Source organism: Macaca mulatta, chromosome 10 (genome assembly GCF_049350105.2).
Source record: "Macaca mulatta isolate MMU2019108-1 chromosome 10, T2T-MMU8v2.0, whole genome shotgun sequence".
Classification (NCBI taxonomy): domain Eukaryota; kingdom Metazoa; phylum Chordata; class Mammalia; order Primates; family Cercopithecidae; genus Macaca; species Macaca mulatta.
Window position 1 is genome coordinate 91274175 of NC_133415.1, and position 275825 is coordinate 91549999.

Consider the following 275825-nt stretch of genomic DNA (forward strand, 5'->3'; position numbering starts at 1 on the left):
GGGGGCTACATGCATCAGCAAACAGAACAAAAAGTTTTACAATGCTTTTTTCATACAGTGTCTGGAATTTACAGATAACACAAGTCGTTTAGGTCAGGGGTTGATGTTATTATTATTACTTTTTTTTAACTCCTAGGGCCGGGTGGTGGTGCCAAGGTTGTCTGACTGTTTATCTTACTTTTGTTTCTTTCTCTCTTTCCTCCTGTCTTGTGAACTAGGCAAGGTGGGGGGAGGGAGGCAGCAGGAGTAGTAGTCTCCTTCTACTTTCTTATCCCCCACTTTGAGGAGAGGGATAAGGAAGTGGTCTCCTTCCTTATTCCCTCCTTTGAGGAGAGGGATACAATGTAATACACTTGTGCTGAAGTTTTCTGATGAAGGATGGTAGCTACACAGGAACAGCTGTTACCTGGAACATTGACATTATCCTGGCAGAGGGAAAAGAGAAACGGCAGAACCATCCTCTCGCTCTTAAAGTTTCTGTTCAGGAGCACCAGGCCACTTCCACTCATCTTTCATTGGCTAAAGTAAATCCCATGGCTGCGCCTAATGTCAACGTCATGGGAAATAGAATCCTCCAGCAAGGATGATTTGTAGGGAAAGTCCAGTAGGAAGGACTGATATGGAGTGGCTGCAAATGTTTTAAACAAATAATGCAATCTACCAGAAGAACAAATAAGCAATCTACTATCTCTGCATTAACCTTGCAGAGGTTAACTTATTTCATTGTCCCTTGCATGTGTGTTTTTATTATGAAATATTACAGACATACAGAAAAGTGCATAAGACATCACTATATACTATAATGAATATGACTGAAAGGGCTGGTCCATACTGAGTTGAACACATCTTTTTTTCTTCTTCTTTTTGCTTTTTTTTTTTTTTTTTGAGACGGAGTCTCACTCTGTCACCCAGGCTGGAGTGCACTGGTACGATCTCGGCTCACTGCAACCTCTGCCTCCCGGGTTCAGGCGATTCTCCTGCTTCAGCCACCCGAGTAGCTGGGATTACAGGCACACACCACCACACCCAGCTAATTTTCGTATTTTTAGTAAAGAAGGGGTTTTGCCATGTTGGCCTGGCTTGTCTCAAACTCTTGACCTCAAGTGATGTGCCCGCCACGGCCTCCCAAAGTGCTGGGATTACCAGCATGAGCCACCGTGCCTGACCGAACACATCTTTTTATGTACAGAGGGTAGAACTTATTTTCTGCAAAGTGCCAGAGGATCATTACAATGATTCAAGAGGTTTGTGAGTCCAAATGATAGTTATTGTCTAGAGAATCTCAGCTGTCCTTCTGTCCCCAGGGCCTTGGCTCTGTGTATCGGAGTTGCAGATGAGCTTCCTGAGGAATGAGATGGGCTGGCAGCTACTCAACCTGGCCATGGATCACTTCCTCCCAGCATGCACCAGTGAAAAGCAATGCCTGTTCATCTCACATGCACCGTTTCCCTCCAGCTGCTCCTCTGGATTTGAGCTTGGCCTGTGTCTTCCCAGGGCAATGACATAAAGGAATTCACAAACATAATGTTGACAAGAGGCCAGACACAAAAGACCACATGCTATATGATGCCATTTATATAACATTCAAAAATAGGTAAAACTAATCTATGTCATTAAAAGTCAGTGAGCAGTTTCCTTTGTAGGAGTGCTGACTGAATGAGAGATTGAGGGGGTGCTTCCAGGGTGCAAGTAACGATATTTCTTGATCTGGGTGGTTACATGTTTGTGTCCATCTTGTGAAAATTCTTTGAGCTGTACAACATATGATTTGTGCATTTTTGTATATGTGTTAGATATCAAACTTTTAAAAAATATATTGGGTAAAAAGTGCTCAGAAATGCTGTTTTTATAATCATCACTTACCTGTCATCTAAGAAAGTCAATGTGTGTAAACTATGAAAAGTGATTTCTGGCTGGGTGTGGTGGCTCACATCTGTAATGCCACTGCTTTGTGTGGTGAGGTGGGAGGATGGCTTGAGCCCAGGAGTTTGAGGCTGCAGTGAGCTATGATTGTGCCACTGCACTCCAGCCTAGGCAACGCAGTGAGACCATCGCTATATATACATATAACAATTTCTGTTTATTGGCTGAAGTGATCTTATGACAATCATATCCAGCCAAGCCTTTGCACTAAATAGTTATATCAGTTGGGAATTAAATTCAACTGCAGGGAACCAAAAACAAACAAACAAACAAATAAAAGTGTCTCAGTCAAGACAGAGTTTGTTTTTCTTAATGAGGAATATGAAGAAAGGTAGTCCAGAGCTAACAGGGCAGCACCAGTGGGACATCAGGTACCCAGTCTCCTTCTGGCTTTTCTCTCCGCCATCCTGAGAATGTGACCTTCTTCCTCATGCTCACAAGGGGGACGCTGTGCTCCAGTCATCATGCACGTTCCAGGAGGAAAGAAAGAGAAGATCTAAGAGAAAAATGGACAAGTTAGACAAGTCTAATCCCTTTTAAAGGGTTTTTTCAGGAGCCCACCTCTTCCTGATTCAGGCGTGGTCGCTCAGCAACCTCCTACCATGCAGGCAGCTACTCCAGGACCCAGTTCCTGCAGTGCATGGCAGCCAGCAGCACCACAAGGCCAGCAGCTTCCTGCAGTGTCTTTTTTTTTGGCGATTTTGTAGCAGAGTGCCTCTAGTGAGACACCATTCTGTGAATAGCTTTCTCTCACTCCATAGAAGACAGTTTCCTGGAAAGTTCCAGAGGACAGATTTCTAGCAGATTCTACCAGCAAACACCGCAGTGGCTTCTCTGCCATCCAGGGAACCACAGCTGTGCCCTCTGCAACAAAGTCTGGATCTCAGCCTTGCGAGAATGGGGGTAGAGAGTTGGGGGGAACTTTTTCTTAGTCCTGAGAATGGTGGCTGCTCTTTATTTTTTTATTTTATTTTTCAGACAGGTGCTCTCTCTGTCACCCAGGCTGGAATGCAGTGGCACAGTCTTGGCTGCAGTCACTGCAACCTCCGCCTGCTGGGCTCAAGCGATCCTCCCACTTCAGTCTCCCAGCTAGCTGGGACTACAGGCACACACCATGCGCAGCTAATTTTATTTTTTGTAGAAATGGGGTCTTGCTATGTTGCCCAGGCTGGTCTGGAACTCCTGGGCTCAAGTGATCCTCCTGCTTCAGCTCCTAAAGTGCAGGGATTACAGGCATGAGCCACTGTGCCTGGCCTATTACTATTTTAATAGTTCTTGGTTTGCTCTTCAGAAAACTGGGGTGGGATTTTCTCTTCACCTTGAAGAGTGAATCATCTCTGGTTTAGGAACCCCAAAGTGAATTCTAACTCCTGTGAGGTCTTGGGGCATCCAGAAAAGTCACTATGAAGTGATAGGAAGATAGCGGTGGTGAAAGGCCCAATTCCAAGGAGGAAAGAGGAGGTACCAAGTGCTCGTGGTAGATGTGAGCTTGAATTCACCAAAGCCCAGCTGTGAGTTTCTTCAGAAAGGAAACTCCGTTGAAAGTGCAGCCTGCAGCGCCATCTTTTGGCCATGTCTGGGAATGTCACAACTGGAAGGAACACTGTAGGCAACTGGTCACCTAGGATGCTGGCGAACCCTGCAAGTTCTTAGACACACTCTCAGAGGTACCGACTCAGCAGGTTTGGAGGATTCACATGTTTATCATATCCCTCCGGGTATTCTCGTGTAAGTCGTTCAGTAATCCCCTACCTCCCCGCATCTGGAAGCCCTATTTTAAAGTTGTCAACAGGCCAGGCGCAGTGGCTCACGCCTGTAATCCTAACATTTGGGAGGCCAAGGTGGTCAGGAGTTCAAGATCAGCCTGGCCAACATGGTGAAACCCCGTCTCTACTGAAAACACAAAAATTAGCCGGGCGTGGTGGCACATGCCTGTAATCCCAGCTACTTGGGAGGCTGTGGCAGGAGAATCGCTTGAACACAGGAGGTGGAGGCTGCAGTGAGCTGAGATCATGCCATTGTACTGCAGCCTGGGCGACCGAGTGATACTCCATCTCAAGAAAACATAAATAAATAAATAAAGTCGTCAACAAAAATGTGCACAAGGCTGTGATGCACTGAATAGGTCACCGTGGTGCCCCAAAACACCTAACCCAAATCTAACCATGAGGAAACATGAGTCAAACCCAAAAAGGAACTTTCTACGACATGACTAGTCTTCACTTTTAAAAAATGTCGAGGTCATGAGATACAAAGAAAGGCTGGGGAAATATTACCGACTCAAGGAGACTCTGAGACGGGGCAAATGAATGCAAGAGATGATCGGAGATTTTGTTTTGTCATATAGGACACTGTAGGAAAATTGACAAAATCTGAATACGGTCTGATCATTAGATAATAGTACTGTACCAATGTTAATTTCATGATTTTGATACTTTTACTATATTTGCATATTTGTACTAATTTGTACCAATTGTACTATATTTGTACAATTATAGTATAATTGTATATAGGAGAACGTCCTTGCTTTTAAAAAATGCACACTGAAGTATTAAGGGGTAAAAGGCCAACAAGTCTGCATTTGACTCACAAACAGTTCAGGGGGAAATATGTATATACATGTTTATATGTTTCTATGTGTGTACGTATATGTCAATGTATATATTTGTGTTTTTTTCTTTTTTTTTTTTTTGGTTTTTTTTTTTTTGAGACGGAGTCTCACTCTGTCACCCAGGCTGGAGTGCAGTGGCACAATCTCGGTTCACTGCAACCTCCGCCTCCCAGGTTCAGGCAGTTCTCCCAGGTTCAGGCAGCCTCCTGAGTAGCTGCGACTACAGGCGCCCGCCACCATGCCTGGTTTTTATTTTACTTCACTATTTTATTTTATTTTATTTTATTTATTATTTTATTTTATTTTATTTTTGTATTTTTAGTAGAGGCGGGGTTTCACCGTGTTAGCCAGGATAGTCTTGATCTCCTGACCTCGTGATCCACCCGCCTTGGCCTCCCAAAGTGCTGGAATTACAGGCATGAGCCACTGCGCCTAGTCCTGTTTTTTTCTTTACGTCTTTATGTATATATTTGTAATCTTGGTGAAAGGTATTCAGGAATTCTTCGTGCTACTTTTGCAACTTTTCTAAAGTCTAAATTTATTTTTTTAATGAGGAGTTAATTTTTTCCAAGCCTCCTGAAAAATAGTGTTATAATGCCACCATTCAATTACACGGTAAGACAGTAATACCCCACCTTTCTATGGAGCCCTTGGTAGGTGCCAGGCATGTGCTAATTTGAGGTTTATCTCATTGAATCCTCACAGCAATCCTGCGAGGAGATGTTATCATGACCCCCAATTTTCAGATGACGAAACCTTCAGCTCAGAGAGGTGAAGTGACTTGCCCAGGGTAACACAGCCAGTAAGTAATGAAACTGGGTGGCTGTGCTCTCCGAATCCAGAGTAATTTAAAAAGTACAAGTAGCAGCACATAGGGTCCACAACACTGGATGGCAGGGTCGCACTGTTCAGAGGACTGGGGGCCGCTCCCATGGCTGCAGATTGAACTCTACAACCACCTTCAAATGTGCCTGGCCCTTTGCTATGCCTCTGCCCACCCTTCTGCTGCTCCTGGCATGTCCTGCTCACTGTCTCCACCAGTCCCTCTCCTACTTCCTGTTCTGGAATAGACTATCTGTTCCCCCATGTCCCCTTCCCAAGCTCCCTACCTGGGAGAACACTCTCCCTGCTCTGTGGTTCCACAGCCCTATACCTGTCCCTTTCTCAGGGACCATCCCAGTGTTTTTGTTTTGTTTTTTTGTTTTTGTGTGTTTTTTGTTTTGTTTTGTTTTTGAGACAGAATCTCACTATATTGCCCAGGCTGGAGTGTAGTGGTGCAATCTCAGCTCACCACAACCTCTGCCTCCCAGGTTCAAGCAATTCTCCTGCCTCAGCCTCCCGAGTAGCTGGGATTACAGGCACATGCCACCACGCCCAGCTAATTTTTGTATTTTTAGTAGAGACGGGTTTCACCATATTGGCCAGGCTGGACTCAAACTCCTGACTTCAGATGATCCGCCTGCCTTGGCCTCCCAAAGTGCTGGGATTACAGGTGTGAGCCGCTGCATCCAGCAGACTATCCCACTCTTTATCTCCTGCTGCAATTCTCCTGGCAAAGCAGAAGAGTGTAGCTGTAGCTAGCTCCAGCTGGGGACTCAGCCAGGCCTGGATCCAAAACCTGGCTTTATCTATCACTGGCTGTCTGATCTTGGGCAAGTCACTCAGCCTTTCTTAGCATCTATGTTAGTCTGTTCTGCATTCAATAGCTGAGACTGGGCAATCTGTAAAGAAAAGAGGTTTATTGCCGGGCACAGTGGCTCACGCCTGTAATTCCAGCACTTTAGGAGGCCGAGGCAGGCAGATCACAAGGTCAGGAGATTGAGACCGTCCTGGCTAACACGGTGAAACCCCATCTCTACTAAAAATACACAAAATTAGCCGGACGTGGTGGTGGGCATCTGTAGTCCCAGCTACTTGGCAGGCTGAGGCAGGAGAATGGCATGAACCCGGGAGGCGGAGCTTGCAATGAGCTGAGATCGCGCCACTACGCTCCAGCCTGGGTGACAGAGTGAGACTCCGTCTCAAAAAAAAAAAAAAAAAAAAGAGGTTTATTTGGCTCCCAGTTCTTCAGGCTGTACAAGCATGGCACCAGCATCTGCTCAGCTTCTGGTGAGGCCTCAGAAGCTTCCAATCGTGGCAGAAGGCAAAGGAAGAGCAGGTGCATCACATAGCAAGAGAGGGAGTGAAGAGAGAGAGGAGGAGGTACAGGCTCCTTTAAACAACTGGCTCTCTCGTGAACTAACAGCAAGGACTCACTTATTACCATGGGGAGGGCACCAAGCCACTTAAGAGGGATCCACCACCAATGACTCAGACACCTCCCAACAGGGTCCATGTCCAACATTAGGGATCACATTTCACCATGAGATATGGAGGGGACAAATATTCAAACCGTATCAGCATCTTTTAAGTCAAACAGAGGTATTATAACCCAATTCATTATAAAGAGTTATTGGGCATTTAATAACATCTGACAAGCAACAAGTACTTAATAAGTCTTAGCTACTATTTTTATGTCCAATCTCCATGACTGTTTTACATTTTTTTCACAAAAATTAGTTATAAGCACGTGTTGAAGTTTTGTTTTAAGCTTGTCACAAAGCCAAGTCAGTAGTTCCCTTTTGTTATGGATATTTCAAAGGAAAAGAGAATGGTTGGATAATCATTATTAAACTGAATACAAGACAAAGAATGTGTGATAATCATCCAAGTGTTTGGGTAGCTAATTTCCCCAAAGAGGTTTTAATCTTGTTAAAGTTTATCAGAAAATTGCTTAAGCATTTATCAGGAATGCTCATGTCCTCCCAGAAGGAGGTTGTGAATTGTATCACGAAAGTGTTCTATCCCAGGCTGTGATTGGGACACTTTTCTTAATCATACCCTTAAGAATTGGCAGAGCACCATGTCTCACTCCTGTAATACCAGCACTTTGCGAGGCCGAGGCAGGCAGATCACTTGAGGCCAGAAGTTCAAGACCAGCCTGGCCAACATGGTGACACCCCATCTCTACTAAAAAAGAAATACAAAAATCAGCTGGGCAAGGTGGCATGTACCTGTAATCCCAGCTACTGGGGAGGTTGAGGCATGAGAATCACTTGAACCTGGGAGGCAGAAGTTGCAGTGAGCTGAGATCACACCACTGCACTCCAGCCTGGGTGACAGAGCGAGACTCCGTCTCAAAACAAAACAAAAGAATCATGGCCAACATTTCCTGAGCCTTCACTATGCATCTAGTCTGCAGCTGTGTCAGAGGCCTGGCTTTGAAGCAGGTTCTGGATGCATTGCATCATTGATGCCCTCCACTCCCCAGCATGCTCAGTTCAGTGTACGACTCTGCAGGTGTCTACAACATGCTGATGAGATGGGTGAGTGGGAGCAGTGGCCATCATGTCCCAGGCCTTTGCACAATGTGGAACACACAACACGCTCTCCATACCACCAAGATGGAAATAAACAGGTTTCTGAGAGTAGAAAGACCACCCACTGCTCTCCCAGTTTCACTGGGTATGAGTTTGTGCTATTTGGGAGAATGTGACATGCTAGGTGCTTTGTCCAACACCATAAAGTAGGTTCCTTGTCAGGGAGATAACAAGGCACTTTGTTCTGGCCACAGAGCCTGGTAGAGCATCCAAAGGCTCATTATCAAGCATGGATTCCTTTCCTCTGACGGACAATGAAGAATTGGATCCAAGTTGCTCATTAAGTTCCTTAGGGAGTTGTTGGACATCTTGCCACTGTATGAACAAACAGATGGACCTGGCTGCTGGCTGCAAGGATATTTTGGAAAAAGCAGGTCTGCCTACCCATTATGAAGACTAAAATATTATACTGAGATAGGGTGCGTCATCTCCAAGCTGGTTTGGGGGTGAGGTCAGTGGTTCTCAAAGTGCGGTCCTCTGAACAGCAGCATCGGCATCCCCTGGAAATTTGTTTGAAAGGAGAATGAGCCCGGGTGCGGTGGCTCACACCTGTAATCCCAGCATTTTGGGAGGCCGAGGCAGGCCAAGGTCAGGAGTTCAAGACCAGCCTGGCCAACATGGCGAAACCCTGTATGTACTAAAAGTACAAAAATTAGCAGGGCGTGGTGGCACACGCCTGTAGTCCCAGATACTCCAGAGGCTGAGGCAGAAGAATTGCTTGAACCCGGCCGGGCGCAGAAGAATTGCTTGAACCCGGCTGGGCGCGGTGGCTTAAGCCTGTAATCCCAGCACTTTGGGAGGCCAAGACGGGCGGATCACGAGGTCACAAGATCAAGACCATCCTAGCTAACATGGTGAAACCCCGTCTCTACTAAAAAACTACAAAAAACTAGCCGGGCGAGGTGGCGGGCGCCTGTAGTCCCAGCTACTCCGGAGGCTGAGGCAGAATGGCGTGAACCCGAGAGGCGGAGCTTGCAGTGAGCTGAGATCTGGCCACTGCACTCCAGCCTGGGTGACAGCAAGACTCTATCTCAAAAAAAAAAAAAAAAAAAAAAAAAAAGGAATTGCTTGAACCCGGGAGGCAGAGGTTGCAGTGAGCCGAGACCACACCACTGCACTCTAGCCTGGGTGACAGAGCGAGACTCTGTGTAAAAAAAAAAAAAAAAAAAGAAGTCAGAATGCTTAGTCCCCATCCCAAATCTACTGAATCAGAAACTCAGGGGAGGAGCCCAACAATCTGTGCTTTAACAAGCATTGTAGGTGATTTGGATGCATACTCAAGTTTGAGTTGAACTGAATTTTTTTTTTTTTTTTGAGACAGAATCTCACTCTGTCACCCAGGCTGGAGTGAAGTGGTGTGATTGTGGTTCACTGCAACCTCTGCCTCCTGGGTTCAAGTGATTCTCGGGCCTCAGCCTCCCGAGTAGCTGAGATTACAGACACACACCATCACACCAGCTAATTTTTTTGTACTTTTAGTAGACAGGGTTTCACCATGTTGGCCAGGCTGGTCTTCTCAGGCAAACCACCCACCACGGACTCCCAAAGTGCTAGGATTACAGGCATGAGCCGCTGCACCCGGCCCTGAGTTGAATTAAATGGTAATATCTTTTCCTCTTTTCTTCTTATTTCACTTCCTAGCATCTTCTCTTTCTCACCATCCTCTCCCATCCCTTCTCCCTCACAAACCAGCAACACCTTCTCAGAAGCCACTGGGGTTTGATCTAAGCGCTCAGGTGGGTTGCAACATCTTTTGAGAGATGACCAGGGTGGGAGATGATCAAACTCCAGAACACTGTTAAGTTCTCCCAGTGGAACCTCTGAAAGCAGACCTGCCTGGATGAGCTAGGAGACATCTTGACGACCATGACAGCACGTATTTCTGAGGCAGAAACAAATCCGGGCCAGAGTGTGGAGCCTGTGCTGTCCTGGGGCCAGCTTTAATTGATCATAAGAATGTTTGGGGCAAAATGGCATAGGATAAGAACAGCAGTGGGAGAAAAGGCGAAAGCCATAGGTTACCACAGAGAGGCCTGGAGCAATGGAGCTATTCAGAGAAAAATACAACAAACAGCCACCAGGGTGGATTTGTTAGAACACATCAGCATTGGTCGGGTGCAGCGGCTCTCGCCTGTAATCCCAGCACCTTGGGAGGCCAATGCGGGCGGATCATCTGAGGTCAGGAGTTCGAGACCAGCCTGGCCAACACGGTGAAACCTCATCTCTACTAAAAATACAAAAATTAGCCGGGTGTGGGGGTGCGTGCCTGTAGTCCCAGCTACTCAGGAGGCTGAGGCAGGAGAATCGCTTGAACCCAGGCGGCGGAGGTTGTAGTGGGCAAAGATCACGCCAGAGTACTCTAGCCTGGGCGTCAACAGCGAGACTACATCTCAAAGAAAAAGAGAACATATCAGCATTTACTGAAGACTCAAACGGACTTCCTACACATCTGGGGCTGATATTCGGAGGATGTTCAAGGAAAGGGTGACTTCTGAAGGTTGGAGAACAAGGGATACTCCTATAACACATGGAAAAAGAAGATACAGCCCAACAACTCGTTTCAATAAATATTTGCCAAGTGCCAGCAATTCGCCAGGGCACATGCTGGATTTTTAAGCAGGGTGCAGATCTGGTACCTCACTCTGGTACTGTGGTCCCTGCTAGGAAACTCTTCAGCCACATCCTCAGCCACCTCTGGGTTGACATAGACCATTCAGGATCCCAGGGCAGCTCCGGGATGCTAAAGTCCAAAGGACTGAATTGCTATGGACTGAACTTTGTACTCCCAAAAGTCACATATTGAAGCCTGATACGGTTCGGCTGTGTCAACACCCAAATCTCACCCTGCATGATAATAATCCGCACATGTCAAAGGCAGGGCCAGGTAGAGACAACTGAATCAAGGGGGTGGTTTCCTCCATACTGTTCTCGTGGTAGTCTCAGGAGATCAGATGGTTTTATAAACGTTGAGTTCCCCTGAACAAGCTCTCTTGCCTGCCACCATTAGTAAGACGTGACTTTGCTCCTTATTCGCCTTTCGCCATGATTGTGAGGCCTCCCCAGCCATGTGGGAACTGTGAATCAAATAACCTCCTTCCTTTATAAATTACCCAGTCTCGGGTATGTCTTTATTAGCAGCCTGAGAACAGACTAATACAAAGCCTAACCCTCAATGTAATTGTATCTATAGATAGGGCCTTTAAGGAGGTAATTAAGGTTAAATGAGGTCATAAGGGTGGAGCCATAATCTGACAGAATTAGTGCCCTTATAAGAAGAGACACCAGGGAGGCCATTCTCTCTCTCTCCACCATAGGAGGACACAGCAAGGCGGCCATCTGCAAGCCAGGAAGAGAGCTCTCATCAGAAACTGAATCAGCCAGCACCTTGATTTTGGACTTCCTGGCCCCCAGAACGTTGAGAAAATTAACTTCTGTTGTTTAAATCACCCAATCTATGGAATTTTGTTATGGCAGCCCAAGCTGGCGAAGATACCTCCCTCTGCCCACCCACACCAAGCTGTCCCGTTGCCATGGCTATACCACAGTTTAGGGCGGGGGCAATTCAAGAGGTGGCCTCTTGCTAAATGGGAAGCAAAGTCAAGGTCTCCTCTCTTGTTCTCAGTGTTCTCTCTAATATACTTGCACCCTCTCCAAGTCAAAGTCCAGAGAAGGGAAATTGGGACACCCATGTGAGCCTCTTGTCATCTGCTTCTCTGTTCCCCTTCTTCTTCCTTAATCCCTTAAAAAAAAAAAAGCATCAGGTAAAAAACCTTTTGTGATCCCTAATTATATCTTTATTCTTTCTGACTCCAGCTAAGCCTTCATGGTAGACAAAAGTGTCTACTTCACATCCCTGAAAAATTTTATGGGAATAGATTCTCCAAGTTTGCTTACTGGTTATAAAGGAGCAATAATTTAAATTTAAAAAAAAAAAAATTGAAGAACTCTGCCTTGCAAGGCTGTTGTCCTATTGCATAATCCTATTTTTGAATGGTAAAGGCTGACTGACACTGTGGTCTTCCTTGGCATTCAAATCTCCCCCTAGCCAAAAGGATGCCTGCAGTATATTAGAGAAACTATGATGTTCTGGGAAAGAAAAAAGAGAAAGGCATGTTAAAATAAAAAATATATCACCCCAATTTGCATATATACATACAAATCTTTTTTTTTTTTGAGATGGAGTTTCACTCCTGTTGCCCAGGCTGGAGTGCAATAGTGCAATCTCAGCTCACTGGAACCTCCACCTCCCAGGTTCAAGCGATTCTCCTGCTTCAGCCTCCCGAATAGCTGAGATTACAGGCGCCCGCCACCACACCTGGCTAATTTTTGTATTTCCAGTAGAGATGAGGTTTCACCATGTTGGCCAGGCTGGTTTCAAATAAATCTTTTAACCAAAAAAAAATGGTATATCACATTTTACATACTTCCCTGCTCTGAGCTTCATTCACCTAAAATTGTATCTTCACCTTTCTCTCTTGGAACATAGATATCTATCTTGCTGTCTACCTCTATCTCCCTAGTCCAAGTCACCAATATCTCTCACCTACACAACTGCCATAATCTTCCAACTGGTCACCCTGCTTCCACTCTTGCCCTGGTATAATCCATTCTCCAAACAGGAAAAAAAAGAAAAAAAAATTTAAATAAAATTTGCTAATGTCAAGACTTCTGCCTCTAAATAGAAGGGAGTAGTTGACAGGCCAATGTTCCTGCTAAGAACTGGAAAGGGTGGATAAAATAGAAAACCATCGTTTTAAAGGCATCAGAGAGCTCTGGAGGCAAAGGACTAGAGACATTAAAATTCCAGAAAGGGGACAAGGCGTGGTAGCTGATACCTGTAATCCCAGTACTTTGGAGGTCAAGGTGAAAGGACAGCTTGAGCCTAGGAGGAGTTTGAGACCAGACAGGGTCTCAACATAGCAAGACCCTGTCTCTTACAAAAATTAATAAGCAGCTGGGCACGGTGGCTCACACCTGTAATCCCAGCACTTTTGGAGGCCAAGGTGGGTGTATCACGAGGTCAGGAGTTCAAGACCAGCCCGGCCAGACAATGAAACCCCATCTCTACTAAAAATACAATAGCCAGGCATGGTGATGAGTGCCTGTAATTCCAGCTACTTGGGAGGCTGAGGCAGATAATTGCTTGAACCCGAGAGATGGAAGTTGCAGTGAGCCGAGATCTCACCACTGCACTCCAGCCTGGGTAACAGAGCAAGACTCCATCTCAAAAAAAAGAAAAAAAATTAGCTGGGCATGTTGGTGCAAAGCTCAGCTTCCCAAGCAGCTGAGATTAAAGATAACCATTAGCATTCTTTCATATTTTTAAATTATGGTATTTATAGTTTTGGACATAATGCTATTGCACAGTTAATAAACTACACTATAGTATAAACTTAATTTTTTTACACAAGGGTCTTCACTATGTTGTCCAGGCTGGCTTTGAACTCCTGGGCTTGAGCAATCCTCTGCCTTAGCCTCTAGAGTAGCTGGGACTACAGGTGCATGTGCCACCACACCTGGCTAAAATAACTTTAATGCAGTGGGAAACCAGAAAATGTGTGCAATTCACTTTATTGCAGTGGTCTGGAACGAAGCCTCTAAAATACAGCTACATATACTTATCTGGGCTGGGATCTCCTTGAGGGCACAAACTGCCTTACTCACCTAGTATCCTTTCCTCTAGCTTAGCGTCTGGCTCCCAAGTAAATGCACAATGCTTTTTGAGCGAATGAGCCTCACTCTCCCAGCTTTCCATTCTCCTCTCAGTTCTGCTGTGGAGTCTCCCACCAGCTGCTTCCCAGGCCCTCATACTCAGCACACAGCCCAGCAAGGGCCACGCCTCCTTGACCTAATCCTGGCTCTTGGGCCACCTTGGTCAATGGACTGCCCTTCTCAGAGTTCTTCAGGCCCTGAAGACCTGGGATGGCTCTTGCCTCACATGCAACAGTGGCAAGAGGCACACATGATGATCTAATGCCAGATGAAATATGCAGACTTAGGTACTGGCCTGTATTCTACTGCTATCCCCTCCACTGTGGCAGACATCAGTCATCAGTTACAGCTTCCTCAAGTGGACCCAGATTCCTTCCCCTGGCATCTGTTCAAGCAGCCACAGCCAGTTGGCTAAAGGTGGCAAACAGAAGTCAGAGGATGGTCCTCAAAGGCCAACGCAGAAAAAGGACCTGTGATTTCTGGATCCTTCTGCAGGGAACCGATTGGTGGTGTGGTGCCTTTAAACATCAAGAATGCCTGCCCCGGCCGGGCGCGGTGGCTCAAGCCTGTAATCCCAGCACTTTGGGAGGCCGAGACGGGTGGATCACGAGGTCAGGAGATCGAGACCATCCTGGTTAACACGGTGAAACCCCGTCTCTACTAAAAAATACAGAAAACTAGCCGGGCGTGGTGGCGGGCGCCTGTAGTCCCAACTACTCGGGAGGCTGAGGCAGGAGAATGGCGTGAACCCGGGAGGCGGAGCTTGCAATGAGCTGAGATCTGGCCACTGCACTCCAGCCTGGGCGACAGAGCGAGACTCCGTCTCAAAAAAAAAAAAAAAAAAAAAAAAAGAATGCCTGCCCCTTAGGCCAGGCATGGTGGTTCACATCTGTAATCTCAACACTTTGGAAGGCCAAGGCAGGCGGTTTACTTGAGGTCAGGAGTTCAAGACCAGCTGACCAACAAGGCAAAACCCCCGTCTCTACTAAAAATACACAAATTAGCTGGGCGTTGCAGCACATGTGCATAGTCCCAGTTACTTAGGAGGCTGAGGCACAGGAAGCGCTTGAACCTGGGAGGCAGAGGTTGCAGTGAGCCAAGATCACACCACTACACTCCAGCCTGGGCAACAGTGAGACTGTCTCAAAAACAAAAAACAACAAGAAGAAAAAAAAAAAAAAGAATGCCTGGCAGACCATTAATGTGTGAAATTCATCAAGACAGGCTTACCAGCCTGATTTTTGCCCCAGCTCCAGCCAAGGTGGTTTTCACTTCAAATGGGGAGATGAACTGCACCTTTTCACCATGGCCCTTGGGACACGTGTAGATTCCTCCCTCTGTAAATCAAGAGATGAGAGTTCACACACGCACATCCTTAGATAATGTCATGGCTGCAATTTTTCTTTCTCTTAAAAACAGGTCTCACTCTGCCACCCAGGCTGGGCTGCAGTGGTGCCATCATTAACTCATTGAATCCTCAAACTCCTGGGCTCAAGCACTCCTCCTGCCTCAGCCTCCTGAGTAGCTGGGACTACAGGAGTGCACTACCGTGGCTGGCTAATTTTTGTGGAGACGGGATCTGTTGCCTAGGCTGGTTTTGATCTCCTGGCCTCAAGAAATCATCCCACCTTGGCCTGCCAAAGTGCTAGTAATACAGGCACAAGGCACCATGCCTAGCCCTTGCAATAACTGACTGTACCCTTATCTCCAAAGCCTGACTGTAAGGGAACCCCTCAGTTCCATCAACGGCAGCTGCTCCATGTTCACCCTACTCCCACTGTTACCCCATAACCTGGCTCTCAAGTTGACACCATGGATTTTACATCCCACACATGCTGACCAACTTGCCCCAGTTTGCTCAGGATCTCCCTGGGTTTAGCAATGAAAAACCCACTTTCTGGGAAACCCCTCAATCTCAGGCAAACTGGGATAGTTGATCTCATAAGTAGGCATTTACTTATGAGCCAGGTCATCCAGGACACTCCAGCCTTCCTGAATGACGTCGGACCTGTCTCACTCCATAATCTACCCTGACTATTCTGCAATGCCCTCAATTCTCATGGGTCCTAAATGCCTAAATGTGAACCAACTACCAGCACTTGTTCACCTCCTAGTTCCAAATGTATACCTCGAACAATAACCTCTGAGTCAAGTCTCCAGAATATATGCATTAAGAATAGGAAAGGCTCAAAGAGTGAAAATCAGATCTGGCCTATGGCCTACCTTCTCCAAAGCCAGTCTTGCAGGCTCACGGGTTGTCACTGATTTAAGAGGCAGATGGAGCAATTCTGTAAGGTTTATTGAATGGGTGGGTAAAAAGTGAACGACAGCTACAAATTCAAGAATAAAACTCTTAGTTATTAAAGTCATTCCAGGCATGGCCAGAGGGATGCAGGGCTGGCCTTCCCTGTCCACGGTCCTCCGAGGCAGCTAAAGTCTCCCATGTCTGGACCCCGAATCTTGTGCAGATTGAACAGTGGATCCGGGGTGCTCTGAGCAGGCAGCAGGGAGCAGCTCTGGTGACGCTTCATGTGGTGGCCTCACTCTATATTCTCTGCCCCTCTGGTGTCCATAAACACCACCAAGAGATCCTGCAACAGAGAACAAGTGAGACCAGTGATTCAAAGTTCCCATCTGCATAAGCACAGATCAGTCGGGCCTCTGGCTGTGGGTTCCAGCTCTTGGCATCAACTCACCATGGTAAGAAATATCAGCAAACCCAGATCCCAGGTCACCAACTCCATGGTCTTAGGACTTCCTTGGACTGTCCTTGAATCTAAGGCTGAGACCTAAGAGGGTAAGAAAGCATACAAGTATTTAGTCTCCAGGGCCATCTCCTCCTCCCCAAGCTGACACCACGGAGAGGGGTCCCATTCAAGCAGGGCAAAGCTCCTCATTCAGGCACACCAAATTAAAAATCCCAACAGAAAGGACACAAAAGGACAAACATCTTAGTTCTGTTTTTCTTTCAAACAGTTCACAATCGGGGCAAATGACCAGCTAGAGTGATCCACAGGAATACAGCTTTCCTAGTCCCACCTACAACTTTCTCCATTTATTCGACATTACTGATAGCGCCTGGAGAAACAATACGGATTTCACATTTCATGAAGCAAAGCCCGTGATTCACAATTCTCACGTGTGCCCTTCACTGCTATCTGAATTCATGCCAGCGTGGGGCCCAAAGAGAAATGCAGACTGGTTTCTGGCAGGAGGATCCCTAACATGAAAAGACAAAATGAACCCTCAGAAGTCAGCGGGTGGGTCTAGTCATCATATCACACGGGCCTACAAAGGCCCAAGCTCTGAAGGGCTGGCAGGGAAAAGGCTGCAGCATGGGAAAGCTCCAGGGTTTGAAAGGGAAGGCTGGGCCAACGCAGGGAAAACGTCTCTTAGCACTCCTACCCCTGCACTATGAATGATCGGGGCGCAGGCAACCCGTGGCCATTTTTGGATACAAGAACAGGGAAGGACAGAAGAGAGCCAGCAAGGGAGGGAGGCTGGTGTCAAGGGCCTGAGGAATGGCCTGAGACAGGGAGAGCAGCTGAGCTGAGCAGAGGCCTAGCCACGGCCACTGTGTGTACTTCTAAGACCCCAAAAGGAGTCAAGACACTTTCAGCATTTAAAAAATGGAAATGCTTTTGGGTTGGAAAAGGTCAGGAGCATGTGGTCCTAACATCATACACGCACACCCCGAATGAAAAACTCACTGCTAATCCAGATCACAGCATACTGCGGACACACCAGCGCTCAAGCAGGGAGGAAGGTTCCCCCAGGGAACTCACTTTACCCATCCAGATTTCTGGAGGCCCTTCCTCTGCAACAGCCACTGAAGGCATGTGAGAGACAGCCTCACAGCAGGACAGAACGGGGAACCACGGGATACCACTTTTACCTTGTTTCCCCTACATCATCCAAGCCCCAGGAATAGCATATGACTCTGTAGGATGCAAAAAAACATATTCCAGACAACAGTCTAAAAATCTCACCTTAGGGACCCATGGTCCAGCGCCCTGCTGCTATGAAGACGACACATCCCATGGAGCCTCGGCACACAGCGGACCCAGCTGAAACAGACACAGAGAACACTTAACACAGGGGCTGGCAGATCATAAGCATCCCACAAATGCCACTGTCTCTATTAGTACTTACAGCCACATTATTGTCTCAGGAACAAGAAAAACGTCACTCTAGGAGGGGTCGGCAGACTGTGAGAGAAATGGCATCTATGCTAACCGATGTGCCCGCTGTGTGCTGCTTATCAGTATACATTAAATAGACCCAGCTATCCCTTTTCTGGACACATACTCAACAGAGATCAAATCACACCTCACAAAGACATCTGCACTCCAATATTCACTGCGGCATTACTACCAATCACCAAGATACAGAAACAATCTAAGTCACCATCAACAGATGAAAGGAAAAAGAAAATGTGGCATACACACACACACACACACACAACAAAACATTCACCCATAAAAAGAAGACCCTTGGCCAGGCGCGGTGGCTCACACCTGTAATCCCAGTACTTTGGGAGGCCGAAGTGGGTGGATCACCTGAGGTCAGGAGTTCAAGACCAGACTGACCAACATGGTGAAACCCTATCTCTACTAAAAATACAAAAAATTAGCCGGGCGTGGTGGCACATACCTGTAATCCCAGCTACTCGGGAGGCTGAGGCAGGAGAATCACTTGAACCTGGGAGGCGGAGGTTGCAGTGAGCTGAGATTGTACCACTGCACTCCAGCCTGGGCTACAAGAGCAAAACTCCAGTTCAGAAAAAAAAAAAAAAAAAAAAAAAGAAGGCGACGACAATGACCCTGGGCTAGGCATGGTGGCCCATGCCTATAATCCCAGCACTTTTGGAGGCCAAGGCAGAAGGATGGTTTGAGCCCAGGAGTTGGAGACCAGCCTGGGCAACATCGTGAAACCCCATCTGTAAAAAAAATACAAAAATTAACCAGGCATGGTGGCATGTACCTGCAGTCCCACCTACCCAGGGGGATGAGGTAGGAGGGTCACTTAAGCCCAGGTAACAGAGGGAGACCCGGTCTCAAAAAAAAAAAAAAAAGAGAGAGAGAGAGAGAAAGATCCTGTCATTTGCCACAACATGGATGGACCTGGAGGATACTATGTTAAACGAAATAAACTAGACACAGACAAACAGTGCATATCTCACTTATGTGTGCAATGTTAAAAAAAAAATTAAAAAAAGGTCAAGCATACACAGATAGAGAATAAAATGGCGATTACCATGGGCAGGAGCTGGAGGAAATAAGGAGATGTAGGTCAAAGGACACCAAGTAGCAGATACACAGGATGAGTAAGTTTAGATGGCTCATGCACAACGTAAGAGATTTCTGTTAAGCAGATTTCAGCTGCTCCTCACATACACTAAAAACGGTGACTATGTGAGATGACAGATATGTTCATCGGCTTCACCACAGTAACCACTGTGCTATCTATATCCGTCCCATTATTCTATAACATCATGTTGTAAACTTCAAATATAGACAATAAAAATTTTAACAACAGGTTGGGTGTGGTGGCTCCCGCCTGTAATCCCAACACTTTGGGAGGCTGAGGCAAGTGGATCACATGAGACCAGCCTGGCCAACATAGTGAAACCCTATCTCTACTAAAAATACAAAAATTAGCTGGGCATGGTGGTGTACATCTTTAATCCCAGCTACTCTGGAGACTGAAGCGCAAGAATCACTGAACCCGGGAGGCAGAGGTTGCAGTGAGCTGTGTTTGCACCACTGCACTCCAGCCTGGGTAACAGAGCGAGACTCTGTCTTAAAAATAAAAATTAAAAACAAAAGGATGCCGAGGCCAGAAGGCTTTTGGAGCAGGCTATGTCTGGCAGTGATCAGCACAGACCTGGAATGGGTAACGAACAGGTGGGGTGGGAGAGCCCCACGCCCACCATCTAGTGTGTAAGAGCTGTGTTCATACATCTGACTATACCGCACATTGTCTCCCTCAATTACTACTCCAGCCCTTGCCACTGTAATCTAAGGCCAGAGGGAAAATCCACCCCTGGTGGACCACGGATGCTGCTCACGGCCAGGACTGAAGGTGGACTGTAACAGCTGGCTTGCTCTAGGACATTTTTAACCCCAGCACTGCTCAATGGGATAAGCCTTGTCACCTTACAACAATGTGTCTTCTCATTTACTTTGTGTCCAGGTGCAACATGTCAGTTACCAGGCATGACGTGAAACAAGACAGAGGCACTGCCCTGAGGAAGCTCACAGCAGAGGGGGCATGAGAAGCAAACCAAGAATCCCCAGACAGTGTGACCAGTGCTGACAGGTGGGAAGGAGTGTGATGGGGAGGCAGAGAGAGCTTCTGCGTGTAGCTCTAGGAAGGGGTAACCACTATTGTGGCTCCAAAACCAGCTCAGAGACATAAACTCAGTGAGGCAGGTCTCTGCTTCACCGTCCTTTCCTTTAGCCTGAGTACCCTCCACCATGCTGGGCACAAGGGGCACTCAATGAACCATACAGCACCAGTGTATGGTAGATGGACATAACAATGGCTTCTTAGGAAACGAAGGTTGCCATGTGGAGGTTACTGGGAGAAGGTACTATATAATCTGCATGGTTTTTACAAGCGGATGAGGTGCTCCCATCCAGCCCACCACCACTAGACTGCTGACTGCCCTCTAAGTTTCCCCAAATAAACCCTGTTTCCTTCACTGGCTCCAGGTCTCTTCTCCGGCCTGTTGAACCTGGCGCCATCCCTAATGAGGAAACAGGGGTCTGGCACGACAACCAGGAACCAGGAGGTAACATCACTGATGAGAATAAAGACATGTACGAAAGCTCCAGAGTTTGGAAGGGACAGGAGTGGACCCTGCAAACACGGGGAAGTGCTTTCATTGATTCCTCTCCCTGCACTATCAATGACCAGGGCACAGGCAGCCCACGATCACTTTCGAATACAGGGGGCAAAACAGGGCAGTGAGTGAGCTGAGAGGGGAGGCACTGCCAGCAGCTTAGGAAGAACCCAAACTAAGAGACCTGGAAACAAGTCAGTGACCAGATTCGCAGCCTAGAATTGCAGCAGCTGCTTCTGATTCTCAAAGATTTCTAACATGCTTTGATTTCTCAAACTTGAGCACGAGTAAGAATCACCTGGAGAGCATGTTAAGCCAGATTGCTGGCTCCAGCCCCAAAACTTCTGATGTAGTAGGTCGGGACAGGGCTAAGCACTTGCATTTCTTACAAGTTCCCAAGTAATAGGGATGGTGCCTGGTTCTGGGACCACAGTTTGAGAACCACTACTCCAATGCTTCCCTCATAAGATAATGAGAGGGAAGATCAACTCTGGGTGAAACGTTGAGAATTCACTGGCTTAGGAAGTTAGAATTGTGTGATACTACTATCCATACATCGGCCAGGCATGGGCTTACTATCCATAATCCCAGCACTTTGGGAAGAAAAGGTGGAAGGATTGCTTGAGCCCAGGAATTCAAAACAAGCCCGAGCAACATGGTGAGACTCCGCCTCTACAGAAAAATTTTAAAAATTAGCTGGGTGCAGCAGCATGTACCTGTGGTCCCAGCGACTCGGGAAGCTGAGGTGGAGGATCACTTGAGCCCAGGTCGAGGCTGCAGTGAGCCTTCTCTGCACCACTGCACTCCAGGCTGGGAGACAGTGAGACCCTGTCTCAAAAAAAAAAAAAAAAAATCCATAAATCACTTGATAACAAAGATTGCCACCAAGTCCAGAGAAAACCACTAGTTAATTGCCTGCCTCCAAAATGCAGTACTCCTCCCACTTCAACAAACTAGGCCAATCCACACTAGGATGACTCAGAGCCCAAGGGGAGCTCTGTAACCCCACCGTGCTTCACACAGTGGAGTGGCAGAGGAGGAAAAGAGGGTGTCACATGTCCCTGTGGGCCTCAGTGGAGGAGCAAGCAATGGGAAGCAGCCTCTGCCTCCCCTCTAGTGACCTCAAAGCCTTCGTCCTTGCAGCCTGAACACCAGTGCATTCTCTAGAGAAGCACCCAAGATTCATACCTTACAAGCACCACAGTTCAGCCTCTTCTTGAAGAAATGTCACCTGGGGCCTCTGGGCCCACAGGACAGAGGTCAGCTGACAATCCTGCAATGACAAGAAGCCACACACATCACTTCTTATAACACATCCCACTATCCAACATGTTCAACAGGAAAAAGCGACCTCTCAATTAGGGTGGGGTAGGCTAGAAGGCGGCTGCATCAGTGACTTCCACTTGGTCCTCCCTCTCTAGCTTTATTCCTGATCTTACAACTCCACCCATTCCTCCAGCCAACCTGAGAACCAGTCACCCTCAGGGGAGCCCTGAAGGCCAGCACAAAAGGCAGAGGAATTAAGAGCTGGAACGGTGGCCAGTGAGTGACACCAATGCACACCTCAGAGGGGCAAGAAAGCAGGCGAAACTCTTGGGTGGGAAGTGAGGGAAATGTTTTGCCTCTCAGAACACAGCTATGCTGCCCTTGCAGCAATGAACACTTTCTCTTTCTTATGACAAACCCTTCAGGACCCCCTATTCCAGGCCAATGACATGTAAAGATGTAAAGATGCTACCCTATCCTGTCCCCAAGTTACACACAAACACACACACACGGTCAGCCCTGCTCACCCCAACCTCAAAGTCTCCCTCATGTTGTCCCCTCTTCCCTGGTACATGTGCTCCTCACCTCCCCTCCTATTCAAGTGCTATAGAAACCACCTTCAGGAAGTTACTTCATGGAAATTCTGTGGATATCACTGTACATGCCAATATTGCACTCATTCAAAACCGTGCTATCCCCCGCGATGCACCATGACTCATTATACATCACATTCCCTTCCCATGAGCCAGACTGATGCTCTACAACCCAGATCCACCCCTCAATACACAGAGCCTGGTTTCTGCAAAGAGAGGTCAAGCTGAGAAAGACCTAAGCATGATGTCCCCCGGCACTGACTCTCATGTGGCAGTCAAGAAAGCACCAGACTCCTCAAGGGCTGGCAGGAGAAAAACAGGAGTGTGTGAAAGCTTTAGGGTTCGGATGGGATAGGGTGGACCCTCCAAACACGGGGACAACTTCTTCCGGTGTTCCTCTCCCTGCACTATCAATGACCTAGGCACAGGCAGCCCGTGATCACTCTCGGATGCAGGAGCAGAAAAGGACACAAGGAGAGTCAGGAAGAGCAGGAGGATGGCACCAGGGCCTGTGGGATGACCCAAGTTAGGGACAGTACAAGACTCCTGCAGCTGCCATCTGTCCTGCAAAATCCCATAAAACCTAACCACCAAGGGGAATCAAAGGGGAGACACCTCTGGCAAAAGCCCTGGAAAAATCTGGGGACTAGAGAGCAGGATCATGAGGTCACATCCGTAAAAATCAATTCTGCCCTACCTTTGTTTTCTGTATCAGGAAATTGAGATTCAAAACAGGTCAGATGGCCCTTTGCTGGTATCTGGGAACTTGGCTCTAGAGATGTTCCCAGTCAACAGTTTACTGATCAGAGCTGTTCACTGGACACAGTCTCTCTATGCAGATAATGTGGTACAGGCGCCTGTTTTCCTCCTGGAAGTCTGGAATTCTGGTGCATGCTAGGCCGATGGTGTCTACATAACCAGCTCCCAGTAAAAACCCCGGGCATGGAGTCCCTACTGGGCTTCCCTGGGCAGAAACACTGCACACAGGCTGAAAGCATTTTCACTGCTGAGGGGAGAGTGGGTTCCACGTATTTCTGAGGGAGGGAGACAGCATGAGGAAGCCGGCACAGGGATTCCTCCAGACTCAATCTGCATCATTTTTCCTGAGTCATATGGCTGTGGACCCCTACAATGTCGCTAGGATAAATCTAAACCATTGATTACAACTGGAAGAAAATGGTCAGAGCCAGGTGGTGGCAGAGGAAGAACTAAGGGCCAGATACGGACGGCCCTTACTCCAGCCATTTTCCATTATGACTTGCTGCTGATGCACTGCAGGAAAAGCCCCAGCGCTCGCCCCGGGCAGGTCCCTGCAGGGGCCTCCTCCTCCACAGCCCCTGAAGGCACAGGAGGGCCAGCTCCAATCCAGGTTTCCCAGGGAAGAGGAGTCTGGATCTGGGAATCCATGGGATGCGGCCCCTCTTCTCATCCTCACCTCTCCCTACATCACCACTAAAGCACCAGAAAAAAGGGAACGTGACTTTCCAGGGTGCAAAAAGCCAAAGTTCCAGAGATGGACCCGAAACCTTACCTCGGGCCCTGCGGTCTGCCACTCTCCTGCGTCCCAACACCTCTCACCAAGCCTCTCTACACAGTGTTGCGAAAATGCTGACTAAACTGTTTTCACCTGAATAGCCGGAACGAAACAGCAGCTCATCTCTAAGAAAGGGCCTGGAGAACTTCTAAGGCAGGGATGACAACCGCTTCATCTGTCAGGCCAACTGTTACTAAGTTCAAGAGGATGCTGGGACCATGATGTTCTTGGGACTGACTGTGCTGTTTCTCCAGCAGCGTCTGGCGAGCACCGAGGAGGCAGTGGGGAAGCCGTGTGGAGGCTGCTGCCATAGATCCCTCGGTGATATTCTCCCCTGCCTGTCTCTGGTCCTTGATTCCTTTCCCCACAAGCTGGGGCGAAAATCCTCCCCAGTGGCCATGTAAGGTCAAGGCCAACAGAACTGAGTCACCTCAGAATCCTCTGAAGGGGTGGAAAACACCAAATCTGCTCCCACCAATCCCACGTAGGTGCTGACTCAGTATTTTTCTCTACCACCACAAAATGCAATGAACCCATCTCCTAACAATGGAGGGACTCTCCCTTTCTTGTTGTTCTTTCTTGAGACAGGGTCTCACCCTGTTGCCCAGGCTGAGTGCAGTGGCACACCTATGGCTCACTGCCGCCTTGACCTCCTGGGCTCAAGAGAGCCTCCTGCCTCAACCTCCTAAGTACTTGGGACTACAGGGGCAGGCACCGCCACGCATGGCCAATTTTTAGTTCTTACAGAGGCGGGGTTGCTCAGGCTGCAGTTTATCCTTTGTCCCACGCTGTCGGAATACTGACCATCTGGCAGACAGAACAAAGTAGGGAACAAAATTCAGACACTACCCTTAAGACCACAGCAAAGAGGGCCAGGAGACAAGTCAGGCAATAATTTCTGTGGGGTCAGCTTGGTGCAGAGGGGGTTGGATAAGGACGTGGAAGGAGAGGTGTGGAGGCAGAGAAAGCTTCCGGGAGGAAGGAGCAGGGCTGCCCTGTCTCAGCTCCACACCCAGCCCTTCTGCTCCTTGAGGCCAAACCCTTCACCTCACACCCTTCACTCACGTCTCACACTAACCCGCCCTGGGCCAGGGAGAAGAGCAACACAACTCAGTAGACGATGCCAGGCACCAGGAGGCATCGAAGAGGTGGTGGGAGGGAGGAGGTGTGGGAAAGCTCCAGGGGTTGGGAGAGACAGGAGCGCACCCTCCAAACACGGGGAAGTGCTCCCGGCAGTTCCTCTCCCTGCACCACCAATGACCAGGGCACGGGCAGCCCATAATCACTTTCTAATGCAGGGTCAGAAAGGGCAGAGGGCAAGCCCAGAAAGGAGGCCAATGCCAGCATTCTGGGCAATGGTCTTACCTAGAACAGAACAGCTGTCATTGCAACGAGCAGACTTACAGCCTAAGATTACAGGTGCGACTTCTGATTCCCCGAGATCACTTACCACTCCCTGCCAGAAGCTGAAAGGAAGGTAAACACCGGCAGAAATATTTAGAATCCTGGGGCTCTTCTCAAAGACTGGGCTGGCCGGGCGCGGTGGCTCACGCCTGTAATCCCAGCACTTTGGGAGGCCGAGGCAGGTGGATCATCTGAGGTCAGGAGTTCCAGACCAGCCTGTCCAATATGGTGAAACCCCAACTCTACTAAAAATACAAAAAAAAAATTAGCCAGGAATGGTGGCGGGCACCTGTAATCCCAGCTACTCGGGAGGCTGAGGCAGGAGAACCACTTGAACCCAGAAAGCGGAGGTTGCAGTGAGCCAAGATTGCGCCATTGCACTCCAGCCTGGGCGACACAGAGAGACTCTGTCTCAAAAGAAAATAAAAATAAAAATAAAAATAAAAATAAAAATTGGTCAGGCGCAGTGGCTCACGCCTGTAATCCCAGCACTTTGGGAGGCTGAGGCGGGTGGATCACCAGAGGTCAGGAGTTCGAGACCAGCCTGATCAACACAGTGAAACCCCATCTCTACTAAAAATACAAAAAACTAGCCAGGCGTCATGGCAGGCACCTGTAATCCCAAATGCTCAGGAGGCTGAGGGAGGAGAATCACTTGAACCCAGGAGGCGGAGGTTGCAGTGAGCCGAGATCACGCCACTGCACTCCAGCCTGGGCGACTGAGCGAGAGTCTGTCTCAATAAATAAATAAATAAATAAATAAATAAAACAGACAGACTGGGCTGGAGGGTAGCAACATTGGCTATCTATTCCACTGAGGCTCACGGAAGACCACTCAGCCGGCCACTGGGTATGAATCCAGGCTTGAATCGGAAACGCAGCCCCTCTGTCCATTCCAACACACGGTTTTCCTCTCAACATCACAGGGACTTTCTCAGGGACTCTCAGAGCCCAAATCAAGCTCAGGGAGCACCTTCTCGGCAGCAGCCCTGAAGGCAGAAGAGGGTCCAAACCTGTCCCTGCCTGCTGAGGAAGCAAAGACGGGAGCAAAGCGAAGCAGCCTTCACCTGTGCCCTCGCTCCCCACCCCTCAGCACCCAACCACCTCTGGCCTCACAGCCTGCAGAGAACTTGAGCTCTAGAGAACCGAGCAGAACCCCACTTACCTGGGACCTCAGAATCCATGCTCTCCCAGAGGACACCTCTCACACACATGGGGCAGCAGTCGTGTGACACTCCTGTGGGGCACAAGAAGCCAAGATGTGACTGATGCACTTGACACTGCTGATGGCAAGTCCAGGAAACCACAACATTCACCCACAGAAAACACACCTGGGGAATCAGGGTCTCAGGAGGCGAATGTACTGACAGCTTGTCTAGCCCATCTTGGGTCACTGACACAGTCCCCTGAGGTCATCCCGTCTGAAATGGACAATGGTTCCTCTCCACAAGAGGAAAACCTTGTAACTTTTCCTTTATTACCAATAACCAAGACACAAGCAGCCTGTAATCACTTTGCACACAGGGGCAGAAAAAGATCCAGGGCTTGTTGAAATCGGAGACCAGTGTCAGAAGCCTGGAAAATGGCCTGAGCCGGGACAGTGGCACAGCAGAGCACAGGATGAGGCAGCTTCCATCTTCTCCCACATAAATGGAACCTGCCCCAACCAGGAGAGGTAAAGGAAAGACCCTCCAGATGAGAAGCTGACAGAGTTCTTCGGACGTGGAAGACAGGGACTGTGTGATCCTAAGAAAAATCACCTCGGTGTACTCCTGTTCTCCAGATGAGGAAACTGAGGATCATAAAAAGAACCAAAGCTAGGGAGTGGTGGTAAGGCGTTCAGGACCAGGATACAAGTAGGTTTGATGCCAAAGCCCTCCAGCTTTTGAGTCAGATATTCCAAGACACAACAATGATAAGGGATCCCTGAAGACACTAAACCTAAGCAGGCACAAGAGAAACCCAATGCGTTCATCATGGCCCCAAAGAGAGTAAAACTGGGGCCAGCACAAAGACACCCTCACCTCACTTCTGTCTACTTCCCAGACGTCACGCCCAGGGAACCTGCATGCACCCACTCTTGTGGGACACAAAGCCCCAGATCTCCAGAGGACAGACCTCGTGGAACACCATGGTCCACCTGCTTCCCGGCAGGACGGAGACACCTCTCATGGGCCCCTCTGCACCAATCAACCTCCCTCTGCCAGAATCAAGAAGCCCTGGATGAGCTATCTAGACGTCACCTGGTCAAACCTGTTCTGGAAAGGACAAGGAGAAGACTGGCACAGAACCAGGTGGTAAACGTTTCCTAAAAGTTGGCTGGTGTTAACAGTGGTTCACGGTCTCAGCAACACGAAAAGAGTTCGTCTAGAGAAGAACCACACATCAGGGACAGCTTAAGTCTCATCTTATGCACATATTGTTGAATTTGTGATCCTGAAGCAGCACACTGAAGGGGACTCTGAACCTAGGACAGGTTCTGGTGTGGCACACCAGCGTGGCGGAGTCTGGCATACACAGTGAGGGCTGTTTCGGGCAGGATGGCCCATCTGTCATCTGTGGGTCAGGGCTGATTACACATCTCACTATCAGCCATGCCTACCTACACCTCTGGCTTTGGTCCTTGACATCACAATGACAATCCTGTGGGGAAATTCATCCTGGTGGCCCACGGACAAGACAGTCAAGGGGAACACCATGGGATGACCACTGGGCCAGTGGGAAATAGCTCTGACCACCCCCACACAGGCTGCCTCGCTCAAAAGTATTCCACTGACATGCAACAAGGTGACATGCAAAGCCCTGTCACCTTACAATTCTAAGTCTTTAGGCTGGAATGCAGTCCAGGCTGCAGCACAGGCTGGAATGCAGTAGCACAATCTCGGCTCACTGCAACCTCCACCTCCTGGCGCATGCCACCTGGCGCATGTGTGTGTGTGTGTGTTATAGAGACAGGTTTTTGCCATGTTGCCCAGGCTGGTCTTCAACTCCTGGGCTTAAGCGATCCACCCACCTCAGTCTCACAAAATGCTAGGATTACAGGTGTGAGCCACCACGGCCAGCCACAATTGTCTTTTTCCAGCTCCTGTGTTTTGTTTTTTGTTAGGGACATAGTCTCACCCTATAGCCTAGACTGGAGTGCAGGGGCGTGATCTTGGCTCACTGCAACCTCCACCTCCTGTGTTCAAACGATTCTGGTGTGCCTCAGCCTCCTGAGTAGCTGGAATTATAGGCATGTGCCACCACAACCTACTAGTTTTTGTATTTTTTAGTAGAGATGGGGTTTCACTATGTTGGCCAAGCTGGTCTTGAACTCCTGGCCTCAAGGGATCCATCCACCTTGGCCTCCCAGAGTGTTGGGATTATAGGTGTGAGCCACCGTGCTCAGCCCATCTCCTGTTTTTCATTTGTTCCTTAACTGCTGAAAATCAACCATCTGCCAAGCACCAGGTAAGTCAAGAGACAGGACTCAGATACTGAGACAGGTGAAGTGGTTCGCACCTGTAATTCCAGCACTTTGGAAGACAGAGGGAAAATCACTTATAGCCAGTTCAGGACCAGCCTGGGAAACATAGCGAGACCCTGTCTGTCCCAGCTATTTGAGAGGCTGAGGTGGGAGGATCACTTGCGTACAGGAGTTCAAGCTATGATCACGCCACTGCACACTGCACCCCAGCCTGGACAACAGAGTGAGACCCTGTCACTAAACAAATACAATAAAATATTAAACAAAAGCTCAAGACACTGCCCTCAAGGTCAAAATAGAGAGGCAAAGACAATCAAGCCAGTAATTGCCACAGGGTGTGACTAGCAGAGCTGTAGCTGTGGTTCCACCACCAATCCTAAGGCAGGGACACACCCTCATACACCTAGGTGAACGCCTTACAGACACCGGCACTGAGCCTTGCACAGGGAGCACTCAATAATCATCAGACACCAAGCGCCAGGAGGCATTTGACAGATGGTGAGGAAGTGTGAGAAAGCTCCAGAGTTTGGAAGGGACAGGAGTGGACCCTCCAAACACGGGGAAGCGCTTTCAGCGATTTCTCTCCCTGCACTATCAATGACCAGGGCACAGGCAGCCCACGATCACTTTCGAATACAGGTGCAAAAAAGGGCAGGTGAGCCCACGTTCGCGTGTTAGCTGCCACATCTCCAAAGGGGTGCTCACTCCCCAGGGAAGAGAAAGGTACCCAGGACCCTGACAGCCATCATCACTTCACAGGCAGATTCCATCTGTCCCCACCCAGAGTCCACAGGAAAACTGACTTCTGGTAAAAATGCCTCGGCTGTACACTCAGCCCACCAATTCTGAGTATCTACACGTGGACAGGCACTATGGGTTTAAAATCAAGAAAAACAGCCAAGGCCTCTGCCCTCGGAGAGCTTTTGCAGTTTCCCTACTTTACAGAAAGTCACCCTCAGGAGAATGAAGGATCTTAGCCAGGATGTGACCCCCAAGACCAGCCCCTGTCTCCTAAATCACGCTTTGCTCTGCACCCGCTTTGCCAGACAGTTCTCAGAACTCAGAACTGGCTGAGCTCATTGACCGTCCCCTCTACTGGGTCCCACAGAAGGGTCCTTCCCCACGGTGCGCATAAGCAGCGGGCATTCTCACCCCGCGGACAGTGGACGCCCCTCTAGGGGTGCAGATCAGAGTGCTGCAGGAGGGGGCGCTGGCTGGTGCCAAGCCCTCCGAGGAGCAGCACAGCCCACAAAGCCTAGGCAGGGAAAGAGCACGGGGAGGGGGCTTTAGGACAAGGCCCGGGGACAGAAGTCCACACTCTGCCCCAATGGGGTGCTGGGAGCGTCTTCCATTTAAACCACAGCTAACTGGTCTGTAAAATGAAGGTTCTAACACCTTTTAAAAGGTACTGAGGGGAAAACAAGTTAACGGTCCCAAGGACATGGCACAATGACTGACACTTTGTAGGCAAAAGACAAGTGGCTTTGGGGACTTCCAATGCCAGGAGTCGGGGGCGGGCACCTAAAGTCGCCGAGTCCTGTTTCCCGTCATCCAGGGGCACTAAGCCTCCCCGCAGAGTAGCTGCGCGGACAGGGGGTCTGACGTCTGCACGTGGCCGGCTCAGCACACCGGCGGCCGAGGGCGCGGCTCATCCGCCAGTATCTTTCCCGAGGACACGCGAATCCCAGGGGGCTCACTCCAGCAAAGGGGACGAGGCACTGCACCAGGGACCGGGCCTGACCTCTCTGGCCGCCTTCCCTGGGGCCTCAGTTTTCCCCGATGGTGAGAGTGTCGCAGACCACGCGCCCTGCTGTGGACTCACCTGGCGCCCTGGCGTCGAGTGGCGGCGGAGACCTGACAGACAGCGCGGGAAAAATCAAGATGTCTGCAGATTTCGAGCGATGGGGTGGCTTGCGATGGTGTGTGATGGTGTGTGATGGCGTGCGATAGCGAGGGACGGCGAAAGACCGAGGCCACACGACTAGCAAGCTACACTGGTTTCGCGCCGGCGGAAATACAGATGAGAGCGCGAACTGCGGCCTAGAGCGGAAGGAACCGACGCGAGCAGCCCTGCAGCGTCCTCTGGCGGAGCGGAGCTCAACTCCAGACTCTGGAGGACTTGGGATAAATTTCGAAAACAGCCTGGAAGTTTAGAAGTAATCTTCTCCCACTTGCTTTGCTTTTCTGTTTGTTCTGAAGATGTTCCTTGGTCACTGACTCTTATTAATCTGTAGGAATGGCCAATTTTCCATGATAGGAGCTGTTACTACGATGAGGGGACTGTGCTTAGTTTGAACTTCTTTCTGCAAGAGTTCAAAGGCGTCTCTTTGATTCACCACTGTACTCGGTACCCAGTTCAGTGGCTAGCACCGTTGAATGAATGCATTCTACCCCCACCGCATCCATTTTTTTCTGAACAATGTCAGGCCGAGATGACTGAGTCATGGCCAGAGACTGGAATGTGAGGGTGAGAAGATGAGCCAAGAGGGGAGCACAGCGGGTAACTGCTTTGCTAAACTCCAGCCTCGAAGTACACGGGATGGAGGGTGGAAAGAGTCTCTGAACTTCAAGATTTGCATATGAGGAACTTGATCAGATTTGCACAGTGACGGAGACTATAGACAGATGTTCCATGTTCTCTGCAGCATACTGGAGACAATCTTGGGAGGGGACTTAATGGCCCACAAATTCTCATAAGCACTGGCACTGTCTGCATCCTGGGCAGGGTGTGCCTCTTGGGCCTGAGACAGCCCTGCTACTGACTCTGCCCATGTTCTGGAGTGCAAGCAGCCCACCCTTGGGCCTGATGAGGAGCCCACACACTCCGCTCCAGTCAGATTCTTGGTACTCAATAGGTCAGAAGGACAAGAAAATCCAGGCCTGACCTACGCGACCATGAGGGAAATGGGGGTCCTTAAGGTGAGATCTGCTCCATATTTTGTACCTGGGAGAGGCCTATGGGATTCCAAGACTGTAAGAACATTGTGAGTCTCTGTGATGGGGAGGGGCTGTGGGATGCTGCTATGGTTTGGCTGTGACCCCACCTAAATCTCATCTAGAACTGTACTTCCCATAATTTCCACCTGTCGTGGGAGGTAATTGAATCATGGGGGCGGTTACCCCCATGCTGCTGTTCTTATGATAGTGAGTTCTCATGAGATCTGATGGTTTTATAAGGGGCTTTCCCCGCTTTTGCTCTATACTTCTCCTTGCTGCCACCATGTGAAGAAAGACGTGTTTGCTTCCCCTTCTGCCATGATTGTAAGTTTCCTGAGACCTCCACAGCCATGCTGAACTGTGAGTCAATTAAACCTCTTTCCTTTATAAATTACCCAGTCTCAGGCAGTTCTTTATAGCAGCGTGAGGATGGACTAATACAGATGCTGTGACAGAGAGGACACTGGGCAGGGGGGTCAGGTGTGCACACTTGTGGCCACACAACCCTGGTGTCCTCTTCTGCCTCCTACTCTTGCTGTTACTCTCCATGTGACTTTGGCTAAGTAACCTAACTTCTCCGCCCAGCCTTAGTTTCCAGTTACGGAAAATAGGCAGTCATAGTTCCCTGCTCATAGCGTTACTGTGAGAATTAAATGAAATGATTTATATCAAGACCGTAGCACAGAACAAATATCCCAGGCCTAGTAGTTGCTGTATTGTAGTATTCTGAGAAAGCTGAGGGCTTCTGTCACTGTAAGGACCCTGGGATTATTTATGAAGCAGAGGAAATGTGCTGTGTTTGAAAAGTCTAAGATAGCATTGTCAGCCAGGCATGGTGGAGCAGTCCTGTAGTCCCAGCTACTCAGGAGGTTGAGGTGGGAGAATCACTTCAGTCTGGGAAGTTGAGGCTGCAGTAAGCCGAGATCACACCACTGCACTCCAGACAGGTTGACAGACTGAGACCCTGTCTCAAAAAAGAAAAAGAAAGAGAAAGATAGCATTGTCCAATAGAAATATAATGCAAGGCCGGGTGCGGTGGCTCACGCCTGTAATCGCAGCACTTTGGGAGGCTGAGGCAGGCAGATCACCTGAGGTCGGGAGTTTGAGACCAGCCTAACCAACATGGTGAAACCCTGTCTCTACTAAAAATACAAAACTTGGCCGGGCCTGGTGGCATGCGCCTGTAGTCCCAGATACTCGGGCGGCTGAGGCAGGTGGATCACCTGAGGTCAGGAGTTCGAGACCAGCCTAACCAACATGGAGAAACCCCATCTCTATTAAAAATACAAAATTACCAGGCATGGTGGTGCGTGCCTGTAATCCCGGCTACTCTGGAGGCTGAGGCAGGAGAAACGCTTGAACCCAGGAGGCGGAGGTTACGGTAAGCCAAGATCTCCCCATTGCACTCTAGCCTGGGCAACAAGAGCGAAACTCCATCTCAAAAAAAAAAAAAAGATAAAATGTAAAAGTAAAATTAATTGTAATAATTTATTTAACTGAATATAACCAAAATATTATCATGTCAGCATGTAATCAATATTTTATAATTACTTATGAGCTATTTACTATTCTTTTTCTTGTATGAGGTCTTTGGAATCTGGTGTGTGATTTACATTTATGGCACATTACAATTCCGACTGGCCACATTTCCAGTGCTCTGTAGCCACATTTCCAGTGCTCTACTCCCCACCACAGATCTAAGGCAATCTGGCTCTCATCACCCCTTTGGAGCTGGAAGAGACACAGCAAACAGGAGGCTGAGTGCAACCACAACCCACGCCCGCCTCTGCCGCCCCACCTATGAGCCTGAAAGGGCTTGGCCTCCTGCATATTCAGATTGAGGCCTCACCGAGCTGAATCTTAGGAGCTAGCAATTAAGGCCAAGGTGCCCTCAGAAAGCTGGAAACAGGCAGAACTGCAGATTTTCTGTAGTTCCAGGTTTTCTTTTGCACTCCTTATTCCCATAACACTAAGGAAGGCACCTTGGCAGGTTCATTCCTGCAGCCCCAGTGCCTATAGCAGGATCGGCACCTAAGACGAGTGGTTGATGCTTGTTCCACAGTAGTGGAACAGGATGTTAAATTAGCCGGATGTGGTGGTGGGCGCCTGTAGTCCCAGTTACTCAGGCGGCTGAGGCTGGAGAACAGTGTGAACCTGGGAGGCGGAGCTGGCAGTGAGCCAAGATGGAGCCACTGCACTCCAGCCTGGGCAACAGAGGGAGACTCCATCTCAAAAAAACAAAAAAAAGGAAGTTTCAGCTGACACATCAAGGAAAGGAGAAAGGAGGCACCAAGATAGAGGGAATAACCATATACAATTGCATCTCAAGAAACAAATGAGGCCGGGTGTGGTGGCTCATGCCTGTAATCCAAGCACTTTGGGAGGCCAGGGCAGGCAGATGACAAAGTCAGGAGTTTGAGACCAGCCTAGCCAACATGGTGAAACCCCATCTCTACTAAAAACACAAAAATTAGCCAGGCGTGGTGGTGGGTGCCTGTAATCCCAGCTACTCAGGAGGCTGAGGCACGAGAATCACTTGATCCCAGGAGGCAGAGGTTGCAGTGAGCCAAGATCACACCATTGCACTCTAGCCTAGGTGACAAGAGTGAAACCATCCAAAAAAAGAAAGAAAGAGAGAAAGAAAGAGAGAAAGAGAGAAAGAAAGAGAGAAAGAAAGAAAGAAAATTAAAAATGCAATAAAATTGCTGTTGTGATAGGCAAAAATTGATTTGAGTATTGGCAGTTTTTGAAGGTTCCGTGATAAAATAGTGGCTGCCTTCCAAAGAAGATGCTGGACAGATGCAGAACTGAGGAAGGAGATAACTTAAAAGAAAAAGAGAGAAATAATCAGGATTAAACATCTCCCTAGCTTGGAGATGGTGCGGGCTTCTTGCAAAAGCACCAGATGAGACGTCTCCCCTCTCCTTACCCTTTACTCCACCTGGTTTGATCCTGAAAGTATTGAGAGTGAGTAAATGGACAGAAAATTCCTATTGAAGAGAAACATATCTGGATACATGAAGAGAGAAGGCCCATGTCCCCACCCCAGCAGACAGCAGCCCATCCTGTACGTCGCCCCAGCTGGTGGAGAAATGTCTTACCTATGAAAGATCATTGAAAACATAATAATGCATTAGACTGAACATTTAAACTTGTTGAATGGATTCAGCAGATCTGTAACTAATCCTGGTTTTTTTGTTTGTTTGTTTGAGACAGAGTCTTGCTCTGTCACCCAGGCTTGAGTGCAGTGGTGTGATCTCAGCTCACTGCAACTTCCGTTTCCTGGGTTCAAGCGATTCTCCTGCCTCAGCCTCCCGAGTAGCTGGGATTACAGGCACATGCCACCGTGCCTAGCTAATTTTTGTATTTGTAGTAGAGATGGGGTTTTACCATGTTGGTCAGGCTGGTCTCGAACTCCTGACCTCGTGATCCACCCACCTCCGCCTCCCAAAGTGCTGGGATTACAGGCTTGAGCCACTATGCCCAGACTTTTTGTTTGTTTGTTTGTTTGTTTTTTGAGACTGAGTCTCGCTCTGTCACCCAGGCTGGAGTGCAACGGTGCGATCTCGGCTCACTGCAACCTCCGCCTCCCGGGTTCAAGCACTTCTCCTGCCTCAGCCTCCTGAGTAGCTGGGATTACAGATGTGCACCACCACACCTGGCTAATTTTTTTGTGTTTCTAGTAGAGATGGGATTTCACCATATCGGCCAGGCTGGTCTCAAACTCCTGGCCTTGTAATCCACCCGCCTCAGCCTCCCAAAGTGCTGGGATTACAGGCGTGAGCCACCACACCTGACCCTACTGGTGTATTATTAAAAAATAATAAAATAAAATTGTTGAATGGAAACTGTGTTTTCCATATTTAGTGATTGCAAGACTTTTTATTACCTAAGAATGATCAGAAAAATTATAAGGCTTTGCCTGATATTTTTCTAGGGATAGGGGAGAGACACTTCCACTTAGCAAGTCTAAGCAGACATATCAGGAGTCCTGCTTTCAACCTACTGGTTGCAAAGGATTGGATTGTAGCTGAGAAGACAAGGTTCTACCACGGGAAGTCTGTGACCTCATAGTAGCTGAGAAATCCCCGGGGCCTGCAGCCCCTTCGCCAGAAGAGATGGAATCATGGCCAGCTGGACAGCGTCTTCCAAAGAGTTGGTGCCCGGAGTCTAGGTGGGAAGTCAGCAACTGACCATGCAAGACCTGCGGGAGCTCCAGACCCATCTCTGCGCCAAGAGTGACCACCGTGCTGCAGATTTCGTTGTTATCTGTCCATTCTCCTCCTCGGCTTCTTACTGCTCCTCTGTTACTGTGTCTTTCAGGAGTCCGTTTGGGTGATGAGCGCTCTCTGGGGGCACTATGGGGGCATCCATGGAGCGTGGCAGCAGAGTGCTGCAATAGAAAACAGGTAGATGGGCTGGGCCAGGTGACTCACACCTGTAGTCCCAGCACCAGGGAGGCCAAGGCAGGCAGATCACTTGAGACTTGAGGTCAGGAGTTTGTGACCAGCCTGACAAACATGGTAAAATCCCATCTCTACTAAAAATAGAAAAATTAGCCAGGCATAGCGGTGGGCGCCTGTAATCCCAGCTACTCAGGAAGCTAAGGCACAAGAATCGTTTGAACCTGGGAAGCGGAGGTTACAGCAGGCCGAGACTGTGCCACTTCACTCCAGCCCGGGTAATACAGCGAGACCTTGTATCAAAAAGTAAAATAAATAAAATAAAATAATAAAAGTAAATTAAATTTAAAAATAAAATATAAAATAATAATAAAATAAAAATGAAGGAGCATCAGAGATACTCGGGTCCCAATCCCCTCTGCCATGATCTAGCTCTGGGCCCTGCTTTTCACCTCAGTTTACTCATCCCAAAAACAAAGCTGTGACGGAAAGGAATTTCCACTATTGTTGTTGTCATTGTTCTTATAAATACAATCCTGATCTTTTCCAAAGCCAGGATTTTTTTCCTCTCTTTTACCAGCAGTGTGTTCCCTTTCATTCCCTGGCAGGGAAATTTGCCCGGGTTTGGAGAACAGGGTGGCTGTTGCTGGGCTCCGTGCTCACCGGGCTGCTCTTTCCCATGCTGGCCATTGGCATCTGCCTCCCGCCCTGTGTCATGCTGTGCTCTCTTTCTGTGTCTGCATTTGAAAGCGATCATCAGCTGCCTATTGATGCCTTGGTCATCGATAGTACAGGCAGTTGAACTGCACAAAGCATTCTCCGTGTTTGGAAACGCTGGTGCTTTTCTCGCATTCGACTTCTCTTCTGTGAACACTCTCAAGCCTCTGGGGCATTGTGCGCTGTCATTTTGTTTGGCCTTTCTCAGCTTGACTTCTTGGCAAACATTAGGCTGTGTATATCCGGGACTATTTGTTCCCCAGGACGAGGTTAACTACTCAAGGGATGGCTGAGGCTCACAGAGCATGAGCCCTGCACAGAAGAGGTAACATTCACCAGCCAGGTGAATTGTATAAAAATTGGGTATAGATCCTGATTATGATAGGATTTCCAAAGAAAGATGGCTTCTTGGAGGTGGTGTGCTTTGGTGGTTTTCTGTTTGTGTTTTAAGACATGGTCTTGCTCTGTTGCCCAGGCTGGAATGCAATGGCATGATTAGAGCTCACTGCAGCCTCAACCTGCTGGGCTCAAGCGATCCTCCTGCCTCAGCCTCCGAAGTAGCTGGGACTACAAGCACATGTCACCATACCTGGCTAATTAAAACAATTTTTTTTTTTTGTAGAGATGAGGTCTCACTATGTTGTCCACGCTGGTCTCCAACTCCTGGGATCAAACGATTCTCCCACCTCAACCTCCCAAAGTGCTAAGATTGCAAGTGTGAGTCATCGTGCTTGGACCTTGGTGGGTTTTTCTTTTTCTGGAGACGAGGTCTTGCTATGCTTCTTTGGCCTCAAGGGATCCTTCTGCCTCAGCCTCCCCAGTAGCTGGGACTATAGGTGCACACCAGCGTGTCTGGCTCTTGGTGGATTTTTGAAGTACTCAAATAGGAGTCCTTTAAAGTTGCAATGGGAAGGCTCTTAAGGGTTGGGGGGGAGAAAGAGGAAGACTCTGAAGCTGAAGAGGAGGAAGGGATGGGGAGTGGACACCTGTGCTGGTATGTGGATAAGTTAGGAACCAGAGGGGGCAGTATCTCCCCATCTCATTGTGTGGCCTGTAATAGATGACCTTTAAATGTTGATGCAAAAGAAGAAAGGGAAATGTTCATTGTGGCAACAGGAGAGGGCTCACTTAATTCTGACATGTAAGAAAAATTCCTTGTGTCTCAGTCTGCTTTTGGCTCTGAGGGCTTAAAAAAAAAAATGAAAAAGGCTGGGCATGGTGGCTCACACCTGTAATCCCAGCACTTTGGGAGGCCAAGGCAGGTGGATCACTTGAGGTCAGGAGTTCAAGACCAGCCTGGCCAAGATGGTGAACCCCGTCTCTACTAAAAATACAAAAATTAGCTGGGCATGGTGGCGGGCGCCTGTAATCCCAGCTACTTGGGAGACTGAGGCAGGAGAATCGCTTGAACCCAGCAGGTGGAGATTGCAGTTAGTGTGCCACACTGAACTCTAGCCTGGGCAACAGAGCAAGACTCTGTTAAAAAAAAAAAAAAAAGGAAGGAAGGAAGGAAGGAAGGAAGGAAGGAAGGAAGGAAGGAAGGAAAGAAGGAAGAAAGAAAGAAAGAAAACAGGACAACTTAACTGATTCAAATAAAATAAAATTAGGGCGAGGCATGGTGGCTCACGCCTACAATCTCAGCACTTTGGGAGGCTGAGGCAGGTGAATCATTTGAGGTTAGGAGTTCGAGACCAGCCTGGCCAAGATGGTGAAACCCCGTCTCTACTAAAAATACAAAAATTAGCCGGGTGTGGTGGCGGGCACCTGTAATCCCAGCTAATCGGGAGGCTGAAGCAGGAAAAATCACTCGAACCCAGGAGACGGAGGTTGCAGTGAGCTGAGATCACACCACTGCACTCCAGCCTGGGTGACAGAGCAAGACTTTGACTCAAAAAACAAAACAAATAAATTAATGAAATAACAAAAGCAGAAAATGAGCATAGGGCCAGGCCTGGTGGCCCATGTCTGTAATCCCAGCATGAAAGTACATCAATAGGAAATGTATGTTGGTGTCGTGGAGCAACATCTCAAAAACCCTTGGAGGATGTTATGGACTGAATATGAGACCAAGGCAGGAGGATCATTTGAGACCAGGAGTTAGAGACCAACCTGGACAACATAGTATGACCCTATCTCTACAATTTTTTTTTTTTAATTAGCAGGGCCTGGTGGCATGCTCCTATAGTCCCAGCTACTCAGGAGGCTGAGACTGGAGGATCGCTTGAGCCTGGGAGGTGGAGGCTGCAGTGAGCCATAATTTCACCACTGCACTGCAAGCTGGATGGCAGAGCAAGACCCTGTTTCAAAAAAAAAAAAAAAAAGTTGGCAGACTTCAGTTGGAAAGTCTTGGTCCCAGTGCCCTTGAAGGCAGGAGTGGTGCTTCTGCCCTGTGAATGCCTTCTGACCCCACCACTCGGGAGAGGTGGACACGAGAGTGGAAATCAGTTGCCTCTATAAATGGTGACAGCTGGATGTGACCACCTGCAGGCTCCCTGACACCTACTCCTCCTTCCTTTACCTCTGTTGCAGCCCACCTTCCCACCCCTACCACACACCCTGCCATGCTGGATAGGGCCTGCCGGGTGAGCTTCCTCAGGAAGGAGTGGGGACTTGGCCAAGCATCCCATGAACGAGCAAAGCACAGACACCCTGAGGGGTGTGCAGCCTCAACAAGTCCTAACCCACATTCAAGACAATTTAGACGAGGGATCTTAGAGATGGGTGACTCCTCCAAGAGCTCCAGAAAGGGTGGAAGTGCCTATCCTTGGCCCAGAAGGTAATTTTGAGAATTGAGAGCTTGAGTGTCAAAGGTTGTAAAAATCAGGCCGGGCATGGTGGCTCACACCTGTAATCCCAGCACTTGGGAGGCTGAGACAGGCGGATCACCTGAGGTTGGGAGTTCAAGACCAGCCTGGCCAATATGGTGCAATCTACTAAAAATACAAAAATTAGTCACCAGGTGTAATTCCAGCTACTCAGGAGGCTAAGGCAGGCAATCCCTTGAACCTGGGAGGCAGAGGTTGCAGTGAGCTGAGATTGTGCCACTGCACTCCAGCCTGGGTGACAGAGCAAGACTCTGTCTCAAAAAAAAAGTTTGTGGAGTTCAGAATAGCATTTCTCAGAAAGCCCCGCTACTGCTTGCAAATCTTTCCTTTTTTTTAATGACCCTGCACAGGTTTCACTGTCACAGGTTTAATTAAAGTCTTCTGCTTGATCTCAAGTAGCTTGGAGAAAAAATCCCTCAAAGTGTTGCCCTTCAGAGATATTTTCAACGGCCTTTATTAGAAGGACCATTATTTAAGGATTACATGGTATGACACAGGGTGACTCTGCTGCACCAGAGAAGAACACACTACGGAAAACACTTTCTCTCCTTTAAGTCAAGTGTTTTCTGTGTCATCGGCTTGCCCAAGCATCCCTGGCATCTCTGCTTCTCAACCATAGGCTATGATGTGAATGGTGCTCCCAGGAGTAGTGCAGTACACGACCTGCACAACTGTATGTGGCAGTCCTGCCTACCCTCAGTGGAAGCAGGATGGAGATGTTCCCCTGGGTAAATGTGGCATATGTCCCTCACTATAAGCAAAAAACTAGAGCGAGTGTGAAGTCAGAAGTCCACCCAGAGAGAGAGGCAGAGTTGCAGGACAGGGATGGAATTCCAGTTCTGGTGTTCGTTGTTTTGGAGGCCCAGCTTGACCTCTGCCCTTCCCCTCGCTTGATTACATAAGTTTCCAATAATGTATTTTATTTTTGAAGCATAAGTTAGGTTTGTATCGCCAACACATTCTATCTAAAAGCCCAAGTCTTTTCCTTAACTTGTCCTAAATGGCCAGTTATTAAGAAAATCCACTGAGGGTTTGGCTGTTGCATACAGCCTTGTGGGCATTTTGCTTATCCAGGTTGACTTTCCCATCTGTGACACTGGCCTACGTGGTGAGGGATTCCAGCAAACAGGGCAGCATGTTGAGTTCTTGAATAAGTGTGTTGTGACAGCCTTTGTTACAGCATTTAAAGAACAGTCTGTTCTCAATGACTGACCCTTTGTCTGCTGACGTCAAAAACAAAACAAGACTGCAGACACACTCTTGCCAATGATAGAAGGGATGCATGTTTGAAGTGGATTTTTTTCTATTTTTTTGCTTGGAGAGGAGGGTGTGTGGACACTAGGCTGGCCATGGTCCAAGCTGACCTATTTGCCAGCCGACCCCCGACTGGGCTGCCGTAACAAAGTGCCATCATCAACTGGGTGGCTTATAAACAACAGAAATTTATTTCTCACAGTTCTGGAGGCTAAAAGTCCAAGATCAAAGGTACCAGTAGATTTGGTAAACCAGGAAGTGGTGAGGGCCCACTTCCTGGTTTATAGACTGATGGCTGTCTTCTCACTGTGTCCTCAAATGGAAGCTGACGTTTCACAAATATTTTCTGGGTAAATGGATGGGTGGGTGAACTCATGGAAGGGATGCTCCTTTAGATGAACGCTTGGATAAAGGGCGTTAGTAGAGGGACAGAATTGCAGCTCCGTCCGGCCAGGGGGCGCTGCAGGCACGTCTGCGCAGGTAGGGGCCCGGCGGAAGCGCCGCTCTAGGCTGCAGCCGCGCCCCCAGCCGTATTTCCGCTGGCGCAGAGCACCAGAGAGAGAGTCTTGTGGCTGCGGTTTGCAGACTGCTCTTCGCCCCCCTCCGCGAGGTTACCCCTGTACTCGCCGCCATCCATCCTGACGCCCGGGATGAGTCACTGAGAGGCAGCGCCCGAGGCGTGGTCTTCCCAAGAACCCCCAGTGGCCTCCCAAGGCCGGTGCTGTGTACCTCCTTCCCGACAAAAGGGGAAACTGAGGCCCCGAGGGGAGTGGGAAGAGCCGGCCGGACGTCAGGCCCAGCCCCTGGTGCAGTGCTGCGTCCCCGCCGCCGGGGTGGGCCCCTCAGGATTCGCGTGTCCTCGGGAAAGAGACTGGCGGGTGAGCCGCGCCCTCGGCCTTCGCTGGGCTGAGCCGACCCCATGCAGACGTCAGACCCCCGGTCCGCACAGTCTCTATGCGGGGAGGCTTAGTGCCCCTTGAGAAACGTGCAGCCCGGGGCCTTGCACGCAGGCTGAGGGGCTCTAGAGACCTCGCGACTTTCACTCCCCCGACCCCGATCTCCGACTCCTGACTTTGGAAGCCCCCAAAGCTGCTTGTCGGTTGCCTACAGAGTGTCAGTCATTGTGCCACGTCCTTGGAACCGTTAACTCATTTTCTCCTCAATAACCTGTAAAACCTCCACTTTACAGACCAATTGGCTGAGGTTTTTTTTTTTTTTTTTTTTTTTTGAGACGGAGTCTCGCTCTGTCACCCAGGCTGGAGTGCAGTGGCCGGATCTCAGCTCACTGCAAGCTCCGCCTCCCGGGTTCACGCCATTCTCCTGCCTCAGCCTCCCGAGTAGCTGGGACTACAGGCGCCCGCCACCTCGCCCGGCTAGTTTTTTTGTATTTTTTAGTAGAGACGGGGTTTCACCGTGTTAACCAGGATGGTCTCGATCTCCCGACCTCGTGATCCGCCCGTCTCGGCCTCCCAAAGTGCTGGGATTACAGGCTTGAGGCACCGCGCCCGGCCTGGCTGAGGTTTTAATAGAGGACGCTCAGGGCCCCAGAGGGGCGAATTCCAGACTCCTTTGCCAGAACCTTGTACTAAGCCCCTTCCCTATGCTTTTCCCTGCCTAGGCCTCGTGGGCTGTGCGGCTCTCCTGGAGACAGATGACAGCTCTCCCTTGGATGACTTTGCTGGTTCCGCACCAGCCAGAGCCCCCGTTTTTCCCGCAGCACCCTGATCTGCACTCCCTGAGGGGCTCCCACTGTCCGCGCGGTGAGAATGTCCCTGGGTAAGTGGTGTTGGTCATGAGCACCATGGGGGACCCCAGCGGAGGGCATGGCCATGAATTCCGAGAACTGTCTGGCAAAGCCGGGTGCAGAGGAGAGCCTGGCTAAGTTCTTTCATTCTCTTGAGCTTGACTTTCTGTAATGTAATGAAACTGCGAAAACTCTGTAAAGGGGAGATCTTGCACGTTTTTCTTGCTTTTGAACCCATGATGTCTGGCAACCCGTAGATACTTAATATTTGTGGGATGAATGAACAGTTTAGCCTTTTTTTTTTTTTAACCAAAAATTAGTCTTCTGTGACTTTCTTGATGGGGGCACATGAGATCTTTGTACTGCATTAGGTGGATAGCGCTCAGATCCTTTGGGCTTGGCGCTTTGGCAGTCTCCAGGCAGCTCATTTTGGCCTCTGTTCCTGGATTGCCCTCTGCTCTTTCCTGCGCCTGCATTCGTAAGTGATCACGGGCCGCCCATGTCCTGGTCATTGGTAGTGCAGGCAGAGGAAATGTGGGAAAGGTTGCCGTGTTTGGAGGGTCCACATCTTCACCTTCCTGTCCCGGGAACTTTCCTACACTCCTGCTTCTCAAAGCTGCACACACCTGGGGCATCCAGGGGATTGGGGGCTGCCGTGGGTGTCACGTCATGATTAGAGCTTTCACTTCCTGCTCCCTGCTGTTGGGAACCAGGCTATGTGTGTTGCTTAAATTCCCTTGACGACCAGCAGAGTCACTGCCTCAGCCGCGGCACACTCCTGTAAACCTGGTTTTGATCTTTCAATCTTCTGCTGATTAACTACACATTGATCAGTGCTGGCCACCCTCACCCTGCCATAGACCATCCACTGTCTTCCTCTGTAGAGTTAACTATTTTCTCTTTTATGAGGAAATAGTGTGTTTGCTTAGGAATGTTTACTGTCTGGTAACTACTGTGCTAAGCCCTTTCCTGTTGCTTGCCATCCCTGCTGTGAGCAGGGACAAGCTAGGTGCTCACTCATGGCATCTTATCTGTTGCAGATAGTCCACTGTGTGCAGAGGCATGGGAGTTGTCATGTCGGGAACATGCTAGACCTCCGTGTCCTTGAGGTAAGATCTCTGGTTCATTCTTTGGAATGTTGGTTCTTTGTATCTAGTACAGTCCTGTACATGTTCCCAGGGGCTTTGGGGTTGGTGTAGGGGAGTTGAGAGGTGAGATGAGCATGGCACTGTGGGTCCCCAGATCCGCTGTCCACCCAGCCAACCCACATCACCTCTGGCCCTTCATGTGCCTTTAGGACTTCCTGCTGGGGGGAAACCTCCAGAGTCCCACTTTGGTAATAAGAGGTCTCTGCCCTTTCTCCCCGGGCAGCAGGATGTTGTAATGGAAGATGGGTGGACCTAGGCTTCAGAGACTCTGGTCCTCTGGCTTTAAATCCCCTTCTGCCACTATCCCAGTCAAGGACTGATTCAGAACCTAATTTTCTTCATTTGGAAAATAATGTTCTGATAGAGGTGACTTTTGTGGTACTTGAGACCACATGATTCCTATCATTACCAACCAGTATTTTCCCACTGTTTTTGCCCCATGTGACTTCTCTTTGATTCCTCCTGGCAGGGAAGTTCTATGGGGCTTTTACAGGAAAGCAGAGCCACTTTTGGGGTCCTGGGCTGGATTGTTTTCCTGGACTGGACTTAGTCCACAGGCTGCTGGCATCTGTTTCTCCTCCTGCATCTCTCTCTGCCCTTGTATACACCTGCATTCAAAAATGATCACGGGCTGCCTGTGCTCTGGTCATCGATAACGCAGGGAGAGGAATTGCTGAAAGCCGTTTCCCGTGTTTGGAGGGTTCACACCTGTCCCTTTCAAATGCTGGCGCCTTCACACACTCCTTCTCTCCTGCCAGCACCTTCTGGTCTCAGGAGCATTGCAGGATGCTGTGTGAGTGAGTGATGGGAGACACTTTAGTGTGGCTTTTTTCAGCTTAGCCTCCTGTTATCAGAGAACAGTCTCTCTCAGTGTCAAGGTTTGGGTACTAGATGGTGAGAAAAGCCTGTGTGAATTATTTTTTTTAACAAATAAGTGTGATGTTGGGTGGCATACAGTCACTGCCTTAAGATTTTCAAAGAGAAGCAGCCTTTTGGAGGTGGTGGACCTGGGCAGGTCTTTCAAAGAGTGGGATGCGATGGGCAATAGAAAGGTATTCCAGGGAGGAGTAGCAACATGAGAAGGTCTTTGAGTCTGGGGTGAGCAAGAGTGAGACAGATGTGCAGGCAAGTAATGAGAGCGTGGAGGGATGGCTGCTGGGGTGGTCCTTGGCTCCCAGCACGGCGAGGTGGGACATCTATGGGAGGGGCCCTGAGAGTTCTCTCCAGCTGTCTCTCTGCCAGTTGCACATCTGCTCGGTTGCATGTCAAGACTCCTAGGACAGTTTTGCTAGACTCCTAAGTTTTATTTTGAGTAATCTTTGGGAGCATTGAGATTCCTTTTTGAGATGAGTTTGGTATGAAAGAAACTGGCAACTCATACCTTGATTAACTGGGGGCATTCCCATTGACATCAGCTTGAAGAAAGATGGCAGAGCACTGGCGACCAAGCACTTGCAGCCTCCTGCTCTGTGGCCCCTCCTCACTCCAGGGATGCCGCCCTGGGTCTGGAGACTGTTGGAGGAAACCCCAGGAGGTGCAGGCACTGAGCCTCTCGAGACAATGACCTGGGGTCCCAGCTTCCCTGGAGGGGTCTCCTCATGGTAAGTGAATGCCAAGAGGTTAAGTCGGCCTGTGTTTCCCAGGCAGAAATTCCAAGCTGCTGGCTTCATTTGTCTTCTCTTTTAGATTGTTTGAGGGTTGATCACAGACCAAAAGTGATGAGTGATGTCACTCCATGACGCATGGCTGGACCTTCTTGCCCCTATTGTCTCAGCACAACACTAATCGACTTTTCCCTCAGCGTGGGTGGAGGGTGGGCAGAGGAAAAGCCCTGTGGCTCTGGGGACTTGGGATCCAGAGGTGAAGACCTTTCAGCTGGCTCTGCCCTGCCAGTGCCACAGAGTGCCATGGCCCAGGAAGACTGGTTTTCTTCCATCTAGGCCAGGCCATCCAGTGGCCATCCTCCGTGTCCTCCTGCCTGTTCCTGGTGTGACTTCTGAAAACCAAGAATTTGTTCCTGTTGACTTTTTCTGTGCTGTGGACCATTGTCCTCTCACGCACTCAATAAATCTTGAAACATGCCCTGCTGCTAGTTCTTTCATTTTTGTGTATTTGTTTTTTTTATCAGTATCTCCGTGTGCCAGCAAGACTGGGTATAGAGACTGCGTCACAAGGGCAGGTTTTCTGGTTCTCATTCGTTAAGACTTTCCCCTTGACACACACCCAAGGCTTGACCTAGGGAATGTGAGATGGAACGTGGGATTTGGACTGGGGTTGAACAGTAATCCCAAGTGCATCTAGGGGTTGCAGGGGTTCAGGCTTAGGAGAGACGGGGAACTGTTAGGATTAAGTTGGTGGGGGAAACATTTGAGCCAGAGCTTTGGGAGAGAAGACGGGATGACTTAGGGATGGAGGCAGGGGCAGGAGTCCTTGAGGAATGTAAGAGTGCCCTGAGCTCAGGTGGTGGATTGCAGGTGAATGTAGGAGTTGGTTTTGAGCAGAGGAGAGAGTGGAGTGTATGAGGAACAGCTGCCCTTGGAGAGCTCTATGGGTGTGGTAGGCAGTGCCAGCCACTGGGGCTTCTGTTACCATGAGATAGATTTGGTCTTTGGGAGTTCTCTTTGGTAGCAGCGATCGCAGTGATGTGCTCAGTGTGTATGTGTGTCACCACCGCACATATTACCCTGTCCTCGTTTTTTAGGTAAATTTCACACACAAGAATACTCCCAAAGGCCATGGGAGAAAGTGGGGGGTCAGTTGGTCCCATTCCTTTAGTTGAAATAGAAATCACTGTGACTAAGCCGGGCGTGGTGGCACACGCCTGTAATACCAGCACTTTGGGAGGGTAAGGCGGGCAAATCACTTGAGGTCAGGAGTTCAAGACCAGCCTGACCGATATGGTGAAACCCCATCTCTACTAAAAATACAAAAATTAGGCATGGTGGCAGGCACCTATATTCCTAGCTACTCAGAAGGCTGATGCAGGAGAATCACTTGAACCTGGGAGGTGGAAGTTGCAGGGAGCTGAGATTATGCCACTGCACTCCAGCCTAGGCAACAGAGTGAGACTCTGTCTCAAAAAAAAAAAAAAAAAAAAAAAAAAAAAAAAAAAAAAGAAATCACTGTGACTAGGATTGAGGGAAACCAGGCTTTCAGGCATCTCTGATGACCTCTGCCAGCAGGAGACATTCTTGGGACTGAAGAGTCCGCTCTGCCAGCCATTTCTGGCGAGGGCCTTATTTCTGCATTGTCCCCCTCCTTATTCCTACCCGAGAACCACCTGACACCTCTGATTTGCTCTCTTGAAGATCCCCCCACCTGCTGCAACCCCTCTCTGGTCAGTTTTATCCAACTGTGTCCCTTGTCCTTTAGTGAGAAATGACCACATTTCCCCCACCAAAGAAAGGGGGTCAAAGTTCTCCCCTTTTCTTTTTTTTTTTTTTTTTTTGAGACAGAGTCTCGCTCTGTCGCCCAGGCTGGAGTGCAGTGGCGCGATCTCGGCTCACTGCAAGCTCCGCCTCCTGGGTTTACGCCATTCTCCTGCCTCAGCCTCCTGAGTAGCTGGGACTACAGGCGCCCGCCACCGCGCCCGGCTAATTTTTTGTATTTTTAGTAGAGACGGGGTTTCACCGTGGTCTCGATCTCCTGACCTTGTGATCCGCCCGCCTCGGCCTCCCAAAGTGCTGAGATTACAGGCATGAGCCACCGCGCCTGGCCAGTTCTCCCCTTTTCTGAGTCCACTATTTTTAGTGAAGTTTTACACTGGTTGGTGTCTTGAATTGGTAGACCTGTCTTTCGTTAGCAAACTGACCCCTCTCATTGCTAAGCAGGTTCCCGTCCGCTAATAGGACCCGTGTCTACACCCCACTCCCTTCTCCTTTAATCTCTCATTGTCTTTCTCTCTTTTATGGTCTTCTTGACCCACTATCTCAATCCTGCAACCCGGGGGTCCCTTACACCCTGTTTAGTTTGTTCTATAGGAGGCAACAGTGATGGAGTAGTGAAAAACACGGGAAGAGGCGAGACTGCCACGCAGTGGGGGAAGAGTGTCAGCTATAGAGATAGATCACTTACCATGACCTGGCCCCCAGCATAAAAATTTCCTTACTAACCCAGACTGGTTGATTTGTGGAGGGTTCCCTCATTTATCACCCTATTTTCATGCATCCTAGTGGTTGCAGGCTGGATGTGAAGGTCAGTGAACTAATATGTTAGAAGCTCTTAGCATAGCACTTGGCACACAGGAAGTGCTCAGTAAAGGACAGCTCCTCTCAATCACTGGAACTTCCTTTCCAATTGTATGTGGTCCTCATTGCTGGCCCAGCCTCTTAGGTCTTTCTTCTCCTGCCCTCTGCCACCCTCGCCCGACCCTACCCTTGGCCTCTAGCCTAGACTTCCCATTCTCCAGAGGAGACAGCGAGGCCCTCCTCACTCTGCCTGTGGCCTGCCTGTCCACCCTTTTCTCACACAAGCACCCTAGGCCTCAGCCACCCTTCTGCTTAAGGTCCCTGCACATGTTCTTTTCCCGGCCTGTGTGCCTTGGAACGCATCATTCACTTCAAGCTTAGCTGATTCAGCTTGTGTCACTTTCTTCAGGAAGTCTTTGCCGGCGGAACCTCCACCCAGACTGGATTCCCCGCCCCTCCTTCCATTCATGTGAAATATCAGTTCTGTGCAGGCACAATTCTAGAAACTGGTAAACAAAATAGGCAAAAGAGCAAATCCCTGCTTTGTACTTACATTTTGGAGGACAAGGGCATATCATAAAGTACTAAAATGGGTAGAATGTTTGAGAAATGTTAAGGAAAAAAGTTACAAAGCAGGGAAACAAGATAGGAAGTTTGGAGACCAGCAGAGGGAGTGGCATTTTAAATTGACTAGACGGGAAGGCCTCTCCAGGGAGGTGCGATTTGACTAAAGTGAGGAGCTCTCGCGGCTGGGTGTTCACTGCAGCCTGTGCAAGCCGCCATCACCACATGGACCATGGACAATAGGAAACTTTTCCTTTGGATACCAGGCTCGGTGAAGTGGGGAGACAACAGGCATCTGAGGCCACTGCAATGCTGCTTCTGATTATGGACGTTTCACCATGTTGTGAGGCTGGCAGCTGAATCAAGCCAGGATTAACTGGTCAGCACCTGGAAGGGTGTGTCTAGAGTCCAGGCTCTGCACCTGTCAGCTCCCCATCCCCCACACCTCCAACCGCAGCTCAGCGGTCTAGGGAAGCCCAGTCACCCAAGGACAGCCTTGATAGGCCTAACCCATCACCTTGGTCCAGGACCCATAGCAGTGATCACCGAGCCCTGCAGTGTTTCTGCTGGGCGAGTTCTGCATGTCAAGAGACTGAGTAATTGGTTGCAGAAACAGGAAGAGACAGAGTAATTAAGTCTTAACAGCAGCCTAGGAGCACAGAACATCGAGCTCCTGTTGCAAGTGAGCTCCTGTTGCAAGTTTCTAGAACTCACAGGTGGAGAATGAAATTTCAGTTGCCAAACCACGTTCGTGCTCCTCCAGGCATGACTGTCAGCAGTATTCTGACTTGCCATCAGGCCTGGGGGTCACTTTTTTCTGAATTTTTATAAGGTGTGGCCATGTGACCAAGATTCCTCTTCCTTTTCTAAAAAAATTTTTTGTTTATTTTTTGAGACAGAGTCTTGCTCTGTCACCTAGGCTGGAGTGCAGTGGCGCGATCTCGGCTCACTGCAACCTCCGCCTGCTGGGTTCAAATGATTCTTCTGCCTCAGCCTCCCAAGTGGCTGGGATTATAGGCGTGCACCCCCACACCCAGCTAATTTTTTGTAATTTTAGTAGAGATGGGGTTTCACCATATTGGCCAGGCTGGTCTCAAACTTCTGACTTCAAGTGATCCTCCCGCCTCAGCCTCCCACAGTGTTGGGATTACAGGCATAAGCCACCATGCCCAGCCTGTTTTTAATTATTTTTTTATTTTAAGACAGGGTTTTACTCTGTCGCCCAGTCTGGAGTGCAGTGGCGCAATCTGGGCTCACTACAGCTTCAACTTCTTGGGCTCAAGCAATCCTCCTGCCTCACCCTCCTGAGTAGCTATAGGTGTGTGCCATCAGGCCAGGCTAGTTTTTGTTTTTGTTTTTGTTTTTGTTTTTGTAGAGATAGGATTTTGCGATGTTTCCCAGGCTGCTCTCGAAATCCCAGTGTCAAGTGATCCTCCCAAATTGGCTTCCCAAAGTGGTGGTGGTACAGGCGTGAGCCACCACACATAGCCCTTTTTTTTTTTTTTTTTTTTTTTTTTTTTTTTGAGAGTCCTTACATTCACTACTACTGTGTCCATTACTAAAGGCAGCAAAATGAGTCTTTTCTCATTATAGTAAAAAAACTTACCAACATAATGCCTGACAAGTGGCAGGTGCTCAGTCAACATTTTGGGATAAGGAATGGGGCCAGCAGATGCCCTGATAGTGTGCACCAGGAATGACTCATGCAGGCCCCTCTGCCTCTGTGGGTACAACTGATGACAGGTGGGCCTGGTGAAGTCATTAAGAATCTGATGTGGCTGGGCAAGGTGGCTTGTACTTGGAATTCCAGCTACCCAGGAGGCTGAGGTGGAAGGATCACCTGAGTCCAGGAGTTTGAGACCAACCTGGGCAATACAGCGAGACCCTGTCTCTAAAAAAAGAATTTTTTTTAATTAGCTGGGCACATTGGCACATGCATGTAGTCCCAGCTACTTGGGAGACTGAGGAGGAAGGATTCCTTGAGCCCAGTTCGAGGCTCCAGTGAGTTATGATCACGCCACTGCACTCCAGTCTGGACAACAGAGCAAGACCCTGTCTCTTAAGGAAAAAAAAAAAGACCCAGGCAGGTGGCCCATGCCTGTAATCCCGACACTGGGAGGCTGAGGTAGGGGGATTACTTGAGCCCAGGAGTTTGAGACCAGCCTAGGCAACATGGTGAAACCCCATCTCTACAAAAAAAATACAAAAATTAGCTGGGTGTGATGGCACGTGCCTGGAGTCCCAGCTACCAGCATGAGTGAGACCCTGTCTCAAAACAAACAAACGAGCAAAAAAAACCTGATGTGGTCACTTAATTGCTATGGGGCCTGGAGCACATTATTTCCCTCCCTGACCCTCAGCTTCTGGCTCTCTGATTTGACCATCAACACAGCATTTACCCCCAAATAGCAAAGATTAAGATGATGCATGTTAAATGCATAACATAGTAACTGCCTTGCATGGAGTGCTCGATAAATGTCTGCTGTTTTTATCTGATGAGCACATATAGCTTGTTGATAGTTAAAATGAAGAACAAATATAAAATGTCATTATGACAGGCTCATCTGTTAAGGCACCACGAATACTTTCTTCTTTCTTGTTTGCTAATTTGCACACATCCCAGCAGGGTTGGTGTTAATCACTGCTACCATTGATTGAAATTCTATTAAATCCCATGCACTGTATTAAGCCTGTATATATAATTACCTCACTTAATCTTCACAACCACCCAGCGAGGTAGATTTACTTATCTTCCATTTTACAAATAAGGAAACCAAGGCTCAAAGAAACGGAAGAGACCTGTCTCACACCTAATGAGTGGCTCAGCTAGTTTTCCATTTCCTGCTGTATTAAATAGTGAAAAGTGTTTCAGGCTGATTTCATAAATAGCATGAGCATACCAAGCTGCTGGGCGCGGTGGCTCAAGCCTGTAATCCCAGCACTTTGGGAGGCCGAGGCGGGCGGATCACGAGGTCAGGAGATCGAGACTATCCTGGCTGACACGGTGAAACCCCGTCTCTACTAAAAAAATACAAAAAACTAGCCGGGCGAGGTGGCGGGCGCCTGTAGTCCCAGCTACTGGGGAGGCTGAGGCAGGAGAATTGCATGAACCCGGGAGGCGGAGCCTGCAGTGAGCTGAGATCCGGCCACTGCACTCCAGCCTGGGCGGCAGAGCGAGACTCCGTCTCAAAAAAAAAAAAAAAAAAAAAAGCATACCAAGCTTGTCAGATCCTTGTTTATACTGGAAAACTGGAAATTAGGATATTTTACTATTTGTTCCATCTGCTTCAAATTATTGCCTATTATTTAGACTTGTTGAAATAGTCCCCATCTAAATCAATGGTTTTGCAGATCGAACTTATGAACCTGACATGTACAGGGACAATAGCCATGTTTTAACCAACACCAAAATATCAAGTGTCCTTCCCACTGCTGTTGTGTCTGAAGCAAGAGTCATCCCAGACCCTCAGAACTTGAGGAAACTTGAGAAGGGTATAACCAATGTGGCCCAATAACCAGGATTAGCATCAAGAAGAGCCATAATCCTACCAGGCAATTGTTGCCTGGCACCGGAGCACCTGTGACACAGTGGCTGGGAGATTCCATGGCTGAATTGAGCTGGGAGAATGAAGAGCTGGACAGAATGAAGGTTCATTTGTCCATCCGAAAAATATTTTTTAGGCACTGTGCTGGGAATAGAGATACCAGGATGAACAAGAAAGTTGTTGCCCTCAAGAGGATCACATAAATGTATAGAGATAATAAGTTATATGAATTCACATTCCAGATACATATGAACAATCACTATGTGCTGGGCCTTGCTCTCAGATGGGCATTTGGGTCTGAACAAAGCAGATGAAGGAGCTTATAGTGTAGGACAATGCTGTCCAGTTAGAAATATAATGTGAGCACATATATAAACTTTTCCTGGTAACCTCATTAAATAAAAAGAAGCAGGTGAAATAAATTTTGGTAATATTTATATATTTCATTTAGCCCATTACAGCAAAGAATATTGTTATTTCAACATGTAATTAATATTAAAAATTGCCATTATTATTATTTTGAGATAAGAGTCTCTCTCTGTCACCCAGGCTGGAGTGCAGTGGTGTGATCTTGGCTCACTGCAACCTCTGCCTCCCGGGTTCAAGTGATCCTTCCACCTCAGTTTCCCAAGCAGCTGGGACTACAGGCATGTGCCACCATACCTAATTTCTGTATTTTTAGTAGAGATGGGGTTTTGCCATGTTGGCCAGGCTGGTCTCGAACTCCTGGCCTTAAATGATCTACCCGCCTTGGCCTCCCAAAGTGCTCAGATTATAGGCGTGAGCTACCTTGCCTGGCCAATATTAAAAATTATTAATAAGATTTTTCCCCAAATGAAATCTTTGAAATCTGGTATATATTTTATACATACAGCACATCTCAGTTTAGACTAGCCACATTTAGAGTGCTCAGTAGCCACATGTGGCGAGTAGCTATCTTACTGGACATCATAGCTTTAGACAATAAAGGGTTCAAGGATGCCTCCTTCACAGGAAGGCTGCTGCATCTTGTGGGGGCTTAATGAAGCTGTTCCAGCTTGGATCCCCCATTCTCTGGTATCCCCTCTCCCCCATCTTGGCAGAGCAGGGCCAGGTATATATCAGACATGCTTGATGGAATCCTACCTCATGTTCCAGAGCCTTCTGGAGGCAGGACACCGAGTCCTGGGTGTGCTTCTCTAGCACAGATCCTACTGGAGTTAACTTTAGTGTGCCCAGTCAGTCACTACCTATTTACAAAGTGCTGGCCTCTGTGCTAAGCACTGTGAATGCACGCCAGTGAACACAGACATTTGTTAGCTCATAATCTCATCAAGATAAACAAGATACAATGAATAAATTGTTGAAAAACTATGAGAAATTCTATGGAGGAAGAGGGAAAGGTGCTGCAGGAGTAAATAGGGCACCTGACCTCTTAGGACTCAGGAAAGTAGACTTAACTGAGCAAAGGAGGAGAGTGGTCCACATGCAAAAGCAGCGTGGAGGATGCAGGGAGGAGCTCAATGGTGGTTGGTGTGGCTGGCATGCAGCCCAGAGTGGTGTGAGCACTGGCTTTGGAGTCACAGATCTGGTCCAACTTAACTAGGTGACTTTGATGACAAGTTTTAAACTCTGTGCACCTCAGTGATCTCCTTTAGAGGGATGTGGTGAAGATTAAACAGATTGATGTTTGTTTTTTTAAGACGGAGTCTTGCTCTGTCACCCAGGCTGGAGTGCAGTGGTGCAATCTCCACTCACTGCAACCTCCGCTTCCCGGGTTCAAGCGATTCTCCTGCCTCAGCCTCCCGAGTAGCTGAGATTACAGGCATGCGCCACCACACCTGGCTAATTTTTGTATTTTTAGTAGAGATGGGGTTTCACTATGTTTCACCAAGATGGTCTCAAACTCCTGACCTCAAGTGATCCACTCGCCTTGGCCTCCCAAAGTGCTGGGATTACAGGCATGAGCCACCACGCCCTGCCATGAGCAGCTTTTTTTTTTTTTTTTTTTTTTTAAATAAACCTTTGATTTTGGAATAATTTTAGATTTACAGAAAAATTTAAAACCTAGTACAAAAAGTTCCCATATGCCCTTCACCCAGCTTCCCCTAATATTAGCATCTTATGTAACCGTGACACATTTGTCAAAACTAAGGAATTAACACTGGTACATTACCATTATCTGAACCACAGACCCTATCTGGATTTCGCCAGTTTTCCCATTGATGTCCATTTTCTCTGCCATACAGAATAGCACATTACATTTAGTTATGTGTCCTTATCTCCTCCATCTGGAATGGTTTCTCAGTCTTCCTTTGTTTTTCATGACCTTGACAGTTTTAAAGTGTTGGTAAGATATTTTGTAGAATGTTTCTCAATTTGGATTTTTCTTTTTCTTTTCCTTTTTTTGAGATGGAGTCTTGCTCTGTTGCCCAGGCTGGTGTACAGTGGCACAATTTCAGCTCACTGCAGCCTCCACTTCTCAAGTTCAAACGATTATCATGCTTTAGCCTCTCCAGTAGTTGGGACTACAGGTGTGTGCCACCATGCCCAGCTAATTTTTGTATTTTGTTCTGTTTTGTTTTGTTTTGTTTTGAGATGGAGTCTCCCTCTGTCATGCAGACTGGAGTGCAGTGGTGTGATCTCGGCTCCCTGCAGCCTCTGCCTCCTGATTTCCAGTGATTCTCCTGTCTCAACCTCCTGGGTAGCTGGGATTACAGGCATGCGCCACCATATCTGGCTAATTTTTGTGTTTTTAGTAAAGATGGGGCTTCACCATGTTGGCCAGGCTGGTCTCAAACTCCTGACCTCAGGTGATCCATCCCCCGCTCAGTCTTCCAAAGTGCTAAGATTGCAGGTGTGAGCCAACACACCCGGCCTAATTTTTGTATTTTTAGTAAAGATGGGTTTTCACCATGTTGGCCAGGCTGGTCTCATACTCCTGGCCTCAGGGGATCTGCCTACCTTGGCCTTCCAAAGTTCTGGGATTACAGGCGTGAGCCACCGCACCCGGCCCTCAATTTAGGTGTTTTTAACATTTTCTCATGATTAGACTGGAGGCTATGGGTTTCTGGGAAGAACACCCCAGAGGTGAAGTGCCCTTCTCATCACATCATATCGGGGGTACATGGTATCAACGTGACTCATCATCAGTGACATTAACCTTGATCACTTGGTGAAGGTGGTGACTGCCAGACTTCTCTGCTGTGAAATTCTTATTTTTCCCTTTCCATACCATAATATTTGGAACATAGATTTGATTTTAATAGATATTCTAAAAATATATATTTAGAAATCTATACCCACACTGAAAGAGTATATATTTTTCTCAAGCACCTTTGGGGTATTTATTAATATTGTTTGCATATTTAAAATATTTACAAATGTCGTCTACAGCATAGAATGTGGTAACTTTTATGCTGCAAAGCAAGTCTCAAATATTAATACCAGCACATCAGTATCAGGAATAAATGGGCTGGGCGTGGTGGCTCACGCCTTTAATCCCAGCACTTTGGGAGGCTGAGTTGGGCAGATCACCTGAGGTCAGGAGTTTGAGACCAGCCTGGCCAACACAGTAAAACCCTGTCTCTACTAAAACTATAAAAATTTGCCAGGCATGGTGGCATGTGCCTGTAGTCCCAGCTCCTCAGGAGGCTGAGGCAGGAGAATCACTTGAACTCCGGAGGTGGAAGTTGCAGTAAGCTGAGATCTTGCCACTTTGCCACTGCACTCCAGCCTGGTCAACAGAGCAAGACTCCATCTCAAAAAAAAAAAAAAAAAGAATAAATGTCCGCAATATGTCACTACAATATAAAGTCTAAATAAAAACAAAACAAACATTAAAAATACTCAGACCTGAAAGATAATGAAAATACTGTATTATCAAAACTTCTACTATGTATAGCTGAAACAGTAGGAAGGAGAAATTTATAGCCTCAAATGCTTTCATTGGGAAAGAATTTCCCACCAGTAAGGGAGGGTGTGACTCATTACACAGGTTAGATGGAAGTTCAGAGAGTTCTCCCCAGTGTGTTTGGCATTTCTCCAGGACTTTTGCAGCACTCCGAGGAATCAGAGCCCCAGTAACGACTGAGATTGAATGAGCCACTAGTGCAGTAAAATGCAGACACAGAACAGATTATATTTGATTCCACAAAGAAAAGGAATGAGGTCTTTTCCCACTTTAGCTTTGTGAAATAATTTCCACTTCCATTGGAGATGCTGAAGGAAATCAGGTTTTATATTATGTTTTATTTAGATCTACTAGAGATACTGTGTTTTGTTTTTCTTTTTTTTTTTTTTGGTTGGTTGTTTTTGAGACAGGGTCTCCTCTGTCACCCAGGCTGGAGTGCAGTGGTGCAATCACAACTCACTGCAGCCTCAACCTCCACTCAGGCAATCCTCCTGCTTCAGTTTTCCAAGTAGCTGGGATCACAGGCACCTGCCACCATGCCCAGCTAAGGGTTTCACCATGTTGCCCAGGCTGATCTCGAATGCCTGGGCTCAAGTGTTAGACCCACCTCGGCCTCCCAAAGTGTTGGGATTACAGGCATGAGCCACTGTGCCCGGCCCGTTTTGTTTGGGGCAAGGGTTTTAACATTTTTAATATATATATATGTAAAATACACACACACACGCACACACACACACACACATGCATACTGGCTGTATGTGGTGGTGCACAACTCTAATCCCAGCACTTTGGGAGGCCAGGCTGATGGCTTGAGCTCAGAAGTTCAAGACCAGCCTAGGCAACATAGTGAGATCCTATCTCTAAAAAAAAATACAAAAAGGCCGGGAACAGTGGCTCCCGGCTGTAATCGCCCAGCACTTTGGGAGGCTGAGACAGGCAGATCACAAGGTCAGCAGTTCGAGACCAGCCTGGCCAGCATGGTGAAACTCCATCTCTACTAAAAATACAACACATTAGCCCAGGCATGATGGCGTGCACCTATAATTCCAGCTACTCAGGAAGCTGAGGCAGGAGAATAGCTTGAACCCAGGAGGTAAAGGTTGCAGTGAGCCAAAATCGCGCCACTGCACTCCAGCTTGGGCAACAGAGTGAAACTCTGTCTCAAAAAAAAAAAAAAAAAAAAAAAGCCGGGCATTGTGGTGCATGTACCTGTATCTGCAGCTACTTGGGAGGCTGAGGTGGGAGGATTGCTTGAGCCCGGGAGGTTGAGGTTGCAGTGAGCCAAGATTGCACCACTGCACTCCAGTCTGGGTGACAGAGTGAAACCCTGTCTCAAAAAAGAAAAAATACCGTCCCTGCCAAATCTAAGACAGACAACTTTTCTTTTCCTTCTTCTTTTCCCTTTTTTTTTTTTTTTTTTTTTGAGACAGAGTCTAGCTCTGTCGCCCAGGCTGGAGTGCAGTGGCATGATCTCAGCTTGCTGCAACCTCTACCTCCCTGGTTCAAGTGATTCTCGTGCCTCAACCTCCTGAGTAGCTGGGATTACAGCCAACTGCCACCATGCCCAACTAATTTTTGTATTTTTAGTAGAGATGTGGTTTCACCATGTTGACCAGGCTGGTCTCAAACTCCTGGCCTCGAGTGATCTGCCTGCCTTGGCCTCCCAAAGTGCTGGGATTACAGGCGTGAGCCACCGTGCCCAGGCCAGACAGCTTTTCTATAGTGAAATGAGTCACACAGGAATATAATTGTGACCATTTTCCCTGGCAAATATCTAAGTAACTTTAAGGTTAGTCGGCTCCTGTGTCATAGGCATTGCCATGTGTGCTACCTTTTTCAGAAGGCCCCACTTTCCTTGTAAACCTCTCTCCATCTCTAATAGGCCCTGTATGGGCTCTGCTGTCTCAGTTTTAACTGTCTTCTGCTTGATGTGAGTTCAGCCTGGGGATATAAAGCTTTGCAGAGCCAATGCCTTTGAATTATTCCCTGAAAGCTTGATTAGGGAGGCCAATCATTATGGGCTACGGTGGGATTCCTTGAACTCTCTTGGAATGGGCTCACCAAGGACTACCTTTGGTTCCAGGAAAACCTATCATTTTATTTCCTTTAAACTAAGCATTTTCAGTGTCATTGGCTCAGCCAAGCATCCCTAGCATTTCTACTTTTCAACCATAGATGAGTGGTGCTCCCATGAGTTGTGCAGTACACAACCTGCACAGCCATATGTGGCAGTTGTGCAGGGTGGCAGTTCTGCCTACCCTCAGTGGAAGATGGATGGGGATTTGTTCTAAGGTAAACCTGGGATGCATTCCTCACATATGCAAGAAAGCTGAGTGAGTGTAAAATTAGAAGTTCGTATATGGAGAGAGGCAGAGACACAAGACGGGGAGTCCCAGTGGAATTCCAGTCCCTGGTGTTGTCTTGCAAGTCGGCCTTGATCTCTGCCCTCCCCCTCATTTGATTATGTGAGCTTTCCAATCAGTATCACTCTTTATTTATTTATTTTTAGCATAAGTTAGGTTTTTGTCATGAACACATTCTGGCTAAAAGCCTGAGTCTCTTCCTTAACTTGCCCCAAATGGCCAGTTACTATGGAATTCTACTGGGGGGTTGGCTGTTGGATGAGGCACTGAGGGTATTTTCTTTGTTTTTTTTTTTTTTTTTTTTTTTTTTTTTGAGACGGAGTCTCGCTCTGTAGCCCAGGCTGGAGTGCAGTGGCCGGATCTCAGCTCACTGCAAGCTCCGCTTCCCGGGTTCACGCCATTCTCCGGCCTCAGCCTCCCGAGTAGCTGGGACTACAGGTGCTGCCACCTCGCCCGGCTATTTTTTGTATTTCTTAGTAGAGACGGGGTTTCACCGTGTTAGCCAGGATGGTCTCGATCTCCTGACCTCGTGATCCGCCCGTCTCGGCCTCCCAAAGTGCTGGGATTACAGGCTTGAGCCACCGCGCCCGGCCGAGGGTATTTTCTTATCCAGGTTGACTTTCCCATCTATGACACGGGCCTGCCTAATGAGGGATTCCAGCAAACAGGGTGGCATGCTGAGCTCTCAAAATAAACATGTATGGCAGCCTTTGCACACAGTATTCAGAAAACAATCCATTATCAGTGGCTTGCCCTTATTTTTTGGTCCCTAAATGTATTTCCTGGCATTAAAAATAAAACAGCAGGCATGCTCCTTCCAAGAAGGAGAAGTGTGTGTGTAAATTGGTCCTTTTCTACTGGAGGCGGTGTTCTGGGGTACGAGTGAGGGCCCAGTGAGGGCTCAGGCTGACAATCAGGATCTACCTGGAAAATGGTGTTCTCAAGAGTGGAGGAGGCCGGGCGCGGTGGCTCAAGCCTGTAATCCCAGCACTTTGGGAGGCCGAGGCGGGTGGATCACGAGGTCAGGAGATCGAGACTATCCTGGCTAACATGGTGAAACCCCGTCTCTACTAAAAATACAAAAAACTAGCCGGGTGTGGTGGCAGGCGCCTGTAGTCTCAGCTACTTGGGAGGCTGAGGCGGGAGAATGGCGTGAACCCGGGAGGCGGAGCTTGCAGTGAGCCGAGATCACGCCACTGCACTCCAGCCTGGGAGACACAGCGAGACTCCGTCTCAAAAAAAAAAAAAAAAAAAAAGAGTGGAGGAAGTGGGCTCAAAGGAGCTTGAGGAGGCTATAGGGGCAAGTGCAGGACACCAGCGAAGGCAGTCCTGGAGTGTGCAAGGCCCAGGACCAAGATTTTTGCATGGCCCCTGCCTCTTTCTGTTCTAGTCCAGGAACCATCTCTTCATCTTTTTTTTTTTTTTTTTTTTTTTTAATGTAAAATGTGCCATTCCTGCTTACTCTTATGTTGTCATCACAAAAAAGGTACATTGTTTGGAACCTGTTACTATTGAATATCTTGCTTTAGCAGTTCCCTAATACATTTATTTAATGTTGGATATATCATTATGTATGATGCTATATCATCCATGGGTGGCTGACTTGTTCTCAAAGATAGTTACTGTGCCTTACTGATGAGAACTACAAATATAAATGCTGCCCAGAGTATGCAGGAAAAGGTGAATGATAATTTATTTTCTGGTCATGTTAAATTTACCATTGGGAATTTTTTTCTTCAATGTAGGACAACACCTCTTCCAACCGTATCTTGATCTCTTTAGGTCCAAATCGTTGCATTCCTATAATGTGGTTGCTTTCAATGATGGCTGCACCCCTGCCTTCCACATGCCACCATTAGCAGGGAGCACAGCAAGGGGCCTGTGAGCAGAGTGAGAAGAGCAAGCTTGTTTAAGCAAGATACTTCCATCTCTTATTCTCCACGGCTTAAGACCAATGAAAGAATAACGTCACCACATCAACTGGAGCATGAAAGTACATCAATAGGAAGTGTATGCTGGTGTTGGGGAGCAACATCTCAAAAATCCTCGGTGGATGTTACAGATTGAATATGTGTTCCCCCCACCTCCTGGCCCCAAATTCATACGCTGCAGCCCTAATCTCTAATGTGATGGTATTAGGAGGTGGGGCTTTGGGAGGTAATTAGGTTTAGATAAGGTCGTGAGGGTGGAACCCCCATGATAGATTTGTTTGTTTATTTATTTATTTATTTATTTATTTATTTATTTATTTATTGAGATGGAGTCTTGCTTGCTCTATTGCCCAGGCTGGAGTGCAGTGGCACAATCTCAGCTCACTGCAACCTCCGCCTCCTGGGTTCAAGCAATTCTCCTGTCTCAGCCTCCCGAGTAGCTGGGATTACAGGTGTGTGCCCCCACGCCTGGCTAATTTTTGTATTTTTAATAGAGACAAGGTTTTGCCGGTTGCCCAGGCTCATCTCGAACTCCTCACCTCAAATGATCCGCCTGCCTGGTCCTCCCAAAGTGCTGGGATTACAGGCGTGAGCCACTGTGCCCGGCTGGATTTAATGCCTTTATAAGAGGCAGAAGAGACACCAAAGTTTCCTCTCTCTAACACGTGAGGACATAGCAAGAAGGCAAGCGGGGAAGAGGGCCCTCACCAGGAACCAAATAGGCCAGCACCTTGATCTTGGACTTTCCAGCCTCCAGAACTGTGAGAAATAAACATCTGTTGTTTAGGCTGTGGTACCCAGGCTGTGGTATTTTGTTATAGCAACCCGAGCAGACTACGACAGAGGAGATAGGCATGGCCAATCCTGGAGGACAGACTGACAAGTGATCCGGAGTCTGCCAAAGCGGTGAGGTGACTGCCCTGGAGCCAGCTGGGGAAGGGGTGCACAGGTAAAGGATGCCTGCCACACGTATCCTCCTCCCCAAGATCACCCTGGCTGCAGTAAGCCAGACGTGGCACTCTGGCCTGAAGACAGAGGGACAAGCCAAGGCATATATCCACTCAAGCAGCTCAAGCATAAGCATTTGCAGAGCCCAGACCCTTGAACTCGTGCTGTGTCCAAGTGAGTGAGAGTTACCCCCAATCAGCATGTCAATACCATTTCTGATAGCTTAATCTCATATAATCTGGTGAAAGAAATTCTACGCCAGTCAGCAGGAGTGAGCTGTGCAAGGCTGCTCTCAGAACCAGATCTGGCTATGATGACTCCATAAACATGAGTTCTGGAGCTTCTCAGGGCATCTGGTCGACCCTACGTATGTGTGAGAGATGGGTAGGGGTAAGAGAGAGGGTTGGAGAGCACCCTGAAGAGGAGAAATGGCAAATGGCACCCACAGGGAACAGACTTGGTCTGGAGCTTGGTTGCCCTGCCTAGATGGCACCACTCACCCTGGCCAGTCCCAACCACTGGAGAGAGACTTGAAAAATTTCAAGGTAGAAAACTGTGGTCAACAAGAGTCATGTGGGATCTGGTCTAGACAGAGACACCCTTCCTAAATGGCATTGCTAGCCCCAGAGGGCACTTAAAAACTTTTGAGGAATACAGTCCAAAGTGCAGGACCCTTTTAAGGCACAGGGTCTGGCACAAGGGGCCCCACTTGCTTGACTCTAATGGTGTTACGACCATCAACCACTGGATACCATCCACTAAGACTTAACAGTAGGAGCAAGAAGGTGGGTTCAGCACTGAGCCAATGAAGCTTCTGTCCATCCCCTCATCCATCCATCCATCCATCCATCCATCCATCCATCCATCCATCCAACACATGTTCATTGAGCACTTACACCATGCCAGTATTGTGTTAGGTTCAGGAGAAACAGCAATGGATCTGACCAACTGTTTCTACCCCAAGCTGGTACTGCACAATTAAAAAAGAAGGAAAAATAAAACCAGAAAAAAAAATGGCCACAGATGTATCTCACATAAAGCTGTTCAGTTACAAACTTTTCTCAATTATGGTTCTTGAAAAGTGTTCCAGTTACTGTGACTACATACAATTTACCCCAAAACTTAGTGGTTAGGGGTAAATGACATTATTTATTTTACTCATGAATCTGCTATATGGACTGCTCAATATTTTTCATGGATCCACATCTCTTATGGGTGCTCTCAATAGGGTTAGTTTGTCCCTGCTCAGCTTGGTGTTAGGTGGGGGGTGGAGGCTTGAAGCCTGGGGACCAGAATCATCTGAAGGCTTCCTCAATCTGGCTATTGATGCTGACTGACACCAGAAACTTAGCTAGGGCTGGTAGCTGGAACACCTCTTCATGTTTCCTTTATGTGGCTTGGGCTTCCTCCCAACATGGTGGCTGGGGTCCAAGAGTGAGTATTGTGATAGGTAGCAAGCCAGGTAGAAGTTGTGTCTTCTTTATGACCTAGCCCCAGAAATCACATAGCATCACTTTTGCCCTATTGGGTTGGAATGGTCACAGACTCAGCCAGACTCAAGGAGAAGGAACATTGATTCCACTTCTTAGTGGGAGGAGTGTCAGTTACATCATAAGGAGAACCACGGGATGGGTCATATATTTTGGTATGGCATCTCCCAGGGTGATGCTTTCAGGGTAAATGAAACAAAACAGATTGGTGAAGTCATCTTTGGAAAAAAGCGTGTCACAAAAGCTTATACCACTGCTCCTCTTTTTTCCAATTCTGTGCCTTTCCAACGTACTATACAAAATGCTATTTTGACATTACAGTTTCAGACGAAGACATTCCCCAATTTAGTCGGTGTTTCTAGTCAGAGATCATGCTGAGGAACAAATTTGAATTGTGTACTGTGTTTGGAGAATCCAAAATGTTTTACTATATCTAGCATCTCATGTGTCTTTTAGGTTTATTATACATGTGTGCTTTTCTCAAATGTTTCAAAGTGTTCTAATGTTTAGTCTTTAATTTTCCCTCGAGGTATATGTGTGTATGTGTGTTTTATTTTTAAGGTTGTTTAAGTGAAGCCCTCAAAAGTTTTAAAAATCAGCAAAGAGTGCAGGAAAAACATATCTTTTATACCAGGCACAGTGATATGTGCCTTTAGTTCCAGTTACTTGGGAGGTTGAGGCAGGTGGATCGCTTGGGCCTGGGAGTTCGAAGCCAGCTTAGGCAACATAGCGAGGCCCTGTCTCTTAAAAAAAACAAACCATCATTTAGAGAATGACTCATTTGCATCTCTCCTCCATCAACTTGCACCTAATATTAAATCTTGTCTTTCTGTCCAGAGCAGTAAGTCTTAATGCATTACATTTTATGTAAAAACCATATTTTAAGCAAATTTATTGTTCGTATAATTTTCTGTTGCATCAATATATTTTTTCTGTTAACAATATTTAGGTGCCTTAGGTTGGAATTGAACACAATTTTGCCCATTTTAATTATTATTATTATTATTATTTTGAGACGGAGTCTCGCTCTGTCGCCCAGGCTGGAGTGCGGTGGCGCGATCTCGGCTCACTGCAAGCTCCGCCTCCCGGGTTCATGCCATTCTCCTGCCTCAGCCTCCCAGTAGCTGGGACTACAGGTACCCGCAACCACGCCCGGCTAATTTTTTGTATTTTTAGTAGAGACGGGTTTCACCCTGTTAGCCAGGATGGTCTCGATCTCCTGACCTCGTGATCCGCCCGCCTTGGCCTCCCAAAGTGCTGGGATTACAGGTGTGAGCCATCGCGCCCTGCTGCCCATTTTAATTAATGGGAAAAATTTAATAGCTTTCCACTTAGAAGCAGAATTTCAGGAATGAATTGAAACCACTAGGAGGGTGATAGCTATATTTTAATCATCTCCCCAAGGGCTTTTGGACAGCTTTCCCATCCTCTGTGCCTGTCACTTTTCCAATTCCCATCACCCGTTGTTCTTCCAATTAGTCACCCCTCCCTTGTCTGTTACAGGTGTTCAGTATTGTGTTAGAATGCATCTGGTTGCAAGTAACAGAAAACTCAACAAACTCTGGTATACATAAGATCCCTCACCCCCATAAGACAGGAAGGTAGTACAGGGTTTGTATAACTGCTTGAGTATGACCTAAACAAGCAGGCTCCTGTCTTTCTGCTCCACCTTCCTTAGCACAGTCCTCCTCATGGCCTCTAGGCTGCTGTGCCCCCAGGTGTTACCCAGTTCCAAGTATGAAGCAGGGGAAAAGTGAAGGACACAAACTTCTCCAAGGGAAGAAAGAAGGGAAGGTCTCCTTTGATACTTCTGCCTACATCTTATTGGTCAGGACTTTGTCTCACTGCCACCCTTAGCAGCAAGGGAGGTTGAGAGCTGTGTGCTTTGCTTTTCAGCCCCTGTAGTATAGAAAGGCAAGGGAGTGGTTGAAATAGATCTTGAGTTAGCCTACTACATAATTTGTCACACTGTGTTTAATTGAAATGTATTGCTTGGATCCCCAGTGTCCTGGACATAGCCTCGTTCCTGCCCTAGCACATTCTTACCCTCCTTTTCCCTCTTCCTTCCTGTAGCTATTTTCCTGGGGAGGTGTGGTCCTGAGGAAACACTCTTCAGTTTTACCCTTTCTGTGAGGATACTAGTTCCCTTATCACTCATTCCTCCATAGTCTCTTCTAACTGAGGTGAGGAGTCAGAATCTTCTTTGCTCCTTTCTGCTTTTCAGACAACCGTGCCTTCACCTCTACTCAATACCCTGACCCCTCCCTCTCTGAATACCCAAGGTCAGCCTCAAGGCCAGGTCCTCCGTGAAGAATTCCACCATCCCTCCCTCCTCTCTCAGTCCAAGTTTCCTCCTTTACACTCTCAAAGCACTTAAGCTGTACCTCTCCAATGGTATTAGTTTCTTCGTTGAAGTGAAAGCAAATTATTGAAAGGGGTACTGTTTACAAAATGTCTGGCGCATTGCAGGTGCTCGAAGTAGTATCTCTTCCTATTATTATGTCTTATCTCTATGAGATTCAGTTCTTTAATGAGAGGCTCTAAATCTTATGTTCGATTCACCTTTGTAACCCACACCAAGCCTGGAATAGAGTACTGCTCATAATTAATGCTGTGCCCGTGTAATAAGAGTGCGGCGAGTAAAGAACGTCATGTCAGAGGAAGGGTGCTGTAATGGTGGAATGGGAGAAATTCCTAGAACCTGGGTGGGAGCCAGAATCTTGCAGAGAAGCCCCTTACTCCGTCTGTACCGAAAGCAGGTAGAGAGGATGTCGTAAGATTCCTAAGGACGCAGGTGGAGCGCCTCCTCTGTGCTGCGATGAGGTAGGCGCATTCGTCACTTCACTCCTCCCTCTCCACTTGATCCGGAAAGGAAGGACGGAATGCGTCCCGCGCGGCGAGCTGGGATAGCTGCGCAGGCGCAGCTTCCGGCTCTGTGTCTCGGGAATTATTTGACGCCACCGGTTCAGCCCCGCAGAAAGCGCTCATTAGGCACATCGCGCACGCGCAGTGGCCCACTTGGCAGGGGAGTTATTTGACGCCGCCGCCCCTGGCAGTCGGAAGTTGCCTGAGCAGAGCCCAGCCGGCTGGCCCGACTGGCCTTCGTCGTCCCTTGGCGCCCTGGGAGAGTCGCTGACGGGTGGACTGACGGACCGTCTGAGGACGGCCGGCCAGGGCGGTGAAAGCGCCGGCCCTATGGCACGGGTCGCGTGAGGCGGAAGGCCGAGTACGGCCGGCGGCGGCGCCCGCCCCGGCGATGCGGGCCCCGCCCGTCGCCTCAGGTAACCGGGCAGTCGGCCCCGCCGCGGCCGGACCCTCACCTTTCCTTCCCCTCTCTTCCCCTCCCGGCGGTCCAGGGACGGCTGAGGCTTGTTTCTTGGCTCTGGGTGCTCCAGGGGCCCGGCCTTTGGAAGCGCATCTCCAAATGTTTGGGAGACCCACGGGGGCGGGGAAAGCTTGGCCCTGGAGTGGGCGGTTGCTGTCGAGTCTGTAAACCCGGTCTAATCCTTGGGAGCTTCCCCGGCCGGGCAAAGCTCTCCTGGCAACCTGGGGGAGGGGGCGGGTCTGGAGCGGAGCGAGACAACTCCCGCAAAGAATTTGGTCCAGCAGAAAGGTTAGGCGAGTTGCTGCCGCCCAGTGGGGACGATGCTGCCCATTGCACAGTGACACTTTGATGAAGAAGAGTTGATGATGAGAGTAAACAGCTAACCCCCATTAAGCGCTTCTTATCCGTCAGGCATCATGCCAGGCCATTACGTTCACCACGTCTAACTTCATAGCAACCCTATGAGGTAGGATTATTGTCCCCATTTTACTGACGAGGCAGCTGAGTCCCTGGGTGGTTGGGTGACTTAATTACCCAAGGTCGCATAGCTAGTAATTTGAACCGAAGCATCCAACTCCAGAGACCCAAGTGCTTAACAATTAGGGCAGTGGCTCTCCAACTTTGCTACACGGTAAAATCACCTGGGGACTCTTGTAAAGGTTTCTGATGCCCATGTGGCATCCCAGACCAAAACAGTCAGAATATCTGGAGGTGAAAGCCAGACTTCAATATGTTTTTTAAAGATGCCCAAGTGATTCCAGCGTGCAGCAAAGTTTGGGAACCGCATGTAATTTGATAATTCTGCATCTCAAAAAGCATCTCTGTTTCTCCAGCTTAAGTGTGCAGGAGAATTGTCTGGGAGCTTGTTAAACATGCAAGTTCCACCCGCAGAGATCTTTAGGGTCACTGACCACTACACCTTGTGAAAGACTGTTAGGAGGGGGACGTAACTTTCTCTGCAGGGATTCTGAGTCATCTGAAACATTTAAAATGTATGCATCTTATGCAAACTACTCTTTGGAATTTTACTAAATATACAATATTTACAGGTGTAGCATCTCTAACCTCTGGGTCGTTTTTACATATGCTATTCGTCTGCCTAGACCGTCCTCTGAACTTTCTGGCCACCCCACCCAAACGCACACACTTCTGCTCTCTCCTATATACATATACACACCCCTTTCTTTCTTTCTTTCTTTCTTTTTTTTTTTAGACAGTCTTTCTGTGTTGCCCAGGCTAGAATGCAGTGGCATGATCTTGGCTCACTGCAGCCTCCGCCTCCTGAGCTCAAGCAATCCTCCCACCTCAGCCTCCCAAGTAGCTGGAACTACCACGCCAGGCTAATTTTTAAATTTTTTTTTGTAGAGATGGGGTTTCTCCATGTTGCCCAGGCTGGTGTCAAACTCCTGGACTGAAGCAGTCCACCCACTACGGCCTGACATAGTGGTGGAGTTACAGATGTGAGCCACCGTGCCAGGCCTACATACCCTTTTCTTCCTGTCTCTGGCTACATTAGCTTTAAGCATTCCCTTCAAGATACCTCTGTCCCTGACCCCCACCCACCTTGAGTCCTTCCAATTTGCTCTTTAGGAACATCGTAGTGAAACTTACCAGTTATTTTTCTGAGTTGTAGTTCTGTCCCTACTTCTATATTATGAGAAGCTTTAGGGCAGGGACCATGTTTTCTTCATCTCTGTATTCCTTCCAGTGCTTTGACGTACAGACTCACAAAGCTTTTACTCAGTGGAATGTTTGGGTCCTTTTATGTCATAGATCATGTTGCAAACAGATTCTTCTCTATTTCCATTTTTGTAAAAGATGTTTGATAGTTCCTAGCTTATAGAGTTTTGTTCTTTTTGCTTAGGAATGAATATTCAGTAATTTGTCCAGCAGTTGAACACACACATTGAGTTCTTACCAATTGCAAGGCACTCTGTAACTAACCATGTGCAATCAACATTACTTGATTTTTAATGTCTGATTCTATCACAATCAGATGCAATCAAGTCTGTAGGGAAAGTCTTTTTATTACTATTAGACCTTTGCATGTGTTCCCTACTTCATTGTCCAAAAAAGTGTTTGTCATCCACTAAATGCCGCTGCCTTGTTGGTATTTGGTAAATACAAGTAGATGAGATTGCCATTGGTATTGGTTGGTCCTGTTCACCAGGAGAGATGACATAAGTACTTAATGAAGAGTAAAATAATGATGTCACAGGAATTGACAAATTTAGCACATATTTATTGCAGAATGACTGAACTGCCATTGCCCATTTGCTATATTTACAAGTTTTAAAGGAAGGCAGGCTGATAATTCAGATTGGATTTGTTCTTGGTTGGTCTTAAAACCATGTAAGGGTTTGCAAAAGTTAGTGAATATGTGTGTGAAGGTCATTATGAAGAGGTTTTTGGACAATAAAGATTTTTTTTTTTAATAGCAGTTAAACATGACAAAGTATGTAGACTGAATTAAAAACACATTTCATAAAATATTCTTTTTTCTTTTTTTTTTTTTTTTTTGAGATGCAGTCTCGCTCTGTCCCCCCAGGCTGGAGTGCAGTGGCACAATCTCGGCTCACTACAACCTCCGCCTCCTGGGTTCAAGTGATTCTCCTGCCTCAGCCTCCTGAGTAGCTGGGTCTATAGGGGCCCACCACCACACCTGGCTAATTTTTTTGTATTTTTAGTTGAGAGAGGGTTTTGCCATGTTGGCCAGGTTCGTGTCGAACTCCTGACCTTAAGTGATCCGCCTGCCTAGGCCTCCCAAAGTGTTGGGATTACAGGCATGAGCCACTGTCTCCGGCCCATAAAATATTCTTTATAAGAATTGTTATAGAGAAATTTTCTTGGTTCCGTTTTGTATTATGTGCTCAGTTTTTAGGCTTAGCACTAATAGAAACTGATGGGACAATTTATGTTAAATTCAGATACTCAAGAAACTTGTCCTTGTGTCTCTGATCAGATATGGACACAGTATCCAGTTCTTGCTTTAGCACATGGAAGAAACTCAATCTTTAAGGCTGAAGGTTTAAGTCTGTAGTTGTGCCCCAAAGTAAAGGTAAAAAATTCCACGTGCTTAGAGAACAAAAGTGACTCTAATCATGATAGTTTGGGACCTAGAAATGGATTCTGTTTAATACAAGGTACTCATCAGTGTTAGCAGATGTGTTTCCTGACGTGTGCAAAGACTTTTTGGGCAGAATACTTGATTTTCTTTGGTGCGAGATGATTTAAGTTTTAAAATTAAGGCACATGGAGTTTCATTTTATTATAGATGGGGAAAGTAACTTGGCCAAGGCTACATGGTTAGCTTCTAGCCCTCCAGGGCTAGAAAGCAGGCCTCCTTCCTCTGGACAGTGTCCCCTTTCACCCCAGACCCCTGCCCCATGAGAAAGGTTGTCTTGTGTATTGTTGTGTTGTGTTTGCATGTCTGTGTGTGTGCATGGGATAGGGAAGGGGAGAGAGTGATCTGTTGTGTTGGAGAAACTCAGTTAGATATCTAGAGGCCCCTCGACTTTCTATGGGATTACTTCCCAATAAATCTATCAAAGTTGAGAAGATCGTAAGCCAAAAATGCATTTAATATACCTACTGAACAGAATAGCTTAGCCTCATCTACCTTAAACATGCTCAGAACATTTACATTAGCCTACAGTTGGGCAAAATTATCTAGCACAAAGCCTATTTTATAATAAAGTGTTGAACATTTCATGTAATTGAATACTGTACTGAAAGTGAAAAACAAAATGGTTATGTGGATAATTCAAAGTACAGTTTTTACTGAATGCATATTGCTTTCACACCCTGGTCAGTTGAAAATCATAAGTTGAGGATAGTCTGTATAGTGAGTACTTAGTGTGTGAAATGCACTTAGCTATATACACTGGGAATACAAAGATAAATAAGACATGGCCTCTGTCCTCTAGGAGTCTAATCAAAGTTATAATAAAAATAATAGTGTAGTATCTGAAGCAGCTCTGTCAAATAGAATTTTCTGCAATCATGGAACTAAATCTTATCTGCTCTAATATGGTAGCCACTGGCCACATGTGACTCGTAAGCACTTAAAAAACTAAGGAAGTGGTGTTTGATTCAAATAGTTTAAACTTGAAACTATTAAAATTAAACGTTTTTAAAATTTAAATAGTTACATGAGATAGCTGCTGTATTGGACAGAGAAGATCTGAGACATAAACAATGAGTACTGTGGTGGTGCTGGTAGGGGGCAGACAGGGTATTCAAATATTCTTTGGGTAGATTACCAAAAACTACCATTTTCCATGTTTTAGGAGAGATGCAGGCAGAACCTGTCTTTCTTTCCTGTAATTCAGGTGTTTAATAGGATCTCTAATAGCATCTGGTACATAGGCGAATACATTCCTTTTTTGCCAGCTTTATTGATGTTTGCCTTATGGGGTCAATCGGACTACAACAGAAATATGAAGTATAGTCCCTTTGCCTTTATTAGTCATGAGGTTAATATGGATGAATTTGGTGCACCTTAAAATCCAGCACAGTTTATTTATTTGCTCAGTGTTTTAGCACCCTGTATCCTCTTTTTCTCAAGCGAAATGGGCATGTCTTATAATGTATACCTTCCAATGGTACATTTCGAAGTATGTCAACTTAGGTTGCTTTATTTGATCCTTCTCCCAGGTCACTCTAGATAGGCACTGCAGGTATTCTCCCTGTTTTACAGATGAGGAAACTATGACAAAGAAATGCCAGGTGGCCGGGTGCGGTGGCTGACATGTAATCCCAACACTTTGGGAGGCCGAGGTGGGAGGATTGCTTGAGCTCAGGAGTTTGAGACCAGCCTGGGCAGCATAATGAGACTTTGTCTCTATAAAAATTTTTTAAAAAATTAGTGGAGCGTGGTGACACAATCCTGTGGTCTCAGTTACTTGGGAGGCTGAGTGGGAGGATTACTTAAGCCTGGGAGGCAGAGGCTGCTGTGAGCCGAGGTCGTGCCACTGCACTCCAGTCTGGGCAACAGAGTGAGACCTTGTCTCAAAAAGAGAAATGCCAGTTGACTTGTCCAAGGTCATATGGTGAGGTATGGAATCAGAACAAAGGGAAGCAGCATTGGACTTTGAGGCAAGAGGTGGAGTTTCTTGTCCCAGATCTGCTGTTGCTCGATGTGATCCTGAGCAAGTCATAGCTTTGCTTTGTTTCCTTACTTAGTGGTTAGTGACATAAGTCTTAGCTAACCTTCTAGGGTTGTTATTGGAATAAAATGAAGTAACATGTGAAAGCTCTTTGAAAATGATCAATTATGCAAAGGTACATTGTGCTCAAGCAGGATCTAAAGTAGTTTTTCTTTTTTTTTTGAGATGGAGTCTCGTTCTGTCACCCAGGCTAGAGTGCAATGGCGTGATCTCAGCTCACTGCAACCTTCGCCTCCCGGGTTCAAGCAATTCTCCCGCTTTAGCCTCCTGAGTAGCTGGGATTACAGGCAGCCGCCACTGTACCCGGCTAATTTTTGTATTATTATCATTATTTTATTTTATTTTTTGAGACAGAGTTTCACTCTTGTTGCCCAGGCTGAAGTGCAATGATGCCACCTCGGCTCACCGCAACCTCTGCCTCCCGGATTCAAGTGATTCTCCTCCCTCAGGCTCCTGAGTAGCTGGGATTACAGACACATGCCACCATGCCCGGCTAATTTTGTATTTTTAGTAGAGACGGGGTTTCTCCATGTTGGTCAGGCTAGTCTTGAACTCCTGACCTCAGGTGATCCGCCTGCCTCGGCCTCCAAAAGTCCTGGATTACAGGCATAAGCCACCACACCCGGCCAATTTTTGTATTTTTAGTAGAGATGAGGCTTCGCATGTTGGCCAGGGTGGTCTCAAACTCCTGACCTCAAGTGATCCACCTGCCTCGGCCTCCCAAAGTGCTGGGGTTACAGGCGTGAGCCACCACGCCCAGCCTCGAATAGTTTGTTTTGTTGTATTATGCTGCTGTCATAACTCATCAGTTACCATATTGAATACTACTGTACCATGGTGTCACCTTTGATTTCTCTTGTCTTCCTCACTATGAAACTTTCTTTTGGGCAGCCATCGTGTCTTGTTTATAGTTGCATCCCTAAATCCTAGGACAAATTTGACATGTAGCTGGTGTTTAATGTTTGTTTAATGAAATAACTGATGTCTGGATGTACTTTACAAAGTTTTAAAGAATTGTTCTTTGTAATGAGACTTGAAGCTCCTTGAGAACAGGGATCTTGTTTATTTTCTGTGCTGGTTGCATAGAAGGCATGTAATAAATATTGGTTGAATCAACTGATGTAATTAATGTCAGGCTGTGGTCTTAGAGTGTCCACCATTGTATTGATTATTTTAGTAATTTGTCATTTAGACCAAACTTGCATGTTATTTTGCGGTGGTGCTTACAAGCCATAAGTTGTTACCCAGCACACACAACCTTCAGAGAGAATACCTAGAAAATGAGTACATATAGAGTTGGGAAGGAAATTAAGGGATCTGCAGGCGAGCACTGTTGACTTCTTTCCCTTCTTCTCATCATATTTACTTCTGGAGCATTGAAGGTAGAGATTTCTCTGCTAGCAGCTCAGGTTGATAGCAGACAGCCAACTGGGGAGGAGACTCAGGATCCCTAATATAGCAGTTAAAGTTCTTAATCATCTGACTTCAGTTATATTATATCTCACTACAGTGCCTGACACTTCCCCGTTATCCCCCTGACCGCCCTCAACCTTAGCCTATATGGTAGCCACATTGGAGTTTGCCCTTCTACTATCCCTTCACTGTATCTCGTACACATCCATCAAATTGCTTTAATGGAAATTTAGTTTCTGATGTGTCATGCCTGTGATAATGTTAAACTTTCTTCTTCTTCTTTTTTTTTTTTTTAAGACAGGGTCTTGCTCTATTGCTCAGGCTGGAGTGCAGTAGTGCGATCTCAGCTCACTGCAACCTCTACCTCCTGGGTTCAGACAATTCTTATGCCTCAGGCTCCTGAGTAGCTGGGATTACAGGCGTGTGCCACCATGCCCGGCTAAGATAAGGTTAAACTTTTGCTCATTTTCTGCTTCCAGTTTTACTGAATTAATTATGAATATTCAATCCTAGCATTCAGAGTCCTTCAAAATTGGTCACTGCTTACCTTTGAAACCTTACCACCTTCTACATTTAGCTTTCTTTCCTTTCACTCTGGGTTTTCAGTTTCTGGTGCCTTTTTTTTTTTGCCACCTGAAGCAAGTGTCCTTTCTTTTACGTATTTTCTTTTCTTTTTTTTTTTTTTTTTTTGAGACGGAGTCTGGCTGTTACCCAGGCTGTAGTGCAGTGGCACAGTCTCGGCTCACTGTAACCCCCGCCTCTCGGATCCAAGTGATTCTCCTGCCTCAGCCTCCTGAGTAGCTGGGATTACAGGCGCACACCACCACACCTTGCTAGTTTTTGTATTTTTAGTAGAGATAGGGTTTCACCATGTTGGTCAGCTTGGTCTTGAACTCCTGACCCGCCTCGGCCTCCCAAAGTGTTGGGATTACCGGCGTGAGCCAATGTGCCTGGCTCTTTTATGTATTTTATTTTCTCTTTTATCTGCCCCCCTCCTTTTTTTTTTTTTTCTTTTTGAGACGGAGTCTTGCTCTATCGCCCAGGCTGGAGTGCGGTGGTGCAATCTCGGCTCACTGCAAGCTCTGCCTCCCAGGTTCACACCGTTCTCCTGCCTCAGCCTCCCTAATAGATGGGACTACAGGCACGTGCCACCACGCCCGGCTAATTTATTTTGTGTGTTCTCAGTAGAGACAGGGTTTCACCGTGTTAGCCATGATGGTCTCAATTTCCTGACCTTGTGATCCACCCTCTTTGGCCTCCCAAAGTGCTGGGATTACTGGAGTGAGCCACTGAGCCCAGCGTTATCTACCCCTTTTTACCCTCAGTCTTATCACCTCAATTATACCCTTCCTTCAATGCACAGTTCATATGCTCTGTATCTGTAGTCTTCCCTGATCTTACCCTGTTGTTTTCCAGCTCAGCCTATCTTTCAATCAAAAGTAGTCTTTTTCCTTTGAACTTCCATGATATCTTGCCTATAGTTTTTAAAAATATCACATTCAACATTTTCATGTTCTAACTTAAACGTAGTTATTTATGGTATGTATTAGTCTGTTTTTACACTGCTGGTAAAGACATACCCGAGACTGAACAATTTACAAAGGAAAGAGGTTTAATGGAGAAATGCTAGTTCCATGTGGCTGGGGAAGCCTCACAATCATGGCGGAAGGCAAGGAAGAGCGAGTTACATCTTATGTGGATGACAGCAGGCAAAGAGAGAACTTGTGCAGGCAAACTCTGGTTTTTAAAAAGCCATCAGATCTCGTGAGATTCATTCACTGTCATGAGAACAGCACAGTAAAGACCTGCCCCCATAATTCAGTCACCTCCCACAGGGTTCCTCCCATGACAGATGGAAATTGTGGGAGTTACAATTCAAGATGAGATTTGAGTGGGGACACAGAGCTAAACCATATCAATGTATAAATGTTAATCTCCTTACTTAAGCCATAAACTCATTGAAAACGGGAACCAAGTCCTATTAATCTTTCTTCTTCATGGTTTTAACACTGCATTGGACAAAATAGATGGTTAATAGCTGTTTATTGAATAAGTCTACTTGGTGGTCCCTGCCAGTGTCTCTGAATGTTCACATGTATAGTCAGGATGCTGACATATACTTACCAATTCTATGACATGAAGATGTAATAAAAACATATTACATTAAATTGTACCAACATTTCTACCACTAAGTTAAAACTACAGTTGACTTTTGAACATCATAGGGGTTAGGAGCACTGACTCTGTGCAGTCAAAAATTTTCATGTAACTTTTGACTCTCCCAAAACTACTAATCGTCTTCTGTTGACCAGGAGTCTGGCCAATAACATAAACCGTCAAATAATACATATTTTGTATATATATGCCATATTTTTAAAGTAAGAGAAAATAAAATGTTACTAAGAATTATAAGGAAGAGAAAATATATTTACTATTCATTACATGGTAGTGGATCATAAAGGTCTTCATCTTCATCATCTGCATGTTGAATAGGCTGAGGAGGAAGCAGAGGAATTAGTTTTGCTGTCTCAGGGATGGCAGAAATGGAAGAAAATCCATATGTAAGTGGACCTGAGCAGTTGAAACCCATGTTGTTCAAGGGTCAGCTGTACTTGCATTTCTCTACCATCCTTCTAATCTTTAGTCACAGCTGTATGTTTACTTTTATTATTATCATTATTATTATTTTTTGAGACGGAGTCTTGCTCTGTCGCCTAGGCTGGAGTGCAGTGGCACCATTTCGGCTCACTGCAACCTCAGCCTCCCAGGTTCAAGACATTCTACTGCCTCAGCTTCTCAAGTAGCTGGGATTACAGGCACACACCACCACGCCTAGCTAATTTTTGTATTTTTAGTAGAGACAGGGTTTCACCATGTTGGTCAGGCCGGTCTCGAACTCCTGACCTCAGGTGATCCATCCACCTTGGCCTCCCAAAGTCCTGGGATTACAAGCGTGAGCCACCACATCTGGCCTTTGTGTTTATCTAGTTGTAATTACAATATATATGTTTTTCTTCCTCTATTTGATATTTGTTGATTGTTTACATGGACAAGGGCATGTTTCAAACAGATTACATATGTGATTCTTTAATCACCACACAACAAAATGTGTAGGCTCCTAATCTATTTGCTTTTTTTTTTTTGAGACAGAGTCTCGCTGTATAGCCCAGGCTGGAGTGAAGTGGCACAGTCATGACTCACTGCAGCCCCAACACCAGTACCCAAGTGATCCTTCTAACTCAGCCTTCAGGGTAGCTGGGACAACAGATATGTACACAACAGGTGTGTACCACCATGCCTGGCTAACTTTTTTGTGTTTTTTGTGGAGATAGGTTTTCTCCATGTTGCCTAGGCTGGTCTCAAACTCTCAGACTCAAGCAATCTGCCCACCTCCGCCTCCCATGGTGCTAGAATTATAGACATGAGCCACCATACCTTATTCTACTATTATCCCCATTTTACAGACGAGGATGTTCCAACACAGAAGTAGAGTAACTTTTGCAACATTACCCAGCTTGCAGGTAGAGCTGGGATTTGAATCTATGAAGCTTAGTTCCAGAGCACTGGCTCTTAACCACTCTCATGTATGTTTTTATGCTTCTATGTAATCTCAGTGTTTAATGGCTACATAATAGTATATAGAATTAATATGCCCTAATTATGAAATTTTCCCATTATTGATGGAAGTTAAATTACACCCTCTTCCCCATCTTATATGTAATACTACAGTGAGCATCTTGTACGTTTTTTAAAATTGAGCTGTTTCGTAAGGATAAACTTAAGTCAGATTACCGTGTCAAGGCATTCTGTGTCTTCCGCTTTGTACTGGCAAAACATTCATGCTATCCTTGGGTGAATGTTTAGGAAAATGACATATCAGCCTGAGCTGCCTTACAAGCATGCCAACTTATTAACAGGATGGAACTACAAACAGCCCCATGGCAAGTGGACTAAGACATGGCAAGTGTGATCAAGACTCGTGAGGGTGCTGCCATGGTGCTATCCTGAGAGGTTGATGCAGTTATGAACATTCTTGCCTAGGAGGGCCTAGGTGGTGTGGCAGTTCTGGCTCCTGAAAGTAATGTTCTCCAAGATCTCTGAGGTTTGTTGCTTTGGATAACCTGAGCCACAACAGCAGGAGGAGGTTTTTATTTGTGTGCGTTTAAGGTAGGCTGGGTGGGCACAGTGGCTCATGCCTGTAATCCCAGCACTTTGGGAGGCCGAGGCAGGTGGATCACAAGGTCAGGAATTTGAGACCAGCCTGGCCAATATGGTGAAACCCTGTCTCTACTAAAAATATTGAAATTAGCCAGGTGTGGTGGTAGGTGCCTGTAGTCCCAGCTACTTGGGAGTCTGAGGCAGGAGAATTGCTTGAATCCAGGAGGCGGAGGTGGCAGTGTGCCAAGATGGCGCTACTGCACTCCAGCCTGGGTTACAGAGCGAGACTCCGTCTAAAAAAAAAAGAAAAGGTTAAAAAAAAGGGTAGGCTGGCCACTGACGATACTGGGCCTAATGGAACTCCCTCTACCAAATCTATCACTGCACTTTGCCTTCATCCTTTTTTCTCTAACAGCAACCACCATGAAATAAAGTGAAGTTGTAGGACCTCCATAGTTGGGTTATAAGCCCAGCCCCTGCAGCAAAAGTGGGTTGGGGTGACTTCTGGGGTACCAACAGCTTATACACAGAGTATACACTTCACTATCCTCTTTCCACAATGATTTTGGTAATTCAGTTACCAAAACTAGTGTATGCCTTTAACTGTGATCAGAGGCATAAATTGGACCATAGATAAGTTCTTTTTTAGCCCACTTTTTTTTTTTTAAATTTATCTTTTATCTTGAGTTTAGTTGATAACATTTAAAGAGTAGGAGACTTTGGCCGGGCGTGGTGGCTCACGCCTGTAATCCCAGCACTTTGGGAGGCCGAGGCAGGCGGATCATGAGGTCAGGAGATCGAGACCATCCTGGCTAACACGGTGAAACCCCGTCTCTACCAAGAATACAAAAAATTAGCCGGGTGTGGTGATGGGTGCCTGTAGTTCCAGCTACTCAGGAGGCTGAGGCAGGAGAATGGTGTGAACCTGGGAGGCGGAGCTTGCAGTGAGCCAAGATCACGCCACTGCACTCCAGCCTGGGCGACAGAGCGAGACTCCGTCTCAAAAAATAAAAAATAAAAAAGAGTAGGAGACTTTGTAGAAATGTCCATATTTTCTGTGTCTCTTCAAAAATTGGATTATCTGGCAAGTCTGGCTCTGCATTCCTTCCAGGTGACAGCTAGAACTGAGTAATAGCTGTAAACAGAGCTTGTATATTCTCCTTTGCCATAGCACTCACTCTACCCACTTCACTACTTAATATGTTACTTTCCTACATTGGTCGTTTTCAATCTTTTCAGATTTTATGTGGTAATTAACTACCTTTGTATCCTGAAATTAACAGATAATATATAACCTACTAGCCAAGCATGGTGGCTCACACCTGTAATCTCAGGATTTTGAGAGGCCAAAATGGGCAGATTGCTTGAGTCCAGGAGTTTGAGACTAGCCTGGGCAACATGGTGAAACTCCCCAAAATACAAAAAATTAGCTGGGTATGAGGAGGGAGGATCACTTGAGCCTGGAATGTCGAGGTTACAGTGAGCCATGATTGTGCCAGTGGATTCTAGCCTGGGTGACAGGGTGAAACCCTGTCTCAAAAAAAAAAAAAAATTTATATATATATAAAGCTTACCAACACACAGATTTTTATAAAAAATCAATGAAACTTTCTAACTCTAATAAAGGAAAAACATAAATTACTGTCATAATTAAGATTTCAATAAAAATATGTACAACTATGCCTAGAGGGCACAATGAAGTAGGCAGGTACTTGTGTCTACTTATAAGTTGAGAAGTAAGACGGTAATATGACACTTTTTCTTTATGTTTGCCATCTTGAAATAAGGGCTAAATAAGTATATATGTAGTCCCTGCTATTGTGTTTCTGACACAAATGTGGATATTAGCAGTTCAAATACTACAAGTGGCTTGGCCATTGGTGATATGATTTTTCTTTTCTTTTCCTTTTTTTTTTTTTTTGAGACTGAGTTTCGCTCTTGTTGCCCAGGCTGGAGTGCAATGGCGTGATCTCGGCTCACAGCAACCTCCACCTCCCGCGTTCAAGTGATCCTCCTGCCTCAGCCTCCTGAGTAGCTGGGATTACAGGCGTGCACCACCACGCCTGGCTAATTTTGTATTTTGAGTAGAGATGAGGTTTTTCCATGTTGGTCAGGCTAGTCTTGAACTCCCTACCTTAGGTGATCTGCCCGCCTTGGCCTCCCAAAGTGCTGGGATTACAGGCGTGAGCCACTGTACCCGGCCTGGTGATGTGATTTTACAGGGTTGTGAACAGTTCTTGGTTCTAAAGATAAGGAAGCTTAGTCTTCCTCAATTTACGTGATTAATTGCATTATTGGAAAATTCAGTCTATTAAAATATCACAATATATTTTGTATTTATATGTAAATGAAGTTAATTTTTAGTCTTAGACAATGATTTTCTAGCAGATGTTCAAAAGTCATGTGAGATGTAGCATAATTGTTCATTGTGCAGGACTGTCTCATGCAGTACAGGATGTCTAGATTTCCTGACTCTGCCTGTAATACCAGGAGCCTGCCCCAATCGTTGTGCTAACCAAAAGTACACTTAATATTTCCACAGTGCCTCTAGGTAGCAGGTTTTTCTATTAAAAATCATTGCCCTAAGTTCTCAATTGGGTCCTTACCTCTTCATCAGAGTTGAGTTTTTTGTTTTTTCTTTTTTTGAGATGGAGTCTCTCTCGTCATCAAGGCTGGAGTGCAGCGCGCGACCTCAGCTTACTGCAACCTCTGCCGCCCAGGTTTAAGCCTCTCCTGCCTCAGCCTCCTGAGTAGCCAGGAATTACAGGCGCCCACCACCATGCCCGGCTAATTTTTGTACTTTTAGTAGAGACAGGTTTCGCCATGTTGGCCGGGCCGGTCTTGAACTCCTGACCCCAGGTGATCTGCCCGCCTCGGTCTCCCAAAGTGCTGGGATTACAGGTGTGAGCCAGAGTTGAGTTTTATCACTTGTTTTGTTAGTTTAATAGGTACAAAATAATACTTTAGTTGCCTTTGTGTTTCTTCCATGTTTGTTTCTAATGTTTATGTTCTCTTCATTGTTTTACTTAATATATCTGTAATTATAATGCATTTTTTTGTCTTAATGTTTTTTGTCTGTCTGCATTTTGTTAAAGTTTAGCATCTTTTTTTCTGTTACATACATTTTGATGTTTTAGTTCAGCTTTTTCATTGTATCCTTTCTATATCTTTGTTTTTTTTTTTTGAGATGGAGTTTTGCTTTTGTGGCCCAGGCTGGAGTGCTATGGCGCCATCTCTGCTCACTGCAACCTACACCTCCCGGTTTCATGTGATTCTCCTGCCTCAGCCTCCCAAGTAGCTGGGGTTACAGGTGTGTGACACCATGCCCAGCTAATTTTTGTATTTTTAGTAGAGATGGGGTTTTACCATGATGTTGTCCAGGCTGTTCTCAAACTCCTGACCTTAGGTGATCCGCCCACCTGAGCCTCCCAGAGTGCTGGGATTACAAGTGTGAGCCACCACGCCTGGCCTATATCTTTCTATTTTACATGTTTCTTGAAAGCATTTTTTGTTTTCATTTAATCATCTAAACATTAATACATTTAGAGAATGAAAATTTCTTAATTTAAAAACTTAAAAAAGTTTGTCAGAAGGATTTAAGAGCTATTAAACCTATTTCAATTGGTCTTTCATAATGTATACTCCTCTCTTCAGAATTGGGAGGGTAGTGGCAATTTCTTAAAAATGCAAATTGTGAGGCCCCAGCTCAGACCTGCAGAATTGAGATTTCTCTGAATGGGACCTAGGAATCTGCATTTTCAGCTAGACCCTTTCCTCCCCCGATGAGTCTTAAGTGTACAGTAGAGTTTGAGAGCTAGTTTGTCCTTTTTTTTTTCCTTCTTAAAACCTGTTTTCTTCCAATAATGTGCTGTGATGGACCCTGAATATTAAATATTTATTTAATATTTGAAAACCATCCAACTTTTATTTTTACTAGTAATTAGCTTCAAACAAATGAACATTTTTCAATTTTTATTTGAATGTAACATACAAAATTTTGGACACACTTTAGTGGAATAGAGGGAATACCTTCTGATATCTTCCTTTTTCCCATTGGTGAACCTTGACACTTTCAAACACATGTTCAATGTGCACTGTGTGCCAGGCACTCAGAGGTTCAGGAGGTGAGGTCCCCACTCAAAAAAGGCTGACACTTTTGTGGTGAATGTATCTCTACACCACTAACAAATGAGCTAATGGGCAGCTTTATATGAACATTCGGTAATAGGCACTCAGCTGAGAGGAGTTGGTCTAAGGAGTCAAGAAAGGTTTTACCAAAGAGAGGACATTTGAGTTGGGCTTTGAAGGCTGAGTACTTCATAAGGTGGATCAAGGCAGGGAATGGCAGTTCAGTCAGTGGGAGCAGCATAACCAGTGACCTAGGGTAAGAAAGAATTTGCTGGGCTTGTGCAATCAGTAGTTCTTTGTGGCCATTGTTTGGGATGTTTGTGGGAAAGTGGCAGTAGAAGACAAGGCTGGCAAGGTGGTATGTGCAGTTCCCATTAGAATTCTAGCAAGGCTTTATTGTTGATTTTTTGATTTGGATAAAATAATAAATTGTATACTGAAGAATAAATGTCTAGAAAAGACAGTAAAGTTTTGGAAAAAACATTCTATAAAACCACTGAACTTAAATCATTATGGGTTGGCATGGGAATAGACAAATAGTTGAATAGAACAGAAGTCTCATAGATTCTAGAATAAATGAAAATTTAATATATGACAGAATTAGTATTTCAGTTTAGTGCATAAAGGATGTATTTTTAAGAGGTGACGCTGACACAACTGACCGTGCATTTAGAAGAAAGTAAAATCGGACCTTTTGTACACCACTTACAGAAGTAAATTCCAGATGAATATACAAGTTAAGTGTGAAAAATTATGCAGTTATCTTGCAGGAAAATCTGGGAGACTACATATTCACGTTAGGGTTATGTTTTCAAATTTTTGGACTAAGACCTGTAAGAAATGTATTTTCTGCTCGGTGTGGTGGCTACGCCTGTGATCCCAACACTTTGGGAGGCTGAGGCGGGCGGATCACCTGAGGTCAGGAGTTCGAGACCAGCCTGACCAACATAGAGAAACCCCGCCTCTACTAAAAATACAAAATTAGCCGGGTGTGGTGGTGCATGCCTGTAATCCCAGCTACTCAGGACGCTGAGGCAGGAGAATCGCTTGAACCCGGGAGGCAAAGGTTGTGGTGAGCCAAGATCGCACCGTTGCACTCCAGCCTGTGTAACAAGAGCGAAACTTCGTCTCAAAAAACAAAAAGAAAAAAAGAACAAAAAATGCGTTTTCCATTGTGATCCAGAACATATGCATATATTACAAAGGAATCAAGTTTCACAGAAACATTGCTTACCTTTATTCTGTGTGATGCCTTTATCATATATCGTATACCATCTATTTAAAATAAATGTTATCCATAACATTTATTTCATGACTCACATTTATTTCATGTTTGAAAAACATTTATTTATTATCAAACATTTATTTCATGTTTGAAAAACATTGATAGTTTCGTGACCCACAGTTTGAAAAACATTGATAGAGGGGATGGGAGGGTAAAACCTTCTTTTTTTTTTTTTTTGAGACGGAGTCTCGCTCTGTCGCCCAGGCTGGAGTGCAGTGGCCAGATCTCAGCTCACTGCAAGCTCCGCCTCCCAGGTTTACGCCATTCTCCTGCCTCAGCCTCCCAAGTAGCTGGGACTACGGGCGCCCGCCACTTCGCCCGGCTAGTTTTTTGTATTTTTTAGTAGAGACGGGGTTTCACCGTGTTAGCCAGGATGGTCTCGATCTCCTGACCTCGTGATCTGCCCGTCTCGGCCTCCCAGGGGAGGGTAACACCTTCTAAGCCAGACTCAAGACCGGAAGCTGTAAAATAAATCTTTGGCTGGAACAATGAAATTTTATTTTATACCTATCAAGTTGGCAAATAAATAAATAATGCTGATTTCTAGCAGGGAGGGGGTGAAATGAGAGAATGGCTCTTATCTGTTCCTAATGTAAACGGGAATTGTTACAGGTTTTTTTGGGAAGCAGTCTGGTAAGACCTAATAATATTAAAAATACATGTACCCTTTTATCTAGCAGTTTAACTCGAGAACTTATTCCACAGAAGTAAAAAGGCTGCTGCTTCTTAAGGGTATGTTAACAAGTATGTTTATTGCATCATTATTTCCTGGTGACAAAAAAATGGGGAATGAAGTGAATGCATATCATTAGGAGACTGGTTGAGTAAATTAGGCCACACAAATGCCATGGAATATTATCTAGCCATTAAAACGAATCTGTTATTAGTTAGAAGGATGTTCATGAGGTACCTGTACAATCTCTAGCTATGCATGTATGTAAGTTATTTTAATATGATTGGGGCCGGGTGCAGTGGCCCACGCCTGAAATCCCAGCAGTTTGGGAGGCCAAGATGGGTGGATCACTTGAGGTCAGGAGCCTGTAACTAGCTTGGCCAACATGGTGAAACCCCATCTCTACTAAAATACAAAAAAAAAAATTGGCTGTGCGTGGTGACATGCTCCTGTAATCTCAGCTACTTGGAAGGCAGAGGCAGGAGAATCCCTTGCACCCGGGAGGCAGAGGTTGCAGTAAGCCAAGATCGTGCCACTGCACTCTAGTCTGGGTGACAGCGAGACTCTGTCTCAAAAAGAAAAAAAAAAACAAAAACAAATTAAAGTTTTGAGTGGCACAAAATACAGGAGGGAATGTTAAGATGTTAACAGGATTGTCTGTTCATGAAGTAAATTATTTGGACAGGGAATGACACCTAACAAAAAATGAAAAGGGTGCAAAACCACACTAAAACTAAAACCCCTGTAGTATAATATTCTTATGCATTTGTGTAAGAGACTATACAGTGTGTATATATTTATACTATATGTATATGTAGTATACACATAAGTATTTATGTGTATATATGTTAAATTTAAAAAGCAAGGAAAAAACGTGTGGGAATCAGTTGTCTTTTGATGGTGATGGCTCTCTATCAGAACTTTCCCTTTCCCCCCTTATATTGTTGAGAGTGCTTATTTCAGGGGGACACCAGGATATCCTTGGGGGAATTCCTTATACATCATGAGGCAACTGAGGCAATTTTAGTAGTCAGATGTATCTGTTCTTCCTTTGAATTGTGGGTGCCTTATTAGATGATGGCCCATTCCTCCTGCCTTCCCGTTTTCAGAGAAAGATCCAGAGGAGGAGGAAAAGGAGGGAGGAGATTACAGGATCCTTATAGGGTCACTGAAGGGTACCCGGGCCCAGAGTCCCTCAGACTCCAGAGGAAGCTGAGTAGATTGAATCGGATGAGAGGGAAAGTATATGGATTCCTGTGTATGGAAAGGAGAAAGAAAGGTAGTTTGGGACCACACTGTGAATGACTTTGACTCTCATACTAAAGAGTTTGATTTTCATTCTGTAGCTCTGTGATTCTCAAATGTCATATGCTTTTTTTGTTGTTGTTTGAGACGGAGTCTCGCTCTGTCACCCAGGCTGGAGAGCAGTGGCGCAATCTTGGCTCAATGCAATCTCCGCCTCCCGGGTTCACGCCATTCTCCTACCTCAGACTCCCAAGTAGTTGGGACTACAGGCGCCCGCCACCACACCCGGCTAATTTTTGTATTTTTGGTAGAGACAGGGTTTCACCATATTGGTCAGGCTGGTCGCAAACTCCTGACCTTGTGATCTGCCTGCCTTGGCCTCCCAAAGTGCTTGGATTACGGGCATGAGCCAGCGTGCCCTGCGATATGCTCTTCTTTTTTAAAAAATTCTTTAAAAGTTTTTCTTTATACTTAAATAGAGTTAGTCTTAGAAAAATGTCATAAGCTCTTGATGTTTGGTGAGCTGGGATAAGGTTTCTCAGGATAAAATTAAACAATGCTAATCTCTTCCCAGTTTGAGGAAAAGGTAACTTTTAGGGATAGAACTTTTTAAAGATTAATTATAACCTTGAGTTTGCTTAAACTGCTTGCTGGGCAGATTTCAGAACAAGTAGAAAGTGGAAGTTAACAGAAATGAATTGGAGAGGGCTAACCATCATTTATCCTCTTTATGAGTATGGGATTTATGGTTGTAATATTTACATTGCATTCATACAGATAAGTTTTCTGCAGCTGATGTCCCTCCTATGTGCAGTAGACTTAGATATCGTTTTATGGAGCGTGTACAGAATAGGCAGAAGTACCTGCGTTGGAGAGTGTTTAGAATAGGGAGAGACAGCACATATCATGGCTAAGAGCATATGCCCTGGAGCCCAACAGATGTGAGTTCAAAACCTAGCTCTGGCTGGGTGCGGTGGCCCACGCCTGTATTCCCAGCACTTTGGGAGGCCAAGGCCAGTGGATCACCTTAGGCCAGGAGTTCGAGACCAGCCTGGCCAACATGGTGAAACCCCTTCTCTACTAAAAATACAAAAATTAGCCGGGCGTGGTGGCATGCACCTGTAATCCCAGCTACTTGGGAGGCTGAGGCAGGAGAATTGCTTGAACCTGGAAGGCGGAGGTTGCAATGAGCTGAGATGGCCGCCACTGCATTCCAGTGTGCCTGGGCAACAGAGCAAGACTCCTTCTCAAAAAAAACAAAAACAAAAAAACCCAGCTCTACCATGTTATAACTTTAAAGCTTCAGGTAAGAAGCAAACCTCTCTATGCTCCAGTTTTTCATCTGTGAAATAGGGATAGTGTTACTGAATATTCATAGGGTTGTTTTAGTGATTATATGAGTAGTATGTATTAAATGCTTAATAAGTGGCAGCTCTTAATATGTTTCCTAAAGAACACTGTGACTTCCCAGTGTTCCAGTACTGGTAGTTTCAGCACCACTGTTTCAGAGAATGAAACAGTCTCAAAGAATTTTTAAGTGTAATTTGAGGACAGTGCTGAGAAATTGTAGGGATATATATTCAGCAGATAGTAGGTACTCTGAAACTGTTGACTGAAAACCTGGGTCTTAGTAAGTTCTCCGTTGTCTCCCCTTCCTACTTAGGACATTCCATTCTCCCATGTTTTTCTGTCCTGGAACCATGTGGAGGGTTCCCTCATGCTGTGAATGTCCCATATCTGATCATGTTATTCCCCTGCCCAATGGCCATCTTCTCCAGCTCTGCCCCAGGGCTTCCGAGGGCTCTTTTGGGGAGGTGCTCAGAGAGCTGCAGGTTCTGCCTTCCTACCTAATCTTACCCTGAGGTTCTGGGATATTCTCAAAACATTTAGATATATTTTTTCTGTCTTCAGAGGCAAGATGTTTGCAGCATTCTTTATCATGCCGAAAGTCTATACATCTGTTCTATTTATTTCTGTTAATTTCCAGTAGTATAATTTGACATGCATTTCTGTTTTGTCTTTTCAGGTGCCATTTGGATTGTACTTTAGTGGCACGATGTACTCTGAGTGGAGGTCACTGCATTTGGTGATTCAGAATGATCAAGGCCATACCAGTGTGCTGCACAGCTATCCAGAGAGTGTTGGACGAGAGGTGGCAAATGCTGTAGTCCGTCCTCTTGGGCAGGTGTTAGGTACCCCTTCAGTGGCTGGTAGTGAGAGTTTGTTAAAAACTGACAAAGAAGTAAGTGTTTCTAAATTTCATTCTCTTATATGAAAATGTACATTTGTTCTTGAAGAATTTGTTTAATGTTAACTTTTTTGTTCTTTTTTCTTTGAAAAGAGCTGTAGTAGAATAACGTCAGCTTTTTAATGGATTTCTGCCCAACGTAGTATGACTTCTCAATTTTGATCTTGTTTGAGTTGAGGGCTGGGACTCGGAGTTTGTGGAGGTTGTAAGGAATGAGTTGTACTGTTTTGCTGTTGGGACTTTTTACTAGTTATGGTGAATTCTCCACTTAAGCTAAAGGCCAAGACAGAGACTTGAATGTCAAACCCTTTCCCCAAAGCTCTAGGCTTAGTCTTCTGATTTCCATTTAGAGTGTGGTTGGAAGACCTCATGCCTACCTCTAGATGGCCCCTGACTGAAGACTCATGTCGAGTTTTCAGGCTATGCGTATGCTGTGCTTAAGCTCTCCCTTGTCCCCATACCTACCTACCCCTTTCTGACTTCCAGGTTTAAGAGTGCTGCAGAGAAGCCAAGCCCTTCTGGCCTAAGCCTAGGTGGTTGGAATTGGGGTTGTGTTTGGTGTTTTTTTTTTTTGACACAGAGTCTTGCTTTGTTACTCAGGCTAGTGTGCAGTGGCATGACCACAGCTTGCTGCAGCCTCGGTCTCTCTGGGCTCAAATGATTTTTCCATCCCAGTGAGTCCCAAGTAGCTGGAATTACAGACACATGCCACCACGCCAGGCTAATTAAAAAAAATTTTTTTATAGGGATGTTCTTACTATGTTGCCCAGGCTGGGTGTTTACTGTTTCTAAAGATAGGGGCTCTTGGAATGGCTTGCCCTGAAGCTGGCCCTTTGTTCTTGGGTTCAGCGGCGTAGGCTGAAGTTAAAAAGTTGCTATTGGGAAGTCGTGAAGGGGCCCTGAGAATGGAGTGGTAGAGGAGCTTGCTAGTATAAATTCTGGCTAAGACGCAGGATTAAAACTTTGTCCCTTGTCTTGAAGAAGCTCATGTAACCTTCAGGCTTCACGTTTAGCAAAACCTGTACCCTATGTCTCAGACCCTTTTTTTCTGTTTGGTTTTTGGTTTCCTGTGAAGGAGAGATTAGACTTAGATATAAGACTAAAACTTGTAGCTCTAGGGGCAGTTATCCTCCCTCAGCCATGGGTCTCTGAAGAGTGAAGGTCTTCAGTCTGAGGAACATTTTTCTCTCTTCAAAGGACCCTAGATTTATCCCTGAGGACTAGCACAGACCCTAGTGCTTCTCCTCCTGGTGTGTTTGTGATCACTTGTTGCCTTCTCCTGGGATGAGATGGTACATGAGTAGATGGAGGTGCTCTGGTGTAGCCCTTATTTTTCTCCTTTCTCACCCTTGAAAAGAGATGAGAATTCCTGTGTCCTCTAGAATTACACCTTTTTTTGTTTTGTTTTTTTGACACAGAGTCTTGCTCTGTCACCCAGGCGGGAGTGCAGTGGCATGACCTCGGCTCACTGCAAGCTCCACCTCCCGGGTTCACACCATTCTCCTGCCTCAGTCTCCCAAGTAGCTGAGACTACAGGCGCCCTGCTACCATGCCTGGCAATTTTTTGTATTTTTAGTAGAGACAGGGTTTCACCGTGTTACCAGGATGGTTTTGATCTCCTGACCTTGTTATCTGCCCACCTCAGCCTCCCAAAGTGCTGGGATTACAGGCGTGAGCCACCGAGCCCGGCCTATTTATTTATTTTTTGAGACAGAGTCTCACTCTTGTTGCCCAGGCTGGAGTGCAAAGGCGTGATCTTGGCTTACCGCAACCTCTGCCTCCCAGGTTCAAGCAGTTCTCCTGCCTCAGCCACCCGAGTAGTTGGGATTGCAGGCATGCGCCACCATGCCCGGCTAATTTTGTATTTTTTTTTTTAGTAGAGATGGGGGTTTCTCTGTGTTGACCAGACTGGTCTTGAACTCCCAACCTCAGGTGATCCGCCCACCTTGGCCTCCCAAAGTGCTGAGATTACAGGTGTGAGCCACTGCACCTGGCCAATTTTTGTATTTTTGGTAGGGACAGGGTTTTGACATGTTGGCCAGGCTGGTGTTGAACTCCTGACCTCAGGTGATCCACCCGCCTCGGCCTCCCAAAGTGCTGGGATTACAGGTGTGAGCCACTATGTCCGGCCTAGAATTATAAAATTAAACGATTGTGTGAAGATGCCACCAAAGATATCTTCTTGGTTTTTCATCTGATAATCAGGGACCTGCAATGTCTTTTAGAATCTCTTCTATTATGTGGCTAAATCTTGCTACACCCTGCTCCAAATTTGTCACAGCTTCACTGTGCTGTTATAGGCTTCTTTAACACTTATTGCAGTTAAACCATATATTTCCTACCCTTAACCTTTGTAGTTGCTTTTGAGCTTAAAAAATGTAATATATATATTTATCTTGTTAGATTTAACTTTGGTTTTAAGCCGTTGAAGTCTTTTTGAATCCTGAATTTCTGTCCAGCAAGTTGGCCATCCTTTTTAGCTTTGTGATATCTACAGATGATCAGCATGCACTGTTTTTCTTTTTTTTCCCCCTAAGTTAAAATCTTGGCAGAGCCTTTGGCATGCCACTGAGCACCTTTTACCAAAATGATCTTGGCACATTAATCTGTTGTTACTCTGTAATGTGGTATCTTGACCAGTTGTAAATCTAGCCATTCTACCATCCTCTGGGCCATATGTCTCCATCTTGTCCACAAGGAGATCCTGGGTCTGCCCAGATTTCTTGCTAACACCCAGATACCCATTTGCTGGAGAACTCTGTTAATGGCATGGTGAGAATAGCTTCAAATTTCTAGTTGGAAGACCAGGGTTCAAGTTTTCAGCTCCACCTTTTATAAACCAGTGACTTGTGCCAAATTGCATAATCTTGCTAAGCTTCTGTTTTCTTATGTATAAAGTAAGGATAGTTTACCCTGTCTACACAGGGTTATTGTGATGGCTAGATGATATTTATGAAAGTGCTTTGTAAACTGCAAGGACTACACCATTGTCAGCCCTCTAAATAGTAACCCTGTTAATAAAGGAATGAAGCTCATTTGGCATGACTTGATTTTTTTGAGCAGGCTGGGTCTTGGTAATCATGCTTCTCTTTTGTAAGTGTTCACTGATTGCTTAGTAATTTGTCTCAAAGTTTTGTCTGGAATTCATTTAAACTTTCCAGTTTGCAATGTCTGGAATACAGTTTCCTCCTTTTTTTTTTTTTTTGCAAATTGGGGTTTCTCATAGATGGTGACATATAGCTCAGATGATGGTAGAATGGCTGGATTTATAACTGGTCCAGATACCACATGACAGAATAATAGTAGACTAATGTGCCAAAGTCATTTTGGAAAAAGTTGCCCAGTGGTACCTTCTAGTTGGAAGACCAGGATTCAAGTTTTCAGCTCTACCTTTTATAAACCAGTGACTTGGGCCAGATTATTTAATCTCTACAGTTACGACTGCAGGCAGCCTAGTGGTTCAGCAGTCTCTTAGGCAAGTTCTCTCAGTCCTTAGGATGTGTTTCAGCTAGGTCAGGAGGCAGGGACTCATTCAGTGCGGCTAAATGCCTTGCTAAGATCTTACCCAGCTTTAGTCCTTTCTCAGCTGTGTTTGTTCTTCATTTTAAGTATTTTTTTTTTTTTGGGCAGAGGAAACAGTTGTAAAATAAGAGTCAAACAGTTCATCTTTCTTCTTGTTTGTTCATTTGCATAATCTGGAGATGGAATGTGACTGACTTTATATGATTTTCTAAATGCTACACATAAATTAAGTGGAGAAAAAACTCTAAAATGTTCTATTTTTGTGTCTCTAATCTCTGGAAAATTGAAGTGACCTGTATTTACTTTTTAATTCACAGAGCAAATAATAATAATATCTAAAGGGCAAAAACCAGCCTAGGATTGATAGTCAAAAATAAGTAATTTATTTTCTTCTTAAATCTTTTGCTTGGGAAATTGTATGTTTGATATGTGAAAAATGCATTATCTAAAATAAATCTGATACTTACATTGAGATGAATATCAATTTAGAGGCTTTTGGCAATAAAAGAGATTGACATTTTAAATCAGTCTACTGAGATAGGCATGTATAATAATTCTGTATGGATATTTTCTTTTGTCTAGGTAAAATGGACCATGGAAGTAATTTGCTATGGACTGACCCTTCCATTGGATGGAGAGACTGTAAAATATTGCGTTGATGTATATACAGACTGGATTATGGCTTTAGTGTTGCCGAAAGATTCTATTCCATTGCCAGTTATTAAAGAGCCTAATCAATATGTTCAAAGTATACTAAAACACCTACAGAATCTTTTTGTACCAAGGTAAGCTGTACCTGTCTATCTGGCCCATTATCAGGGGCATAGTAAAATATTCATAAATGTTACTGTAGTATAGGAGCTGATTTCATTGTTAGTCCTCTGAACAGTGACTTCGTGTGTTCAATTAAAGATTGTATTAATGTGAATGTTAGGAAAGATGGGCTTATGTAATGTTTACTAGGCGTTTTTAACAGGTATGTGCTCTTTACAAGTTTTTGGCTTTGCTTCTAAAATCTCATACCTCTTAGATATTAAAATACTGTAACATCTTTCCCTTCTACTCAAAAAAATATATACTTTTGCCTGTCACAATTCTTGTTTCCATTTAGGCTAAACACAACTAAGGGAGATGTATCTACCTTAAGAGGCATCTTTCCTATGAGAGAATGAAGACACTTGAAACAATTATGGGCAACTTTATAGTAAGCCAAAAGATTACTCTTGATAGTTTGTTTCTAACTTTTTTTCCATCTTCTTAGGCAAAGGCCTTAATATCATAATGTAGGATACCTTCAAGGAGCAGTAGGGCAATCTCCCTTTGGTAAAGTTCTGGTTAGAGCTTTTGCTCTGTCATACAGTGAGGGACTTTGAAAACCAGCTCTGTAAGTTTTTAACTTTCTAAATATAGAAGGAAGATTACTTTGGAAAATCTGAATTAAAAAAGAGAACTCTCCGGAACTCTGGTCTGTTGGCTCAGGTGTAAACAGCATACCATGCATGAAATGCCTGGTGTAGTCTGGCCCCTAACCAAACTAGCTGTTCTTAATTCTGCATGAATGCTGCTGTTTAGTCAGACTCATAAGTCAGACATTCCTCTAAGACCTCTTAAAGATCTTTCCCATCATGATGTCTTTTTGTCTTCTTCCTCCTCCTTCTCTCCATCACCACATCTCATTCTTGTCGGTTCTTTAGTTCCGCCTTGTGAGGAGAAGTCCTACCTAACCACTCAGGCCCACAGCGCTCACACCTTCTCTGAACCTATGTGATACTTTCTGTATCACTCTTGTATCTCTTGCTGTTTTGTTGCTTATCTTTTAAAATGTGTGTCTCCTTTCCCCATCTAACCAACTTGAAGGCAGGAACTGTGTTGTCTCTATTTTAGGCTTCCACAGTATCTGGTGCAGTACTGGTATTTTAGTACTTAATACTTACCTTAGGTGTGAATTAAATGCGTGTTGCTTGTATTTATTGATTTCAAATGGAATTAAAAACAGGAAATAGGCTGGGCACAGTGGCTCATGCCTGTAATCCCAGCACGTTTGGAGGCTGAGGCAGGTGGATCACCTGAGGTCAGGAGTTCGAGACCAGCCTAGCCAACATGGCAAAACCCCGTCTCTACTAAAAATACAAAACGTAGCCGGGCGTGGTGGCATGTGCCTATAATCCCAGCTACATGGGAGGCTGAGGCAGGAGAACCGCTTGAATCTGGGAGGCGGAGGTTGCAGTGAGCCAAGATCGCACCACTGCACTCCAGCCTGGGTAACAGAGCGAGACTCTGTCTCAAACAAAACAAACAAACAACAACAACAACAAAAAAAACAGGAAACAGTTGGGAGTACTTAGAATATTGTTTATAAGCAGGTTCTTCTAAAATGATATAATAGTTTTAATACTTTCTTGTTATCTTTTTAGGAGACTACTGGGCTTTTTCTTCATGCCTGCGATAGTCTCATGAGTAGTATTGTCACTGTGTCTCTTTCCTCTTTGTAAGCCTGCTACCTCTCAGTGCTCAGCTAATTTGTATTGATGAAAAAAAATTAATGGCATTTGAGTTAATTAGGCTTGTGCCTTTGCTTTTTCTCTTTTGAGATACATGACTACCTTATAAATGGTTTTGCTATTTGGTAATTACCTTGTTTTCTCAAAAGTGTGCATGCATAAGTGTTAGTAAATTCTGAGAGGCTACTCAACTGAGAATTAGAGTTCTCTTCCTGGCTAATGTTTTAGGAAACTTAGCTGAATATTTTCAATGCTAAGTATTGGTGTTACGATCTCATCTCCCATTATTTGAAGTTTTAGTTGTTTATTTGATTCTGATAGTTCACAAAACTGTCATCTAAGTTTACTTAATTAGTTGTTTTTATAAAAACTGACACTCAAAATAGAGGGAACTGCCTGTACCATTTTGCTAGAGATTATGTCAGAATGAATGTAACCGTTCTCTTTTGCCCATCAGTTTGATTTTTTTTTTTTTATGATTGAGCGAAGAGTAAATCACCTTTTAAAGGTGATTAAGGTTTTAATTGCTCACATATACTATACTGTACTTTAAAAAAACATATTATTGTTCTAAAGCAGGGTTAACAAAGAGCCAGATAGCATTTTAGGTTTTGTGGGTCATATAGTGTTGTAATTACTCAGTTCTGCTGGTATGGCATGAAAGCAGCCATAGGCAGTATGTGAATGAATGATCATTACTGTGTTCCAATACAGCTTCACTTACAATATAGATAGTAGGCCAGATTTGTAAACTCTATTTACAATAAAAGATAGCAGGCCAGATTTGACCCATTGGCCATCATTCACCACCACTGACTGTTCTAAAGCAGTTTTTCTGAAGATCACAAGTTACTTTTTAAAAAGTAACTTGATATTTTTGAAAAGGAGATCTCTGGTGTTTAGCTCTTCTGTTTGTTTTTATGTAAAGGTTACCTTGTTAGCTTTAGAACTTTGGACCCTGCATCTGAATTTAGGCCTTCTGAGTGAGGAGGAGCCTCAGTACCTGAGGAACAGGTATTTCCTTTCCTGTCATTGGACAGGAAATGGTAGGTAGGCCTAAATTACCATGTAGGAGGCATGCACTCTTGGAAGAGTGTCAGTTCCAGGGCCATTAGTGGCATTTTTATTTCTTATTCTGGACTTCCTCTTACATTACTTGATTAGGTTTGGGGCTATGATATAGTTTTTTTTTTTTTTTTTTTGAGATGGAGTCTCGCTCTGTCACCCAGGCTGGAGTGCAGTGGCCAGATCTCAGCTCACTGCAAGCTCCACCTCCCGGGTTTACGCCATTCTCCTGCCTCAGCCTCCCCAGTAGCTGGGACTACAGGCGCCCGCCACCTCGCCCGGCTAGTTTTTTGTATTTTTTAGTAGAGATGGGGTTTCACCATGTTAGCCAGGATAGTCTCGATCTCCTGACCTCGTGATCTGCCCGTCTCGGCCTCCCAAAGTGCTGGGATTACAGGCTTGAGCCACCACGCCTGGCCCTAGTTTTTTATTCTTCTTCAAGTAAGCCAGAGCAGTAGACACAAGCTTGAACCTTAGGGCTTTACCTGGACTAGATCCACCTTTAGCTGAATGTGGAACATCTCCCCACTCCTGAGGGTGCTTGGCTCTTCCTAGGCAATTTTCTCATCATTTTGCTTTAGGTCTGACTTCTTTAGGGAAAACTTAGTGGTGTCATTTGCTTTCAACTCCAGGGTAAGTGACCGGTTTTCCGCATCATGGCCCAGAATCTGAGAATCTCTATTCTAAGGTTGGGTTGACAGTTCTAAGGAAACTCACTTCATTTTCTGGAATTTCTTGAGGAAACTCCCCAATCTGATTCACATATGTTTCTATCAGTTCTTTGTGACAAATGACAATATGTAGAAACTTGGCCTCAAGACTTATTTCAGTTATATTAGATACTTTTTTTGGGTTTCCCATAAGAGATCTGGAGGCCAGCTTACCACTTGCTAATACAGTGGATTTCCTGCTATTCTCAAAATTCTCACTGTTCTACTTTGGAAAGTGAGGGTAAGGGCTCGGGCCTGGACCTCTATCTTCATCCTCAGTCCTAGCCAAAATACTTTGATCTGTTATATAGATAATTCTTCTTTATGAGATTTCCCTTGGAAAAAACAGTCCTGCAGTGAGTTTTAAAACTGTTGTTCCAGGGTATCCTGGGAACCTTGGAGCTTCTATCTCTGGCTATGTGTCTTTTTCTAAAATTAGAGCAGCAGTAGCAGGTATTTATTTCTGAAGCAATGCCTACATACCTCATCAATTTTGGGGACCTATTAGGCTATTCCTTCTGGCCCTTAGGCCCTTCTCTAATATACCTTAGCTTCAGAGGGACTATGAGCACTGTAAAATCACATGTAGAATTCTTGCAAATATGTGTTTTTAAAAATTAAACAAGAATACCAAGGTCGTTCTGCTTAAATGTAAGCAGCAAGGGTGGCTGTGGGTATTTACTTGTTAATTCAACAAAAACCTATTGAGTGCCTGCTATTATATGTTAGGCATGTGTTAGACATAGAAAATCCAGAAGTGAAGTTTATATTCTAGTATTCCCGCCTTCCTCCCAGAAGCTTTCCAGTTCTCATAGGAGTGGTAGGTTTAGAACCCAAAGTGCTGAACTTGACGATGAGTAAGAAGTAGCTTTAAACTGAAGATGGTATGCCTAGCCCTCTCTGCTGATAATATTAGGGAGCTTCACTGGACCACTGCTTGCCACATCCATAAGTCACCTGTCCTGAAGCTGTTGCTGTCTCTTCTTCAGGCTTGCCAGTGATATCTGTCTCTCTTCTTCAGACAGGAACAGGGTTCCAGTCAGATTCGACTATGCTTACAGGTCCTGAGAGCCATTCAGAAACTGGCCCGTGAGTCATCTCTCATGGCCCGAGAAACCTGGGAAGTCTTACTGTTGTTTCTTCTGCAGATTAATGACATACTTCTGGCCCCACCAACTGTTCAAGGTTTGTTTATTTATTTATTTATTTTTCTGATTTATTTCTGAGCTCCAAATACAGTTCATCTTTAAACTCAGTGAGTGGTAGACTCATTGGGGATTTAAATTTTGGCATAACGGTTTACAAACGAAAATGAACAGTTCTTAGAATGGAAACCCTCAGGCACAATATAACTTTAGCGCTAATGAAGTTATTTTACCTTCAGTAATAATTTTGCTAATACAGGGAGGGACTCAGTGAATTATGCATGTTTGATAATGGTGGGAACAGTAGCTCATTTAATAGGATAGGCCGGGCGCAGTGGCTCACGCCTATAATTCCAGCACTTTGGGAGGCCAAGGTGGGTGGATCACCTGAGGTCAGGAGTTTGAGACCAGCCTGGCCAACATAGTGAAACCTCATCTCTACTAAAAATACCAAAAGTAGCCGGGCGTGGTGGTGGACGCCTGTAATCCCAGCTACTTGGGAGGCTGAGACAGGAGAATCACTTGAACCCAGGAGGCAGAGGTTGCAGTGAGCCAAGATCATGCTGTTGTACTCCAGCCTGGGCAACCAGAGCAAAACTCTGTCTCAAAAAAAAAAAAAAAAAAGTTAGGATAGAGCCTATATAAGAAACAACTGGCCAGGCGTGGTGACTCACACCTGTAATCCCAGAACTTTGAGAGGCCGAGGCAGGCGGATCACCTGAGGTCATGAGTTCGAGACCAGCCTGGCCAACATGGTGAAACCCCATCCCTTCTAAAAGTACAAAAATTAGCCAGGTGTGGTGGTGGGCGCCTGTAATCCCAGTTATTCAGGAGGCGGAGGCAGGAGAATTGCTTGAACCTGGGAAGCGGAGGTTGTAGTGAGCCAAGATCGTGTCACTGCACTCCAGCCTGGGCGACGAGTAAGACACCGTCTAAAAAAAAAAAAAGAAAAAGAAAAAAAAGAAACAACTAACCAATTAAATTAGAGCCTATAGATAATGTATTACAAAGTAGTTATCAAAGTAGAGTCTGAAAACTTGATAGTGACAGAAGATATTTTACTCAGCAAATGAAACTTCCAAAGTCTTCTAACTGTTCTATTTGGAAGTGTGCCAGTTTGCCATTCATTAGCTAGCCATTAAAATGCCTCCAGTTTTATGACTTTACAGTGTATTTCAGAATCCCTGCTTTGTATATAGCACAATGTATATAAACTCTAAGTTGATCATCTAGTTCCAAGTTCTCTTGTTGCTTATTCATCGGTATACTCTGTTTACTAACACACGTGACTGTGCTTGTGTTCTCACACAGATGCAGTGTTCAGGGAAATAGCTAAAAGGAAGCATGGAATTCCAGTGTGGGAAGGGATGCGATGATAGGAATACTCTGTCTGGTATTGACAATAGCTGGCCAGTCATTGATTCATCAGCTCTCTATTGCTTACTCCTCATGCCAGGGATCTCAACAGCATGAGGCAGACAATTCATCCCCTTCTTGGGCTCTTTGTTGTTGAAACTTTGGTTTTGCTCATTTGAAACACACATTCTTATAACTTTTCCTGTGAGTCCCAACTTTGCCTTCTGGAGCTGTGCAGTGTAAAGACCACTGCTATTTTTCCACCTGGTTCCAGGACTTAGAACAGGGGAACAGCCCATTTTCATGGTTAAGGCTCTGTCCTTCCCAACACCAGTCCTTTTGCTCCATTATTTGTGTCTCTCTCTCTCCCCCCACCTTGAAGGGTGGCTTTCAGATACTTGGAGCATTGTATGGCAAAGTTTGGAGGTAAAAAGACATGGGTTTTTGTTGTGATTCCTTCACTTACTGGCTGCATGAAGTTGAAGAAGTTGCTTAAACTCTCCGAATCTAAGTTTTCTCATCTTCAAAATGGGTATAATTAGTAGTTGGTATTGGGTATTACAGATACCTGTCCTGCAGAATTAATGTGAGGATTATATGAGGTCATTTGTATGAACTATTTGGCATAGAAACTGACTCATAGTAGTCAGTCATCATAGTCAGTCATCCTTTACCTTCACCCTTGTGTCCGCCTGTCCCCCTTGCTAAAAGATTAAGGCCTTCAATAAGAATTGAACAGGACAACTTGAAATCTTTCAAAGTAGAAATTTTTTGATGTATCTATGATTTTGGGCACAGGAACTCCTAAGCATTACTTTTCATTTTTACTATTAAATGATTATTTGAAAGTCAAAACTTAACATTGCACTTACTTTAATTTTTTGACCAGTTCTCCCACATCAGTGACTTAAAAGATTCTGCTTTAAAAATAAGTTTGCCAAAGATGTGTTTTCTTTTCATTGGTAAGGTGGCATTGCTGAGAATCTAGCAGAGAAGTTGATTGGTGTTCTCTTTGAGGTGTGGTTACTAGCTTGTACTCGGTGCTTCCCAACACCTCCTTATTGGAAAACAGCCAAGGAGATGGTGGCTAACTGGAGGCATCACCCAGCAGTGGTGGAGCAGTGGAGCAAGGTCATTTGTGCGCTCACTTCCAGGTAGGTTATTGTCACTGCCCTACCTTCCTTCAATCCCTGTCTGACCTTAGGCAGCTTTCTGGCATTCATGGAATACATTGTAACAAAGGCTGGGTCTTTTGTTACTGTACTTTAGATACAGAATTGAGCCACTTTTTAAACATAGATATAACAGTTTGGCTAGTGCCCATTTAAAACCTTTCAGAATAATCAAGTATTCTTGAGAAACAGATAAATATTATACCCTACTTCCCCCACAAAAAAAAATTCCACTCTTATTTTGATTACTAAAATATGCATAATCATTATTTTAAAGAAACAAACCATAGAAAGGTATAATAGAAAAGTTCTCCTGAAATCCTACCATGTATATTTATATATAATTTTACAGAAATGGGACCATACTATAAATGCTACTTTGTAACCAAAGTAGGTAGTTTTTTTATAATAATAATTTTACTTTTTTGCCATTTATGTATAATACCATCACTGTTTTGTAAGTACACTCTTAGGTTCATTTTTTTCACACTTATTTTTTCATTTAAATCCTATTTTAATATGCAGGCATACCTTGTTTTATTGTACTTCACTGTGTTGAGCTTCACAGGTACCATGTGTTTTTTTTTTTTTTTTTTTTTTCAAATTGAAAGGTTGTGGCAACCCTGCATCAAGTAAGTCTTTTGGTGCCATTTTTCCAACAGCATGTGCTCACTTTGTGCCTCTGTCGTATGTTGGTAATTCTTGCGTATTTCAGACTTTTAAATTACAATTATCTGTTATGGTGACCTGTGATCAGTGATCTTTGATATTACCATTGTCGTTGTTACAGAGTGCCACGTACTACACCTATATAAAATGGTGAACTTTATCTATCAGTGTTGTTTGTGTTCTCACAGCTCCACTGACCAGCTGTTCCCCGTCTCTTTCCCACTCTTGAGACACAATAATACTAAAATTAGGCCAATTAGTAACTAAAATGGCCTCAAAGTGTTCGAGTGAAAGGAATAGTTGCATGTCTCTCACTTTAAATCAAAAGCTAGAAATGATTTAGTTAGGAAGGTGTGTTGAAAGCCAAAATAGGCTGAAAGCTAGGACTCTTGCACCAAATGTTTAGCCAAGTTGTGAATGCAAAGGAAAAGTTCTTGAAGGAAATTAAACATGCTATACCACTGAACACAGGAATGATAAGAAAGCAAAACAGGCTTATTTATGATATGGAGAAAGTTTGAGTGGTCTAGATGGGAGATCAAACCAGTCACAACATTTTCTTAACCCAAAGCCTAATTCAGAGCAAGGCCTGACTGTCTTCAGTTCTGTGAAGGCTGTGAGAGGTGAGGAAGCTGCAGAAGAAAGCTTAGGAACAGGCTGAGGTTGGTTCATGAGGTTTAAGGAAAGAAACCATGTCTATAACATGAAAGTGCAAGCTGAAGCAGCGAGTGTGATGGAGAAGCTGCAGCAATTGATCCCGATGATCTAGCTAAGATCATAGATGAAGGTGGCGTCACCAAACAACAGATTTTCAGTGTGCATTGAACAGTCTTGTATTGGAAGAAGACACCATCTAGGACTTCTATAGCTAGAGAGAAGTCAGTGCCTGGCAAGCTGAAGCCAGTGCTCATTCACCATTTGGAAAATCCTAGGGCCCTTAAGAATGATGTTAAATTTGTGCTCGCCTTGGCAGCCCGTATACTAAGAATGATGTTACATTTATTCTGGCTGTGTGCAAATGGCTCATGCCTATAATCCCAGCACTTTGGGGGTAAGACATGGGCAGATTACTTGAGCTCAGGAGTTTGAGACCACCCTGGGCAACTTGACAAACCCCGTCTCTATAAAAAATAAAAAAAATATCCAGGTATGGTGGCTTGTGCCTGTAGAACCCGCCTCCAAGGTTCAAGTGATTCTTGTGCCTTAGCCCCCCGAGTAGCTGGGATTACAGAGGTATGCCACCACACCCTGCTAGTTATTGTATTTTTAGTAGAGATGGGGTTTCACCATGTTGGTCTCAAATTCCTGGCCTCAAAACAGTCCACCCATCTCAGCCTCCCAAAGTGCTTGGATTACAGGCATGATCCACTGCGCCCAGCCTGACTTTCAAATCTTGTTTAAGAAATAGAGTTGACCCTTGAGCAACATGTTTTGGAACTGTGTGGGTCCACTTATATGTAGTGGAAACTTTTTTTTGAGATTTGAGACAGTTTGAAAAAATGTGCACCATGTAGCCTAGATATATTGAAAAAAGAAAATAAAGGTATGTCATGTGCATTAAATATATGTACATGCTAGTCTTATATTGTTTACTACCATAAAATATACACAAATGTGTTATACTAAATTAAAATTTATTAAAACTTATGCATACAAATGCTTATAGACTATACATGATACCATTTGCAGTGATGTAAACAACAGGTAAAGAAATGTAAACATAAAAGCTACAGTATAAATCATAATTGCATAAAATTAACTGTGGTACATACTATACTACTGTAATAATTTTGTAGCCACTTCCTGTTGCTATTGCAATGAGCTCAAGTGTTGTGAATATTCACCTAAAACCCCATGTGACACTAATCATCTCTGCTTGAGCAGTTAATCTCTCCAGTAAATAGTGTATCTCAGTAAAAAGTGATGTCTCAGTTTTCATTTTTCATCATATTTAATACAATACTGTAAACCTGGAATAAATAATACCATGGGACCCATACGAAGTGCCATTAGTGGTGCTGGAAGTGCTCCCAAGAAGCAGAGAAAACTCATGACATTACAAAAAAAAGTTGAATTGCTTGATGTGTTCTGTCGTTTGAGGTCTGCAGCTGTGGTCACCTGCCATTTCAGGCAGACAATTGATTTTGTGAAAAGATGACGTAAACTTACGGTGTCAGTAAACACAGTACAGTGTTGTAAATGTATTTTCTCTTTTATACGACTTTTTTTTTTTTTGAAACAGAGTCTCACTTTGTCACCTAGTCTGCAGTGCAGTGGTATGATCTCAGCTCACTGCAACCTCCGCCTCACTGCAGCCTCTGCCTCCCAGGCTCAAGTGATTCTCGTGCCTCAGCCTCCTGAGTAGCTGGGATTACAGGCGTGAGCCACCATGCCCAGCTAATTTTTTGGTATTTTTAGTAGAGTCAGGATTTCTCCATGTTGGCCAGGCTGGTCTCTAACTCCAGGCCTCATGTGAGCCTTCCCGCCTCTGCCTTCCAAAGTGCTGGGATTACAGGCATGAGCCACTGTGCATGGCCCTTTTTAATAATTTTTTAAAGACGGGGTCTTGCTGGGTTGCCCAGGCTAGAGTGTAATGGCTGTTCATAGGTGTGATCATAGTGCACTACACTCTTAAGGTCCTGGGCTCAAGCTATTTAGGTTGGTTCAAAAGTAATTGCAGCTTTTGCCATATTTTAATTACTTTTGTACCGACACAGTATCTTCTGCCTCAAGCCTTCCAAGTAGCTGGGACTATGAGTGTGCCACTGCGTCTGATTTTCCTTATGATTTTCTTTGTAACATTTTATTTAGCTTTCTTTATTGTAAGAATACCATATATAATACACATACAAAATATGTGTTAATTGTTTGCTATTGGTAAGGCTTCTGATTAGATTAGTGTTAATTTTTTGGGGACTCAAACATTATACATAGAGTTTTCAACTGTATGAGGGGCCAGTACCTCTAGTTCCTTTGTTGTTCAAGGGTCAACTGTACGTTTTGTAAGGCTATAGCTGCCATATCAGCATTAAAAGGACTTTGGAAGAAGTTGATTCCAACCCTAATGAATGATTATGAGGGGTTCAAAGCTTTAGTGGAAGAAGTCACTGCAGATGAGGTGGAGAAGTAGCAAGAGAACTACAATTAGAAGTATAGCCCAAAGAGATGACTAATTGCTGCAATGTCATGATAAAACTAATGATGAGATGTCTTATGGATGAACAAAGAAAGTAGTTTCCTGAGGTGGAATCTACTCCTGGTATAGATGCCATGAACATTGTTGAAATGACAGCAAAGTATATAGAGTATTATATAAGCTTAATTGGTAAAGTAATGGCAGAGTTTGAGAGGATTCACTCCGATTTTGAAATAAGTTCTACTGTGGGTAAAATGCTATGAAATGGCATTGCATGCCACAGATAAATTTTCTTGTGAAAAGAAGAGTCAGTCCATGTGGCACACTTCATTGTTTTAGTTTTTTAAACTGCCACAGCCACCCTAGCCATCAACAATCAACATCCTGATCAGTCTGCAGCCATACCCTCTACCAGTGAAAAGATGACTCTAGATGACACAAACAAATGGAAAAACATTCCATGTTCATGGTTTAGAAGAATCAATATCATTAAAATGACCATACTGCCCATAGCAATCTATAGATTCAACACTATTCCTATCAAACTACCAGTGCCATTTTTTCACATAACTAGGAAAAAACCTATTCTAAAATTCATATTGGAACCAAAAAAGAGCTTTAATAGCCAAAGCAATCCTAAAGCAAAAAGAATAAAGCTAGAGGCATCACATTACCCAACTTCAAACTATACTACAGGGCTACAATCCCCAAAACAGCATGGTACTAGTACAAAAACAGATACATAAACTAATGGAACAGAATAGAGAACCCAGAAGTAAAGCTTCATAACTACAGCCATCTGATCTTTGACAGAGTCAATAAAAACAAGCAATGGGAAAAGGACTCTCTGTTCAATAAAAATAGTGCAGGGTTAGCTGGCTAACCATATGCAGAAGAATGAAACTGGACTCCTGCCTTTCACCATATATAAAAATTAACTCAAGATGGATTAAAGATTTAAATGTAATGCCTCAAACTATAAGAATACGAGAAGAAAACCTAGGAAACACTATTCTGGACATTTGCCTTGGGAAGGAATTTATGACTCAGTCCTCAAAAGTAATTGCAACAAAAACAGTTGACAAGTGGTACCTAATTAAACAAAAGAGTTTCTGCACGTAAAAGAAACTATCAACAGAGTAAACGGAAAACCTACAGAATGAGAGAAAATATTCACAAATTATACATCTGACAGAGATCCAATATCCAGAATCTACAAGGAACTTAAAACAATTGAACAAGCAAAAAACAACCCCATCAAAAAACAGGCAAAAGACATGAACAGACACTTATCAAAAGAAGACATACAAGTGGCCAACAAACATATGAAAAAATGCTCCATATTACTAATCATCAAACAAATGCAAATCAAAATCACAGTGAGATACTATCTCACACTAGGCAGAATGGGTATTATTAAAATGTCAGAAAAACAGTAGATGCTGGCAAGACTGCAGAGAAAAGGGAATGGTTATAAACTTTGCTGGTGGGAATGTAAATTAGTTCCAGCTACTGTGGAAAGCAATTGGAAGATTTCTCAAAGAACTTAAAATACGACTACCACTCAACCCAGCCACCCCGTTGCTGGGTATATATCCAAAAGAAAACAAATGATTCTACCAAAAAGACACATGCAGTCTTATATATTGCAGCACGATTCACAATAGCAAGGACATGGAATCAACGTAGATGCCCGTCGGTGGTAGACTGGGTAAAGAAAATGTGGCACATATGCACCATGGCATACTGTGCAGCCATGAAAAAGAATTAATTATGTCCTTTGCAGCAACATGGATGCAGCTTGAAGCCATTATCCTAAGTGAATTAACACAGGAACAGAAAACCAAGTATCACATGTTCTCACTTATAAGTGGGAGCTAAACATTGGACGTAAAACTCATGGACATAAAGATGACAACATTAGAAACTGAGGACTACTGATGGGGGAAGAGGAGCAGTGTTGAAAAGCCCAGATGATGGGATTATTTGTACCCCAAGCCTCAGCATCATGCAGTATACCCAGATAATCTGCACATGTACCTCCTGAATCTAAAATAAAAGTTGGAAAGTTTTAAAAAGGGAAAAAATTATGACTTGCTGAAGGCACAGATGATTATTAGCATCTTTCAGCAGTAAAATATTAATATTTTTAAATTAAGGATGTACATTGATTTTTAAAGATATAATCCTATTGCATACTTAATCAACTGCAGTATAGTCCAAACATAGCTTTTATATGCATTGAGAAACCAAAAAAACGTGCATGACTTGCTTTTTGCAATATTTGTTTTATTAGGGTAGTGTGAAACAACCTGCAAGATCTCCAAGGTATACCGGTATAACTCTAGATATAGATAAGGGTTCTTTAAAAAATATAATACCTTTATCACACCTAAAAAAGTTGACAATTCTTTAATATCAGTTAGCCAATCGGTGTTCAAATTTTCAGGTGCAGTTGGTCCTCTGTGGGTTCTGTATCCATGGACACAGCCATTCAGAAATCAAAAATATTTGGCAAAAAATTTCACAAAATTCCAAAGAGTAAAAATTGAATTTGCCTTCTACTGAGTACTGCATTGAATCTGTGCGAATGAAGGGATGTGTATGCATTGTATTAGGTATTATAAGTAATCTTGAGATGATTTAAAGTATATAAGAAGATGTGTGTAGGTTATATGCAAATACTAAATTATTTTATGTAAGGGGACTTGAGCATCCATGGATTTTGGCATCTGAGGGGTGTCCTGCATCAATCCCCCATAATACTGAAGGACAACTGTATAGGTTTCTGCTGTCTTTCTTTCTCTTTTTTTGACAGTTTCTTACTCTGTCACCCAGGCTGGAATGCAATGGTGCAATCACAGCTTACTGCAGCCTTAATCTCCTAGGCTCAAGTGATCCTCCTGCTTCAGCCACCTGAGTAGCTGGGACTGCAGGCGTGCACCACCATGCTTGGCTAATTTTTATATTTCTGATCACAATGGGGATCCTCCATGTTGTCCAGGCTGGCCTTGAACTCCTGGGCTCAAGTAGTCCTCTTGCCTTGGCCTCCCAAAGTGCTGGTATTACAGGCCTGAGCCACCACACCAGGCCTAGGTTTCTGCTTTATTTTTCTTTGCAATTTTTTTGTTGAAGAAACTGGGTTGTCTTACAGAGTGTTTCACATTCTGGATTTTTCCAATTACGTCCACATTGTTAATTTAACATATTCCTCTGCCCCACTGTATTTCCTGTAAACTGGTAGTTAGATCTAGAGTCTTGATCTCATTCCAGTTTGACTGGGGGCAAAGAGAAGGGGTGACAGGAACAAAAACTTTGTAGGTAGTATTATGTATCAGAAGGTAGACTTCTCTTTTTCTGAGTTAATAAAATGTTTAGATCTTTATTATTATTTAAACTAAAAAATGAAACTTTGGAATATTTTGTTGATTCTCATATATCACAGACAACATCAATATTATGAATATAGCCATGAGTGGTGGCTCACATCTGTAATCCCAGCACTTTGGGAGGCTGAGGCAGGACAATTGCTTTAAAAAAATTATGAATCTGTTTTTAAGTAATGCTTTTATCTTAATTGTGATAACATTACATGCTTATAATAGAAAATTTGGAAAATGTAGGGACAAATACCTATCATTTAGAGCCAACCCATGTTAACGTTTTAATGTATTTTTTCCATTTAGTTCCCTTTTTAAAAATACCAGTTTGAAATTATTCTATATAATATTGTCTGCTTGTTTCATTTGATGTCTGATTCTTGTCACTTTTAGTTACACATACTTTTTCTCATTAAATAGCTGTTGAGATCATATTTTTAATGGTTTTGTAGTTTTCCATTATGTAATTGGAATATAATTCATTTAATAATTGCCTTGTTATTGTTGTTGTTATTTTTGTTTTTTTGAGGCAAGGTCTTGCTCTGTTGCCCAGGCTGGAGTGCAGTGGTGTGATCAGGACTCATAGCAGCCTCAACCTCCCCAGGCTCAAGCTATCCTCTTACCTCAGCCTCCCGGGGCAGCTGGGAGCTACAGGTGCATGCCACCATGCCCAGATAATTTTTGTAAAGATGAGGTTTTGCATATTGGTCAAGCAGGCCTCAAGCCCCTGGACTCAAGTGATCCACTAGACTTGGCCTCCCAGAGTGCTGGGATTGCAGGCATGAGCCACTGTGCCAGCGTGGTTTTTTTTTTGTTTTGTTTTGTTTTGTTTTTTTTTGAGATGGAGTCTCGCTCTGTCGCCCAGGCTGGAGTGCAGTGGCGCTATCTCGGCTCACTGCAAGCTCCGCCTCCCGGGTTTACGCCATTCTCCTGCCTCAGCCTCCCGAGTAGCTGGGACTACAGGCGCCCGCCACCTCGCCCGGCTAATTTTTTTGTATTTTTAGTAGAGACGGGGTTTCATTGTGTTAGCCAGGATGGTCTCGATCTCCTGACCTCGTGATCCGCCCGTCTCGGCCTCCCAAAGTGCTGGGATTACAGGCTTGAGCCACCGCGCCCGGCCGTTTTTTTTTTTCTTTTCTTTTTTTTTGAAATATGGTCTTGCTCTGTTGCCCAGGGTGGAGTGCAGTGGTGCAGTCATGGCTCTTTGCAGACTCAAACTCCTGACCTCAAGCAATCCTGCCATCTTCCCCTGCTGTTTTGATATTTATGTTGTTCCCATGATTTTATTTAAAAAATATTGGTGATATGAATGCTTTATACATAGTCTTTATATGTATTCTGATTATATTATCTTTAGATAGAGAATAATTGAGTTAAAGGGCTTTGAATAGTTTTAATACATTTAGAATATTACTATTAAGTAATTGAGTGGTTGAGTTATTTTTATGGTATATCAGAAATTCTAAACTTCATGTAAAACTATTATAACTTAGTTATATTGCAGAAATTTGCAGTGAGATGAATGTTTTAAAAAATTTAAATATTGTATGATTATATAATTATACAAGTATTGTATATAAATAGCTATGATTTATAAGTAATATGTAATGTATACATGTGAAACATATATATAAATATATGTCACAGAAAGACAGTTAAAAACTAAGATCACTGACAGCTGAAAAACACAAACTAGAACTACAAAATGGGAAGAAATGATACAAAATGATTAACATACCTAACTTATAAAAAGGTCATAAATAATAATTCAGAATCACTGATACACAAATAGAAAAATTAGGCTAGTCAAACCAGAAAGAGAAGAGATGCAAGGAAAAACTTTAAGAATCAGTTTACAACAGAATAAATGTCCCACAGAGCACACGAATGGGGCTGGAAGAGGGACAAGTAAAAAGTGATGAAGCTGAACTGAAAAGAATTACTATATAAAAGACAAGGACAGCAGGAAGTAGCAGTATTTTAATAATTATTATTTTATAATTTAAGTATCTTAAATAATTTTCTATAAATTAGTATCTTAAATTATTAAATTTATTATCTATAAATACTTTAAGTATCTTAAATAATTTAAAACATTCTTTTTTTGGTATACTTGTTTATTTTACCCAAAAACTCGTGTATCTTGTAAAGAAGACGCTAATAATAACACATGTGTATTACATATAAAATATATATACCAGCATATACTCTCTTCTTCCCAGCTTCTTTCCATTAGAAATCATCTTGGAAGTCTCCAGTTTGTTTTCAATGTGAAATTTTTTTTTTAAATGAACACAATAGTTGTACATATTTTTGGATTACATAGTGATGTTTTGATGTATGTATTAAAAATGTATAGTGATTGATCAGAGTAATTAGCATATTCCTCATCCCAAACATAAAAAACTAGAAATCCTCTTTCAGTTTGTCTGTTTTATGAATGAGAGTTTCCATATGTCTTGTTCACTTATGTGAGGTACACACGTTTCATCTATTTTCTTTCATGTTTCTGTGCTTGAGTGTATTTTTCAATCTGTTAAGAAATGGACTCAGTGGTGTGCATTTATTTTCTAGATTGCTACGCTTTACATATGGGCCTTCATTTCCTCCATTTAAAGTTCCCGATGAAGATGCCAGTCTGATCCCTCCAGAAATGGATAATGAGTGTGTTGCACAGACATGGTTTCGCTTTTTACACATGCTAAGGTATTGTTATTTTATTATTTCATGTGCTATTTACCCAGTAAGTGTCTTAGGGCAGGAACCATGCTGTAAGTCTGTTGTCTGAATTCAGAATGTGGACGCTAAGCAGCATTCATCAAAGTGTCTTAGGGCAGGAACCATGCTGTAAGTCTCTTGTTTGAATTCAGAATGTGGACGCTAAGCACCATTCATCAAATGGAACCCTGTTGGACAACAAGCACGTTTCTATCCTGTGCCTCCTGCTCTCCCTGTCCCAGCAGGGTTAGGCTGTCCTCAGCCGCTCTTGGTTTACACTCTCTAGGAACGTGTTCCCTGTGGTAGATGCCGCACTTGTTCTCTTGCCTGTTGCTGCAGCCTGGCTGATGATCTTTCTCTTGGGATTTTGTCACATTCTTTGGGGACTGGAAGTTGCTTTGCTCCTCTCTGTGTCCAGCACTGACTGGTCAGTCTGCCTCTCAGAGCCCTCCTCCAAGCACCTGTTTAAAGTTTCAGTGGGAGATACACCCTAAAATTTTGCAGAGGGGTATACTGCTACATCCTGCTGTCCCTGTCTTTTATATAGTAATTCTTTTCAGTTCAGCTTCATTACTTTTTACTTGTCCCTCTTCCAGCCACATCTGTGTGCTCTGTGGGACATTTATTCTGTTGTAAACTGATTCTTAAAGTTTTTCCTTGCATCTCTTCTCTTTCTGGTTTGACTAGCCTAATTTTTCTATTTGTGTATCAGTGATTCTGAATTACTCTTTATGACCTTTTTATAAGTTAGGTATGTTAATCATTTTGTATCATTTCTTCCCATTTTGTAGTTCTAGTTTGTGTTTTTCAGCTGTCACTGATCTTAGTTTTTAAATGTCTTTCTGTGATCATTTTCTATTTCTTTTGTGTTCTTTGATCAGATAGTCACCTATGATTTCTTCCAATGTTGTTTCCTTTGTAATAGTAAGTTCTTTTATATACCTCAGGATCTGTCTTTATATATATATACACACACACACACACACACACACACACGCATGCACGCACGTAATTTGCAGAGATAGGGTCTTCCTACATTGCCCAGGCTGGTCTCAAACTCCTAGACTTAAGCAGTCCACCCGCTTCAGCCTTCCAGAGTGCTAGGATTGCAGGCATCGAGCCACCGTGCCCAGCCTGGAATTCATCTTTAGTTCACATATTACTTCATTAATTTCTTCATTTATTTTTATGTCAGAGTCACACTCTTAATTATTTTAACTTTATAATATTATTGATATTTAGTAGGTCTAATGTCTTTTTCTCTTTTTCCTTCTCTTAGAGTATTTATCTCTTCTTGCCTGTTTAACATTTCAGATCAATTTTAGACCAATTTTTCAAGTTACAAAACATAAGCAAACAGAAGGAAAAACCTCAATGAAATCTTCTGGGGTTTGGATTGTGTATTAATTAGGGTAAGGAATATGTTCTGCTTTAGCAAATGAACCTGAAAATCTTTTATAAAGTCTGGAATCAGGACTGGCTCTGTTCACATAGTCGTTCAGGGACCCAGCTGGCAGAGGCTCTTTCATCTTCAACAGATGACTCCATTAGGATCTCAGTGTTATAAGCAGGAGTTTCGTATCTGGCTAGCAGATGGGGAACAGAGAGCAAGGAAAATTTTGTGGGAGGGTTTTATGTGTCAGGCCTTGAAGTAATATAAATCACTGTTACTCATATTCCATTAGCCAGAACTCAGACACACATCACACTTAATTGCAAGAGAACAGAGAATAAAAGAAAGTTGTGAACAGCTATCCAGACTCTGCCAAAGATGAGACTGGTATTAAGCCTGCATTTATATTTAGGAAACGCTGATATCTGATATTGAGTCCGCCTTTCTAAAAGCATGTCTTTTTCTTTTTCAGAATTTTGCATATCTTATTGAAATGTTTTACAGTTTTCTTCACAAATATTTTTAATATTTTCTTTACCATTATTTCTAGGTATTTGTTGCTGATGCTGTGAAAAGCTAACTCTTTTCTGCTATTCTGTCTTCTAGATGGTTATTACTGCTGTAAAGAACATTTTTTACTTCATGTTATTTTGTATATTATATATGGCATTTAAAAGAGCTCTGAGTATTTCACTGATTCTTCTGAGATATGGACACATACCTGCAAATAAGAAGTGTCTCTTTTCTGATAATTCATACTTGTTTTGGTGACTAATTAAAAATACTTTGGATGCAGTAAGACTTGGACTTGAGTTCAAATTCTGCTAGTTTTTTCTTTGTGAACTTGAACAATTTATTCTCCCTGTGCCTCAGTTTCTTTTTAATCTACATAATGGGAATAATGATTGTACCATCTCGTTATAAGAATTGAAGAAGAAAAAGCATGTAAAATGGTATGATGCCTAGGGCATGGTAGGTCCTTGAAAGTTGCTATTATTACAGTTATTTCTGCATATTATTTTACTGTATCCATCAGAACTTCTAGAACACTGTTGAATTAAAGTGATACTGTTTTGGCACCTTTTTTGGTTCTGATTTTCTTCAGAATGCCTCTAATATATAGAATTTTGAGTAGGATGTTGGTTGTCGATGCTAGATGTTCTTTTTTATGCTCCTGCTTTCCTAAACAATCAAAAATTTTATTTATTTATTTTTTAATTTTTTTTTTTTTGAGATAGAGTCTCGCTTTGTTGCCCAGGCTGGAGTGCAGTGGTGCTATCTCTGCTCACTGCAAGCTGCGCCTCCCGGATACACGCCATTCTCCTGCCTCAGCCTCCTGAGTAGCTGGGACTACAGGCGCCCGCCACCATGCTCAGCTAATTTTTTGTATTTTTTAGTAGAGACGGGGTTTCACTGTGTTAGCCAGAATGGTCTCAATCTCCTGACCTCGTGATCCGCCTACCTCGGCCTCCCAAAGTGCTGGGAGGCAATTAAAAATTTTTGAAAATAAAGGCTGGGCATGGTGACTCACGCCTGTAAATAATAGCCCTTTGGGAGGCCAATGCGGGTGGCAAACTTAGGAGTTCGAGACCAGCCTGGGCAACATGGTGAAACCCATCTCTACTAAAAATACAAAAAACGGGCTGGGCATGGTTGCTCATGCCAGCAATCCCAGCACTTTGGGAGGCCGAGGTGGGCGGATCCCTTGAGGTCAGGAGTTTGAGACCAGCCTGGTCAACTTGGTGAAACCCTATCTCTACTAAAAATACAAAAATTAGCTGGGTGTGGTGGCGCATGCCTGTAATCCCTGCTACTTGGGAGGCTGAGGCAGGAGAATCACTTGAACTGGGAAGCAGAGGTTGCACTCCAGCCCGGGCGACAGAGCGAGACTCCATCTCCAAAAAAAAAAAAAAACAGCAAAAAACAAATTAGTCAAGTATAGTGGTGCACCTGTAATCCTAGCTACTCAGGAGGCTGAGGAACAAGAATTGCTTGAACCTGGGAGGCAGATTTGCAGTGAGCCAAGATCATACACACTGCACTGTAGCCTGGGCAACAGAGCAAAACTGTCTCAAAAAATAAATAAATAAAATTAAAATATAAATAAAGTCAGGAGTAGTACTGAATTGTTTCAAATAATATTTTTGGATCCATTTAAACAATTAAGTGGTTTTTCTTCTTTCATCTGTTGATGTGAAATATTAATTAATTTCCCAGTGTTGAACCATCTATCATTCCTGAAAGAAAAGTTTTGCTTGGTTATGGAATGCTTTGCTTTTAGTGTTTTTCTGAATTGTCTGTAGTTCTATCTTTTTTGATGAATTGGATAGGAAAACTTCCTATACTTTTTTATGGTCTGTTGTGTCAAAGTTTTATGTTCCTTAAAAGTTTGAAATAAATGAACAGCAAAACTCTAGTTCTAGAGTCTTTTTTAGAGGTAGTTCTTAGATATTCTTCTTGAGCTGACTGTGGTATTTTAGTTAGAGTTATTTTCAGTGGCAAAAATAGGAGCCTACTTAAGCAAATGCAGGTGAGAAAAAGAGATTATGTGAAAACAGAGCAGTCTTACCAGGCTCTATGAAGCAGCGAGCAACCCTTTCTCATGTTGGGGAGGAATCAAGGCAGCCTCGGGACAAATCACTGTCATTTGCTTCTCTTTGCTCTTTTGATTCTCTTGTGCATGCGCATTGTTCGCTTTCTCCAGCAGGCTTCCTCCTGAGTCCCTGTTCCCTCCTGCCTTTGAGAGGGGGACATGCAGTCTCTTGATAACTGCCCAGTCGTGTAAATAGCTGTGATACTGCTTGACTTCAGTGCTTGTCCTTTCAGTTCATGGGGGCTTTCCCTTTGCTTAGTTTCTCCAAAGGGAAAATTGGATCAAATTATCTTCATTAATTAGGTCTATGGCAGACATCTGGATACCTCCTTTAGGACAATTTTACCTCCTTTCTTAAGCTGTGAGTGGCAGGTCGTGAGGATTATTTATGATTGTGATTATTTGTGATTGTTGGCACATTTCCTAGGATGAAGGTTGTATATGATGGGGAGATAGGCATCAATATTTTGTGTTGTATGTTAGTGATTTATCTTTTTCCAGGAAAACAAAAAAATATTTTTCATTTTTGTTTCCCATAGTGTTCTCAAATGCTTGTCTTTGGACTTGTGTATGCCCACCTGCCCTTTAGGCCCCATCTGGAGATTGTTTCAGTACATTTAGGTGAAATCTGGATTTTTAACAGGTTCCCCAAATGCATCAGGTACACAGGGCATTTGGAACTGCTGGAATGCAGTTTCTTTTAGTTTTTCGTATCCTTTGTTACCTATTCTCATTTCAAGTTTTACTTACTTTCTTGAATCTGTTCTCTAAATATTTGGGTGCCAATAAAATCATTCCTGGTTTACCTTTGGAGAAACTGGTATGAACCTTTCTCTCTCCAGTTTTTGATGTATCGTAGACACGAATTTAACCAAGCTCTGCTGGACTTAGGTGTAGTTCCATTTCAGCTTTACTCCTTGTTCTTCTAATTTCTGAATAGTTGAACTACAGCCCCCAGCAGGCACTGCTGGTAGAGACGAATCTCCCCTCCTCTGTCTTACTTGATGGACTAGTACAGTTCTGTGGAAACAGTATGCTTGGAAGCCCATTTTTCTTATATGCATACACATTCCCCTTTCCCCAATTACAGTTACTTGAAATTCTTTTGGTGGGTGGAAAAAGAGGTTTTCAAAGGCAGAGCATGTATAGATCACTGATTCCTATTTCTCAGCTAGTTCTTTTGCCTTGTAGGTAGTGGAAATTCTGTTCACCTGCTTTAGATTATCAGTATTACTTTGAATTGGAGAGGCTTCTTAATGGAATGCTAAGCAAACCATTTGAGTGAAAAATTGTAATCTGTTTTTAATGGAAATATTTCAAACTGTACATAAAATGTAATTAAACACAAATACATTGTTTTGAAATGTATGGCTTTAGTACATACACATGAACACAGCATAAAACTATAACACTAATCCTGATTTTCAAATATAGGTTTTTTTTTAAATTGGAAATGTTAATATTAAAGTAAAATTTTCTCCTTGGAGTTCTTGTTGACATAGCTTTACCATTCCATTGCTTAATTTTTTTTTTTCTTTCTTTCTTTCTTTCTTTCTTTCTTTCTTTCTTTCTTTCTTTCTTTCTTTTCTTTCTTTTCTTTCTTTTCTTTCTTTCTTTCTTTTTTTTCCCTGAGATGGCGTGTTGCTGTGTTGCTCAGGCTGGAGTGCATTGGCATGATCATAGCTCACTGCAGCCTCGGCCTTGAAATCCTGGGCTCAAGTGATCTGCCTCAGCCTTCCGAGTAGCTGGGACCATAGGCACGTGCCACCATGTCCATCTTCTATTGCTTAATTCTAAACATATTAGGAAAAGTGTCTATGTATACTCTTAAAAAATTAAAACTTTTTCTAGTCTTACTTTGATTCTTATGCTCTGAATAGGCAATGTTCATGTAACCACTCTGCAGATCTTCTGTAAAGAAGTGATGATATTTGAATCACTAACCCATTAAATACAAATCAGTCTCTTCTCTGAATCAAAGAAATAGGCACAAACAGTCCTGTTCTTAAATTAGATTACATGTATTTTATTGCTATAGAAATTTCTAAATTTGTGATTAATTCTTTTCTCTCTTTTAATAGTAATCCTGTGGATTTGAGTAACCCAGCTATTATAAGCTCTACTCCCAAATTTCAGGAACAGTTCTTGAATGTGAGCGGAATGCCACAAGAATTGAATCAGTATCCCTGCCTTAAACATCTGCCTCAAATATTTTTTCGTGCCATGCGTGGAATCAGCTGTCTGGTGGATGCATTCTTAGGTGAATTTTGTGTATGTTGCTAGATGTATGAAGAGCTTCATTTAGATAACTCTAGAGGCTAACCCTACGAGTTATTAGAAAACATCCAAAGGAAAAGATGAACAGATTTGATGACAAATAACAAGCGAAGAAAAATTATTTGCAACAAATAAAATAGCCAGAGGGTTATCGTTTTTATGTAAATATTTAGGTTGGTGCAAAAGTAATTGCAGTTTTTGCCATTTAATGTAGCCAAAACTGCAATTACTTTTGCACCCACCTGATACATCAAACAAGGTGCTAAGAACAAGAATTAGGCTAGTAGATAAATGGACAAAGGATAAGAGTAAATGATTGCAAAAGAAAAGAGTGTTCGTGCATACTAGCTATCCAAGAAAATGCAGATGAAAATGCATTTGGGACCATTCTCGTATATATCTCTAAAAAGCAAAATTATACCTTTAGTGAGCCATTCTTTTAAGCTGTTTTTCACATTTATTTTAGATATATGAAAAGTCAAATTTTTAACCTGTTGAAAGGCAGTGATTTATAATATCTGTCATTTTCTAAAATATTTATGTGTGCTTATTAACGTACAGTTAATATGTTAGCTCCGATTAAGTTTGGCTGCCACTTAACAACCAAAAATCCGGCTGGGCGCGGTGGCTCAAGCCTGTAATCCCAGCACTTTGGGAGGCCGAGACGGGCGGATCACGAGGTCAGGAGATCGAGACCATCCTGGCTAACACGGTGAAACCCTGTCTCTACTAAAAAATACAAAAAACTAGCCGGGCGAGGTGGCGGGCGCCTGTAGTCCCAGCTACTCGGGAGGCTGAGGCAGGAGAATGGTCTAAACCCGGGAGGCGGAGCTTGCAGTGAGCTGAGATCCGGCCACTGCACCCCAGCCTGGGCGACAGAGCAAGACTCTGTCTCCAAAAAAAAAAACAAAAAAACCCCAAAAATCCTAATACAAACAAGATAGCTTATTTTCACATATGTTAAATCTAGGGCTAGGCTGTACAGGGCCAGTATAATGGTTCCATCACCAGCAGGGATCCAAGGCCCTCTCCGTTCTTTGCACAGTGCCTCATGGGCCGTGATGGTTGAGTGAGTTCCAAACATCCTGTCTAGGAATTAGGAAGGAGAGTCTGCATATAATTGGTCCTTTAAGAAGATCTCTTAGAAGACCTACCCAACAGTCACCAACTTCTTTATGGTCAAAATATGGCCACATCTAGGTGCAAAGGGAGCTTGAAAATTGTGTCATTTTTTTTCTGGGTAGCCATGTCCAGCTAAAGTTTGTGTTCTGTTACTCAGGAAGAAACAGTGAATAGATACTGAGAGGCAACTAGCAATCTCTGCTATAGTCTATGTGTCCCAAGCCTTCACTAGGTTGCTGGGAAAAATTTTCTGATCACATATTTTGACCTATGAAGAATAATTTCATTTGCCTTTTTTTTTTTTTTAAGGTATTTCTAGACCCCGATCAGACAGTGCTCCCCCAACACCCGTGAATAGATTAAGTATGCCTCAAAGTGCTGCTGTCAATACCACCCCACCACATAACCGGAGGCACCGGGCTGTTACTGTGAATAAGGCCACCATGAAGACAAGCACAGTAAGAGTTTATATCACCATTGTTAAGCTATATAAGGTTGGCTTATAAAGTCTTACTGTTTTCTCAAACTTTTCATTGGTATGGGTGTGTTCCTGTGTTCGTCTAATAGGTTACTACTGCTCATGCCTCTAAAGTTCAGCACCAGACGTCTTCCACCTCTCCTCTGTCAAGTCCAAATCAGACTAGTTCAGAACCCCGGCCACTGCCTGCCCCTCGGAGACCAAAGGTTAACAGCATCTTGAATCTCTTTGGATCGTGGTTATTTGATGCAGCATTTGTTCACTGTAAACTTCATAATGGGATAAACAGAGACAGCAGCATGACTGGTAAATATTACTCAAGAAATATGTTACCACTTTTTTCCTTTTCCTTTTTCTTTTTCTTTTTAGTCTTTCCTACCTGCAAGATTAATATGTATCTTAAAAAGCTCTCTGTTTCTGATCAAGCAATGTCTTGTGCTTAACCCCTTCCAGCTGAAGTAACAGAACTTTAGAAGATTTCCTCCCTGTTCTTTTTATGTATGTTCTATGAGGTTTGGCCTTTTGTCTGGTTTTCTTAGACATACTTAAGGTTAGCCACATTTTGTTGAATCAGATTTCTTTCAGTAGGTGACCTGGAAGTTCCCTTCATGTCAGCCAGGATAATACAATTTATATAAAGAATTAAAAATTCGAACTGGAAATTTACATTACAGGAAGTGTTTTCTTCAATTTTGACAGCCATTCACTCATTAGTACATGTAAACATCAGAAAATTTTTGCTTCACACTATACTGTAACCTCTCAGATTTGTAGTCTAGAGAACTTTATTTCAAGGGCACACTTTCAAAAATACTACTTGCTCTTTAACTTAATAAGATTGATTGGTGGAGAATTAATAACTCAACCCTGATATCTTCATTTAGATTTTATTATAAAAAGGAAACTGTCTAAATAAGAGCTGGTGTTTTTTTTTTTTTTGTCATCTTAACCATTATATTTGGCATAGGGTACAGGATGGATGGGTGGGGTAGTGCAGTGTTTTGAATATTTATAATATGCCTTAGCTAAAAAATGACAATGGCTGACATTTATTGAGCTGCTATTACTATGGGCAAGGTACTGTGATATATGCATTAATGAGTGTATTGGTTGTTTGGTAAGAAAGCACTCTTCTGCTGGGGTTGGAAATAAGACAAAAAGACGTCTACTTACATTAGTTGATGTATCTCTAGGGAGACTGTTAACTCCAAGGATAAAACTAATACAATGGCCAGAAGGGTCTCTGCTTTCTCTTAGAAATGGTTTCTTAGCTGTTATTATAATTCTTAGCTATTATTATTATCATCTCAGAACCAGGGTCTATGTCTGTGAACATTATACACATGTAATTATTTAGAATGTTATTACAAATCTTTAATTTAGAAAAATTGTGAATATAAAGATTTCTAGGAATATAATTTGAGAATGCCATGTTTGAGTTTAGGGATATCTTTGCTTGCTTTATTTTGTTCAAATTCAGACACTTTATATTCTGCCATTTTCATATTATAATTTTATTCACAGTTTGAAAGTAGTGCTTCTGGGATAGGTAAATGTGCTTACTTACAGTAAGTGAAAACTTTTAAAAGACGACTTTTGGGTTATGCTTGTCTTTATGTTCGTGTACCTTATATTTTGAGTTTTCTGTATCATGTTTATATTTATTAATTTGCATTTTCTAGAATGAATCAGTCCTGTTTTTCTTTTTTATTTTTGTTAAGATGTAATTCTTACAATGTAACTTTTGGGTATAGAGCTGTTGACACTGAAATCCATGAATCTAGAATGGCTCAACCTGCTACTTGGTTGGTGGGCTTGCTTAAAGGAAACTTATAGATCTTTTTGCTCTCCAGGGAGTTTGTAACAGCTTTGCTCACCCTCTTGCACCAGAAGATAAAAACCAGATTTCAAATCATATATGAACAACATCTTACTTTAAAATTTTTCCTTGCTGAGGAGAGGATAGAAGCTCCTTTTCTCCTCATTGTGTTCAGAGATGATAAAGGCTGTTACATTACCCAGGAGATATGAGGTATCCAAATAGTTAAAGGGGTTAGAATGCTAGGTGCCAATCTTGAGGTCTCAAGTCTGGTGGGAGGCTTGGGTATATTAACTGTTTTTAAGTACTGGCTGCCATCAAGGAATTCTGCCATGCAGTTCACCTCTAACTTAAAGTGTTTGCTTCTTTGAACTGGTTAGCTTTAGATTTACATGACAGTACACTGTGCTTTGTAAAAGTAACATTGAGCTGGGAAGGGTTAATGAACTAAAATTTTAATGCACGTTATGGGCACTTCAAAACCTCAATTCTTTGTAGTTGTGTAATTTTCTTCGTTCATTGTTTTGCATGATACAAAAATCATAATTTTGGACCTGAATGCACAATTTCCTGTGTTTTTGAACTAGCTTGTGGTATCGTAAAACTTTTAATTTAACTTTTAAAAAGCTAAAAAGCTTCTTAATTTATTGTAAAATTTCACCATCTTTAAAGTATTTTATAATTACTACTGTCCTTTGATTTGTTTCCATTTATTTCTATTATCTTGCAGCATCTTTTATCCAAATTCTTCTTTCTTATAAATCTTGTAAGTAGGAACCAGAAGCTTCTCCTTAATTGCAGTCATGTTTTTATTTTTTTCATAATTCCATTAAAAATTTGATTGTCATTGTCTTTTGTAGTTCTTGCACTTGGGAAGAAAAATACTTTTCTGTGTTTTGAATGGGGAAGATTGTTGGCAAAAGCAAATTAATCTGCCTGAATCAGTCCCATTATTTCTGTATACTAGTCTGGTCATGTCATGAATTCCAGGACTTTGCACTAACTGTGTTTTGGCTTTTTTTTTTTTTTTTTTTTTGAAAGCTTTAAGCTTATTTTTATACAGATTTAGTGTTTGATTTGTATGCATTCTGCATGTAGTGTTTTTCAAATGTATTATTGCTGGATAGCTTATTCAGGACTAAAAATGGCTCATGGGAAGTTGCATAAAGATTTATGCTTGACTCTGCATTCTATTAAATCTATTATAAAATAATTTAAGCATTTCATGTAGAGTAATAAAAGATTTCAGAGTGATTTTCAATACACTGTGAAATCTTTTGTTAAAAATAAAAGCAACTTTCAAAGGGCTTCTGTTTCAGTGATAACGAATGACCATGATAATCTTTTTTATCAATCCAATTTTCTGATTTATCAGCCTCAAGTTAGCTGCTGTCTGTGGTTGTTAAAATTCATTCTCATTTTGCTTGGTTGAGCGATTCTTTGGTGTGTGTTTTGGAGTTGGGTGGGTTGTGGGAATGCTCTCTTTTTCTCCCTGCCCACTTCTCATCCTTACTTTGCCCTCTCCCTAAAGTATACAGACTGGTATAGGGTTGCCCATTTAATTAGGATGTCCATCTAGGGTAATGTGTAAATTGCAGTAGCTATTTTTCTTAACGTTTAAGCATCATTGTGTAGGGGGAAGAAAAAACAGAAAAGAAATAATAGAAAAGCCAAATTCTGTATTATATATCTGTATGTGGATACAGATATATACAAATGTACTCTGCTGATCAAAAATCAGTTGAAAAATGCTTCTTGTACAATCTGTTAAACTGACAATGCCACTGTAAATTAATTGTAACCTATTTTCAAAGAAGATTTCAGAGAGCCCTTTTTAAAAACATTAAGACATAGTTGCTAAACAAAAGCACTTATTGGATTCAAGTAGCTATTTAATGACACCAACATTTGATCTTTGTGTCCAGGGTCCCATGAGCCTACTTGGCATATTGCAAATATAATAAAACCCTCCTTTTCTCTCCCCAGCCATTACAACACAAGCTAGCATGGAGTTTCGACGGAAAGGGTCACAAATGTCCACAGACACCATGGTTTCCAATCCTATGTTTGATGCAAGTGAATTTCCTGATAACTATGAAGCAGGAAGAGCTGAGGCTTGTGGGACACTGTGTAGGATTTTTTGTAGCAAGAAGACTGGAGAAGAGATTCTGCCAGCTTATTTATCCAGGTCTTGGAATTTTTGTTTGTTTTTTCATTTATATAGTTTTGATAGTGAAGCCATTGTAGCGTTGCTTGGCCGACTGAACCGATGAGTGAATGTTGGTCAGAAATACCTACAGATGTCTGTAAGTGATCGACATTTGCCTGAAATCTTTCATTTTACCTGTCTCGTCTGATTTGGTAAAGACCCTTAAGACCCTTTTTGTTTTAGAAGTGCTATTTATGTCATCTTATTTGAATCTTTTTAATATGGAGAGATTTCGAAGGACCACAATAATTTGTTAACAAATTTTTAGCGCAGTATTCGCATGTAGGCAGTCCAGAAATAAGTCAGCTGTAAATCCTGCTTCCAAGGAGCTTATTTTCTGGGCAGAGCTACAAACAAAGCCATGTGTACACGTGACAGTGATCAACAGGAATAGGATATTGATGGGAGAGGTACAGATAATGTGGTATGGGCATTCAGGGGAAGAAGCAGTGCACATTTATTTACTCCAGGGGATTCAGGAAAGAGTTATAAAGGATTGAATGATTATGCTGGACTTTTAAAGGATGGTTAGTGTTTAGACTGTGTTAGGAAGTTGGTTAGGGTCATCTTCTCCAAATCTATGGCTTCAGCCATCTTTGTTAATGCCTCTGCCATCCATTCAGTTGCTTAGGGCACAAACGAAGAATCATTTTAGAATCCTCTTCTTCTGTATCTTTAGTTGATCAGCCAACTCCTGCCTTTCTGCTCCTTAACCCTCTTTCTGATTGCTCTTTTCACTCTATCCACCATTATACTTTAGACTTTGTCATTTTCTCCTAAACTAACTCATAATGGCCTCCCGTTCATCTTGACGCTGTTTTGCCTTCCTTTACTGATCATTCACACAGGTGCAGAAATGAGGTTAATATCAACAGAGTATTTAGATATCTGCATACTTGTTAGGTTCTCAGGAGATAGAATTAAACTGACCCTATCAGAGGGAACTAAGTACAGAATTTTATGAATATGAAAAAGAATGGTATATACAGGCAACTAGGCAGGGTTATCTTAACTATAGGCACTTGGCTTTAAGCAACAGAAACCTTCTCAATCTGACTTAAGTAAAAGGAGAGTAAGTTGTGAGAAGCTAGTTATATTTATTAAATTCTAAGGTCAGAAAATGCAGTATGACCTCATGAAGAGCAGATACTCAAGGACCAAAACAACTTTATTCCTCTCTCTCTGTCTTCCTGGTCTCCCAGAACTGCTTCATTCTTCTTATCTCTGCAGATCATTTTCTCATATTGTAGTGTGCTTCTGAGTTCCCAGTTTTCATTAGCCAGGCATGGTGGCACTCCCCTGTAGTCCCAGCTACTCAGGAAACTGAGGCAGAAGAATCGCTTGAACCCAGGAGGCAGAGGTTGCAGTGAGCCAAGATTGTGCCACTGCGCTCCATCCTGGGCGACAGAGTGAGACTCTGTCTCAAAAATAAATAAATAAATAAAAAGTACCCAGCTTTCATGACCTTGGTCTAGGTGACCATCAGGGCCAATTAGTATCTCTGAATTTTAATTATAGACTCCTGGGAAGGAGGATCTGATTAATCTGCCTGTCTCTGGTCTAGTCAGCTACAGTTGTGTAAGTAGGTCACATAAGGGTGTTGGAGCTCACCCCCTTGTTGTGGGGGTACGTTTCTCAGGAACTCTGGGCTGGGGGAGATATCCTAAATGGTACTCTAGTAGTAGGGGAGAACGCTATCACAATGAACTTTCTGACTGAGCCATAAGACTGAATGGATGGTAGTAGGACAAACTAAAACAATAGATTCATGAGAGGGCAAGTGATCGGTTTAGTTTTGAATCGATTGAATTTGAAGTGCCTATGGGGTATTTGTCAACAAATATTTATTAAGTCCTACTTTGTGCCAGATATTGTGCACAGAAGTACCATAGTAATCAGTAGACATCCAGATATCCAGTAAGCTTTTGGCTAACAGATCTGGAGTTCAGTTGAGAGGTGTGGGTTAGAATGATTTGATTATATTTAGTGACTTAATAAGTGTTTAAAATCAGGTTAGTAAAAGAGAGAGCTTCCAGAACTAAGGTTGTCAGACTGAGGAACACCATCATTAAGAGGCAGGTAGAGTAAGAGGACCTGTGAAAGAAAATGGTCATAGAAATCAGGGAAGCACAAGGAGACAAGGGGAGTAGTCAAAGGGTTGAATGCTTTCAAAAGGCAGAGTGAGTTAAGAATTAATCATGTCTCTTGGATTTGGCAATCGAGAGCCCATTGGTTATTTGCTAGTATGGTTTTAGTTGAGTTCTAGGGAGAGAGATTGAAATGGGTTAAGCAATAACCAGTAAGTGATGAAGTTGTTTCTGAAGAGTTTTGCAGAGAAGAGAAACTCGCCTCACAGTAGAAGAGTATAACAGTGTAGTTGCTCTTGAATAATGGGAGATTGAATGCTTAGTAAGTTGATTAGAGTTTGGGGGTGGAGTTAAAAACTAAGGTATATTCAGGCATATTCCTAAAAGGAATCTTATTCAGGTGACCTTCATGATGAATACAGAAGATCAAATGCAGGTTTCTTTCTTTCGTTGTCCCCCCAAAAATAATGGGGAAGGGACAAAAATGAAAACATACTTTTTTCCCCTAGGAATTACTAAATGTTGCAACATTTTTCTGTTATGGAATTTAACTCAGCAATTCCCCCAGTTTATTGAAAAGTACTGCAGCCTATTGTTTTGTTTTGTTCTGGTTGCCTTATTTGCAGGCCCCTAGAACTTTGAGTTGCAAGACTTAAACTTTGAGAAGGTGCAATAGACATGAATGGTTTTTTTTCTTCATTAAGAAAGATGATTTGGGTCTTAGTGTATATAATTCAGAATTGTTTTAATTCCAGTAATACCCTTTAAAGGGTAAAATTCCAGTAATTCCAGTAATACCTTTTAAAGGGTAAAATTCTAGTAAATTCCAGTAATTCCAATAATGCCCTTTCTTTAAAGGGTAAAAATAGTGAAGAGTGGAAATACACTTTCAGATAACTATGTAGCAAATAATAATTATGAAAACTTTTGATTAGCAGTTTGTTTAAAATTTTTTTCTTGCTTTCCTAGATTTTACATGCTTTTAATTCAAGGTTTGCAGATAAATGATTATGTGTGCCATCCTGTCTTGGCCAGCGTTATTCTAAACTCTCCTCCTTTGTTCTGCTGTGACTTGAAAGGGATTGATGTTGTGGTTCCTTACTTTATTTCAGCTCTTGAAACCATTTTGCCTGACAGGTAAGCTATCATTCTCTGCTGTTATATCAACTGTCTGATTTGGCCTGGTCTGTTGGTGCTTCCTCCCCAGTTTCCTAATGTATCCTGTCTAGTCGTCTTCATAGTCCAAGAGAACCCAGGCCACACTTAATGAGTGTAGTGTGTCCAAACGCACCTCATCCCTGAACTCCTTCAGTTCTGATTTGTCTGTGGGCTTGTTGAATTGTTTTTGGCCTGGTCTAGAAGGGTGAGAACAACTCCAACACAGAGGTCTTACCTTTGTAGAGTAGGCCTTACATTTTAGATAAAGAAATCGATCAACTTCTAGTTTAATTCAGTAACAGTTTAACTTAGAAATACACAATACACATATACACAATGCTAGGATTTGGAAAAATTGGCATTATATGTATTTGGCAGTAGCTAATGTACTTTAGTTCAAAAATACTAATATCTTTTTATTTTTTGGCAGAGAGCTCTCAAAATTCAAAAGCTATGTAAATCCAACAGAATTGCGAAGATCCTCCATTAATATCCTACTTTCTTTGTTGCCCCTCCCTCATCATTTTGGCACAGTCAAATCTGAGGTAATGTTTTGTTAAAGTTTTTTTATATTCTATATTCTGTTTTGTGTACTAATTTAAGTCAAATCGAATGTTAAAAATGGAACAGGGGATGTTTTATTTTTCAACTCAAGTTATTTCATTCAAGTTATTTCAAGTGAATTAACAAAGTTGACTTGTGATTTGTTTTTTTTTTTTTTTTCTCTGTCAGTTTTTCTACCAGTTTTCAAGCAGTTACAGGCTGAGGACATCTATTAACATATTGAGTGTTAGTGACAGAGTTAGCACAGTGGCTAATGTTAGACTGAAAGCCTTTCTCATTAGACTGATCTGTTCCTCCACTCTGGCTATTCCCACATGGGCATCATGAGCTGCAACAGCTGATGTTAAATATTATTTGCTTTTTCCATAGGTGGTCCTGGAAGGAAAGTTTAGTAATGATGACAGCTCGACTTATGATAAACCAATAACTTTTCTGTCCCTGAAGTTGAGACTTGTGAATATATTAATAGGTGCCTTGCAAACAGAAACGGACCCCAACAATACCCAAATGATATTAGGTTTGTATTCACACATTATGTTGTAAGTGAAACCCAGTACTGTTGACTGCTGGCCTGATGAAGAGTCGGCAGTCAGTGACCGGAGCCTAAACCTAATGTAGCTCTACTTATTCTGAATCAGAGGCACAGTTAGTTTTTTAATGTAAGAAAATTTAAAGCGGTGAGATGAGGGAAGTAAAGTGTTATAGTTGTCTTGGTTGGCCATTTTATTTGTGCTTTTGCTTTTCTTTCTCTTCTCCCTTCTCTCCTTTCTCCACTCTTTGCCTCTCCTTCCCATCCCTCTCTTCTTTCCTCCTTTCTTCCTGCCCTCCTTTCTCCTGCCTCTTCCTCTTCCTCCTGCCTCTTCCTCTTCTTCCTGCCTCTTCCTCTTCCTCCTGCCCCTCTTCTTCCTGCCTCTTCCTCTTCCTCCTGCCCGTTACTTACAGGTCTCGTCAGTCTGTACTTTCCTCCTAGTCCTTTTTCTCTAGAACATAGTAGCTCATGATTTCTTCAGAACCTTGCTTTGTATCCCTCCTGCTGGGATGTTCTTTCCCTAGATTTTTGTTTAGCTTTTCTTCATCATCTTTTTAGAGAGAGCTTCCCTAACAGACTTTGCTAAAGATGATCTTATTTCATAATTTTTTTCACAGCACAGAACCTGAAATTATTTTGTTTGTTTAAATGCTTGAACTCCCCCCTTTTTACATGTTTTTCAAAATATATCATAAGGTATTTGTTGATTGACAGATCTATTGTTAGCACTAAGGGACAGATAGTCTTATCTCCCTGAAAATCTTCAGAGAGACCCTGATGAACAGAGGAATTCTTCTTTTCTTCCTCTAATATGATGTTCAAATTGGGTAAACAGCAATGTATTACATTTGCAAGCAAAGGGTTTTCAATTGTTGCTTCTGTGTCTCAGTGCCACTGAAGTGCAACCCTGGGTATTGAGATCACCACCCTTGACAGTGGAAGCTCTTAGGAAAGTAGGGCTTTCCTCAACCACATAACAGGAGTACCCACTGAACCATGTGAATGCAAATACCATCCCAGCCCACAAACCTGGGTGGCAGTTAGAACGCCCTACTTATGGAGCAATTGATCTCTGAGAATGCTTTGACCTTGGCAGTGGTTAGAGGCTTGCTTTCTTCCCTTCATTAGCAAGACAAGAATTAGGCTTCTTCCTTCCTAGCATCTTAGATTTTTATCTGTTCAAAAGTGGGATCAGACATTCTGTTTAAGCCCTCATGCCCCTGAGGAGGTGGGGTGTATGTCCTTCCAACAGGAACACAATCCATGAAATGGTTTCTAAAAGGCCTCTAAAACAGAGAGAGAGATCCTGAAGAGATGGGTCACAGTGGCCAAGAACCATATTTATCCAGAGACACCTAATTAATAGGTGACTAGAATTGTCTGTATCTGGGCAAAAAGTTTTTTAGGGTTTCATAAGTCTCAAAAGCCATTAATTGTGGACACAATTTTCTAGACTCACAAATGGGAGTTTTTTGCCAACTCCCTGAGCTGTTGAGATCCACATGTAACTTTTTGATTCCCTAAAAATAGCCTACTATTGACCAGAAACCTTACTAATAACAGTTGATTAACATATATTTTGTATTTTATGAATATTATTAATATATACTAAATTTTTACAATAAAGTATGCTGGAGAAAAGAATATTTTATTAAGAAATACATGGTGTAATCCCAGCACTTTGGGAAGCCGAGGCGGGTGGCTCACGAGACCACCCTGGCCAACATGGTAAAACCCCGTCTCTACTAAAAATACAAAAATTAACAGGGTGTGGTAGCACATGCCTGTAATCTCAGCTACTTGGGAGACTGAGGTAGGAAAATGCTTGAACCCGGGAGGCGGAGGTTACAGTGAGCTGTTACAGTGAGATCATGCCATTGCACTCCAGCCTGGGCAATAAGAACAAAACTTCGTCTCCAAAAAAAAAAAAAGGCTGGGCGTGGTGGCTCATGCCTATAATCCCAGCACTGTGGGAGGCCGGTGGGAGGTGGGTGGATCATGAGGTCAGGAGTTCAAGACCAGCCTGGCTAAGATGGTGAAACCCCATCTCTACTAAAAATACCAAAAAAAAAAAAAAAAAAGGGCCAGGCATGGTGTCAGGCGCCTGTATGTAATCCCAGCTACTCAGAGGCTGAGGCAGAGATTTGCTTGAACCCGGGAGGTGGAGGTTGCAGTACGCTGAGATCATGCCACTGGACTCCAGCCTGGGTGACAGAGTGAGACTCCGTCTCAAAAAAAAGAAAATCATAAGGAAGAGAAAATATATTTTTAGTACTGTATTTATTGATACCATAAATTGTTTATAAGATAAATCGTCTCAACTGTTGGACAGTTGCAGCTGTAGACCCCAATATACAGTACATATCAAGCAACTCAGCTTTTTCTTGTAATGTCATGACTTTTCTCTGCTTCTTGGGAGCACTTCCAACATCACTAGTGGCACTTCCTATGGGTCCCATGGTGTTAGTCAAGGTTCATGGTGTTGCAGTAAACATGATGAAAATATGTGAGAACCATGGATACTGCAGTATTCAGTCTATGAGAGAGATGAACTACTCACATGGAGATGGTTAACATTGCATTATATTTTAAGCAGGATACTCATTAACACTTGAGCTCACCCCAGTAACAACAGGAGGAGGCTACAAAATGATTGCAGTAGTACAGTATGTACTACAGTTAATTTTATGCAGTTATTTAATACTGCAACTTAGTTTACATTTCTCTGGACTGCAAATGGCATCATGTATGGTCTGTAAGTGTTTGTGTACGTAAGTTTTTTGATAAATTTTAGCTTTTTATTTTTTATTTATTTTTAGAGACAGGGTCTTGCTTTGTTGCCCACTCTGGTTTCAAACTCCTAGGACTTCAGGCGATCCTCCTGACTCGGCCTCCCAAAGTGCTAGGATTACAGGCGTGAGCTAGTATGTCCAGCCAATTTTAACTTTTTCTAATTTTTTAAATATTTCTTTTCTTTCTCTCTCCTTTTTTTTTTTTCTTTTTGGGATGAAGTCTGACTCTGTTGTCCAAGCTGGAGTGCAGTGATGCAGTCTCGGCTCACTGCAGCCTCCGCCTCCCAGGTTCAAGCAATTCTTCTGCCTCAGCCTCCTGTGTAGCTGAGAGTACAGGTGCACACCACCACGCCTGGCTAATTTTTGTAATTTTTAGTAGAGATGGGGTTCCACCATGTTGACCAGGCTAGTCTCCAACTCTTGACCTCCAGCCCCACCTTGGCCTCCCAAAGTGCTGGGATTATAGGCATGAGCCACTGTGCCTGGCCATTTTTTTTTTTTTTTTTTTTTAATATTTCTAGGCTATGCAGTTTGGGAGTTTTTTCAAATTGTCACAGATCTCCAGAAAGCTTTCTAACATGTTTATTGAAGAAATCTGCATATGGGCCAGGCGCAGTGACTCACGCCTGTAATCCCAGCACTTTGGGAGGCCAAGGTGGGCGAATCACGAGGTCAGGAGATCAAGACCATCCTGGCTAACACAGTGAAACCATGTCTCTATTAAAAAAAAAAAAAAAAAACCACCTGCATATGTACAGTTCAAGCTCATGTTGTTTAAGAGCCAACTGTACTTTCATGGGTATTTCAGGAATGCTCAACCAAAATTATATTCTTATGTCTACTATTAATCATTTAAAATGTTTTAGCCGTTTTAGTGTTCTTGTGTATTTTATATAAAATACTGTTTTGTTGTTGTTGCAGGGGCAATGTTAAATATTGTTCAAGATTCAGCACTTTTGGAAGCCATTGGTTGCCAGATGGAGATGGTAAGAAGCATACATGTAATCTGTCAGAGAATATCACTTTTGGATTTTATGTAAATTATATTCCAAAATGTCCATCTTTGTGAATTTTAAAGGCCCTTAGTTTGTAAATCCTGCTCATTGGCTCAGAAGGATTCTTTTTAAAAATAACATATATTTTGAGGTTTACTTTTCAGTGCCTCATCAGCTGTACATCAGGTTCCCAAGAGATTCTGTATGAGAGAAACTACAGCTAAATCCAGTCTTTATTTCTGAACAGTATCTACTTAAACTCTTACTTGTTTTGCTGTGGTGGCAAACTTGGTGGAATAACCTAGGAAAAGTCCTAGCCAGCAAGCAACTACTTTAACTTTTTCTTTCCCATCAATTCTTTGTAACCCCTCTAGACCTAAGTTTACAGGTCCCTCAAAGCACCAGTGCTTCTAAATCAAAAATGCTTCTCAGAGACTTCCAGTGCTCTCTGCTTTGTCTTCAAGATATATCATCCCTATACTTGGAGTAGAGGCAAGAGAATGGGGGGGTTAATAGGGTATACTGGGGTAAGTTGGGTATATGTAGTAAGTTGAGTAGATATAGGATGGGTGATCAAATTATTATTGAGGAAATTACATTCGTGTCTCAGTAGATGGTTAATAATAATTTACTGATCTGAGTATAATGAACTGTGTTCATATGGGGAAAAACGAGGGAAGTCTAACAGATAGGTTTATTAGCCCCTATACATATGGGAGTTAATACTAACCCTGGTATTTTATTGTTTGTGTTTTCTGATATAACTATATTTGAAAGTTGCTGTTTGTTTATTCATGCTTTTTAAGCTTATATTTCTGTTCTGAAGTTTTGCTTGGGAGGCACTAGGGTATTTTTTTTAAGGACCCGGAATCTAGTGAAGTCTAGTAAAGATGAAAAAGCTGGGCCAGCCCTTTGTAAATAGTGGCAAAGAAGACCCCAGTATGGGCACCTGTAGTAGTCAAACCCTTCATACCCTCCAGTAGATGTATCTATGTAAAAAAATACCACAGTGGTTTTAATCCCTTGTCAATTTCTATCTATTACTATCAGTTTGTACTATTCAGTTGGCACATTCTGCTTTATCAACATGGTTTCTAATTGACCTTTATTTATACTCGTAAACTGTGATGTAACCCTCAAACACTTGATTCATTTTCATTTGACTAGGGTGGTGGAGAAAATAACCTGAAGAGTCATAGTCGCACCAATAGTGGTATTAGTTCAACAAGTGGTGGAAGCACGGAGCCCACGACTCCTGATAGTGAGAGACCTGCTCAAGCTCTCTTAAGAGATTATGGTTAGTCGTGTTTCTTTTGAAATTCAAAGTTTAATAGAATGACTTTAATGCTTACATTTATAAAACAAAAACATTAAAAATTTTAATGTTCATGTTTTTTATGTACCTTAGTGTAGTAGAGAGGATGTCAGTCTTAAGCTAAGAAAAAGAAAACAAATCTTTTTAATTTAGCTGTATAGCTTTTGGGTAGTATATTAGATTTGGGGTAGTATATTAGATTTTATAATTGATGGTAATGGGTGATCAGGAAACATTTCTGAATTCTCTACTATGTGTGGTGGTAGAGAACCAAATAAGATGTGGGCTCTGCCTCAGAGCTCACAGTGTAGTGGCAGAGATGTCCAATAAGGCAGTTATTGCAGTGTGGCAAGGAGGGTGATGGGGGATGTATTAGATAGCAGCCCAGAGGAAAGCGTGTCTTCATGTTAAAACCTGTGTACCCCCTACTATAGCTCACTAGATTCATTAGCCCTGAAACATTTTTATTTTTTGTTCTGCCAACTAAAACATTTGCCAGCCAAGCATCCTATACAAGGTTGTCCCCTACCTTGGGCAGTTGTTTTATGGGTTCTGTGAGTTTGTGGGTACCTTTATGTTTTTCTGTACAAGTACTAACGGTGTATTGAATCTGTGAGCACTTATCCAACTAGATTGGAGTGATATCTAGATTCTTAGATGTGAGTTTAATTTTTTAATCATCTGGAGAGTTCATGAGCCATGTTCATGAGGTTCATGAGGCATGTCATGAGCCATGTTCGTGAGTTGATGAATTCATGAGGCATGTTTCTATGGTTTAAGTTTGCAACAAGTATCCTTGAGCATGTCAGATATATAAAGCCATTATGTGGATATTTGACACATTTAAATATTATATTTGTGAAGAAGTTATTTAAATTATCTTATTCACTGTGTATGTAGATTTAGGCGTTCTATAGGTTGAAAATTATTTTTCATGCTTTCTAAAACATGTTTAAGCTAAATAAATTTTTCAGTACTAGCTGGGCGCAGTGCCTCACGCCTGTGATCCCAGCACTTTGGGAGGCCAAGGTGGGCGGATCACCTGAGGTCAGGGATTCGAGACCAGCCTGTGAAACCCTATCTCTACTAAAAATACAAAAATTAGCTGGGGATGGTGGCAGGCAACTGTAATCCCAGTTACTCGGGAGGTCAGGGCAGGAGGCTCGCTTGAACCCGGGAGGCAGAGGTTGCCGTGAGCCGAGATTGCACCACTCTATTCCAGCCTGGGCAACAGAGCAAGACTCCATCTCAAAACAAAACAAAACAAAAACAAAGAAAAAAAGAAATTTTTCATTACTGCATGTGTTCTAATATAAATGTTTTAAGTGATTATTGTTTGTTTTAGCATTTTGAACTGGTGTTAGTGAGCTCTGCTTGTAATGTCGTAAACTATTTTTTACTAAGAAATCCTGATTTGTGTTAGTGTCGCATGAGTGTCTCTCTTTAATGATCATTCCTTTTTCTGTTGTCACTGCCCTCTTTCTGATAGGATCGACAGGTATAATGTCCCTAAAGCTTCCTTTATAAATTCAGTTTAATTTGTCCTTATTTAATTTTTCCTAATTTCCTACTAGCTAACTAGTGATTGCTTTTAAATATAGATTGGAGCCCAAATAAAAATACGTGTGGCTTGGTTATTTAATTTTTTTAGAAGTATTAAAGTAATCCTGGAGAATTAAATGTTAAAGTGTGTTTGAAAAGGCATTGCATGTGAGTTTTGATGGCTTAAACCCTGTAAGTAATTTCAACAGATGCTTGCTTTAGAGTACTTCCCAGCATCTGAGGAGGCTGTAAAATTAGAATTCTTTCCTCTATAAAGTTTGAAGGAAATGATTGATAGCCTTTTCATCACTCTTTTTGAAAATGTACCTCTCTATGAGTTGATAATTTAGAAACTTTAAGATTTACGTTGTTATAAAAATGACACTGAAACTGCCAAATCCCACAGTTGTGTGAAAGTGCATGAACCAGGAGCTAGAAGCTGCTCTGGTCTAGCACATATGCCTGTGCACTGTGTAGTTGGGCTTGGCACTCAATCCAGTGGGGTGGGGAACGTAGCACTGTGTGGGTGCCCGTCGTTCTCACTGTGGCTGCTGTGGTCTGTGCCTAGTGGATGCTGTGCTTCTCGTTACTAATGCTTAGTTGTTTTCCCTCCCTGTGGGATGTGGCATTGGGGTTATATCCTAGCTCTTAATACAGATTCAGCTGCTGGGCTCCTGATTCGCAGCATTCATCTCGTCACCCAAAGACTCAACTCCCAGTGGCGCCAAGACATGAGCATATCACTGGCAGCTTTAGAGCTCCTCTCTGGCCTTGCAAAGGTGAGGAAGACAGTCCTTTTATTTTAACCCAACAGCCTTGGGCCGTGGTTCTTTTTTCTGTATCTCTTGACCCCTTGTGTGGGTATTTTAATGTTGATCATACTCAAACATAGTTTATATCCAAAGTGTGCAAAGTTAAGCCTCCAAGTGATATTCTATGAACTGAACTTTACTTTTTAAAATAGATTCAAAGAGTATGAATGAGATTTTTACTGTTAAATTATAGGAAACATTTCAATACTTGTCATTTATTTGCATATGATAATAAAATACATATTGATTTTGTAAAAAATGGTTATCCTAATGTATACCATTTGGGATTACCTGTGGCTCTGCCATCCTCCATTATCAGAGATAAGTGAAAATTGGCTACACTTTTTTTTTTTTTTTTTTTTGAGACAGAGTCTTACTCTGTCGCCCAGGCTGTAGTGCAATGGTACAAACTCGGCTCACTGCAGCCTCTGCTTCCAAGCAATTCCCCTGCCTCAGCCTCCTGACTAGCTGGGATTACAGGCATACGCCATCACAGCTAGCTAATTTTTGTACTTTTAGTAGAGATGGAGTTTCACCATGTTGGTCAGACTGATCTCGAACTTCTGACCTCAAGTGATCCACCCGCCTTGGCCTCCCAAAGTAATAGGATTACAGGTGTGAGCCACTGCACCCAGCCTTAGCTACACTTTTCAGATTTCTTTCACAGCCATTATTTCAGTTTTGTGGAAACTTAGAACTTGGTGGTCATTTGTGCTTCTCTAAGTGTATTCTTTCTTTTGAGATGAAATTTGTATAATATAAAATTAGCCATTTAAAAACAAACAATTCAGTGACTTGACACATTCACAGTGTTAAGCAACTTCTACTTATAGGTCTAAGATGTTTTTATCATCCCTAAAGGAAGCCCCATACCCATGAAGCACTTTTGCTTCAGTCTACCCACCCTACTCCTCTGACAACCACCAGTCTGCATTTCGTCTCAATGGATCCACCTATTCTGGACATTTCATATAAATGGAATCATACAATGTTTGACCTTTTGTGTCTGGTTTCTTTCACTAAGCGTAATGTTTTCAAGTTTCATTTATGTTGTAGAATGTGTCACAACTGTATTCCCTTTTATGATTGGATAATATTTCATTGTGTGTATATACCCCAGTTTTTCCGTTTATCAGTTGACGGATATTTGGGTTGTTTTAATCTTTAGGCTGTTGTCAGGTAGTGCTGCTGTGAACATGTATGTACATGTATTTGTTTGAATACCAGTTTTCAATTCTTTTGAATGTACACCTAGGAGCAGAATTACTGGGTCATATGGTAACCCTATGTTTAACTTTTTGAGGAACTGCCAAACTGTTTTTCATAGTGACTGAATCATTTTACATTCCCAATGTATGAGAGTTTCACTTTCTTTGCATTTTCTCTAACGTCTAAGTGTTTTCTTATCAGTAAGATGAGCAGGATTATCTTACATATAATATATAATTGAGGAAATATAGAAAATATTTTGTGAACAAAAAGTTGATGAACAGGTGCTACTGTCTGGGATGATACGGTTCAAATCCTCGTTTTTCAGTTGTGGGAATAGGTGTCAGAGGCTGTGACTTACCTAAGCCATAAGAAACAAAATAAGTGATAAAACCTAAGGTGTTCTTACCACCACTTAGAGTTTACCTCAAAGATCCTCCAGAATGGACATCATAATTTTGCGAGAAGCACTTACTGGTACAGAAAATAAAAAACAGCCATTTGTGAGACACACAGGACCGCACTGCTGTCTTTGAGAGCAAGGTACTGTTTCCTGTGACCTTTAGTACACTCAGTAGTAAGGAATAATTAGTCCTAGACGGAGCACTGCTCTGGACTTGCCTAACAATTCATAAAGGGCTAACACTTCCTGATTTCATGATTTCCTGTAAGGCTACAGTAAATCAAAACAGCCTGGTATTGGCAATCCACAAATGGCTTGGTGGAAGAAAATAGTATATCCATACATAAGTGGTCATCTGATTTTTGGTGCAAAGGTAATTCAAAGGAGAAAGGATAGTCTTTTCAACCAGAGGTACTATAAAACAATTGGATATTCATATACAAAAAACAAAAAATTTTGATTCATACCTTGCACTATGAACAAAAATTAACTCAGACTGGCTGGGCACGGTGGTTCATGCCTATAATCCCAGCACTTTGGGAGGCTGAGGCAAGATGAGATCAGTCTGGGCAACATAGTGAGACTTTGTCTCTATTACATAAATATATATGTATAAACTAAACTATACAACTTCCAGAAGAAAACAGGAGAAAATCTTTGTGACCTTGGGATAGATTTCTTAGATGTTACGCTGTGGAAGAACAAACTGATATGTTGGACTTCAAAATTTAAAACTGCTGTTCTTTTTTTTTTTTTTTTTTTTTTTTGAGACGGAGTCTCGCTCTGTCGCCCAGCCTGGAGTGCAGTGGCCGGATCTCGGCTCACTGCAAGCTCCGCCTCCCGGGTTTACGCCATTCTCCTGCCTCAGCCTCCCGAGTAGCTGGGACTACAGACGCTCGCCACCTCGCCCAGCTATTTTTTTGTATTTTTTTACTAGAGACGGGGTTTCACCGGGTTAGCCAGGATGGTCTCGATCTCCTGACCTCGTGATCCGCCCGTCTCGGCCTCCCAAAGTGCTGGGATTACAGGCTTGAGCCACTGCGCCCGGCCGAAACTGCTGTTCTTTAGTAAACACTGTTAAAAGAATGAGATGACAGATCACAGGCTGGGAGGAAATGTTTACAAAGCATATATTTGATGAAAGATTTGTATTCAGATTACATAAAGAACTCTCAGAACTCAATAATAGCCTTTCCTTTTGGTGGTGCACAGCAGCAATATGGCGGTGAAAATTTCTAAGAAGAGGAAGTTTGATAGCATCTTAAGAAATAAACTGAGCGAGTTCTTCACTCAGAAGCTTGCAGAAGGTGACTACTCTGGGGTTAAGGTCCAAGTTGTAACAACCAGGATAGAAATCACTACCTTAGCTTCCAGGATGCAGAATGTTCTTCGTGAAAAGAACCACCGAATCTGTGAATTGGCCGAGGTAGTTCAGAAGAGGTTTGGCTTCCTTGAGGGCAGGTAAAGCTTTATGCTGAAAAGGTGGCCTAAAAGAATTCTCTGTGCCGTTGCCCAGACAGAGTCTGTACTGTAAACCACTATTAGGGTTTGCTGTGAGGAGAGCCTTCTGTAGCGTGCTATGGTTCATTATGGAGAGTGGGGCAAGAGCTGCGAGTTCATGGTGTCAGGGAAACTCTAAGGACAGAGAACTGAATCCATGAACTTTGTGTGTCATCTGATGATCCATAGCAGGGACCCTGTTAACTGCTACATTGATACCACCATCTATCATGTGCTGATAAGACAGGGTTTGCTGCGCGTCAGAGTGAAGCTCATACGTTCTGTGCCCAAGTGGTAAGATTGGCCTTAAGAATCCCCTGCCTGACCACGTGAGCACTGTGGACCCTAAAAATGAGATACTATTCGCCATGCCCATCTCAGGACAGATTAGGAAGCCATGCTCTACCCAGCCCCAGCTGCGTAATAGGGTCTCCTTGGCAGCTGGATCTGGAGTCTGGATGTTGCCTTGTAAAGACTTTTAATAAAATCTTTTAAGAAGACAAAACACAACAACAAAAGCCCTTAATAATACAACAAACAACCCAATTAAAAATTGGGCAAGGCCGGGCGCGGTGGCTCAAGCCTGTAATCCCAGCACTTTGGGAGGCCGAGGTGGGTGGATCACGAGGTCAGGAGATCGAGACCATCCTGGCTAACACGTGAAACCCCGTCTCTACTAAAAAAATACAAAAATTAGCCGGGAGCGGTGGCGGGCGCCTGTAGTCCCAGCTACTCGGGAGGCTGAGGCAGGAGAATGGTGTGAACCCGGGAGGTAGAGCTTGCAGTGAGCTGAGATCCGGCCACTGCACTCCAGCCTGGGGGACAGAGCGAGACTCCGTCTCAAAAAAAAAAAAAAAAAAAATTGGGCAAAAGATTTGAATAGATGTTTTATCAGAGACGATATACAGATGACAAATAAGCATATGAAAAAATACTCAATATCATTAATTATTAGGGAAATGCAGTTAAAACCATGATGAGATACCACTGCAAATCTCTTAGAATGGCTGAAGTATAAAAGACTGGCCATACCAAATGTTGGTGAGGATGTGGAGGAACTGTTGATGGGAATGTTAAATGGAACCACCATTTTGGAAAACAGCTTGGCTGTTCCTTAAAAAGGTAAGCATACACCTACATATGACCCAATAATTCCACTCCTAGGAGGTAAGAGAACATATGTCGATACAAATACCTTGTACATGAATGTTTATAGCAGCTGTAATTATAATATCCAGAAGCTGGAAATAACCCAATGTCCGTTCATAGGTAACTAGATAAATTGTGGTATATCCATGTAATGGACTACTGTTCAGCAATATAAATGAATGAACAATTGATACACCCAAAAGTGTAGCTAAATCTGAAAATAATTATGCTGAGTGAAAGAAACCAGACCAAAAAAAGGTACATATTGTATGACTTTTAAATGATTTTATTTCTTTAAACTCTAGAAAACGCAAGCTAATCTATAGTGACAGCAGATCAGCAGTTGCTTAGGGAGAGGGGCAAAGAGGAGTAGGAGGAAGGATTACAAAGGTGCATGAAGAGATTTGGAGGTGATAGATATATCCACTGTCGATCGTGGTGATACCTCACAGGTGCATACTTACGTCAGAATTGACCAGTTGTATACCTGAAATATTGGGCAGTTTACTGTATGACAGTTATGCCTCTGAGCAGCTGCACAGAACTTTCTGCAGAACCTAGAGCATCACTGTGAGGTTGGGTTAGGGGTTTAAAAATGTGCCCATGTTCTTTCAGTCTCTGGCAATGATGGACAGGTGTACCCAATGGGTTTGGGTTTTAGGGCATGAAAAACTATGCTAAAATGAAATACTGTTTCAGCACTTGAAAAATGCCACTATTTTGGGGGGAGTATTACAATACATCTGAAATAATCTGTTCCTATATATACATAATATAAAAAAGCAAGGCTTCCTGTAGTGTATCACATTGTCAAATAGGTCAAGCTTCAGTGCAAATGCTTTGAAATTGGTACAGTAATTCCTGGCTGATTGTTTTTGTTCTCCAAATGAATATGCTTAGGTAAAGGTGATGGTTGACTCAGGAGACCGGAAGCGAGCCATCAGTTCTGTGTGCAGCTACATTGTGTATCAGTGTAGTCGGCCAGCTCCTTTTCACTCTAGGGATCTGCACTCCATGATAGTGGCAGCTTTTCAGTGTCTCTGTGTCTGGCTGACAGAGCACCCTGATATGCTTGATGAAAAGGTGAGTTTATTTTATTTTAAACCATTAAGTAAAAACAAAAATGTGTGCTAGCAAAATGCCTTTTGAAAGAGAATATCTAAATTTAAATACAGTATTGTACACTTTATAAACTGAAAATACTTGTTAGATTACAGTGAAACCCTTTTCCTTTTGGGTACAACTTGAAAACTGTTCATTTTGCTTACATTTGGTTGCAAATTAAGTCATAGAGAAATTCTTTAGAAAGATGGGACCTTGACTAATTTATCTGAACTATCAAGACTGTTGTTTCTTGAAAGGATGGTAGCCTGGAGATAGCTAGTAGGCACTTCGGTCACCCTTCACCAAACAAAGAAGGGCAGATGATTGCCAGGCTGCAAACCTAGAGCACAGCTCGTCCTAAAGGTTGCTTCTATGGAAATATGTTACTCCATACTCATTTCTTCACTCTCAAGTGGACGCAGATAACTAGTCCACGTTCCCTACCATTGTTCCATGTAATGTCTTCCTTATAGGGAAGCAAGTGTTATAAGGAATTTACAGTGCAAATAAAAGGAGAGATCATTCGATATTTATGGAGACCTTTATGTAGTTTAAGGAATAATATTGTTGATTAAATCTTAGTCATTTTCATTATGGCTTCTGAAGTTATAATACCAGAAATTACCTAAAAATGTCAATGACAAGATTTCCTTTGGATATTAATAATATGTCTTAAACCATCCCCCTCACTTTGATAGCTAAGTCCAGAGATGCTGTCTGTCTCTCTGTGGTTACACTATCCCAGGCTTAACTGAATTATTAATCTCTTTGGTTTGTGCTTTTGTGATTTACAGTCTTTGGTAATTTAACAAGAAAGTTGAATTGAATTTATTTATCTAACACTCTAAACACCAAAATTTAGTTCTTTAAAGAGAAATTGGGGGGTGGGGGTGTAAAGTTTATTGTATTACTATGAAGTTAATATATACTCATTAAAGAAATTAGCAAGAATCTGGAGCCCTTCCACCAAAACACAACCACTGCTAGCATGTGGATGGATTTCCTTGTCTTCTCATGAGAAAGATGTGTTACAAAAATTGATCTGCCTTTCCTGCTTTTAGGACTGCCTTAAGGAAGTACTGGAGATTGTGGAACTGGGTATCTCAGGAAGTAAGTCCAGGAACAGCGAGCAAGAGGTCAAGTACAAAGGAGATAAGGAGCCAAACCCTGCATCTATGAGGGTAAAGGATGCTGCTGAAGCCACCCTAACATGGTATGGAAGTGACCGCACAGGGATTGTGCCTAGGAACTAGATGGGGTTAGCAGTGATCCATGTTGTTTCCTTTCCTTCCCGATTGTTCAGCATTGCATTATGCAGCCCCTTTAGGATACTTTTTCTCCAGAAACAAAATGGAAAGAAAATCTATATATATTTTTTTACCTGTTTTTTAGACCAAAAGAAACTAGGAACTTGGGATTGAGAGTTTGAGTTCTTCTTTTTCTATACTATTTGATGTTAATTCAAGTCATACCGTGTTAGAGCTAGACTTACTGTACCCCCTCACTTTGATGCTAAGTCCAGAGATGGTGTCTGTCTCTCTGTGGTTACACTATTAGATCTGCTTTACAGCTCAGTGGTCTGTATTCTCTCCTATACCATTTATATTACATAGTATAGGTTCATTCAACCAAGATTTATGAACTCTCCTAAGAACTGAGAATAGGATCATAAAGATAAATCTGATTTAGTCACCATTATGTCTACCATCTTGTCTGGTAGGGAAGATAAAATATGAACACAAATAGCTATAATATTAGGTGGAAAATAAGTGCTCCAAGAGAAGAGGTATAAATAAAATGCTAGGGAGTTGGAAGGAAGAAATGAATACTTCCAGATAAGGGGAAGTCAGAGTAACATTCTTAGGGAAAATGACATTGGACCTGACTCTGAGAGGATGGGTCAAGTTTGAGCCGCAAGCCAGAGTACAGGGTGGGTAAGAAGGCACCAAGACTGCTGTTTTGAGCATTTTGGTGTAGTAAAGGAGTAAAAACAGGGAGTTTGGTATCTTGAAAAAGAGTAGCAGAGAAAGTTGAGAGAGTTTATGTTTGGCTTGTAAGTGAGCATAGTGGAAAGAGGGAAGGAAGGCAGCTTAGTCACATTTGTGGACTAAATGGAACAGTTAGTGAAGATTAGGTGGAACCATAGTACACATGGAAAGATGAGGCTCATGAAAGGACATGTGCAGATGAAGGCTCAGAAAATGTAAAAGCAGAAAGGAGAAGTGGCAAGTCAGTCTGGGCTGGGGCGTCTTGGTCTTAGTAAAGCAGGCAAAACCGCTTGAAAATTTGTGTGTAAGTCAGCCCTTACCAAGATCCCAGCATCTTCTATGAGTTTAGTGGCCTGTTGCTTACTTGGGACATGCACAATGAAGTTGGATTTGTTTCTGTTCCTGTGGGCTTAAGTCATTCAGTGAAGTTTTAGAAGAGTGCTTCCTGTCATTTAGTCCTGCTTACTATGCAAATACTGGACTTTCGGTGACTTTATGGAGGTTTGGCAAATAGCTAGAAAATAATATTTAAAAAAATGTGAATACAGCTACTGAAACATGCGCTTACGCTGATGATGAATACTAGAAGTAATACAAGTTCAGAAAGAAGACCATATGTGGGCCAGGGGAGCCTTAAAAGTGTCATAGGCCCGGGCACAGTGGCTCATGCCTGTAATCCCTGCACTTTGGGAGGCCGAGGAGGGCAGATCACAAGGTCAAGAGATCGAGACCATCCTGGCCAACATGGTGAAACCCCGCCTCTACTAAAAATACAAAAATTAGCTGGGCGTGGTAGTAGTCCCAGCTATTCAGGAGGCTGAGGCAGGAGAATCGCTTGAACCCAGGACACGGAGGTTGCAGTGAGCCAAGATCACACCGCTGTGCTTCATCCTGATGACAGAGTGAGCTTCCATCTCAGAAAAAAAAAAAAAAAAAAAAAAAGTTGTCATGGAACTAAAACGTGATGTATGTCTTGAAGAGTAAGAAGGATATGGAGAGAAAGGAGGGGACATTTCTCATTATGCAAAAATAAGCTTGATCCATCCTAGCCTGGACGGGGTGTTCTATGAGTGCATGACTGGCAGTGAGGATTGCATATGTGCTCAGGGTGAGTAGAGTCTTGGGATGCTTCTTCTCAACCTCACCAGTAAGCTAGATGGCTTATCTGTTTCTCTTCAGCTGTCTTGTCTCTGCTAGCAACTCGACAAATGGTATCTCCAGTTTTCAGTCTTAACTGTCGTCATGAAACGTGTCCCTAACCAGATTTCTGTGTTCTCTCACAATTGCTGCTTTGTGTTAGTATCATTGCTGTTTGCCAGTTATGCAAACACAGAACTTTGGCTGTTTGTCTGATTTGTCTTTCTGTCATTCCCCATGTAAAGCCAGTGACTGAGTTAAACAGATTTTATTTTTGTAAAGTATTTCCTCCATTCTCTCCAACCTGGATAGCATCCTAGTCCAGGCCCTCCTCACTTCTTGCCCAGTTGCCCTATTTTTGATCTCTTAGCCCTTCTTGTTCATCTTTTATTCTATTGCAAAACTCATCATCCTTAAGCACAATTTTGATTCTACTGCTTGAATGATTGAAAACCTTGAGTAGATCTGTTTCCTTCCTTGTCTAAACTCCTCGATTTGGTTTTCAAGGGCACCATCTGATCTTTTCCACCACTGCTTTGCAGCTTGTCTCTTCTGCCGTTGTCAGGCCTGACAGAGCACTGTGGCTATGAACTGGCTGTGCTTACACCTGTTTATGCTCTTCCCCTGGGTTTCAGGACCTCTTTTTTCTTCCTTTGGCTACATCTTCCACTGTTCGGTGCTTATAGCAAATCAGGCTACCTCCATGGGGCCTTTGGTTATTCCGCTTCTAAAGATGACTCTTTTCTGCACTTCTGTGCTCATTCTCTCTGACCCTAATGCACAGCGTGGAATTTTACACTGTCATGATTGTACCTGGTTATGTGTGATGCGTGCTAGTGTTGTCTCCCCAGTCTTGGTAGAGAGCACATTGGCCTCTTTGCCAACACAATGCTGAACACATAGTAGAAAATTATGGAGTACAGATTAGCTGGTTAGGTTTTTTTTCCCCTCTGTGTACACTAATACAAATTCAGGATTAGGGCTCTTGGAAGTCATTTCAACAGTCCCTTTTCCTGTCACCTTTAAGACATGTGTACCAAGTTATTTAGCCTCTAATTTGGAGATTTTCTAACCCCCAAGCTTGCCTATTTCATTTTGTTAAAGACTTGATACTTTACATCAAGCTAAAATCTCTCCCACTTCTATGCGTTGGTTCTGATTCATACTTTTGATCATTAAATCCTTTTTGTCCAGGCAGTAGCAGTATCCAAAAGCAGTCCTCATGTTCTCTCTGGTTCACTTCCACCATTACCTTCAGTTTTTTTGTTTTGTTTTGTTTGTTTTTTTTAAATATTACAAAGATTCAAGTACCTTTATCATCCTGGTTATTCTCAACTGGCATAGGTTTGACTATGCGCCTCTTACAGGTGGTTTACAGAGTATAATACTCTATTATTATTATTTTTTTCTTGAGACAGAGTCTCGCCCTGTCATGCAGGCTGGAGTGCAATGTCATGATGTTGGCTCACTGCAACTGCTGCCTCCCAGAGTCAAGCAATTCTCCTGCCTCAGCTTCCCGAGTACCTGGGACTACAGGGGCGTGCCACCACACCCTGCTGATTTTTGTGTTTTTAGTAGAGATGGGATTTCACCATGTTGGCCAAGCTGGTCTCGAACTTCTGACCTCAGGTGATCCACCCGCCTCGGCGTCCCAAAGTGCTGGGATTATAGGTGTGAGCCACTTGCACCCAGCAGAGTACAATATTCTAGATATGTTTTAATGATCTTTAAACTCTGTATAATATTACGTTTTCATTAAAATGTACTCAGACTGCATTGCATTTTTGAGAACTTGGTGATTTGCATTAAGTCAACTAAAATCCTTGAGTTTTTTTTTCACACGTTTACCTTTCATCTGTTTTTCTCATCCTGTACTTGTTTGGGAATGTTTGAAAGTAATGCACAGAACTTTACATTTAAACCTGAAATTTCTTCACCTAAGATTTACCTCATTATTTTTAGTCTTTAAGATTCTTTTGGATCTCAACTGTTTCTATGGTATGTTATCTCTGCAGCTCAGCTTTTGGTCAACTGCACATTTAATGAGCATACCCTATGTGTTCTAAATACATTGATAAAAATATTGAACAGATAGACTCCCAAAGCACATTGTCAGAACATTTCCTTCAAGTCCACAGGGATTTTTAAATCTATCTACAAGTTCATGATATTATATGAAACAGCATTTCATATAATATGAAATGGGAGTAATAATGGTATATGGGAATAATAGTGGTACCTATGAGAATAGGATTGTTAGGATATTATGTGAATTGTTGTGATATGATATTGTATCACATAATATTATAACAATTCCATCAGATAGGTACCATTATTATTCCCATTTTGTAATGAAGGAACTGTAGCACAGAAAGAAAGTATCTTGAAACAAAGATTTTATCTTGTGATTCTAATATCATCCACCCCTTCATATGCATCTCATTTGGAAAACCAGTATTCCACAACGCATTTGTCATCTCAAATCTCAGCTTGAATGGCCTCTCCTCTTTCACTCTAAGGTGTGAACCCAAAGATCTCTAACAATGGAAAGGAACATTGCTCAACAGATTATTTTTCTTCCATTTCCTCTCCTCCTAAAAGGAAGACTGCCTCAGAACTTCAGGGACCAGGAGAACTTGGCATTAGTTCAGGCCTCTAGTGGTTTGCAGAAAATAGGAGAAACACCAGGAGATCAATGATGAGAAAAATATGGCTTTTAAACACCAGGAGATCAATAATGAGAAAATATGGCTTTGGTTTTCTAAAATGGGATAGAGATGGTTGTCACAAAACATATGGAGCCAGGCACGGTAGCTCACGCCTGCATTCCCTGCACTTTGGGAGACTGAGGCGGACGGATCACGAGGTCAGGAGATCGAGACCATCTTAGCTAACACGGTGAAGCCCTGTCTCTACTAAAAATACAAAAAATTAGCCAGGCATGGTGGCGGGCGCCTGTCGTCCCAGCCACTCGGGAGGCTGAGGCAAGAGAATAGCATGAACCCAGGGCGAAGCTTGCAGTGAGCCAAGATCGCACCACTGCACTCCAGCCTGGGTGACAGAGCGAGACTGCCTCAAAAAAAAAAAAAAAGCATGTGTAATATGAGCTTGCTGTATTCCATGCAAGATTCTAAGATGTCAAATCAAATAGGTTGCCTGTAAGGGAGTAGGTCACTGAGATCAAATTATACCAGCTTAACCGTATTTTCTCTTCTGGATATGGACCAGACTGGAAAGTGAGATTAAATGTCTCTGAAATAGACATAGAAATATGCATCTGGGGTAAAGGGCTTTTTAATCTTGGAGGGGAGAGTCTGGACAGTATGCCATGGCATTCACTACAAGGAGTAAATCTGACCTGTCGAGAAGCATGGCTGTGGTCCATTAAAATTCAGAAGAGTGAAAGGGGACACATTGATGCACAAGGTAAACTGAAGATTTTGCTTTGGGAATTAACTGTTATCTTTTCCATTCTCCGTAGCATTATGCAGTTGCTCGGCGCATTTCCTTCACCTAGTGGTCCTGCCTCTCCTTGTAGTCTTGTGAATGAGACCACTTTGATTAAATACTCCAGGCTGCCAACCATAAACAAGCATAGTTTCCGGTACTTTGTCTTGGATAACAGTGTCATCCTGGCAATGCTGGAACAACCTCTTGGAAATGAGCAGAGTAAGTTTTAGTACTTTGAGCCTTCTCTACTGCTTAATCAGTGTTACCAGTACCATGAAGCTGTTTCCAGGATCTGGGAAGGACAGCCTACAGATTCAAAGTAGGTCAGAAAGACTTCTAGCTGTGGGACGATAGCACCTGAAAAATAGGAGGCCAAAAAATAGAATATACATATTAGATAGAGTCTTTTAAAGGCTCTTGATGTGCATCTGAACTAGCTCTGTAGTTTTATAGAAGGTGATGTTTTAGTGGGATCCATTGTGTTGTTTATCTTTGTCACTTTTTCTTCCCCTTTAAACTTTGGATCCTGCCCCTCTGCTCCCCTTCCTCTCACTCCTCATGTTCTATATCAATTGTTGGTGCCACCTACATAGGCTAGAAATTTGAGGAGTTATCTTTACCTGCTCCTTCCTGTTACTCACTTATGTAATTAGTTTCTAAGTTTCCATCTTCCCAGGGACCCTTGGATCTTTCCTTTCCTCTGTATTTTCCCGATACATCCAAGTGCAGGTCCTTAATATTTCTCACCTAGATTATTACAGTTGTTTCCTACCTACTGTGATTCCTCCAACCCCCAAACCCCTTGCCAGTTCTAACATGTGTTTTCCCTACTTCCATCGTACTTGCTGCCACCATGGTATTCATCCTCAACTACAAATGACCATGCAGTGCCCTACTGAAAACCCTGCAGTGATTTTCCATCAACACAACATGCACTGTTTTCCTCCTTTCCCTCCCCCTCAGTTATAAGCCATCTCACAATATGTGATAAAAACTGCGACCCAAACTATCCACAAGTACATTTTTTTTTTTCTGATGATAATTGGCATCAGCCAGTATGTAAAAGAAGCATGTTCTCAGACCCTTGTTGCTGGGAAGGGGAAGGAGAGTGAAGGTTACAGAATATGTGGGTATAAAGTGACCCATGGAATCACTTGGTACACAATTCCCTTAGTTATGAGTGAAAAACTCAGGCTCACAGAGGGTGTATGACTTGCCCAGGGTTACTTGGGACTAGAGCCCAGATTTTCTAAACCCTTTCTGTTATTGTTGTTGTGCAGTGATAGGACTTGCTCAGTGATTAAAGATTTGCCTTCTTGCCTTTGTAAAGGTGAAGAGTCCTGTGCTAATTTTGTTGATTATATGAGTAGGAGCTCATAAATCCATAAAGTGAAAGTGAGACATTTCCCTGTAGTTTGAGATGAAAAGAATACCATCATAACCTTCTGTTGTGTTGTGGTGAGATGCCGTGACATTAATATCAAATAGAATGGTGCGTTTTATTACTGCCTAACTTCAGAAGTGCTACTCCCAAGTCTTTTCTACAGGCATTTCATCCTTTTCTACCCTAGACCTGGAGCTTGCTTGAGTTTCTTTCCTAGCCTGTGCCTATTCATGATTCCTCCAGCCTCCTACTCCCAAGCCATCTGCTGAGGAGTCTGCAAAATCCCAGTGTCCCCTTCAGGCTTCCTGGCCTTTTTCCAGCTTTTTAAAGACTCTCCTACTTTCATTCCAAATAATTTCATTGCATAGGAAGTTTACAAAAAATATAAGCAGTTGGAATTGTATAGATTTACAAGGACATTTTAGTAGTTTATTGTAATAATAAGAAATTATAGAGAAATTTGAAGACGTTTGACTCCCACACCTGAGACGGAATAATAAAAAGAAGGTTCTGGGTCACTCAGGAAGTCCATTCTGAGTGTTTTTTAACCCCCACCATGCCCCTGAACTTCTGCTGAGATGGAACAGTGTCTGCCTATGGTGGGCAGTGGTACACAAAGGCATGGGCAAATACAACACTAACACTGCAAACATCCAGTCTATCTTTCTGCACTTAAAGTGTTCCCAACATTGGGAGGTTAAGAGTATTTACTGGGACAGTGTTTCCCACAAATGTGTACATGTATCACTGGAGGTATGTGAGATGATCTTAGTTGATATATTAGTGAACATAATTTTATGTTTTTTTAAGCATATGCTTTAAAATTATATAATTAGCATGCCAAAATTCATGATTTTCCATTTAGAGACGCACAGTAGTGGTTGATGTAAAGTAATAGTACTTAGAGTACATGGGTATGGCAGAAACCACAGAGGTGGTACACAAAAGATCAAAGCTTAGGAAACACTGTTGGGCCTTTGATTGTGAGAAGCTCTGCAGTTGATAACAAGTTTATTTTAAATGGTTGTTGTCTGAAATTAAAACTTTTATATACATATTTTATTCTAGATGATTTTTTCCCCTCTGTCACTGTGCTGGTCCGGGGGATGTCTGGAAGACTTGCTTGGGCACAACAGCTTTGTCTTTTACCCAGAGGAGCAAAAGCAAATCAGAAGGTATTCATCAGAAGTTACAGGGAAGTGTGTGTGTGTTTTGTAATTTCAAGGTTAGATAACATTCCAACAGAAAACACAGATCAAATAAATATTTTTGATCCCTAACCAGATTCTCAGTCAGTGGGTTCATATCAGAATCATCTAGGAACCTAGAATTCCAGATCTACTCAATTACTCTTTAAAGACATCTTCAAGGCAGATGTCTTTTCAAAAAGCTTTGCAGGTCATTCTGGCATCTACTTAGGAGTAATTACTGTTGTGGACAATGGCCCCAGTTTTTTTCCATGTAATTTTACATATAATAAAAGTCAGGTATATACCATATGTGAAAAAAATTTGGCGGGACTTCTGATGTGTCCAGCAACAGGACTTAGTTTCACATTGTTTTATATGATTTGTTCTTATATAGTAATTGGTAATATAGTGTATACTTTTTTTTTTTTTTAAAGAGTCAGCGTCTTGTTTGTTGCCCAGGCTGGAGTGCAGTGGTGTAATCATGGCTCACTGCAGCCTAAACTCCTGGGCTCCAGTGATCCTCTTGCCTCAGCCTCCTGAGTAGCTGAGACTATAGGCACATGCCATTGCACCCAGCGCATTTTTAAAATTTTTTGTAGAGACAAGGTCTTGCTTTGTTGCCCAGGCTGATCCCAAACTCCTGTCTTCAAGTGATCTTTCCACCTCAGCTTCCCAAAGTGTTAGGATTACAGATGTGAGCTGTCACACCCAGCCTAATTAAAAAAAAAAAATATATATATATATATATACACACACACACACACACACACACACAGACACACACATATATGCTGTGTATAATTTAATGAAATCTTTTGGGGTGCAGTTTATTTTATTACATTTGTAATTATGTGAATAATACTTGAAAAGTTGGAAAATTCAGATAACGAAGAAATTTTAAATCACCTTTACTCACTACCCAGAGGAATATAACCACTGCTAATATTTTACTGGATTTCCTTCCCATTTTTTCTTTTCATAAACAATAACACTTGAATAGAATTTGAGTAATTTTGTGTACTGCTCTTTTCACTTATAACATTGTAAGCTTTTACTTCTGCTACTAAAAATTTTAAATATGACTTAATATTTCACCAGCATTTAAGAGACACCACAAAATTGGAGCATGTGCCTAAAATCATTTAATATCTTAGATGTCTCTGTTAGATGAGATGTGTTTTTCACCCAGTAAGGAACACTTGTCTATTTTTTCTTGGGGGTACAGATCACATTCTGTCAACAACTCTGTAATTTAATAAGTTAGCATTGAAGACTGAAGAGGAAGGGGACCAGGAAAGGAGCTAAAATTTGTTTAGGGTTCACCATGTATATATTAAAGCATGGATTTGGAGCTATGAAGACCTAGATTTGGTACCCATACTCTCAAGCCATATTAAGGTTCTTGTTAAAATCACTTTCTAGAGATGCCCAGTGAAGCCAAACTTGTCTTTAATTATGTGGAATGATGTGAGAGCCCCTGGGGAAGAAAGTTTGAGTCTTAAAGCTCCAAAATGCTTTACCCACTGGATTACCGCTGAATGTGGGAGATTCGGGCCTGCAGCAGTAGAGGTCCACAGCCCATTTGTCAGTCATGAGATCTATAAGAAGTCGGTGAATATTTTTAGAAAAATAGAGTACATAGGGGCACAAGTTACTTCCCTTTACTGTTATCTGTAGTATTTGCAGGTTCTGGGTGAGTTTTTGTGACATGTAATCCTAGGGAAACACAGCCATCTAAGAGACCAGGGAAATCCATGTCATTACAGATGGGTGTTGGACCCTATATAATAAACAAAATGTTACTTGTTTTAACAGCTTTTTGTGCCTGAACCTCGCCCAGTTCCTAAAAATGATGTTGGATTTAAATATTCTGTGAAACATCGGCCATTTCCTGAAGAGGTGGACAAGATTCCTTTTGTGAAAGCAGATCTCAGCATTCCAGATTTGCATGAAATAGTCACTGAAGAAGTAAGTACATTATTTTTAGCTGTCATCAAGGGGACGAATAGAAACATTCTTACAACTTCCATGGTCAAGCCAATGCTTTTAGTGTTGTTGGAGATGATTTATAAGATGACATGGGTCTCCATCATCCAGGAGGTTGCCATGTTTAAGACGAATATAGATTGTGGCTGATCGAAAGGAACTGCACATCTCTTAGAGCTGTCACTGGGCTGCCTGGCTGTTCATGGTAGGTTTCAGTAGTGTAGTGACATGATCAGACTCTGTTAGTAGAGTTATTTGGAGAAGGAAGACCAGTTCAGAGACTATTATGACAATCCAAGTCCTTATAAGAAAGGAAGGACTATTTCACTGATAGGGAAGTTTAATATATAAAATGTATTGTGGAGGCAGGTCCAAGCAGTCTTGAATTGATGAGGGAAGGAAAAGAACCAAAGAATTTTAGATTTTGAGCTTGAGTGACAAGTATCAGTGCCATTTACAGAAATATAGACATTAGGAAGAGGATAGGTTTGAGAAGATGGGGAAAATGTATTTGGCTTTAGATTAATTTAGAGAGTTAATTAAGATAACTGGCTCTTAGGTCAAGGGAGAAGAATTTTAAGAAGTCGGGGACAGAAGTGTATCAGGACATGAGAGAACAGAAGAGCAGGAATGGAGGAAGAGCTACACTAGCCAGTGCTGGAGAGACCAGGGAGAAGAAAGAATAGAAAAAGTTCCCTGGATTTTGGCATGAAATTTAGGTGACCTTTGAGAACAGGTGTGTACAGTAGGAGGGAGAGTTCAAAGGGCTGGGGAGTGAATGTATTGAGGAAGAGGCAGTGAATAGAAACCACACTGTTAACAGTAAAGGGAAGGGTACAGAATGGGTAATATTATATAAGGAAATGGCCTCGTTAAGGAAAGAAAAGGCTAGTTTTTTTTGTTGTTGTTTTTTTTTTTTTTTTTTTGAGATGGAGTTTTGCTCTTGTTGCCCAGACTGGAGTGCAGTTGTGCATTCTCAGCTCACTGCAATCTCTGCCTCCCGGGTTCAAGTGATTGTCTTGCCTCAGCCTCCTGAGTAGCTGTGATTACAGGTGCACGCCACCACATCCAGCCAATTTTTGTATTTTTAGTAGAGACGGGGTTTCACCATTTGGCCAAGCCGGTCTCGAGCTCCTGACCTCAGGTGATCCACCTGCCTTTGCCTCCCAAAATGCTGGGAATTATAGGCGTGAGCCATCGCACCCGGCCAGAAAAGGCTAATTTTTAAATATTTTTTTCAAGGATGTGAGGATTATGAACATGCTTATAGATTGAAGGAAGAAACCAGGAGAGAGGGGTCTGGCTAACATTGTAAGATGGGCATTGGGACTTACAAGTAATAGATGCAGTAGGGTCAAGAGTGTAGTCTAAAAAACAGATACTTCTAAGACAGAAGGAGAGAGTAGGTGAAGGTTCAGAGACATTTAGAGAGGAAAGGAGGGAAATTGAAGAAGTTTATGAAAATTTTAATCCTGGTTCTTGGCAATGTAATAGGGGATCCAAGACAGTTCTTAAAAATTGCCAGGCAGTCCAGCTGAGGTTAAGTAGCATTATCTACAGTGAAGTTATTTAACTCACTCTGCCGACTTTCTTCAAAAGTCCTTAGGATCTGGAAGCATAAGAATTTGACTGGTGTGGAAATTGACAGGTGTGGAAATTTGGAAGGAGAAGGTTCAACACAGCCGTTTAATGTGCTTAAGGAGAAGGTATTTAGCTGTTAGATGTGGGGGCTTCAGCTTAGTTGGGAAGCAGATAAAGCCAGAAGGATGCTAATGGAGTGGGAAAGCAGGGGGAGGGGTTGAGTGCCCCACAGCAAAAGTAGAGCACGAGCTCAGGGAAGTGAAGGGATAGGAGCTGCACAAGGGGCTTATGATTGGAGAGGGAATTTCAGACTTACAGCCCTGGAAAGCAGGGCACATCTCAGGTTAAAGTTTGTTTTCATGGATGGCCAAAGTTGTGAAGGTTGAGGAGCTTGTAGAATCCTGAGCCAGGTTGTTAGAAGGATTGTCACTCACCAGGGGATGGAATTTTAAACAAGGATTGATCAGAAGAAAAGGTGGGAGGAGTTTCTAAGAGTACAGTCATGTCATCCATATGGATGAGGAATTCCAAACACAGGGAGCATGTCAGGGTAAAGATGGACAGTGATCTGGAAGTGAGGGGTGAGAGTGACAACTCTATCCTCTTTCTTGCCTATTTGAAGGGAACCAGAGACTGAATGTTTTCATTTACAGTGAGAACATGAAGAAGCAATTGTTGAAGGTATAGGGAAGTTTTTTTGGTGTTTGTTTTAACCTTGACCCATGTTTGTTTAATGGCATACTCTGTATTGAACTGAATCAGTGTTGATCGTTGAAAAGTATCTTCATTTTCTTTGTTGCTTGTAGCTTTATTTTCATTTTAAAATTAAGATTGACTTAGCCAGGTATAGTGGGACTCATGCCTGTAATCCCAGCACTTTGGGAACCTAAGGCAGGAGGATCACTTGAGCCCAGGAGTTCAGGACCAGCTTGGTCAACATAGAGAGACCTCAGTCTCAAAAAAAAAAAAAAAAATTAAGATTGGCCTTATTAGTTTCAAAACATTTTCAAAAAATGAAATATTTGGTTTATTTCAGTTAGAAGAGAGACATGAAAAATTAAGGAGTGGCATGGCCCAGCAGATTGCTTATGAAATACACCTTGAGCAACAGAGTGAGGAGGAATTGCAAAAGAGAAGCTTTCCTGACCCAGTTACGGATTGCAAGCCCCCGCCTCCTGCCCAGGAATTCCAAACAGCCCGCCTTTTCCTCTCACACTTTGGATTTTTGTCCTTAGAAGCATTGAAGGTAATTTTCATGAACTTTTATGAATAAATATATTCACAAGTTAACAATCAGCTGACAATAGCTAAAATATTTTTATAAGGATATAAGCAAATTAAAAAAAAAAAAACCAGGTTAAAATTTTACCTTGCATACAAATAAATGAAATTCTGTGCTGCTGTAGGTTGTAGTTTGTGCTCCAGGACAGGTCACCCCATGAATGCATTCAGAGTTCTGAGTCTGAGAGGACTAGTTTGATAATACACCTAACTCTGAATTTTCCTAGATAACGCAGTACCCATGTTAATGAAATCTATAGATAATTAGAAAAAGAATGTTAAAAATCTTCCCCTACTAAGCATTATTACTAAAAATATAAGCTACAATTAACTTTGCTCTTTCATGCCACTTTTAGAAAAGAATGAAGTTAATACTGTAGTATTTGTAAGTCAAGCACTTCTTATATTGTCCAGTTTATAAGATCAAACTGTCTGGCTTTATGTCCTGGAATCACTGCTTGCCAGCTATGTGGTCTTTGGTGAGTTTCTTATCTTGTCTTAGTTCCTCATCATCTATAAAGTGAGAGTGATAAAAGTATCCATCTCATTGATCATGTGAAGATTAAATGTGTTCACTCGTGGAAGATACTTGGTATATATAGTACTTAGCACAAAGTAAGCCAGCCTATAAGGTAAATATTGCCATTCTTCTTAATTCCATTAGCCTTAAAACAATTTTACAGCCAGGTGCGGTGGCTCATGCCTATAGTCCCAGCACTTTGGGAGCCCAAGGCAGGAGGATCATATGAGGCCAGGAGTTCAAGACCAGCCTGGACAACATAGTGAGACCCCCATCTCTCCAAAAAATTGTTTTTAAAGATTAGCTGGGTGTGATGGCACGCCTGTAATACTAGCTTCTCAGGAGTCTGAGGCAAGAGGATTGCTTGAGCCTGAGAGTTCAAGGTTACAGTGAATTATGGTCACTCCACTATACTCCAACCTCGTTAATAGAGTGAGACCCTGTCTCTTGGAAAAAAAAAATTGACAAGTGATGCTATTCCTGTTTTATAGATGTGGACATAGAGGCTCAAAAATGTGAAATAACTTGTCTGGAGGTGGACTTGGAATTTATTCTAAGTCCTGTTTGTTTTGAAAAGTACAACTGAAGATTGCCAAGCAAGAAGTTGCTTATTGCATAAGTTGTCCCCTGCCCTTACTCCCTAGGAACTACCTGGTTATAGGCCATTTAGCTTTGTAGGAAAGTAATAGGGACATTGCTATTTGGTTTTGTATTTCAGCATATAGAGGGAAAATGTTTTTTGCATTTTTTTTTTTGTAGAAAATTGAGTTTGATGCAGCAATATGAACATAAAAACTTAAAATGCAGAATAGAAGAACAGAGAGAGGAAAATTATAAGAAATATAGTGGTAAATATGGAAGGGAAGGAAAAAAGATGCAACTTACAAATCATTAGTGATATTCCTAGTGGAGAAAATTGAACAGAGTAGAAGCAGTAAATAAAAATATACTAGAAGAAAATTAATGCTTCCTATAGACTTCAGGGACACAAGAAAGGCCATAATAGCCTTGTCTCTGAGATTATAGTTTTCCACTTCTGTTATCTATTCTAGCTGAAACTTTTAAGCTTTTAAGAAAATAATTCTCATGCTTTCTCATCTGTATGAGAACATAGGAAAAATAAAGTTACCTGGTTTATTTTATGAACCTTAGAATATTTCTAATAACTAAAACTTGACAACTCATACATACAAAACTACAAACCAGTTTTACTTATGAATATATTTACAAAAGTATTAAAGGGAATGCTAAGCAGACTTAGTTCTGAATTAATAGCATGTTAAGTAAATGGTCTTTCATGATCAAGTAAGGTTTATCCCAGGAACTTAGCAATTAATTATCAGGAAATATTAATAAAGCTATTAAGAAAATAATTTGGTCCCATTAGCAGTTCAGTCAGTGAAACAGTAAGTCAGTATTTACTAGAATCATATTCTGATTTTTAAAAAAATAACAAACTAAGCCAGCACTACTAGTGTAGGTTCTTATTTTAAAAGATTTATCTAAATGACAACCCAGGAGCAAACTAGAGGAATCTTTTGTTAAAATCAGAGGTAAAAATTATCTACCTTGACTACTATTTAACAACGAGAATTTTTTAGTCAATGACGTTTTTTAAACTTTCTAGTTTTAAATAATTATAGATTAGCAGGAAATTGCAAAATAAAGATATGAGAACCTTCCTGCGATGATAAATTCTTATGTAACTACAGTACAGTATAAAAATGAGGAAAGTCAATGAAATGTTAAACTAAGAGGTAAAAATCATTGGAAATGAGAGGACAGTTTGTAGGTAATATGTCTTCTAGTTTGACAACCATAAGACAATCAATAAAATGTTTAAAATAAATGAGAATTAAGATTGCCGTACACAAAAGTACAAAAATTAGTAATTATGCCTGTGATATTCAGTTAAAAATACAATGCAAAAATGCCCCATTTACAGCCGTGATATTGACAAAAGTTACCCTAACAAAGTATTTACAAGACCTAGAGGAAGAAACTTTTAAAAATTATTAAGAGATATAAAATATGTAAATGTTATGTTCCTAGATTAGAAGATCATACAGAAGAACAAGCTGAGGAAATACCTTACTTTTAAAAAAAAGAAGAAGAATGAGGACATTCTGGTCTACAAGGTGTATTACAACATGCTTCAGGTCCACAATTCCTTATCCATGATTTCAAAGTAAAAACTGAAAACTGGAAAATTTTTTATATATTTGTAGTAAATTCATTTAGTGACAAAATTGGACCTGAATTGACATGAGGCTGTTTGTAGTTTTATGTCACTTAGTGTGAATACACTTCTGTTTGACTACAGAAATATTAATGTCTTTGATTATAGAATATTGCCCTAGACCTTGCTAGGAATGTTATATAAATGACTAGAAGGCTAGACTCAATCCTTGCCAGTGTGAAAGACAGTCATTCTTGCTTTCTCTGGAGGGAGCTTTCCTGAAAGATATGCTGTGGTTAGCAGAACCTTGTTTGGCAAGATCAAAATCTCAAAGAAGATAGGGGATTAAGAGGAAAACAAAACAAACATGCATTTCTGAAAAATTTGTAGACTTAATTTTTTTATAGAAGATTTAGGTTTTCAGAACAATTGAGCAGAAAGGGTAGAGAGCTGTCATATACCTTCCCCACAGCCCAGTTTCCCCTGTTATCAACATCTTGCATTCATGTGGTGCATTTGTTATGATTGATGAACTTATATTGGTGCATTACTAACCGAAGCTGGTGATTTACAATAGAGTTCACTTTGTGCTCTACAGGTCTCTGGGGTTTGACAAGTGTATAATGACATGTGTCCACCATTACAATTGTACAAATAGTTTTACTGCCCTAAAAATCCACTGTACTCCACTTATTCATTCCTCCCTCTTCACTCCTCACTCAAAACCTAGCAGCCACTGGTCTTTGTACTGTTTCTCTATAGTTTTACCTTTTTCAGAATGTCATATAGTTGGAATCATACAGTACGTAGTCCTGTCACACTGGCTTTTTTCACTTTTATCAATATGCATTTAACGTTTCTTCATTCAGTATGCATTTAATGTGTCTTTTTGACTTGATGGTTTATTTCTTTTTATTGCCGAATAATACTCCATTGTATGGATGTACCACAGTTGATTTATCCCTTCATCTGTTGAAAGACATCTTGGTTGCTTCCACATTTTGGTTATTATGAATAAAGCTGCTATAAACATTTGTGTGCAGGCTTTTGTGTGGATGTGTGTGGGAAAATACCAAGGTGTGCAGTTGCTGCATTGCATGGTAAGAGTATGTTTGGCTTTGTAAGAAACTGCCAAACTGTCTTCCAAAGTAGCTGTACCATTTCACATTTCACCATTAATGAATGAGGAAAAAAGTACATTAAAGGTAAGTTCTAGAAAGCACAATATTATAGAGAAAACAGGATCCAAAATTATATACACAATATAATCTCAGTTGTCTTTAATTTAAAAAGAGGCAAATAAAAGAACTAAAAGGAAGTATGTTAAATAATTTCTTTAGGATTATGGTTGTGTTTATTCCTACCATTCTACATTTTTAAATTTAATTTTTATTAAACCATGAGCAAGTATTGTTTTTATAATTATAACAGTGCAAGAGAATAGGTAATAATTGCTGCTTTCTTCTTTTGGTGGCAGGAACCTGCAAATAGTCGTCTACCTCCTCACCTTATTGCACTTGATTCCACGATACCTGGATTTTTTGATGACATAGGGTATCTGGATCTCTTGCCATGTCGTCCTTTTGACACAGTTTTTATTTTCTATATGAAGCCAGGTCAGAAAACGAACCAAGAGGTAAGAGTTATGAATTTTTTTTTTTTGGTATATTTTTGTGCTATAAATACACATCTAGAAAAAAAAATTGAGGCAAAATTAATATGGAGAGTTTATTTGGGCCAGAGTTGAGGAAATGGGAAATGCTGGAAAGTTCTCCCAGGAACAAAGGAGAGTCTCAAGTTTTTAAAGATAAAAAGAATGAGCCAGGAGAACAGATGATTACAAAAGTTGTTTTTCAGGAATTCTCATTGGTTTACAGAAATAACATTGATTAGTGAGTAGATATAAATTATTGAACTGTAGGATATGAGCTGTGGTGTCCAGCACTGTTAGATTAGTTTATGAACTATTGGTGGTGACATGCAGTCTAGAGTCCATATAGCACGCAGCTTCAAAATTATTAGTTAGCTCAAGCAGGAGTGAGATGCGACTGCTATCACATTTCAGTGCCTTTCTGGGCATGATAATTTGAGGGAGACTCGCATTCCTTAAAAAGTTTCATTTTCATATACAAAATTTTACGTGGTATGTACTTGTCTATGGCAAGAAGTGTTTTATACTCAATGCCTAAAGACTTGCTATGAACCAGTTTGAAAACAGAATTAACCAAAACTATGATACTTGGAGTCCTGAGTCTTTTGACCCTTAAGAAATGTGATTTAAATAGGAGCTGTAGGGTATCTTTCTTCCCCCTCAGGAATTCAGATTCATAAGACAAAATAAACTGAAATAAAGAAGGGTAGTCATAAAAAGTTAAAGTAAGGCTCAAGAAGAATAAAACAACAGCAACAAATATTTATTGAACATCTTCCCTGTGGCTCAGCATGCCAGGATATAGAAACGAGTAACAGTTTCCCTTTTGAGAAGCAGCTCACCTTCCTAGTAATTTCAGAAACAAATCATTTCAGTTGAGGAATGCGTGGTGTGCAGTGGGGGAAATAACAGCTGAAATAAAGGAGAAAAACAGAAGGACTGGCCGGGTGTGGTGGCTCACGCCTGTAATCCCAGCACTTTGGGAGGCCGAGGTGGGTGGATCACCTGAGGTCAGGAGTTCAAGACAAGCCTGGCCAACATGGTAGAACCCTGTCTCTACTAAAAATACAAAAATTAGCTGGTGTGGTGGCAGGCACCTGTAGTCCCAGCTACTTGGGAGGCTGAGGCAGGAGAACTGCTTGAACCCAGAAAGCGGAGGTTGCAGTGAGCCGAGATTGCACCATTGCATTCCAGCCTGGGCGACAGAGCGAGACTCCGTCTCAAAAACAAAACAAAACAGAGGGACTAAGTAAAACATAGCTGGATACGTGTAACAAAGAGACTAGGAGAAGGATGAAGAAAAACGTAAGATAGGTGAGAATGGAAAACTGAGAGCAAAATGGCAGGAAACTTGAAGTGTTTTTTGAAAAGGAATAATTGAAATATAGAATAGGCAGGAAGTTACTGACTATAACTAGGAAAAAACTGAAGGAAGACTTGTAAAATGTAGTATTCAGATGTGTAGGGCACTGTGACTGCATGATCCAGGAGTTTTACTGTAGTAGTCATTTTAAGACCATCAGCTAATCAAATTAGCATGCCTAAAGAAATTTACCAAAGTTTCCAAATGTTTAGAAGCACTGTTTCAAATGATTTGTGAGCTCCTAGAAAAGAATGCTGATTTATGAGAAAGTTATTTTTTTGTTACTGAGTCAATAAAGTTAATAAGTGTCTGTTGTTAGGTGTACAAAATCTGTAAGATTTCTGGCCCCCTAAAACTGCATAGAGGCGAAGACAGATGATTAAATAAGCAACCAACTGTTGTAAAGGGTGCTAATAGGGTCATTAAAGCACGTTCTAGGAGCAGTAGCGGGAAAACCTAATCTGGTTTTAAGGTGGCCTGGAGGGAAAGATACTCTAGCTGGTATTTAAGGTATGCATTAACTGTAGGTAAGGAGGCAGAAGCAGATTGTCACTGACAAAGTAATAATAATGTATAAATTCTTCAGGGTAAAGAGAGTATTTTATCTTCATAAAATTCATTATGGGGTCTAATATACTTGGAGCTTAAGAGAAAGTGGGCTGGTGGTAGCCAGAGATGAGACCGATGGACTCAAGTGTTTTAGAAGAACCTCAGTAAAATTGGATTAATTCTGGAGGTGGGGATCTGTTTTGAAGGAAGTCAGCGCATTCTTTGTTTGAGAATAATGAAGCCACTTTCTCCTGCCTGTACAAGAAGACACAAACCCTTGAGGCACCTCCTAACCCAGTCCAGTTTCCCTAGCTGTTTAGAAGCTGAGGGTAACTAGGAATTAATGAAGATTTCCTGAGACCTCCTTTGGAATGTCTGAGACCTGTCTTCCCTAGCCACAGGGTAGATTAAGATTAATTTCTGTCTGCCAGAATCCATGCAAGTTGAATTGGATTCACTTATTGCTTCTTGACTAAATTTTCAAAAATTTTTTATTTAAAAGTTTTACTTCTAGATAAAAATTTGAATTGCAAAAACTAGAAATGGTTGTTAAGTCAGTTTCTTGGCACCCATAAGAATGTGAAGGGATATGGGTAAACTAAATAGGTTCACTTCTAAAGAGACTGGTTTTAGGCCGGGCACGGTGACTCACACCTGTAATCCCAGCACTTTGGGAGGCTGAGGTGGGCGGATCATGAGGTCAGGAGATCGAGACCATCCTGGCTAACACAGTAAAACCCATTTTTACTAAAAATACAAAAAATTAGCCGAGTGTGGTGGCAGGCACCTGTAGTCCCAACTACTCGGGAAGCTGAGGCAGAAGAATGGCATGAACCCAGGAGGTGGAGCTTGCAGTGAGCAGAGATTGCGCCACTGCACTCCAGCCTGGGTGACAGAGCAAGACTACGTCTCAAAAGAAAAAAAAAAAATAGACTGGTTTTGTGCTTAAGAGGTAATGACTTTGAAATGATTTGCAATGGGTCAGATGTAATGGATGTAACTTCTTACATTTTGACTTTCACAGGCCTCTATATGATCTTGGTATAGATTAGCATTGTATGAATGACATCAGTGATCTGTGGACTGGCTGCATCATAGTTATTTGGAGGAATTTTTAGAAATAGTGATTCCAGGATTCTGCATTCGCTGATTTTAATGTAGAAGGTCTAGGGCAGGCGAAGAGAACCTTATTTTTACGCGATTTCCCAGGTGATTTTGTTACACTCTGCTCTCCACCCTCCCCCTTTCGTTTTTCATTTGCAAAGGAATTTCTTGTTTTCCTTCCTTTAGAAATGAGTTTTTCAAGAGTAGCACTATTACCATCTTGGGCCAGATAAGTTCTTTGTTATGAGGGCTGTCCTATGTATTTTAGAACATTTAGCAGCATCTTTGGCCTCTACTACTAGATGTTTGTAGTGTGCGTCACCAGTTATGACAACCAAAAATGTCTCCAAATGTTGGATGTCCGCTGAAAAGCAAAATCATCCCTAGATGAGAAGCACTGTTTTAGAGTGAGGGACGCTTTGTGAGGCCAGTAGAAAGCGCACGCCTTACATTTAGTGCTTAGTGAAGAGGAGAGAACTTTGTGGCCACTTCATTTTTCCTGAAATTCTCTTCTTTGACCTAAGAAAAGGATATTTTCATACTCATTTATTAATTACACCTAATGTTTATTGAATTTTAGTAGGTTTTATAGCCTTTGTCAAGATTTATGGTTAAATAGTTGCATCCCTATGTAATGTTTCTCATTAACCAGACAGTAAACTTCATGAAGGTAAGGACATAGTATCTTTTAGTAAACATGCCTGGTTCAGTAATTGTTTTGCTAGGAAGAGAGCTCATAGCTTTTCTTGCATTATTTCATAACCATTGTTATTATCTCTACTCTATGGATTAAGAAACTGAGGCAGTGGGGTTAAGAAACTTGCCCAAGGCTCAGCCAATCCAAATCTGTCTAACTCTGGAGAATGCATTTTCTCTATAGTGATATATCCTCAAATGTATTCTGAGCTTGGACATGATTTGTCAGAAGCTTCAAAGCTAACCAATTTTTATGAAGATTTATTTTGATACATTATTTTTCTTCCTTCATTATAGCTGATGATTGGTATGTATTTCAGATTTTGAAGAATGTGGAGTCTTCCAGAACTGTTCAGCCACATTTCCTAGAATTTTTGCTTTCCCTTGGCTGGTCAGTAGATGTGGGCAGACACCCTGGTTGGACTGGGCATGTTTCTACCAGTTGGTCTATTAATTGTTGTGATGATGGTGAAGGATCTCAACAAGGTAAAACTCACAGTGCTTCAAATGTCAGTTGTTGCTTGTTTTGTTAGTCTTGTTTTTTTTCCCCCTTTACTATGATTTATAGTCTTATTAAAAATACAAAACCAGGCTGGGTGCAGTGGTGCATGCCTGCCTTTGAGAAGCCAGGTGGGAGGATCGACTGAGGCTAGGAGTTCAAGACCAACCTGGGCAACATAGCAAGACACCGTCTCTACAAAAGATGAAAAAATTTTCTAGGCTTGAGGGCCACGTATTTGTAGTCCTGCCTGCTCAGGAGGCTGAGGTGGGAGGATCACTTGAGGCCAAGATTTGGAGCTGTGATCATGCCACTGCATTCCAGCCTGAGTGACAGAGCAACTCCCTGACTCTAAAAAACAAACAGAGGTATATAGAGGAAAAGTATCCTTCCCCTAATCCCAGTCCTGACAGGGTAACTTAATACTAGTTTATATATTCTTCTAGACATTTTCAGTGTATATGAAATATATACACATAATGATAGAGTTAATTAATACAAAATGACTGGCTTATTACAATGCTGATAAGTTCCTTTTTTATAATATGCATAAGATTCAATTTTCTATACAAATGGTATAATAAATATAGGTCATCCATACAAACAATACAGCTTCCTAACAAGCATGTTTTGTTTGATAAGTAGTTTTCTGTTAACCAGTGTGTTTTATCAACTGTGGCTATCAGAAGAGTCATACTTAAAGGTTAGATTCTTGGGATATTATACCAAAAGCTTTGTAGTAAACAGCTGACCATCTCTGAGGATTCTTGCCCATCCCCTCAGATCCTCTGAGGAACTGTAATCAGGATAACAAGTACCAGAGCAAGTATAAATTTAAACTTAAGACCTTTGCCCCACCTGGCTAGTGCTTTGTGTTCCTGGGCTCCTGAGGTCACTGGAAAGTTAGTATTACCTCTCTAAAGTGGATAATGCCTATGCCCAGTGCACATTTTTCATTTTGATAAATATATCAGTTGGATACTTAATGGTTGCAAGTATCAGAAAACGTGACCCAAACTGCCTTAGATTTTGAAGATAATTTATTGCCCATGTAACTGAAAATTCTAGAGGTTGGTTAAGCTTTGGTGTCATTTGATCAGCATTCCTGTTTTATTTCTTTACAATTTTCCTTTAGCGTTGCTCTCCATATTTTGGCTTTGTCACCAGCCTGGCTTCTCTAATAGTGCAGAAAGGCAATTCCAGGCTTTACATTCACATACCACAGCAGCCTGAAGAGGAGAGATTAGCCAGATCTCAGAACCCCCTACTCCCCGAATACGGAACTATATGGTGATTAGACTATCCCAAGCCTGTCCTTGTGGCAAGAAAGAATGACTCTGGTAGAGAGATACAGACAAGATAGAACTAGTATCAGAGGTCAGTCCCACATGCACATTTTGCCTGCTGCAGAATAGGGGTGGATAGAGTGGCTGTTGGGATAGTAACCACAGCATCTACTACAGCAGATACAAAGTCCCTGCCCGGAGCCCACACCAGGAGTCAGAAAACGAAAGCCCAGTTTTTGAAAATAAAGTTTTATTGGAACTCGGTCACACTCTAGATTACACATTGTCTATGACAGCTTTCATGCTACAATGACAGAATCGAGTAGTTGTGGCAAAGATCCTATGGCCTACAAAGCCGAAAATGTTATCTGTCTGGTCCTTTACAGAAAAAGTTTGCTAACCTCTTGTCTAAGCTCCCTATTTGCCAAATCTTCACCAGCATTAGGTATCTTCCAGTTTTTTAAGTGAGAAATTTTTCATTTTTAATAATGCTTGAGCATATCTTACCATATTTTTATTTCTTTCCTGAGAAGTACTTGTTCATTTCCCCTGTCCAATTTTTGGTCAGATTGTTGGTCTTTTATGTACTGCTGGTAGGACACTGAGTTCATTTTAATTGAGAACTATATAGCTCTCATGGGTGTTTCTTTTGTTAATTCAGTCTTCCTGGCTGAGAGCAGATGCTATTACTAAAACTGGCTGTACATTTTTATACAATGTCACTGACCATTGAGGAAGGTGGAACATAGGCCAACTTGAGGAGCCATAGAGAGAGACCAGGGATAGAAATGCCTTAAAAGCCAGAGTCCAGAGATAACGCACATGTGTACTCTCTCTCTTCTCTCTCTCTGTCTCTTCCTCCCTCCTCCTCCTCCTCCTCCTCCTCTTCTTTTCCTCCTCCTTCTTCTTTCTCTCTCTCTTTCTGTCTGTCTCTCTCTCTCTCTCTCTCTCTCTCTCTCTCTCTCTGCCTGCCTGCCTGTCTCTCTGGCCCAACTCCCTTCTGAGGTACTGGGATGGTCTTCCTTTTGATTATTTATTCACCGGATCCAAAGGACTGCTCCCTTAATCTGCTTCATACACATGAATTAAAAGCCCTGCTAATCAGAAGTGGTCTGATATATAGTCATTTGAGAAATTATGAAATTAAGATTTTATGATTTAAAAATAAAGACATCTAATAAGCATTATATTTTATTCTTTCATACTAATTGGTTCTTGCTGGAAACATATATTCTATTTATCACTTTATTAACCAGTTAACATTTCGTGTAGCAAGATGATACTGGTTTTTTTCTACTTTTTGAAGCTGTAATGTGGTGTTTCTTTTTCCCAGAAGAAGTGATTTCCTCTGAAGATATTGGAGCTAGCATTTTCAATGGACAGAAGAAGGTGCTGTATTATGCTGATGCCCTTACGGAAATTGCTTTTGTGGTTCCTTCTCCTGTGGAGTCCTTAAGTAAGACCATTTTGCATGGTCCTGTTTTAGGATCTATATTTATATTCCTGGGTTGTGTGATATTACTGCTTTGGAAGAGATTTTGAAGTGATCTAAGGCATTCTTTAGCTTCTAAGGCATTATAACAGAATATGCAGAAGCACAAGGTATCTTCTCTTAACTTTTTAAGGAAAGTAGTTAAAGACAAGCAGACTGACCCTCTGATAATCTTTAAATAGTGAAGGAATCCCATTTCAACTGATATGCTTTCTTTAATTTAATTAATCAGTACATAGGCTTATTTTCCAGTTCATTTCTTTCTATAATTACGAGTGATCCCTCACTTACTTTTTGAGAGCCTTTGCATGGAACCACATAGAATCCTACAACGGGAAGGATCTCATGATAGCATCTGGCCATTCTTCTGAGCAAGAGAAACTTAAGCAGCCTAGAAAAGATGGTGGTCCAAGACTTTTCTTTTTAAGAATTGGGAGTAATTATTACTTCTTAGTCTGAACTCACAGTTTTATTTTGCCCAGAACCTTTGCTTTTTGCAAGTTAAGCCTGTTTGTTCAAGCCTGACCGAGTAGGTGGTCAGGCAGTAGATAGAAAACTTCACCTTCTTCTTTGAGATCATTTTTAGGATGGGATACTGTACATCACGATTTCACAGTCTCATTTCCAGACTAACAACTTTTGTTGTGCCCTACCTTGGTAGCTGCCTAACTTCTGTCCTTGGACCCTTGATTTCCCACTCTAGGCCCCTCCCTGTCTTACTCTCTGGGGCCAGCTGTGTCGCTGGAAGGTTGGACCTTCTACGGTTTAGGTTTGAATTATAGCGGCTGTTGGGCTTCCTGTCAAGGTTCTGGTTTACTACTTTAATTCCAGAAGCCAGAACCTGTCCATCCTCTTTGGGGACATACCTGCCTAATTTCTCTGGCCCAGCCTGTTAGTACCAGACAAGTCCTCCCAGCACTAGAGCCTTGTCCTTACACTAAAGCTCCTACAGTTGGGTCTTTGTCTTCTGTTGTGAAACATCTCCTATGCCAACTGTGCCCACTCCTACTCAGCTTCCTCCTATTTCTGATATTTGGGGATTTTTTTAGATAGGGTGGAGGATAACTTTTTGTGAACTTATCTCTAACCACATTACTCTTAATCATAGAGACTAGATCTTCTGTAGCTTCTGGATGTCCCAGTGCCTATTTGGCACAATGCTACATGATCGAATATGTAATCAAAATGATTCAGAGAGTAATAATGGCATGTATTATATTCTACATCTGAAATGTCAAATATTTTCTAGTCTTATTTTGGTTATCCTTTAGAGCAGGAGCTGGCAAACCACAGTGGCACAAGCCAAATGCCGCCAAGAATGGTTTTTACATTCTTAAAGGGTTATAAATAAAATACAAAGAGGAATATGTGAGAGATCTGTATAGCCAGCAAAGCCTAAAATACTTAGTACTTGATCCTTTACAGAAAAAGTTCGTCAGCCCTTGCTCTAGAAGCAATGCTTTAAGTGATTTCAGTTAGACTGGTGAGCATAATTAGTTTTAACAGTCTTGCTCCAAATAAGTGGTATGTATTATAGTTGCTTTTTTTCCTTTACCCCATAGCTGATTCATTGGAAAGTAACATCTCGGACCAAGATAGTGATTCAAATATGGATCTTATGCCAGGAATTCTGAAACAGCCATCCCTGACACTTGAGCTTTTCCCCAATCATACAGACAATCTTAATTCCTCACAGAGGGTAAGTTACTTTGTTGATAGGTCTCCAAAATTTTGTAGTGAAATCAGGGTAATTATAGAATCCTGCCTGAAAAGCTTTTAACCCAGAGAGTAATTATATCAGAGTACTGATTCCTTAGTAACTTAATTTTTTAAAATAAAATTCTCATGATTTTCTCTTTTTCAGCCTGCAACAGATAGTTTATTCTGAGACAGCCTTTGTGGATTCTCTTGATTTCACTATTCTGATCCCATACTTGATTCTCTCATCTGTTCCTTTTTAAACCAAGGTTTTAATTTTGTCTCTGAAATATCCACTAACGTTACTGCAGTAACTACATGTTTTTTATCTTTAATCTTGCAATGTTCATCTTAAACAAGTCTGACCATATAAATATAGGAACATTGTGGAGAATAACTCAGTGTATGGATAAATATTCTGAGTGAGGAACACAGCACTTACTACAAGAGGAGCTTTTTGCTTTTATCTTTTTTTTTTTTTTTTTACCTTATCAGCGAATATTACTTCTTTATCTGTGATCAGGTCAGAAGTGTAGGAAGATTGACTTAGAACAAATCATAACAAAGACAGAAGTGTCAGCTTGACTTAAAGGTGTTCCTCCATTGTACAAGAGTTTAGGTTGGCTTCCTTCCACAGTGAAAATTACTTTTAATGTAAGTATATACTTAAAAGAGAATATGGGGAGGTTTTTACCTTTAAAATTGATTTAGGAAAAAAAGGCCAGGTGGTCTAATAGTCCCTGGAGTAGACTGATTTGAAAATCAGGAGTTTTTTAAAGGTTTTACAGAATACAGTTTAGAGATGAGCAGTCAGTATTGCATGGCAATGCAAGATTTTAGCCAAATCTAATACTTTAAAAAATTTTTTTGTTTGAGATTTGTGAACAGAACTAGAATTCAGTGGTGAGCTGCCTATATTTTCTGAATGCCAGCATAGTTATTCCTTAGAACCCAGATAAAGCACCATGTTTTTGTTTCTCACTTATAGTATACTTTGCAGACACTAACAAGCTAAAAAAACAAACAAACAAAAAAGCAAAACCATATGGTTATCTCAATACATGGAGAAAACACAGTTGACAAAAATTCCGTACTCATTATGAGAAAAGTTCTCAGCAAACTATGAATAGAACTTTCTCAACTTGATACAGAGCATCTACTAAAAACCTACAGCTAACATTATACTTACGCATTATACATTATTCTTGAATGCTTTTCCTCTGAGATGGAGGACAAGGCAAGGATGCCTGTTCTCACCACTTACATTCAACATGGTAGAGGAGGGACCTACATAGAGAAATAAGACAAAAGGAAACACAGTACATAGAGATTAGAAACAAAGAAGTAAAACTGTATGTATTTGCAGATGACATGGTCATGTAAGTAGGAAACCCTGAGGAATCTTTTTTTAAATTCACTAGAACTATTGAGGTGAGTTTAGCAAGACTGCAGGGAAAACGTCAGGGTGTTGGGCAAAATTTTAAGATAACCCCCAGCAACATTTGCCTGCGTACAATGTCCTCTCCTTGCATGTGGGTAGAACCTGTGAATATGATAGGATAACCGTGATTATGTTACATTATTTGGCAAAGGGATCTTGTGGGTTTAATTGCGTTACTTTGAGTTAATCAAAAGGGAGATTTTCCAAGTAGACCTGACCTAATCACAGGAGCTCTTTAAATCTAGGGCTAGACGTCAGACATGGAAGAAGTCAGAGTCAAAGCTAATTAGGGGCCTTGATGCTAAGAAAGTAGTCTGTGAATATGGCCAGATATCTGTCACTAGTTTGGGAGAAATCTCTTGGTCTGACCATTTTCTGTGAATGTCAGAGTGGATACAAGCATCCGGGGGACTTGCCATGGACTCTGGTCATCTGGTAAAGACATGTATATTTCTGTGCTAATAAAGCAGTTTTAATTTTAAAATTCACCTCAAGTATGAGATTCTCTGCTCTGTACACATGAGCTTTGTTTAGGGCTTTAGCACAACTTAGCTCTGCTGCATGCCTCAAAAGAAGTGCAACTCAGGGTACCAGTTTGCTAAAGGGGAGCCACACAGTCCTGTTAACCTTGCAGTGAAACTTAGAGTTGATTAGGGTGGCGGGAAGCCAGAAGCACACTGCATGATAATGAAGGCCCAGACAACTTGTTTTTCTTTCTACTGATGAGAAAAAGGAATTAAGCATAAATTGCAGTAGGAGACATTTGTTCTGGGATCTGGGAATAACTTGCTGATGGGACATTTTAGAGATGAGGATCCCCAGACAAGTAGTGATGTTGCTGTGATGGGGAAGCATACTGCTTTCTGGCCCTAATAGAGATAGACTCAAATCCTTTAAGCCCTCATTAAGATACTGCGTGTAAATTTTGTTTTTATTAATGCAAATTATTATTATTCAGTATTCCTTCCTTGTTTTTTCTTTGACAATTTTAAGCCTTCATTTTCTTGTCCTAGGTTAAGACTGATGAACAGGAGCCAAAGAAGTGCTTTGTTGCAAATGTATACATGTTTTCCTAAAGTGATTTTCCATGACCTGATACTTATATCACTGAGCACCTTGACAAATGAATGACTGGGTAGTTTTATTAAGCCAGTTTTTTGTTGCTGTTGTTTTTCCCGCTCTCTGTCTTCTTCTTCATATAGCTCAGTCCCAGTTCCAGAATGAGGAAGCTGCCTCAGGGTCGCCCTGTTCCTCCCCTTGGACCTGAGACAAGAGTTTCTGTAGTCTGGGTGGAACGCTATGATGATATAGGTACTGTATGAGGACTTTGTCCATAAATAAAATGACAATATATGACAATGACTTGCTAAATGTCTACAGGGAATGGGCATATAAGCAGGGTGTGGCCAGGAGCTAGTCCTGGAGTTCAGCAAGCCTGGGTTTGCACCCCAGCTCCACTACTCAGTTTCTTTAAGCCTTAGATTACTCCTCTGTTAAATCCTGTTACTTTTTTCATAGTTGTGAAGATTTGATGAGACTAGTAGATACAAAGCTTTTAGTTATTCCTGTTGGCATCACAGTCAGTGGTTTGTTGCCAGTTGGTCTCAGCCATCCCAGGACCTTTGGAAAGGGGAAGGGGAAACGCTTCGCTTACCCTCTCTCCACCCACATGCTCTACTGTCTCGTTTTAGTATAAAGCTTAGTTTGTCCTTAAGAGTTGCCCTCTGGGTAAGTTTCTCATGATTTTTACGTAAGCAACATTGAGCATTAGAATTATATACTTTGCCTAAAATCCCATCCAGCCCAGAGTTTTTGGGAAAATGTGATAGTTACTTTTCAACAAAGCCCTCAAAGATCACAGAATGTATTTTCTAAAAACTCTTTGCTTTAGATGAAATTAGCTAAAAAAATGAGAGATGATTTTTTTAATTTGTAGAGAATAATTAAGATGATATTTCAGGACAGCACAATCCATATATTTGCCACTCATTTATGTGAAGAGATTAGAAAATAAGATTTCCTGTTATCTGTTTGGGAAAATGAGGGAGATATTAATTATAATGCTATTATTTTCTTCCAGAAAACTTTCCCCTCTCAGAGCTGATGACAGAGATCAGTACTGGTGTGGAAACTACTGCAAATAGTAGCACTTCACTGAGGTACACTCTATTTGCTTGAATTTCAACAGCATGTCTTTTTTTAATATATTGATTGCAGCTTAATAAATAAAGAATTATGAAACAAAAGAGTTGTGGACAATTAGAAATAAAAATAGGGAAAAAAGATCAAAGAAGTTTGTATACAACATACAAGGTTATCAAATTATTATAGCATGGACTTTTTTTTTTTTTTTTGAGACGGAGTCTCGCTCTGTCGCCCAGGCTGGAGTGCAGTGGCCGGATCGCAGCTCACTGCAAGCTCCGCCTCCCGGGTTCACGCCATTCTCCGGCCTCAGCCTCCCGAGTAGCTGGGACTACAGGCGCCCGCCACCTCGCCCGGCTAGTTTTTTGTATTTCTTAATAGAGACGGGGTTTCACCGTGTTAGCCAGGATGGTTTCGATCTCCTGACCTCGTGATCCGCCCGTCTCGGCCTCCCAAAGTGCTGGGATTACAGGCTTGAGCCACCGCGCCCGGCCAGCATGGACTTTTTAAAAGCCACTTTATTGAGGTATGACTAACATGTTAAAAGCTATACATACTTAATGTATACAACTTGATGAGTTTGGAGATAAGTATATCTCCATGAAACCATCACAACAATCTGTTCCTGAGCACTTCTACCATATCCAGAAGTTTTCTCCTGCCCACTTAATTCATTATTATTATTATTTTGTGATAAAAACCACATAACATAAGATCTGCCCTCTTAGCAAATTTTTAAGTATACAATACTGTATTATTAGCTATAGCCACTGTACTGTTGATCTTTAGGACTTATCCTTCATAACTGAAACTGTGTACCACCTTTTGGCCAATACCTGCCCATTTTTTCCCTCCTTCCAGTTCCTGACAACTAGCATTCTACTCTCTGCTTCTCTGAGTTTAACTATTTTAGATTTGTCATATAAGTGATATCATGTGGAATTTGTCTTTTTGTGCCTGCCTTATACTTAGCATAATGTACTCTAGATTCACCCATGCTGTCACAAATGGCAGGATTTCCATTTTAAGACTGAATAATATTTCATTGTATGTGTACACCACATTTTCCTTATATATTCGTCCATTGATGGATATTTAAGTTGCCTCCATGTCTTAGCTATTGTGAATAATGCTGCAGTGAAAATGGGAGTGCTGCTATCTCTTTGAGATCCTGGTTTCAGTTCCTCTGGATATATACCCTGAAGTGGGATTGCTGGATCATATGAACATTCTGTTTTTAATTTGTTGAGGAACCATACTGTTTTCCATGGTGGCTGCACCAGTTTACGTTTCCACCAACAGCATACAAGGGGATTTCCTTTTCTCCACATTCTCGCCAACACTTGTTTTCTTTTGGTTTTTTTGAAAATGACCATCCTACCTGGAGTGAGGTGCTATCTCATTATGATTTTGATTTGCATTTCCCTGATGATTAGTGATGTTGGGTGCTTTAGCAAGAGTTTTAATAGTAAAATTAATTGCTATTTTACAGTTATCTAGAGCAAAAAGAAAAATGGAGAAGTAGAGGCAATTTAATATTAATAAAGACCGTAATAATAGGGTAGCAATATTAGATTGAAATAATGGAGTTAAATTGGCCAAAACAATGTGGCCAAATAGCAGCTAAAATATCCTAAATCATATGAGCTAATTAATGGAAAAATGTTTCTAAGCGAAATGTAATACTAACTTTATAATTGGGTTAAAATTTCTGTTTTACCTGCCCATTCACAAGAAGGATAAAAAGAGAATAATCTGATTCTAAGAATGGTAACAATGTAGTTGTGTAGGCTTTGTAGTTTTCAAGGTTTGCTTGCTTGTTTTTGGTTTACAACTAAGAGTTTAACAATTATTTTCCCTGTTTTATTTGTGGGATAAAATAGGTTCAAAGAGGTTATTCCTTAGTATCACACATCCAGTAAATGCAGGAGAAAGTTTCCTGAATCCAGGCCTTTGACCCCAAATGCATTGGCCCTGCATCTCTCTCATCACAGAGATACCCTCAAACTTGATATTTTTAAGTTCCTTTTAGTTATGTGAGCTGATTCAAATTGCATATAAGATGAATTTATTCTAATATTGTTAGATGATTGTTGTTGAAATGAAGTCAGTAAAGATGATTTATTTTAGCATTATCATTTTAAATTTCTAAAAGAGGGCAAGTCATTCTTAAAACTTCCATGCTTTTTATGCTTTGGTGTTTTAAAACAAATTACAGGTATCTTTATGTTCCAAATACATCAGTATGCATCTGAAAAGTCAGATAGCTAAACATAACATCACAATAATAAAGTTACTAATACTTTCTTAATATTATCTAATAGGCAACATTCAAGTTTCTTCATTTTTACTAAAATATTCTTCACAATTGGTAAAGAATTCACTCCAGGACTGTATACCTGGTTTTAATTCCTTCCATCTCTTTTAATCTGGAACAGTCCTTTTTTCTTTATGACACTAACTTGCTAAAGAAGAGACTATAGAATAGTTATGAGTAGACTTTTCTAGAACTAATTAGAAGAGACTTACCATATACTGTCTTTGTTGTTTTCACCTTTTTTTTTTAATTTAAAAAAAAAAAAAAATTGGGCACAAGGTCTCACCATGTTACCCAGGCTGGTCTCGAACTCCTGGGCTCAAGCGATCCTCCTACCTCGGCCTCTCAAGTTTTCATCTTTTTAGGTCAAAGGTTGTAATACAATTTGACAGTAAAATGTATATTTTATTGGTAGATTAGCAAAGTTTATAATTTATCTTGGGGACAGAATTACTCGAGGATTGATTTTTCTTTTTCTTTTTTTTTTTTTTTAATGTCTTGAAACACTGATTCAGTGTTGCTTTGGCCAAAATCACCTTACCTATATAGAAAGAAAACTCATTGGGTTGCAAAAAGACCTCAACATGTGGCATCACAAATAACATGTCATACTAGATGGGTTGGCCGATCCCTGGTATGTAATGAGTAACTCACCCCTCCATAGAGGCAGTTGCCGACTTTAGCATCTGCTGCCTGGCCAGAGGCTGTGAGGGCTTTGGCCCTGCCACAATGTGGCCATTTATCACCATAGCCGAGAAGGATACTTGCAGCTGGCTTGGATTAATGGCTCTCCCAACCTCCTTCCCCACCCTGAAAAAAAATTATATCAGGGATTCCTGTAATGGGCCAAAGCTGTGTTCCTGCTTCTGCTCTGGGATTACCAGCCTTGACTATGCTGGAATTCCCTGTACTCTGGCTGGCCACATTTTTGTTCCCTACAAGAAGAGGAACTAAAGTGAAAGTCCCATAGGTGGTTGCTAGATTCTTAACTCCATGCAATAGAGTTCTCTGGCCTCTCCTTCCACCCAGTGTCCCTAGTGGTTTTCCAGGTATATATATTTTTTCAGCCCCTTTCTGTTAGCTTAGAAAGCCTGAGCCAGTAATGAACCTTTAGGACCAGGTGTTATAGGGGGCAGCAGCATAGATTCCCAGAAAGCACATTCTGAGCAGACTGACCCCTTGGCTTTTCTCATACCACTGCCAAGCAACAGGTCCCTTTAGTAATCTTAGGCTGTATGTGGGGGACTTCAACTCTTGGGTGTCTGAGATAAAAATTTTCTTTTCTTAAGATCTACGACTCTTGAAAAAGAAGTTCCTGTCATCTTCATCCACCCTTTAAACACTGGATTATTCCGGATAAAAATTCAAGGAGCCACTGGAAAATTTAACATGGTCATCCCTCTTGTGGATGGGATGATTGTCAGCAGGCGAGCTCTTGGTAAGGTCTTCATATGTGGCTGAAGAGTTACATTTTCTTTCTCTTTATCATTTTTATAAACCAAAAAGAAGTCAATATAAGGAAATGGTGATAATTACTTAATAGTTTCCACATGTAGGAAATGGTCTGGCTCTTGTTAAAAACGGAGCGTGTTTTGTTCTTTTTTAATCTGTCCTTAATCTAGTAAGTGTAAGCAAAACCTCACCAACTTCTAGTATTAAAATATTGAAGACAGCTGTTTGTCATCCAGGACGGAAAATAGGTTCTTAGACTAGATTTTTATTCTCCTTTTCCTGTCATTGTGTGTTTCTTGTGGCAGTTGTATCTTGGCACTATGTCTATCTCTCTGGGGATGGGAAGTTTGCAAGTTGAATGAAATAGTTTGAGTATGCGTAGGGTAGTTCACCTGAATACTTACAGTTCACCTACCTAAGTGACTAGTTTTTAACATTTATTTTAAAACTCTCTATTTTCAAGGCTTTCTGGTGAGGCAGACTGTAATTAACATTTGTAGAAGGAAGAGACTGGAGAGTGACTCCTACAGTCCACCCCATGTCCGCCGGAAACAGAAAATCACCGACATTGTCAACAAGTACCGGAACAAACAGTTGGAGCCAGAGTTTTATACTTCACTTTTCCAGGAGGTTGGACTCAAGAACTGCAGTTCTTAGACCCCTGAATTTCTAAGACTGTTGAACTCCAGTTCGGGAACTGTAACACAGCAGAACAGTTTGATAGGTGATCACTGTATAAATAAAAACAAATCACTCCCAAGAGCTTACTGTTTAATCACCAGAATAGAAGAAACACATTATAACCCATTTGATAGAAGACTTCGGGCTGTCTAGTGAAATGGGCTCCCAGACACAATCATATTCCTGCTGATCATGATGATATACATTTTAGCCATAAACTTTCTTTTAAAGGTGACAATTTTAGTTAAACATAAGCCTTTTGAGGAGAAGGGCTTTTATGCATCTCAGTTAAACACGTGCATTGGTAGTATCAACAAATTTGCAATATAGAAGTTGAAGATAGTTTTATACCTCACTTTTTAGGAGGTTGTATTCAAAATTAAAATCTTTCTCAGAATCTTCCAGGACATTTAAAGACTCATGTTGATAGCATGGAGGAGAAGGAAAGAAGTCACAGCCTTCTACTCACTTGTAGGTCTTGTCATCCAGCTGTCACACTGACAAAAAGAAAAGATGATACATGTTTTTTGCTCAGATAAGAAGCCTGACATTAAAATATGTCATATTTTTTTCTCCATATTTCAAAAAGTTGTTCTTCTCATCACTGCACAGATCTGTCTGAAAGCCTCAGTTTCTGGGCCACCCAGGAACAGATCGGAAATGGAGCATGGCCTTGTCCTTTAATGGGGATACAAATAAAGTTTGTGGGGTTAAAAGTTTTAAGATAGCAGTGATACCCCCACTCTCTCCATTGTTGTCCAGCGGGGTGACATAATGACAGGTTAAACATTTGTGATTCATTCATTAAATATCATTTAAAGAAATGTAAATTCACAATAAGGGTTGAAAATTATTTGGTTTCATCCATTGTCTCTTATTTCAGGACCAAGCAGCAAACTGCAGTAGTTTATGAAGGATTCTAAAATGGGGTTCAGGAATAGCCTCTCAGCGCTACTAATTCAGATCTCCCAGAGAACTACTGGATTTCCTCATAATTGACAAACATGAGTGACCATCTCTTTGGGTGGCTACTGTTAGAAATGGCTGTTGTTGTCATGTTTTCTGGACTTTGCCAGCCAACAGATCCCTGCCAGGTTTTGGAAATACTTCTGTTACCTCGCTGCTACTTTTCTGCAGGGATAAAACTTTTGAGGTGGCCAGACCCAGAACATCCTTACAAGGATTCCTGTTACAGTGCTACAGTATACACTGCTCATTTATCCTATTCTCATGTGCTTTCTTCTTTAGTAAGATTATTTTATGTTAAGAAAATAAGTGATATTTAAAGTCCAAAGAGAAATGATCACAGTTGTGTAAGGGGTGTTTCCCCCCTTGAACTCTGATGTCAGTAGACTGTGGGTCAGAGCTGCGACGATCTGTTTGGTTTGATGTTATGGTGGGTTACTTAGGGGGCGGGGATAGTGTGGGACCTAATTCCCTGTGCACAAGTCTCTTATTCCAGAAGTATGCATTTTGTCATCTATAAGCAAGAAATATGGGCATAGCAGCTCTTGGTTTAAAGTTTGCCATAACCTGTTCTTCATGTTTGTTTTAAGCTCAGGTAAAGATAACCTCCTCTTTCTATGACTCCAGTTTCCATTCAGGTTATAGTATTATTATTCAATAGTTGATTTTCTTTTTAAGCTGGGCAATAAATTGATGTTTCCAGATGGTAGCGTGGGAGAGGGCATTCGGGATAAAGATGAGCCAATTCTACCCTAAAAAATGTTCTAGTGGTTCACAGGAACAAGATGAGGTTTAATAACTTTCAAGGTAATTCTAGATTGACATTTTGAGGGGAAAATGGGCTCTTGTTCTAGTTGAAGTGAGCAGAGAAGGCTATAAATTAACATGTAACTTACAACATTGCAGAGGTTAAAAATAACTGATGTAGATGTACTTCTTCAGTATGATTCTTCAGATCAGACTTTTACCTTTGGCATAGTTAATTTCAGAAAAATATGCTGTGTGTGTGTATGAGGGTTGGACTTGCTGATCCTTCAGTTAGGTCTAATTTCTGGCAACTCTTTGTAATTCCAATGTATTTGATACGTAAACAATGATGTTGAATGCATTTGTGATCTGGGAGACTCCCTGGTCTTCCAGGGAAGGAGGGATGTACAGCCCCTGAAGGCATGAAACTCCCAGTGTGTACAGAGCCAGTGGACTATGGGATACCCGTACCGTACCTTACCAGGCGCTGGTTCCTTCTGCTCAAAATAACATCTGCCCAAAGAGGGAGTGCTAAGAACGCTTAACTTGTCAGTGGGACTCGGCTGGCTCCTGGAGGGGGTCTGTGACTTCAGGTATATCAACACCGATGCCGGGGGTAATTTTTGTCCCATCTCTATGGATCTGAGTTCATGGTCACTGTGTTCACCCACTTGCCTGTGTTAAAAGTCACTGAGTAGAATAGCACCAGAGGAACATATTTAGCACCTAATATTAATATTTTGTAGTCCATTTGATAAATTTGCCAGCATATGTTCTAGCCTCTGGGGGAAAGCCAGGACCACTTTTGTCTGTGGCTTAAACAGTTCAGTTGCTGTATCTGTTGGGTGTGCCAGGGGGTGGATGAGTGTGGCATTCTGTGAAGAGGAAGGTGGTAAGTAAGGTTGCCCTTCTGCCTTCTTAAGTTGCAGGAGGGAGCTTTTCTGCTCCTCTCTGGTTGGGAGCACTGAGGACAGTGAGGAGGGCTTTTACCTTGTTAATCATTTCCTTATTTAGCTAGCTTTCCTTTTTGTCTAGGGCTTCCTCCTGAGACCCTCTTCCATCCATTGGGCCTTTGAAAGAACTAATGAGACACACACACACACACACACACATACATACACATACTCATGCACATTTTCCTTCATTTCCATATCCTTTATTTCAGGGCAGCCCATTTTCCTCTGGATTCATTGATAAATACAAATACCCACACCTTTGACCAGTATTGTTGGTTACCTGCAGGTTCTGTGTATGAGGCCTTCATGAATGGTTACTTTCTCCATACACTAGGGAAGCATTTGTCAGTCTTCAGACTGGGTTCTAGAGAGGCAGAGTCATTTCTTCTGGAAGGTGGAGCTTTACCCAAAGTGAAAGTTAGCCTTGCTCAAAGATGTGTTTTGTGGTAGTTGGTAAAAAAGAAAGAAAGAAACACGTATTGGAGGTAATTTGACACTCCTGCTGGCAGTAGTTCTCTATTCACCATTTTAAAGCCCATTCAGGTTCTGTCTTCCTGAAAAGAACTGATTGCTGTGTTTACATGAAATGACGATTGATTGGAGTCAGATGGTCTGTTTTAAAGATTTCCATGACAGCCTCTTTTCCTGAGTTGGAGAGATTGGAGGTGGTCCATCCGTACGAAGTGGAATCAAACGGTGGGTTTCTTAGTAGCTAAAGAAGCCATGTACTTACAGTGTTTTTCTCAGAATATCAACTCATGTTCTTCAGATGCTTTTCTTTTTTTAATGATGAGGGAAAATGTGTAATTTGGGATTCCACAGTGCCTTGCATATGGTAGGCGCCCAATAAATACTTGTTGAAGCAAACCAAGTTTCCCAAGTCCTCATCTCTTACAGTGACCAAGACATCTTTCTCCTCTGAAGGGGTTGGCAGTTGTGGCTAAAAAATAAGCAGTGTCATTATTTGCTTGAAATCATATATACAGTTTGTATGAATTTCAGTATGTTGCCAAGACATGCTCTTTTTCTTATTGTATTTTCTGTAAATATTTCTGGCACTGAACTGTAAAGTAAAGGCAAAGTGTAAATATGAAGGTGTACCCGTGCCCCTTGCCTCCTGTGTTTCATCTTCGTCGGTTAGGGAAGAAGGTCCAGAGGTTTGTTTGTATTTATGCCGATCCTTTGTCCAGAAGCCCATGGAATATTGAATGTAATACATTTAGTCAATTAAATTTTAAGGAGATTCTTATCTAATAACTGTGTGTGTGCTTTTGGATACAGGCTGGGGGTTTACTCCTACACTGGTGCTGTGAATTTTACCCTTCCAGGGGATGTCTGCTCGGCTTTGGCTGCCCTTTATAATTTAGATCTGTAGTTTAATTGAACATTAAATGAGTATTTCATGAAATACTCAAAGTTTGATTAATTTTTAAGAAAAATATTTGGCCTTCTCTGCTGGAAGGAGCTTGTATAATTAAAACACTGCCAATAGAGGCTCACCTTTCAGAGGCTGGGAATTGCTGAGGAGATAGATACTTACGTTATGGGAGTGAAAGTGCCGGCTGTGCCCTCTGCTTGCAGAAAATTTGAGCCCTACCAGGGCTAGACAGTCAGCAAAGTGGGGAGATGCAGAGATCATCCCCTGCTGCCCACTGCCCCCTTTGTGTAGAGCATCTTGGAGCCAGATGAGCGCCTTCAGGCCTGGATCACACATAGAGGAGTGAATGGACCACTTGAAACAACCATGAGAACCACTGTGGTCATGCCTGTGCCAAGAGCTGCTGACGTGTGCCACCCTCTGAACTGTGCCTGGGACCTGCCTACCTTGCAGTGTCTGTTCTGCCCACTCACAACAGGACCTCCAGCTGGGCCTAGTGGCCAGGGAAGCTGACCACAATATCCCTGTTTTGGTGTCTGGAAAGGTTTTGTAACCAGAAAAAAATGTGTGCTCAAGCCTTTCCCAGCTATGCTGCTCAGCTCTCTGCGACCCCAACCCCTTCAGGACCCAGTGCCAGGGAACCACTCCCAACCCATACCACCTGCTCCTCCTCCTCTTGGCCTCTGGGCCCTGCATCAGGTGCCCCCTGCCAGGGCACTGCCCCTCTTGGTCATGCATTCTAGTCCATTTTCCCAGACTTCCTCTTGTAGGAATTTTGGCCATCCCACAGCTGGGCTAGGACTCTCGAAACCATGTCCCAGCTCTCCCAGCCCCTCCCATGCTCTTATTTTTTCCTGTTGCTGGCCCCATGCGCCCTTCTCCTTGAATTGGTGTCTTTTCCTGTAAGCGGGTTTTCTACTCCATGTTTCTCCCTAGGTTTACCGCCCACTTCCTGCAGCTGCTCCCCCAGCCTGGACCTGGGTTTGCCTTTTCAACAGGTGCTTTTAAGTCATGAGACGCCGTGGTCTCAAAATCAAGCCTGTGTCGGAATCATTCTGGTTGCTTATCAGTGTGTTGAATCCCAAGCCACACCCCCACCCCCAAGAGGTCTGAGGAGACGAAGGTGAGCCTGGGAATTGGCATGTTTAATAAATACACTCCAGCACCCACCCATCTGCTGGCAGCTTTAGGCAGGTGGTCCAAGGGTCCTTTTGGAGAATACCGTGCAGCAGCCACTCCAGTGGGAAGTCCGAAGCAGCCTTTCTGCCGTGGTCTGGCGCATGGAGGTTTACTGAATACTTCATGAGTGAACGGATGACAGATATGAGAAGATGAGGATGGCATGTGGAAGTGTTCTGGCCACTCAGGAGATCAAGGAACAAGATTCAAGTCGTTAGAAGCCCCTCACAGAAAACCCTAATAAGGAAAGGCACAGAAGCTTCCAGATTAAGTAATAATCATTTATAGTCATTTAGTAATCATTAGAATAATCTATGTGTTAGATTTTAAAAGTTTTAAGTGGCAGCCCAGTGACCAATCCAGCCTGGCAGACGTTTGGTTTAGCCAACAGTGCTTTAACGAGGTCTGACCCAACATTTTAAACTTGGGAGATGTCACATAGAAATGTAGACTTTTTGCCTGGCTTGGGAAAGTTAGGAGTCCTGCAATAATGGACCTGCATTTCATTCATAGCAGTTATTGGTGGGAGCTGCCATCACTGCATGCTTAGGATGCAGTAAGCTCCACCCAGTTTGCCGCAGTCCCCAGCACTCCCACAGTGTGGATGTGGGCACACACAGCTGGTATTATAGGACTTGGGGACCCGGCTGGCTCCTGGAGGGGCTCTGTGACTTCAGGTATATGAACACCAATCTCGAGGGTAATTTTTGTCCCATCTGTGTTTCTAATTTAACAAAATTATCTCCATCTTACAAGAAAGAGGGTCAGAGGGGTATCATGAACCCAATAGCTACTGGGCTGAGATTCAAACCCAGGCCTGCCTGGAAACCTGGGCTTTTTAATTCTCAGCCAGACTCTGTCTCACTGCCTCGCTTCCCACCCTTTCGTCCAGAACACCTCTCCCTCAGAGTGTCCCCTGCGTACTTTGCCTGAAGGACACTGTAACTTCCTTGTTACCTCACAGCTCAGTCACAATTGGGCTGAGAGCAGAGCATGGCCCAGCCTGCCAGGTCCCTTGGGGCAGCCCTGCCAGGCCAGCCCAGGCTGGCCCAGCTTAGGCACACATGCACCATGAGGTACCCTTTGATGCCGCTGGTGAACGACCTCACATTTTCTTTCCTGGTTTTCTGGTTCTGCCTCCCTGTGGGTTTGCTGTTCTTACTGATCGTCTGGCTACGCTTCTTACTTAGCCAAGGTGAGCTTCTTACCCTGCCCAGGCAGGACCTTAATCCTGGAGCTGGGCAGGTGGCCGAATAGGCCAGTGTGCCCTGAAACAACTGCAGAAGGGGCTTCGTTCAGTCATTTTAAGTGCTGGCTTAGATACAAGCAGTCAACTCTTCAGTGGAAAGGTGGTTTGGTTGTTGAGGGTTTCTTAACCTAGAGTTCGAGAGTGAGTCCTAGAGTTTGAACCTAGAGTTCGAGAGTGATCTTTTGAACAAATTAGACAGAGGTTATCCCTCCAGGAGGGATAATCCAGGAGATGAACTTCTAGGTGCCCCTTTCAGCTGGGGCACAAGGCTCTGTGAGCAGAGCGTGGGCTGGATTTCAGCTCACTGCTCACCCTCTCGATTGGGTGCTTTTGTGCAGTAAACAGCTTGTACAATGGGATACAGCAGCCTTAGGCATTTTTCAGGTACCTGCAGACCACTCACTGTTTTCTGCCTAGGTCATGTATCAGAAAGGATCTGGCTTCTTTGGGAGGCAGGCTCATGGTAGCCAACTGACATTCACCCTGACCTCAGCATGGGAGCAAGAGGTGGGACCAAGCTGGCTGTGGAGGAAGCTAGGGGTGGCTGGGCCAGGATATGGCCTGGCTGTGTGGCAGGAGTGGGACTTATGGTCCTCTGGCATGTGTCTCCCTGAGCATCCCCTTCAGCAAGAGGTCTCTTGCTGCTGGGCACAGTGGCTCCCGCCTGTAATCCCAGCACTTTGGGAAGCCAAGGTGGCCAGGTTGCTTGAGCCCGGGAGTTTGAGACCAGGCTGGGCAACGTCTCTACAAGGAATACAAAAATTAGACAGGTGTGGTGGCATGCATCTGTGGTCCCAGCTGCTCAGGAGGCTGAGGTGGGAGAATTGCTTGAGCATGGGAGGTCGAGGCAGCAGTGAGCCGAAATCGTACCACTGTACTCCAGCAGACAGAATGAGATCCTGTGTCCCAAAAAAAAGGCCTCTTTGTGGGGACCACTTGATCTTCCACCTCCTGCTGCTGAGCGCCATGACCTTTGGCCAGCTAGGCAGGGAGGGCGCAGCACATGTTGCCAGCAATGGTCAGATGTTGTTGAGGCGGGGTGAGAAGTCCCTCCCCACACCCCCACTAGCCCCATGATCTCAAATGCAGGGACTTGTAATTGTGTAATTATTGGGAGTTCCTAGCAAGAACCTGGGATGCCCTCTTGTCTCTAGAAAATGTTTATTTAACGTATATTCTCCTCATAGTCCCAGGGTAGACCATAGCTCTCCCTGAGGGGTACAGTTCAGGCACTGGGCCCCACAGCTGGTGGGGAGTCAGACTTGTTTGCTACTGGTGATAAAAGCTGTCTCTCTGGACTCTGGAAGACACAGGTTCAGATTTCATCCTTTTTTTTTTTTTTTTTTTTTTTTTGAGACAGTCTCACTCTTGTCACCCAGGCTGGAGTGCAGTGGCATGATCTCGGCTCACTGCAGCCTCCACCTATTGGCTTCAAGTGATTCTCCTGCCTCAGCCTCCTGGGTAGCTGGGATTACAGGTGCGTGCCATCACACCTGACTAATACTTGTATTTTTAGTAGAGATGGGGTTTCACCATGTTGGCCAGGCTGGTCTCGAACTCCTGACCTCAGGTGATCTGCCCACCTCGGCCTCCCAAAGTGCTGGGATTACAGGCGTGAGCCACCGCACCTGGCCTCATCCTTGCTGCTTTTATTATTTTTTTTTTTTCGAGATGGAGTGTTGCTCTGTCTCCCAGGCTGGAGTGCAGTGGTGCAGTCTCGGCTCACTGCAAGCTCCGCCTCCCGGGCTCACGCCATTCTCCTGTCTCAGCCTCCTGAGCAGCTGGGACCACGAGTAGCCAGGACTACAGGCACCTGCCACCACGCCCGGCCAATTTTTTGCACTTTTAGTAGAAACGGGGTTTCACCATGTTAGCCAGGATGGTCTAGATCTCCTGACCTCGTGATCCACCTGCCTCGGCCTCCCAAAGTCATCCTTGCTTAATACTTCCTAATAATAGTGAACCTTTTTGCAACACTGACTATGTACCAGGCCTTGTGCTCAACACTGGACATGCATAATCTTATTTAATCCTCAGAATAACCCTGCATAATAATACTTATATCACAATTGGGGAAACTGAGGCTTGGAGAGGCGAAGCAACCTGTCCAAGGTCATACATCTGTGAACTTAAGAGAGCCAATTGTCTGCCTTCAAATCCTGACTCTGCCACCTACCAGCTGCGTGACGGTGGGCACCTCTGTGAGCCTTGCTTTTCTCATCTACAAAATGGAGACAACACTAGTACCTGCCCCCTGGGGTTGTGACAGGCTCCAGTGGTCGATACATATCAGGTGCTTACAGGGCAGGGCACACAGTACACATACACACCTGGCACGTGGTAGGTTCCTGTAGGCTGAGAAAATAATCCAACCAATGCTGGTTTTGTCAATGTGGGAGGAAATGTAGGTAGCGTGGCTTTGGATGCCTTCTTTGGAGTGGAGACATTTCTCCTACCACCCAGGTCAAGGCCTGCGGCGTGAATCTCCTCCGGCATTCACTCTGCTTGGAGGCCCAACTCCAAAACCATCCACAACCTACCCCACCCCAAGTCCTCCGCAGACTTTCTCCTGAGAGGCTGTTTACTCCTTGGTGTCATGTGGCGTTTTGAAATAAGTCCTTTGTTAATTTTGCAATGAAGAGAAACCATCCTTAAAGTGAGGTGGGCATTCCTCCCTCAGGTTCTTCATCTTCTAAAATCCCCGATATTATTGTGTGTGTTTTGCGCTTGTGCTGGGAACTGACCCAATGTCAGGGTTTGGAGGGCTAAGAGGGGTCAGGCCACCCAGACCTGTGGTTTTCTATTCTGCTGTGGATTCTTTTATTGGAATCAGTTTGCCTGAAATCCAGTTTGAAAAGCAGACAGGAGTAGCTCTGCTGCCTCCTCCCCATACCCACCCCCACAACACTCCTGCTGGCTCCTCAGGGCAGTTTCAGGCCTCAGAAGACAGAGCGTTAAGTGTGGAGTACCCGATAGGATGCACTTTCCCAAGTCGAAGGAGGAGCAAGTGGGGAGGAAAGGGGAGCTGCCTGATGAAACTGGCACTGAGGCAAAAATGATAATGGGCAGCTCAACTCCTGCAGAAGCTGGTCAGTGGAGGACAGTGCTACTGTCTGACCATGACATGGCCATAAGGTGGAGGAAGCCACACACACCCTTCAAGGGGAAGATGCCCTGCTGCCAGTATTTTACTTTTGCGATTTGACAGGAGTTTGCAGAAGGATGAAGGGAAATCTCCAAGAGATGGGTTTGGGGCTGAAACAGAAGAGTGGTGCAACAGCCCCTCATGGTGGCCTTTGGAGCAAGGTGTTCAATTCAAAGCTGCCTTTAAATCCCCTGAGTCCAAACGCACCCAGTGGGAACTGTGGAGTGGGGAGGCTGAATTCGCATCCAGTAGCACCACTCCCTGGCTTTGAGCCTGGACAAGTGATTTCACCATCCTCATCTGTAAAGTACAAAAAATACTAGTAATTGACTTCAGGAAGTTGTTAAGAGGATTAGATGAGAAAATGAATGTAACAACAGTTCGCACATACTCTATGTTCAAAAAATTCTCTAGTGAAGAACAGTCACTTCACGCCATCCTACATTTTTTTTTTTGACATAGAGCCTCACTCTGTCACCCAGGCTAGAATGCAGTAGTGCGATCTCAGCTCACTGCAACCTCCGCCTCCTGGTTTCAAGCAATTCTCCTGACTCAGCCTCCCGAGTAGCTGAGACTACAGGTCCACACCATGCCCGGCTAATTTTTGTACTTTTAGTAGAGATGGGGTTTCGCCATGTTGGCCAGGATGGTCTCGATCTCTTGACCTCATGGTTCACCCGCCTTGGCCTTCAAAAGTGCTAGGATTACAGGCGTGAGCCACCATGCCCAGCCCCTACTGACTTGTAAGACATGCTAACTGCCAACACCGTTGAAGGCCTGTGCCAAGTCCTGTGCTGAATTTTACATGTCTGTCTTCAGTTAACCCTCATCCTAGAAGATGCTGATATTATGCCCATTGTACAAACAACCTTTGTTACTTCCCTGCAACTAGTGAAACAATGCAAGAGTTTAGTAAGAAAAATAATCTTCCCCATCCCCTCCTTTTTCTCACCTTACCTCCCCAAGATGAGTCTGTCAGCAAACTCGTGCACATGCTTACTAACGTGTGCAGGTTTTCAAAAAGAATTGGAGAAGGGGGCAGCATTTGCCTTTCTAAACAAAAAGATACTACATTTCTCTTCAATTTGCTTATAATATACCATAGATATCCTGCAAATCAGAAGATACAGATATGATGCAAACATTTTAACAGCTTCACGACAAGCCGTCAGACGGAAGGTCTGGGTCTCCATGTGGTGTGACTGTGCCACAGCTTAGTCACCCAGACCTCTTGTGATCTGTGGACGTGGACACAGTTCCCAGGTGTTTTATTGTTCATGTGTGTGTTTCACCACAAAACAGTGCTACAGTGGAGATTCTTGTGCTGTGTACTCAGATACTTGTTAATGAATGAACTAGTGGACAAATGCCTGGATGGGTCAATACTGTGTTGCTTCACTGCCTCCTCCTGGCCCATGCCCAGTACGGTATGTCATTTGCTCACCTATGTGTCCTCCCCTCTAGTAGATGGATATGGCCATTTTCTGAGTTTCAGGAACAGCCTTCTTTCTTGGTCCCTAGTCACCCTTTAAGGCCCTGAAGACTTCCTGAGGCTTCAAGGCTGGCTCATAGGATTCTGCCTTGGCCTTACCCTCAGACAAGGCTGCAGGGACACCCAGGCCTGCCAGGGGACTCCTTCCTGGGTCAGGGGTGGGAGACAGCATGTGATCAGCCAAGAGGCCTTGCCTCATGTCTCCACAGATTCAGAGGAAAATGACTCCGATGTATGCTTCGATTGGGAGCCCTGGAGCAAAGGCCCGGCCGAGTTTTGCTGGAAGGGGACACTCCACGGCCAAGAGAAGGAGAGGCCCTGCTGGTGAGCCTGCTGTGCCAGGTGAGGCCCTTCCATGGGCCAGGGGGAGCCTCAAGGCCCACCCAAAGGCTTGGGCAGCTGCTATGTGGGCAAGAGGCTGCCTCTACCGTATTAGAGGTATATGCTCCCTGGCCATGCTGGACAACGGGCTCTCTCCAGCATGTGAGAGCCTTCTGCCTCATTGTGGGACAGACCTGGTGTTGCCCTGTTGGAGGACCAGCCCCCCTGTGCCACAAGGAGCCTTTACAAAGGTCCCCTACCCTTTACCCTAGGGCCTCACCCTCCACCGCTCTGCTGATGGTCTTTGGCCAGCTGTTCCCTCAGACATCTGCGTGAGGCAACTCCCTCACCTCCAAGGGCTTGCTCTAATGTCACTTTTTAAGCAGGGCTCCCCTGGCCACCCTATTCGATATTGAAGTCCCCGCCCCATCCTCCTCATCGTGCTTCTTACCCTGCTCTGCTTTCCTTTCACCATAGTACTTACCGCCTTCTAACACGTTTGATCATGGCTGCATCCAAAGCCCCAAGACACTGCCAGACACACGCTGGAGGCTCAGTACATATTTGTGGAAGGATGACATGGTGTGATTATTATTGTTACAATGGCTGGTATCCTTGGGGGCTCAACAGGTACCAAGGCCTGTCTTAAGCGTTCCCCTTCCACAAGCTTACTTATGAAATCCTATGATGGGGATATGATTCTCACCTCCATTTACAAATGAGAACATTTACAAATGAGGCACACACACACATACTCTCATGTGAGGTGTCAGGGCAATCAGATGTTGTACCCAAGAGCCTTTGCACCCATTGAATTCCTAGGAGACCTCAGCCATTCCAGTAGGGTTAGATGCCATCTCTATACCAATGGCCCCCAAATGTGTGTGTCTCATCTCATCTCCTCCCAAGCTTTATCATCTGTCTGCTTGACACCCTCTCATGCCTAGAATAGGAATCTTGATTCTCACTGCCACCCAGCCAAGCAAAACAGCACCCTGATCTTCTGCTAGCTTTTCTTCATCTCCGTGAATAGCACCACTGTGGACTGATTCTGTTGCTCAAGTCAGAAACCTGGGAGCCAGCCTTCTCACCTCTCTCTCGCAACTCTAATCTCCATCTCTCATGTGTCCACCTTTCTCTGTCCCCTTGGCCACCATAGCCTGCCCTACTCTGAAGCTGGTTCATGCAGCGTGTTCACTAGCCCCCACCCTGCCCGAGTGGAGGGAGGAGGTGGTGAGAAGAAGGGCCCCTCACCTACCTCAGTTGTAGTGATTTTTAGCCTTTTGGGTCCTACCTTGACCACTGAGGGCCCTTTTCCCAGGAAAACTCACTCCTATATATGCCCTCAGAGATTTGTGGACAGGGCCAGCTCCACAGATGTGTAACCTGCAGTGCCACAAGGTCCCAGGCTCAGAAGGGTCCCAGGCTTGGTTGCATGCTTGGCTGTTGCTGTGTTGAAATACTTAATTTTTGAACAAGGACCCCCCGAGTTAATTTGCCATTGAACCCTGCGAATTATGCAGCCTGACCTGTTTTTATATCATTTGTGGCATGAGAAAAGATTTTCAGACCCTGCACAAGAACCCTATCCCATCTATCCAGAGCCCTTCCCACCCCCATCACTTACCCGCCTCTTTCTTTCTTTTTTCCCTTTTTTTTTTTTTTTTTTTTTGAGACAGAGTCTTTCTCTGTTGCCCAGGCTGGAATGCAGTAGCACAATCTTGGCTCACTGCAACTTCTTCCTCTCCGGTTCAAGCAATTCTCCTGTCTCATCCTCCCGAGTAGCTGGGACTACAGGCACACGCCATCATGCCTGGCTAATTTTTGTATTTTTAATAGAGACAGGGTTTCACCATATTGGTCAGGCTGGTCTCGAACTCCTGACCTTAGGTGATCCACCTGCCTCAGCCTCCCAAAGTGCTGGGATTACAGGCGTGAGCCACTGCGTCTGGCCTTACCCGTCTCTTTCTTACTCTTTTATCCCAATGGCATCCCTAGTCCCAACCTTCCTTTTGTTTCTAGTTTGGTTTTCCTGGAGTCAGCAGGGCAGTGGTAATGGCGGAAGTGGATGGGAGAGGCTTGCCAGGGAGGCAAGAGGACTTTGGCAACTGTGGTGCCTCCTTGGAACCCACAACTCATCTCCTCTTCAGACCGACATGCGAAAGCCTCCAGAGGACCCAGCCCTTCTCCAGCATCGCAGATGACCTCCAGCCCTCCAGGGAGCCGCCCAAGTCTGGGAGGGCATGGGAGCAGTAAACCGGCCCACTGGGAGAAATTGGCCAATTTAATTCAGAGGGGTCTTAAAGCAGGGCTGGGCCGGAGGGTGTGGGTCCATATTAAAGAAGCGAGGGGCTTCCCATGCCCGGGGGAACCCTAACAAACCTACCAGGCCTGACCAAGTCATTCATTCAACCAGCGTAGGTCCGAGACTCAGCCCTGGCCCCGATTCAAGTCATCTAGAACCCTCTTGGGAAAGCCCAACCCTTTTCTCCATCTGTTCAATGGGGATGGGGGGCTTGCTCTGAACTTCCATTCTCTGATTTCCAACTCACTCCTTGATCGGACTTCAGGCTGATCTTAATAACAAATATTTGATAAATAGCTGCAGAGTGTCTACCAAGTGCCTAGTTTGGTAGGAGTAGGAATAGCTATAAAAGTAGCTCACATTTAGTGAGTGCTTACTACACGTCAGACACTTTTCTATGTGCTTTATACATACGATTGCTGGCCGGGCACGGTGGCTCACACCTGTAATCCCAGCACTTTGGGACGCCAAGGCGGATGGATCACTTGAGGTCAGGAATTCGAGGCCAGCCTGGCCAACATGGCAAAAAACTCCATCTCTACTAAAAATACAAAAATTAGCCGGGTGTGATGGTTCATGCCTGTAGCCCCAGCTACTCGGGAGGCTGAGGCACAAGAATCGCTTGAACCTGGGAGGCGGAGGTTGCAGTGAGCTGAGATGGCGTCACTGCACTCCAGGCTGGGCAACAGAGTAAGACTCGGTCTCAAAAAACAAACAAACAAAAAAACAAATACATATGATTGCTTTTAGCCCTTGTAAGAATTCTGCAAGGTAGGTTGGTTACCTCTGTTTTACACATGGGGAAACAGGCACAGGGCAGTTACTAAGTTGCTCAGAGTCACACTGGGAGAGTTAGCATTTGAACCCAGGCCCCATGACTCCAGTACCAGGTCCCTCTCCGCCATGCCAGTTATTCCCCAGGTGGGGTTCTGGGGGAGGTATGGTGGGAGGCGTAAGGTTCCAGAGGCTGCAGGATGATGGGGGTCAGGGGATAAAGGGACAGGCCTTCCAAGGTACCAACTGGGCATCATCTTTATCCCTTCTTTCTCCCTCACTCCACACCCCATCAGCCACCACAACTTCTAAATGTCCAAAGGAGAGAGAATTGAGCCTGAAATCTTAGCTTGTCTCCTGTCCTTTGGTCTCCTGGCCTTGGTCTCTGCTCTTTCTGCCCTGTTGGAATGATCCACCCAAAACACAAATTGGGACATGTCCCTTCCCAGCTTCACACCTTCCATGCTTTCCGTTGTCCCTGGGCTGTAAAGTCTGAGCTCCTCATCAGGTGCAGAAAGCCACCCTTTGGGATTTGAGCCCCACTGAATTTGCTGGATGAGGTTTCTATTCTTATGCAGAGGCTGCAACGAACACTCTTGAATCTAAATCCTTGCACACAAGTGTGCTTCTATCCAGAGAACACATTCTGAAAGGAGAAACTGTTGAATATAAGATATGTGTTTACATTTTGCAGCCACTGCTAAGTTGCCCGACCAAAAAGTGGCCCCAAGGGTATATTAGAAGTACCTGGCCGGGCGCGGTGGCTCAAGCCTGTAATCCCAGCACTTTGGGAGGCCGAGACAGGCGGATCACGAGGTCAGGAGATCGAGACCATCCTGGCGAACACGGTGAAACCCCGTCTCTACTAAAAAATACAAAAAAACTAGCCGGGCGAGGTGGCGGGCGCCTGTAGTCCCAGCTACTCTGAAGGCTGAGGCAGGAGAATGGCGTGAACCCGGGAGGCGGAGCTTGCAGTGAGCTGAGATCCGGCCACTGCACTCCAGCCCGGGCGACAGAGCGAGACTCCGTCTCAAAAAAAAAAAAAAAAAAAAAAAAAAAAGAAGTACCTGTTTCCCCAGCCCTTTGCCCCGCTGTGCAATCCCAACATGCTCTCTTACATACACACACACACTATCACACACCCTCATACGCTCACACACACACCCTCATAGACACACACTATCTCTCACACACACCCTCATACACTCACACACACATTATCTCACACACACACCCCCTCATATGCTCACACACACCCCCATAGACACACTATGTCACACACATACCCTCATACACTCACACACACCCCCATAGACACACACACACACCCCCTCATACAGACACACCCTCATACACACACCCTCATAGACACACACACACACACCCTCATATGCTCACACACACCCCCATAGACACACTATGTCACACACATACCCTCATACACTCACACACACCCCCATAGACACACACACACAACCCCTCATACAGACACACCCTCATACACACACCCTCATAGACACACACACACACACACCCTCATATGCTCACACACACCCCCATAGACACACTATGTCACACACATACCCTCATACACTCACACACACCCCCATAGACACACACACACACCCCCTCATACAGACACACCCTCATACACACACCCTCATAGACACACACACAGACACACACCCTCATACACTCACACCCTCATAGACACACACACGCACTATCACACACACCCTCATACACTCACACACACCCTCATAGACACACACATACACAGACACACCCTCAGACACGCACACTCTCACACAGACACACCCTCATAGACACACACTCAGACACACCCTCACATACACACACACCCTCATATAGACACATACACTCACACACTCACACAAACCCTCACGCATGCACGTTCACACACTCATACACTCACATACATATACACTCACACACACCCTCACACAGACACACATACACTCACACACATATACACACCCCCTCACATATATACTCGCCACACTCACATTCACATGCATACACATATGCTGTCACACACCCCTCACACACACACTATCACACACACACTCATACACTCACACACATGCTCACAGACACATGTCCGCTGACACGCATACCCTCACACATACAGGCACACTATCACACACAGACACACAGACACTCTCATACACTCACACAGGCACATATACACACAGTCACAGACATACTCTCATACACACAGACACATACACTCACACACCCTTACATATACAGACACACATACACACATACACCACCTCATGCATACACACTATCACACACTCTCACAGACACACACATGCACACATGCACTCTCACACATTTAAATATTTTGTTTTCAATCAGGCTGTGGCATTTAAATGAGAATGAGGAAGAAACCTGGGCTAGATGACACGCATCCATAAACACGCACAGTCACACACACGCACACACACTCACAACCCTCCCTTCTCCACACGAGCTTTGCTCCAGCTGACGAGCTTTTGTCACCACGGGGTTCTCCTGGGAGCTGCAGGGGTGGCGTTGAATGAGGCCTGTTGGCAGCTCCTCCCTGTGGCTGAAGCTCTGCCTGGTGTTGTCTGCATTGTCGCCAAGTGCCCCATTTTGTGGAGTCTCTCGGCACTGCTTACTCGGCCCTGCCCCGCTGTACTGTGAGGGGCTGCTGGGCCATTGTTCAGCTTGCCTTCTGGCCTAGAAAAGCCAGTGGAACCCCCCAGCCCTCCTGCCCCACCTGCTGAGGAGCCGACCCCGAGGAGAGTGAGTGCAGTGGGCCCTGCACTGGGGTCTGGGGAGAGCATCTGCCATGTCCCTGGAGCCTTTGAGGCAGAAGGCAGATGAGGCCGCTCCTCAGGGCCCTGGGCAGGTGACAGCTCTGGAGAACACTTGTGGGGAGTGTGGGGAGACGCCTTCCCTGCTTTGGGTGAGGGCTGAGACCCCGGGCCTCTGTGGATGTGGACGAGGTCCCCATTCTGGCACACACACACACGCACACTCATACAGAGGAGTTGGGCGTGTGACTGGTAAACACATCCCGTGACACTCTAGTCACAGGCTGCCGAGAGACATCATCCCCACGTAGCAGCCGCGGCTCACTGAGTGCCCACGCATTATCCCACTGGATTCTCACAACAGCCCTCTCAGTCGGATCATGGTTCCATTTTCAGATGAGGAAACTGAGATTCAGACAGGTTAAGTAACTTGCCCAAAGTCACACAGCCATGAAGTGCCCCATTTTTCTGACTCTTAACTGGGATGTGTGTCTCCAGATCCACAGGGATGCCGTTGGCTCCTCCTAGAGCTGAATGATGGAGCTTAAGGCTGCGCGGTTGATGTTTGTAGGAAACTCAGGTGCACTCGGGGCAGCGAACCTGTCTCCCCAGGCTGAAGATCGCAGGGAACCTGCGAGGACAGCATGACATGGGAGCACTGCAGGGGCGTCAGCAAAGCAGGGTGCATCTGACTGTCAGTGCATCTCGTTGAACGACACACCCCTTGTCACAGGCTTATTTTCTACCCCTAACCCTGGGACCACTCCTGAGTGCAAGCCCCTCAGCCCCCCATCACCATCCCATTCAGCCTGTGTCATCATCTGCAAAACAGGGCCAATCCCCTCTGCATTTGTTTCCAGGAGCTCCCATGACAAAGTGTTACAAGCTGGGTGGTTTAGAACAACAGAAGCGTGTGGGCTCATACTTCTGGGGGCTAGAATTCCACAGTCAAGGTGCTGGCAGTGCCAGGCTCCCTCCAAACCCTGCAGAGGAAGGAGCCTTCCTTGCCTCTGGCAGCTTCTGGTGGCTCCAATGTGCCTCAGCTTGTGGCAGCATCACCCAGCCGCGGCCTCTGCCCTCCCATGGTGTCCCCCCTGTGTGCCTTCCCGTCATCTTCCTGATATGCACGCCAGTGTCTGGCACCGATTTTCCCCTTTCAGAGGGACACAGTCTTATTGGGTTAGGGCCCACCCTACCAACCACATTTTAACTTGATTCTCTCTGTCAAGACTCTGTTTCCAAATAAAGCCCCATTCAGAGATATTGAGGCTTAGGCATTCACACTTTTTTCATATGTTTTTAGCAGGAGAGTTCGACCCATAACACTCTCTTTCGAGGTTATCATGAGGATTGAATGTGGTAACACGTGTAAAGCTCTGAGTGTGGTGCTTGGCTGGCACTTCATTCCATAAATTGCTTTTGAAAGAAAAAGGTTGCCTGGGCATGGTAGCTCACGCCTGTAATCCCAGCACATTAGGAAGCGGAGGTGGAAACATCATTCGAAGCCAGCAGTTTGAGACCAGCCTGGGTAACATAGTGAGACCCCTGTCTCTACAAAAAAAAGAAAAAGAAAAGCCTGGGTGTGGTGGCGCACACCTGTGATTCCTAGCTCCATCCAGAGGCTGAGGCTGGAGGATCGCTTGAGCCTAGGAGGTCAAGGCTGCAGTGAGCTATGATCACACCACTGCACACCAGCCTGGGTGACAGAGTAAGACCCAGTCTCAGAAAAGAAAAGAAAAAAAAGAAAAAAGTTGAGCACCTGGAAATTAGATGCTCCGTGTACACTGTGTGCCAGGCCCCATTTAAGTGCTTGACATGTATTATCCCTCGGAATCCTCACAACCACCCCTCAAATCAGGCAAGTTTTTCATTTAAATGATGCAGAAGCTGTCACTCAGAGAGGTTAAGGCATTTGCCTGAAGTCACACAGCCTAAGTAGCACAGCTGAGGATCAACCCCAAGCCTATGAGGCTCCACTTCATCACACTATACAGGACCACGCTGTAGTGGGGAGTGGGGGCTGCTTGGAGGGGCAGAAAGGCAGGGAGGAAATGCTGAGCTCACAACATGCAGGCCCTGGGGGACTTTCTGGGTCTGAGGGGCCTAGGACGAGTCTCTGCAATAGTGAGAGGCCTAGCTGATGGCAGGCTGCCTGGGGAGGTGCTGGCGAGCTGCCAGGGTGCAGGGCCAACAGGTCTGAGCCACTCCACTGTGATCTAACCGGCCTGGCCGATACTCCGGTGGGGGACTGGGACAGGGCTCAGCCGGAGATGAGGAATGTTGCCCTGAGCGCGGGTATACTCACTTCTCCAGGGTTCATTCTGAGTACACGTGGCGGCTCTCCAGGAAGCAAAGAGCGCACTTCCTTACGGAGGCTTGAAAGTGCGGCCATACAAGATTCAGGCCACTCTCTCTTCCTTCCTGCTTTCTTCTGAAGGGTTCCTTGCACCTAAGGAAGGTGACAATGAGCTAGATTTTCAGTTCTGGACTAGAAGTTCATTTACCCAGGACTAACTTGCTTACTCAAGCATTTATTCATTCATTTACTCTTCCACCCATTCACCTAATGGCTCAGTGATTCATTCGTTCACTCGTGCTCTCACATATTTATGCCCATAGCCATTCACTCTTCCACCTGCCCATCCACCCATTCATCCATCCATCCAAGCATCCATCAATCCATCCATCCATCTGTCCATCCAACCATGCATCCATCCAACCATCCACCCACCCACCCATCCAGCCAACCACCATCCTCTCATTCATCCCTTCTTTCATCCCCCATTTTCCCAACCAACTTCTCATTCTTTCTTCCATCTATCCATCCATCCATCTATCCATCCATCCACCCAACCTTTATTAAGCACCTACCATGTTTCCCACACAAAACTCCCTATGGCTGCCAAAGTAGTTCTGCACCCACTTCCACTGATAATTCACGTACATATTGGGCCCCAGCTCCTTGGCCTCCTGGTGGCGTGGTTCCCTTGTCTCCTCCTCAGGAGGAGGCTCAGGAGAAGTGGATAGATGGTCTTCTGCACAGCCCTAGTCCGCAGGTTCCAGCCAGTGACAGCTGCCTGAGACGTGGGGTTTTTCAGGGCCCTTTGTGCTGCGAGGCCTTTCCTCTCTTTGACACCAGAACCATGCATGCTCCTGGGCTCTGTGGCTCCAGTGGGGTCCTGTTTTCAGTTTCTTGGGGCCCATTTCTTGCCTCCCTCAGGCCAGAGCAGAGCTTCAGACTGTGGGGACCTATAGACTTGGGGGCCCTCCTTGAGGAGGACTCTGGGGCCTCTCTTCTTGGAGTACAGGCAAATATGCTGCTTGGAGAGATTCATTGACACCCGGAGCCTTAGAGGAGGGCAGGGCGAGCCCGGGCAATCTGGGGAAGTCCATGGCATTCCGTCTTGGCCAGAGGGGCAAGAGAAGGGGCTCATGGTCCAAAATGGATGCCGGGAATAGGACACCGCCAGGGAAGCTGGCAGGAGCGCTTCTCATACATCCCCCAAATGCCCTACTGCTACACCTTGGCTTGTGTCCTTGTTGGCACCTGGAAACCCCTTCCCCCTCCCCACCCTGACACTCAGCCTCTGCTCTCCTCTCAGCCGAGTCCACACACTCCTGCTCTTAGATTTCAGACATTCTGGTCGCTGCCCCCAGGGCTCCTACAGAGCTCCATAAAGATTTGCTGAATGAATGAATTCAAGTTCTCATTTTAAAGATGAGGGGGTTAAATTCCCCCTTCCCCAGCCTTTTCCCAGCTAGTTCCTTCTCCTTTACATCCCGACCAAAAGGCCAATCCCGGGAGGCTCTCTGGATGCCCCCTCACTTTGCCATTCTCATTTCCTGCTCCCTTCCTATCCTCCCGCCCTCATGCCCAGGTCCTGCTCTCTTTACACCCTGACACCTTCCTGTTTGCTTGTTTCCTGTCTCCTTCCAAATGTCACCATCCCCGTTTCACAGAGGAGGAAACCGTGGCTCAGAGAAGTCTCAGAGGGAGTAGCCCAGCCAAATAAAAACCCCTGGGTCGTGGGCACTTTCTTCCACCCATATTAGCCAGGTGCTTTATTCATGTGGTTTTACTCTGAAATCAGGATGGCTGTAGGTAATTATAGCGGCCATGCAAGTCTTATTTCATGACAGTTTTTGAAAGGCACCGTTTCCACTTTGCTGTTCCAGTGCAGGTGGGCGGGACTTAGGGGCATGTGTGTGCCCCCGCGTGCCTGCCTGTAGGTGGCCCCGGCCAAGCCAGCCCCGCCCCAGGAGGAGGCTGGACTTTCATCCTGCGTGAGGGTGTGTGGGAACTGGGTGTGCCACGGGGCCTGTCTCACTCTTCCCTCTCACATTGCTGACGGAGTCATCCTCACTGCGGCAGCACCACGTCGGACCGGGATCCTCGAGGTGCCAGCCCATGGCCGAGCCTGCCCTCCTCCCTGCTGCCCAGATGGAGAGGCTGGCCCCAGCGCCCCTCGCCTCACCATGTCCTCGGATCCCGCGGGCCCGCGTTGCTAGGCGCTGCGCCCAGCGCTGGGCCGACCGGGGCTGCAGGTACAGGGGTCATAGGAGCGGGAGGGAAGCTGGCCCTACGATGTGCCAGGGGCATGTGCTGTCTGTCTTGACAACATCTGTCTTCACAACCTCCCTGTGAGGCAGGAATCTTCTTCCATCGTACAGATGAGGAAACAGAGGCTTGGAGAGCCCAGCGACCTGCCCACGGTCACCTGGCTGTCAGGTGGTGGAGATGGTTTCTAGCCCTGGTCCCTGGGACTCCAAACCCAGACCCTTCCTGGGACACAGCATTGCCCTGGGTTCATGCTGCTGGCCTCCTACAGGGGTCACTGATTTTCAGATTCTTAGAGGCCATGAGTGATGCCAATGTGTGCCATTTTCTTTTCCTCTGGATATAGAGAATATTGGGGGCCCAGGGGCTCAAGATTCAGGAGTCTCTGGGTCAAGATTCTGGGTCATTGTGGCCGTGTGGTCACCTCGACTGAGAACTGGTCACCCCTTACTCCTGCTCAGCCTGCCGCTGACAGCCAGACTAGAATTTTCAAATAGTCATTTCCCCCACTCTGATTACATCATATTACAATTTGATTATTATAGAAAGTCAAACAGTATAAGAATACGTATGTTTATTCTCGAAAACTTACTACTGTTAAAGTTTTGACATACACCTTGGAAGAACTTTTTGACATATATGAACCTAAACTTGTATAGTTTAACACATATAGGCTCTCGTGATACACGTGCTTGTAAGGTTTTCCCCCCGCAACCCCTCAATTAATGTTATGGACATCTCTACATGTCAGTAACATAAAGATCTAGTTCATTCACTTTAATGGCCTGCCAGGATCCAACTTTATGGATATCTTTGGTTAATTTGAATCAGTTCCTGGCTAATGGACATTTAGGTTGGTTCCAATTTTTAACAATTCTAAGCAATACAGCAATGAGCATCTCTGGGGACTTGCATGGGTAAAATTCACGTCCTAGACTTGTAGTTGCAAGTTTAAAAGGAATGGTCGAATCTTAGTAGACCCTGCCAAATTGCCCTCCAAAAGTGTTCTAGCTTGGAACATACCTGCAGCAGGAGACCCCCACTGTCCCATTCATTTGCCGCCCAAGGACCTGAAGACGAGACTTGGTCTGTACTCAGAGAGCAGATTCAGGGGTAGGTGATCCTGATTATAGGACAACTGAGTCCTATAATTCTCTTAAGGGAACAACTTCTAGGCTCAGGAAAGGGAGGGGGAGCTCAGTGAGACCATTTCATCCATATGGCGTGTTCGCTGAACTCCTATGTGCGTGGTGCCTGCCCCACCCCAGGCAAAAATGAGTCAGGATAGGATTTTAATGAGAATCAATTTTTAAGAAGCCAAAGACAAATTTGTTTATCTTTCTATCTATCTATCTATCCTATATCTAATCTATCTATCTATTCATCTATCTATATGTTTCCTATTGCTGCTATAACAAATCACATAAGCTTATGTATCATCTCTCTCTGTCTCTCTCTCTCTCTCTCATTTATATTGGTTTTCTATTGCTGCTATAACATATCACATAAACGTAGTAGCTTAAAAAGACACAAATGTGTTATCAGACAGTTCTGAGTGCTGGAAATCCCCAAATCAGTGGTCTGTAGGGGTGCGTTCTGTCTGGAGGCGCTAGGAATCTGTTTCCTTGCCTTTTCCAGCTTCTGCCGCTGCCCACATTCCTTGGCTGATGGTCCTGTTCCGTCTTCAAAGGCAGCTCTGTAACACGTTCACGTCTCTCTCTGACTCTGACCTCCACCGTCATCACCATGTCTCCTTCTCTGACGCTCCTGCCTCCCTCTTTCATTGATAAGGATCCTTGTGATGACATTGGGCCCACTGGCTAATCCAGGATCATCCCCCCATCTCAAGATCCTTAGCTTAATCACATCTGCAGAGTCCCTTTGCCTGATAACATATATTCACAAATTCTGAGGATTAGGATGTGGACATCTTGGGGAGCTGTTATTCAGCTGATCACATCATCTATCCAACTATCCGTCGTCCATGCATCCATCCATCCATCTACCTATCTACCTACCTATCTATTATGGCTGTTCCCCTGACTCCAACAGCACCTTCCCTTAATCTCCTGGTTCCTTGTGATCTTTGAGGCTATTAATATTGAATTCACTATAAGAACTCCTGACCCACTGAATGTGCTTAATAGCTACAGGTTGAATGAACAAATGAATAATACTTAAGAGAGTTTAAAATTTGAACCATTTGTTCTCTTTATTATTGAAAACAAAACAAAAAAAGCAACATGTTTATTTCCAGAACAGTGGTGGGTTCTTTTTGTTGTTTTTTTTGGTTGTTGTTTTTTTTGGACGCAGTCTCACTCTGTTGCCCAGGTTGGAGTGTAGTGGCACGATCTCGGCTCACTGCAACCTCTGCCTCCCGGGTTCAAGTGATTCTTCTGCCTCAGCCTCTTGAGTAGCTGGGATTACAGGCGTGCACCACCACGCCCGGCTAATTTTTGCATTTTCAGTAGAGACGGGGTTTCACCATGTTTGTCAGACTGGTCTTGAACTCCTGACCTCGTGATCTGCCCGCCGTGGCCTCCCAAAGTGCTGGGATTACAAGCGTGAGCTACCACGCCTGGCCCAGAACAGTGGTTTTTAAACCAGGGTTCTGCAAACATTTTATTTGAATTTAATCTTTATTATATCTTCCAAGTATTAAACATCTAGTAAAAATACTACCTCCACTCAGGTGTCCCAAATGTTTTTTGTCAACCAAAATTATCTTGATTGTATGATCAGTAAATGCTTTGAATTAAACTTATAAAATTAGCTTATAATAATATACTGTTACCTATTTTGTTTATTGAGAAAAGATTCCACTGCCAAGGAAAAAAAAAAAAAAAGCGAAAACCACTACCCCGGAACGGGGTTGGTCTGTTTGCTCCAGGCCAACGTTCTTGTGTATTGGCTCACAGGGTCACTAGGTCAGCTCCCCCAATCCTTTGAGTCTGTTCATCTCGCCGGTCACTTGCTTGTGAGTCATTTAGTTATTCAACAAATTCCAGCAGCACTGCAACCTTCAGGATGTAAGCCCCTGTCTGATCTGTTTACCCACGGCTCCCCAGCACTGGCACAGGTGTAGGTGCTCATGAAATATTTGCCTGATGAATGAAATGCTCACTGCCTCTACATGAAGTCCCGTGATGGACATGAGGGTGTGGGCATGAATAAGATGCTCTCTCTGCCCTTAAGATGTCCACAGCCTGGTCCAGGAGGAGACATAACATTGGTCACTACCACATAATACACTAAATGCTGACCGGAAAGGCCTGGGCAGGAATGAATAGAGTCCGTGTTGCCATCAAACAGAACGTTCCCTAATGTGAGGGTGACACAGAATTCACTGTCTTTGTGGGCTTAATCTTAAAACCATGCAATATTGACCTTGGGAGGTGCCTCAAAGACCAAGTTGGAGTGAGGTGACTCTCTTGGGATTCCTCTTATCCTTGCTCCCTCTAGAAATATATTTTCTGTTAATTCATGATTGGTATAAAAATGCAAAAAAAGTAGCAAGTGAAATCCACCTGCCCCTCCCACCTCCAACCCACAAGAACAGCAATTGTGAGAAGTTGTGTACATCCTATAGAATTTTGTGCTTCATAAATATTTACATACATGTATATGCAAAATGTATCTATGATCCAATCCATTTACATAATTGTACTTACGTGAATTGGTTTATATTATGTATACTATTTTATAAATGACATTTCTATCTTTATAATATCTTTTCCTGGAAAGACATAGAAATCAACATTATTCTTTTTTTTGTTTTCTTTTGGAGACAGAGTCTCGCTCTGCTGACCAGGCTGAGGCTGGAATGCAGTGGTAGAATCACTGCAGCCTCAACCTCCCAGGCTCAAGTAATCCTGGGACCACAGGCATGCCCCACCACGCCTAGCTATTTTTTTAATTTTTGCAGAGACAGGGTCTCCCTATGTTGCTCAGGCTGGTCTCAAACTCCTGGACTCAAGCAATCCTCCTGCCTCTGCCTCCCAAGTAGGTGGGACTACAGGCCTGTGCCACCATACCTGCCCTTACATTATCCTCTTTAAAGACTGTGCGATGTTTCATTTTATGACTGGACAGTACTTTTGTTAACTAGCCTCCTGTTGATGGAATTTTAGTTTGCTTCTTTTTCTCTTTTGGTTGCTGTTATAAACTATACTGCAATGTTCTTGGACATATGTCTTTGTGTATTTATCCTTATGATACATTTTCAGAATAGGAATGATTGATTCCAAAGGTGTATACATTTAAAATGCTGAAACATATTCTGGGTGGTTTTCCAGGAAGGTTGTACCCAAGTAGACTCACCAAGTGGGTGTGAGCTTGTTTCCTAACGTACATGACATTCTTGGCCAGACATTATTGTTCTTTGTAGTCTTGGCTGATTGGATTGGGAGAAACCTGTCTCTTGTTTTAATTTGCCCTTTTTATTATTATTAGTGAGGTTGAGCATCTTTTCACATGCTCAGTGTCTGGCAGAGTTCAAAGGCAGATCAGAGAGGCAGAAAGACCCATTTTGAGTCAGGTGCACCAGCCAGATTTCCTTAATCAATAATGGGTTAAAGGACTTGGCTGATTGCACACAGATGGCTTGTAGAAGCAATCACCTTTACAAGGTTCCCCTTCACTCATATTTTCCGCATGTGTAGCTCAAGTCTCTGCCACTGGGCTCAATGTCAACTGATCTCTCCAGACACACCCCCTTGTATGTGAGCCCAATCACTGAATAAATCACCTACACGTGGCTTAAATGTGTCAGGGGTAGAAGGACAGCCTGAATCTCAAAGCCCAGCTTCACCACTTATCAGCTGTGGACCTCTGGGTAAGTTACTTAACCTTTCTGAGCCTCGGTTCCTTTTCTGTAAAATGGTTGTGAACAGCAGTACCTGCTTCATAGACTTGTTGTGGGGATAAAATGACATTAATGCGTGTGAAGGCTTAGTACAGCACACACCATGTAGAAATTGAACACTTTGTGTCAGATATCAGTGGTCAAAGGGCAAGTTCTTGGAGGTGACTCCAAGTAGCACAGGCTTGTTTTCATGGGACAAGTACATTCAGGACTACTGACTCCTTGGCGTGGCAGAAAGATTTGCATTTGAGTCCTAAATCCTCCACTCATCCTTGGGAAAGTTCCCTCATTTCTCTGGGCCTGATCCTTCATTTGTAGAATCAGTGCCATTCAGATAGTGGCTGCTGTTCACACTCACACATCCTCCTGGTTCGAAATCTGGAACAACCACCCCAGAACCGCAACTCCAGGGACCACGCTGCCGCTGGGGGCTTCTGACCAGCTTTGCAGGAAAAAGTCCTTGTAAACCGCTCTCCTCCAGGGCTCTCCAGCAGGAGGCGCCTCCCCGGATCCTGCTTACAAACCAGCTAAGGGCAGGTCCCTTCGGATGGAGCTTCCTATTTTCCCTCTTTACTCACAATGAAGCAAAGGTGAAGGTGTTAATTACACCAAGCGGTTAGGCTGCAGCCCTTCACAAGCCTGGGGTCCTCACCCTGCCTGCAATGTGGAGGCCACTTCTTCACCTTCCCTCCTGTCAGGCATCACCGACTCTACCCAAATTGACCAGCAGATGCTCATCCAAGTGTGAGAATGTCTTTTCTCGACACTTGCCAGCCCCGGGTGTTGGCAATCTTTTCTGTGTTTGCCAATCTGATAGATAGAGTTCATCCTTGTTTTAATTTGCATTTCCCTGATTACTTGTGAGGCTCCACATCTTTTCTGCACAGGGCGTTTGCATTTTATCTCCTGTGACTTGTTGATTTCTATCTGCTGCCGACTTTCCCAGTAGATTTTTTGGGTATATTTTTTTTTCCTGTTGCTTTCCAGGAACTCTTTATATAAACTGGATAGTAACACTTTATCATTTCTTGCAGATATTTCCTCTCAGTTGAGGAAAAAGGTCTTATGACATTTTTTATAGTGTCTTTTGTCATACAAAAGTTTTAAGTCTTGATGTAATCAGCTCAGCTTTCTTCTGTTACGGCTTCTGGATTTTAATTTGCTTGGAGAGTTGTTCCCCACTACCATTTATTTCTTACCGATTTTGTTCTCATTAAACCCTAATACAGACTTCTATCCACCCAGGGAAATTCCTTTGCACTTCCCAGCATAAAAGACCTGCCCCCATTCCTGGGAGATTTGCATATCTCATTTCCTCCCTGACATTCACTGACTGTTCCTTTAAAACGGAATTTCAACACCACCTCCTCCAGGAAGCCTCTTCTCAGCCCACTCCCCCTTTAGTTCTCTAGTTACTGCTCTGTTCCCTGGGGCTGTTCGCCCCATCTGAAGAGGACTGTCGGCTGCTCATTGGTCCGAATGCAGCCTTGTGTTTTCATGTTTTCGGAGTACTTACTATGGGCTGAATGTTTTACAGGCGTTACTTTATTTCATCCTCACTGCCTTCTGTATACTATCCCACCATTACCCTGATTTTATAGGCCACACATCGAGAGGACAGACCTAGGCCCAGACAGTGTGACTCCAGGGCCTTGGTCCTTAGCCACTGCAGTCAATGTTTTCTGTTGGGGCGGTAACAAAGGGCCACAAATTTAGTGACTGAAACAATACAAATGTATTGTCTTAGAGTTCTGGAGGTCAGAAGTCCAAAATGGGTCTTACTGGTCTAAAAATCAAGGTGTCAGCAGGACTGTGATCCTTTCTGGAGGCTCTCGGGGACAATCAATTTTCTAGCTTCAAGAAGCCACCTGCCTTCCTTAAGTTGTGGTCCACCTGCATCGGCAAAGCCAAGAGTGGCGGGCTGAGTCCTTCTCATGCTACCATCTCTCTGGTTTTCACTCTTCTGCCTCCCTCTTCCCCATTTAAGGGCCTTAGTGGTTTCACTGGGCCCACTTAGGCAACCCAGAATAATCTCCCCAAAATCAGCTGATTAGCAACTATAATTCCATCTGCAACTTCATCCCACCTCGGCCATGTAACACACTCATTTATAGATTCCAGGGAGTAGTGGGGAGCGGGGGGTTATTCTGCCTACTCGCAGCCACTCTTCCACATTGCTTTTCCAAACTTTAGTCACCTGCCTCCACCCTCAGGAGTCATCCTGCCTCCCTCCAACCTGGGGCTTAGATCAGTGCCTTGGAGTCACCTGGAGGGCTTGTGCAAACCCAGATTGCTGCACCCCACCCCCAGAGTTTCTAATTCTGTAGTTCTGGGGTGAGGGCTGAAAATGTGCATTCCTAACAGGCTCCCAAGTGATGCTGATACTGAAGGTCTGGAGCCCCCACTTTGAGAACCACTGAGTTAAATGTATTAATCCTTCAAATATTTATCAATATCTGCTCTGTTTTGGGAGCTGGGCTTATATAATAGTAAATAGAATGTCTCTGGTATCAGAGGTCCCAGTATAAAGGAGAAAACAAACAGGCAATGACTATGGAGGGTGGTAAGTGCCAGGACATCAGTGAGCCCAACAGCTGTAGGAGGGCTGCAGGAAGTCTTCCTGGAGGAGGTGATGCCTCAGCTCAGTCCCAAAGTAGGCACTGAGCAGGCCAAGGATGGGAAGGAGAAGAGTGTTCCTGGCAGTAGCTGGGCAAAACGTCAGGAGAAGAGGAAGCCTGGTGCCTCTGAGGGGTATACGTAGCTCACACTGGCTGGAGCAGAGAGCGGGGCAGAGGAGAGATGGGATTGGAGTTTGCTTTCAAGCCCTGAGCCCGGCTGCAACCCCAGGGCCAGGAGACCTGAAGGTGGGATGACAATCTGGCTCTTAAGCCCTTGAGCGCACAATGGAAGAGTGAGCGATGAGGCCCTCCCTGTGAAGGTGCCTGCAGCAAAGACAGGGATAATAAGGCCATGCCTCAGCCCTAGGCCAGCCTAAGAGGAGGTGAAACCATGGCAACCTGCCTGATGTTCTTCCTGCTGGTCTTTTCTGAAGGCTTTAAAGACCAGATGTTCTTAATCTGGGGCTCAAGGATGGACCTTCAAAGATCTGAGAACCACTAAAATTATTTTCTAAATGTTACACATCTCTGTGTGTGTGCAATTTTCCGGAGAGAGGATCCACAACTTTCATAAGATTTTTAAAAACTGCCCCCACTGCGCCACCCCCCTACCCCAAACCAGCTAGGAAGATGTTATAGACCAGGAGTTGTAAACTCTGATGCCTTCAAGGATTAAGTGGGACCCTCAGGGAGTCACGTGGCAGAGTGTAACATCTCAGGGCATGGTGAGGATTGTGGAACCGAGCTGTGAATAGGAAAACCAAGCTCTGTAATATATTTTAAGGTTTATTCTGAGCCAGTGTAAGAGACCCTGGCCTGGGGAACATAGTCTCAAGAGGTCCTGAGAAGGTGTCTCCATGGTAGTCAGATTACAGTTTGGTTTTACGCATTTTAGGGGAGACAGGAGTTATAGGCAAAGGCACAACTCAAAGCATGGAAGCTGTATAAGTGGTTTGGCCGGAAAAGGCGGCATATCTTGAAGCGGGGACTTACAGGTTATACGTGGATTCAGAGATTCTTTAATTTGCAATTGGTTAGAGGCGTAAAGCTTTGTCTAAAAATTTGGAGTCAGCAGAAAGGAATGTTTAAGAGAAGGAAGTCTGTTAACCACTATACCGGGTCAGAATTGCTCGTAGGGGTGTGTAAGTTCACCTTCGTCTGGCACGGCCATAGATCCTGTTTATAATTGGTTATGTTATGGTCACAAAAAGTCCATTTTGTCAGTCTTGTGATGTCTTTTTTTTTTTTCTTTTTTCTTTTTTTAACAGAGTCTCGCTCTGTCACCCAGGCTGGAGTGCAGTGGCGAAATCTCAGCTCACTGCAACCTCCACTTCCGGGGTTCAAGCGATTGTCCTGCCTCAGCCTCCCAAGGAGCTGGGATTACAGGCACCCACCACTATGCCTGGCTAATTTTTGTATTTTTAGTAGCGATGGGGTTTCACCATGTTGGCCAGGCTAGTCTTGAACTCCTGGTCTCAAGTGATCCACCTGCCTCAGCCTCCCAAAGTGCTGGGACTACAAGTGTGAGCCACCATGCCTGGCAATTGTGATATCTATTTTAACATTAATGCTGGTCAGATGCTGTGCCTAAACTACAAAAGGGAGGAGCATATGATGAGGAGTGTCCAGTCTCCCATCATGGCCCATCATGGCCACGAATTCAGTTTTGCAGGTTTCCCTGGGATTCCCTTGGCCAAGAGAGTGGGTCTGTTCAATTGGCTGGGCGGCTTAGGATTTTATTTTTGGTTTACAGAGGGCGTTAAGCCTATTTAAAACTTTTGTTTGTTTGTTTGTTTGTTTTTAGAGACAGGGTCTCACCCTTTTACCTAAACTGGAGTGCAGTCACATAATCATAGCTCATTGCAAACTCAAACTCCCAGGCTCAAACAATCCTCCTGCCTATGCTCCTGAACGGCTGGGACTCCAGTTATGCACCACCACACCCAGCTAATTTTTGTAATTTTTTTCTAGGGATAGGGTCTTGCTGTGTCGCCCAGGCTGATTTCCAACTCCCGGGCTCAGATGATCCTCCTGCCTCGGCCTCCCAAAATGCTGGGATTACAGGCATGAGCCACTGTGCCTGGTCTAAAACTTTTAATATGATCAAATTAATGACATTAATACTTAATGTTATTTTAATAAAAACAACATTTTATTTAACCCAATACGTCCAGAATATGTTCACATGTAATCAATAGAAAACAATGAGATATTTTACATTTTCAAATATGAAGTCTTCAAAATCCAGTGTGTATTTTTCATTTCCAGCAATCTCCGATAGGATGCTAAATTTTCATCAGAACTCCTTAATGTATATTTAGAGTTCATAAAATATACAGTTGGAAAAGTAGATTTGTGTACCCAAGTTGTTCTAAACATATTTAGGCCTTTTCCAGTAAATGAAACAAGTATCTAGTTTTAAATTTAAATTAGTTAAAATTAAATAAAGTTGGCTGGGCACGGTGGCTCACACCTGTAATCCCAGCACTTTGGGAGACCGAGGAGGGCAGATCACCTGAGGTTGGGAGTTTGATACCAGCCTGGCCAACATGGAGAAACCCTGTCTGTACTAAAAATACAAAAATTAGCTGGGCGTGGTGGAAGGTGCCTGTAATCCCAGCCAGGAGCCTGAGGCAGGAGAATCACTTAAACCCAAGAGGCAGAGGTTTCAGTGAGCTGAGATTGCACCACTGCACTCCAACCTGGGAAAAAGAGTGAGATTCTGTCTCAAAATGCAAGAAAAGAAAGGAAAAGGAAAGGAAAGGAAAGGAAAGGAAAGGAAAGGAGGAAGGAAGGAAGAAAGGAAGGAAGGAAGGAGTTAAAAATTCAGCTCCTCATTCATACTAAATACCATATTTCAAGCGCTCAGGTGGCAAGTGGCTATAATATTGGACAAATCAAGATGACAATCTAAGTGACTCAGGAAGGGACACACAAGTGTCTATAACCTTGTTCGAAGGAAGGATCAGGGCAAGCCTACACAACTTAACGACTTTCAAAGCTTCTCTGGCAAGCACCACAGGGCTATGCTGCTGGCTGGAAGCCCGTTTTAAGAGGCAGCCACCACTTGGCTTCAGCCAATTGTCACTTAGAGACAGAGACCCAGGATTATCATCTCCACTGATTATTTTTTCCCAGGAGAAAATGGAACTAGAGGACTTAAAAATGTGAGACCTCCTCATTTTCAAATGATGGCAAGCTATTTAAAAGGTGTGAAAATCCAGGGTGCGTGTTGGGGACGTGGTGAGGGGATGCGGTTTGCTATCTCAGATGGAGATTGGTAGATCATGATCTTCAGTTGCAAATATTTGTCATCTCAGAGGTCATGGGCAGTATCTTAATCTCCCCCAGCCATCTCAAAAATGCAGGCTGCCCCTCCCAGAAGTGCTATGTGAGAATTTTGATGCAATCCGTCAGTTCCCACCCAACTCTTGAAACCTATGCAATTCTCTGAACCCCAGCAACATAATGATACTCCTGACTTCCCAACCCTGGTTGTGCAATGGAATCAACAATACTGGTGCCCAGGTCCCATTCCCAGCAGTTTGGGTGTCATTGGTCTGGCTGGGGCAAGCTCCCTGGGAGATTCCAGCCCATGGGCAGGGTGGAGAAGCATCCTGCCCTGGAGAAGGTTTCTGGGCCTGGTCTCCACACCTAGGATGCAGCTTCTTGGGCCCAGCATGGGTCCTCTGTTCTTCTGATTTGTGCCCAACTTGAACAGCTGAAGGGGGCACCCATAGCTGTGCCTTCCCGTCTCCCAGCCCAGCCTCCTGTGTGATTCAGGAAGCTAAATTACATTAATTACATTTCAGAATGTTTTATTCTTGTTGTCTATAACACAAACTAGCCAAGCTTGTGACTTTCATAACCCACAGATCAGATCTAGCCGAATTGTTATGTGAAAGAGATGTGGCAAGCATTATTTAATAATTCAAAGAAAGGTCACACTGTCCAGAATGAGCCGGTCTTCTGCGTCTTAATGGGAAAGTTGTAGTCACAGAGGGATTTTAGGAGCTCAGTTAAGATGATACTTAAAAATGTAAAGATAAGATTTGCCTTTTATAACATCTCATTCCCACCCATCCTAACCCTGTCCCCACAGGGATTGCTTCGTAGATGTGAGTGTTGCTGTGTCCTGATGTTCAGGTTGTGCACTGCATAAGAGTGTTACATTCAGAGGGTCACCATTTAAGTCGTCATCATGTACTAAGTTATGTGAGCTATATAGGTGGGCATGAAGAATCGAAACCTCCTGGCAAGTCCTGAGGCAACAGAGGAGAGACCCTCTTCATAGGCACACATGGCTATGTACACATTCATGAGTGACTGTGCACCCACAATTCCCTGGCACACCCATATGCCCATGGCTGTGCCCTGAGATTGCCTGCCTTTCTTTCTTTCTTTCTTTCTTTCTTTCTTTCTTTCTTTCTTTCTTTCTTTCTTTCTTTCTTTCTTTCTTTCTTTCTTTCTTTCTTTCTTTCTCTTTCTTTCTTTCTTTCTTTCTTTCTTTCTTTCTTTCTTTCTTTCTTTCTTTCTTTCTTTCTTTCTTTCAAGTTGGGTCCATTATTTTTATTGTGGATTGGGGTTTAGAGGATAAGCACTGGTCAGCATCATTAGCTGCACCATCTACCATCCTTCTCTGTGACCCACCTCTGTGGGAGAGTCTAAATTTAGCCCAAGAAATCAGGATCAAGAAGTGGGGGAAAAAAGCCATTGGCCACATGGCCACTCCTGCTCTATCTACACCTACCAGTCACTGAACACTTACCCAAGTGTGACGGTTTCCATGCAGGAGACCCAAGTGGCTCTGCTAGGGGCGATAACTTATTTGCCTAAAGCTTTTTTCTTTCTCAAAAGTGCGGAGGTGGGGCGGAGAAGGCTGATTTCTAGAAACAGATGTGGAATTGAAGAACATCCCAGGGAGCTAAGTTTTAAGGACTAATCACAAACTTGTTGCTTCTCCAACGTCACGAATCCATTCCTTGCACCATCACACGTTTTTCATGCATTAGAAAGTGCTTCTAGAGCTCCAGAACCATGAGTACCTCACCCTGTCCTGAGCACTCACATCCCCCAGCAAGCGGCCTGTACCAGGCCTTTCTCTAGAAGTCCTGAGACTGAGTACTCTCCGAAGGCTGGAGGTTTGTGCGGAGTTTGTACATGTGGCTGAGCGCTTGTGTGAGGACAGTCCTGCTGGTGTTGATCTCCATCAAGGTCAAGTGATCCAGCTTGGCATGTGCCTCCTGTTGTCTCACAAAGCTGTCAGCAGACACTCGGAGTTTGGCTATACGAGTGTCCCACATGTCCTTGACCAGGGTCCAGATTTCATCTGCCTTTGGGATGTTGTCTGAAGCATGATTTAACAGGAGCTTGGTAAGTTCCATGTAGTAAGGGCCGGGCATTGGGGTGAAAGTTTCTTCCTTTCGTTCATGATTCCTCATCTTCTCCAACTTCCCTACTTCCATCCACTCCGGAGGGAGCAGTCAACATTTGTGTCTTTGCTTCAGGTTAATTGCCAGCCACGGGGGCACTTCCACTGGTAAACCACGGTTAAAAGGCCCCAGGTACCCACCCCAGTGAGGTAGATCTTGTCCAGATTGAAGTTGGGGATAATGGTAACCAGGTCCTTCTCGGCCAGGAACTCGACCTCGGCCATGTCCATGGCAGCGTGAGCAGCCGGCTCGGGCCTCACGGTCTCCTCCGGCCCCTCAGCATCCCGGAGGAGGCGTGTGGCCACCGTTTTCCCCAAGATTGCCTTTCAATTTCTGCTCTAAGAGGCCCACTTCCTATCCTTCATTGATTCCTGACTCAGAACCGGGTGAGTCACTTTATCTGGGGGTTGGAGATAGGGTGGAACATGGAGCGTGCACACAGCCAGTGGCATGTGCACCTGGTACCCGGGAATGTGTTTGAGTGGCAGAGTGGGCTCACCGCAGAGCTGCTGGGGTTGTGCAATAGTGTGCTGTCCCTGTCAGCTATCACTGTGTGACAAATGATCCCCAAACCCAGCGGGGATCATTTCCCGAGGCGATGATCATATACTCCCACCGCTGTGTCTGAAGGTGGCTGGGGATTAGCTGCTCTACCCTAGGCTCTGCTGGGCAGCTCCATTTCTAGCCATGGGTCCAGTTGAACTTACTCCTCCCTGCTTACTGGGCTGTGGTCTGCGCCACATGTGTTCATTCTGGGACCCAGGCAGCAGTTGTCCAGGGACGGCTCTTCTCATGGTGTTGATAGAAGTGTGAGAGGGCCACCCCACCACCTAGGCACATTGCATGCCTGGGTTTGCCCAGAGCCAAAGGCACAAGGCATCCCACACAGCCACTCCCTGATGGCGGCTAGCTCTCTCACCCACCTCTCTCCCTCCTTTCCCTTCACCCCCAACTTGTCACCTTCCCTCAGATTCCCTGCTCAGCAAAGTAAAGCTTGGCACTGCCCAACAGTGGCTATCTGTTGCTCCTCCAGCCCGCCCCACTGGGGACAATCTAAATTCATCGCTCCACAACATATCATTACCCAAAAATAATTATGGCACAAAGGATGTGTTCAAAAGAGTCCAGCAACTTTGTGGCTCAGGTGATAGATAAGAACCCAGCTGATCAGAGGCAGAACTGGGGCTACATCTGGGCTAGTGGTATTCCCTCACCAACCACAGGCTGCATCCGGCCAATGAAAGAAAAGAAAACATTCACAATTGAGGAAAGACTGTTGTACAAGCAGCTTATTAAACAGTGGTTGAGAACGTGGACTACAGAGCCAGACTTCCTGGGGTCAAATCCAGTTCTGCCGTTTACTAGTCAGGTAACCTTACAGAAGGCACTTAATCACTGTGCCTCTGTTTTCCCATCTGTAAAATGGGATAATAATAAGTTGTGAAGAGTAAATGAGTTAATCCATGCTAAGCAGTGTTTCTCAGCCAGAATGATGGTGTTCCCCAGGGAACATTTGGCAAGGTCTGGAGACATATGTCATTGTTAAAACTGAAAGAGATGCTTTGGCATCTAGTGGGTAGAGGTCAGGGATGCTGCTAAACTTACTACAATACACAGGACAGCCCTCCTTCACAGCAAATAATCATCCTGCTGACATGCTGTTAGTACTGAGCTTGAGGAAGTTTGTATGTATGTATGTATGTATGTATGTATGTATGTATGTATGTATTTATTTATTTTGAGGTGGAGTCTCGTGCTGTTACCCAGGCTGGAGTGCAGTGGTACAATCTTGGCTCACTGCAACCTTCACCTCCTGGGTTCAAGCGATTCTCCTGCCTCAGCCTTCTGAGTAGCCAGAATTACAGGTGCCTGCCACCACGCCCAGCTAATTATTTGTATATTATACAACATGTTTCACCATGTTGGCCAGGCTGGTCTCGAACTCCTGACCTCATGATCCACCCGCTTTGGCCTCCCAAAGCACTGGGATTACAGGTGTGAGCTACCACGCCTGGCCTGAGGAACTTTAATGCAGTGTTCAGAGTAGTACCTTGCAGCAGGTCACTGTTAATGCCTGTTGATTAGAATAGTCAATGCCAGCTCACTCCAGGGCATGTGTTGGAGTCACTTGTCCCTATGGCCACAGAACCTGAGCTTGTGACTAAAGCCTTTTCCTTCACTCACTGTAACCTATAATACTTATGATGAGGATAATGGTGATGCTGCCAATAATGATAATAGTACCTATTATTATTACAACAATTCCCATTTCTTGTGCACCTAGTATAGGCCAGATATTTTGTCAGACGTCTCATTTACATTTCCTGTGATGCTCGCAGTGAGGATAGCTCTGACTGGCCCCCACTTTGCAGAGGAAACTGAGGCTAAGACAGGTGAAACATCTCGCCCAAGATTCCTCGGTGTCAGGTCGGGACAGAACTCAGCCTGTTGAACTCTGGAATGCCACACCCTCTGCTGTCAGCATTTCATCAGAGTCAGGGTGGCGAGGTCAAGGGCAGGCTCTCTCAGTGAAATTGAAGGCTGCCCCCAAAGCCCTATTCACCACTTTCGGGGGAAGCCCTCGGCTGGGTTGCTGAAGCCAGGCCATGCTCCCTGCCCCAGCAGGTCCAGGCTGAGCTGACCTGGTTTGGCTGCTGGAGGGGAGGCTCGGCCCCACCTCCACCGGCTCATCCCGATGGCCCGCATTCTTGCTCCCTCGGTCATGCCGGCTCTCGGCTTCGCTGAGCAAGCTCTCGCTTCTGTGGCTCTCAGCCTTGCATGGGTTTCTGCAGCCCTGCCCTTTGGGAAAGGCCTTTGCTCCACTGTCATATTATTCTCACTGCCTGCTGTGACCTCAGGGGCAAGGATCTCGCTAAGATCACCTTGCAAAGCCCCCTTCTCTACCCCTGCCTTCCCATTTTACAGACTTGGAAGCTGAGGTCCATAGAGGAAAAGGGACATGCCCACAGCTGCACAGAGCATGAGCAGGGGAGCTTGGATGGGAGCCGAGGACTTCTAGGCCCTGCCTCATCTTCCAGGCCACCTGGGGGGAAAGTTCGTGTGTGTGGAGAGAAGGGCTTTGCATTCAGGAAGGCTCCAAGCCACTGTGAGGGCTCCGGCCCTCTGACTCTCTGCGGGAATATATTTCTTCCATGGTCTACACTTGTAAGCCCTTGACCACTCTGCAGGACAGGAACTAGAGGCCACTCACTGGCTGGGCAGTCTTGGGTGAATCACTTGCCCTGTCTGAATCTCAGATAGGAAGAGCCCAGAAGCAACGTATATTGATCAAACTACATTGACTGAGGACTTCCTGTTCTAAGCACCTTATATATATTCGCTTCCTAGTAACTGGCCGCAGTAAGGGCTCAATAAACATTAGCTGAATGAGTGAATCGGCTCTTACACTACACTGCCCAAGGTAGTCTGTTAGCTTCATATTAAAATGAGGAAGCTAAGGCCCAGCCAGGTTTGGGGACTCCCCAAGGTGACATTGCTAATAAACAACAAATCTAGGATTCAAATTCAGACCCATTTGACACTAGAGCCAAATTTCTTGACTTTTTTTTTTTTTTTTTTTCTGAGACGGAGTCTCACACTGTCACCTGAGCTGGAGTGCAGTGGTGCGATCTCGGTTCACTGCAATCTCTGCCTCCCAGGTTCAAGCAATTCTCCTGCCTCAGCCTCCTGAGTAGCTGGGATTCCAGGCACCCGCTACCACGCCCACTAATTTTTTGTATTTTTTAGTAGAGATGGGGTTTCACCATGTTGACCAGGTTGGTCTTGAACTCCTGACCTCGTGATTCACCCATCTCAGCCTCCCAAAGTGCTGGGATTACAGGCGTGAACCACCGCGCCCAGCCCAAAGTTCTTGACTTCTAAATTTACAAATCAGTTTATCTATTGCTTTGTGGCATCTAACGACCATCATTTTATTCTGCTCAGGGATTCGATGGGTAAGGAATTGGGACAGAGCGGGCAAGGGTACCTGCCCTCTGCTCCGTGATGTCTGGGGTGTCACCTGGGAAGACTGAACGGCGGGGGGTGACTTCTTGCTGGGGACTGGAGTCATCTGTCTGGAAGTTTCTCTACTCATGTGCCTGACACCTACACTAAAACAATTCAAGGGTGAGGTTCGGCTCAGGCTGTCGACTGGGGCACCTGCATGTGACCTGGCACTTGGCCTGAGCTTCTCAATGTAGCAACCCATTCCAAGGAGCAAGCAGAGAGTGAGAGAGGCAGGTGGGATCAGCTTGGTCACTATGACCAGACGGAGAAGTCTCATCACTTGACCTCTGCTGTGTTCTCTTAGCTGAAGCTGTCACAGCCTGACAGATTCAAGGGGAGGAGACACAGGCCCCACCTCCCCATGGGAGAACTGTGAAAGAATGTTGGGCCATACATGGTATCCGCTACAACTACGATATTCCAGGCAGTGTTCTAGGCACTGGGAAGACAGCAGGGAATAGAGAAGCCAAGAAAGAAATAGTTCCAATAGAAATGAATGTGTTATAGAAAAGCAAAGAGCAGAGACTTAATCCAGGTTAGGGATGAGAAAAGTTGTGTTTGAGGAAGTGACTTTGAGTCTGAGATCTGAAGGGTAGTTAGCAGACAAGGGAGGGACATTCCAGGCAGAGGGAAGAAGGAGGTATGTGAGACGAGGCTAGAAGCATAGGCAGGTCAGCCCAATGCCTTTGTAAGGCATTTGGATTTTATCCTCAGTGTCCTGGGATACCATGAGGATTCCTAGATGCAGTGAAAGGCCAGTTCTGGGAGCTTGGAAGATCTTTCTGAACCAGAGAAGGATATATAGAAGAAACATAGGAAGACTGCGATGAGGCTGTGGTTCAGGCGAGAAGTGATGGTGGCTTGGGCCAGAGTGGTGGTTCAGAAGTTAGTGGATAGAAGAGTTGTATGAAAGGTAAAATTCATTAGGGGTTCATGGAATGTGGAGACACCAAAAAGGGTGTGAGGAGTGGCTCTCAGAGTGCTTGATGGAACCATTTGATGAGACAGGGAACTCTGAGAGGGGCACAGTGTCTAGAGTGGGGAAGAAAAAATGCATTCAGATTACTTCATTTACACCTGGGGCCTCCCTAAATCATCTAGTATGGCAGTGAAGTGCCCTGGCACTGGGCCTTGCAACCTGGGTTCAAATCCGAGTTTTGCCACTTGCCAATGGGATAAGTCTGGGTGAGTCCCCCAATCCTGTTGTGTCTGTTTCCTTGTTGGTAATTTGGAGACAATAGCACCCCCACATGGGACTGATGTATTAAACTGAGGCTTGGCCAGGATTGATGGCTTACATGTGGACTCCCAGCACTTTGGGAGGATCACTGGAGTCAAGGCATTTGAGGGCAGCCTGAGCAGCATAGCAAGACCTCGTCTCTACCGAAAATCAAAAATTAACTAGGCATGGTGGCATGTGCCTATAATTCTAGCTACTTGGGGGGCTGAGGTGGGAGCATTGCTTGAGCCCAAGACTTTGAGGCAGCAGTGAGCTATGATCATGCCATTGCACTTGAGACAGAGCAAGACCTTTTTCAAAAAAAAAGAAATAAACTGATGCTTGAACATGTTTGCCTCTGGGTGTGTAGTAAGTACTCGGTAAAGGTTTAAAAAACCAAATTACAACTGGAGGCCGCGCTGTATATTTAGGACCTGCGTACTTTTCTGCATGCGCTATACCTCAACGAAGCGCTGGAAACAAAACAAAGCATCAGCTGTATTTGTGAGGCTCTGAACACCTTTTGTGGATGTGTTCTCTTCCTATCGTTCTCTTCCTAGAAGAGGGGTACTCACCGCCATGCTGCAAAATGCAATGTTGGAACAATGATACCTTTAGCACTGTGGGTGTTTCATTTTGTTTCTGTTCTTTCCTGTGCCCCTCTCTGACCTCCTCAGAATGTTCTTCCAAAGAAATAATTGCTGCCCCCTCACTGCTTAGCTATCAAATGGTGACAGTGTTGACAATTTTGCTTGGGTTTAGTCGCTGCAGTTTTCAAATTGTCATGAAAACACACAGATGTCGGTAATTTCAAAGTGAATCGCAAAGCAACCAAGGAAACGGAGCTGTGCCCCCAGCATGGGGTGCCAAACAGATTCGCAGGAGGCACTGACTAGTAGTTTTCTCAAAAAGCATAAATAGAGCGGAACAGCCAATTTTATAATTAACTGGGACTTGGTCTCCAGTGAAGCTTCTGCTCTGTGCAAATGCCGGAGCTGTTGCCAGGAGGTTGCGCCATGTCCCTTCCTTCAGGCTGTGGCCGACTGGAGGTTTCTTTGCTTTACCACATTTTGAGTCTGTTTCAGGTTGGAACTGTTTAGGACTCGGAGTTGAGCTCTGTGTGGGCAGGCTGCCTGGGAGGAAGCCACAAGCCGGGGTCTATGGTAAAATCCTGGCAGGACAGGCCATGGGCAGAAAGAACATGGGTCCCTCATTCAAACATTCTTAAGAATTTTGAGATGGTGACACCAGAGCTCTGAACCAAGTGTGGGCTGCTTCCGAACCTGGGCCCTGTGTGACTGCACAGGTCGCACATCCATGGAGCCAGCCCTAGGTCCTAGATTACACCTCCAGAAACGGACGGGACAACAGTGAGTGAAGTTATAGGCTGAGGGCAAAATACGCCTTCAGGGACTCCAGGGGATGGGATCCCACAAGAGGGGGGCTAAGCAGGCAGCAGAGGTAAAGTCAAAACAAACAAACATCCAATAAAATAGTCCTTTTTTAGAGGTCATGCGGCAAGAGTTCACAAACCCTCTGATTCAGCAATTCTGCTTCTAGGATTCTCTTCTACTGTGCAAAGGAGCAAAGGTAACAGATGGTATTGTTTGTGATATTGATGAATAGATAAAACCCAAACCTCCATCAAAAGGAGATCGGGGTATTTCAAGTAAACGCACTGTGTGGGGGACCCGCCTGTCAGCATCCAGCTCCTCAGTAAAGAGCTATCAAATGCTTAGTGCGCATGGGACTCTTGTGGGGCTGGTGGAGGACTTGAGTTCTGGGTCTTGGCTGACATGAGCCCAAAACAGTATCTCCTGAGTGAAGAAGAGAGTGCCTGCCTTTAGGTTAAATATGCCAGGGGAGAGATATGAGATGTCTGCACACCAAGGTGTTAGCACGGAAAATGTGGTCGCAGTCGCAGGAGAATGATTGATTTTCTACTTTGCTCATTTCTGCATTGCTGGGAATTTTTACAATAACTGCATATTGATTTTATAACAGAAAATATAGCTAACAAAAATCTGTTTTAAGGCCGGGCTCACTGGCTCATTCCTGTAATCCCAGTACTTTAGGAGGCCAAGGGAGGCGGATTGCTTGAGCCCAGGAGTTCGAGAACAGCCTGGGTAACATGGCAAAAACCCTGTCTCTACAAAAATGCAAAAATTAGCCAGGCATGGTTGTGTGTGTCTGTAGTCCCAGCTACTCAAGAGTCTTGAGGTAGGAGGATGGCTTGAGCCTGGGAGGCGGAGGTTGCCATGAGTCATATCGCGCCACTGTACTCCAGCCTGGGCCATAGAAGCAGACCTTGTCTCAAAAAACAAAAACAAACAAACAAACAAACAAACAAAAAACACAGAAAAGCATATATGTATGTATTTTTTAAAAAAGCAGCATGTGGATGACTTTTCCTTTTTAATCCAAATGAGTCTTGTTTTTTTAAAAGGACAGTTCAAACCACCTATGTTTATTGGTTTTCTTTGCCTTTTGTTTGTTTCCACATGGGAGCTTAAATATCTATAGAACTTGCAGAATATACACTTTTCCTACTTAAGGAAACTGGGGAAATGGATTTCTTCCCTCTCTTCTGGCAGGGGTAGTTTATGGTCTATTTGCTGGCCCGTGTCAGGGTCTAGATGACTCCAGTGTAGTATTTTTGCCATTATGACCAGCCCCACCGTTTCTCAAGGATTTGGGCCAGCAACAGAGGCATTTTGTCCCTAAGCTCATCTGAAGTCCTGGACTTCATTTATATGGACCAGGAGACTTGCACTGTCTTACTCTGAGATTCGTTGATTGCATGAAGCAGAAATTCATTGATCGTAGCTTGGGAAGAAGAGGGGCATTAAAGGGAAGGATGTGGGAATGGGGGCTCTAGGGTAAACCACATAGCCTGGATCATGAGAAGCTGCAAGTGGGACCTGGAAAATCAAGCTTAGGTTACCCCACATCCCTCCATGGCTGCAGAGGGTCTCCTCTCAGCTTCTCTTGGAAGACTGGCCACTCCAGTCCCTCCAGCCCCACATGGCTTCCAGTTCACATGCCTGATACTGACCCCTCTGCCCTTGGTTGAACACCTTGAGAGAATGAGACTAACTCCGTGATGTATAGTGCCTCTGTGATCGGGTACTTGCTCTGTTCAAAGCTGGCTGGGAGAGGGGAGGAGATGAGGTGCCCTGTGATACAAACAGGAAAACCAGGGCTTGGCAGCCAGACTCACAAAGGAGGAGGTGTGAGGGAAGGAGATAGGAGACTCTCTGGGTAAAAATTCCGTGAGATCCGTGAGACACTGCCCTGTCATTTCCTCGCCTGTCTTGGTGTTTAATCCCCTCTCAGGAATGCTGCATTTACCGTATGTATGTCCAAGACTGTTCGCCTTCACCAAGAAGGTGGAAGCAAGCAAAGCAGTCTGGCCCTGCTCTGTCCCCTGCAGCACTGCTGGTTTGCAAGGATCCCACAGGGGTGATGGGTCACCAGTCGATTTGCTGAGATCACCCTGAGAAACGTGCCTGGGAAGCTTGCTTAGCCCCCAGGGGCCCCAGGCTGATTTCTGGAGAGCCACAAGCCCCAGCACAACCCCCATCATGAGCAGAGACTTGCTGACCTCCCTGCACCTTCCCCACTTGCTACAGCTCTGGCCCCTCCTCAGGCCGAATGAATCAGTTTCCCCAGAAGAATCCCCTGCAACCACGCCCTGCCGGCTGTTCCCACTCCCGGCTGTCCTCGGCGGAGAGCTCCAGCATGGATGGCTTTTGGATGGAGGTGGAACGGATCCAACAGAGAGATGAGCTGAGGGAAGAGGACAGTGGCGGGAATGAAGGCCAGCTTCCAGAGGGTGAGGGATCCCGGCGGGGGCCTGTAGGGGTGGTGGGAGGGCTTGATTCCAGGCAGAGAAATGTGAGAGGATCCAGATATGAACCAGAACATGACAGCATTTTCTCTGTTGCCTGGACTGGTGCAGTATCCTCTTCACTGCTCTCCCTGCTTCACCCGTGCTCCTTACTGTCTGTTCTCCATGCCATAGTCAAGACGATCTTTCAGTAAAGTTAATTAGATTATGTCCCTCCTTAGAGTGAGTCCTTCAGGAAATATTTTTTGAGTCCGTATTATGTGCCAGACACTGTTTCGGCACTGGGGATACAACAGTGAATATAAAACAGTCTCCTATCTACAGAGCTAATGTTCTAGGGAAATTCTAAGCCCTCTGCTCAAAATCCTCAAATATCTCTCCATCTATCTCAGAGTAATAGACAATTATGTGTCCCTATTATCTACTACTATGTAACAAACCACCTCAAGCTCAGCAGCATAATGCAACAATAATCAATTATTATGACTATTATTATACTTCACTGTTGGAGGGGTTGAGTGGGCTCAGCTAGGCAGTTCTTGCTCAGAGCCTCTTATGCAGTTACAATCAAATGGTGGCTGGGGCTGGAGTCATCTCAAAAGATTTCTCACCTATGTGCCTGGTGGTGGATGTGACCTTCAGGGGGCCTCATCTGGGAGTATCATCTGGGATTATCATCTGGAATATCTGCATGAGGGCTCCACATGTGGCCTGGGCTTCCTCACAGCATGGCAGCTAGGTTCCAAGCACAAGACCAAGAGAGAGAGCTGGGTAGAAGCTGTTTTGCTGCTTATGACCCAGCTTTAGAAGAAAGACAGCATTGCTTCTGCTGCATTCTGTTATCCTGCATGCAGCTATGTTCAAGAGGAGGGGAATTAGACTCCACCCCTTGGTGGGGTGAGAGTCAAAGAATTTGGAGACACGTAATAAAGCCACCAGATCATAACTTACCAGGCTTTACATAATTGACTTCGGGCCTCCTCCCTGGCTCTTCTCCTCCCACCCTGACTTGCTGTCACTCTACTTCTGTCCTCGGGCCTCCTTGCTGGTCCTTGACCCTAAAAGCACTTTCCTGCCTCCCATCCTTTGTCCTCACTGCTCCCTTGGCCTAAAATGCTCTTGCCCCAGGCATCTGCACGGCTTGTTCTCTCCAGTCAGGACTGGGCTCAAACGTTACCTCCTCAGAGAGTTCTTCATCAGCTTCCCTACATAAAATAGCACCTCTGCCCCATCACTCTCCAGCTCCTGCCCTGCTCTATTCGTTGCTACAGCGATGATCACTGCCTGACTTTACCTAGTGCACTTCACTGTGTATGTGCCTGTGACCCCCACTAGAATGTAACTTCCATGAGGCCAGGGACATCATCGGCCCTTTTCACTGCTGTGTCCACAGTGCCTGGAAAAGAGCCAAGCACATTCCCGTCCTCCATCCTTACCTGTTCAGCAGATGAGGGAATGAAAGGGCTCCACGTGGAACCCTTCCTGGTTTGGCATGTAATTCAGCTGGGCTTGCCCCTGGTTGGCAAAACAGACGATGCGGTGATGCAGACCTTTTAAGGGCCTAATAGTCACATGCAGTGCCTCCAACTGTGAATGTAAAAAAATCCCTGGTTATACTAGAAGTGGTTTCAGGAGATGCCCTGCATAGGAGGTCCTCCATGTGGCCTCTCTGGCATCTAATTTCCAACAATGCACAGGGAGTGGAGTCAGATAGGGTCAGAGAGAAGCCACTTTGAGCAACTAAACAAACACAGGAGCTGTTTTAGACTCACAGGGCTGAGGGATCCTGAGTGGCATTGAGCCAAGATTGTTTTTGTTTTGTTTTGTTTCCTTTCTTTTCTTTTTATTTATTTAATTTTTGAGACAGAGTTTCACTCTGTCACCCAGGCTAGGGTGCAGTGGTACAATCTCGGCCCACTGCAACCTCCACCTCCCTCCTGGGTTTAAGCGATTCTCCTGCCTCAGCCTCCCAAGTAATTGGGACTACTGGCATTTACCAGCACACCCGTCTAATTTTTGTATTTTTTAGTAGAGATGGGGTTTCGCCATGTTGGCCAGGCTGGTCTTGAACTCCTGATCTCAGGTGATCTGCCCACCTTGGCCTTCCAAAGTGCTGGGATTACAGGCATGAGCCACTGTGCCCGGCCATCTTTTCTTTTTATTCAGACACTAACTTGAACCAGAGGGATTGTTAATAACTTATTTTTCCCATCAATGTCTATTCATGGCAGGTGATGTTGGATGCTCCATTTATGGTAGGGATCTTGTTTCCTTTTAAAATAGATTTGTTTAAGTAAAAAATGTAGCCCAAGATTAAGGGGATATATTTGGTAAGGAATTTTACAGGGATAATTAGATAGAGATGAAAATTATAAAGGTGGTAGGTGAATGCCTACATTTCAAGACACAGTGGCTCATTGAAAGGATTCTGTACAAACAAAAAAACGTCTGGTATTGTGATAGAATCAGTACCTCCACCAGCCAGCACAAGTCAGGAATGGACCCACAACGTTGCAGCTGCCCTGGAGGCATCTGTTCTGGTTCCAAAGTGCAGGGAAAATGTTGGGGGAAGACTTGGATTATTTGCAAAACCCAGGCTGCCATAAAAGCAGTTTGGTTTGAGTTTTAAAAACAATTATTACTTTGTTGACTAACTTGGTCAACACTGGGTACAACTGTACACCCTACCAATCCTCTCGCACATGTGTTCAACTTCCAGTACGAGCTCTTGAGCATTTCCCCCATAAGGCCAGTGTTTCTCAAGTGTGATCTGGAGAACCTATTGCATTAGAATAATCTGAGGAAGACGTTCCAAGTGCAGATTATCAGGCGTGAGGCCTGAACTCCTGGAGCAGAATCCCTGGAGGTAGGACCCGAGATCCTGAAGTCTTAACACACCGTCCCATTCCAACTGATGGTTTTGCTATGGGACTATGACAGTTTCCTTAGGAAGCATAGCTGAGGGGACAATTCCAACACAAATAAGGTCTTGAATATGGAGGACTTCCCAAAGGGACATCAACACCCAGCACCAACTTCCCAACGGGACACCGTGTGACCCTGTAGTGGTCTCTGCCAGATTTTGGAGAAGTGGGTTCATTACTTTGGAGAGAAGTGGGTCCAAAATCAGAACATGCAGGGCCCTTCAGCCAGCTCTGTTTTCCAGGGATTGCTATGTTATGGGTTGACATCCATACACTGACGAATGCCATCAGTACCCCCTACCCCGCCCCCAATTCTCAGAAGGCTCATTAGATCTTCTCCCCCAAAGAGTCTGGTTGGTGTTAATAGGTCTCATGATCAGATATGCAGAAACTCCTGTGTCCAGGTAAGTGTGTGCTTCTATGCAGAACTTTGGTTACCATGTGTGGCTGAGTGCAGAGCTGTGTGTGTTCATCTGGGTTCTACTTCCATTGGCAGAAGGGGAAGCCGAATCCCAGTGGCTGCAGGACACAGGCCTGTTGGGCCTCCTTGGTGGCCTGGGCTTGGACAGCGATCACAAGGAGCTCCTGTCCACCCTGACACAGACCCAGGTGGCCGCTGTGTGCCGCCGGCTGGACATCTATGCTCGCTCAGTGCGAAGACAACACAAGACACCTGCCAGGGATGTCAGGGACGTCTTCGGGGTCCTCAATTCAGCGGTAAGTGGCATAGGGGTCATCGCAGGCCCTGTCTGACTGGGGTCTCCGTGCTGCCACCACAGCCTGAGAGATGCAGTGATCCTGCTGAAGGGCTGTGTTGGTATGTGTGTGTGTGTGTGTGTTGGTGTGTGGGTGTTGGTATGTGTGTTGGTGTGTGTGTTGTGTGTTGGTGTGTGTGTTGATGTGTGTTGGTGTGTGTGTTGTGTGTTGGTGTGTGTGTTGATGTGTGTTGGTGTGTGTGTTGGAATATGTGTGTGTTAGTGTGTGTGTGTTGGTCTGTGTGTTGGGGTGTGTTGATGTGTGTTGGGGTGTGCATGTTGATGTGTGTGTTGGTGTGTGTTGATGTGTGTTGGTGTATGTGCTTTGGTATGTGTGTTGGAATATATGTGTATTAGTGTGTGTGTATTGGTGTGTGTTGATGTGTGTTGGGGTGTGCGTATTGATGTGTGTGTGTTGATGTGTGTGTTGCTATGTGTGTTGATGTGTGTGTTGGTGTGTGTTGGTGTCTGAGTGTTGGTGTGTATGTTGGGGTATGTGTGCATGTGTGTTGGGGTATGTGTGTTGGGGGTGTGTGTGTTGGGATGTGTGTGTTGGGGTGTGTGTTTGGGGTGTGGGTGTTGGGGTGTGTGTGTTGATGTGTGTGTTGGTGTGTGTGTTTTGGGGTGTGTGTGTTGGTGTGTGTGTGTGTGTTGGTGTTTGTGTGTGTTGGGGTGTGTGGGGGTGTGTGTTGGTGTGTGTGTTGGTGTGTGTGTATTTAGAGTGCATTGGCTTGCACACATATGTCTCCCTGCCTTCCACTATGTCCCTACATTGCATGTAGGTCTTTACCTCCCATGCATGCCACTGCGTATATGCCTGTTGCCACTGTGTGTCCTTGGGTGAGCCTGAAAGCCTAGGTTCTTCCTATATAATTGTTATCGATGCAGGGCAGGCAAGCCCCAAAACTGGGGATTAGCTGTGGAAGCTTTTGGTTTCACTCAGGAAAGAATTCAAGAGTGAGCTGGTGGTAGAAGAAAACAATTTTATGGAGGCGGCAGTGATACAGTAGTGTGACTGCTGCTGCAGAGCAGGGCCACCTATAGGCAGTGTGTGCAGAGCAGCAGCTCAGGGGCAGGACCACCCTATAGGCAGTGTGTGCAGAGCAGCAGCTCAGGGGCAGGGCCAGCTCATAGGCAGTATGTGCAGAGCAGCAGTTCAGGAGCAGTTCTGCCTTTTAATTAAATGCAAATTAAGGAGTGAGTTATTCAGAAATTTCTAGAAAAGGGGCAGTAATTTCCAGGTGTTGCCATGGCAATGGTAAACTGTCATGGCACTGTGGGCATGTCTTATGGAGAGGTGTTTTTGCCTCTTCCCTGTTTCAGCCAAAGTCCCACCTCCTACCTCATTAGCAGTACAAAATCCTTTTTTTTTTTTTGCGACTGAGTCTTGCTCTGTCGCCCAGGCTGGAGTGCAGTGGCGCGATCTCGGCTCACTGCAAGCTCCACCTCCCAGGTTCACGCCATTCTCCTGCCTCAGCCTCCCGAGTAGCTGGGACTACAGGCGCCCGCCACCTCGCCCGGCTAATTTTTTGTATTTTAGTAGAGACCGGGTTTCATCATGTTAGCCAGGATGGTCTCTATCTCCTGACCTCGTGATCCGCCCGCCTCGGCCTCCCAAAGCTCTGGGATTACAGGCGTGAGCCAAGGCGCCCGGCTGGCACAAAATATTTTTTATTGTCACTGTGTATCCTGCTGACACTTGAAGCCTGATAGGTTGTGGGCATCATCTCTCTTGGAGCACCTCTGAAGTGGCATAACAGTGATTAAAACCACAGGCATTGGAGCCAGCCAGACTTGGGCCCCAGTGCCCATTCCCAAATTAGCAGCTGTGGGACCTTGGGCAAGTAACTCAGCCTCTCTGGGCTTCAGCGGCTTGTCTGTGAAAAGGGGCTGTGGGTGGCTCCTGTCTCCCGGGGTTGTGTGAGCTTGTCGGCTTCTCACGTGAGTAATTGGGCACTGTCTGTAATTTGCATAGAAAATGTCATCAGAGAATGGGGACTCCGGTATGAAGGGGACCCAGCTCAGTTCCGGGGCCTCTAAGTCTCCTCCAGGTAAGTGATCGTCATTCTCCAGGGCCCTGAGAATCGTCCAGGCTACATAAAGGGCTGCTCTCCCAGCATTTCCCACTTCCTGCTGACTCCCTGCCTTCCCTGCTCAAGGGCAGTAGGGAGGGGAACCCTGAGGGGACAGGTTGGGCCCTTAAGTGAGTTGTTGCCATCAGGCCCATGGGCCTCAAGATGGGAAAAATCTCTTCCTGGGCAATTGGCCTTATCTAGGAAATCACTTCCTGGGGCAGTGAGGGTCTTAGCTATCATTTCCTGGGGGTAAGGGGCCATAGCTAGGAAATCACTTCCTGGGCAGTGAGCCTGAGCCCTAAACCTAATTATTTGATCCTGGGGCTTTGAACTTGAGTTGCGAGATCACTTCTTAGGACTAAGGGCCTAAGTTCTGAACCCAAGCACTTGCTTCCTGGCAGCCACTTCTCACTGCCTTTCTGCTTTGTTTCCCCCGCAGCAGCAGAGCCTGGGGGGCCGCAGGAGCAGGCTGGGAGGGAAGAAGCCTTCAACATGGACTCTGCCTACTCAGAACAAGCTGCGGTGCTCCTGCAGAAGAGCAGGCCATCCCAGGGAGGCACCTCTGCCTGGGGCAAGTGTTCCCTGCCGGTGAGGATGCTGTCCACGGGGCTGGTGGCTAGGTCCCCCGTGCTCAGGCACCAGCACCTGTCTCTTCACACCTTGCACACTGACAGGCACCCAGCACAAAAGTTGTCCAATCATTCATTCATTTAATTCATACCACAAATATTTACGGAGTAACCGCTGGGTGTCAAGACTGGGGAGCAGGGTGCTTACAGTCTAACAGTTCTGTCAGTATTGTCTCCATGCTCTTTGTTTTTATCCTTAGAAAGCCCTTCCTCCTCCAGCAAGCTCATAACTGTCCATCAACATGTTTTTCTAGTTACTTTTAAAATTAATGTTAGTGCCTGGAGTGACAGAGAGAGACCCAATATTTTAGTTCTGTTCTTTCCTCCCCCCCTTCCCTCCTCCTCTTTCTTTCTTTCTTTCTTTCTTTCTTTCTTTCTGTCTTTCTTTCTTTCTTTCTTTCTTTCTTTCTTTTTCTTTCTTTCTTTCTTTCTTCTCTCTCTCTTTCTTCTTTCTTTCTTTCTTTCTTTTTCTTTCTTCTTTCTCCTTCCTTCCTTCCTTCCTTCCTTCCTTTTCTTCCTTCCTTCCCTCCCTCCCTCCTTCCTTTTCTTCTTCCTTTCTTTCCTTCTTTCCTTCTTTTTTTTCTTTGAGACAAGGTCTCACTCTGTCACCCAGGCGGGAGTGCAGTGGTGCCATCTCAGCTCACTGCAGCCTCAACCTCTCAGGCTCAAGCTATCCTTACACCTCAGCCTCTCAAGTAGCTAGGACTACAGTTGCATGCCACCATGCCCAGCTAAGTTTTAAACACTTTTTAGAGTTAGGTTCTTTATACATTGCCCAGGCTGGTCTCAAACTCCTGGGCTCAAGCAATCCTCCAGCCTTAGCCTCCCAAAGTGCTGGGATTACAGGTGTGAGCCACTGCACCTGGCCGTTCTTTTTTCCAAAATATTCAGTTATCTCAGCATAGTTCCTTCCAAATAGGATGTAATCATTGATGGTTAGGTTTTTAAAGATTGAACTATAACTCGCTGTAAAGTGCACAGATATTTACCATGTACAGCTTGGTGTGTATGCCTGTGTAAACACCACAAATCAGTACAGAAGCTTCCTCCCTTGCTTGATGACTTATAATACAGGGGGAAAAAAAAAGAAAGAGAGAAACTTTCTACCCCACCTGAGCTCCCCCATGTCCTTCCCTGGTAATTCCTTTCCCTGCAGAATAACCACTATTCTTACTTCTCTCATGGAGTAAATACAGTCTTTCACAGTCCTGCTATTACTAAAGGAAGTATTTCTTCTTTGACCACGTGATGATGCAGTTGATGCAATCTTAGGTAACATTTTACTGAGGGCTGCCCTGGCCCAGGACATTGTTCCCAAGGCTTCTAGTGCCCTCATTGCTCCCTGACTGTATGATATAAAAAAAGAGAAATAGGGTCGGGCACAGTGGCTCACGCCTGTAATCCCAGCAATTTGGGAGACCAAGGCGAGAGGATTGCTTGAGTCTAGGAGTTTGAGACCAGCTTGGGCAACATGACAATACCGCATCTCTACAAAAAATTTTTGAAATAGCCAGGCATGATGGTACAGGCCTGTAGTCTTAGCCACTTGGGAGGCTGAGGCAGGAGGATCACTTGCACCTGGAGGTTGAAGCTACAGTGAGCTATGACTGTACCACTGCTCTCCAGCCTAGGCCACAGAGTAAGACCCTGTCTCAAAAAAAAAAAAAAAAAAAAGAGAGAAGTGGCATATGTTAGTCTGTTTTCACACTGCTGATAAAGACATGAAAGAGGTTTAATGGACTTAAGTTCCACATGGCTGTGGAGGCCTCACAATCATGGTGGAAAGGCATGTCTTACATGGTGGCAGACAAGAGAAGAGAGCTTGTGCAGGGAATCTCCCCTTTTTAAAACCATCAGATCTCGTGAGACTTACTCACTATCACGAGAACAGCCCGGGAAAGACCTGCCCCCATGATTCAGTTACCTCCACAGGGCCCCTCCCACAACACATGGGAATTCAAGATGAGATTTGGTGGGGGACATAGCCAGACCATATCCTGGTGCTCAGAGAGGAGAAGTGACAGAATTGGCTCCCACAAAGGCCAGGACAGGAACTCCTGGCAGCCTGACCCCAGAGCCTTCCCAGCTGACTACCACACTCTACTGCTTAGGACACCAGCCCCACCCCTGCAGTAGCCTCTATTCCAATGTGAGAGTACTTCCACTCGTTCAGATGGAATTTTCTTAGGTCCGCAGCAAGTTGCAAAAACAGAACTCCCATGTACTCTACACCTAGTTTCTCTTAGTAATAATATTTTCCATTAGTGATAGTACATCAAATAACGTTTATATGTATTTATTTATTTTAATTTTTTTTTTTGAAACAGAGTCTCACTCTGTTGCCCAGGCTGGAGTGCAGTGGCAAAACCTCAGCTCACTACAACCTCTACCCCCGACATTCAAGTGATTCTCATGCCTCTGCCTCCCGAGTAGCTGTGACTACAGACATGTGCTACCATATCCAGCTAATGTTTGTAGTTTTAGTAGAGACAGGGTTTCACCATGTTGGCCAGGCTGGTCTCGAACTCCTGACCTCAGGTCATCTGCCTGCCTCAGCCTCCCAAAGTGTTAGGATTACAGGCATGAGCCACTGCACCTGGCCTAAATTTTTTTTTTTTTGAGACAGAGTCTCGCTCTATTGCCTAGGCTGGAGTGCAGTGGTACAATCTCGGCTCACTGCAAGCTCTGCCTCCTGGGTTCATGCCATTCTCCTGCCTCAGCCCCCAAGTAGCTGGGACTACAGGCACCCACCACCATGCCTGGCTAATTTTTTGTATATTTAGTAGAGACAGGGTTTCACCATATTAGCCAGGATGGTCCTGATCTCCTGACCTTGTGATCCACCCACCTCACCCTCCCAAAGTGCTGGGATTACAGGCGTGAGCCACTGTGCCTGGCCTAAAATTTTTTAATAATGGGTTTCTATTTCTAAAACATCAGAGATAATTAATATTCAACATTATCTTGTCTTTTTCTTTGACAGTGTTTCTCCATTAAATTATGAATGATGATAATAATTAATCATGCTAAAGGGCCAGGCATGGTGACGCACACCTGTAATGCCAGCACTTTGGAAGGCCGAGGTGGGAGGATCACTTGAGGCCAGAAATTTGAGACCAGCCTGGGCAACATAGCAAGACCCCATCTCTAAAAAAACTTTTTTAAATAATTGGTTGTGGGCCAGGCATGGTGGCTCATGCCTGTAATCCCAGAACTTTGGGAGGCCGAGACAAGTGGATTACTTGAGGTCAGGAGTTTGAGACCAGCTGGGCTAACATGGTGAAACCCCAGACCTACTAAAAATACAAAAGTTAACTGGGTGTGGGGGTGCACAACTATAATCTCAGCTACTTGGGAGGCTGAGGCAGGAGAATTGCTTGAACCTGGGAGACAGAGATTGTAGTGAGCAGAGATCATGCCACTGCGCTCCAGCCTGTGTGGCAGATTGAGACTCCGTCTCAAAAAAAAAAAAAAAAAAAAGTTGGGTGTGGTGGTGTGTGCCTGTAATCTTAGCTACTCAGGAGGCTAGGGCAGGAGGATCACTTGAGCCCAGGAGTTCAAGGTTACAGTGAGCTGTGATTGCGCCCCTGCACTGCGGCCTGGGCGACAGAGCAAGACTCTCCTGTGAATAATAATAATAATGCTAAAAGCATCACATATTGATCTTTTACCACACACTAAGCATTATGCCAACTACTTCACATATTTGATTTAATTTCATTCTATTAAGCTGGTGATAATTGTGTTAATAAACTAAAAAGTAGTAATAAGTACTGAGTACTCACTATGTGTCAGGCACCATGTTTCATACACTTTATTGAACTTAATCTTACCAACAGTCTTGTGAAGTAGATACTGTTATCACTTCCATTTTGCAGATGAACACACAGGTAAAATTATTTGCTTGCACTCACAGGTAAAGTAAGGATTTGAACCCCGGGGGTGTGACTCCATAGCTCATGCCTCAAGCACTAGGCTGTATTATAAGCATCAATTACCATTTCTTCCCCTTTGAGCACTCACTCGAAAGGGGCACTGGGAAGTGGTCTGGCCATGCCCTCCAGGCAGTGCTGAGCAAGCCTGGCCCTCCTGCTTGCCTTCTCTGACCTTGGGCGGCAGGAAAGCCTGGAGCTGCCTGCAGATTCCCAATGTGGCCTGTAGATGGCAGGGTTGAGCATTCTTTATTTCTGCGGGTGGCATGGCCAAGGCTGGGGAGAGACCTGGTGAGGGAGAGGAACAAAGGGCAAGAGTAGAAGCAAGAATAAGAAGCCCATGGGGTGATCCCTCTTCTCCAGGTCCTCTTGTGGGAGGGCAGGCAGTGAAAACAGTTTCTGTTTCTCGAGGCTTCGCTATATGCTTGGGACTGTGCCAAGCACTTTATATCCATTAGGTCATTTGCTCCCACTAAAATTGTATGAGGCCGTTGCGGTGGCTCATGCTTGTAATTCCAACACTTTGGGAGGCTGAGGTGGGAGAATCGCTCGAGCCCAGGTGTTTGAGACCAGCCCGGGCAACATAGAGAAACTCTGTCTCTACAAAAAATATAAAGATTAGCCAGGTGTCGGGGTACATACCTGTAGTCCTAGCTACTCAGGAGGCTGAGGCAGGAGGATCAATTGAGCCCAGGAGGTCGGGGCTGCAGTGAGCAATGTTCATGCCACTGTACGCCAGCTTGGGCAACAGAGCAAGACAGTGTCTCCAAAGAAACAAACAAACAAACATGCAAAAACCTTCTGAGGTAGGCTCTATTTTATGATTATGGATGGGGAAACAGAGGCTCAGAATGTCACTCTGTTTGCAAGAGTTAGAGCTTGGACTTGACTTGAGGATGGACTCCTGAGCACCAGCTCTTATCCACGCTGCTCTTCCTTCCGCCTAAATGCCCAGGGGAGAAGGGGGAGCCCCCAAATACCCATCAGACACATAGCCTGACAAATTGTCTTTACTTCCCTCTCTATTAATAGAAGTTTACCATCCCCAAAGGCAGACTTGGCGTGACGAGGATAGGAGACTTGTCCCTGCAGGATATGAGGAAGGTACCTTCTCTGGCCCTCATAGAGCTGACCGCGCTCTGTGACGTCCTTGGCTTGGACCTGAAGAGGAGCAAGGCGGGGAAGTGGAAAGCGGCAGGTGAGCAGCCCCGGCCCAGGGAAAGCCCTGTGGCCACAGTCCTGGCTTTCTCCCAGGGAGCTGTACACGAACTCTCCCACCAATAGAGAGATGCTCGGCTTTTTTTTTTTTTTTTTTTTTTTTTGAGACGGAGTCTTGCTCTGTCACCAGGCTGGAGTGCAGTGGTGCGATCTCGGCTCACTGCAACCTCCGCCTCCCGGGTTCAAGCGATTCTCCTGCCTCCGCCACCCGAGTAGCTGAGACTACAGGTGTGCACTACCATGCCCAGCTAAGTTTTGTATTTTTAGTAGAGACGGGGTTTCACCATGTTGGCCAGGATAGTCTTGATCTCTTGACCTCGTGATCTGCCTGCCTCGGCCTCCCAAAGTGCTGGGATTACAGGTGTGAGCCACCGCGCCCGGCCAGTATGCTCAGCTTCTATATTCCTTCTGTTTACATTTTTTTCTGCATATGAAAACAATTCCTGCTCGTTGTGGGAAATTTGTGAAATAGAGTAAAATACAAAAAGGAAAAAATATAATTCAGAAAAGCATTTTTCGTGCATTATCTTCCTTTGTGTGTATGTGTGTGTATCCTTTTTTCACCTCATATTATATAATTATGGTCTGGGAGCAGTGACTCACTCCTGTAATGCCAACACTTTGGGAGGCCGAGGTGGCAAGGTCACTTGAGCCCAGGAGTTTGAGACCAGCATGGGTGACATAGTGAGACCCTGTCTCTACAAAAAATAAAAAAGTAGCCAGGCGTGGTGGTGCACACCTGTAGTCCCAGCTACCCGGGAGACTGAGGTAGGAGGATCACTTTTAGCCTGGGAGGTGAAGGCTGCAGTGAGCCTTGATCATGCCACTGCACTCCAGCCTTGGTGACAGAGAGAGTCTCTGTCTCAACTCTATATAAAACTATAAGACCCTGTTTCATAATTCCATTATATATAATAGAATATATCATAGTTATTGATCTATATTATAGAGTATTATATATATAGAATTTTGGACATTTTCCAGTTATTGTATCATTTAGTGGTTGTCATGATAATGCTACATAACAAACAACCCCCAAACTCATGACTTAAAAACTCTTTACTCTTGCTCACGTGTTTATGGGTAAACTGGGTGTAGCTTGGCTGATCTAGGCTGGGCTTGGCTCCAAGTTGTTGGCTGAGTGTAGGTCTGCTCTCAGGTCTTTTGTCCTCCTGGGACCAGCTGGCCGTCTGGAGGATAGTTTCATGGTGACAGCAGAAGCTCAGAGGGCAAACTCTACCACACAATGCATTTTAAGCCTCTGCTTGCATCATGTAGTTCCCATGCCATTGGTCCAAACTAGTCACATGGCCTAGCAAGGGGTGAGGAGGTACGCTGTGCTTCCCTAATGGGAAGATTTGCAAATTCACATGGCCAACGGTGTGGATACAAAGAGGGGTAATGAATTTAGAACAATAGTGACATCTACCACAACTATTAAATATTCCTTGAAAACATGATTTTTATTTATTTATTTATTTATTTATTTATTTATTTATTTATTTATTTTTGAGACAGAGTCTCTCTCTCTTGCCCAGGCTGGAGTGCAGTGGCATGATCACAGCTCACTGCAGCCTCAAATTCCCCAGGCTCAGGTGACCCTCCCACTTCAGCCTCCTGAGTAGCTGGCACTGCAGGTGTGTGCCACCACACCCTGCTAATTTTTGTATTTTTTTGTAGAGAGGCAGTATTTCCATGTTGCCCAGACCTGGCTCGAACTCCTGGGCTCAAATGACCTTCACACCTCAGCCTCCCAAAGTACTGGGGTTACAGGCATGAGCCACCTTGCCTCAGTGAAAACACGATTTTTAATCACTGCACTATTTTCCTCCTTGTGGATATATTCTAATATATTTAACCATTTCGCTATTAGCGGACATTTTTGATGCCCATATCTTTCCTACTATAAGACACAATCACTACTGCTGTGTATATGCTTTTGAATGCATCTTAGATTACTTTAGATTACATTTATGAGTTCAGTTCTTGAGATAATATTGCCCTTCAGCAGTGTGCGAAAGTGTTCATCTTGCTGTGTCATTGTCAGCATTATGCACTGTGATTTTTTTGGTTTGTTTTGGTTTGGTTTTTTGGTTTGTTTCTTTAAAGACAAGAGGATGGGGAATAAAAAAGACCAGGGGGAGGAATCTAGCAGAGCTGGGGCAGGCCGGAGAAGGGAGAAAGAAGGAAGGTGTGGAGAAAATGTGGAAGGAGGAGTTTGCCTGAGAAGACTTCAAGCCAGGGTGGTTAAGATGGACCTGGGGAATACATTCTCTAGAACCTGGCCCATCCTGCAGAGCCAGAGCTCGACCCAGGGCTGCTGTTACATTTTTATACCTGGTGCTCCCTGAAGCAGCAGCGTACTTCCCTTTCAAGACTTTTTTTTTTTTTTTTTCTGTGAGACAGTTTCGCTCTTATTGCCCAGGCTGGAGTGCTGTGGTGTGATCTTGGCTCACTGCAACCTCTGCCTCCCGGGTTCAAGCAATTCTCCTGCCTCAGCCTCCCAAGTAGCTGGGATTACAGACACCCATCACCACGCTCGGCTAAAATTTTTTTGTGTTTTTAGTAGAGACGGGGTTTCACCACGTTGGCCAGGCTAGTCTCGAACTCCTGACCTCAGGTGATCCGCTCACCTTGGCCTCCCAAAGTGCTGGGATTACAGGCTTGAGCCCCCGCACCCGGCCCTTTCAATACTTCTTTATTCAGCTGAGATTTTCTGCTCTGAGACATATCTCCTCAGCAGTGATGTTTTCATTACTGCTGAGGCCAAATAATCTGCTCAAGAGGAGAGGTTTGGGTCCGGCCATTCTCTCGAGAGCTCAGTCCTTCCACAGGGAAAGGGGTCTGATTCTAGTTGCCCAGGAGATCTTGCAGGTCCAAGCCCAGTGGTCGTTCCAGGAAGTGAAACGTGCCTTCTGCTCTTTGATTTCCTGCAGAAACTCGCCTCTTCGGTGTGCCCCTTGACAGCCTGCTAGAAGCTGACCACAAAGTCCTCCCCAGCACACAGGTCCCACTGGTCCTTCAGGCCGTAAGTCGTCCCCAGCTTGGGTTTATGTAATCCTTCAGAGGCTGGCTCTGGGGACCATTGTCAGGAGACATCTAGCAAAGGGGTGAAAGGATGGGCTTTAGAATCAGGCAGACCTGGGTTCAAATTCTGGCTCTGGCACTCGCTAGCTCAGAGACCCGGGTGGATTTTTGTTGTTGTTGTTGTTGTTTTTATTTTATAAATTTTTGTCTTAAATTTTTTGTAGAGACAGGGTCTCACTATGTTGCCCACGCTGGTCTCGAACTCCTGGCCTCAAGTGATCCTTGGGGTGGATTTTTTTTCTTTTCTTTTTAACTTCTGAATCTTCAAGTCAAGGGTGGATTTTTGAACTTTCATTAGCCTCCCTTTCAACGTCTGTAAATTGGGATGATGATAACAGTGTCCTCCTCTTATCAATGATTAAATGAGAAAAATCTGTATGAAGCTCTCACAATGCCTGGCTCATGGAGGTGGTCACAAAAACTATTATTATTTTGAAGGAAACCCTTCTCCGGGTACTCCCCTCTTTCTGATTTTCATGGGAGACAAACACACCATTTTGAATCCTGCTTTTCAGCTTTTCCTAGTTTAAGTGCTGGTTTCTCTCTCTGACAGCTGCTGTCCTGTTTGGAAAAGAGAGGACTGGACACGGAAGGCATTCTCAGGGTGCCCGGATCCCAGGCCAGGGTCAAGGTAATGGTTTGGCTTCCGCCGCTTCACTAAGGCTGCATCTCCCGCATCCTCACATGTGTGTTAAGCCAGGAGAGAATCCAGTCCCTGGCTCGCCGGTGATCTGTCTTTGGTCTCTGTGTGGGTTGAGGGTTTGAGAGGCTGAAGGTGGTACGATGAGCATGATGGCGGAGAGCGTGGGCCCTGGAGTCAGACCACCAACGCTTAATGAGCAGAGCCCTGTGCTCAGTGACACGCACTTTAGGCCATTTCGTCCTCACTTCAACCCCACGAGGGAGGTGCTCTTGTTGTCCCCACTTTGCAGATGAGCCCCAAGGAAGTGGTAGAGCAGCTTCTACCGGAGCCCTGGGCCAACTGTGTTTTCGTGCCCCTCCTTCCTGTAGGGGCTGGAACAGAAGCTGGAGAGAGACTTCTATGCTGGCCTTTTTAGCTGGGACGAGGTTCATCACAATGACGCCTCCGATTTGCTCAAAAGGTTCATCCGGAAGCTGCCGACGCCTTTGCTCACGGCTGAGTACCTCCCGGCCTTCGCTGTGGTGCCCAGTGAGTGTGCCCAAGCCCTTAGCCTGTGCAAGGATGGAGATTTGGATGTCACTGGCCTTGGTTGGAGAGGGAAGCCATGCAAAGGCAGGACTGCCTGTTCCTGGAAATGTCTGTTCCAGAAATGTCCAACCAATGGGGGAAGAAGCAAGTATGAGCATGTGAGCCCAATATGTGTGCATATGCATGTGCATGCCTGTCCTGTGTGTGTTGTATGGCATGTGTGCATGTGCAGGTGTGTGAGGAGAGAAGGCTAAGGTTTTGCACACTACAGTCCCTATTAGTTCTCACGTGGACGCGTGGACTGGTTTCCTTCACATCTTGATATCCATGGGGTTGAGCTTGTCAGCATCGTCTACCTGTGTATCTGTGGACACACGTGTGTGCACGTCCATCTGTGTGCGCATCTACAGATCGCGTCCACCTGTGTGCGCATCTGCAGATCGCATCCACCTGTGTGCACGTCTGCAGATCGCGTCCATCTGTGTGTGCGCGTCTGCAGATCGCATCCATCTGTGTGCGCGTCTGTAGATCGCGTCCATCTGTGTGTGCATCTGCAGATCGCGTCCATCTGTGTGTGTGCATCTACAGATTGCGTCGATCTGTGTGGGCGTCTGCAGATCCCGTCCATCTGTGTGTGTGCGTCTGCAGATTGCGTCCATCCGTGTCCATCTATGTGTGCGCGTCTGCAGATCATGTCCATCTGTGTGCGCATCTGTAGATTGCGTCCATCTGTGTGCGCGTCTGCAGATCATGTCCATCTGTGTCCATCTGTGCGTGCATCTGCAGATCAGCATGTATTGCACGGACCTTGCTCTATGTATAGTCTGCATATATATATATTCCTGTCTGGACTTCTTCACAATCCACAATGTACAAACATAGTCTCTTCTATTTTTCTCAGAAAAATAGAGCAGCTCTCCTGAGATCTCATTCATGACCATGAGGTTCTCCCTGTCTGTCTGAATTCTCCAAAAATCTTCAAGGCTCAGGCAGTCTGATTTCCACCCCCAAGCTAGGGGAGGGGACAGGGATCCTGAGAAGTCTTCTCTGACCTTTGATTCTCACCTCAGTGTTTTGTTTTCTTTTTCCTTCTTCTTTTCTTTCTTTCTTTTTTTTTTTTTTAAGAGATGGGGTCTTGCTCTGTCACCCAGGCTGGAGTGCAGTGGCATGATCCTAGCTCACTGCAACCTTGAACTCTCGGGTTCAAGTGAGTCTCCTGCCTCAGCCTCCCAAGTAGCTAAGAATATAGGCACATGAGACCATGCCTGGCATACTTGTTTAAAATGTTTTTGTAGTGATGGGAGTCTCGCTATGTTGCCCAGGCTAGTGTCAAACTTGTGGCCTCAAGTGATGCTCCCACTTCAGCCTCCCAAAGTGATGAGATTACAGGCATGAATCATCAGGCCTGGCCTCGACCTCATTGCAAAACATAAATCAGATCCCTTCCCTATGCTGTTACCATCCTCCACAGCACCCTTGTAATAAGATTCCACTCCTTACTGGGCCCACCTGCTTCGGCTCAGGTCCTGCCTATTTCTGGCCCCCTTTCCTCCTGGCCTCCTCCTTCCCCACTGTCTGGTCAGGCCCTCCCACTTTGCTGTTTCCCCTCCTCTTTCCTTCCCTGGAGCATCTGCACTTGCTGCTGTCTCTGAATGGAACCTCCCTCCGCCCTCATTTGGCTGCTTCCTGCCTTTTAAGTTTCAGCTGGCTGTCAGAGCCTGTGAGGGGCCTTCCGTGACCCCACACTCCGTGCTGCCTGCTAGCCTCTATAATGATGCAGTGATGCCCATCATACTCTGATTTATTCTTTGCTTGTGTATTGTGTCTCCCCTCTGAAATGTAAGCTCCACAAGCCTGCGACTTTATTTTCCTCCTTCACTATTGTGTCGCAGGTGCCTAGACTGAGCATAGCACCTGACAGGTACTTGATAGGTATTTGTTGATAAGTGAGAGAAGGAAGGAAGGGAGGGAGAGTGGAAGGAAGGAAGGAAGGAAGGAAGGAAGGAAGGAAGGAAGGAAGGAAAGGAAGGAAGGAAGGAAGGAAGGAAGGAAGGAAGGAAGGAAGGAAGGAAGGAAGGAAGGAAGGAAGGAAGGAAAGAAGGAAAGAAGGAAGGTAGGTAGGTAGGTAGGTCAGTCATACGGGGTTGTAGGCCTGGGGCCCCGGGTGCTCAGCCTCTGTGTCTCCTATGCGGCTCTTCTCCAGGTTCCAGGCAGCTCTCAGCTGCTGAGTCTTGTCTGGCTCTGATGAACTCCTTCTTTGAATCTATAACTACTACCTCCTCCTACCCGCCTCCTCTCCCCGGAGATCCTGACACCAGGTGTGAGACGGCTTTTCCTTTTCAACCTTCACAGTACAGAGGGTTTCATGAAACCTTCTGTCTGGGCTCATTGAGCTCTCTGTCTCCCTTCCTAAGGGTGATTTGCTGGTTCATTGCATTTCTGACCCTGGGCTGTAGCCTGGACTGCATATCTGGGTGTGTGCGGCATGTGCGTGCATGCACACGCATGTGTGTGTTTATTTTGCTACACAAAGTACAGCAAGTGAATCTCTCCACCAGCACTGGTCAGGGCTCTGTCTGAGCCAACACTAGACAAGGAAATAGTCCCGCACCTTATGAAAAAAGGGATTCCTGGCTGTTCCCTGGCTTTCCAGCTCTGGAATTTCCCCAAGAAGAGACCAGACTGAGGGAGGGAGTCCCTGAGCCTCCCATGGAGACTGAGGTCCCTCCCTTCCCGCAGACATCCCCGACCTGAAGCAGCGCCTGCAGGTTCTTCACCTGCTCATCCTCATCCTCCCAGAACCCAACAGAAATGCCTTAAAGGTAAGAGTTACCATGCACCACCACCACTTTGCCATGTCAGCCCACACCCACAGCCATGGCTCCAAATGTGCTCATTTATTCATTCATTCAGCAACTTCTGCCAGGTGCTAGGGTTCAGTGACGACCCACACAGACCTCTCTTGAGACTTTTTCCTAAAGAAAGTGGATGAGTCCTGAAAGGGGATAGTCCCAGAGTGGGCACTGCAGAGCATCAGTTCCACGTGGTGCTAACAAGTGTTAGCACCTTGTGGCCAAGCCTGGATAAGTAAACACAGAGTTCATGAAACAAGATTAAGAATATTTTTCTCCCCAGGACTTCTCAAAGCCTTTGGTATATTGAGGCATTGAGAGGAATCTCCAAGTGGGATTAGAGTATGCAGCACTCTAAAAACTCAGTTGATCAGGGACCTCTTTTGTTGTGGAAAGCATTGCACAGCACTGGTGTTCCGTGCTGAATCAGTTTGGGAAAAGACCCTTAGCAAATTCCCCTTGTCATATAGGAGTGGATGCTCAGCCTTTGCCCAGCTCCCTATACCCTCTTGGCTGTCCTTTGGTCAGACTCCAGATGTGCCTCCAGGGTCAGCCTGTGAAGAGGCCCCAGATCTTCCTGTTTGAGTTTCTGCTTCCTTTTCAGTAAAATGAGGATGATAATAGCATTAATAGCATCTTGTCTAATTGTTTTGGAAATCATAAAAGTTAACTCATAAGGAATCATAGGGTAGAAGATGATGCTTTGCAGTGTATTCAATATGTGTCCTCTGTTCCTATCCCCTCTCCCTCCTTCCCTCCCTTCCTCTCTTCCTCCCTCCCTCCCTCCTTCCCTCCCTCCCTCCTTCCCTTCCACCTCCTTTCCATTTTTTCTTCCTTCCTCCACCCATTTATCCTCATTCATCCATCTATTCATCTTCTTTTCTTTATCCATCCACCCATCCATCCATTCATCCATCAATCCCTCCCTCCCTTCTTCAGTCCCTCCCTTCTTCACTCTGTCCCTTTGTCCTTACTGGCTGTGTGACTCTTGGTGCATTCTCCAAGCTTGTTTCCTTCTCTATAAAATGCATGCAATAATAAGAGCTACCTTGACCAGGCGCAGTGGCTCATGTGTGTAATCCCAGCACTTTGGGAGGCCAAGGCGGGAGGATCATTTGAGGTCAGGAGTTTGAGACCAGCCTGGCCAGCACGGTGAACGCCGTCTCTACAAAAAATACAAAAATTAGCTGGGTGTGGTGGTGCACACTTGTAATCCCAGCGACTTGGGAGGCTGAGGTGGGTGGGTCACTTGAACCTGGGAGGCAGAGGTTGCAGGGAGCTGAGCCAAGATCACACCACTGCATTCCAGCCTGGGTGACACAGTGACATTCTGACTCAAAAACAAAAACAAAAAACAACAACAAAAAAACTACCTTATAAAGTTGCTGTGAGGATTAAATAAGATGTACCAACTAAAGGCCCAGGAATCCAAAGAATACATCGTAAATAGTAGGTCTTATCACCTTCCCCTGCTCTTCCCAGCGTCTCTGCTTCCCTATCCTTTCCTTTGCATTTTGGGTAGATCCAGACTCCAGAAAGAAGCAGCTGTCCCAGGCCTCACCAGGAAATGACCCATGTTCCAGACCTGTGGCCCTTTTCTACCTGGAAGCTGAAGTCTGACCCAGTTGTCTCATTAGTCTCTGAGGGAGCAGGGGGGAAAGTGTTTTGGACGCACCGCAGAGCAGGAAGTGGAGACACAGAGAGGCCGCGGAGTGGGCTCGTGGCACAGCTGGAACAGGAGCCCCTCTTGCTGCTCTCCCAGCTCCTGGCTCCTTCCTAGCGCCCCCTTGTCATGCATCAGGATGCCCTGGGGATGGTGGGGAGGCGCCAGGGATGGGCTGAGGTTTGAGGGAGATTCTGCCCCCTTCCCCAGGCGCTGCTGGAATTCCTCAGGAAGGTGGTGGCCCGGGAACAGCACAACAAGATGACTCTGTGGAATGTTTCCACCGTGATGGCCCCTAACCTCTTTCTGCACCATGGGCGGCCCCCCAAACTCCCCAAAGGCAAGGAGAAGCAGCTGGCAGAGGGGGCAGCCGAGGTGGTGCGGATAATGGTGCACTACCAGGATCTGCTGTGGACGGTGAGTGCTGCTGGGTGCTGGGTATCCCTCCTCTGGGTGCCGCTGCCCTGTCGCCGCTGCTCTCCAGGAGCCTGGGCATTGTCCTTTCAGTTTCCTAGTGTGTCCCTTCCAGGCCCTTTGTTGGCCTCTGCACAGGGCTGTGTTTTCTTCTTCCCCCTGCCTTAGTGACCAAGAAGCGTCTTCCCTTTCTGTCTCCGCTGCCACGCCTCTCTGTCAGTCTGCTGCCATCTGGTCTACCCCAGATTGCAGGAGTTCCCCCAACTCCCACAAATAATTCCTTCACATCAAAGCTTTTATACTGCTGAGAAAGCCCCATCCCTGAGGCCCAGGATCACAGGGCCTGCCTAAAACAGAGCCCGGAACCAGATAACAGGGATACCCCTGCCCCCCTGCCCCCACTATGAGCTTTGCCCTGAGTAACAAGTGACAGCAAGGCGAGGAGCCAGAGGAGGAGAGAGGCCCCTCTGCAGGGTCAGCATGGTGCCCGCAGCACTGAGACCCCTCCAGCTCCTGAGACTCTGTGAACACAAGGTAGCACCATCTACCACTGCTGACCAGGCTGCTTTCTCACCCAGAGATGTGTATCCTCTTCCCTCCATCTATTCATTCATACTTCCATTTAGTCTCCCATCCACCCACCCACTCACCCACCTACCCATCCATCCATCCATCCACTCACTCACCCACCCATCCATTTATGCATCTGCCCATCACCCACCCACTCACCTACCCACCTATCCCCCCACCCATCTACCTACCACCCATCCACCCATTAATTCCTCCAACTCCCCCATCCACCCATCCGCCAATCTATCATCCACTCACCCATCCACCAATCATGCATCTATCCACTCATCTACCAATCCATCCATCCACTCATTCACCCATCCATCCATCCACCCATCTACCCAACCATGCATCTATCCAACTAAACCATGCATCTATCCAACTATCTACCCATCCATCCACCCACTCATCTACCAACCATGCATCTATCCAACTGTCCACTCATCCATCCAACCACAGTCCTTCCTCCTATCCCTCCCTCCTTCCGTGAAGTCATTAGGTTAGATTTCCTATTCCAGAAACCAGCAAGTGAAGCCCTCTTTGACTGTTCTCAGTTTCTCTCTGACCCTGCTGGGCACTCTTCTATGTTCTAAACACAGCAAGTGCCAGCTGGCACTCCAAACTCATCTAGTACTTCACACTTCTGAATTTTTGCTTATGCAGTTTACTCTGCCTGTAATTCTCTTCCCCCCACCTTTTTTTTTTTTAAATGGCAGAAGCCTGCTGTCCTCTGCTCATTCTTCAAGACCTCTCAATTCAAGAGTCAACTCCTCTGTCAAAAGTCCCCTACTCCTCCCTCATACACTCCTTACACCCCCATAGTTCCTTTCTTCTCTGCACTCAGCCCTTTGAGATAATGTTGCTACTAAAAGACATTGGATTGTTATACTTCTTTTTATTGGAGAGAGCTTTTAAAATTCAAGAAATTCCTGAATGTTTTCTTGTTAGAAAAGCTTCAGACAACATAGATGTAGAAAAAGTGAAAGGGGAGAACCCCCATCACCCTTGCCCTTCCCCGTGTGTGTCACCTTTAGTCAGCACACACATAGCAGAGAGGGGAGTTCAGAATCGACCCCAGTTCCATCAGACCCTGGGAGACAGAAACGTGTTGTTATCAGGGTCCATGGAGTCTGGGTTCTCTGACTTTACTGGGTTCGGATCCCACAGAGAGGCATGGGTTGAGCTGGAGGCCTCTATAGGAATCCCCCAGTGTGGGCTGTCTGGAGGTTCTCAGAGCAGAGCCTGCCCCAGGTGTGTTTTGGGGACACCCCTGCCTGAGTGTGCCAGTAAGCAGCTATCCCTCAGCAGGTGCAGGACCCTCCAGCCTCTGTCGAGGGGAACCACTGTCCATTAAGCCTCAGGGTGGGCTCCACTCTCAGGGTCCCCTACTCCAAGGCCCACTTTAGGGGCTGAACGCCCCCTCCTCATTCCACCAAACCAGTGCTTCCGTCCCAAGTTCAGCACATGCGTATTTCCAAGCCCTGTGGGACGCTGGGCCAGGGAAGAGGCCACGATGACCCTGGAGGGGGCTCTGCCTCTCGGCCTCAGCAGTCCTATCACCCTGCCGAGACTCGATCCTTTCTGGCCAGGTCGCCTCTTTCCTGGTCGCCCAGGTGCGAAAACTGAACGACAGCAGCAGCAGGCGCCCTCAGCTCTGCGACGCGGGCCTCAAGACTTGGCTGCGGAGGATGCACGCAGATAGGGACAAGGCGGGGGACAGCCTCGAGGCGGTGAGTGCCTCCGACCCCAGACAGGTGGAGAAGGGCCCTAGGCGACAGGAGGGCACCTGGAGCGTGGTGCTTACCTTCCTCCGGGTCCCGGCTACCGTGCTACCAGCAACGGCCCAGTGAGGCCACCAGGGGGCGCTGCGGCGCCGTCACGGGGAGCGAGGAGGCGTGGCTGCGAAACGAGGGCTTAGCAGCGAGTTGGGAAGGGGAAATGGAGTGACCCGGAGACTTCCCCTAGAAGCCATCTCCGCAGCCCCATTTTTAGGCAGCCCCCGGCCGAGGGTTGGGAAAATGGGGGTCGCTCTGCGGGGTGTGAGGTGATTGGGGCTGGGAGGGGGATAGTACAAGGGAAGAGCCTTCCAAAAATACTGAGTATTCCTGGCAGGGTTCCTGAACACGGTTCCTTATTAAAGTCCCGATCAGAGAAATTGATGAGCGTCGAGGCTGCATCGTGCACGATGTGTGGGTGATGGGTCTTTATACAAACCTACATGTCTGTGTTTGTGGGTGCGTTGCATGTACCCCTGCTATGTGTACGAGTGCGAAACACAGGCATAGAAACACAAACACAGGCGTAGAAACACAGGCGTGTTTGTCTGTGTCTGTGTGTACACACATCCAGAATGTGTATGTCTGTGATCTGTGCCCAAGTGGCTGGTGTGCGTGTGTGTGTGTGTGGCATCTTGTGATTTTCAGCGTGAGCATTTGTGTAAGTGCCATGTATGCATGTTTATGCATCCATGTTTGGACTCCAGGCATACTGGCTCCTGTGTATATGGATCTTCCTCTCTCTCTCTGCAGACTCCCAAGGTGGCAAAGATCCAGGTGGTCTGGCCTATCAAGGATCCCTTGAAGGTGCCTCTCACCCCCAGCACCAAAGTGGCCCACGTCCTGAGGCAGTTCACAGAGCACCTCAGCACTGGTTCCAAGGGTCAAGAAGGCAGTGAGGACATGAACAGTCTCCTTCTACAGTAAGGGGCACCTCCTGGAGGCAGGAGCCTCTCCCCTGCAGGGAGGGCTCTGCACCCCGGAGCTGAAGGCCACCAGGGAGTTACACATGCTGTTGGCCTGGCCTGGCCTTCCCTTTCTGGGGTGGTCAGATGGGTTCTCCAACCTTAGAGAGCTTCTTGGCTCCAAGTAATAATCATTATGACTACCACTCACTCATTCATTTTAATAGTATTTAATGAATGCCCACCACCAGGCACCATGTTTTTCTGTTTGTTTGTTTTGTCTTGAGACGGAGTCTTACTCTGTCACCTAAGCTGGAGTGCAGTGGCGTGATCTTGGCTCACTGCAACTTCCTCCTCCCAGGTTGAAGCGATTTTCCTGCCTCGGCCTCCCAAGTAGCTGGGATTATAGGCGTCTGCCACCATGCCTGGCTAATTTTTTTGTATTTTTAGTAGAGATAGGGTTTTACCGTGTTAGCCAGGCTGGTGTCAAACTCCTGATCTCAAGTGATCTGCCCAGCTCAGCCTCCCAAAGTGCTGGGATTACAGGCGTGAGCCACCGCACCTGGCCCACCATGTATTAAGAGAATTATAGACTAGGCATGAAAAGAACAGACAGAGGCCCTGCTCTTAAGAGCCCACAGCCCTGAGGAAGAGCTGGACATAAAGCAAATAGTCACGAACCAAAGATCAAGTTACAAACTGTATTAGGTTTCACAAGAAATACAGGGAATAATGTATCTAGAAGACAAGGAAGCTGGTGTCGTCTGGGAGCGAGGTGAAGCTTCCTGGCACAGAAAACTGCACGGCAAAGGTTCTGCAGCAAGGAGCAGAGCCTGGCCAAGGATCTGGAAGAAGGTCGGGGGCTGATGTGCAGCCATCATTCCCAGGGTACAGGAAACAGCCTGAGCCCTCAAGAGTTTCCTTCTTGGCATTGGCACAAGGAATCCTCAGACTGTCATCTTCAGCAACTGTCTGGTTCAGCTCCTTCTTGAACAGATGGGAGCACTAAGACTCAGAAAAGAGAAGGGGCTTGCTTGAGGCCACATGGCAGATAAGAGGCCGTGGAATTGAACTCAGGATACCCATAATTATCATATAATAATTGTGATTCTTACATGATAAGCATAATTATCATATGTAATCATACAATGTCCATAATCCATCTTGACACAAAATCTTCCCCTCACCGCAGGCTCCTGTCCCCATCTGTCACCACTCATTCCCCTGCCCTCGCAGTCTCCATTCTGATGCCCGGAAGGAAGGAGCCTCGCAGCGGGGTGCACCTCTGGTTGAGCCTCACCACGTGCCCTCCAGCTACCTCTCCCCAGCCCCTGGTTGCGGGACTCTGTCACTGGCTCCAGCTCTCTCAGGAGGGTCCTTATACGTCTTCTCCCCAGTGGGACCGAAAATCAGTGAGGACTGCCCTTTCCAGACCTGGGGGCCATCACAGTTGTTGGTCTTGCTGTTTCTAGAAGGAAAAGGCAGGAGTTTTTTTTTTTTCTTTCTCTGTTTTACAGCCACAGGCCCATGGAGTCAGCCAACATCCTCCTCTATGAAGTTGGAGGGAATATCAGTAAGTTCCACTGTGGGAAACGGGAACAGAGCCCGGGTCCCTGGGAGTTCTTCGACCTCAGAGTTTCACTGAGCCCTTCTGGGGGAGGCCAGAGTCTGCCTGGAGATAAGCCTTCCCCTCAGGCCTCTATCTCCAATGAAATCAGGCAGAGTCCTGCTGTAGGGTTAAAGTGCAAGTCTTAGGAGCCTATCCTAGAGTTTGGATTTTGCCTGGAGCTGGCCTCAGGCTGGCAGAGAGAGGCAGAAGGTTTGTTTAGTGTCAAGGTTGGCAGTTCCACCAGTGAAACTGACTCCTCTGGGACACCCTAGCTGGGATGGACCTCATCCCTGGCCCAGGGGCCAAGGAGTCCTTAAGGAATTCTGCAAATAAATGTCCGGCTCTGGGAGGTCCCTGGCTCTGTGGGAACCAAGGATGGGCAGCTGTTTCCCTTTGCATTCTCTAGAACAATGATCCTCAGACTTTACCGGAACCTCAGGATCCCCTGGAGGGCTAAGACACAGATGGTGGGGCCTGAGAATGTGTGTTTCTGATGAGTTCCCAGAAGTTGCGGATGCTGCTGGTCGAGGGGCCACACTTTGAGGGCCACTGGCCAAGAAGCAGAGGCTAAGACATGGCATCAGTAGTACATGATGCACTGAGCGGGTGCCCCTCAAGAAAAGGGTTCCAAGGGAAGGAGTGAAGGAGGATAGGGAAAGGGCAGGGACCAGGAGTGTCTGCATCCTGGAGCTTGGCCTGATCCACTAGGGGGCTCTAGAGCACAAATCACATCAGAGTGGTTGCATTTTGAGGCAAGGAGACTAGTCTTTGGTAGTCTGTGTCCATCGGTCTTGACTGTGGGCTTTCCCAGGGGGAGGGGATGTCACTTTTCTGGCAAGGCATCTTCCCTCAGCGGAGCTCAGTCCTCCAGCAGAAGAGGTAACTGTGAGCTGTAGCAGTTAAAATGCATACAGCCAGGGGACAGTGCTCTGCCTGGTGAAGGGCTCTGCGCAGGGGAACAGCGTCTCCCATAGCCTCCCACTCAACCTCCTTCACCCCTTCTTCCCACAGATGAGCATCGCCTGGACCCAGATGCCTACCTCTTAGATCTGTACCGTGCCAACCCACATGGCGAGTGGGTCCTTAAACAGAGCCCCACCTAAACCCTGCGACTCTCAGGAGCAGCCTGGATGCCTCCTCCTCTCCCCTGCTGGCTCTGTGTCCATGTACCCAGCATGAGAACAAAGCTATTTCAAGGGAAGGTCTGAGTTTTCTTCCAAGGCATCGTTCTCTGAAATGCCTCTCAGACCCCTCAGAAATAGACTCAGGACTAGTGCTCTCTCCACTCAGAGGGGATGAGGGGCCAGGGCCTCAGGGAGGGGAAGCCAACACAGCCCTGGGAGAACTGGACAGAGGAAGAACTTCCCTTCACCGTTCTCATGTTTTAACCACGCACACAAAGCCCTCGCTCCCCTCCACCCCCTAGCTCTCCGGAGAGTTGCTTCCTACGTCAAGCTTGCTGTTATGACACCATCACTTGGGGCACTTGGATCTCCATAGGCTTCTGTCCATGGCTTCTAGACTGGAGGAAATTTAAAAATGCAGCACCTCTATCAAGAGATAGTTGGATTTTTTTCCCCCAGGTAAGATTGTTTTGAAAGTGGCCCTACAATGTGTAGTGGCAGCAGCACCAGAAACAAGACCAGGAGAGCTCTATGACCTTGGACAAGCCCCTTGCCCTCTCAGAGTCCTTCAAGGATGAGGAGCTGGGGCCTCAGGGAGAGGAAGCCAACATCGCAGCCATGATCAGCCCCAGGAGAACTGGGCAGAGGAAGACTTCGCTTCACAGCTCTCATGCTTTACATGTTGATTTGTATAACCTTGTCATTTTGTAATACGATATTTAAATTGTTTAAACATTAAAGGCACAAGTTCAATGTCACGCTTACTTTGCCTAAGTGTTTTTCTCTCCAGTCCCGCGCTCGGTGGGTGTTGTCCTTCCAGCGAGTTGACATGGGAGCTTGGTGACGAGAGCATCTTGCTGAGCTGCTCAAAGGGCTCTGGCCCATGTGGTCCAGCCACGCCTTGAACCCACAACCACCGGGGGGACAGGAAGAAAACTCAGAATGCGGAGGCATAGAGTAATGACAGCTGTTGCTGAAGGGTGGGGGCATTGCAGGGACAGCCTCTCTGGGAATCCTCTCATCTCTTACAGTCCCAGGTCTCGCCCTTCCTCCTTTCCTCGGCCCTGGGTCTGTATCCTCAGACCAGGTGAGGCTTCGCTTATTTGTTCATTTAACAATGAGTTTACTGAGCATCTAACATGTGCCAAGAGGTTCACAAATTTAATCTTCACAATAATCCAGTGTCTTCGGTTTGGGTTCCCCCAGAAGCAAAATGTGAGGCAAAGATTCAAGTGCAAATACTGGTCCTAAGAAATGCAAGAGAGTGGGGATATGAGAGAAAGAGGGGGAGGGAGTCTATAAAAGGGTGCCCAATCACAAGCAAGCTACCACTGGGGGCGTCTCGAGCTTAATTCCACTGGAGAACTCTGAGAAACACCAATGTGGAAGATGTCTCTTAGAGTTACCCTACTCGAGGGGCAAGGGAGCCAGTGTGTTTATTCAACTCCTGTGAGTCATTGGTTGAAGGCTGCTCCGGAGGAGTGTAGGTATTTGTTTCCTGGTACTTCCGCCTGCCAGAGCACAGGCACAGTGTTCTCCAATACTCAGAGAAAGCCCTCAAGAAGAGATACAGATACTGGCAACTAGACATTGGCCACTGTACACAGATGGCAAGTGCTACAGGGATATGGGTGGGCATCAACAGCACCTGCTTCACCCTGTGAGGCAATGATGGTGAGATACCGCCACTGCTGCTGATGGTGATGGCAATGCTGATGCTGCTGTGGTTGTGGTGGTGATGGTAATGATGATGATGGTGATACTGCTGATGGTGGTGATGGTGATGCTGCTGATGGTGGTGATGGTGATGCTGCTGATGGTGGTTATGGTGATGCTGCTGATGGTGGTGATGGTGGGGATGATGATGGTGATGCTGCTGATGGTGGTGCTGCTGATGGTGATGATGGTGGGGATGATGATGGTGATGCTGCTGATGGTGATGATGGTGGGGATGATGATGGTGATGCTGCTGATGGTGGTGATGGTGGGGATGATGATGGTGATGCTGCTGATGGTGGTGATGGTGGTGCTGCTGATGGTGATGATGATGGGGATAATGATGGTGATGCTGCTGATGGTGGTGATGGTAGGGATAATGATGGTGATGCTGCTGATGGTGGGGATGATGATGGTGATGCTGCTCATGGTGGTGATGGTGGGGATAATGATGGTGATGCTGCTGATGGTGGGGATGATGATGGTGATGCTGCTGATGGTGGTGATGGTGGTGCTGCTAATGGTGATGATGATGGGGATGATGATGGTGATGCTGCTGATGGTGGTGATGGTAGGGATAATGATGGTGATGCTGCTGATGGTGGGGGTGATAATGGTGATGCTGCTCATGGTGGTGATGGTGGGGATAATGATGGTGATGCTGCTGATGGTGGGGATGATAATGGTGATGCTGCTCATGGTGGTGATGGTGGGGATGATGACGGTGATGCTGCTGATGGTGGTGATGGTGGGGATAATGATGGTGATGCTGCTGATTGTGGTGATGGTGATGCTGCTGATGGTGATGATGGTGGTGATTACGATGGTGACGCTGCTGCTGCTGGTGGTGGTGATGCTACTGATGGTTTTGATGGTTATGACGATGGTGATGCACTGATGGTGATGATGATGATGATGCTGATGGTAAAGATGATGATGGTGAGGGTAATAATGTAATGATGGTGATGGCAATGATGGTGATGATAGTGATGATGCTGATGGTGATGATAATGATGGTGATGCTGCTGCTGTTACTGCTGCTGATGGTGATGATGCCAAGAGCTTGACAAGTTTAATCTTCACAATAATCCAGTGTCTTAGTTTTGGCAACGATGATGATGATGGCAGCTGTCACTAAGCAGTTACTGTGTACCCGACATTTTACAGATATTAATTCCTTTGATTCTTACAACAACCCTATGTGACACATTATTATTCCCTTTTTATAGGAGAGGAAAAACCAAGGCTTGGAAAGTTAACACTACTTGTTTGCATGACTGGTAAGTGACAGGTTAGTCTGGTGTCAAGATGCAAGCTCTACTATTTTAGACCGTAAATCTGAACTGTTTTGCCTTAAATACCCATATTTAAAAGTGTTTTGGTAATAGTCACCTCTTCAATGTCCCTTCCTCCCTCCCCCATCCCACAATACAAATAATCTCAGAATCAGAGAGAAGGTATTTCTTTTAAACCAAGGAGACCTAGTAAGGAGGGATTGACATCTGTCCTGGAATTCCTCAATAGGGCATTTGAAGCTTGTAGCTGGTTAACAGCCTCTGAGTGGCCAGCCTCAGTTTCCCCAGCGGCCCCATCTGAAGAACCAAGATGTAATGAAGCATGAATTTAGCCCAGCACTAGCCTCATGATCCTATGAGGTGAGTGTTATACCATAGTTCCACTTTACGGATGAAGAAACTGAGTTTCAGACAAGTTAAACCATGGATTCAGAGTCACACACAGGGTGAGAAACTTGGATGCCTGATTCCAAATCCAGGCTTTTTCAGTCATACAATGATTTCCTGAAACAAGATCAAGTGCCTGGTAGGTGACAGCAAGAAGGGTCAAGAACAGCAGTAGGAAAATTGGACAAATTATTCAAGTTGGGGGAGGTACCAAGGGATTCAGCCAGAGTTGCTGCTTCTGTTCACCAATGTCCTCTCTACCTCCCATGGTCTACCTACAAGCCTTTTGGACCTCCCTCCAAAATATACTCCAATCCACCCACTTCACTCCTTTGTTCCTGCTACCATCCTAATCCAAACCACTATCATCTCGATGCCTTGGATAATAGTGATCATGATGGTGGTGGGGGTGGTGGCGGCAGTGGTGATGATGGTGATTATGATTTTTATGTTGGTGGTGATGGTGGTGGTGGTGATGGAAATGATGATGATGTTAGTGGTGGTGTTGATGATGGTAATGATGATGATTGTGATGGTGGTGGTGGTGGTTGTGGTAGTAGTGGTGGTGGTGATGATAATGATGGTGGTGGTGGTGGTGATGATGGTGGTGGTGATGGTGACTGATGAGAATGTTGATAATCTGAAATAGTTAAGAGTTTACGTCTTGACACCAGATAGTGCAAGGCCTTGATGGCCTCCATGCCTTTTAACTACTCTCCCTTCTTGCTTTCCTCTCTATTCTCCATATATAGCAGCCACTGTGGGCCTTTAAAAGTATAAATTCAATCTTACTGAAAGCCCTCCTGCTGAAAACCTTCCAGAGGGATCCCATTAAACAAATATCCCAACTCTTTACCCTGGCCTATGAAGCTCTATGTCTCTGACGCCACTTCACTTACACTCCCCCCACCCCCCGCCTTACTTTGCAGAGCCAGCCACATGAGCCTCCTTCCAACTCCTCAGACATCCCAAGTTAATTTCTGCTTTGAGCTTTTGCACCTGCTGTTCTCTCTGTCCACGACACTCTTCCCCCAGCTACTTCCATGGCCAGCTCCTTTCACCTTCGGATCTCAGCTCAGATGTCCTTTCCTTTGAGAGGCCGTCTCTGACCACCCAATCTGAGGTTGCTTCTTCTGTCACTTTCTCTGGCATCATCTTATTTTCTTCCTAGCATTTATTAGTATCCTAAATTATCTTATTGAGTCAGTTTTGTATTGTCTGTCTCCCTGACTAGGATGTAGCCCCATGAAGGCAGAGACCATGTGGGCTTTTCTCACTTCTATGGATATAATGGATATGATGTGGATATAATGGTACTAGTAGGTGCTCAATAAAAATTGGCTGGATAAATGAATGAATGAATAAATGGATGAATCCCTCTCTGTCCCTTTGTTTGCTCCAGAAGCTGTTGCCCTCACCAACTTATTTAACTCTCACTTCCCTGGATTCATGTATGAAAATGAGAAAATGTATCTGAAGTACTTACAGCAAGTGCTCAACCAGCACTCTCATTATTATTATTAATTGTTAACAAAGGCAAGACAGCCTGAAATAGTGACTAATGGTATTATCCTCCTGTGCTTCCCAGCACCTGTGCCGGTCCCCTTGCGCACCTCATTCACTCATTCCCAGTGTCGGGATGACAGGACGTTGTGTGGTTGGAGGGAAAATAATTTACCCTTGGCAGGAGGTGAGGCAGGTGCCTCTGTGAGTGCCGAGAGCCCAGGCCCAGCTGTGCTAACTTTGCACTCAGAGTGGGCTGTCAGCCACCAGCAGAAGATCCCAGTTTAATCACATGTCAGTTTCTCCATTCATCTTCGGTGCTATCTGAGGGCTCATCTTTTTCTACTCCGTGGCATCGTCGTGATTGATGATCCTGCACCAGCTCCACCACTGGGTTAGCTCAGCTCACAGTGGGTGCCCAGCTCCTCTGGGCTCTTTGCAGTCTGGGCCAGCATGGGCTGGCATCATGTTTCTCTTAAGGAGCTCTGTTGTAAATGGAATCGTGTCCTACCAAAATTCATATGTTGAATCCCTGATTCTCAAGGTGACTGTGTTTGGCAATAAGGCCTTTAAAGAAGTAATGAAGGTCAAATGAGGTCCTAAGGGTGGCACCCTCATCCAGTAGGACTGGTGTCTTTACAAGAAGAGGAAGAGACGCCAGAGCTGTCTCTCTTCCCATGAGAGCAGAGGACAGGTGGCACAAGGACACAGTGAGGTGGCAACTGTCTGTGAGCCAGGAGAAGCCTCACCAAAACCCACATTTTCTGGCACCTTGATCTTGGGTTTCCTACCTCCAGAACTGTGAGAAAATAGATTTCTGTTGTTTAAGACAACCTGTGGTGTTTGTTACAGGAGCCTTAGCAAACTAATACAAGCTCCTTGCTGCCTCCATCTTCTGAGAGGAAGGAGGATGGAATTTGTAAAGATGTCTTCAAACAAGAGAGTTTCCTTGGACAAAGGGCGGAAATGAACCTCAGCAGGGATGGTGTCTCACCTGGCCCTCAGGTGCGTGCTTTCCTGGGAGAGGCTGCATTTAGTGCTACGGGGCTGCAGGTAATTTGCCCAACCCAAAATTTGCAGGTAATTTGCAAACCGAATTTCTACACTCCTAGAGATTCAGTTTGCTCTTTCTACATCACCAAAGAGGATGGTGAGGATGAAATGAGGGAACCTACTGTCACGCAACAATTATATCAAGCACCTACTGTGTGCCTGGCACTGGGCTAGGCTGGGGCCACAGTGATGAGCAAATCAAGGAAGGTCCTAGCCCTTGTGGAACTCACAGACTAGCGAGCGAGAGATATACTAACCTAGAAATGAAAATATTTTTATATTGTGATACAATTCTGCTGAGAAAAATAAAACAGAGAGGAGAGAGGACGTGGGGAATGTGGTGAATCTTTGCTTTGTGGGGCCAGGGAAGGGTCTTAGATTGAGTGCCCTCAGAATCAGACCCTGAACCAGGAACCAGCGGGCAAGGTGCTTATTTGGGAGGTGATCCCAGAAAGAGCCAGTGGAGGAATGGGGAAGTGAGGTGGGGAGGGGAGAAGCCAGTAAAGATGTGCTAAAGAGCAGGTTACGGCTTCAGGCAACTGGGGCTCCACGCTGCAGGGTTCCCCGGGAAGCCGTGTAGAATACGCCGCTGACATGTGCCAGCCGAGGAGTAAAGAAGGGAGAGTGTTAACCACCAACCCCCACCACTTACTGGTGGAGGGCTACTCCCAGGGCATTTGTCCCCCGGCATTTCTAACTGTTACCCCAGGCAGGCTCAGCACCCTCCTCTGCCAGAGCAAGACCCTAGGCAGAGAGTCCCATGTGCTGGCAGTAGAAAGCCATCAGCATGGACAGGAGCCATGGGTGCTGAGGTGGGGTGGATGTGACCTCTCTGAGGAGGCAACCCTTGAAGTGACACCAAAATGATGAGAAGGGGTCAGCCACGGGATGAGCTGGGAGAGGGGCTCTGCAGATGCAGGGAACAGAAAGATCTCGGCCAAAGCCCTTGTCGACGATTCTGTTGCGTGCAGGTCAGAGGGATTGTCAGGACAGCCTGGGCTAAGGGATGAATCAGGTTCCCCAGGAGCTTACTCTAGTTCTCTCTCTCTCTCTCTCTCTCTCTCTCTCTCTCTCTCTCTCTCTCTCTCGATTTCCACCCAGACTCCTCCCTTTGTACCCATCTTCAATGGAGGCAGTGACTGTCTGGCCAGGAGTGTGGACGAGGCCTTTGGGGTCCAATCCTAGGAGGATCCAGGCCATTCATTGGCCCTGTGGGAGGTGGGCGAGGTGGAAAAATGGGACCCTCAGGAGGGAGGTAAGAAGCAGGACAAGTTGACAAATTCTGCAGCTACGACTGCCCTCATTTCCCCAGTGCTGGCGGATGGGTCTGAGCCCTCCCTGGCCATTCAGTGATGCTCCCATGTCACACTGGTCATGCCTCCTGGTTGCCCGAAGTAGCCTGTCCCCAGCAAGTCCAGGTAGCCCCAGGACACAGGGAGCACCAGTCTGGCCTAGTGTTGCAAAGGCCTAGTGCCACGAAGACCTCAGTGAGGCCAATTGGCCCATGTGGACCCCACAGAGGGGTGCTCTGCCTGTAGTGGCCAAGGTAGGAGTGGAGCCCAGGCCTTGGATATTCCATTAGGAAGTCCCTAGAGTGCCCTGCAGGCATAACCTGGCTTGGCAGTGTCTCAGTGCGGGTCCCCAGAAGCAGGCACTGAGACAAGGACTCCAGTAAAAGTCATTTATGTGGGAGGCGAAGGAAACGGCAGCAGGGGAGTGGGGACATGCGACAGGGAAGGGAAGGCCCCAATAAGCAGCGCGTCATCACACCAGCTACCACATCACACCAGCTACTGCGTCACACCAGCTACCACATCACACCAGCTACTGCGTCACACCAGCTACCACATCACACCAGCTACTGCGTCACACCAGCTACCACATCACACCAGCTACTGCGTCACACCAGCTACCACTTCATACCAGCTACTGCATCGCACGAGCTACCGTGTGGGTGACTGGAGCTGAATCCCACTGGGGAACCCAGGGAGACTGTGGAGACACTTCTCAGGGTTGGTTACCCCTGGGAAGCAAGGAAGCAGGAGTATTGAAAAGCCCCTCTGGGCTGGGCACAGTGACTCACGCCTGTAATCCTAGCACTTTCGGAGGCCGAGGCAAGAGGATCACTTGAGCCCAGGAGTTCAAGACCAGCCAAGGCAACATAGAAGACCCTATCTCTGCAGTTTAAAAACATTAAAAATTAGCTGGATATGGTGGTACATGCCTGTGGTTCCTGTTACTCAGGAGGCTGAGGTGGGAGGATCTCTTGAGCCCAGGAGGTCAAGGTTGCAGTAAGCCATGATCACTCCATTGTACTCCAGCCTGGGTGACAGAGCGAGATCTTGTCAAAATAAATAAATAAATAAACAAAAAATAAGCCCCCACTGTGGTCAGTTACTGCTCAAGGCTGCTTTGAGTGGTCATTCCCCTGCCCATCCAGTCTGTGTGTGTTGGAGGGAAGACTCCATCCACGGAACTTGTTGGAGCACACTGAAGTCACAAGCTTAAGAGACCTGGATTGGGTAGACAATATTACTTCACTTATTTGGAAATTCAATTAACCAGAGTTAACATTCTCGGTAATTTCTACAAACCCACAGGGCTAATGTAGGGTACCATGTCCCTAATCTGACCTTTGATCCCTCAGCCTTTCACCCAGGCCCTAGATCCCCAATTGAAGCATCCCTTTGCTCCAAGGCACAGTGTCTCCAGGAGACACCTTTGCAGGAGATTCACACTCATCAAGGTCCCTCATCACTAGCAGGGGCCACCCAAAAGCCCAGCCCTAACTCCCATGAAGCAGAGAGAGCCCCCTCCCAGCTATTCTGCCTGCCTCCTTGTTCCCTCTCCCCTCCCCTTTTTGGCCCCAGTGTCCTCCGAACTTACTCTGTCTGCTCCTGTATCACAGCCTCTGTGTACATTGGCCCCTCTTCTTAGAATGCGTTCCCACCACTCCAGTTTCTGCCTGTTGAAAAGTTTCAACATGCAATCAACAAAAATGTCTACTGAGAGTTAGGCACTGGGAATGGAACATTGAATCAACACCACACAGACCTTCCTTTTGGAGTTTGCACTTGGGTGGAAAAAGAAATCAGTCATCACACACATTTTTCTATACTCACAATATGGTAAATGTGATGAAGAAGGACAGGGAGCCACAAACACCCAGGCTGGACTAGGTCTGGGATTTCCCAGGAGGTTTCTTGGGCAGTGATATCAAGCTGAGGTTTGAAAGGTGAGTGGGTGAGAGTTGGAAGGGCATCCCAGGCAGAAGGAACAGCATGTTAGGCCCTGAGATGGACTCTGCATAGCTGGTGTGGCTGGTATTGAGAGAAGGCAAGCGGGCAGGGGACAGAGTGGGCCAGGCTGCAAATAGATCCTGAGGGATTTGGGAAGACAGGAAACATTTAAATCTATCAAGCTACCCCACCTGGGAATTCTGAGACCGCCCTAGGTTTATCCTCAGCCTCCCCCAAATGCAGCCCCCAAATCCTCCTTTAGGAGACTGTGCTGCTAATCTGCTTCAGAGACAGGCTTGGGACTCACTGCTCCAGGCACGCCAAAGGAGTCTCATACGTTCTTCAAGGCCTAATTCAAGTTCTTCCTCTCTGAGAAGCTTTCTAAGCAGAAATCAGAAAAGGTCTCCATCTCCCAAGTCCTCCTTAGCTCTTGGCTCTTTGGCACCTGAGAGCACTGGGACAGGGGTGAATATTCCTTAGTCTGCCGCTGGAGGCAGGGCATCCCAGGCTCTGGCTCCAGGAACGGTGGACGATGCTGCCTGGTACCTGGCTGTGGGCAGGTGTGGGCCACCACCTCCAAAGACCCATCATTCCTGCGTGCTCCTCACACCTGGAGATCACAGGATATGTGGAATTGAAGCTTTTAGGGATCCATAAGGGACTTCATCCACAGACTTGCAGGGAATGTTGGTAGGCTGGGGCGGGGGGTCCCCTTGTCTCAGTTTTTCCAAGGCTGGGGTGGTAGAAAGGAAAATGATTCCTGGCAAACCCATGCTGCTGTCCCCTGCCTCCCTCCCAGGGCTGCTGAGAGGGTGGGAGATGCCTTCTATTGAGAACTCCCCACCCCCACCCCCAACCACTTTGCATTCTGGGGCAGGGGAGTGGGAGCCACTTGTCATTGTTCCTGTACACTGGCTGGCAGGAGGCCCAGGGAGGGGGCTCCCCAATAGAAAATCTGCAGCTGCCTGTCTTTAAGGTAAAATTACCGTAATTACCCCAATTACTAAATCCATCAAGAGCTTTGGACCGCAGGCCTGGAGAACAATTGGGCCCTGATGGATCTGAGGAGTATGAGTCACGGGGGTGGGGGCACAAAGCACATGGGATGAAGGCGAGTGGGGGCGGCAGCTGATGTTAAACCAGGGGTGGGGATGGGGAAATGCAAATAGACTATGATTAGCCAAGACCCCACTTTCCTCCTTCAGTGAGATTTTTCTTCTCTATTGGAAAGAAAAAAAAAATACCCCAAATTCTGTCTGCCTTTTCCCTTCACAGAACCCTGCACCCTGGTTGGGTGTCGTAACTCATGCCAGTAATCCTGGCACCTTGGGAAGCCGAGATGGGGGGATGGCTTGAGGTCAGGAGTTTGAGACCACCCTGAGCAACAGAGGGAGACCCCACCTCTACAAGAAATTTAAAAATCAGCCGGGCATGGTGGCGCTTGCCTGTAGTCTCAGCTACTCCGGAGGCTGAGGTGGGAGGATCACTAGAGCCCAGGAGTTCAAAGGTGCAGTGAGCTATGATTGCACGACTGCACTCCAGCCTGGGTGACAGGACAGGACTCCGTCTCTTAAAAAAAAAAACCCAAAAACAAAAGAACCCTACACTCTACGGCCACCTAACTTAGACCCGCTTTAACCTCTTAGGAGAGCTAAAATTTAAAGAGCTGAGAGCAATGGCTAGCACCTCCCGGGTCCCAGCACAGACCAGGAACTGTGGGAAGAGCTTTTCACGCTTCCTGCCTTTCAACCCCATGAAGCAGGTTTCCTCCTGTTTCACAGACCTGGGTGTCCACACTTCCTCAAGGCCTGGGTGCTGAGCAGACCAGCCCCTGGGCCTGGTTGGCTTCTGTACTCCTCACCATGCTTGGTAAAGGAAGTGAAGGACAGGCTGGCAAATTAGGTGGGTTACTGGGAAAAGCACCTTACAGGACATGTCCCCTCTTTTCATTTCTATTAGAACTTCACTACATTCGAAGAGTACTTAAAACATTCAGATTCTTCCTCTCAGTCGATCTGGATTTGTATAAGGAAATAATCTCTAATTGTGGAAAGGCCATATCATGAAGCTAATTCTTTCAGCATTGTTTATATTGGCCGCACAATTTCACTTTAAGAGAAGGTCCAGCTGCCGACGCCTCTGTACTCCGTTGCCAGGAGAGTTATGTCTGCAGGACCCCAAGCGTAGGAGAAAGAGATCCCCTTGGCTGAAGTAGACTTGGACCAGAATTGGGAAGCAGATCTGTGTTTCCACAGAAGACACTGGGACCAAAGCCCCCACGAATTATAAAATTTAACTATGACCTGGCTTGTCATTGGTGCCTGTATCTCCAAGGTGACTTTGCAGGGCTTGTAGGTGTTGGTCCAGGATTTAGGATATCGGGGTCCAGGCCAAATAGCTTCCTAACTCATCATAACTAATATGGTTAACATGGAAAATTGTAAAACAATTTAATGTCAAAACATAGGGGCCAGCGTGTTGGCTCATGCCTGTGATCCTAGCACTTTGGGAGGCTAGTAGGGAGGATGGCTTGAGCTCAGGAGTTTGAGACAAGCCTGGGCAACGTAGTGAGACCTCGTCTCTACCAAAAATCAAAAAGTTAGTCTGGTATGGTGGTGTGCACCTGCAGTCCCAGCTACTCAGGAAGTGGAAGGAGGATCACTTGAATCCATGAGTTTGAGGATACAGTGAGTTATAACTGTGCCACTGCATGATTATATTTTGTGCCTGGGTGACAGAGTGAAACCCTACCTTATAAAAGAAAGAAAAGAAAAGAAACATAGGGAGACTGGCTGAATAGATGAAGTTTTGTGCTGGCCTTTAAAATAATGAGTAAAAAGATTCCTTTGAAATCTGGGAGATTACAATAGAACGCTTATTGTCATGCTGGTTTTTTGTTTTTTGTTTTTTGAGACAGGGTCTTGCTCTACTGCCCAAGCTGAAGTACAGTGGAGCTTAGAGAAGGGGAGGGGAGCCCTGGACCATCACCCAGGCCGGCGCCAATCCTCAGGGGCTGAGCCAATGCCTCTAGAAGGCTTGGGCTCAGGGAATGCCTCTGAGTCAGAAACACTGTGGGACAATATTCCCTGACATTTTCCCAACAAAGGGCCCTAAGAGAAGAGGAAAGTGCAGGTGAGCTTGGAGCAAACATGAACTCTACCCATTGGCTCATTCAAGTATTCATTCATCCATTCAAAACACTATTCTTGCCATAATCCTAAACAAATTAACACAGGAACGGAAGACCAAATACCGCATGTTCTCACTTATAAGTGGGAGCTAAGCATTGAGCACACATGGACATAAATATGGGAACAGTAGACACTGTGGCCTACTATGGGGGAGAGGGAGGGTGGGTTAAAAACTACCTATTGGGTACTGTGCTCACTACCAGGGTGACAGGATCCATACTCCAAACCTCAGCATCACATAATACTCCCGTATAACAAACCTGCACATGCACTCGCTGAATGTATCTGAAATAAATGTTGAAGGCTGGGTGCAGTGGCTCATGCCTGTAATCCCAGCACTTTGGGAGGCCGAGGGGAGAGGATCGCTTGAACCCAGGAGTTTGAGACCAGCCTGGGCAACAGGACGAGACCCTGTCTCTACTAAAAATAAAAAATAAAAAATAAATTAGCCAGGCATGGCAGCATGTGCCAGTAGTCCCAGCTGCTTGGGAAGCCGATGTGGGAGGATCACTTGAGCCCAGGAGGTTGAGGCTGCAGTGAGCTGTGATCGTGCTACTGCACTCCAGCCTGGGCTATAGAGCAAGACCTTGTCTCAAAAATAAATAAATTAATTAAATAAAATACAAGTTGACATTTAAAATCAAATGTTCTCATGGTGTCCTCTGTCTACAGCCTTGTGATGGGACCTGGGGATATTGCCATGAACCAGACAGAACTAGCTGCCCTTCAGAGCTTGCAAGGCAGCCACACAAGTTGCTCTTTTGTGAAATTTTATGATTTCCTCTCAAATATTCATATGAATTTTACATTTTATTTCATAATGTAGCCGGGCTTGTTTTTGTAATTTTAAAATGATGTTTTCACAACAATATAAATGGACTTAATGCCACTGCTGGATTGCATAGTCGAAAGGGCTAAAACAGCAAATATATATATATATACACATATTTTTTTTTTTAGACAGAATTTCGCTCTTGTTGCCCAGGCTGGAGTCCAATGGTGTGATCTCAGCTCACCGCAACCTCCGCCTCCTGGGTTCAAGCGATTCTCCTGCCTCAGCCTCCGAGTAGCTGGGATTACAGGCATGCGCCACCACGCCTGGTTAATTTTGTATTTTTAGTAGACAGGATTTCTCCATGTTGGTCAGGCTGGTCTCGAACTCCCGACCTCAGGTGATCCGCCTGCCTTGGCCTCCCAAAGTGCTGGGTTACAGGTGTGAGCCACCATGCCTGGCTGGTATGTATAATTTTATTGTGGTAAAATATACATAACAAAAATCTTACTATTTTAACCATTTTCGAGTGCACAATTCGGTGGCATTAAGTCCATTCACATTGTTGTGCCACCGTCACCACCTTCAAAACTTTTTCATCGTCCCAAACAGAAATTCTGTACCCATTAAACAAGAATTCTGCATCCCTCCCTACCCCCACCCTGGGAGCCATCATCGTACTTTCTGTTTCTTTATGTTTATTTTTTATTATTTTTTATTTTTTTGAGATGGAGTATCACTCTGTTGCCCAAGCTGGAGTGCAGTGGTGCAATCTCGGCTCACTGCAACCTCTGCTTCCCAGGTTCAAGCAATTCTCCTGCCTCAGCCACCCCAGTAGCTGGAATTACAATCATGTGCCACCACGCCTGGCTATTTTTTCTATTTTTAGTATGGCTATCATTCATTCATTCCACAAGTATTGGTTGGGTAGCTGCCATGTGCCAGGAACTCTACTAGATGATATGAAGATGAACAAAATTGGACAGAACCCCAGCCTCCATGCCCTTCCTGCCCACATGGAAGGCAGGCATTGATCATGGCATCTCTGTCCTGTGGTACTAAAGGTCCAGCAGCCCATGCTGGGAGGCAGCATTTCAATCAGCAGTGGGGATGCTTCTTGGCGGGCTGGCCCAGATCCCAGTGTCCCTTCACTTTTCTGGGCCTCGGTTTTCTCATCTGTGAAATGGGAGTGATCACTCTCCCCACCCAACCTCTTGGTGTCGTAGGATGAGGTTCTCTGTTCCTCTCACCCTCTTCTTTCCTCCCTCCTCTGTGAGATCAGCAAAGGCAAATTCTCATCCCCATTTTGCAGATGAGTAGACTGAGGATCAGGAAGGCAGGGCAGAGTCTTCACCAGAATCTTTTCCAGGATGGTCTCCGTCCCTCACTAAGTCACTGGATCTGCTCTCCCCAGCCTGGGGGCACTACCACCCCTCCAGCTGGGCTCCTGCCAAGTGCCAGTCAATGTGTCCTGGTGTCTGAGGGCAAAGACTAGAGGTCTGGCAGGATCCTCCCAGGGCACCTCCTTTTTACCCATGTCCTCGCACCAAGCAGTGCTCCCTGGGCTCCAGCAGGGGCAGGCAGGACCCTTGGGGCACTCCACTTCCCCAGCCTTCAAATGAGTTCCCTGTTGATGTTGTGCTCTGTCCAGTTGGAACACAGGTCCCATAGTCCCACAGACCTGGGGTTAGTTCTTAGCTGATCTGTGGGACCTTAGCTGGGGGTCTCTAAGTCTCATTGTCCTCGCCTATGAAACCACTCCCTCTGGTGGATAAGGAGACTTGCTCACCTGGTGGAACACTACTGCATTCACCAACTCAGGCTGCCATAACAAAACACCATAGCCTGAGTGGCTTATGCAACAGAAATGCATTTCCTCCCAGTTGTGGAGGCTGGAAGTCCAAGGTCAAGGTGCCGGCAGGGCTGGTTTCTCCTGAGATCTCTCACCTGGGCTTGCAGATGTGACTTCACATGGCTTTTTCTCTGTGTGCGTGCATTCCTGGCATCCCCCACTCTTTTTATAAGGACACCCATCCTATGAACCAGGGCCCAGCCCTTATGATGTTCCTTTTACCTAATTACTTCCTTAAAGGTCCTGTCTCCAAATGCACTCACCTTGGGGGTTAGGGCTTCAAACTACAAATTCTGAGGGGTACAGGAAGACACAATTCAGTCCATAACTACTCAGCAATTAAAAGGAACAAGCCAATCATGAGCAAGAGAAGCCAGACACGAAACATAGACACTGTATGATTCCATTTATATGAAATGCTGGAAAAGTCAGAACAAATCTACAGTGACAGAAAGCACAGCTGTCGTTGCCTGGGGCTGGGGGAGGGGGGGATTCTTGGGACAATCCGTGGGAGAACTGACTCCAAAGAGGTCCAAGGGGGATTTCTGGAGTTGATGAAAATGTTGCCTCTTGATTGTGGTGATAGTTGCATGGAAATATACATTTGTCAAAACTCATTGAACTGGATGCTGAAAATGAGTGTGTAAATTGTATGCATGTAAAGTATACCTTGCCAAAATAAAATTTAAAACCCTACCTCAAAGGGTTAAAAAATAAGACTCAAGTTAGGTGGTTGTTAGGAGTAAATGAGTTAATGCCTACAAAGTGCTTAGCTTGGAGCCTGGCATGATGTAAGTGTGCAAGTAAATGGTAACCATGGTAACCTGAAAACAAGACTTTTCCCCAGTAAGTGGGGCAAGAAAGAGAAATAAACACAGAAGGCAAGGGGTGGGGAGCAATGCTTCTCCCACGCCCAGAGCAGACAGGCAAGAGCTGTGATCTCAGACTCCTAGAGTCATCTGGTCACTCTCCCCGCCCAGGCAAGGATTCCTATAATGCTTGTCAGCATCTTTTGGGCCCTGGGGGCAGCCAACTGCAACTTAGCCCCTGTTCAGCCCTGATCTTGTTTTTTTTTTCATTCATTCATTCACTGAACATGCACATTGGACCACCACCTAGCACAACAAAAGACATCAATAGCTGCTTCTGTTTACTGAATGATCTTATGTGCTCAGTGTTTGTCATTTTAGGCTGAACAAAATGAAAGAGCCAAGATTCCACCAGTTTTCACCCACAGAATGCCAGTTTACTGTGGTTCAACCTGATATATGATCTCTTTCATCGTTATGACAAATCTGTAGAGTAGATATGATTATTCCCATTTTGTGGCTGAGAAGATGGAAGTTCACAGAGGTGAAGTGCCTGGCCCAAGGTCACACAGCTGTGAGTGCCTGGATTTGCACACAGGTCTGACTCTGAATCCCATATGTTACATGTTCCTTGCCCTTTAGGAGTACCAGTCTAGTGTAGAAATGAACACATTAAATACGGCCCCCTGGGTCTCGCCCACTCACCCCCTGAATCCCCCCAACAGGCTGCCCTCAGCTTTACAGACACTGGACATGAGTGTCCTTGGTCTTCCAATGATACCAAAGTCCTGCTGCCCTGCAAACGGCTCCCCTGCCCACCAGGACATCTTGCCTTCTCCAGGCCTGCTTCTCCCCGGACCTCGGGGGTTGTGTGGTCAGTGCTGGCTGGTCCCCGGTGAAGCTGTACTTGTGTGTCTCCGTTGCCCCAGGAGTTGGCCTCATTCTGCCCATCTTGTCCTCACTCCAAGCCCGCCCCTTCTTAAAGACTCCCTCTGAGTTCAGGTTTGTCTTTAATTCACAGCTCATTAGTAGATCAAAGAGGACAGAGACACCCTGAGTCTAAGAGACCCGCAGGCAGCCCCCTTCTCACACTGTAACAAAGGTGCCCCCTTGGCAGGAGACAAGGGGATCCCCCTGGCTGCTCTTTGTGAAGCAAGGAGAGGGGGCTGGGACCTGGCTCCAGGCTCCCCCATTTATAACAGGGCCAGAGGTTCAGCTGGCAGGGCTGAGGCAGAGGCACTGGGAAGCCGTCAGCCCCTCCTCCAGAGCCTGAGCAGGACAAGGACAGTTAATTCCTCTGGTGTTATCAGCTGGGCACAGGCTCTGGTTGCATAGCAACCCAGATTGCTCTCTGCCTCTAGTGCTCAAAAAAAAAAAAAAAAAAAAGCATTTTCTCCAACTCCGTGAAATGGAAATGGGCCCGGGGCAGCCCAGGCTCCCTGACCCCAAGTGTGGCTCATTTGTAGGAAGCCCCAACCCATGCCCTACTGTGGGATCCCCACTCTTAAGGCCTTCATCCTCCTCTTGTCTCACCCATGCCAGGCTGGGGGTAGGAATTCACCCATCACCCTACTGCTGCAATGTGGAGCTGAGTCAGGAGTGAAGTCTCAGTTTGTCCAAGGGGATGCTGGACAGGCCTGGGATCTGGGTGACAGGGCATGAACTGGGGGAGCCCAGCCAGTTCTGGCAATGCAGTTTACTTCTTCATTCATTAAGAAATATTTATTGGGTACCTACTGGGTCCCATACCTGTAAACTCCCCAGATTTGGTGGGTTAAAGATGGCTGCCAATTCTTTGCCACCCCTTCCATGAAGAAGTGGAATCTATTTCCCTTCCTCTTAAATTGGGACTGGCTCTGTGGCTGGTCTGGCCAGTGGAATGTGACAGTAGTGACACTGTATAACTCTGAGACTGAGCCCTAAGAAATTAGCAGATTCTACCTTTGCCGCTTGAAATGCTCCTTCTTTGAACCCAAACACCATGATGTGAGGAAGCCCAAGCAGCCACATGGAGTGGCCCTCTTTAAATCTGTATCATTTACCAGTTGCATGAGTAAAGCCATATAATACCATGTGAAGCAGAAGAATCCTCCAGCTGAACCGTGACCAGGTCCTTGACCCACAGAATCATGAGCAAATAAAACTATTCTCCCTTTAAGCTAGTAAGCTTTGAAGTAGCTTGTTAAGAAATAATAGATAACCAAAACACCAGGAGAGCTTAGTTTTTCATTCATAGATTCTCAAATATCAACACACATGGTTTAAATACCTGATCTATGCTAGGCCCTGTGCCCAGCTCCAAAGCAAAATGCCACTCATGCTGGGGAGCTGGAGGCATCGGGAGATGGCACAGAGGCAGAGAGCAGAATCAAGAACCCAGAGATAAGAGCAGACAATTAAATAGAAACAACCTACAATTAAAGGAGTCACACACAAAAAAAAGGTGGGGAAGGCAATTTTTGTTGCTGCTCAGACCACACAGTGTTGAATTCAGGTATCAACTCTGCATATTTGGAAATGGGTGCCTGGGCCACACGGGAGGGATTCTGAGGTGAAGTCTGAGTTTCGGGGTGATAAAGTCATGGTGTCTACGGTGGGTGGGGAGAGGAGAATGCAGGTACCTGTCTCATGCCTGTGCTTCTTCAGCCCATGATGTCTGCTGGCCTCTGTGACTAACTCTTCTGCACCTACTTAGGCAAGGAGAGAGGCTGGAAAACAGGTTGTTCAGGCAGGCCTCGTGGGGGCTGGAGCAGAGAGGACCCCAGGCATGCATTCATACTTTTCAAACTGGAGTTACAGACCTCCTTATAAACCAGCAAGGCAGCTTCAGAGGGTTTGTTTTTAGTTTAGCTTAGTTTTATTTTAAAAGTGTCTTCTAGTCAATTTAGTTCAAAAGTCCATCATCTTGTTCTGTATTCTTGGGTCAGACTTTCACCTGGCTTTTTTTTTTTTTTTTTTTTTTTTTGAGACGGAGTTTTGTTCTTGTCGCTCAGGCTGGAGTGCAATGGCATGGTCTCAGCTCACTGCAACCTCTGCCTTCTAGGTTCAAGTGATTCTCCTGCCTCAGCCTACCAAGTAGCTGGGATTACAGGCACTTGCCACCACGCCTGGCTAATTTTTGTATTTTTAGTAGAGACGGGGTTTCACCATATTGGCCAGGCTGGTCTCGAACCCCTGACCTCAGGTGATCCGCCTGCCTCAGCCTCCCAAAGTGCTGGGACTACAGGCGTGAGCCACTGCGCCTGGCCTTTTTTTAATACTGATGTCTGAGCTCTACCGACCTACCCCCTTTGTGCTTGGGAGTCACTGTTTTACAACTCCTCAGGTGATTCGAACATGCAGCCAGAGCCGCTTAACCCTTGGAGACACACAGCTGAGAAAAAGAAAATTTTGGTTCTCAAGAAACAGTCTAGGTTTAGGGTGGGGAGTCGGAGGTAAGTAGGAGGCAGTTGTGTGCTGATAAATGTTTCTGTGTTCCAGGGAAAAGAGGCCTGATTTTTAGCATTTGCTGACTTCTGTGATATAGATACTTTCACTATGGCCGATTTCAGGCCACCAACATGATGTAACTGAATGCTGGGTTGGGATGAGAGGCACAATGGGCACACCACATCACCAGAGGCAGGCACATCCACAGCTCCTGACAATGCTGGGTGAGAAGGGCTCTAGTTACTTTGCACTGGATCAGCATCAGACCAGCAGCCTTGGTACCACATGGGCGTTGGTGAGACAGGCAGAAGCTCAGGTTCATCCCAAACCAACTGAATCAGCATTTGCGCTTTAACCGGATCTCCCGGCGATTCATGAGCACATTCAAGTTTGAGAAACTTGGCTCCAATAAATGGATCTGTAAAAACCTTTTCTGGGGCCAGGCGTGGTGGCTCATGTCTGTAATTCCAGCACTCTGGGAGGCCAACATAGGAGGATCACATGAGGCCAAGAGTTGAAGACCAGCCGGGGCAACAACATACTGAGACACCTGTATCTAAAATAAAATAAAATAAAATAAAATAAAATAAAATATTAGCTGGGCATGGTGGTGAGTGCCTGTAGTCCCAGCTACTCAGGAGGCTAAGGTGGGAGGATCCCTTGAGCCCAGGAGTTTGAGGCTACAACAATCAACGATTGTGGCAGCGTACCCATGTGGGCAACAGAGTACAGGTTCAAGTGATCCTCCTGCCTCAGCCTCCTGAGTAGCTGGGATTACAGACGTGCACCACCATGTCTGGCTAATTTTTGTATTTTTAGTAGAGACATCATGTTGACCAGGATGGTCTCGAGCTCCTGACCTCAACTGAGTCCTGATTTCTGAGAGAAGATGATGGCATGTGCGTGACTGACCACTGGGCTCTGTTGAGCACCGATGCATTTGCTGATGGGACAGTTATGGAGAAGAAATCTCCTGAAAGCATCCTCCACCTTGAACTCATACTCACTAGTGACCTTGGCTGAGATGCCACTTCCTCCGTGAAGCCCTCTCCCCACCAGCCACTCTCCATCGCTGTGACCCCACCGCCTCCTCAGCCCTCCCCATTACCTCTCAAGCTGTTCTCTAATCGCTTAGCTGTCCCTCCAGCACAAGGCAAGGACCTTGTACATCTTGGCATGACATCCCAGCACACCACCCAACGTTACCCCCATTCCAGCAGCTCACTCTGATTGAGCACTTACTGTGTATGAGCATCATGCCACAGGCTTTACCAGAGCAGTGTCATTTAAAACTGAGAACTGCCCTGTGAAATGGGTACTATTGTTGTCAACCCCATTTTACAGATGAGGAGACCGAGGCACAGGAAATAAAATACAATTGCTCAAAGCCACATGGCTGATGAGCTACAGGCAGCCTACCTCCAATAGACAAACACATTTTGTTGTTATTGTTGTTTTTGTGCCTGTTGCAGGAAGGGAGGGAAAGGGGGAGGGAAAAGTGGGATTTCCTGAGCATCTTTATCACCCATGAGGTCCACAGTGCCCTCCCAGACTCCTGGCTATTCTTCCTTTACTCTGAGGGACACTGCGGAAGGACCTGGAATAGCTGAGCCTTGTCCAGGACCAGTGGCTGCTTTATTTAGGGCACAATGAGCCAATGTCTCTGCCGTGACTCAGCCACAGCCCAGGGGTCTCCAGGGAGAGGGGACTGTTTGCGGGCCCTGGCTAGCAACTCTCCGCTAACAGCACCTTTCAGCTCCCAAGTCTCAGCTGCAGTAGCCATTAGCGCTGAAATTAGCATCGTAATTGCCTTTTAACTATTCTTAGCTGTGAAAGAGACCAGGCTGCCCTGCCTCTCCCTCCCTGCCTAGAGAGCAACATTGGCTTCCCTTCCTGGGTCTAAGGACCACCCCCTGTCCACACTCCCAAAAAGGGTACTTCACACTCCTGAGCCTCAGTTTCTTCGTCCTCCAAGTGAGGGTGATAATCCAAGCTTCAAAGGCTTATTGTGGTGCATATAAAATGCTTGTCATAGTTCCTAGCACACTGTGAGCAATGATGCCAGTTGTTGTGTTTGGAGACCCAGGAGTGCAAGGATATGTATGCAAGTCCATGCCATAGCCAGGGTTGCTGCTCAGGTCCTCTTGACTCTGAGCTTAGGGCTCTTCCTGTCCCACCATGTCAATCCTTAAAATGCGCCTTTCCCTGCCAACAATGGCTTGTGTGTAGGCTGGGCAATCACGCTTGTAATCCCAGCATTTTGGGAGGCCAAAGGGGAAGAATCACTTGAGGCCAGGAGTCGGAGGCCAGCCTGGGCAATATATCGAGATCCCATCTCTCCAAAAAATTTTAAAAATTAGATGGGCATAGCGACATGCTCCTGAAGTCCCAGCTACTCAGAAGGCTAAGGTGGGAGGATCACTTGAGCCCTGGAAGTAGAGGTTGCAGTGAGTCAAGGTCGCACCTCTGTACCCTAGACTGGACAACAGAGTGAGATCCTGTCTCAAAACAAACAAACAAAAAAACATAATCATATAAGATGACAGTAAACAAGACCTTGCCTAAAAACATTCAGCTTTGTCATCATAATCAAAAGATTTTTACTATAAAATAATCAGGCCTCAGTGAAGAGAGGGGACTTACCCCAAAGGAGTTGCAACCACTGGGTCATCTAGTTTGCCTCTTAAAAATGGGAACACTAACTTTTGAGATGCAGCAAAAGGTTGAAGGGACTGATGATGAAGCCCAGCTGCCTGGTTCCAGTACAGTTCTGCCACTCCCCCCAGGGTGACCTTAGGCCAGTTACTTAACCTCTCTGTGCTTCAGCTTCCTATTCTGCAAAATGATGATAATAACAATGCCTTTCCGGTAAGTGTGTTCTGAGGTGTGAATCAGTCAATGTACGTGAAGCACCTGGCACAGCAGTAAGAAACAGTGAGAACCAGGTGTTTGCTCTTATTACTCATTAGGCATCTTTATTTACTTGCTTGTGTGGCTTCTAAACTGCAGTTTGGGGAGGGGGTTCTGCAATCATCAACAGCAAATTGTTTTTAGGCCAGTCACCGTCACATGGACTGCAAAGTGCTTTCTTAGTTTCCACTTGGTTTCCACTTGAATCCCAGTCAGGCCAGGAGGGGAGAGCCCAACGCTGACCTCATTTAAGATGCAAAAACTTGAGAAAGTTTTTGAGAGTCTTGAGAAAGTTAAGTGACTTTCCCAAGATACATAGATTATAAAAAAGAAGAGCCTAGCCTTGAATTCAGCAAGTCTCCAATGCTGGGCACCAAGTAGCAGACCCCTCAGTTGGCCCTGCATCTTCTCGATCCTCCCCATAACCCCTGTCAGCAATCCCTGTTTAATGCAAACACCATATTCTTCCCTCCAGGTGGAGGCATGATATCTGGCAGTGCTTAACAGCACAAATAAGCTGAGATTGATATGAGGATGAATTGAACTAACATTTATACCACCAGTAAAGGGCGTGGCACATGATAAGTGCTAAGTTAGTAATATTTATGATGATGATGACTATTACTATTATTATTTTGAGACAGAGTCTCACTCTGTTGCCCAAGCTAGAGTGCAGTGGTGCAGTGAAGGCTCACTGCAGCCTCCACCTTCTGGGCTCAGGCGATCCTCCCTCCTCAGCCTCCTGGGTAACTTAGACTACAGGCGCGTGCCACCACATTTATTTATTTTGTAGAGAAGAGGTCTCACTATACTGCCCAGGCTGCTCTCAAGCTCCTGGTCTCAAGCGATCCTCCTGCCTCGGCTTCCCAAAATGTTGGGATTACAGATGTGAGTCACCGTACCCAGCCTATTATTATTTAGCTCCAAAAATCAACCCTAATGACCTCACTGGATACACTACTTCCAGGCTTGGATTTTAGGTTCCCTACACAATTTAGGGCTGTGTCCTGGCTTTAAATATGTAAATGCTGCTGTGAGAAACACATCCTCGGAAGGAGAAGGGGTGGGATCAGAACCTAAGACTTGCCAGGCGCTCAGATGGGGACTTGGGAAAGCTGTAAAGAGGAGGTCCCTGATCTTATGAAGTTTATGGGAAACTACCTAATTACAAAATTACTTCACGCCTTGAAAAAGAACGGAATGAACCGGACGCTATCATACAGAATGACGGAGGGGTGGGGGCTCCACTTCTGGTCAGAGGGTCAGGGAGGACCTCTTGCAGGCGGTGATAGTTAAGTCGACACCTGAAGGAGCCAGTCATGCAAAAGGTGGGTCGACAGCTTTCCAAGGCAGAGGGAATCAGGAAAGCGATGGGCTTGTCTGAGGAACAGAAAGGACAACGAACGTGTGAGTCACACTAAGGGGCGCCGTGGTGCGGGATGAGTCTGGAGCCCGATCACTCGGGGTCTTATCGACCACGGTGAGGAGTCAGGGTTTCATGCGCTTCTGGAGTCAGAAAGGATGGCCCAACCCCAGTGCCCTAAGTCCGGAAATACTGAAAGCTGGACCTAGGGTAGCGGGATCCGGGTCCTCTGGGGGCCGAGAGGGACGTTAAGTACAGGGCTGCAGGGTGCAGCCCTGGGGCCCGTACCCCCAGCCTCCAGCCCAGAGCCGGCAGCGCTCGCCCCCCTCTCTGCGCGGGCCCTCAGCTCAGCTCCCTCTTCGCTCCCCGTGTCCCCGCGAGCGGGACGGAGGGGATGCTAGGGCGCCCTGTCAGCGTCGTCGCCGCTTTCCGCCATTGTTTAGTCATTGTTTAGACTATTTTCTCTGCAATCAACAACTATCTGCTCGGCTCCGCGCCGACCGGCGAACGCGGGGCTTTTCCTTGCCAGCCTGATGACAGCGGAGCAGCGCCTAGCAGCTGGTCGGGAAGGAAGCGCGAGGCGCCTGCCGGGTCCCAGGCGTCCGCGGCCGCCCACCCACACCAGGCCCCGCCCCCGTGCGTCAAGCCCCGCCCATTCGCACTAAGCCCCGCCCCCACGCCCGTACTCACACACCAGGCCGTCCCCACCCCGCCCCCAGAGCCCCGCTGCGCCCCGCCCACTGGCCGCACAGGCGCAGTGCGCACGGCGCCCGCCGGTGGTCGGGTGTCTCCGCCGGCCGAGCTCGCTGCTCGCCCAGCTGCGGATCATTACCGCCCTTTTGTTCTCCGTCGCCTGCTCGCCCCAGCTAGGAATGCAAACTGTAGGCGCCGCCAGCCCCCCTTTCCTGTTTCCCTGGGTGGGGGTGGGAGGGGAGTTTTAAATTGAATTGTGCTCAGTCCGACTCCCAGCACAGTCTTCCCGGCGCCATCAGTTCCTTCATCCACTGCGGACACCCATATCTAAGGTTCGGGCAGGATTTCCGGGGCACCCTCAAACCCAGCCCTTGGGATCCAGGAAGGCCTCCTGGAGGAGAGTCCACGAGGCCCGGAGCCGAGGATGGGGTTAGGGTTAGGTCTTGGAGGGCTTCGAATTTCCAGCAAAGGGTCTGGGATGGTTCTTGAGGACAGCAGGGATTTGCAGGGAGACTAGGGGTGGAGGTGGGCAGGGGTCTTGGTCACATTTGTGTTCTACAAAGTCCCCTTTGGCTTTTGGGAGGCGGAGACTGAGACTGGAGTCCAGAGGACCAGGGAAGACGAGGTTTCTGCCGTGGTCCGGGTAGGAGAAAATGTCGGTGAGGTCTTGGGGGACAGACGCAAAAGAAGACTATTTAGGGAGTAAAATCTACAGAACCAGTGGCTAGTTAAGTTTAGGGGTGAGGGGGAAAATGAGGACACCCCGAAGATTCTGACTTCCGTGACCATATGGGCGGGGGGACGTCTCTCTGAGAAAGGGGGAAGGAATGAGGGTTGCTGGGCTGAGCAGATGAGGGAGACCTCGTTCTCCCACCCCCTTCCTAACCTTGTACTTTCCACACCTGCGTAAGTAGGCTCTCATTTCACACAGGCCTCTGTTCAGCGTCCCCTCCTCTGAGAAGCCTTCCCTGACCACCTTTTGTAAGACCCTCCCCATCCTCATACCCTACCCACTTCACAGTTTCTTCACAGAACTGACCACCTAAAGTTGTATTTGGATTTGTCTGTTGGTTTCTTTTCTGCCTCCCCCACAAAACTGTGAGCTCCTTGAGGACAGGGGCTTTACTCGGTTCTTTACAGTATTTCCAGGACCTGGGGCACCGTTGCCTAGTCTCTGCGGAAAGAATGCATCAATGAATGAATGAGGCAGTGCAGGGTCCCGGCCTTGCTGGTTCATCACTGCATTCTGAGCTCAGCACTAAATAGCAATTTGCTCAATAAATACATGAATGAATAGTTGCTTCACAACCTAGTAGATAAAATCTAGACCGGGTGTAGTGGCTCATGCCTATAATCCTAGCACTTTGGGAGGCCGAGGTGGGTGGATCACTTGAGGCCAGGAGTTCAGCCTGGCCAACATGGTGAAACCGCATCTCTACTAAAAATACAAAAATTATCCAGGTGTGGTGGCGTGCACCTTTAGTCCCAGCTACTTGGGAGGCTGAGGCAGGAGAATCACTTGAACTTGGGAGGCAGAGGTTGCAGTGAACTGAGATCACACCACTGCACTCCAGCCTGGGTGACAGTGTGAGACTCCGTCTCAAAACAAAACAGCCTAGTAGATAAAATCTAGAGTCAGAATGTGAGGAGCAGTACCATGAGATACCATCAGGATAATGGATGAATAATAGCCCATGCTTATTGAGTGCCTCCTTCACACCAGGGCTGTGTTGCCTGCTGCAGATGGGTTTTCTCAGTCCTCATGTCAACCCTATGAAGTAAGAACTCTTGGTAGCTCCATTTACACACATGAGGAAAATGAGGCCCAGAGAGGTTGAATAATATGCCCAAATTCACACAGCTAGTAAACGGCAGGGCCAGGATCTGAACCTAAGTTGGTTGCACTATTACCAAGTCACAGCACAGTACATGGATGCTATGGCTTGGTGGAAAGGGTCAGAAGCATCCTCACACCCAGCCCAAGGCTCCTCCTAACTTAGATGATTTCTTCTCAAAGGGTCAGAGGCTCCATGTTGCCCCAGCCAGGCCCAGAACAGCAGCAGAGTTCTGGCTGAGGAGAGAGATGCTGATACTAAGTCCGCCTGGTCAGTCCTTGACTGTGGGACCAGCACTCCACTTCATGTGTGTGTTACAACATTCGATCTTCACAGCAAACTTGGTGAGGCCCTTGCTGTAATCATTCCCATTTTCCAGATGGAGAAAGTGAGACCATAGTAAACCAGCTTACCTAGGGCCACACAGCTATTGTGTGGGACTGATGGTGTCCAAACACAGGCAGGCTGTTTCCAGTTCCTACCTCTGTGCTTCCTTTAAGCTGACCACAGCAGGAGGCTGGATGTGGCCAGGCCATCTCAGGCTGGCCATTCTCTGTGCCAGGTGGTGGCTGCCAGACATGGCTGGAGCAGTGTTTACCCTGTGGCCATCCTGCCTCTGCCCATTGAAAGAGCAGCCCTGGGAATATCATAAAGTGAGACTGAACCGAGATAGCAAACCCGCATCCTCCATCCCCTGTCACTGGACATCCTGTATTCAATCACCCACATATTCATTTCGTCTAATCTTTCTCTCTTGACTGTGATAAAGTCATTTTTATAGTGCTGAGAACGTGCAATTCATTTGAATTAAGTCTGCTGGAGTAGATCAGTTTGTGTTGAGAATCAGGGTTATAAAAGAAGGCATATTTCAGTGGTTCTTTTAACTGATTATGCTCTAGGAACTTATTATAATAATCTCATTTGGGGTGTGGGGTGTGTGTGTGAGAGAGAGAGAATTGCACACCCACTTCTAGAACCCTGGGGTGCTCAGGAAGGCCACCTATAAGCCTCTCTATAGGAAGGGTCGGGGCCTCCTTTAGAGAAATGATGAAGGGAACTCTGCTATTATTTGCATCAGGCGGTGGCTGCCCAACCTCTGGGGAATGGGGCAGATAATTCACTCTCATGTAAGAGGACCCTAAAAGACTTGGGTGCAGCTGTAGACAGTCAGCTCATGCCCAAAAGAGTGCAATGGCAAAGAAAAACGGACTGATCTGAATGCCTCCAGCCTCCCATCTGGGAGGAGAGTGTAGGCAGACATTGCCAATCTGAGAGTTATTATGTGGTTACTGTCTGCCTTTCCTGGGAGCTCTTTGAGGATAGTCCTGTTCATCACTGTCTGCCCAGTGCCTGACTCTTTGGAGGCCCTCAAACATTTGGTGAATGAAAGGATGGAGAGAGTGAGGAGAGCTGGCCATCAACATCAGCTCTCTACCTGGGCCAATAGAGAAGTTGCCCCTAGGAAGGGTAGACCCAGCAAAGGTCCAGGGCATCAGGGTTTCCAGACCCAGCAGGGGCCCCTGTGCTCATGCTTGACATTCAGGCCTCAGTAGCAACTGTCTTCAAGGGACTATGTGAGTTTGGACAATGAGCTTTTCAGCAGTGACCAGTGGAAATGGAAGAAAAGAGAATTCTCCCCACATGACCTGCTCTGGATAAACCCTTGTGACCTTTCTTCCACTGGCAAGGGTAGGGGTGTGGTGAAGAAGCTTCATTAGGACCAGTTAATTTCCTTCTTGGCCAAGTGGATGAGGATTTAAAACTGATCACATTTGATTCAAAGAAATAAGTGATGGGATGATTCTGGCTCCTAAAATTATGGGGTTAATTCAGCTTATTTCAGGAGTATTAAATGGGGTTGTACAAGTGCCCCTGGTCCTAGGAGAACCTCTTTTAAGTTCCTCTACCTGTCAAGATGACTATTTTGTTACAAGAGCTACAATCTCCAAGAGGCCAGGTCCACTAGGGCCTCCCAACTGATGGTACAACAGACAACCTGTGGCTGAAGGGAGAGACCTTCTAAAACAGCCAACCTAGGCCAGAGCTGTCATGTCTAAGGATAGCATGTCACTAGTTCCCCCAGGCCCCTCTGCCTCAGCACCCTTTTCCTCTCCAGTTACCTCCTACCCTTTCCCTCCAGAGAGGAATTGCAGCATGGGGTGAGTGATGGCTATCAGGCATGTGATTATGCCTGTGTGTCCAAACCCACCTATGTGGACATGCTCTGTGCATTTGTATGTATGCACTCTGTATATGAGAATATGTGTGTACGTGCACTTGCATTCTCTGTTACGGATGTGCTTGTGTGTGTGTGCATATAGAATCTAGGTTCTGTGTACGTGTGTGCATGTGTCTCTGTGCATGTATGGACTATCACATATAGTCACACTATATGTGTGACTGTGACCACAGGACACAGGGCCCTTTAATGATGGAGGGAACTCCCCCACCACTTCCCCTGCACCCAGAGCAAGAAGGCTTGTATGTTGCCAATGGGCTGGACTCAGTGGGTAGGAAAGGTCCACCCACTGAGGGGCCTAGGCAGCCCGAGTCACAGCCTCGCATTAGCTGCTTCCCTGCTTCAGAATTCTCCTGGGTGGTCAAGCCACAGAGAAGCAAGTTGCTCCCATAGCAGGAAGAAACAGTAACAATCTCAGGTACCCTGTCTGAAGGGACAGTGTGGTCCTGGCCAGAATCCTGGCTTGTTCAGAATTCTAGTGTGTAGACGGGGTGGTAATTTCCAAGCCACCCACCACGTTTTTCTCCTCCGCCAATGCAGGGGTAACATCCATCAGGCAAGGTGCTGGCAGTTTTCATCCTGGTTCTAAGTCCTTAGGAAAGTCATGTCACCTCTCTGAGCCTTACTTTTCTCATGAGATAGAAAACCTCACAAGATTGTTGAGAATTACATAAAAATTAAATCCTGTGTAAAATGAGAAAATACTTTCGACTAGGCACTTCCAGAGGGCATGGGCATGTCAACTTATCTTCGTGTCCTCGTGCTTCGTCCAGGATCTGGTGTTTGGCAAGCTCTCACCTCACATTTCTATAAACAATTTTGAAATATGGAAGCCCTTGCAGCTTCCCAACATAAATTCATTCACTCATTTATTAATTCAGTATACTTTTATTGAGCATCTACTATATGTTTGACACTATTTGGGGTATTGGGAATAGAGATGTCAATAAAAGGGCTTACTTCTAGTTCACATTAGCGTATTAAAGGCTCTGAGAAGTCCAGCAGCACTAGGTTTCTGATAAACTTTGTTTAACCCAATAGTCTCTATGTTTATTTAGTTATGGAATTCCCCACACCCCTTTCAACCTTTTTTTTTTTTTTGCTAATATGCAAATTTAATCTTATTCCATTCCTCATTACCTGTTACACTCCCAACTCAAAGCCCCTTCAGAAGGGCTATGGAATACAATAACTAAAACAATTACTCTGGAGCCAGACACCTGTGTGTGATCCTGGGTAAGCCTCAGTTTCTTCATGTGTAAAATGGTGATAATGGCTAGGATTAAGTGAGATAATGTTGCATCTCCAATGTTCAGCATTGTGCCTGGTATGTAGTCTAATTCATTTAAATAACACCTATCACTCCAGGTCTCCCCAACACCTGTGAGATAAAGCCAATTGTCCTACATGATACTCAATGCCCTAACTGCCTCCCCAGAGTTATCTGAAATTTTTCTCCTCCAACTCTCTCTTATGAGCTGGTCATTCGGAACAACTTGCCAGTTCCCATGGGTCTCAAACAGCCGCCTGTTGTTTCATACCTTTGCTCTCATATTGCTTCCTCTTCTTAAAATTTTCTGCTCAGTCTTTCCTACCTGGAGAACACACATTCATCTCCCAGACTCATCCCTTAATCACCTCCTCCATTAAACACATACTCACTGCCTGATCCTTCAGCCCCAGCTGATCCACCAGCCAATTGTATTTGCATGAGTTATCCAGGCAAGACCAGTAGAGGAATCACCCAGTTCATCTACAGACTCGTGAGAAAATAATATGTCGTTATTGTTTTAAGCCTTTAAGTTTTGGAGGTGGTTTGGTATGCAGCAATAGACAACTAATGCAAGCTCCTCGAGGCCAATAATAACTAACTTCAACTCATCTTCATCTCGCCCCTTGTCATTCAGAAGAGTACGTGGGGACCCCTAGGACGATTGATGAAGCCAGGAGAGAGTGAATGCCCTTGGTTATCTCCATTCCAGACTAGAGTGGGGATAAATGAGGGACCTCCACTAAAACATCAGTGGAAGGACCCTGGGAAGAATGAACTGTCAGAACCTACCAACAGATCCTCGGCGGACACTGTGAGCTGTCCAGGGTCCTGACTGTTCTGTTCTGGGGAACACAGTGCCATGCTATGATCTGCCCACTCCTGTGCCAGGGTCACCCTACTCAAGACCCGCCCTAGTGATTATTATGCTGACATCTGAGAGAACCAGCCTTGTAATGGGAACAAAGGGTTTGACATCTGCTCAAACGGAATTGAAGTCGATTCTTACACCTTCACCCTTCCTTCTCCTTTCCACCTTCCCTCTCAGGAACTATTTGACCATGACAATAAAAATCCAGCTTTATGTAAATACCCTGTCCTCCAAGTAATAAATGCCATTAGCTGAGCCTGACTGAGCAATCGCATGCTTTTAAATATCCATTTGAAGATCTTTGAAAGCTCTCTCGAGGCTCTTGCTCATAATTCACTAAGTGGGAGTTGGTAATAACTGTGTTAAATGGCCAGGCCCTGCAATTCGTGGAGGTGTGTCTGTTTGTGTGTTAGTGGTGGTGGTGGTGGCAGGGGGTGCTGGGAAGAGGATGCCCTTCCTTCCATGCTGATCGGTTACTTATTTTTAAGAGTCCCACTGGGGGCTCACAGTCCTTTGATGAGCTACTAATGAAAGAGCCAGATCTAACAATTAATTTCCCCAGAGTTATTATTTATTGTTTTGGCAACATTTCTCTGAAAAGCCTTAATACTTACCTGGCTTCCTGATGGTTGAGGAGAGCTATGGGTTGAGAAGAGAAATTAGTTTTACCTGTTTATTCAGCAATCATGAATTGAGCACCTGTGTGTGCCAGGCACAGCACTGGAACAAGATACACCCCTGCCTTCAGAGAGTCCCCAGTCTGGTGGGGGGCAATGTAGGGAAGGGAGCAGGCAATAACAATGCAGTCTAATACCTATGATAGAGGGGACAATGTAGGGGGCTGTGGGAGCCGGGGCGGCACATAACCAAGATTGAAGGAGTCAGGGAAAGCTACAAGAGGAAGAGTCCTTAATGATGACCTACAGCTAACAAGATAAATAAAAAGTAGGGAAAGGAAATACTGCGGGAAGAAGGACCAGCATCTTCAAAGACTCTTAGAAGAGAAAGAGCATCCATAAAATTATGGTGAAATAGTGTAGTACTGAGAATTTTGTCACTGCTGGTGGGAGTGTAAATTTGTATAGCCATTTGGGTAAACAGTTGGACACTATCTAGTAAATTTGGAGATATGCAAGCCCTGTAACCCAGCAATTCCATTTATGTCTAGACATACTTCTGTTTGTATACAACATTAGGAGATATATACATAATAATCAGAACAGCATGGTCTGCAATAGGCAATGACTGGAAACAACCAAAAACCTATCAAAGGCAGAATGAGTAACTGTGGTATAATCATACAACAGAATACTATACAGTAGTGAAAATGAATGAGCCACAGTACACTTCATAACATGGATAATTTTTATATTGACACAAATACATATAATATGACTTAATTTATTTTAAATTCAAAGCCGACAAAGCTGAAATATTGTCCTGGGATATTTACTAAGGTGGTAGAGATATAAAAGAAAGCAACGAAGTGGTTGACCATAGTGTTTTATTTCAGGGAAGGGGCATGATTAAGGCGGATCACATGAGGAGTTTCAGGCAACATATTATGTCTTCATGCGAGTGGTAGTCACACAGGTGTTTAGAATTTTTAAATAAATTGTGCACATTTATATCTTTTATGTTTTTCTAAGCTTGTGACATATTTCAATATTTTTGTTAAAAGAGGTGAAAAAACATCATCGTAGCCTGAGTAACTGGGTCCTTCTCTGAGCATAACTCTGAGAAGCCTGGCACACCAATGGGAGGGCTGAGGGTGGCTCTCAGGGGACCCTCTGGTGCCAGCATCCTTCTTGGCTGTGTTTGTGTGTGGTACTCCCACAATGGCTGTACCAAAGGCCACGTAGGTCCTGAAGTCTCTTTGGATGCTTCTTAGATCATCTCCATGAGATATGGCATGGCTTTGTCATCCAGAAGACCACCAGATGGCTAAATAGTAAAAAAGAGCTTTATGGGTAATATCAGTTTGTAAACTGGGAAGAAAAAGTCTCCTGCATGGATTAAAGGTGCTCTCTTTTTGAAGAGAGAAAGGACAGGTTGGATTTTCTGCCTCACAGCGTCCATGTTACACAATAGAGTCATACGTAGTCAGCAGGTTTATGAGAAAAGATATATACATTCATGAGGGGAGCTGGGCACATACGCACACACTAGGTAAATACATATGTAACATACATCCCATCTTCACTTTGGGGTGGGGTTTTAGCATTAAAATGAGGTAGAATTTGGCTCTTCACATCGAAAGGTGAGCTATAGGACAGAAAGACAGTTTGCACACAGACTCTATAAGCTAGCTGAAAATGGCTTAAGGTCTGCAATCGCTTATGAGAAAAGAATGCAAGGCCATTCCTCTGTCCAGTCAGAGCTGTAGTGGTCTGGGTTGTAAATCAGAGCTAGGAGGGGTCTGATAGCTCCTATTCTTAGGGAGCTTAGAGCTATAGAATTTAGAAATATGCCAGGCCAGTCAGGCCGTGAACCCTCAACGGACGGGTAGCTTTGTTTCATTAACCTTTGGGTTCATCTTAGTTGATAAAGGGGCATCTGTTTTGGCCTCTCAGATCTCTCCTTAGTCCCCAGAGAACCCCATATGGGCCTGGGTGTGAGTTTCACAGGGTAAAGTGGAGTCAGGTGATGCTCTGGGAGAACCTGAGGAGAGAGAGGGTATTGCTTTGTCTTTCCACTTGCAAGTCCCCAGGATGGGTTAGGATTGTGAGGTGCTATCTGGCCCCAAAATCCAACTTCAGGGGTCAGGGTCTCTCCTAGATGGACTCTGCAGTGGGCACACTAGAATGAACATTGCCAGGAGGATCTTGCCTGGTTCCAGGTGACTGAATCTTTAACATAAATGGACCTTGATGCCAATCTGGGGAAGGAGATGGGTGTCCCCAGGTTGTAGCAGCTGGGAGGGATCTCAGTGGTCCCTTATATCCAGCCCTTAGGACTTTTTGACTTTTG

General features: G+C 45.0%; 4 protein-coding genes, 2 long non-coding RNA genes, 6 other non-coding genes and 1 pseudogene across 30 annotated transcripts; 6 read left to right on the forward strand and 7 right to left on the reverse strand.

The window, feature by feature from the left end:
• Positions 1 to 15947: 15947 nt before the first annotated feature.
• LOC107000406 (uncharacterized) lies at positions 15948 to 31672 on the reverse strand. The gene is made up of 7 exons (XM_077949065.1): positions 31665 to 31672; positions 30598 to 30815; positions 26475 to 26546; positions 25356 to 25371; positions 17655 to 17732; positions 16362 to 16454; positions 15948 to 16256 (listed from the first exon to the last, which is right to left on the reverse strand). Exons 1-6 carry the CDS (start codon positions 31670 to 31672, stop codon positions 16442 to 16444), a joined length of 405 nt encoding a protein of 134 aa, XP_077805191.1. The 3' UTR covers positions 15948 to 16256; positions 16362 to 16441.
• LOC114670656 (small nucleolar RNA SNORA71) lies at positions 20489 to 20622 on the reverse strand. The gene has a single exon (XR_003720353.1). It is a non-coding gene; the product is annotated as a small nucleolar RNA SNORA71 (small nucleolar RNA).
• Positions 22695 to 22828, reverse strand: LOC114670659 (small nucleolar RNA SNORA71). The gene has a single exon (XR_003720356.2). It is a non-coding gene; the product is annotated as a small nucleolar RNA SNORA71 (small nucleolar RNA).
• LOC114670657 (small nucleolar RNA SNORA71) lies at positions 25072 to 25205 on the reverse strand. Its single transcript, XR_003720354.1, has one exon. It is a non-coding gene; the product is annotated as a small nucleolar RNA SNORA71 (small nucleolar RNA).
• LOC114670655 (small nucleolar RNA SNORA71) lies at positions 29283 to 29416 on the reverse strand. Its single transcript, XR_003720352.1, has one exon. It is a non-coding gene; the product is annotated as a small nucleolar RNA SNORA71 (small nucleolar RNA).
• Positions 31673 to 41441: 9769 nt separating the features above from the next.
• On the forward strand, positions 41442 to 45885 carry LOC100426413 (uncharacterized). The gene is made up of 5 exons (XR_013399934.1): positions 41442 to 42114; positions 42431 to 42687; positions 43696 to 43764; positions 45219 to 45404; positions 45490 to 45885. It is a non-coding gene; the product is annotated as an uncharacterized LOC100426413 (long non-coding RNA).
• On the forward strand, positions 43124 to 43255 carry LOC114670660 (small nucleolar RNA SNORA71). Its single transcript, XR_003720357.1, has one exon. It is a non-coding gene; the product is annotated as a small nucleolar RNA SNORA71 (small nucleolar RNA).
• Positions 44410 to 44543, forward strand: LOC114670658 (small nucleolar RNA SNORA71). Its single transcript, XR_003720355.1, has one exon. It is a non-coding gene; the product is annotated as a small nucleolar RNA SNORA71 (small nucleolar RNA).
• A 19892-nt stretch (positions 45886 to 65777) lies between the features above and the next one.
• On the forward strand, positions 65778 to 175780 carry RALGAPB (Ral GTPase activating protein non-catalytic subunit beta). 12 transcript variants are annotated; one of them, XM_015149027.3, is made up of 31 exons: positions 65778 to 66004; positions 86145 to 86360; positions 90471 to 90673; positions 95186 to 95349; positions 97633 to 97819; positions 107597 to 107728; positions 113808 to 113986; positions 115435 to 115583; positions 115693 to 115909; positions 118153 to 118188; positions 119409 to 119610; positions 122688 to 122855; positions 123307 to 123421; positions 123810 to 123957; positions 127683 to 127747; positions 128924 to 129053; positions 131259 to 131392; positions 136587 to 136769; positions 137852 to 138003; positions 143397 to 143584; positions 145818 to 145924; positions 147755 to 147907; positions 150543 to 150752; positions 154964 to 155122; positions 159170 to 159335; positions 161968 to 162090; positions 163689 to 163825; positions 166468 to 166576; positions 167346 to 167424; positions 171014 to 171162; positions 171640 to 175780. In XM_015149027.3, the coding sequence occupies exons 2-31, from the start codon at positions 86175 to 86177 to the stop codon at positions 171831 to 171833; spliced, it is 4524 nt and encodes a 1507-aa protein (XP_015004513.1). In that variant the 5' UTR covers positions 65778 to 66004; positions 86145 to 86174; the 3' UTR covers positions 171834 to 175780. The 12 variants fall into 12 exon arrangements, with proteins under 12 accessions (XP_015004513.1, XP_077807927.1, XP_015004515.1 ...); XM_077951801.1 differs by having other exon boundaries at positions 161971 to 162090; XM_015149029.3 differs by having other exon boundaries at positions 131271 to 131392.
• Positions 65787 to 83479, reverse strand: LOC144332160 (uncharacterized). Its single transcript, XR_013399936.1, has 2 exons — positions 83410 to 83479; positions 65787 to 67284 (listed from the first exon to the last, which is right to left on the reverse strand). It is a non-coding gene; the product is annotated as an uncharacterized LOC144332160 (long non-coding RNA).
• A 2288-nt stretch (positions 175781 to 178068) lies between the features above and the next one.
• ADIG (adipogenin) lies at positions 178069 to 185675 on the forward strand. Of its 3 annotated transcripts, none has more exons than XM_028827210.2 (3): positions 178069 to 178278; positions 183179 to 183311; positions 185441 to 185574. In XM_028827210.2, exons 1-2 carry the CDS (start codon positions 178077 to 178079, stop codon positions 183295 to 183297), a joined length of 321 nt encoding a protein of 106 aa, XP_028683043.2. In that variant the 5' UTR covers positions 178069 to 178076; the 3' UTR covers positions 183298 to 183311; positions 185441 to 185574.
• A 7778-nt stretch (positions 185676 to 193453) lies between these two features.
• Positions 193454 to 243189, forward strand: ARHGAP40 (Rho GTPase activating protein 40). Of its 6 annotated transcripts, XM_077951807.1 has the most exons (16): positions 193454 to 193721; positions 215508 to 215710; positions 219146 to 219366; positions 221380 to 221455; positions 221919 to 222067; positions 227073 to 227238; positions 230195 to 230286; positions 230899 to 230976; positions 231357 to 231516; positions 234256 to 234338; positions 236242 to 236448; positions 238605 to 238745; positions 239544 to 239713; positions 240888 to 241107; positions 241213 to 241268; positions 242316 to 243189. In XM_077951807.1, the coding sequence occupies exons 1-15, from the start codon at positions 193585 to 193587 to the stop codon at positions 241249 to 241251; spliced, it is 2142 nt and encodes a 713-aa protein (XP_077807933.1). In that variant the 5' UTR covers positions 193454 to 193584; the 3' UTR covers positions 241252 to 241268; positions 242316 to 243189. The 6 variants fall into 6 exon arrangements, 4 of the variants coding, with proteins under 4 accessions (XP_077807933.1, XP_077807932.1, XP_015004494.2 ...); XR_013399938.1 differs by having other exon boundaries at positions 240888 to 241268; positions 242316 to 242409; XM_077951806.1 differs by lacking the exon at positions 234256 to 234338 and having other exon boundaries at positions 231357 to 231674.
• LOC698568 (DNA replication complex GINS protein PSF2 pseudogene) lies at positions 206280 to 206878 on the reverse strand (annotated as a pseudogene).
• Positions 243190 to 275825: the final 32636 nt, after the last annotated feature.

Bases quoted from the DNA above. Each gene is read 5' to 3' on its own strand.
- ADIG (XM_028827210.2), top strand. From the start codon at position 178,077: ATGGCCCAGCCTGCCAGGTCCCTTGGGGCAGCCCTGCCAGGCCAGCCC. The intron at 178,279-183,178 runs GTGAGCTTCTTA...ATGTCTCCACAG, and splicing joins ACGCTTCTTACTTAGCCAAG to ATTCAGAGGAAAATGACTCC.
- RALGAPB (XM_077951799.1), top strand. From the start codon at position 86,175: ATGTACTCTGAGTGGAGGTCACTGCATTTGGTGATTCAGAATGATCAA. The intron at 95,350-97,632 runs GTTTGTTTATTT...TTCATTGGTAAG, and splicing joins GGCCCCACCAACTGTTCAAG to GTGGCATTGCTGAGAATCTA. The intron at 127,748-128,923 runs GTAAGAAGCATA...TCATTTGACTAG, and splicing joins TTGGTTGCCAGATGGAGATG to GGTGGTGGAGAAAATAACCT.
- LOC107000406 (XM_077949065.1), bottom strand. The intron at 26,547-30,597 runs GTGAGTCCACAG...TGTGCCCCACAG, and splicing joins ACTCGACGCCAGGGCGCCAG to GAGTGTCACACGACTGCTGC.
- ARHGAP40 (XM_077951806.1), top strand. From the start codon at position 193,585: ATGGCCGAGCCTGCCCTCCTCCCTGCTGCCCAGATGGAGAGGCTGGCC. The intron at 230,977-231,356 runs GTAATGGTTTGG...TCCTTCCTGTAG, and splicing joins GATCCCAGGCCAGGGTCAAG to GGGCTGGAACAGAAGCTGGA. The intron at 239,714-240,887 runs GTAAGGGGCACC...CCCTCACCGCAG, and splicing joins ATGAACAGTCTCCTTCTACA to GCTCCTGTCCCCATCTGTCA.